Raw genomic sequence first — 216,048 nt, 5'->3', positions numbered from 1 at the left:
CACCGATCAGCTAAGATTATGCTTTATTCTGTGTGAGAACTCTTGGTCTGATCAATGTGATCTGTCTGTTGAGACTTGATTACAGCTGGGGAGACATCTGTGCATCATTCAGTTTCCATAGCAAAATTAGGTTTAGTTTCCATTAAGGAGTGATTTAAATGGTGAATTGTAGAGATTATGAAAAAAGTAATTTCTTCTTGTGTTAAGACTGTTACTTGTAAACTGCAGAGCCTAAAATCTGAATCTGTTTCCAAAGTGGACAGCTTTAATTGCTTTTGCAAAAATAAATGTGCAGGCACAGTTCCAGCTGTCTGGATATGCACCTTTTTGTTCAGAGACAAGAATTCTCTTTCTAGGCCTCTGCTTTTCCCAATCCATTTAAAGTATATTGTTGTTTGAGTAGGTTTGTCAGAAGAAATGCAATATCAAAACCTGTTATATTTGATCTATCTTTTTTTTTTTTATTCACTTGTATTTTTGGCTTCTGGAGTCAGATGAGTGTTCCAGGAACATTATGTTCTCTCACTACTTTTTTTTTTTTTAATTTAATTTTTTTTTTTTTTTTTTACACATTTAATCCCTTTGCTTATTGAAACTCAACAAGAAGGATCTTTCAGATGGAAGAAAATAGGTCTGGAACATATTTGGAATATTTGAGGCTTTTTTCCCATAAGAATTTGGAGATGACCTATAACCTCTGACATCTAAGAACTTTCACTAATCATCTCTAACTGGTTACTCCAAGCTCAAGAATGGTTCATTCCCTCATGCAGGAAATCAAATGGAAGTAGGAGGAAGCCTGCACAGATGAACAAGGAGCTTCTGACTAAACTCAAACAAAGGTGGAAGCAGGGGCAGGTGACACTGTCTTAAGTGTGTAGCGGCTGGGTTAAGGAAGCCAAAGTCTATCTGGAGCTGAATCTGATGAGGGACAACAAAAGCTTTTACAGGGACATCAGGAGCAAAGAAAGATTAGAGAAGATGCGAGACCACTGCTGAATGGGGGCAGGAGACCTAGTGACAAAGGACATGGAGAAGACCAAGGTACTCAATGCCACTTTTGTTTTGGTTCTTACTCTTAAGGATTGACTTCAGGATCCCGGGTGCCTGAGATGCCTAGGCAAGTCTGAAACAAGGAAGACTTACCCTTGGTGGAGGAAGATCAAGTCAGGAATGTGTAAACAAATTGCACATGAAGAAGTTCAGAGAACCTGATAGGATGCCCCCACAGGTGCTGAGGGAACTGACTGATGTCACTGTGAGAGACTGTTCTTGTTATCTTTGAAAGGTCATGGTGGTAAGGGCAGTTTCCTGATGAGTGAAAGAGAACAGATGTCACTCCCTGCCTTCAAGAAGAGCAAGGAGGATGCAGGGAACTGCAGGCTGGTCAACCTCACCTCAATCCCTAGGAAGGTGATGGAGCAGATAATCCTAGAAACCCATTTCCAAACATAGAATGGATAAGAAGGTGATTGGAAGTAGTCAGCTTGGATTTAAGAAAGGGAAATAATTTCTGACCAGCTTGCTGTATTTTACCCTCCTTTGAGCAGGTATATTGGACTAGATGATCACCACAGGTCCCTTCCAGTGCTAACTCTTCTATGATACTAAAGCACACTTACGTAGACTGACTGCACTGGATCCTTGTGTCTGAATTAGATGAGGCATGAGCACCCACAAGGTACATATGCTTATTGGTCACCCAGAGGACAGTCCACACAGTGAAGATTGAGTGGTTACTTCATGTTGTATAGCATGCACTAGAAGATGTAACTTGTGTAGGCAGCCTGTTTTGTTTAAGGTCCATCCTTTCCGTCTTCATGTAGGCTTTTGCCCTTGCAATGTTGTGTTTTGCTGAAAAAACAGAGACTTGGTTGGTTCCACTTTCAGGTAATGGGGCATGTTAAGCTCTTGAAGCAAAACGAAACAGCATGCCTTGGGGAATCAGTTACTTGTTCCTCTGGTATTCTTTAGTTTAAAATTACTGTATCAAAGATAATTCCACTAGTAGTGCTTGAAATGTGGGAGCCTAAACAATTGCAGAGCAAACAGTAGGTCTGAGTAACATTTCAAGAGCATGATTAGTCACAGTGGGAGGAACTGGTTGATGACAAGCATGTCTAGCTGTACATAAATCCAGTTGAGAATTATTTCTGCTGGGTTACAAGTTGTGTTTCTGTTAATTGCACAGCACTGATGGTATTAATTTTCATGCTGGGGGAGTAACCTTAAACGCTGCCTTAAGTAGCAGGGTGTACTTCAGAACCAAAGTTACAGAATCAAACCCGTCTTTTGAGGCATCCTTGTCATAGAAGTCCATACGGCAGATAGTATAACTTTATAGTATTTTTCACTTAATAGTTCCAAGTAAAATTTCCTAGTTTGTAAGTATTAGTGTTTAAGAAATCTTGCATTTAATCGTGTTGGCTGAATGTTCTTGAGCGGTAGTACTTGTTCAGCTCTATAAAACTCTTTTGCGTAATCCTTCTTTTGCAGTCGCTTAGAAAAATAGGTGAAGGGCTAACAATCAGCTGGCAAGTGGGTGCGTTAGTCCAATACTCTCTGACCAGGTTCTTCTAGATATTCCACGAGGAGGACTTAGTGCTTTAGTACTGAACTTAGTTGAAGATATTTGTTGTTATGCGAGATGTTGATTTAGAAAAGTGATACAGCAATATACTGAAATTGCAACACAAACACAATATAGCAATTGTATATGCAGTTGAATCACCATACGAACATCATTCCCTTTACCAATGTCTATAGCATGCTCACCGTCACGGTGCTGGGCGATGCCAGCTGCCAGGAAAGAACACATGGGCTGAAGCCAGCTCGAGCCCATTGCGCTCCTCAAAGTTGATTTTGCTGGGTGTTCAGTTTTTATACTCTATGTTGGGCTGAGCCACATACACACATCCCTGTCTTGGTGTGGCTGGTTCAGGAAGATACTACTTTCTACCGATTATTTTAGGGAAGGCCATTTACATAACCAGTTGACCCACTCAACTGATACAGCTGTTTGTTTACAGCAAAGGCCATCTCTGGGCCCCTTGGTGCTGACATCAGTTTGGCTTCTTTGGTGACAGCTGTGGTCACTTCCTGCATTCTTTTCTGAGCTCCATGAGCACACCATCCTTGCCTCTCTTCTCTGAGCCTTCTTCCACTGAAGGCGTTCACTGACCAGTCACAGAATGAAAGTGTGGCTTTATAAGGCCAAATGTTGCTGGTTTTGTTTATTTTAAATGTGCTACATACTAACAAATATGCCATTCAAAGAAAGTAAAAAAACCACAAACTTAAGCCCCTGCATCTTCACTTAGGCTTCCCAATGGTATATCTGGTTTTGTTTTGCTGTTTTGGATTTTTTTTTTTCCATTTTCTCAAGCGTCATTTTTACTTGAGAACATGTATCTCTGTGTCCTCTGTTTTAAACTCCCAATTGTTTTCTCAACCTTGAATTAATATAAACTAGTTGAGTGCACTGAAGGGAAGAAACTGGTCCTGTAGTGAATCAGTTTTTAGAACTTCCCTGAAAGTTTAATATTCACATGATGTTAATGGATCTAGGATGGCATGGGTTTATTGCAGTTATATTAACTTGTAAAATAATTATTCTAAGAAGTGAATTTTAAAATAAAATAGACTTCTCGAGATTTTTATTTAACACAACCAAAGAAAGCCAAAAGCCTCCAGTAGAAGAACTGTTGGTAGTTGTCTGACTACCACAAATTGCTTGAACAAAATCTCACAAATAATAAAACCCAATGAGAGAGGGGAAGCCTTCCTTTCTCTGTGCATCAGGTAGAAATTGGCAACAGTTCAACTTTTTCAGCTGCATTATAGAGAACATGCTTTATCTTTTTATAGGGTAGCAAATCAAGAGCTATGGTTGCAGTTGGCAGTATCTTTCATTTACCTTTGATCGTATAATAGCTGAGCTTTGCAAGCTCCCTGTTTTCCTTCATTCTTGTCCCTCTGCATGCTCTGGAGTGTTTCTGTAGTATCTGCAAGTAGTGTTTTATATGAAGGTTAATTGCTAAGTGTGCTTATATCATCTACTGATTTTCTCTGTTGTACTTGTATCTGTTTGAACTACTGGCCAGTTTAATCTCTGATATGATAAATAACTGGAAATAGGTTCCTGTTGTTCAGGCTATAACACACAGTTTGTATATGTTCTGTATTTTGTCTTTATAACTAGGGCTCCTTCTTAGGTGAACTGAGAATTATTTCTGTTTTCAGAAGAAAAAAAGGAAAATGACTTCATAAAATGATGACTATCAGGAAGTGTTGGGTCTGCTCCAGTTATGCCAATCAGTTAAACTGTGAGCATGCAGGAGGTGCGAAAAGGGACATGGTTGACAGCATGCTCTTCCAACTGCTGCAACTGAACTGTTGGGCCCATCTGCTTGAGAAGGTTACAGTGATGTAGGATGAAGCATGTAATCATTGCCCCAAATACTGGAAACTACACAGCCAGATTTCAGGATGACAGAGTTAGTGTATTTCAGTGATGAGTGCCATGAGGAAAACTTGGAGAAATGAAGGAATTAACTATCTAGAATGAACCTTCGGAGGGAGAGGAATAAAGAGGATGTAGATACTGATTGTACATTTCAAATGAAAGACTTTTCAATCTGGACTTGAAGGGAAAGGGAAGGGGAAGAAAGAGAGAATGACGATCAAAATTTTTTGAAAAGGTAACAATTGAAAAAAAACTGCAAAGGGAAAGTAAGCAAGGTGTTCCTTGGGTTATGTCAGATGCCACTTGCTCAAAATTTCACCCCAGAAGGCTGGTGCTTTTCCTCTCCTCTTACCAGGTCACTGATGAACAAGTGATAGCTGCAAATGAAGTGGCAACAAAGACACCCCACCACCCATACAGTGAAGCAGCACGTTCTTTTTTTAATCTTCTTGTTTTGGATGAGAATGTTTGTATATGGTTCAATACACGTATTTATGGAAGGGGTTTAAATAAAAAATGGGAAAGCTTGGAACATATACTGCAAGTTATGTCTGGACTGGAACAGGTGAAAGCTGCTCTCATCTTTACATAACTGTTCCTGCATTTTTAGAGGCCCCTGAGTACAGTCTCATTCCTCTCTGCACCAGAGGTGGATCCAACGCTTTCCAAGGGGAGACTGTTAGCAAAGTGCAAAGAGGGGAAAGTCAGGCACATCGGAAGAATCTGGCATGGGAAGCACTGGAGAGCTCTCATGAAGCAAAGCTGCTGTGGGTGACAACCCTGGTAAGTAACATACTTCCCTTCCTTGCACCTCCTCAGTTCTATGAAGTAAGGTGAGTTTAAGAACCCCTTCTTTTTGGGGACAGAATTCCACCTTTTCTGACATTCAACAGTATCCAAAGGAGTGCAGCTGTGTCTGCTCTACCAGCATGAAGACATAGAGTATCTCACTCATGAAAGACCAAAAAGGATTTGGTTCCCACTTTACCCATTTCACAGTGGAGGTGCTTTGTGAGGTGCTAGGGATCTAGCAATTAAATGGGGGAGGGAAAACTTACCTACAAAAGTCAAAGATTGCCGGTGAAGGGGTGAGGTGGGGACATTTATAGCAACTATGTTGTTAATGAAGCCATAGTAGAGATGATGTTCTGCTATTCAGGTACACTGTCAGTAAAACCAAAGGTAGCACGTCAATGACTACTACATACATGACTTGCTGAACATGAAGCATTTATTTATGTAAGCAATACATTAACAAGTGGCAGTTAATACACTAAATTTATGTTGAAATATACTCCCCCCCACTCCAGCACACCAGTCAACTGAATCAGGGCAAGAACTCCTAGTCCAAATAATGATTAACAGCTACAGCATACCATGCACTAAAAAAACGCGCTTCCTGCAACCGTTCTGAAGTCTTGCTTGAAGACTCCAATTTTAAGTACAGTTAAAAATAATTAGCAGTAGTTCATTAACTACCTGCCCACAGCTGTAGGCTACTAAAGAACTTTCAATCTGCAACTTAAACTGGACAGTGTTTTTCCTCTCAAATTAAAGAATTAAAGTGCATAGCAGCAGCTGTGTCTAATTGCTCAGTGGGAGGAGCTCACCAAAATCGAGGTGTTCTATTTTCTTAATAAAAATAGTTCTCTGTGAAGACTTTGAGCACTCTATCACCAGTACATCAACTGACATAGAATATGTATGGACCACTTCTGGTGCAGACATGTATTGGATTTGTTCTAACCTACAAACTAAGGAAGCTTCTTATGCATGTGGGGGGCTATGATTCATATGACTGTTTACATATATACAAAATAAATTTAACTCTGTTGTCATTAGGGACTTGGGCCCATCTGAGGAGTCTATAGAACTCATCCAACTTCCACTGAAGCTTGAAATGCAGTCAAACTGCTAGACAAATAGCAGGGCTATTATTTTCTTTTTAGCAAAAAAGTAGATTAGTAACTGTACAGTAGGTAAAAAGCAGTCTTTAAAAAAAATACAGAAATTACACAAAAGGCTGTAGTAAAGTGCCTAGCAAGAATATAAAGAACAGGAGAATCAGTGTAAGCGGACAAACAACATTGCATCCTTGCTCCCCTTACCTCTTCACAAATTCTCCTGTGTGCATTGTAACAGCATCGATGCTCGATGACAATATGTCAAAAAGACCATTTTCACTTTGCTATATAAAGTATTAGAGAGCTTAAAGCCAAGAATATAGTCATATTGGAAATTATACTTTGGAGCACGACAAGCTCACTTTTGTCCATACTCTATACAGGGAGAACTGCCAGGAACCCTCAAAAGCCTGCTGATGGTGCTCTTCACAGAGGCACAGCTCATACCCATCCTGAGAGCAGGTGTAGCTACAGCCCTCTGGTTCAGATCTGCTGAACGTTTACCTCTGAGCTACCATCACTTCTCTTTCCCCTTCTCCTCCCTTCATCAGCATATGCTTCCCATGCCTCCATCAGTTTTCTGCTAGAGGGACAGCCTCTGGCTATATCAAAGCTGCAGATTATTTAGGGCTATTGTGCTTTCCAAGTGTGACTTCTGAGACACGTTGAAGCCAGGCCTTTCTTGATCCCTTATCCCTGTCCTTTCTCTACGTTGATCCCCAGCCTTACTAAGAGCTCTTAGAGCCCCGGACATAGTCAGGGAAGCTGACATCTGTATTAGAGAGCGCCATTTCCATTTTGAGTTTTGCTGGGGAAGAAATCTGTACTTTGTCCATATGTAAAAATTTGGAGCAAGTTACACTGAAGCTGAATTTCAACTTTTTAACTTGGTATTTTCGAATGCATGCTCCATGACAAACCACCCTGTGACTAACTACGTAAAAACCAAGACTATACAGATAGAGAACCTGAAGTGTTAAAAAATATATTTTCCCTCTCCCCCTTACCCCTTGACAAGTTAGCCTTTAAACAAACACTAACACAAGGTAAGCTGACAGAACAACACTGAATAAATAGCTGCGAAAAACTTTTGGTTGCTAGATGTCTGCAGGCATCATGTAAACTGTATGCTACCTTCATGCTAGTTTAAAAAAGGTGTTCTACATCAAGGGATCCACACTCTGGCACTTCTGGCAAGAATCAGATGTTTTCAGGCTGGTAAAATTTTGAGATTAAAAAAAGAAAAAAGGAAGTAAAATAAATACATTTTCCCTCACTCAAAAAAAGCCACATTTGTGCTCCAACAGCTATCGCTTAAGTTGTAAACCCAGGAAAGACAAATTGTAAAGTTACCTGCCTGTAGAAGAGTTAATGGTAAGATTTTTGCTTTCAGAGATCTGTCACCTAGTCCTGCTGCCAGTTTTCTAAACAAACAACTGGCATCTTTACACTGTGAACCTGTGAAGTAAGTAAGTGACTCAGGTTTGATAACAGAAGTACTTTTCTGCTTCAACTGAACTAAGCTTAGTCTGAGAGGTTGTGGTTTTTTTTTTTTTCTTTTTTTTGGACTAGTCTCTATCTAGCCACCTAGAAAGCATAACTAAGTTCCTCCTAAAGTTGTTTTCAGAATAACAATTTGCATTTAAATGTAAACACTGATACCATAAATGTAGTGTATACAAAAGGCACAAGACAGGTTTGTGTTGCTGAAACTTCCTTGACTTTGAAAACTGATAATGCATCTTTTATTATCTGATCCTAAGACAGCTGCTAGCTCCTAACTTAATTGAAGGGGTTTTCCTATGTGCAGCAGCTTGGCTTTTTGGTATTGCAATCAAAAGTCTGTTGTCCTGTAAATGCAAATATCACAAGTTATAACAGTAAGTCCCCTTGATTGTACATGATATTCATTAAGTTATGCAGTAAGAAAGGCAGTGTCTTAAAGAACAAGTGAAAAAAAAGAAATCTGAGACAACTATTGATTAATAAGAAACTAGGATTTTGAAAGACAGCTGCCCTCAGGAACACAGTTTGGTAAAAAGCCTTTTGGATCAGAGTTAAGTGCCAACATTCATTTCCCAAAGGGGTTGACAGCTCCAAATGGGACAATAAAATCCCCATTTCATAGCACTGTCTTGTGCAGCTCCCATCAAAATCCCTAGCTGGCCAGTTTCATTTATGTATTACCCATCTGAACGCAGGCTTTTTATCGCTCCACTTAACCAGCGACCCACTATAGCATTCAATTAACAAAGGAGTTTTTCCCCCTCCGCAACTTCTCAAACTATTGGTAGTGTAGATCTGAAGGTAAACGGAGCTTTTGCAACTGTGTTTTCCAAAAGCATTCCAAAACCAGTCAGACACTTCACTTGGGTCTCCTTATCTTTAAAAATTGCTTATCAAGCGCTCAAAAGAAAATACAGTCCACCAAACCACTAAATTATTCATAATCAACACTGGCTGTTCTCCCAATTCATAAAGCCAGTAGTGCAAAAGTTTGATTTTAAAGTTAAAGTTAGCTACTTACAGCAATTGGAATTAACGGGTGAGTTTTCAAAACCAAGGCAAGAATATGGACTGATATGTAAGGAGGTCACATTTTTCTTGTGCTGAACAGCAAAGTAAAACCAGCCATTGTGTTTTTACATTTGTAAACTCAGACTCCTTTTTTTTTTTCATTTCCTAATACTCAGAATCATCCTTTACCATTCAAAACCAGTAATTTTAAGTTGAAACATTCTTTATATGGTTCAGAAGTAGTATGTTTAGTTTCATGTTTCAAGCAGTGACATGGAGACAGCTAATCATCTGTCAGTTTGTTTTCTGAGCACATCCACACAGGAGCAGACAGGAGCAGCTGGCCCACGGGGCTGATATTTGGAAGAATGCATCTTCCTTCCAACAACAGCTTTTTCTTGAACTAGAACAGAACATTAATCACAAAAACTTAAAAATTAAGTTATTGCAACAAGTCTCATCAACTCAAAGGTAAAAGTGAACAACAGCTGAATGAAAATCCCACCCTGAATAGGAACACAGTAAGACTGTTCACAGATATGTTATTAATCCACTTCAGGACAACAATGATTAAAAACTGACTACATAGCAAGCAGGCCACCAGTTTATAAAATGAAGTGAGCTATTTTTACGGTACTTCCAGGTACCACCATCATTAAAAAACAATTCTCTATTACATTTGTGTAAACCACATCTGGCACTCTCAGTAATCAGTCCTCTGATTAACTATAAAGGATTACAGGACACAGGATGTTGAACATATCCTTAGCTGGGACAGAAATTAAAATTACTAACACACTGGCAGGGGCTGTGGGCAATATTTTTCATGTCGAAGATTAAATTACTTGGTTTTGTTGTTGTGACTTCAGCATCTTTATTGAAGTATTCTATTCACTCCCTAGGAACAAATATAACTCAAAGACTGACAATAAAGTAATGATGTTAAATGCAAAGTAGTTAAAATAAAATAATGTAAAAATGTTTTTATATAAGGGCTCTTATTCCAGCAACTGTGTCTCAGAGAGACATATATATATATATACACACACACACACACAGGGAGTGATCTAGCTTTTTTGTTACATCTCAAGAAAGTCTTTTAAGTGCCACACAAATATCTCAGAGAGTGCTAAGGGTACAACCAAACTGGGACTTAACACTCACGCCAGAGAAATTATCAGACCTTAGCTACTGCCTTTCCAGATGTGCATGCGTTGGTCTGAGGTAAAACTAACTTCCAGAAGCCCCTTTATTTGGCTTTACACCGACTCTTTAGAACACAACCTCTGAAGGTGGTCCCTCTTTAAAAAGCTGCACTTCAAAATGGATGCTCACTAAAAAGAAGAAACAAAAAAAACCCCAAACAAACCAACCAACCTGCCAAAACACAGCGGGTGGAGTAATCAGACTGCAAACACAAATCTAATTGTTACTTTCTCAGACTGGACTAAAAGAAAAAAAACCCAAACATCTCATGCTCTTTTTTGGTTGTTTATCAAGCTAAACAGCTTGAAAAAAACCACCTTCAGCATCTTGAGAACAATCACAGACCCTGTTTGATATTCAGAATATCAATGACAAAGTTCCAATAAAACGTACACACTGTTCAAAGGAAGATTAAAGTTTAAAAGTTATTACTTAAGTAAATAAGGTGTTAGGAGTTCAGAAAGTGTAAGTCCAACCTGACAAAACTAGTTGCAGTTAATGATATTTCTGCAATATAATCCAAAAATCTGTTTATTTAAAGGCTATCTCCAATGCTTTACTCTTGAGTAGTGATGAAATGTAAGACACTAAAGTAACTGAAGTTGAATAATTTATTCTTTTCCAGAAACTGTTGTTCTGTTGAAACAACTGATGGATTAATCAGGGCAGAAGCACAGCATTTTACATTTTGGACAAAGGGTTAGAAATTATATTCTTAGATTCTATTAAAATAAATGTACACAGAGCAATCAAAATTGCAGATACCAGCTGAATTTCATTCGCTCTCTCTTTAACTCTGTTCATTTGACACCCACATTTCTAACACTTTAACACTTCATACCGTCATCAAGTTTGTAGATGTACCTATATCTGGAACTGTCTGTGTCTTCATTTGCCACTTAACACAAAACCAGAATGTAAGGGTCAAGAATTTTTTATTTCTCTGATGAATCCAACTGAACTTTTGGGACCTTTTTGGTACAAGCTACAGGCCACCTGTTGGTATCTCTACACCTGTCATTTTTATAATCTGCCCTGACAGTTCAATACCATGCCTGATGGGTCTACTAACAATCACTGCAGTTCTCTGATGGCTTTCCATACTTTCCACTTCCTCTAGGAGTGACCAAGAGCAACCTGACAGGTGTGATAGCATGTCCAGGAGTCATGTCACCCACAAATGAAGGGCATTCACTTGAGACACTTTTTCAGGCTGACTGAAAGGGTGCTTCCAATAGCAAAGATGGAAATGACCTTGCTGGAATGACTCCTCCAATGTTGTTGGAAAATTGTAAATTATTTGGTATGCTGAAATTATTAGGGTTGGAGTCAAATTTTTTATCCAGCTTTGAATATGAAATAGTTGATTTCCATAAGCTTTAATGGAGTTAGAAATCTTCAAATACTAAAGTGAATATGATGTGATTGTGTTCATTCCCCACAACCCAATTATTAAGGTCTCCTCCTCCTATGTACATAACAAAATTTACCAGCTGCTTCTCAAACCTGCCTTCTGAGAAGTCTATGGTGCAAGACACCAAAGCAAGACGTCAAAAAAATCTCAGCTGTTTTTGACAATAGGTAACTAAATGGTCAGGAAGTCATATGGACACCTTTTGTCGTCAGTAGGCAGTACTTCACTATTAAACAGAATGCAGTTCAGTACCTGACATAGAAGATCAAGCTGCTAATAGCTTATATATTAGAATAAATCTTTTTTCCTTCATCATCTGATAGACCTTTACCTGCTTTAGAAGGCCAAGCTATGATCTTTGTGTTCACTATTAAGAACTAACTTCATTTTCAAACTTAGCTTTACAAATATTTGCTGGACAACTTGAATAGTCATAACTTCATTCTCTTTCTAAAGAAAGGGAATAATAATAGTAATAATAATAATAATAATAATAATAATAATAATAATAATAATAATAATAATATTTTGGAATACTACCTAAAGGCAATGGGTATAAACGTTAAACTATTTTGAAAACATGACACATTGAGAAATAGGAGGTTTAGTTTAAGATTATGAATTCATGTGCTACTACTTGTGGTAAAAAAAATTAAATTGAAGACAACAGATAGGAATTGCTTTAGTAACTTTCTTTTGTGAATTCAAGTGGAGTAACATACTAAGTACAGAGCATATTAACATACCTTTCCTTACATATTCAGATGTTTCTTTCAAGAGAAATTAGGTTTCATTTTCCATGGTTAATGCAGGATTGCTCATACCTTTAAAGACAAAAAATGGTATTTCCACAGGAAAAGGTCTCATGTCTGTTTCAGCAAATAATACAACCTTTAATTAACAATCCATCTTAATGTGATTCCACTATTACCAAGTCTATTCCTGTCCTGTGTCCACTACACAGCTTTTCACTAGTTGCAACAAGATGTCATCATATTCTGATACAAGCAATTTGTAGCCAAAATAATTACCAGACTCAGACTAAAAGATTATTAGCACCACTGGTGTCAAGTGTTCTCAGTATCTCTTGGTCAGGTTTAACTGGGAAGGGCACAGCAGCTTGATACATGGAACTTCCTACAGACATCCATTTAAAATAAGCTTCATGTATTTTTGTTCATGAATACAAACCAGATAATTTTGGTAATTTTCACACTATATCCTCCAAAACAAGTTTATTACAAAACGAATCATTGCAGCATAAATCAATTCCTTACCAACTTTGCCCTTTTCAGCCTTTGCACTGGTTTCTGACCAAGACGGTGTATCCGTAAGAAGGTGGCTCTGGGAATCGCGCAATGGCTTTGCAGGAAACAGGTGGTTCTCACTGTAATGCCAATAAAAAGAACATTAGTAAACTGCAGTAATTTTTCCTTATCTTACCACACATCACAGACACTTCGTCGTATGCAGTACTTTCCCTACCTTACCTTGCTGCTTTTCTGACAATCACTACACTTTTATGACTACATACCTTACACTGTAGTTGCCACAGATGCAAGCGCAATCTAAAAAGCAACTCCCTAGCACAGAACAGGGAAACATTCTGATTTTTTCTTTGACAGCTATTATATATTAATGCTTCAGTTCCAAATGCACTGTATCCATATTCTTTCCCTCTACAACAAACCTGACACAATAAATAGTGGAGAGAACATCTCCAAAATCTCTTGTCTAATACAAGCTATGGATCACTGGGGTAAGATTTAAAACATCAATAAACAGCTAGCTGAAATGTAATGTATTTCTTTTATGAATAAAAGATTGTCAATATGATGTCACTATCATTTCTTAGTCACATATTCAAGTCTACTATACTTATCACACTCTTCGTTACATAAATGTTGCAAAAAAGTTACAATATGAAATACTAGCGCTATTATATTTATTTAGTTTAAGGAGCATCTGCATACTTTTCACACTTTAAAGATGTCATGTCCGTGAAGGATAAGGATTAAGAAAATATGTCCTATTACCAGCAGAAACAAAACATGTGCATTTAATATGCAGTTTCCTGTGCTTTGGCACAAGTGCTGAGGCCTGGGATTCCCTTATACAAAGCATCTTTCACCAGATACAAAGAAGTAGGCCTCCCCCAAAAGCCTTGCAAGGTAATGCATCCGTATCACAGGCATACCGACTAACTGTCTCATATGTGTGCAGAACAGAATGTTGCTGATACTGAATGTTAGGCAGGTGTGGAAAATTCAGGTCCTAGGATGCTACTGAACTGAGACAAAACACATCATTGGGGAAAAAAAAACCCGACCTTATTTCCATAAATTTAAATATAAATCTGAGGATTAGCTGAATTACAGCTTAGCTGTTTAAAATCTGACTTGCATTTTTTAATATGATACTCTTCATTTGCTTACCACTTTTAAGTATCTTATACATGGTTCTATTTATATGTGCAGAGGAAAAAATAGAGTATCAACTATTTGAAATGAGTAACAAAAAGCAGATTACTTTTTGGATGTTGAATTAAGACCACCAGGTGTGGAAGCTTGCTCAGGATCCTGATTAACAAGGCAAGTTGGGAAGGAGCAACCATCCCCTAGACTGAAAAAAATCAGAATTAGTGTCATACATACCAAAAAAAAAAAACCAACCCCAAATTCAAAGAACTGGTTCTTTCTAAAGTGAGTATTACTGCATCCTATTTCAAAAAACTGAGCACCCCCCCCAAACCCTGTGGATCCTGATTATTCAATAGTTTCAACAAATGAAGCATTAAAAACTGAGCATACCTTGAAAACACAGGCAGCAACCAGTATTTCTTCTCATCACCAAACACCTGCCTTAGGTTTTTGCTGAAGCCCAAGCTGAAGCCATTCTTGTCTGTTCTATGACGAAATATGGGAGCTCTGAATACCTCTTAAAAGAAAAAAATGAATTAGATCGCTTCGCAAGACAGCACATTTAAGTTTCACACCAATATTTAGGCAATTGCACTGATGATACACCATCATCCAAGAGGAGATGCCCAATGTACTGCCCAATGACTGAGAAAGCTAGTCCACTCATGAAAGCCCAAGTCAGTGCTACACAGTCACTGCGTGCGGAGGAAGACTTACGGCTGAGGAAGGGTGGAAGTCTCCTCCCTCCACCCTCCTCCCTAATCAAGGCAAGGAAGAGCAAGGAACTCAGTTTTTAAGAAGGTGTGATATGTTACATGAAGATTTCAGCATGTGACTAGACCACAGAGTGTGTTTAAGAAAGAAAAACCTAAGCAAAGGGTTTACTACAGAAAGAAGAATGGAAAAGATGAAAAGCTTAACCTACTTTAGTAGTAAGACTAGCTTTTCACACCCTGGGGTATGAAAATATTGTGTGTTTTTACAGCTGCATAAAGAAAGCACTTTACTTGCAGACCCAGATTATTCCCCATGGACATCCAACCTAAATTTCTGGAGAAGAGAGCTATATATATAGCTTGCAAGTGTTGCAAAGTGCCTGAAGCAGAAAACTCACTCACTTTCCACCAAGTGACTGATAGCCATTTAATTCCCTTAATTGGCTATATATAGTAGGCAAACTATGTCCTGATGTCCTGACAGTACAGCTCACACAAACCATGCTGGAACCACGCAGAGATCGTCCTTCTGCAGTAAATCCTTAGCTATGAACTGCTGGAAGTGACCTTCAACATGTAGTATGCATTATTTACAAGGTGTTTTAAAGGAGGAGGACGGGAAAATAGAGAGACCCTTTTAGATGCCCATGTTAGGCTAGGAACACAGCTCCCAGGATGATTTAAGCACAATCACACTTGAAGCTGTCATGGCTTCATTACCAAACTATTGCACGTTCAGGGTTTCATGTATTGACCAATTTCCCAAAGTAAAATGGGAAGAAGAGACAAACGGATCTTTCTGAGTAGCTTAAGTGTACAGAAAACATGGTGTATTACCTGCATGGAATTCAATTTGTTTTAAAAAAACATGAAATACTGAATTAGAAGCATACTGCATTATGGTTACCTTTGAACAAATTTTTTTTTGTAATAAAATGCTAAGAACAGTTTATAAACAGAATACTTAAATATTTCTGTTCATTTAACCATCATTAATAAAACTTTTCTTCACTTATAACAAGACTGACCAATTTTTCTTCCCGATACTAATTTCTAAGTATATGATTTTTCAGAATACTGAAGAAACGCAAAAACCCTAGAGAAATCTTGAAGTAAACAAGCTTTCTTCCAATGATATATATTCAAAGTTTTCCATTAATCATCTACATATTACTAAATCTGAAGAGAGCTGGAAAAAACAGATCAATTCATTGCCTTACTCTAATTCAGCTTATATCAACAGAAAAGCATTTAGAGATTTAGAAACTTTAATGAATATATTGCAAATTGGTATTATTACAGTCCAGGATATAGTATAGAACAGGCACTCAATCTTCTCCACCTCCTTTTTTAAGATTTGTAGCCAGACAAACATGCATCCAGGTGGTGGGAAATCCTGTTTTAACACTGATATTCAATGCAGTTATATATACACTCCCATAGTAGAGGCACAGGACACCTTCTTTGAGGTTTTTAAAATTAACTCATAACTCGAGTCCTTTCTATGCATCTATGATTATGTGGTAGACAGGACTCACAACTGTGAAAACGCCCTTCAGATCTCTGTGTTCATTTACTGCCAAATACAGAAGCACTGCCTTAAAGTCTGTGCTTTTGTATCAGATCATTCTCTGACGTTGGCCCCTTGTGCTCAGTCATGTTGATCAAAACCAACACCACCAGGGCCACGATCAGCCTGCCTTCCAGATTTTTTCTCTTCTCTCCTTGCCTCCAGTACAGGCAAAGTTTTGGAATCAATAACTATGCCTTTCAGAGCTTTTAAACAAAACTGTAGCCAAACTGAACAGAGGAACTTTGGTTCTGCGGGGGTGACGGGTGGGAAGGAAGCGCTAGAGCCACTGCCCTGACTGAGACACCCCATCAGAGGGCTCTGACCCGGGCGCTGGGAACGCCAAACAAGAAGCACTTGTGTGAGCGCGCATTAGTGCGTCTAACAATTATTACAAAGTGATCTCTTTTTTTTTTTTTTTTTTTTCTTTAATTTATTCAGTTTGTGTTAACAAGCTGCGGATGGGAAGAAGCAAGAGGAAGGCAAAAAGTTCATTAATAGCTTGGCCCCTTGGGGCAAGAGGAAAAAGTCAGAATTTCCAGGGAGCAGCAGAACTGGGGAGTCAGTACTGGACACTGCCAGATCTGGGCACTTCCAAACAGGATCCAAGGAACCTGTATAGGATTGCCCACTTTTTCCACTACCCCCATACATATAATATACATTTCTTATTTATTTTTTGCTGTCAAACACAAAAGCATTAAATCTGCTTACCTAATGTAGACTTATTCTTGCTCACAAGCCAACAGTGATACCCAAAGAGAGAAGACAGACTGACAGAAAACATAGCTGCAGCAAAAAATAAAAACATGATGTGGAACTTGGCTTGAGTATCAGGAAGGCCATTCTAAAAAAAAAATAAAAAATATGCTGTTAGAATTGGGGAAATAGCTGTTTAATTTGATTATTAATAATCCTGTATTCAGCCAAATCAAATTCAGTGCAGACACAAACATACCACACAACAAGAGTCTGAATAAATGAATTATACACCTTCCATATACAGACAGACATGCAATTAGGTTGCTGACAGCATCTAAGTTAAAGAAACGGTTTGGATCTGAACTTTGAAGTGTCTTTTAGTGAGGAATAATTTATCTCTACAAAATTGTCTTGTTTAATTAGTCTTTTCAGAAAACTTACATGTAGCATAAATATTGCAAATCTAAGAAGGTAATGTCATAAGTTATGAATCCAGATGATCATAATTAAAATACTAGAAAATTTCTCTGAAGCTTTTTCATAGCGTAGCATTAAAGTAAGTTAACAAAACCTATCTAGAATATAAACTCCCTTGTAAAATGTTTTCTAAATAATTGCATACTTATTTCATTATTTTGAAGCTGCGTAGAACAAGTGAAATTTCATAAACTATGATAAACAGAAAAAAATAGAGGGCTATGATTATTAGATAAACTCTTGTACCTCATCTAAGGAGATACTAGATTACAATGTAATACCTCGGAATCTTAGACTTCTCGCACAGTGGTAACTTCACACACTTAAAGACAGTATGTAGATTAGGGTACTTACTGTCCAAAACTTGATAAAATACTGTAAATCCGTTGCAGCAATGAAAAGGCAATACAGTAGCGAGTAAGCCAAGAAGAGAAGAAAAAATTTGTAATTGGAGAATCCTACACAGTTGTTCACCCTGATAACAAAAAAAAAGTAAAAGTAAAAATGGAATGTAATGAAACTTATTTTCTTTGCTTTCATCCAATTTAAAATTAAACTTATTTAGTCTAAAAAAGTTAATACCAGCATGTAAACAAAGTTTGCTTCCCACCTCTTATTCCTCAAGCTACTGAAATGTATTTAGCTTCAACTCCCAAACTTGTGTAGTAATTCTAACCAAAACCAAAACACCACCACCACAAAAAACCTGAAGAACTCTACCAGGTAATGACACTTTCAACAGCTTACTGAAATTCCATTTTCACTCATGGTATGAAATCTGTTCCCAGCACATCTGATGTAAATGTGACTGCAGTTACAGTTACTTTTTTAGTCTGCAGGGAAGTTTAAGTATCCATGTTTTACCATTAGGCATACTGCACATAACAACTGGGACAGTTACAAGCCAAGAATTTGAATCTCGACTGAACTTTGTGAGAATAAAAGCAGTCTCATTTAGTCCACATCCTCCTTCACTGATCATACTACATACTAAAATTTCTTAGTAAGATTCTCAAACTTAAAGAGTATTCACAGGAGATTCCTAAAAATATTTATATAAAATAATGAGAGAAATACACTGTTGAATAAACAGAAAACATTCAATTTCAGTGACAACATGACAGCAAATAAAAGAGATTAGGAAGATGTACATACACATCCAAATGTTAAAATAAATCTCATTTTATCATTTTTACTTACGGGCTTCAAGTTCACCTGTTTCCCATTTTTAAAGAAATTATATGTGATAATGAGCAATTAGTATACACTATCACCAGAGAGACATGATGAGAGTACATTTAATACCATAGCAGCTTCCCATTAGAGGCAGTATATGAAGTATTATGAATTTTAGAGTTCTATTAAACATGTAATGATATTATACCCACCAAATGAAAAATGTTGGAATGCTGCCCATGTTTATTGGTAAACAGCCTCCTCTTTCTTTTACTTGATTGCATTAAGAAGCTAACCAAAGTTACCATTGCACCGCTAACTTTGACATAACTCTCCATATGAGTTTAAAAAAAAAAAACACATTCCATATACCTTCTTTAATTAATTGATATTGCTGTCAGAAAGATCAGCTAATTAAGAGAAGACTACATCCATGAAAGCACCTGTATGCTGAAAAATAATTCTCAAAAAATAAGAATGTGTGGCGAGTCTCAACTTTGGCTTCTAGAAGTACAGGACAAGTTACTGCAACTATTCTCTTCTCGAGAGACAGTGATGGTAATGGCAGGATATATGGTAATCAGAACATGGTAAAAATCTTAAAATTCCAAATAAACTTCCACTGTACACTACTGTTACCCATCCTCAGGGTGGATAAGGGGTTGGTTTGTTTTGTTATTTGGTTTTGTTTTTACAAAACATGCTACCTTGGCTAAACATTAAATTTAGCATCACCATTTAAACATGCAGCAATAGCTAAGCATCTGTATTAACTACAGTTAAGAAGGACAAACCAGATTGTTCTAATTCAAAAAAACAGCAGGTATGTTTCTAAGCTCATCATGATTCTTATCGGAAAGCAAATTTACAATTCTCCACAGTCAAGTGTTCTTTTTCATTAAATATGTCAAAGTAAGCAATTTCATGATAAACTGCAAGCAATTCAGATTCAAGGTTTCTATGATAACCCAATTTTCCTTTCATGGTATTTATTTTAGGACAGTTTTTACTTTATGACACTGTTTAGTGTGCAAAAAGAAATATGAAGTGAAATGTTATTCCCCAAAGATAAAATTTCTTGAATCAAAGGCAGATTTCTTTCTCGTTCTTTTGCACTACTGCATACAGTACACACATTAAAATAAACTTTCATAAATTATTCTGCTCCCTTCAATTTTGACAAAGCCCCAGACTGAGGAGTTCTTACTGGAAGATAATAGTACATCAGAAGATTGAAGGGAAAGTAAACATCGAGGTTTTGTAATTGTACTATTCGAATATGTAGTATCAAATAATAAAACCCAAGAATGGTCGTTAGATTTGAAGTCTAACGTTTCTGAGGAAGAGTAAAACTGATAAATGGCACTGACAACTGGCTAAATAAAGGTGTGCTATTGCAGTGAAACATTCATACAGAAGAACAGTCCAGGTTAATCTGGATTACAGGTAACATTTAAAACACTTAATTTTGAAGTACAAAAAAAAGAGATATCCTTTCTGTCTCAAGAGTTAGTTTACTGAAAATACCAGGCAAAGAAATAACTTACAAGGCACTGAAGGTGATGCAACTCAGTTAACAAAAAGCATGGCAGAATTAAGGAGATGCTAAATTCTCTTTGGATGACTAAAAGGACAGATGTTTCAAATGATTCCTGAGGTGTTCCTAATGCACTTTGTTAGTATTAAGAGTTGTTATATACAAATTATATTTTTGGTGATGCCTCAAGCCATTGCATTCCTGCCTGCAGCTCCATCTATATATAGTATGAGTGGCAGCAGCACTAGCATAGAAATCACTAATGCTTTTATTTCTGCATCACTTAAACCTCTTAGAGTAGTTAGAGGGCAATTAGCATTAACTATTTCCATTTATCACAGTACTTGCTTTAGCACAGGAGTGATAGCCAACACAAAGCCTCACAAAAAGCAAAAGAAAGCTGACCTGGGGCTAGGACATGACTACCATCTTACTACCTCTGCCTTCCAAATGCTTTACCTGTCCTCTCCCCAGAAAACCTTCTCCTAGCAGAACATTAAAACAGTAGTAGTTCCCATTACCGTTTCCCTGCTCTCCCTAAGCATCACATGGGTTCTTTTCCCCTTCTTTCCCACCAAACTTGCTCCCACCAAAAAATCCCAATATGAAAAGCAAAGCAGGACCTAACGAAGTTTTCAGGGGGCTAAAACCCACCCACTATACTGTTTTCCACCCTTAGTTTTGTTAGCAAAATAGCCATATGATATTTCCCAAAGAACCCTTGAACACGGGTCTTTAAAGGAAACTATAGAGTTTGATCAGCGTCTGTGCAATATTTCAAAGCTGTCTTGTCACTTCCACATAGTCGGGTTTTTTCAGGGTGAGCAAGGAACTGTGGACATCCACTCAAATTAGGAAAAATAAAGCAAGACAATACCTCTTTTTCTAGTGCATTTCTGTTACTTGGGAGTACAAAAGGAACAATTCTCCATCAAGAAGCATTACATACTTTCTCCATTTCTACTTTTTCTTTTTGCACCCGTTGCTTATTAGCTTAAAAACAATGAGCAATGTAAATACTCTCTCAAACTGGGTATGTTTATGTTGTTTGGATACAAAGAGTCTGCAAACAGGTAAGAAGAACAAATGCTACTGAGATGAAAATGGACTTTATTTTTCTAGAAGTCTATGCCCTAGTGAAATACCACTTCACTGCCCCTTTACACAACACTTAAATGCTCAGTTTATGATTTGTTATTTGATGCAATGGATTTTTATTTTGAAATTGAAGTTTACATGAAGGACATATTCATGTACTATTCTAAGGCAGGACAACTCAAAAAATCCAAAACAGACCATAAAGCTTATGAGAAGTGTGTATAATACTAATAGTAATATTGAGACTTTTCACTGATACTTTGTCAGGAATAGCGTGACAGCTGTTTTTTTATAGCTTTCCACAAGACAGCTGAAGAAGGCTGAAAAAAGAAAACTGCCTTTTTTTCTTATAAGAAATTTGTTCCGCATTCAACGGTTTTGTCTGTTTTGTTTGTTTAAGCAGCACACTACTAACATTAAGCATCATCAAGTTTCACATGCTGATATCCCTACAGCAAAAAAATATGTAGGAATTAACTCTACTCTATATTGTTAAATATTTCTTTCAATTTTATCTACCATGTAGCTGCAAAATAAGGGGAGATTCTTAAATCATACTGCGTTATGTCAGAGGCTGTAGTCAGGACCAAGACAAACAGGAGGAGCCCAGCAACTCCTCCTCCCCCAGGACGGAGTCTTCTCTGCCCAAGAATTTGATTTAAGAAGGTCAAACCAGCAGCTTAGAACCATCTACCATTCAGTTTGTCCAACACAGGAGATTCTTCTTTTCTCATTGGTTTCATGTGGTGAAGAACTGCCATCTACCACTCAATCCTCTTAACTTGGACCTTACTAAACAATTATCTTTAATTATTTCCATGATATACCTGCCAAACTGACACAAAATTAATTACTGTGCTGGTTTTGGCTGGGATAGAGTTAATTTTCTTTGTAGTAGCTAGTATGGGGCTGTTTTGGATCTGTGCTGAAAACAGTGTTGATAACACAGGGATGTTTTTGTTACTGGTGAGCAGCGCTTACACAGAGCCAAGGCCTTTTCTGCTTCTCCCACCACCCCACCAGCGAGTAGGCTGGGGGGGCACAAGAAGTTGGGAGGGGACACAGCTGGGACAGCTGACCCCAACTGACCAAAGGGATATTCCAGACCATATGATGTTGTGCTCAGCATATAAAGCTGGGGAAAGGAGAAGGAAGGGGGGACGTTCAGAGTGACGGTGTTTGTCTTCCCAAGTCACCGTTACGCGTGATGGAGCCCTGCTTTCCTGGAGATGGCTGAACACCTGCCTGCCGATGGGAAGCAGTGAATGAATTCCTTGGTTTGCTTTGCTTGCATGTGGGGCTTTTGCTTTCCGTATTAAACTGTCTTTATCTCAGCCCAGGAGTTTTCTCACTTTTACCCTTCTGATTCTCTCCCCCATCCCACGGAGTCGGGGAGTGAGCGAGCCGCTGGGTGATGCTTAGTTGCCGGCTGGGGTTAAACCATGACACTTACACATCCTGCCTACCCACTGGTTCCAAGGGCTGCTGAGAAAAGACAGGAAAACAAAACCATTGTGCAGGCCCACACAGCAGCAAAAGGAGGGAGGGTGGGAGGGATAGAGGAGAAAAAATGAGACAAAACAAAGAACCCATAAAACTAAAAGAGCTAACTTGCTGTTTCCAGCAAGCCCACTCAAGCTGTCCTGGGAGCTTCAGTAAGGGGAACAAGGCACAGCCCTTCCCTTTGGTTTTTAACATAGGGTAGTATTTCATCATTCAATGCAACTAAGCCACGGTAATATTCAAAGTCCATGAGGAAAAGATGCAATTCTTAAAAGAAGTTTTCTTACCGACCAGAAGTCTACTTCATCCTAACTGTAAAAACATGGAGCTACCTAACTGAAAGGTCTAAGAAAAATGACACATGAACTTCTTTCCACATCTCACAACTAGGCAGACGACGTATAGTAAATAACTCCAATGGTCCTGCAAGACCAGTAACTTCACATAAGCATCTAACTCTAGGAATAGTGAAGCATCACCTTCATAACAGGCCCCTCAAGAGTTTATTTTACCAAATCAGAAAGCAAGTAAAGAAAGCCAACAGTACACTCACCAAGGGCAATGATGATCCATTTTCAAGATGCATCTTAAAAAAACCCCAACAGAATTCCAAGCATTGCAAAAGGCAAAAGAGGGAGGGAAAAAAAAAAAAAAGTCAGAAGCACAGGTATGTGTCAGATTTAAATTATTCACATACAGATAAGGAATTACCCATATGTACCACTGCCCATATGTACCATTGGTTACCTAATCTATTTAACAAGTTGTCTATTTAAATTCACATAATACAGTTTACCTACAAGTGAACTGTAGGTAACCCAAACTCAAAACACTTGTTCTGTCAAGAGCTTAGTGATTTAAGAAAATGCAATCTATAACTTCAACTTTCGGATTTGGTCCTCATTCTGAATAGGTTTTTCAGCTATCGTTTATTCTTTGACAGAGCCTTAGAAACTGGGTTAATTCAATTACTATACACTTAGTGACACAACTAAATATACTTCCAAGTACATGATTTGCTTACATAGAAATAGACAGATGCACACAAGGTTTTTAAGAACTTACCTTGCATGAAAAACCCCAAACATTTTTTGCAATTAATCATTCTCCGTTAATAAAACATGTACAAGAAAATCAGATACAAATGAAGCAAGTGAATATTGACAAGGTAAAGGACAAAACTAAGGTATTCTGCAAAATTAACTACTGGCATTCTGCAAATTTCACTCACGTTTCATAGGATAACACAGGTCACCCTTTTTCTCCACCCTGCTCAGACAAGAGGGGTGGAGCATGTTCCTGTCTTACAACCACCATCCCATACAACACAACCAAGATCCTCTTTCTGTGTCAACTCAGTTACTCTTTCAGTGCCTCTGCTGTCTCGCTGGACAAAATGGAAAGTCTTCTCTGCCTCACAATCATATTGGAAGGTTTGATGCATTATTAGCTGACGAGTATTTGGAACAGCCTTAAAGCTAAGAATAAATCAATCTTTGAGGAAGCCCTTTCTCTTAAAGTTAGAGATTTAAATCACTGCGGGCAAGAGTGGAGAAACACACAGACATCCAAGCTAACTGGAGAAAGTTCAGAGAGAACAGCCAAAAGAAAGATACCATTAGAAAGCAATTAGACTTCTGGGGAATATGGAGGTGAACTTCCTTTTGTGTTAGACAAACAAAAACTTTATTTTAATGGCTTCATTTAGAAATGGAGGATGCTTGGTTGTTTCCTTTCTTTAAACAAAAATAACCTGCAAGTTATCCAATGAAAAATAGGATATTAAGTTTATTACCTCAGGTAAGATGTAAGTGACATCATGATTAGATTGAGATGGGCAGTGATCTTTATTCAGATTCTAACAAAAGAAGCAAATTTTTGTTTATCAGCTATTTTGGTTACATTCTTAAGGAAAGTTCTTTATTAATATTCATAATTTTTAACCATATGTAAAGAATGTATAAGACCATGTAATCCACGTTGGCATCAAGAACGCCATGAAATGAGTTAGAGTAAGTTACAGACTTCCTTAGAAATAAGTAAATAAAAACTAAATCTGAAAAAAAATAAGGAAAAAAAAAAAGCTTATCTGCCAAAACATTAAACCTGAAAAATCTATGCATAAAAAATAAAAGCTTCTGTGTCAAGGAAAAAAACATTAATTTAGAAAACCACTTATTTAAAATATTTTCTTACTTGTCGCATACAGAACAGTGATGGCAACGATCTGGTTTTACAAGATGGCATCTGTCACAGTATCTGATTGCTAAAGAAAAAAGTTCCAAGATTAGATCTCAATGTACAGTTAGTTACACATTTTGATTCCTGAAGTCTACACAAAAGTAAATACTAGCAGCTCAGCCCAGCAGAACCCCAGGAAAGCATTTCAGCATGATCAGAAGCAGCTGCAAATATTGAAGCATTTTTTAAGTACTTGCAGTGCTGAATGTAGCAGAGTGAACCCAGAAAGCTCAGTTTTTGCAATCTCTGCTAATCATGCTAATCAGGGTTTTTTCTTCCAAACCCCTCAGCTCTGCAAAACAACCAACGAACCAACAAAACCCACAAAACCCCTACTAAACTGGAAAACCTTTAAAGACTGTTCAACAATATAGCTATTTTAAGCTATTATTCTAACAGCTTTAATTTACTGTATGAGATTATCTCTGGTTTGCTTAGCTAGCCAGCGTTCACAAACTTACAGTATCAGTAGGTTAAGATTAATTCTTAGTTTGGAAGAACTTTTATTCTTGCAACTGAAAAACCAGCAAGTAAAACAGTTTCTTACTGTGATCTATCTAGCTATACATGACATGCAGATAGTAATTAATTTATTATTTTTTAATTTTTTTAACCTATGAAAGAAGAAATCTATGCAGTTAAAGACTGCTACAGCCTCTTCTGCAGTTTGTTAGTATTACAAGCTATTTGTTAATGCCAGTTTGCAAACATTTAGGAAGGCATTGTCAATCCACTTTAAAATCCTAAATTGTATGCAGCAATTTACTTTCCAACAATCTTTCCACTGAATAAATATAGCTGCATACAGCTACCTTAAAGCTAAGTTCTTGGGTCACTTTGTTATTTTATGAAGTATGAAAAGCAGTTCTTCCCTACAATCCAAACCCTTGAAATTTTTTTTTAGTTAGTTTTGGTAGTACATCAAGACACCTGCCTTTGGTGGTCTCCTGAACACCTATTTACCTCCAGACATTGTCCGTGTATAGATAGGAAGATCCTTGGCTGCCCGTCTTAAGACTTCTTGCTGGGATTCACCTCTAGGTTCCCTCTCTAGGGATTCCTTGTCTGAATATGATAGATGAAACTGGAATAATTTTTAAAAAATTAAAAGATATGTTAGGAAATTTCAAGTTAAGTAAGTATCTGTGGAGATGTAAAGAGAAATAAATATTCATTATATAAAGATGGATTAGCAGCACATACAAGGTATTACAGCAAATAACCCAGTGTTCCTAAGACCACTAATTTAGTTTATGGCAACTGAAGACAAAATTAAAATTATTTCTGATTTGGTATTGATGCAATGCTGAATGCTTCTAGAAGTAATAAGCAACACTCTTCAAGAGAAGGATGAAGAAAGAGCTTACCATTCCCTTGAAAGGTCAGTTAATTAACTTCTGTAATACTCAGTATTAGCCAGTGAATATAAGCTAGGGATGTCAGTCTTTAACTGAAAGAAAATACGCTACTAGTAATAGCAGAGAAGATAGCTTTATTTCTGTTCTGGTGTCTAGCATTCTCCCTTCTACTCTTAGCCACTTGAGAGTTGCTCTTCTCTTCATGCAGGTGTTTGTTAGGATGTTTTTACTTCAGAGATTGACTGACAGAAGGAAGAGATGGGTGTCCTGTATGACAGAATAACCACGTCTTAACATCTTCCTGCATTAAAGGGCAACTTCTGTCACTGCCCAAAGTGGCAACAAACATTGTTCTAGTAAGAGCTGAGAGGGTAAAAATTACTGAAAGAGATGCATGGTGTACATGAAGTAGTCCAAATTTCTTATACTCTAAAGTTGTCTGCAACACACCAACATAGTCAGCTTTGTCACTGCAGCTTCTAGAAATGGGCAGATACCGAAGTCTTTGGTATCTCTATCAGAGAAACAGGACACAAAATTCCCTCTGAAAAGAAGCCTGTATTTGGCAGGAAGAGTGTCTGTCTCCAACCCGTACTAGAAGCAGAAGCCCTCTGCATAGCATTTATGTCTACAGAAAGGCTAGTCATTACAATAATATTAAATTTTTTCCTAAATGAAAGTGATGCATGTAAAACTACGAAAGCAGAAAGAAGCATACAGTTAGGAGCCTATATGCACCTCCGTAGAGAAGGTATCACTCTACTTCCCTGACAAAGCTCAAAATCTTCCAGCAGAAGCTGGAGGTTCACTGTTTAGCATGAATTTCTCAGGTCACCTTTCATTTTTTCCCCTAGCAAGAATACACTCTTGCCAACACCTGAATTGAGTTATATTGGGATACACAGGATTTCTTCTAGGATTTCTCACTGCAGAAACTTGGTTCAGAATACTTTTTTTTTTTTTTTAATGCTTCTTGTTTGATGTACACAGAGCTATTGCTCCATCATTTTGTATTAGTTCTCAGAGAAGTCCTAAGCTTACAAAACCTTCCTGCCTGGGAAATCATCTTCTCTCCCACCTTCATGCAATGCTTGTAGCTGGTACACACCAAAGTGAAGTGTCTCAAAGTCTCTCAAAGAGAAACTGCAGCCAGAACTTTAGTGCTTTTCATACGTGTAAAAAGTTGAAATAAGCTTAAAAAGAAACATAGAGGCTATGTGGTTTGCACCAGCTGCAGTATTCATGAAAACAAAACGCAAAAGCTTTATTTGTTTTTCAGTCTTCAAACGAGTATTTGCTATAGTTGATAAGTCAGTTCAGTTAAGTTGAAAATACAACCTTTTACGTTTACAGACTTCATCCTAGAAACTGGAAGCCAAGCAGTAACTTAACATTACAAAATACCCTAATTAAATTTTAAAAACACTACTCTAGTAGATTAGGAAAAAGACACGAACAACAAAGATGTCACTTACTGCCAGCAACATTGTGTAAATTCAAAGAACACAGAAACACCACACATTGCCTTCTATTACCCAACTTCAATACTTTTAATATCCCGTTTGAAGTACTCCAGTAGCATTGTACGATGGCTTTGGAATCCCACTATAATTACTAAGGATTTGTCAAAATGTTTTGGAAGCCTTTTATTGGCATCAGCCCACTGATTTGAAAAACCTTCTAATTATCGCTACAGTCACCATATACATGCATATATTTTGCTATGTAATTACCAAATGAAGTAGGTTCTTAATGTATTTAGCTCCTCTCCACCCCAAGCTGTAGTAAAGACTGCAGCATGAAATTCAAGGAAGATGCCAATTACTTTGAATTATCTACTTGTTTCCACAATTATGTGTCTTATTAGTGAATGAAAACTATTCAGAAAAGAAACTCTGCACAACAGACAGTAGAAATCACAAGCTACTCATTTTGTGTTGGCATGGTAGTTATAGGAGCTAGAGTTATGAGTCCATGCTAAAATAAGTATTGGCTTTGTGGATATTTCAAACTCCAGAGCAGCCACAGCATGATTCCTCTTGACCTCAGAGGTTGTACGGCCTACTCAGGATTGTGAAATTTCTGTAAAAAGACAGGATGGAAGAGGCCAAAAAGTTGCACTGTTGTACCAAGCTGCATGGGGAGGATTTTCATCAAGGCTATTGATAGTTTTCTTTTTTTTTTTTTTTTTTAAATGTTAGAAAGAATGTGAAATTAAAAGAATAAAAAAAAACCAATACTGTACTAAAATCAATTACCTTGAGGCTATATCATGTTGAACATGGTTTTGCATCTTAATATTCTCCAAGACAAGTGGATCCTTCTTCTTTAACACTTCTGTACTAGCTGGACTTAGACTTGGGGATATATTTACTCAGACTTCTCTTCCATGCAGCTGTTCTATAGTAACTCCCTTGCTGCTTAGCCAGCCATGGCTTCCCAGCATCAGCTTACCTGTTGTGCACTAATGCCACAACCCCCAAGTTCCTTCATACCAAAACAGATGGGGAAGAAGCTTTAATTCAGAGGACAACAGACAGATGCTGACATGCAATATGTCAAACACAGGGAAATATATTTTTTGCCCACATAAAAGTATTATATTCCTATGCAAAGATTTAAACTGCTAGTTCAAGTTACTCATATTTTTCAAGTGGAGAGGTTTTTTTCTTCTTAATATCATAAATATTATCTAATTTTAAAAATCTATTAAAAACCCGTAAAACTTGGAGGAGGTGTAATTTTTTTTTGTCTTGACCATTACGCTATTTGCAATCTGACTTACTCCTATTAAGAAGCTGTAACCACCATCTGTATTTTTCTACACAGTGTACATCTGTATTTTTCTACACATGAGATCAGAGTCTAAGAAGTTACTCAAATACTACAAAATCAGGCATTTGACTAGGGTATTTCAGAAACAAAAGTTAAGTTTATCTTACTTCTTTTGAAGGATTCATTGGTAGCGTAAAGATTGTTTTCCAATATGACCAGACGAATAGCATGAAAAATATGTGGTAAGCAACCAGGCACACAACTAAAATCAAAAAGGAACAGAATTAATAAAAACAGACCAGTGATATTATAATACTTACAAACGGATGCTGTACATATCACAGATAGTTACTCTAACAGATGTAAATACAGCAGCTCTGCAAAAGCTTTGCAACAAAAATACTGCACTGCAACTTTACATGAGACAATACAGACTGTGTGGGGAAAGCCATGATATAGGCTACATGTATTACAAAAGTTTGAGGGGAACAATTAATAGCCTATTAGAGACCCATAATTATTTAGCAAGCACTCTCCCTTTACACATTTGTTAAATTCTATTTAACTGATGCAACTCTGGTTTTAGCTTTATAAACCATATAGGGAAACTGCTAGCCATGCAAAACAAACAAACAAACAAACAAACCCAAACAAACAAAAAACTAACCCCCCCCCCCAAAACCCAAAAGGAAGTATGGCTACCTAAACAACGACTAGAGTGAGGGAAGTCTGAGTGGACTTGCATATGATACCTGAGCAGTAACCATAACAAGTTAACTTGTTTTGCTAGATTTTTAGGAGGGAGGACAGTAGGGTGGCGTTTAAAAATCTGCAGGTTCTTTAAATTCAAATGTTCATTCACTACTTTATATTCTTCACAGCCAGTGATTTATTCTTAGATTTTTTTAATAATGCCAGTCAACATTTACCATGCTGAGTTGTTTTACTAGAATACAGAAGGTAACATTAACTTTTCCAAAGAGCCTGCTATGGATGGAGTGGTGTTTCCATTTAAAAGCTCTCACTGTACTAAGCAATTGACTACAGTAAATAGTAAATCCAAAACTTGTATCGCCTGATTAACTTGCTCTAATGTAAAAGAAAGAGTATTTCCTTGGATTTTTCTTCCTTGGGCAGAAAAGCAGCAAATAAAGGACTGCTAAAACAGCAACAGTGAAAAATATCATTTCCACGCCATAGAGATGAACTCACATCCTAGAGAACTCAAGGTTATAGGGAAGCTTCACAGTCAAATAGTCTTTATACAACTTCTATAAATTCATAAGATCATGAAAAAACATCATAAAGGGAAACTTGTGTACTTCCATTACACAATCTGAAATGTTGCCCTTGTATGGTTAGTGCATGATTTTATATACGTAATGCTATTCAGCGCTAGAGAATTTTCCATAATACATGCATGACAGTGTGTATAAATGAAGGCACAGTAGCCCAGCATGTTCTTGTTTTTGTAGTTTTGCCTCAAAAGTAACACTGATTAAATGTTTCTGGTGTTGAAGTTTGTTTACACAAAAAAGCAGCAACGCAGTAAATATTTATTCTTATTCACTAGGCAGTTAAAAAATAATAAGCAAAAGCTAACAAAATCTGAGGAGCAACATTGTACAAAGCTTTTGGGATGACAGGGGAAAAGAGCCATATGCCATGTCTATAAATGGAAAAAAAAATCTCATCAGTGTAAGTAATAGAACTGGACTCCACATCAAGCACAATATACTACATGATCATCTTGCTATTTCACAAGCATCTGTCAGGAACAGTCCACATTTTTATCAGAACATTTCTATCAACTCTAAAAAACCCTGATTTACTCAAAAAAAAAAAAAAATCAATATTTTTTTAAACAACACTATAGTCATGGCATAAAGTGAGGAGGGCAAGGTAGGGCAAGTTACATCAGTTCTGTACACTATGCATTTACTAATCTGCATCTGTATTTTATTGTTGAGAGAATAACGGTAACTGTGATTGATAAGAAAATTCCTTTTTCATACATTAAAAAAAGACTACTGGAGGAAGACGAAATTTTAGCCTAAAGACATTATCCCATGTTTTCCCTTTAAAGACTGCACAAGACTTCAGCTCTTATTGTTTGCTCTTGCCCCTCAGTTCTCCAACCTGTCCCAGGTCCCAGTCGGTCACTTCTCCCAGTTTCCCTACCCACCAGTTTCCCTATCCACCAGTTTCCCTGCCCTGCAATGGAGACCCTGGGCCACCCAGCTGTTCCACTGGGTCTGTGGGCGTTGAGAGTCCAATGTAGGAACCTCAATTCCCTTGAGACAGAAAAAGAAAAGCTGTCTGCAGCTCCCTGGGCAGAAATCCTATTTTACACTTTTTTTCTGAAAAAAACCAAACCCAAATGGCATATCCCTTGTTTGAAGGCAATCCATTTACAAATAGCTAGCATAGCCAGAGTTGCCTGGAGATTTGCAGCAACCTGTAGTAGGGCTGAGCCCCATTTCCCCAGTTTTCACTCCTAAAAACACTTAGGGCAGAAGCACAGCCAGGGTAAATTTCTCCTGACTGGCTGAAGCTCACCAAAGCTTTGAGTGGCTAAAAATAAGGAAATTTAATGTTCCCCAATGCATTTTGCTGATAATCCTAATGTGCTTTGTGAGCAATGCCTAACAACACACTCATCTGCCCCCCACACACTATGGAGCAGCAGGAAACTGGAATTATTTCAAAGTCTGCAGGTGCTGAAGTTTGCAGATACGCTTAAGCACTCATATGGGGGGACAGATCACCAAACAGAAAAAAGTTTTTCAAGCAAATGTTTCTTAACTGGCAAACACTTTTTCTAAGTGAGGGAGTCACCAATGACTTAATAAAATCTGCTGGAATTACACAAACATAAAAAGCATACAGTTTGTCTCCTGACCCCCAATCCCTTCCTCCAAAAGCTCCGCAGCCCCACACTACACTTCCACATTGTGCTGTAGTATTAAAATAGCATCTGGAAAAGCAATCTAAACATGCTACTGCCTCAGGGTAGGAACTCTAATGACAGCTAATCAGGCAGTTTTATTATCTTCTGAAAAGGTTACATATCCGATTCTGTTTCTTCAAAGACACTGGCTAAAAAGAAACTGCAGAAAAAATTCACCTCCCATTTAAGTATGTTACACTCTGCACAAACATCTTGCTCATCTTTAAAAGTCCTGGTTTTACAAGAGCTTTTCTTGTTATGAAAAATTTTTAAAAACAGAATATAAGGATTATTTTAGTTGACACTTCAGAAAGCCAGTAAGAAAAGCAAAAAGTTCTAATTTTTCTCATCTCTATTTGGAATGGCTAAAGCAATATTCAGGAACAGCAGGATAATAAAAGGAGCTGAGGAACACAAAAAATACACTTATTTAAAACAGGTTAGATGTGTATCTCAATTCTACTAGTAAACTACTATACCACCTGATATATGAATTCCACTTATAAACAGCTAATAAAAATCTTACCTTTTTCTCCAACATTTGTCATTGTCACTGAAAAATGAGAAAAAAGGAAAGAGTAAAAATGATGTTTAAATAGTAAATGATGTAACTGAATATTTTAAACTTTTGTTTTTCAACCAAAAAGGGAGGAGTAATCATTAAACAATACAAGCTTAAGGCCACACACTATCAAGCTTTTATGCTGTGTACATTCATCACAAGAATAGGTAGACAATGCCAACTGCTTATAAGGTTTTCTGGCTCCCAGGCTCAGTTCCTGAGAACCAGCACCTCCATCTACCTGAAGTTGCCCAAGTTTAACCCAAGAAAAGCCACTTCTGAAGAATAGTTATTTAACTGCGGTTGTACAGGTTTTACTGTTTATGTATGTTCTGTTCTTGAAGCAGAGATGTCAGACTCCAGAACTGGTTTTGCCAGCAATACTCAGCGATACCCTTAGATCTCCATGGCATAAAAATCGAAAGTAGACAAAAGTTGCACTTCCTTTAAGAAACTGCCTATAGATTACAGAATTTGGGGATAGCAAGAGAGTGGGAAAGGCACAAGTATGTCAGGCACGGAGTGGAGTACACAGATATCATGTATCAGTCACTGCGTTTATGAAAGAGAATAAATCTTTTTCTTACACCTATACTACACTCTTGGTCACGTTATTTAAAAAACATAACTACCCCACAACAGGTATCTCAGAGAGATCAGAAACTCCCAAGTGATCAAAACCTCATGGTGCTCTTCCCTTTCCATCTAAACCACTCCACCACACATTTATCCATCCCAATTAAGCAGTCTACAAACTGTAATATACTGGCACCTACAACTGTGAGCGAGGGCACAGTAGCTATACGGATCTCTCATCCGCCCTTGTTTTCCTAATAAAAACAGCTGCACAAGGCTGGTCTTCAAACAGCAGGCACAAGGCAACTCCTACGGAAAGGCCAAGCAGCCATGCCGTCCTACTTTATGTATTAAACTTAGGCTTGTTGATAGAGTGAAAGTCACTATTTAAAGATACCTTGCACAAAGCAGGGACGTATTGTGGGACCGGTGCTGCTCAACACCTTAACTAATGCTCTGGAAAAGTGAACGCTCATCATATTTACAGATGACACCACCCTGAGGACACCAGGTGATACGCTGGTGTGCAGGACTGCCATCCAGATGGACCCACACAGGCTGGAGCAATGAATGGGCCAACAGGACCCTTACGAAATTCAGCGAGGGCAAAGTCCTGCACCTGTAAAGAAACAAGCCCCTGCAACGATACAGCCTGGGGACTGCTGGGCTGGAGCAGCTCTGTGGAAGAGGCCATGGGGGTGCTGGTGGGCAGTGAGCTGAACATGAGCCAGCAGCACCCGGGCAGCAGAGAGGACCGCCAGCCTCCTGGGCTGCATTAGCAGGGGCATGGCCTGTCAGTCAAGAGAAGGGATTATCCCCCTCTATGCAACATTCAGATAACATCCAGAACATTGCCGCCAGCTTTGGGCCCCCCACTACAACAAAGATGCAAGTCTAGGGGAGAGCGACCAAGCTGGTAGGGACTGGATCACTAACCCTATGAGGAGAGGCTGCATGACCAGGGCTTGTTCAGCCTGGAGAAGACATGGCTTTGGGAGGACCTAACACAGGACCTCCAGGGAGGCCTCCAAGAGGTGGAGCTGGGCTCTTCATAATGGCGCAGGGTGGGAGGACAAGAGCCAGTAAGTCTAATTTGAAATGAGAGGATCAGATCTGACGCAAGGAAAAACTTTTCCACCATGAGAACAGTCCACCAGTGGACCAAGCTGCCCAGACATGTTGTACAGTCTCCATCTCTGGAGTTTTTCAACACTCAATTGGATAAAACCCTGAACAACCTGGCCTGACCTTACACCTAACCCTGCTTTGATTAGGAGGTTGGACCAGACGACCTGAGGTCCTGTCAAACATGAATTATTCCACGACTCTAGAATTATAAAAAACGTCTATTAAAATGGAGATTTGACTATAGCTCTACCAAAACGAGCATCTACCTTACCTGAAGGAAAACAGCAAATAACCATGTTTATAAAGTTCTTCACAAAAATCAGACAGACACCACAGAAGTTGCATAAGCCACTATAAAGAAAATTCTACTCTGCCCTCCGTCTTCTAGTTCAGCTAAGAGAAATCTTTAGAGCTTGATATGCTACATATCCACTTACACAAATGCTACAGAGAAGCTGAGGGAATATATACACACATTTGACTCTGAGAAGTAGAGATGCTGCAGTACAATAATGCACAAGAACAGTAAAATTGTAAGTAGACAGTCATCCACCAGAAAAAAAAAGACATCTTTAGAGCTGATGTGTAATTGAAAAGTGCTGGAGCTCTCAGATTAGGACAAACTAGCCACTATTCAAATTCTGATTTTCTTTCTCCACTTGGTATGGTCAGCAAGGTGTGTAGAAATTTTGCCAGTCTTCTTGGAATAACTACTCTCTGCTAATTAAAAAGCCATAGCCAAGCATACATTGCAGAATCACCAGTTTCAAACTAATATCTACCTAACCAACCGTTCACAATGATTTGTGGTATTTTTCTCTCCTAACAAGGTAATGGCATAGAATATTGCTGTGAAAGCAGCTGTCATCTTTTTTTCTGCCCTTAACCTTGGATAAAATGTATTAATTAATGTGTTTGAGACTTTTAACTTTTCCACATGTTTGTAAGTAAAGGACCAATACAATTAATAAATCCAAATTTAGTAATTTCTATCGGACTGCAAGCCTACAGCTTTTCAAAGTTTCTGTCCACCTCCAGCATGAAATGCAGTCCTCAGAGTCTGCACCTGCCCGGTGGACCATCTTTTCTGCTTTTGCAGCATCTAGCCTGGAAGCCAAATGTTCCTGACAGGAGCTGCAGACCATGAAGGCTAAAATATAAGTGCCCAAAGATGTCCAGTTAATCCCAGCGGAGTGAGAACTAGTTTTCTTGAATACATCCTGTCATTTTAATCTCTTTTACCACCTGAGTATAACTCAGAGTTATTTCATATGCTCCTGAGTTGCAACCACTGTAAGAGGCTGAAGTAGAAGAGGCAACGCTAAAGAGAGATGCCAGTATTTTCAATCTTATCACCTTTCTTCACACTTACTGCAACTGGTGTTTATGAGGAGACTGGCTGCGCTGCTTAACAAACATCCCCTCAGACGATGACACAGAGGAATACGCAAGACGTCCAACAACCTGCAGCTTTTCACAAAGTGAAGTACTACTCCTTCTGCTTATGCCTTTTCAAACCACCTTTGACGAAGGCTCCTTGAAGGTGGTGCAACGTGTGGGAAAGTAACGGACAGGCATCTGCAATACCACAGGACCAGGGAGGAAATAAAGGGGTTTTATTTTTGGTTTGGTTGGATTGGGGGGGTTTTTTTGGCACAAATGTGGCAGAATTGACCAGCGGGGGGGGGGGGGGAAGCAGCCAGTACAAATCAAACTCTCTCTTAAACTTCTTTTAAAAATTAAACTTTCTCTATTTGTAGAATGACCACGATACAAAAACTTCTTAGGGAAACCACAAGATGCTTATAATTCTAAAACCACACTATTTAAGTGCATGGGAAATAATTTTCTAACATGAAAAAAACACTCTAATTTTATATTTGATCAAAGAAACGTTTGTTATTTTCCCTACCTTCTGAACAGCACACATGATCTATTTATTTAAACCAAATTTTATATTTTTCAGTAGATTCAGTGACACAGCTTTGCTATATTATTCAACAGTATTTGATCATATAGTCTTCTGTGAATCATTTATACCAGTCTTTCTGGCAGTTTTCTCATTTCTCTTCCAAGGGGTTATATTCACCACTGGTAGTGCACAGAAAAGTAGGTCACACTATGCATCCTTTCATTAATAAATATCATCTTAAACGCTGCAAATTCACTTACTGGTAGTCAAATAGCATACAAATAATAAGGGTAAAAAGCATTTATGGCTACAACGACTAAAATAAACACCAAGGACACGCCAATCCCAACCATTAAGCAATTTCTACAATCTGGGAGAAAACAGGGTAAAACCCTTTGAGAGAGGAATGGAACAATACTCCTGTATATTCAGACACCGAGATAATTATAAAACCATGACCTGTCTTCAAGAAGTCATTAAAAAGTTACAGCTCTGTTTGCCTGCGATACTGCAGGGGCCAATTTCATTAAGAATCAGCCTTCCACTGCTAAAGCGTCAGGATGCCATTTACAGTTCAGTACTAGCAGACTATCACGTAATTGGAACCTCTCTGTTTCATTACGCAGCTCGCAGACGGTGCTCATCAGAATTAGGGATCAGGCTGGGACACACGCAGGACTTCAGCCAACGTAGATGCCAATTTCCTGAGCCAGAAACATCGTTCCCTGCTTGCCCTGAGCCACAGGCAGCCAGAAACAGAAACAGCATATTCAGTAGTCAATGCCGCTAAACAGCCTGTGCTTGCAAAAAACAACAGTGACTGAGGACAGAAATTTGTGTTACGAAAGATAGGAAAAAGTCCAGGATGGAAAGGACACCCAGAGAAGCCTGGGGAATTCATCCCACACTCGCTGGTAGTCTTCGTCACAGGGAGAAAGCCATGCAGCATTAGGAACGGCTTGGTGAGCAAAGAGGTACCGCGGCCTCTCAAAATGGCCTGCTACAACTCCATCACCAAATTAGTTCGCTAAGAGAAGCCACATTGCTAGGCACCTTGCACTGGGTCAGACCTTAACTCAGTGATAGAAATGGATTTCCCATTTCTTGAGCTATGGCTCATTTTCTCTAGAAATCTTTATTCTCACTCACCTGTGGAAAATTTAAGCAGGCATCCATCTCCATGTAGCTAGAGACATAGTAAGACACATTGCTACCACAAAACCCAAAAGATTTTGGAAGATAAAATTCATGTAAAAAATTGCATTGGTTTTCTAACATTAAATTTTGCTTGACTTCTAAACCCAAACCCAAAGTTCCTGAACAGTAAATGTAATGGTTAGGTAAAAAAAAAAAAAAAAAAAAGACTGGAGAGAGCAATTACTTTTTCAAAGCTTCGATGGAAGCGGATATATAAAAATCTTGCTTCCATATTTTATGTACATTTTTTAAATATTTAAAACTTTGAAATGGGAAGATAAGATACATCTGATTCAGAGACTCTGCAGCCACATCTATAAATAGCTGTTTCTCTCAAACTTTTATACAGTTTAACATCTTGGATCTGATTCACAAAACTAAGTACGTATTTTATCTTTATAGCATATTTGAAGCTGTAAAACACTGATCTATATATGCAATTTAAGTCAGCTCTCTGTACTCATAAAAGTGTTTTACAGTTGTGACAAGTGTTCTATCCTTGTCTGCAATAGTCCTTTAGAAAAAAAATCAGTGCTTGCAATAAAAACTACCTCTTTGCTAGACAGAGCAGTGATTTGCTTTGATTCAGAGTGACAAGGTGGAGACTTTGCCACCAGTGCCTCGCTTCAGGACAAAAGTAACAGAAATATTTCTGTGAGATTTAAGGTTGGCATAAATAGTCATCAATAACCCATACATTTGGATTTAACAGTTTTTGTGAATGTGTCAGTAAATTCATTTTAACCCCTAATGCTGTGTCTATCAAACTACATCAACACCCACCTACGTAGCAGCAAGCTATGCTATTTAGGTAGGGTCACAAAACTACTACTTTTGAACTGCGTATGTCTAAGAATTAATCTAATCCTTCTTCTTTACAAACTTCCCATTTACTTTCCAAGTCACAAGGACTAACTGAAGAGTGAAGACTACTTCTAGAGAAGTTGTATGATCAGACCCTTTTTAGCACACAAAGAGTACACCCTGACAAGAACATCCATTCAAGCTGTTATGTATCAAGCAGTGTTAAATCTTTAACTGAAAACACAATCTTACCTAATAATTATATCTTCACCATAGACCTTATGTTTTCAACTTAAAGCCATGGTTTAACTTTCAAGGCACAAACCCTCCAGGTAGTATACTAGGCACTACATGGAGAGATAACCAGTCATACTTAACACAGACTTCAATTTCAGAAGTGGAGAATGGCAGCTGCCTCTGAAAGTCTGAGAAAGAAATCAAATGAAATTTGAGAAATGTACAGGAGTACTGCTGGCTAAAATTCAGAAACCAATTTCACTTCAGCTGCCAGTTTTGAAACTTTTCTGAAAGTAACCAGGGATCTCAGAAAAGGAAAAAATGTGGTATTTGCAAAATACGGTATAAAAATACAAATTTGCTTTGACCGAAGTCCTTTGCTACCTAAGCAGCCAATGTACAGGCAGAGTATTTAACTGGTATTTGACTACAGCCAGCTGCAATGTTACAATGTACTTGTAATTCTATAGCCAAATGGAAGCTGTCGATCACAGGACATGAGCACCAAGTACCATAAATCTTTTGATCCATTTGGAGAACATACTGAGCAAAGAGTTCACATCCAGCTGACCAAATCTTGGGCCCCACCTTTTATTTTTTCTTTTTTTTTTTCCTCTGTCAGCTTCTGTCTCCATATTTTCTGCCGTTTCTGATCCCCTGATGACACTGTGCCATGCCTACAGGGCACGCATTAATTCTGCCTCTAAACTGTGATGAATTAAGCAGCTTTTTATCCTGCTATAATTCCATTCCACTGATGTTACACAGAGTCAAAAACCTCAATTCAGCACTAACCAATCTGATCCCCCAGCAAAAATCTTTCACAATCATTAACATCTTTGGCAGTTGGGTGTCATTTCACATTTTTCTGTTCCACAGTGAAGGTAGCAGTGGACAGATCCCAGTCACATATTCTACTCCAAAACTGAAGAAGTGGCTTATGAGCTCTCCTGACTGTATTGTGCATGTCTTCTTGTCGCCCTCTTCAACTGAGCTGAGGTCACTTATTCTTCTCCAAATCAGCCAAATCACTCACCTGGGTGGGAGTATGTCCTTCCTTTCCCTTCACTGAAGTAGTCAGGCAATGCTTATTCACCACTTTATGTTCCACAGCAAACGTATTTTCCTCCTTCAAAATTACACATTCAAGCTGCATTTTCAGACAGGATTCCCTGAGCAAGAGCATTATCCTTAGAATTCAAATCAGTGACACATAAAAATGGACCAAAACTTAACATATACAACCAATTTATATTTATTGGATAACCTTTTCATCAGCACAGTTGATATTGTCACTAAAAACGTCTGTCACAGCACTGTCAAATTTTCACATTTTCCTTCTCATATACAACTCCAAGTCATGAACTGGCAGGAAAACAGAACAAAAAACCAAAAAGCATCTCAACATCTGAGTTTGTAAAGAACATTTCTGACAAACAACTGTCAGAAACTGTAAATACCTACTGGTTCTGCCTTACCCAAAGCATGGAGTGGATAACTACTCTAAGTCCCTTATAGTTCTACTAACCCAAGTTAGAGATACACATAAGAAGGAAGTCATAAGAATAATTATTTTCTTTGCATATAGTTTACTGAATCCAGTATGTATTTTCTGAGTAGAGACACATGGATGCAGGAGCCAGGGGAGAGAATTCCATTTGCACTTCATGTTACTGTTTATTGTTCCATATAACCTAGGTTGAAATTTCAGTAGCTTCAGCTATGGAAGTTCAATGTACTCATTGCACATTGCCTGTATTTCCTCATCTTTTTAGAGGAAGAACAATAAATCTGTAAACTTCAGGTTTTCATAAACACATTCAAATTTTTTTAAGGGAAGGAATACTTAAGGGCCCATTAATTTTACACACAAAGGAAGTTATCTGGGGGAAGAAGACAACTACTACTGCCAGACAGGGGTTGTGAGGTGACAATAATGGCAAAATCGAGAGAATGGAACTGGATTAGAGAGAAGCAATTTCTAGTCAGGTGTTTTAAAACCCAATTAATTTACACATTTAATCCCAGTATTCTATAACCAGCAGGAAGAAGATAACCATTTGCTAGTGTTCAATACCTTTCTCCTTTTCCTTAAAGGTTAAAGCAGCACGAGCACTTAACTGAATCCACTAACAAAAGAGATAGAACTCTAGACATGGTAATACTGCAGTTAAAACTTGTGGATTCATTTTTCTGTTTCTAAAACCTTTTTTTTTTTTTTCCTAAAATGGTACTCAATACTGTTAACTACTCAGCTTTAGGGATGAAAGGGATCATCTCAGTAGGCTTTCTCTTTTTTTAAAAAAGTGTAACGTCCCTCCTACAACACTCAGTAGGAGTTGCAAAAAAACATCCAAAATACTACATTTGAAACACTTTCTCATTATTAAAAGCTCAAAGAAACCACTTAACAACTATGCAAAGTCCTTGCTAAATCCTACTGCACAATGGTTAACACTGTTCCCTGTACGTTGCTGGTAGCATCAATGACAAGCTGCAGTAAAATAAGCAGGTATATACGTCCTCTTTAGCAGTCAGTGTTGCAGGAATAAAAGATGCACTGAGTAGACAGGCTGGCTTCAAAGCACTGAAATGCTTAGTCTATTCCTGTCGTTGGCTTTCATTCTCAGAGTTGTTAGCTATTCCTTCTGTTGTTTACACTAAATACTCATTAGTAAGACAAGACATACGTTTATTTTATCTTAATATGCCAAAAACGAGGGAAAACATCCAGATATAGACAAAAGATGGAATTAACGGAAGCTGCGGACAACAATTATGCTGAATTCAAAAACTGGTGAGCCAGGCAGAATGGGGAAGAGGGGTGGGCAGGGGAACAAGAAAAAAAACAACCAAACAAACAAAAAAATCACCTTTGTCCATAGAAAGGAATTCAGTAAAAGACGCTTTAGCAGAGCCTCAGGATTCTCTCTTCATTCCCTCCCATGACAGGCCTTTTGCTTTGAGTGGTTCTCAAGGCATCATGGTACCACAGTTAATAGTCTGAAGTAAGTTTCAAGCATGCCATTGCCCTAAGAGGTACCTGCTGTCAGGTAAGCTAAAACCCAATTTTCCTCTGTTATACAGAATTACACACAATAAAAAATACAGTCGATCACTCAAACAGTAGTGCCCAAATCAAGCCTACTTCGCTGTGTAAGCACCACGGGGCTGTGTGCATTAGGACAGATGTTAACTAGAGGGTCACTTTCCCCCGAAATATCCTTGCTGTCCTCATACCAGCTTACAGCTCCCCTTTCCAGGCTCACTCAGTCAGCTACTCCCACAACGTTCTAGACAATTCGCTTCCTTGCACTGGATGTAGACACTTGAGTCCTCCTCTCGTGAGGGTGCAGCAACTCAAGTCCCACTTTCTAGTTGAAGAACAGCATTTAAAGCTAACAGATTTGAATGTTGTTAGTGAAAAAAATATGTAAAAGCCCACCTCCGATATAGGAACCACACCAACTCTTAACACCTCCCTGCAAAACAGAGGTGCTAGGCCTGGCAATCGTTTTTTGCTTAATATCTCAACTGCTCAGCCAAGCATCTGTAGGACAAAAATTTTATCACAGTCTTCTGTTTGAGAAAAGAAGAGAAAAAAAAAAAAAAAGAAATCCAAAATTAGATACCAGACTGCTGAGATTTTAAATATGAAAGCTGAAGTCTGGCAAAGTTATATATGCATATAAATGCCCTCAGCTTCAGTTGGGTATTCTCCCCTCACCCCTGTTCCTTAAACAGACGCTAAATGACCAACACTCACTATGAACGTTACCTACAGTAGAGAGGGAAGGGGAGACAACAGCTAATTTGTATTCCTTTGTGCCATTATTATAATACTGTTTACAAAACATCAGTACGCCATACATTAGCCTCTAAAATTCAAAGATTAAATTGTTTTCTACAAGACAAACCACGACAGAAACTGAAATTAATTCAAGAGAGCCTAGTGAGCTGGTCATTTAACAAGTACTCCTGGCTCAACTACTCAAATTCACACAAGTACTCAGATCACACCCAATCTCCAGTATGTGATTATTTGCCCAACGCTAAGGAAGAGCCAAGATGCACGGTCAGGATGACTTCTGAATGAATTGCAGGCTGCCGATGCCAAAGGCGGAGCAAGAAGTTGTGACAGCCAGGCATTTTCTAGATGACTTGAGAGTGGTATGGGGAGACTCGGGGATTTTCTGTTACCCGTTCCCGCTTCCACCTTAGCTGACAGGAGACCCTGTTTTTACATATACACATGTATGTAAGTGCTGTCACGCAGTGGGAGGAAAACAAAGGGACCGCTAACTTCACTCATGCCGTCTGCACGGGGCGTCTCAAGGTCCCATCTTCAGGGTTGGGGTGTCACACGCTATGCCCGCCACGGAGGAAACCTCACGCCCGTGAAAACCCCCGTGCGATCGGCTCCCTCCTCGCGTGGAAGTGGAAACCACGCGCGACCAGGTCGCGGGGGGGGGGGGGGGGGGGGGGGGGGGAAGGACAGGACTGCACAAGGCAGCGCGGATGCCAGCACGACCCCGGCCGTCCAGAGGCGACCGGGCTGCGGGCTGGGTCGCTCCGCCAGCCTCCAGCCCAGCCCAGCCCGTCGCCGACCGCTTCCTGCGGCGCAACCCCGGCCCCGGCCCCGGCCCCGGCCGGCGGGCGTGGCGGCGGCCAGGGACAGCCCCGGCGCCGACAAACAACAGCCACCGCCGCCGCCGCCCCCCCCGTCTCCCCCGCCGGCCCCGTCCCGGCAGGCGCGGGCGGCTGCGCTCTCCCGGCAGAAGCGGGGGAGGCGGCGGCGCCCACCCCCGTCCCGCGGGAGCCCCCCCGCCCGCCGCGGCGGCAGCACTCACGCAGGCAGAGCTGGGTGACATAGGCGTAGTAGGACCAGCAGAGGATGCTGGAGATGAAGAGCACCGGCACCCAGTACAGCAGCCGCTGGCAGCGCCGCCGCACGCCGCCCCAAGCGCCCGCCGCCCCGGCTGGCGGCGGCGGCGGCGGTGCCGCCATCTTCCCGCACCGCATCCCGACCGCTCGCTCCGGGGGCCCGGGCCCCGGCCGCGCACCCCGCCGGAGCCCGCCCCGGTCCCTCCCTCCCGCGCTGACAGGGCTCTCCGGCAGGGCCGCTCCTCCCACCGCCCGCCCGCCGGCCGCTCCCTCCCTGCGGGCAGGGCACAGGGCAGGGCAGGGGGGAAGGGCCGAAGGGGAGGCCGGAGCGTCGCCGCGGGGCCCGGCTAGGCTCTGGCTGCGGCCGCCCCGGGCCTGGCAGGGAAGCGGCCGTTCCCGCCGCCTGCCGCGGGCGATAGCGGGAAGCTCTCCCGTAAAGTTTGGGGCCGGGCCCCGGAGCAGCTCAGCTCAGCTCAGCTCATCACAAAAGGAGTTACGCGCCTCGGGCACCCGGCACGTGCAGGAGCGCTTGAGCGTTACGTGGGTGGAGGCGCCGATGACGTCTGCCCCCGTTTAACGCCCGGTGCCCCGCGCAGCTTCCTCCGGCTTTTCTGCCTCCGAAATTAGGGATGGTGGTACTTCACCGCCCGCGGAAATACTTTTAAATCGCTTGGTTAGGAAGAGCGCTGCCTCATTTGCGAATGATGTTTCAGCATAAGGTGTAACGAACAACAAGCGTCGCGGGCTGCCGTGTCACAGCCAGCCAGAGGCCGCGGTGGCCGGCCCTGCTCTCGGCAGATGTTCTGCCAAGGGAAGGCGGCGAAGGGCTGTGCTGACTCACTCTTTCCCGAAAAGGCTTTACGCTATGGCCATCGTAATGAAACGCTTGTGAAATGTCATAGTAAACCCAGGCTGCGTTGCAGTATGTGCACCCAAATGGTTGCTGAATTACCGTTCCAGAATTAGAAATGCTGAGCACGGCCCGTAGTATTTCTGCAATCTGCCAGAGTCTCTCAGAGCGTCGGTGGCGCGGTAGGTAGGAAAGAGCTGGTTGGTGAAAATGTGTTTGGACTTGGAAAAAAGGCTGGTATAATGTCCCACACAGGAGACTACGCATGAAGCTAAGTAATCACAACCTGGATGGCACGTGGCTGCCATTGATTAAAAACAGGCTGCGAGAGAGAAAAAAAATAGAGAAAATAAGACAAAAATAGTAGGTGTGCTGCCAGGTTCCAGAGTATGAAACAGAGTTGTTAGCGTGTTTATTGAAGAGATGGAAGAAGAAGTTGACCGTATGGCTGCAGTGTTTTTATGCCATACAAAATCACGCGCCTCTCATTATTGTAAGATTAGGCTGAGGAATTTCAGTTAGCCACAGTGAACCGGGTGAAAGAGCAATACAGAATGATGAATCGAGAGGAATATTACATATCCCACAGCAGTAAATGATCTTCACCTATTCAAGAAAAAGACACGTATATCATCGTGAATGGCTCAGTGAAACCATCTCCGCAATGCATAGTCATTACAGAAGAGAAATAAACAGAATATGATGCCAGCGAAAGATGGGAATATAATAACTTAAGAAAAGATTCTGCATGATGGGGAATTATGTATTATACATTAAAAAGGCAGAGATATAGTGAATGGTACGGAAAAACTAGACTTTATATGCCAACATACTGTATTTCACAAAAGAAGAGGAAAGGGACCAAAACCAACGTGACATAGACAATAAAGCCATTTCATTTTTCCTGTAGTTAATTATGTAAATCATCACTGAGGCCAACATCTTAATAGAACATTTAAAGGATTTTACTTTAGTATGTTTAATGAGAACATCCATGGTTATTCAAAACAGATTTTAGAAGTATAAGGAACAAACTTGCCACCGCTTGAAGGCATACCCCGTGCTTTACTGGCAAAAGTTAAAACAAATGAAGGCAATTTAATTCATTTGATGGAAATACCTGACAGTGAGCTCTCTCAGGTACAAAGGATAACGCATCTAATGTGTTGTGCGTTTCCACGGACACGTGGCTGTACCATGAGAAGTTAGCAGCTGGAAACTGTATTCATAAGGGTGAATTAGTTTTTGCATCCCACTTAGGGGCTATGAAAAGCTTTCTCCTATAAACCGTTTTAAAATGTTGCATGTGATAGGGGCTTATTAACAACACATGCCATGGTACACAGTAGAGAACACTTTTTAACATAGTAATTAATTCCTTGAAATAATAGTTATCATACAAAATTATGTATATAGAGAGGTGGCAGTTTGCCAGAGATGCGGGAATAAAAAGATGATGTGTTACAAAGACCTTATGTCATACAATTTCTGGTCAGAGGCTTTTTATTACTCCTTCATGGAATTGGGCTTCTGTAGTCCAGCCTTCTGACTTTTCCATGGCCAGTGCCAACCTCCTCAGATTCCACAATAATCAGAATTTTGTTATTTAGTATGCTAATAATTACATTAGTAATTATTTTTATACTATACTCTGTATTAGAGCTCCAAAGTCATGGTCATTCTGGTTCAAAACTAGCCTGTCTAGTGAAACAAACAGGCAAACCTCACTTTAATTTGGCTGGGACAAAAAAGCCTGCCTTGACCGATATTCCCGATTACCTTGGAGCATCCTTTGGTCAGAGAGCTATGAAGAATCCCTCTCTCTTGCCCTCGCGCTTGTGGTTTCTCCCCATGGATGTGGGCTCTCTTGCTCCCCTCCCTGCCCACAGACAGTTCTGCTCTATTCCCTCCATGAGTCTTACCGCTCTCCAGATGGGTCTTGAGACCCTTTCTTCTGTTCCTTTCCTCTTCCTCCTCTCTCTGTGGTATGACCTGCAGAAATTTTAGGTAGCAGGAGAACAACTCAAGAGCGAGTGTATTCAAGGGAGTACTGCATTATGGCAAAAGTAAATCCTGGGATAATCTAAACCCTTAGGTATTCATGGACAGATTTCCCAAATGACTGTACTCGGGCAGCCTCTCTCGACAGAGAGAGAGGTTACTCGGGGCACGGTTTATTGATGCTTGTGTGAAACGTTCACAGGAAAAAGAGGAAACAAAGGTAGTTTACTGGCTTTTCTTCTCGTCACGAGCTGGGCTGAAGGTAGCTGGGGTTTGAAGAGGAGGCTTGAGTCTTTGGCAAATCAAAACAAAATGTTGTCATGAGTGGAACCGCTCAGCTTTTCCCCTCAGACAAGGTATATGCAAGGTATTGCTGGTGGATTTTTTTTAAAAGTGTCTCTTCTGGAATACATTTCTGATATTACCATGTCTGACTATTCTTTGTATCAGGTAGCGTGAAGGGATGTTACAAGAAGGGCTGCCACCCGCAGCGCTGGGGCCAGGCATCCGTCTGCCCTGCTGCTGGAGCCTAGCGCAGGGACCCGGCGTCCCTGTCCCAGGCTGGTGGACGTGGCTGCTGCTTTTCCTGCTCAACCAGTGGCAACTTCAACAGCATCTATGTGTAGGACTCACACAAGTACCGACAGCCAAGTTCCCTTCTCCCCTTCGGCTGTCGGGGCTGAGGTTCACTAGAGAAAGCACACCCCCCCCCCCCCCCCAACTCTGTGCTCACAAGCACACGTGCAGTTGCAGATCCCTGACTACAGGCACGGCCTCCCTGGCTGTCTGACACCCCCGCCCAGACCCCAGGCCCTCTTAACCTGCCCCACGGTCCCTGACTCGCCAGCTTGGTGCTCACTGCATTTTGACAAGGTCCTCATCCAGCTCGTCTTGCTGAGACAAGCATCCTCCCGCTCCACATACCCTTGCTGATCAGTCTGGCTGACCAGGGCTGTTCCCTGCTGTTGTCTCTGTGAGCGTTGTTTGGTCGGGTTTGTGCCTCTGTACGTTTGGCTTCCCCTCTTCTCCTCGTCATCCCACTTGCCAAGGTCCTCGGTCAGATGACGTTAACAAAGCAGGTGCTTTCTCCTTCCACATGCGCTGACAGGTAGATGCTAGCTGGGTTCAGATCCAGAAGCGGAGAATGCAAACAGTGCCTCTTTCCAAAGGAAGTCATCTTGGTACCCTAGTGTGCAGTCCGCATTAAAAACTACTCCTGTGCAAGTCAGGGGGTTCTGCTTTGTTGAACCAACTTTATCTAAAGAATTACACTGTGGTTCTAATTGCTGACATTAAAGTTCTTTGATACTTAAATTATAGTCAGATCATGCTGCAAGTCTGCAATACTCACTGTATATGGATAGCTGTTAAGAGCATTCTGGGCATTTAAGAAGGAAGAAACTGTAGTAGGAATTCAGATCTTGGTAAGTTGCCCATCTAGAGCAAACAGTAGTAGAAGGTTTGTACACATCTAATGAAGTTACACAGATGGCTTGAATGTATTTTATTAAGACATGATAAACATTTCCTGATAATCAATGTCATAAAGTAATGGCGGCAAAATAAAAGGAAATCTCAAGTGAGAGAGGATGTTTAATATATGGCAGAGAAAAAGTATCTCTTATCGATAGTTTAGCATAGAGCCTTTTCAGACCTCAGTTTTGTACCAGTTTGAAGGGTCATAGAATTTCAAAACAATAGGAATAAAAAAGTAAAATGAGCCACAAAAGGTAAGAAACAAAAGTGATTATGTAAATTAACAGTGTTCTTAAAGTATACGTGATTTGAATACCACACTACTGTAGTAAGAGCGTTTGTCAAGGAGTTACTTCAGTGTTCATTTAGGCTCCTGCAGATATAATATCCATGGTTGGCCATAGATGTTCACAGTTATTGTCCCTTCATAGGTTATGATGAGTACCTGCAAATACTATATGTGTATCTAGCTCATTAAATTTCAGCTGTAAAATTACACTGAACTCTTAAGACTACCATTACAACAATTGACTGTGGAAAAATAAGACTTCATGGTATTAGATCATTTTAAGATGTCACAGCTTTACTGGGCTAGAACAGTTTGAAAGTGATAAGGCATGATTCATTTTATAATCTCATAATATTCTGATTATTTTAAACACAGTATTTCTTTCATTATTTGTTCAATTAAAAAAATCCCAAACTAAGTACATGCAGAATACAGTGAATGATAAACACACAAGCAAAATAAGCTTAATTCAGAAACTGTTTTTCAGAGAATCTGACTGGAATTCATGGCTTATATACTCGGAACATCTCCTCCTCTATGTAAGCAATCTGATATGGTGGAATACTTCTTCTTGCACCACATGTCCCACATATTCTGTGCAGCAGCAAGAGGAGAGGGACAATAGGACAGGAGTATAAATATTTGCCTTCCCACAAGTGCAATACACAGACCAGGAGCTAGAAGGAGGAATACACATAGGCACAGACATAGAGGCACAGGGCACTAGTTAGGTGAACCTGTGGCTCTACAGGGATGCTCTCTGACCTTCACAACAGCGACTGTGCTGCTTGCTTCTCTCCAGAATGTTTGGGTGTTGGACCACACTTACCACATGTACAAAAAAAAAAACTCTCTGCAATGTCTCTGGCATAGATATCACTTAGAAATGTATGTTGCATCCCAGCTGGAGTCAAGTACCATCTGTGTATAGTTCGTGACTCCCAGCTACATGAAAACAAGCAGCTTAGTAGCCTCTCTAGTCTCAGTCTAGCTGTCAGATGTATTTTAATTGGAGGGCTGGCCCAGATGTATTCATCTTCTTGTTCTCCCTTCATCCTAGCTAGGTACTTAATTATTTGCAACTGTTTGGATACCCAAACCTAATTGTTGTCATATGATTTTTTTTTTTTTTAACTTTTCCACAATGTGGAAATTTGCCTGGCTCTCCACGAGAGAGGGTCATTTAGCTCCTTTTCAAGTAATGAAGTCCTTCCTGGAATTTCTTGATTGCTACCCCTGAATTGATACAATACTGTATTTGTCAGAGTCTGCCTTCAGGGAAGTTGTTTAAAGTCGTATTTGGGCTTATTATCCACCCACTCTTCTGTCACTTTCAGTGGCAATTTTTTCATTTCATTGTTTTTCCCCAGACTTATTCATCTTGGAGTTTCATTCCCCTGCTGCTTCCTCTTTTGCCACTTAAGGTGGGAAAAATGGGAGAAATTGAAACCAGTTCTACTGTACATATCTCTAGGCAAAAATCATGACCCCTAGAGTGGAAAGCCCCTAAAGAGCTGTATGTAAGAAACCTTATCTCATCTAGTGACATCCCATGCTGTGTGCACTGATCCAGTGGTTTTTGCCCTTTGGAGTAGAAGTTATGTGGCTTAATGGTTGACTCCAAAAGCAGGCATCTAATACCAGTCTGACAGCCTCTTTTTTTTTTTAGATCAGGCAATTTAAACCCACTCTTACACAGCTAATGCCCTGAAATGCCTTGACAGGGCTGAGTAACTCAGTACCTTGGTCACACATCCAGGTTTGATCATTGTCCAGGGATGAGACACCTTCCCATGTTCATGCTTTCTATTGCTGGGGATCCTGAGAATATGTCTCTGCACAACATGCAGTGACAGCCACAATTGCTTTCTTTCCACTTCCCATGGAAGTGTTTTAATTGCCAGTGTGTAGGCCGGTTTTGGCAATTTGTCCGCTGTCTTTATAAAATGATATAGAAAAGGATGTAAGATTCATGGGACCAAAGAAAGTAAATGCTTTGGCAGCCTCTGAGGGCATCTGCCCAAACGTGGGACTTCTGGATTCCAGTCCCTGCTCCTTGTACTGGGTTTTGTCAAGCAGTTTCCAAGTGCAAGGACATATTCTTTTTACGAGCTACGTTATCTCTGGCAAGAAGCATAATTTGATAGCAACTACCACAGCAGCTCAAGTCTCTCTGAATCCAGACTGCCATTATCATGCTCTTCATCTCTGCTTCAGGCAATGTGTTTCCACCCCCTCTCATATGCTGTACCCAGTGCTTCTGTAATGGGGAGCCGTTTCACTGAGTCACATCTATACATACATGTGTGGGGTTTTTTGGCTGTGTTAATTCTTAACTGAGCCATCTCACCCCTCTGTCACGCACGTGCTACTGGCCACGAAAGAAAGCCCATGAGAATGCACAGCTCTCAGGAGCAACATCTTACAACGCCCCTATACTCAGTACTGCCTGGTTAGCTAGTTTACCGATTTAAAACAGTTTGTGGTATTTCTGGATCTCGTGCAATACTCTGCATGCATTTTTTTGAAGAGCCTAGGTGACTAACTTCAGACTCAGTATTTTACTGCAGAGATTTGAATACCTGAAAGTTTATCTTTACAGCACTACGCTCTTTTGAATCTAGGTTGTAGATTCTGAATCAGGGTTAGAGCGAGTTAAAGTTCATTGTTTCAGACCAGAACTTACAACCTCAGGCAAATCACCTAAACCCACTTAACAGTAACACCACTTATTAAAAAACGTGGTGTATAGGTATGGCTGCTTAAAAAGGAGAAGGATTATAAATTTATTGTCAGAAGAAAACTGTAAATGAAAAGTTACTTCCAATAGATAACTATGAAACAGGAACTGGAAAAGTTCCTGTAAAATCATATTAATTTAATTTCCTTTATTTTTAAATTAAGGTGGACATATAAATAGGTAACTCAGCTTTGTGTACTTTTTATATATATATAAAATGAGGTATTTATATTAAGATTTTCAAGTGGGTACTAATATTTTTATGGAACACTTCTAGCTAATAATAATGTTCCTCTGTGGGAGGAATTTATCAGTCAAACTAGCAGTAATAACTAACATTATTCATTCAAGATTAAAGCACACCCCCGTGTATTTAATTGTGTGTGTAAGAAAAAGAACATAATATATCCAAGGGCACCATCTGCTGACAGGTTCAGGGTGCCAAATGCTTTCATGGATTTTCAGATATAGGGAAAAATACTGTACATTCAGACCTCACATATATTAGAAAATATTCATTTTAGTTTTGGCTTAATTTTAAGGGGAGTTCAGACTTGGCATTGCTACAAATTACTTTTGTCTGAGATTCGTTTTTTCAATACTGAACTTTTGGTCTGATTCTTTTCCTTCTGCAAGTATTAGTCTGGAGTTCTTTTGCTAGAAACTGTCTTGAAAATGTCCTCAGTGGGACAAGACAGCAAACCACATCATTATGTAAAGAATATTATGCAAAGTTGAATCAAAGCAAAGTGAAAAACTCCTCTCTAATTTTTTTTCTCGTTTCGTTTCAAAGCATCCTTATCCTGATATTTAGATGGAAAAGAGGAGATCAAATAACCATAGAAAACCAGGCAGTATGACCAACAATATGCTGCAAGTCACTGTTAAATAGTATTTCTTCAGGCTGATAACTTTCTTCTATGGCATACAATACATGCACTTGCAGTGCAAGTAATTTGTATTGACTTACTGTCAAAACATAGACTCATAGAATCATTTAGGTTGGAAAAGACCTTCAAGATCATTGAGTCCAACCATCAACCATGCCCACTAAACCATGTTCTGGAGTGCCTTGTCTACGCGCTTTTTGAATACCTCCAGGGATGGTGACTCAACCGCTTCCCTGGGCAGCCTATTCCAATGTCTGACAACCCTCTCAATAAAGAAATTTTTCCTAATATCCAACCTAAACCTCCCCTGGTGCAACTTGTGGCCATTTCCTCTTGTCCTGTCTCCAGCCATCTGACAGAAGAGACCAGCACCCACCTCACTACAACCCCCCTTCAGGTAGTTGTAGAGAGCGATAAGGTCTCCCCTCAGCCTCCTTTTCTCCAGACTAAACAACCCCAGTTCCCTCAGCTGCTCCTCATAAGACTTGTGCTCCAGGCCCCTCACCAACTTGGTTGCCCTTCTCTGGACACGCTCCAGCACCTCAATGTCCTTCCTGGAGTGAGGGGCCCAAAACTGAACACAGTACTCGAGGTGCGGCCTCACCAGTGCCGAGTACAGGGGAACAATCACCTCCCTGCTCCTGCTGAACACACTATTTCTGATACAGGCCAGGATGCCATTGGCCTTCTTGCCCACCTGGGCACACTGCTGGCTCATATTCAGCCGGCTGTCAACCAGCACCCCCAGGTCTTTCTCTGCCGGGCAGCTTTCCAGCCGCTCTTCCCCAAGCCTGTAGCGCTGCATGGGGTTGTTGTGACCGAAGGGCAGGACCTGGCACTTGGCCTTGTTGAACTTCATACGATTGGCCTTGGCCCATTGATCCAGCCTGTCCAGATCTCTTTGTAGAGCCTCCCTACCCTCAAGCAGATCGACCCTGCCTCCCAACTTGGTGTCGTCTGCCAACTTGCTGAGGGTGCACTCGATCCCCTCATCCAAATCATCGATAAAGATATTAAACTGAACAGGGCCCAACACTGAGCCCTGAGGAACACCACTTGTGACTGGCCACTAACTGGATTTCACCCCATTCACCACAACCCTCTGGGCTCGTCCATCCAGCCAGTTTTTCACCCAGTGAAGAGTACACTTGTCCAAGCCATGAGACCCCAGCTTCTCAAGGAGTATGCCATGAGAGGCAGTGTCAAAGGCCTTGCTGAAGTCAAGGAAGATAACATCCACAGCCTTTCCCTCATCTGCTAGGCGGGTCACCTGGTCATAGGAGGAGATCAGGTTGATCAAGCAGGACCTGCCTTTCGTAAACCCATGCTGACTGGGCCTAATCCCCTTCTTATCCTGGACTTGCCATGTGAGTGCTCTCAAGACAAACCGTTCCATAATATTCCCCAGTACCGAGGTCAGGCTGACAGGCCCGTAGTTCCCCGGATCCTCCGTCCGACCCTTCTTGTAAATGGGAGTCACACTGGCAAGACTCCAGCCCTCTGGGACCTCCCCTGTTGACCAGGAACACTGACAGATGATAGAGAGTGGCTTGGCAAGGACCTCTGCCAGTTCCCTAAGCACTCTTGGATGGATCCCATCTGGTCCCATAGATTTGTGAGTGTCCAGACGGCGTAGTAGGTCACTAACTATTTCCTCCTGGATTAAGGGGGGTATATTCTGCTCTTCGTCCTTGCCTTCCAGCTCAGGGGCGGAGTACCCTGAGGATAACTGGACTCACTATTAAAGACTGAGGCAAAGAAGGCATTAAGTACCTCAGCCTTTTCCATGCAAGGAGGGAAACTGCCAGTGTGATTTTAAACATCAGAAGATGAGCAGGGAGCAGCCTGCAGTACAGGATATTCTGCTGGCAACTATGAATTCATCAGAGCTCAGACAAAAGTTAGTATCACAAAGCTATCCAAAGGTGCAGGTTTAATAGTTACCATTTTATCACAATTTACAGCTGGTCTGGGCATCAGTGGGCAATTCCTAAGCATCCACTGAGTATCTTCTTATATTATTACACTTAACTTACAGAAGAGAACAACAGCTGGTTTTACAAAAAGCCTTCATTTACGCAACTATCACATAATTTAGTTGCAGTATACAAATTTTCTCTGCTGCCAGGAATTTGACGGATTTTGAATAAGGTGTTATTGAGCACAGTGACTGCTGCCTATCCGAGGGGTGCCTCTCTAGCAGATGGCATGTCCCATTACCCTGCCTTGTTTTCACCTGTTTGTCCTTGCACTTCCAGCTCTTTTATACAGAATTCTGTGGCAGAAAAGCAAAGCTATCTGAAGAAATGACCGAAAGAACCAAAAAAAGAGTATTTTTTGTGATGGTGAGATGCTCCAATTCAAAACGCTTGTACATTAATGTTACAGAAAAAAAGATTTTTTTATGACAAAAGAATTTGAATGATATACACTGCAAACAGAATTAGTTTCAGGTGCATTTATTTTGAAATAAACAATAATATTATATGCATATATTCATATTTATATTAAATAACTTATTATTAAATATGAGAAAAAATACTCTTAAAAACTAATCTGACACCTTCACATTCTATTTTGTATTAAGTGACTATAGTTAGGAAATATATAGAAAAATGATAAAATTGTCTCAAGCCAGCCATAAAAGCAAAGTGCACTATTGCCTAGGGCAGTGGAGGAGCAAAACTATGATGGTGTCGCTGCTTCCTCCAAGGGGAGGATCACTGTGAGTGAGCAGTAGTGAATGAAGAGGAAGGAGGGGAACCTCTTCAATAACTCCCTATCCTTTCTTCCTGTTTTTTGTCCTTCATCACTGAAGCGGCAAATTGGGTTTTGCATATGCTGACAAGAAGCAGTGAGACAGTTCTGCGTACCAAGACGATACATTGAATACAATTAATTCCCTAAATGATCACACAGGGATTGCAGCTTATCCATGTTCTGTTGTGTCTTCATCCCAATTTATTTGATTTTTCTTGTTGTCAGTAGTTTAAGGATGCTGAGGTGGAAATTTGGTAAGTATTTATCATGAAATATTAACTACAGTAGCATCCTTCAAAAGCTTTCTGAACTGGCTTTTTCTCAGATAAAAGCCACAGCTAGCACATTTTTTTCCTAAGATTCTCAGAGCAGAATTTCTTAAAAAACACATTCCTTTTCATTTTGTTTTGATTTTTTAGCAGAGATAAATCTTATAAATTAAACATTTCTAAACTTAGGTGTACTTACACACATGCTATACATCTTTTCCATTCACATGTGATGTAAGATGGTATTTGAGCAACATGTGCACTAAATACAATTTTGAAAAGTTTGCTTACAGGTATTTGGAGTAATAAAAGATGTAAAACCATTATTTTGGTTCTATTTTAATTGTCAGACTCCACCAAATATTTGCATTTCTGGTAACAATTTATTGACATTAGTTTTAGTGTGTGTGTATTCAGCTAGAAATATTTCAAGGCACATTGTTCCTAAATAAATAGACTTATTTGATGTCCAGTGAACCTTTTCAGGAACAATATAAGAAATAGGTGTTTGTGTTTGTTTGGGTTTAATTCCCACCACCTAATGATCATCTTGAAAGGGACTAAGGAAAAATGCTGCTGCTGAATAGCAAAGAAAAAATGTAGAGAATATGAAAACCAAATGTAACAGTGTACTTATCACTGTTTCTGTAACTTCTAAACCTACAGGGCATGAAAGGTCATGGTGGCTGCTCATTGCCTGTAGCCTCCATAACCTTTGTAACGCCCAATTTATGTCTAATATTTGATGTGTAATATTCAAATAATATTACTTGGTGAGTGTTGCTCTGTACTGCTGCATGCATTCATTTTTTGTTTTGTTTTTTTTTGTTTGACACAAACACAAGTTATTTATCTATTTTTTAGATACTGCATTCCAGAGTAGCAAATTAGACAATGGTAATTTCTATTCAGTGCCATGTCTTACTTCATATAAAAGTGCACTATTCACAAGAAACACATGAAGTTTTACTCTACCAGAAATATACCAGTGAATTTATACATATGGCAATAAAATTTATAATAAACATTACAAAGTGTGTATTACTTAATGTGAATTTGAACATTTTGACTTTTCTATAATATACTGCTTGTAAGACATCTTAAAATCTGTCCTATTTTTTTAAAGGATAAATTAATAAACATAGTAGTAAGACTTGGAGAATCTGAACATTATAGTCCATACAGTACCATTCCTAGGTAAATACCTATCATTCACATTATAACCGTAACAGCTTTATTCTTTTTAAAATAACAGCTTTGTTAGCTTCTAAGAGTTTAATTTGTACATTCAACCCGTATATAATTGTTATGCTACTTAATGTATTGTCATTATCAATTTAGCACAAACTTTTTAATAGTGCTTTTCTGAAAGCAAATTCACAGTCTAAGCTGATGTGGGCAGTTTCTCTTCATTGCCAAAACGTTTGCCTACCAAGGTGTAAAACTTATTTTTGTTTTCTTTCCAATGACAAATGTATCTCAAAATAATAAAAAATAATATTCAAAATGTGTTCTTAAAAAAAGACTTCTGCCAATCAGGTTGTAGTTCATCGTTTAAATAAAATACATACTGAAAAGCAGCTATAAGAGTTAATGATCACTACATTAAGTGGAAAAGAAGTCCTGTGTTTTCTACTGCAGCTGGAAGATTCATGATTCACCTGGGTTAGTTTGTTCTTCATTAAGAATTCATAGGAATAAATAGTTCTAACCAGTGCAGATATTCCTTCTTTCTTCCTTTATCTCAGCATATCTCGTCTCCGAAATTGCTTCCATAGATCTCTGAGATGTTCACTGGTTACAGTCATCACACAAGAGTAATATTCCTTCCAACCATTCCTTGGAGTCTCCTGTGAAAAGTGAAAAACATACAATTGGAAAAAGATATTGTTCACTAAATTCCTTAATATTACACTAAATTTGACTCAGACTCATACAAACTAGATACATATTTTAGTATTAAAATCATGAAAGATCAGCTACTTCTATGGCTCAGAAGTACTTCTGTAAAATGAGGGTTATAAATCCATACACAGGTTAAGTATTCAGAATTCATCCTCACCTCACAGCACACAGTTAGCGTTCAACAAATAGCCTATGTATATTAAAACCTGTAAGAAAGATTTTGTCTTTATTCAGGTATGTACTACTCTCTCTCTAGTTTTGTTTCTTGCTTCTTCATGTTGACGCTGTACTAAAAATTCACCTCTAACACCAAATAAAAAGCGTAGAAAATTATTGATATTCATGAAACTGAGGCATTAGCAAAAGCCAAATACAAAACAGGGAGATGATAGGAAAGCTTCTTTATACTAGGCTACCTTAATCCTAAACTGCATTGTACTTAATTGACATTAGTAAGTGCCCACCAAATGGAGAGGAATATTGGCCAAACGCTGGCCTGGGAGATTCACTAGACTCTATGTTGTCTGTAGTTACCACTGGATCTCATTATTTCTTCTGCTGTTCCTAATTTCACAAGCCTATTTTTATAGTAAGTACAGAAAGATGGAGAGGGGCTAAGTATTAGAACAACTGGGGAAAGAGGCTAAGTAAGGAACAGGAATTGTAACTGTAGATAAGTCAGAAGCATTTAAAAGTAATTTTAAATTGTAATCCATCTTAGAAATTAAGTCCAGTATCCAGAGGTAAATGGTTACAGTGTCAAGGTGAGAGATTGTCTGATAGCTTGTTTTGGTTGAACTGAGTGAAGAAGTTAAAAATATTGTGACATTGCAGTATAATAAAACCAACCATTAGAGAGTAAAGCCTACTTTCCATTTATTCTTATTATTAAAATTAAAAAGCATAGAACATTATGCAGAAGTTGTAAATATTCAGGAAACAATCTAATCCACAGCAGTATATAATCCAGACTTTAAATGAAATATTAGAAACAACACTTACACGAATGCATAATTTAGTTGAGATTTATAGCCAATCTTATGAAAAAACTGTACTACTTGCAAAATGCATTGCATTATTTAACAAAAGCACATTCCATTGATTAACCAGTGGAAATTAAAAGCTTTCAAAATATTAACTACATGGAAATCTTAATCTCACTTGACTGAATGAAGTATTTACACAAGACAGCAATTTATTGTTGAAACTTGACTAGAAATGAGGTTCTGAATCCATGCTTCAGTCTTTCATGTCTTTCTTAAAATGAAACATCCTTCCTCAATCAGTCCCAAGACACTGGTTTCAGCTATTAACTATTACTTCCTAAAAACCTTCAATCAGAAATTTAGAAACCCCACAAAATTCAGAACAACTAGAAAACAGTTCTTTTAATGAAAAATCTTAAGATTTTAAAGACATTACGGGGACATATAACTTAATTTCTAGATTTACAATTGTGACATACAGTATTTACTTTCAATACTTTAGAAGTGAACAAAATTGGAATTATAGCTTAAATATCTATTACAGTTACTGAACACACAAGTAGTTTAGCCAACAGTACTTTCAGATGGACTCGAATCCCTCCTGAAGTTGGCCTCTAGCATCCTTCTTCGGAAATGAACTCTGAAAGGGTTTTGCTAGAAATTTCCTAGATAACCCTTCCATAAGGCATTCAAAGCAGAGCTCTCCTCTCAGCTCTGTTCAGCAGCTCCCTACTAACATGTTTTTTCTGTTCTCCCTACAGTACATGCAAAGGAGTACCTGCTGATGCCGAGTCAGGCTGTGTGCCCTGCAGGGAGAGCAATGCAGAAACTCAAGCTCTCCAAGAACATTGCCAGCTGTTTGGACCACACAGAGCTTGTACAGTTGATCCCCAAGGAGAGATTTTAATTATTTATTATAAGGGTATAACATTCTTTACACTGTTAAGTAAATTGCATTAGTGCAATTCAGAGATATGTAATGTACAGCACAATGTGCTGTTTATCCCTTTTCAGGGTGCAGATTCAAAGTATGGTATAATCTATGGTACGTATGCCAAGTATCTTAATCTCTTTCATGAGAGTTCTACGTTTACCACAGAAAGTATATCAAACCACAGACAATGATCTGTACATTTATATTTGGAACAAAGCAGAATTAAGAGTTATTGTATTGCACCTAACTTTGGGATGTAACTGCAGCAGATTTTTGTACTTCACATACATCTATCTGGTTTTTTGTACATCAGACTGAAATTGAATTACCCAATTGAAATTGTTCAATTTCAAATCTCCAATGATTCTGTCTTTATTATCTTTTCAATTTATAAGATAATAGAAAATAATTTTTAGAATTATGTAAATTCACTTTCACTCCACACTGTACAGCAAAGACAGAATTAGTTCCGTTCTCCTCCGCAGTAACTAACTCCAAATCACTTCACATGTGTTTCAGCTAAAGTTTCCATTTCCATTAACTGACACTTGCAACAAACTTTAATAAATATTTACAACAAATTTGAAGAAATACTGCAAGTTAATTAACACTTTGCACAAAAAGGAACTCAGAATAGCTAACAACTAGATATGTTACTGTAATTCATCACAAAAGACAAGGAGCAGTTGCTCAAGTGAAGAGCAGTAGCTGACGAATGTGTCTGCAGGCAAGAGGGAATTTTACATATTTGAGGTTTACACTGCATTCTTGAGTGCACAGGGAACAGATATCTGAAACAGACCTACACAGGCAAGCTTAGGTACCAGAAGCATTCTTGTTAGAGCATCCAGGAGCTCTAGTGGGGAAAAAGAGCAGGGTAAATAACCAGCAACCTCTACACTATGTTAGTGAGGCTGCACTGGGCCAGGTCAGTGCACTGAGAACTAACCTGGTTTCTGTGTCTGTCTCCCAGTGCATAGTGTAGACATACTATTATTTAACTTTAAATTTTTTTTCTTGAGAATGACTTTATACAGAGTGAACAAAACCTCCCTTTATAAATCTCCACTGTATATTTTTCTCCCAGTTTACTCCATCTCAAAAGACGAAGGAAGTAATTTATTGCCTGAATTCAGATCTCTGTCAAGGTGTCAATGTATGTAAATTTGATGCTTTTACCACAGTCTCTCTTTTTGTCACCAAGCTAATTTTATTAGGCTTGCTGATTAGTTATTGGATTCTTTTGTGTCCCTGCATTTTGTTCTACTTGGTCACATACCCTTCACTGAAATTACTAGGAAAGCATCATGACTGTATAGCATTTTGATATTTTCCTGTAAGAGCTGTTCCATATCTTGAAAAGTTTACAGTTTAAACAATACTTGATATGCAACTACAGTGTAGGTTGTGGCAGAATTAGTAGAGACAAAAAGACAAAGTACTCCTAAGAATGATTTTTAAAAAGACATGGGAAAAGAAGAAAGGAAGTTTTGAAAGTCAAAAGTTTCAAAGAGATGAAGTTACATAAAATTAATCTAAAGCCATGAATTTCCTCTTATGTGACTGATGAGCTGGATTACTAAAATGTTGGTTTAACTATTTTGTTAGTCATTTACACTTCCCGGTACACAGTCCCACTTCCTAGAAACCAGATGCTTTGTTTCTTAAGATCAAATTTCCTTCTCTGTTCCTCACATATTAGTAAAAAGCTTCGGTATTTGGGTTATACTCATGAAGAGGAAGTATAACTTTAAAAATGTTAATAGTTAATCAAAATAATAAAGAAATAATCCTATGAACATGTATGCAGATCAAACAGAAGTTGTCTTCTTTCTAGGAGGACAAATCAGCTACATAAGCCTAGACGTGCCCCAAGCCATCTTCACTGATGAATTTCAAAGAACCAGCCTCTTCAAAAGATGTGACACTTCATTGAAAAAAAGAAAATGGCATGAAGAGTCCCAAAGAACACAGTTTGGAGTACATGACATGCTGTGGCATTGGAAGAGGTCAACAGTTTAGATATATTCCCTCTCTCTTACCTATCTTGCACAGGGGTCTACAAAAGGAAAACATCAGTGGGACTGGTGAGCCAGTGGGCTACCAGTCTGAGTAAGTGGACCCCACCTCTCATCCTTACAGACTTAGCTTTTCCACTGTGCTGGAAGCCAGCCATCACCCCAGATAAACAGGATCCAAGAAACTTCTGCTTAGTGTACCTACACTCCTCGGTTTCCTGCCATGCTGTTTCAGAGTTAGGGAAGAAAGATTTAAACCAGAGGCCCAGCATGCTCAGTGGCATACACGTGCTCAGAGAGGCATATGATAGGAAAGGGGATGATTCAGAAGGTCAGATGCCAATATGCTGATGTACGGAGGCATCTGAAGATAGTTATTAGACAAGAAGTCTCAGCTTAATATTGTGCCTCAGAATTAAAAACAGCGGGGGAACGACAGTCAAACTCTCCTGGCTCAGGAGCACGTGAGATGTGCTGGCTACTCCACGGGGTCCACTCACAGCAGACCACTGGCTATGAGGCCTTGTTCGTCATGGCGTACATCTTTCTGCTTCTCCCCACTGCAAAGTAATACATCTGCAACCTACATTAGCTGTTAGCAGTCTTCGTAGCAACTACTGCAAAGTCTATAAATATAAACAGGAAAAAAGTGCTGGCACCAAAATCTTAAAATGAAAAGGAGAAAACTCTTGCTTTATGTAAGAAGAGAAATGTCTGCTAACACATTTCTGCTGTCTACCATGCGACAGTTTCACAATATGGCTCCAGAATATCCACACCACAGTTTTTACACTGAACTCCACAGTACAATCTAATTGTAAGAATGAATATTCATGTGGTGGAAATGCAGAAGCAGGCATGGTGGTCACGTGTGGGCACAGTGCTTATTTTTGAAAATTGCTGGTATAGCATTAATAGTGCCAAGACCACATTATTGTTTTCAAAAGCATAACTATAAATCAAAGTAGGATCAAGTTACTAACAGTCTCTCAGAAAGAAAAATTGCCTTTGCAATCTTCATTGGTAAATACTTATTAGCTACAGGTATCTGAGAAATTAGTGAAAAGTGGTCACAGGACAGACAGAAAACAGCAACAGAAACTATGAAAGAATACTTTTCTCTATTCCAAACATAGCACAAAATTGCAGCTGGCTTACAAAACAGTGACAGCGTGAGTCAGTCATTGCCAACTTCAGAATAAAGTTCTATTGCTTCAGTCAAAAACACAGCGTGATGCTTTGAGCTACTACATTGCTTACAGTCAGATAACCTACTCCGGAATTTTGAAACAGGAAACATAGCAGTGACAGTTTAACATTCAGCCATTCCTGCAAGCATGCCAGCACACTCAGACTGGGCGGCTAACACATACCGTCATTTATCTGCTATAGAGTTCCTTCCTCACGCAGGATTTGAAAGTAGTATACCTCTGTATAGGTTTGTAGCCCTGTGGAGCAGAAGATGGAGAAGTGCACAGATGCAGACAACATGTGAAGGCAGCCAGAGGTAAGCATAAGACAACGGTATCATGAAAATACAAAAAAATGGCTTTAAGTGACAAATAGCTGAAGATACAGTATAGTATGTGCTAGGTAAAATGTTTATCATTTAGTCATTAAGTTCCAAATCTTTCAGTTTAAAAATGGAATTTATAAAGAAAGGGAATCTTCTTATATATTTTTAAATAAAAAAAAGAAAAGAAATAACTATTTTAAACCAAACAGCAAGAAAAAATAAAGCTTTTCATGTCTGCACATTTTAATAAGTTTATGGCAATACTCTGACCGACCACTTGATGGCAGCTTAATAAACTAGTTTGTTTCAAACTACTAAAACCAGAAAAGTCTTCAGATTATAATACTATATTCCAGAAAGAGAGAAATTTCATTTGATAAACTCTTTAAGACATTTACTTTTCCCAAAACATATCTAAAATATATGTTAAAATGAATATTTATTATGTTCCTATAAAGGGTAGTACCTGACCTTCCTCAAGTTTATGGCTAAGCTTTTAAATAAGACAAAGCTGGTAGGTACTCACTGACCTTTCAGAACTCCAGTTTCATTGGACTTGTGTCACTCTTTGCTCTTCAATATGTTTGCTTTAGTCAGACTACATAACTACAAAATGCCCTTTTCTAAAATACATGGTCCTAGTACCAAGCTCTGTGATGCCCTCAAGATTGTTCTGGGCAAACATTTCAGTGAAACAACTTTTTAAAAAGTTGAATTACTAAGTATAAGATGTTAATTGTAAAATCATACTTCAAATCATAGGCCTATTTTAAACTGTTATTTTTAGGTGTTTTTAGAGTGATAATCAGAGACTACATTGATTTGGGCAGACATTAATTGTAGGATACTTAACATTAAAATCAGGCATTTACACTTTATAAACAGGTTCAAATTGCTCATGGCAAAAATTTCCATGTTGCTACAAAATACTGCATAAGCAAAAGCTATAATGTTCTTTTATCTGTATAATGGAACTGACCAAATCTTAATATGGATTCAAAACACAGTTATTAACAAAGAAAAGGTTAGTGATTTGTTAGTTTTGATTTAGCACAAGACAATATTTGAGCCCTCCACATTGTAGGAGCAAGAGGGTAAACTTTTACTTGTTCTGACCACACTAAATACTGTGGAACTTTTAATGAACAAACAATAGGAAGCAATTAGTAACACTTTCTGCCAATTTGTTCTGGGCAAAAGGTTCTTATGTGTTTTCTTCTTTTCATTCTAAACCAAGATTGGGAGGTGTGTGTGGGGGTGTTTATTAAACTGAAAAGGCAAATTTTTTGCAGAGTTTTTACTGCTACCCACTCTTGGAAAAATCCGGTTTGTGTGACACTTACGAAAACTTACTGAAAATTGTAATTCCTAAATTTGGTACTGTAATTGTCTTGGAATACTATTGATTAGTGAAGAGAATGCATTTTTCTGAATAGTCTAACAAGTCTGTATGTAGGCATGTCTGAATATAACTGAATTTTAGGACCAAATAATGATCATCTCCTATGCAATCCAGGAGATATCTCATACCTAATTAAAATTAGACATATCATTTATAAAAGACGGTGCTATTCTTCAGAACATCCTTGGCTATTCTTTATAGTTCTTTTACAGTCTACTGGAATATTTTATAGTGGCCTAGGCAAAAGAAAGATACATGCATAAGACTGAATAGTAGTGGATGATATAGATTCTTAAGGATTATATGTGATTTTTGTCATGCATTTTGTGAAATAAAAACATGTAGTACATTTACAAGAATTACTTCATACGCAGACTGTTTTCTGGTTAAATTAACATACACTGCACACTTACAATTAGTAAACAATTAAAACATATAGCTGAACATCTTGAAACGGTTACAAAACAATCATCATTCCCACACCATAATAAAAGGCATTGAGGACCAACAAGGAAATAAGTTTGTTACAAATGCAATGGTTGTTATCCACATTTTACATTCGATCATAATACTACAAAAATAACAAGTAAACTATTAGACTCAACACCACTTCACAGAAAGTTCTAAAATTATACTTAGGAAGCTAACTAAAAATTACTAAAATTGTATTACAGAAATAACATACTGAAATGTGAATTTAGGAACCATAATACAGTTCAAGAGTTATGTCTAAGGGATTAGGTTGTCAGGAAAAACACCATTTTACATTTAGTTAAAAATGTTAACCCCTGTCATATGAAGAAAAAAATGTGACTTTTATTAATAATACTCTAAATAAAATTTTTTCTGCTACTATAAAATTCCCCTGTACTACACAGAACCTGAAGAGGGCAGCAAGGCCTATACATTCACCTAAAAGGGAAAGCATGATTTACAAGCTTGTTCTCTATGAAAATTTTCTGCCAGTAATTTTCTGTCCTCTAGCTTCTTGTAATTTAATATATCAGATACAAGGTTAAATTATCAAAAGCAACTTTGAACTAGAATATAGCATTGTTCAGCACCACTTCACTAATTCTTTATTTGAAAATTAAAACTATCTTCTGCTGCAACTCTTTCCAACAGTCATTATCAACACTTGGTATTTTAAATTATGTTTTAGAAGAGCCAACAGTTGACCTTTAACTAAACTGCCCAAGTTTGAGAGAGACAAACTCTCTTTTCCCTGCAAAAAACCCAGACATAATTGCTACCCTTGTTAAAATTCTTAATGCCAATCTATCAATCACATAATACAGAAGAATGACAGTATGCAGAAGATTTCTCATCTCCAAGTTGTTTTGTGTACTATAAAGGTACATTATGTCCTCTATGTATTGCCTTCTAATAAAAAAATAAAGAATTTAAGAAGCAATTTATCTTACAGACTACTTCAGGATTTCTATAAAACATAAATCTTTAAACATGCGCACTGTTGGTTTGCAACCTACCGGTGCTACAGGTGCTAGTGGTAAGTAGTAAAGTCAACTAAGATAACTATAAAAATTAGAATCCTTACCCTAAACCCTCGATTGAGTCTGTCTTTCATAATGCCAATAAATTCTTTATAACTCAACTGGTCATCTCTGTCAACATCAAAAATCTTGAACACTGTGTTCACCAAATGTGGTGAAAGCTTCACGCCTGTGGCTACATACACAGCACGTTTGAATTCATCTGTATAAAGAGAACATCAGAAGAAAAAAACCAAACCATTAATCCTACTTTGTGGACAACATATTATGAAATACAAGTAAACTTTTAACTTGAGTTTTCACATTTAAACACTCGAAAAATAAGAAAACGTGAAAATTAGGATGGAATTTCACAGTTCTAAACCAAGTAGTTCTCAAATGATACAAAATGATACTGCTTAATTGGTATCAATTATTTTACACAAAAGGTAACAGTCGATACACTATCCTATATGCAATAACAAAATTAGAAGATCATATTATAATTAAACCTATGTTACATATATACTGATGGCATCTACTTAATTGACACAAACCAGAACCTAAGAAGCAGAGCGCAGAGAAAACAGTACACCCCTTTGGTAAGGCCACATGAGGTAGGACTCTGCTGGTGTTACTACGTCAGACCCCATGAAGATGCTACTTGAGGAGAGCATGCAAGTCTGACCACTTCACATATTGTTCACCTTGCACTCCCCAAGCACCTCAGCTGTTGTATTAAGGATTTTAGTCAGTACATACCTGCCTAGTTCTTTCAGCACCCACTTACTGATTTGTTCAAAAATCTGTCTAATCCCTCTTCGGACCTTCTGACACTGTTTCCTTCTACAACCTTCGTATAAGGCCAGATTCCAGACGCCCACTGTGTAAAGAAATGCTTTTGTTTGCTTTAAACTGATCTCTTATTGATGTCATGAAGTGCCTCTTAACTCTTGTATTGTAGGATTTGATGACCAACTATTCTGCATTCAGCTTATACACCACTTATATGACTTTGTAAAGCTTTACCATATTTCTTACGATATGACTGAGCCTTCTCCTCTCAAAGCTGGAGTCCTAGCCTTTTTAGCCTTTTACCCGAGACATTAAAACTACAAACTAGGAATTACAAAACATTTTTGTATTTTTGTCAACAGTTCTGTATCTTTATCAACAGATTTTTACAAAAATACAAATACTTACCTTGACCTATGGAACGACTTGCAAAATTATACATTTGCATTGCAATTGCAAAGTCTTCTAGGTTGTTCAAGAATTGGAAAAATGATCTAAACTCATCAAAAGTGATACCCTAAAAAATGGAAGAACAATATGCACCATAAGAATTATCAGTAGTGATGACAACTGAATAAATAAACCTTGCAGTTACATATGTCTACTTCATTTAAGAATAGATACTACACCCATTGAAAAAAATAGAGATTTGTACTGAAAGTCAATAAAGTAAAGAATTGGAGTCTCCTGAAAATGCAAGATGTCTTTCCTCTTTGCCACTGCAACGGATAGCAATTCTCACCCAAAAAGCAGTCAAAAATATTGTTCCATTGCTTAAGGCAATCTTTAAGAATTCCAGGATTATTATGACACAACAATTGAGAATAAAAGTCTAGGTTTCTATGAGTATCGAAGTATGTTTACTACAGAAAACCTGCAAACTGCTATTATATGTGAGAGTGTGTGCTCACATAAATACATTGAATGAATTCATAAATACTTGTTATGATCTAACTTAAGCTCTGTACTTTTAAGGTGAAGTTTTTACATATCCAGATTTAGACACCGAAGTCTCTTCAGCTGATACTCCAAGCATCAAGTATTGCAGGGTTTGTCCAGGTTTTTAAAAAGTCTTTTGTATTTTGCCAGACTTCAGAATATCTTCTGTGAAAGTTTCTCTGAAATTGTTGTTGTTAAAAGAGCTTATTTCTTCTTCTTTCCTTATATTTACTCTGCTTTTCTCTCAGCTACAAATCCAAAGATCCAATAAACTACCTCTAAATCAATTTTGAAAGAGACCTTAAACAGAGACTTTGAATTAAGCCAGGACCATCGTCTATCTCTCATTCTCCATAGTCTGTCAGCCATTCTGAACATGGGATGGCATTTTTCATCAAACCTTGATCTCCCTGGCCTCCTTTAACTATCATTCCTGGCTATTCTTCTGTCTGCTTTTATCCTTTTATCCTATTTAACTACTTCTCTCTGAAAATAAACCTGAAGACAATAGAAAGACCTGTGAGCCTTTCTATTCAAACTAAATTCTTGACCTATGTCTCTCCTCAAAGATATACATAGTCATTATGGTATGGTGGAACACAGAAAACATACTGAAGTAGGTTTGTGGCAAAGGAGAAAATCACAGAGATTGGGCATAAACCCATATGAGACAGCAAGTACTGTGGTAACTGTGGAGAGCAACATAATATTGTTAAAATAAAAGACTTCAATAGGCCTCTACCCACTTGAGGTTTAAACCACTGCTTAAGTGATCCTACCAAAGTTCTACTAAGATTTATAAACAGTTTGACTGGAGAGCTTGACCCATCTCCATCATGAATTCCTTTTCTCAACAAGCATATTTGTTCTCTGTTTCATCCTTTGCAATTGGGAGGAAACTCTCACAGACACAAGCAGAACCACCTCCTTATTCTCCTTTAAATTTTAATCTTAAAAGCTTTATTTACTAATACTAACCAATTCTGTCTTCTTGTTTCATTGCATTTGACATCTAATAGATTATGTCCAAGTTCCTTTTCTTGCACTCTGGTTAGACTGAAAACTCCCTGGGACTGGAATAATTTTGTTACATATTTGTGAAATACCTAGATTAGTGAAACTTCAGTCCCCAGCTAGGACCCTTGGGTACTATGGCAAAACAGCAATAATAGAATATGGCCTTCAAAGTCTTGAGCTGACATTTTTACGTTCACAACAATTTTTAAAAAACCCTTAATTTGTACCAGTTTATCTGTAAAGATTCTGAATGTGGGACACTGTAAGAGCTCAGGCTACTGTAAAAATCCTGGCTCTTTCCACGTAACTAGACAGGAGATGATCAGTCTAGATGGAAAGTAGCCCTTGTGTAGGAAAGGCTGAGAGGCACTGGTTTACAAACCAGTCTTTTTGCAGCTTTTGTGTTTCTAGTAGTGATGAAAATTGCTGCCATGAGTTGGAGATTCATGCTGGAGATGAAGCAGGGAGATAAAGGAGTCACACCTGCAGTCCATGGCTGAACTGTACATACTCCACAACATTTTAGCAATGAGAAAAATATCTCGCTTCATTTAAGAGTTCTACAATTTCTGCTGAAATAATTTGCAATCATACATGTTTATTTCCTCTCAAGAAGAAACAGCAAAGGACACAAAAGAGGCAGAAAGGCAGGCAAAATGACACTCAAAGAGAGTTGGGCATACAGCACTCTGCTGTCTCTCTCCCTTCCTAGGACTGTATTTTGTTCAACTGGTAACTGTAATAACATTTTGTATTTGTCATATGTTTTGCATTTTGACATAGGAAGTTATCTACGTGTAGATATCCCAGAATCTTCCTACTGGAAACTATTTATTTCCTATGTAAAAGTAAGCTAACTTTTTAATTTATTTGGACAGATTATATTTTACTACAGCAAAGAAAACTGTTATATTAATGCACCAGTGCTGTTAAAAATGCATAGACTTTCTTTAGGAGCTGATATTTGTAGTGGTTCAAGATGCCAGCTTAAATGAATCACTGCTTGGCATATGGTTAGTAAAAGGGGGAAAACATCCTGTGAGCAGGCAGCATGCCAACTGAACATTTTAACATGACTACAGTACACCAAATGATCATCATGTTGCTTTAGAGGCTTCTACATACAGCGCCCTGAAAGATTAACATTGCCAACTGTGAGAGTAGCTGCCTATTTACAGGCTAGACTAATTTTTCTTCTAAATGGAATCCTCTGGTTTGTAATAGTATTGCAGTGTACCACTGTAATAAAATAGAGTACATTTTATAATTTTCAGATTATAATGTTATTACAGGTGTAAAAGTGCAAACATATGAAAAACGCCTCCATGGCAATAAGAGGCAAAATCCCATTCTCAAAACCCTGTGGCCAGCACAAGAGATGTCACAGGGATTTACTTCTTCCACTGTACTGACAGCACATTTACCAAGCCAGTGATATGGAGCTATGGAAAGTGGCAATGTCTTGTCTTTCTTAATAGAGGTATAGCACATGATATACAGATACATGGCACAGGTCAAGTGCCAGGAAGTTCCTAGAATGCAGCATAAGCAAACCTCTAACCGAGTGACACAGCTTTCTATGTGGAAGTTTTCCTTAGCTGATGGTCCCACCAGAGATCAAGAAGAGGAAACTATTGTGGAAGACTTGCTATCAGAACACTGACATGGGAAGACTTAGAGACGAACTTCAAAGAATACTTCCTTGTGTTTAAAAGAAAGTGTATATATATTTACTTAATCAACTTCACCTTTGCCATTCAAAGAAGTACTTCTCTATACCTATGACTGTTGTTATTTTTCAGTTACCCAAGTGATACTTACATCGTTGTTATACAAGCCCCAAAGTGACTTTTTTTTCATATTTCCATATATATGGAAATCTTGATTTCACCCTAAACAAAAAACAGCTGGGAAGCATGCAAAAAGAGCTTTATACCATTTCAGTTGCACTGTCTTGGCTTTGAATGTTGACAGCTGTGCAGACCTTTTAGCGTAGTTAGAACTGAGTACTTCAGTGGCTAGACCAGGAATTCAGAAAGGGTCGGTGAGCAGACACTCTGATCCCAATCTTACTGCTTCATCTTACACCAAATCTGGTGCAAAAGCGACATCCCTGCTTTCCCTTTCCACTCCCCAGCTGTATTCATCTCGCAGTGGACCTAACTGCTGTACGACCACAGGAAGAATCAGATAATCTAGGTATTTCAACAGAAAACTGTTAATTTTTGGAGTGTGTTTCTATCAGGTCAGCTGACTGATCTTACTTACTCTGTAGACTGAAATTACAAGGTAGTTTCTCAAATAATAAAAACCCCCAAGCTGTCCAAACCAACTTATTACTTTTCTTCACAAGCTCTGCTGTCAATTCTATTAAAATATATAGCTATTGAAAGAGTTAGATATCTAGGTCAGATTAATCTGATCTCCTTCTGTAAACACAAACAGAAGGAGCGTATACAAAACATCCCTTATTTGAAGGGCTACTTTTAATGTTATCCTTTTGATTACCATTGATGCATAGTTGCCACTATATTTCTCTCAGATACACTTCTGACAACACATTTGTTGTTAAACAAATGAAGGACTATCTGCCTCATGACCTTTACTATTTTGATTATCTTTTCTATGTCTTCAACCATTAATAAGAACCACATACCCATCAATAATTATATACAAGCGATCCATCATTAAGACTGTAAAACAACTAGATACAGGGTGTCAATGTTATTTCTGAAGAGGCACTATTCCAGTGGCAGTGCAAAAAAGAAGTAAGAAAAAAAAAGGTTTTTTAATGTCTCATTGATAGAAAATTGTTCTTGTTCAAGTCTTACGGTTTTTGCTGTTTAAACTGAATTTTCATGTAATACAAAGCTTTGTTATCTAAACTTCAAAAATATTACTAGCTAAATCCTATAGAACCTATGTGCTATTTACTCTTCTACTTTTTATTCAGCAAGTAATCTGAAAAACATGAGACACACAGCTTATGATCAGAATAAAATCCTGGTGCTAATTAATTCAGTAACAGAATTTCATTCAGTCCAACAAGGCTGTTTTCATCTTGATGACACGACTGGATGCTGTGGCCCACTGCTGTTCTAGCAAAACAATTACCTTTTCTTCAGGAATCCTGCAGCGCATGTTTTCCAGGTAACTTGATGTATTTTCCACATTTGTATACCTCAAAAGAATATGGGCAAAGTCCTCCTCACTGATGGTGTTCATCCCGTTAGAGTAGGAAAGGAATTCTATCTCTAGAACCTCAGTTTGTAGGTTATCCATAAACCTAAAGCACAAACATAAATATGAAGAAATAGTAATACTTTATATTTCTACTATCCATGTCTTTAAAAGACTCGTAGAATATAAAGCCAAATAGCATTATACAAAGTAGTTCTCTTTTCATAGCTGTGATTGTAAATCCCTTATCTATGCTGACATATTTTCTAATCAGTACAACAATTTTAACTCAAAGATGAAGTGGTTTAGTAAGGATTAAAATTACTTAATACTTACACTTCTAATTTACTTCTAGTTTGTGTTTGCTTAATTTTCTTCTTCAGTGGGTCACTGATCTTTATTTTTATATGCTAGAATGAAAATTCCATCACGGTACTAAATGAATTCCCCAAATTTATTCCCCATATAGTTACAGATTGCAATTAAACCTTATCTTTCTATCAAGTGAAGTATGATGAGCTCTTGCAGCCTTGCAATCTAAACTTTTTTTTTTTTTAATACTTCACTATTCTTATGATATTTCTATAAACTCTTCCCAACTTAACAACATATTTAGTATATTCTGGACACCAAAACTGGATAAAGTATAAAACCAGCTACATATAAAAAGGAAATGCAACTTCCCTGATTCTGCTTGATGTCCTAGTTACACAACCAAGGATGAAATTAGCTCTCTAGTCACAGTACTGCACTGGGAGCTCATGTTCATCTGATTGTCAACCACAACCTGTTACACTTCCCCGTTACAGGTTCCCAACGGTTCCCATCCTGTAGACACTGTCTGCAACGCTCCTTCCTAATAAATAACTTGACTTCTAAGAACTATGAGGAGCTCAAATCAAAAGGATGTCTAGGCAAAAGTATATGTGCAAGGCGAACACACAACAGCACTTCTCTCACCAGTCAATAGTTTAATGATTTTTTGAGCTGGTAAAGTAGTGTTGAATAAAACTTGATGGATCCCTCTTTCATGAATATGTCTACTAGGTTGTGACCTCTTTAGCATTCACAACATCTTACAGCAATATGGACATTTTCCCTAGATGCCTTTTGAAAAAGTAACTTCTTTTTTGGTTCTTGTTTTGAACTTGCATCAGGATTTCACTTGATGACACAGTTTGTGTATTATGTGCAGTACTGAATACTTTTCATGACATACATAATTTTAAGGCAAAATATTTTGCAAACATCTGATTGATTAGAATGCACAGTTAAGTGATAACTATAGAGACAATAGGTGTTGGGAGTATTTACTGAGGAAACAATAACCAAATACTATATCTCTTTCAATCACACAGAAAAATACAGTTTTATAGCTCTGTTTTTATGGCACTTTCCCTATATTTTTAAATTCTATTTTAATTGGCGTAATAATTAAGCCAATAGCTTCCACTGTGCTTTCACTTTTTCCTGAAGAAGGTTGTTCTAAGGTGCCTACACAATATCTTCAGAAAAATCTTTACATTTAAATATGTCCCTAAGAGCAGAGACGCACAAAAATTTTTTTTTTAAAGCAGTGACAAACAGGGGCGGGGGGGGGGGGGGGGAGCGGTGGTGGTGGTGGTGGTGGTGCGTGGATTCAAAAACAAGAAAAAAGTTCCTACATACCAATAAGGACAGGGTTGGGGTATAACCTCTCCACCCCAAACCAATGACACACAGAAGTGCTAACAAAATTTGCAAATGCAGCAGCATTAGTACAGAACTTATTGTTGGTCCACTTATTATTTTGCTCTTTGTATATATAACACACACAAAGGGCATATAAACTTTATATACATGTCTGTATAAACTATTTATATAGTCATATAATACACATTAATTAGAACAATCACACAAGTATTTTTTTACAAGGAATTAATAAAGTTGAGACTCACCTATAAAAATCTTCAAAGTTCAGTTCAGCTTTTCCTTTCTTGCCAAAAAAGTGTACAAGCAGTGTAGTATCTGACAGTGAACTTGAAATATCATCGGCACGCTTAAATATTAGAATAAAAAAAATTAAATGCCATGATTGGATCAGTTACAGAAGTATAATCTGAGAATGCCTGTCATCACAATACACCTTTCTATTAAAAGAGTTTGCATTTTATGTTTACAGTCTTAAAAAAGACTTTAGTATTAAAATCCATTAAATTAATTTAGTAATGCAATTTTCACACAAAATAGCATTAGGCTGTTAATTGTGTTTAGTAGAAAACACTTAAAACAACAATACAATATAATGGAAACTGCAATGAAGAGGGAAAAAGCATGAAAAATAAAACCAGAAACTCTTGAGAAAAAAACCATGTTCTAGTCAGTTGAGGTAAACTATAAAAATAACTCCCTCAGTACATAATCTCCTTTCCCTTCTACTATGCAACTACAAAGAAATTAAAGGGCGTTACTTCATATACTCTTATTTTATACCTTAAAATTATTAAGTATGGGATTTTATTCCAAAACCACTCACATCAGTCAGGTGTACTTTATATGATTCTTTTCTACAAGTAGCAAATGACTACAGTTTAAATTTTATTGCCCAAATATACTTAAAACAACAGACTTGTAAAAAATTTTGAAGTTTGACTCATTCTCTTAAGAATGTTTCTCATCTACCAAGTATGTGGTCTCTGCATCAGACAGGAATCTTTGAACATGTACTAATACTTTTTCCATAATAAATAGTTATCAACTTTGAAGGCACAGAATTAGAATAGTAAAACCAACTATTTTTGACCATGTGTAACAGCAAGAGTTGCAAATAGGAAGACATGCATATAAACAGAAGTAACTATCATCAGTGTATAAATAGAAGTAACTATCATCTATGTATAGTGACTGTGCAACATTCCACTTTTTTACTACATATTCGTTATCTTTAACTGTTGTGTATATGCATTGATTTTACCTTTTTTACAAAGAAACTCTTGATAGACTGAAGAGCTAGAAAAATAATTCAGTAATATAAGACTCTTAAATAAGCTGTAGTATTCCACCATGGCAATGTCCTTCTGGCATTAACATGCATCTGCCAACATTTGAAATTCAAAAGTTAATATATTTAGTCTCCTTGCTGCACCTGCCTAGGGAGAGCCTTCTGTCCAAGCTCTCATTTTTCTTACAAGAAAAGCAAAGAGTGGGAGCCAGTAGTCTCTGCTCTTCCCAGGCAAGCTACCACCCATCAGCAACACCATATTTTTGTGGAAGTGTGTTTGCCGACTCTATTGTTGAAGTACAAAACAGAATACACAGTAGAGAAAACTAGTAAGTATTCGGGAGATTAACAGTACTAATTTATCACCATAATGATAGATTATAAACCTATGGGATTTACTATAAGTATAGAGAACTGTTTATACAGATCTATAAAGGTCTGCATATACAAACCTGCAAGCTTCACTCAAAGTCCTTTAAATCTGACTTTATTTTATAACTGAAGAGGCTATAAATTTATAACAGAAGGAGAAACTCTAAATGAAGCAACTAGGAAGAAATTTTGAACAGTATGCAGTAGTTCAACATAATGTACCATGAAAAACCATTTCATATCTATATTCTCTGAAATATACCATATTAATTTCAAATTTACATACTGATGTGTAAAAAATGTAAAATGCAATATCCATTAAGAGCATTTATGTATCAACAACAAGGAAAAACATGAGGCAGTAACAACACAAATCCTTTCCTTTCAACATCCAAGAACTAAAGATATCAGAGAGACTTTTCTGTACTTCAGTATATTAGGATTGTCAAGATTGTATTTCAAGTACTCCAGCTTCCTGTTTATTCTCATATTCTTCTCCAGGGAGAAATTAGATGACATAGTGTATATATAGGTAGGGAGATATTTCATGTCCTTCAATTAAGACAGCTCTGCTCTTCAAGTGAGCAAACTAATTCAGAAAAGGAATCACTATTTGTCTTTTAATATTGTTATCCTCCACTATAGGACACAATATACTGAAATGCAGATACCCTGATTTCTTATGTCTTTTAAGCAATTAAATCCCTAAGCACATTCGATTTCCCTCAAGTACACTGGAAAGATATCAAATGTTAAATTACAGCCTTTCATCTTGCAAGAACGTTTCAAAACCTTGAACTTGACTTAGGTTGCATCCACCCATATCTAAAGAACCATTTTAAAAAAATACAATCTGTAAGTCTTTTCACAATTCCCATTTGGTCAGCCTCAGTAAATGAAAAAACCCCGAACAAAAACCTCACTACAGAAACTCAACCCAGTATGCTTCTCCGCAGAATTGCAGGCAACTGAAAACTATTCCCATGCTCCTTCTGCATTGACAGCATTAAATAAATTCTCTCTCTTAAGGGGTAAGGATAAAAACAAAAGCCTTTATAATTTAAAACTATTATTTATTGTTCATAATCGAATGAATTTTGTATTTTAGATCAGTGAAAATGAAATGACCACACCTGTTTCCATACATATGAATACAAGCCTCTATTTTGATCTAATATATATTGCAGTCATTTAAATGAGAATAAACGCCTGCCTCGTTTCTCCACTAACTGTAATACAGATACAGGTAAAGTGACAAACAGGAGACACAAGTGTTTCAGTCACCTTATTGGCTTGCTGCATAATGGCAACATCTTTTCTTCTCAATTTCCTAACCTGAAGAGCAGTAAATCTATTTTTTTTTATATTCAGCAAAATTAATTTCAAGGTTTTGATTACAGAGGGTTGACTAAAAGTAAGTTACACTCATGAGCAATGGTCCACTCATAGCAACATATTCTGAGAATGAAGCATGTATATTATGCTTTGAATTAAGAAGAGCTTTCTTACTGCAAGTCCTTGATTTTTCAATAGTGATAACAAATCTACTGATTTCCAGTTTCATTTAGTAATTTAAGAATAAACCACAAACTGAATTCAGTGATAACTGGCATATTCCAACAGGATGGTGTAGTTGCTAAATTACAAATAGCAGAAACAGTACTGTAAACTGCCCTAGAAAGAAACTGGATGTGATGAATAACTTCCTTCCCCCCCAAAGAGACCGTAAGTTGATTCCCACAACAACCAACCTCGTTTACTTTCCTTTTCAACTTACACAAGGCCTTCTCAAAAGGCTATGAAACAACACAGACCCCAGTGTCACCTAACTTTATGCCACTTGCTTAGTACACATGGCTATAATATTATGCAGATGTGAGAGTACCTAGGAAAGATAAGAATATGGATGAAAGCCAGCTGGCTCAAACTTAATCCAAGCAAGATAAAGATGATTATGTTGAGAAGTGGCAAAAAGGTCAGTGGAGCAAATGCAGGACATGATTTTTCTTCCTAAAATGATTTACAAGTGAGCAGAGATATTTTTTATACATTTTACAGAAAATTTAAATCAATGTTTAGTTTAGCTGCTGTTAAACTTCAATTACATTGTAGTTACAGATATTAGTCTGAGGCATCAGAAGTAAAAAAACCTCCCTCTTCAAATTAAAGGTGTGTAGAGATTACCAAACTTAAGTCCACCTATACTTGGGACTGAATTTATGCCAGCTAACTGTAGATTAAGACGACAGTTAATTCAGAAAACTCAGTGCCCCAAGCTCCTTAAACAGTCAATGAAAAGCGTGGCCCTCTGTCCCCTCTCTGTCCCCCTTAGCTGACTAGACAAGAACACCGATGTTCTGGGTTTTAAAATTCGGTGGAATAAATAAGGGCTAATAACTGGACTAATAGTTCAGCAGCTCATCAATTTAAAAGCAAGCAACGAAAGGCTGGGTATACTGCTTTATTGCAAGATTACTATGAACATATTATTACTATGAATATTGCTATAAATATTGGTACAAAACTCAATTCTGTAACACTACATTTTGGTTTGTTCAAAGGCAAATGAACTCAAGCTGAGAGAGGTACAGAGAAGGCCTATTTGATACCTGTGAAATGTACGTTCCACCTTAAGAGAAAACTCAAAGACCTTGTGGTGTTTAGCCTATGGTAATTAAAACTGAGGGCTATGACAGTGTTTATAAACACAACCATGAATAAAAGATTAACACTAAAGAAGAAAAAGCGCTATGAAAATTAAGGGACAACAGACTGGTATAAAGGGACTATGAGTAAATTTAACCTGGAAATTAGAAAAAGTCCGTTCAAGTCCTCAGGTTATTCAATACCTTCTGCAGAGGAACAGCAGGGACCAAACACTAATTACTTTTAATATGGAGCACACATTGCTTATGAAGCAACGAAAAAGATTGTTTTACCCTGGAGGTCCGTTTCAGTTCCTTGTTCTTTTCTCATTATGATCCTGCTTATGAAGCATGGGACTTGAGACCAGAGTCAGTGGGGAGCTGCTGTATGTCCCTTAATGCCACAACCAGCAGAGCAATCACCCTCGCTGTATGGGGCACAGAAAAGCCTAAATGATCTAGTTTTCTGACAGTCTTAAATGATCAATACAAATAAATGTCCTAATTATCTAAAAGCGGACCATGAAACAAGAATCTTATTAGAATTTAAAGCACTATGGAAATTAATTTGACAGCTCAGTGATATTGCTAGTCCTCAATAATGATCATGTAACATTAAAAAAGATTGACTAATGTTTTGGTTACCTTAAAACATTCCTGGTTTCATCCAACAATTAGAACAATCTTTGCGTGATACTGTTTTTCTGAAGATAAGCTCTGATAACATACATAAAAAGCACATTAAGGACCTAAAGATTAAAAGCGTAAAGGGCTGCAACGCTCATTGAAGTTGTCATATCACTGGACCAAGCCTAAATGACAGTTTTCCTGAATCACTCTCTGTGAAATATTGTCACTATTAGTGTTAGAAAATGCTTCTTATAGTAAGGACTGAGGAGGATTTGATCTTCCAACTCTTTCAAAAAGTAACTTGCTTTCACTTGGAAATAACAACTTTCAATTATTGCACTGCATGGTACCAAATCCATTTCATCTGAGAACTTTCAGGTTTAAAAAAAAAAGTAATCAAATGAAGAGAAGAAACAAAGTGCATAAAACAGGAAAATAATCAGAACAGAAATAAATAAAATAGCAGTCTGTTTATGGACCAGGGACAGAGGTTGTCTTATACCTCTGCAAGGTCCGAAAAGAGCGCTTGGCTTGTGCTACGTCTCAAAGTATCCCAATAGCTTCTGGGGACAAGGTCCTCTCCTTCTGTTTTAAGAACCTGCAGAAATTTCAAGAAGCACAATTGTTTGAAAACCAAAGAACAATAAAACAACCGCTTACAGACTTTAAAATCTTTTCCAACTGATCTTCAAAAGCATGGCTTGATTCTTTTGCTTCTACACAGGGAAATTTCTACCCGGTTACATGACACTTTGTAAATGAAAGGAACACTGGTCTGTTACAGCTATTTGCTTATTACCCGTAACTTAGCTGTGCCAAAAGTATCACCAGACTCTGCTTTCCCAAACAAAATAAATTAGAGAGAGCGTAAAGTGAAAATATTTATCAAAAGTACATGTGAAAATATCCATCTAAACTCAGTATTTTGCTGTTGTTTTTCCTAACGATTTTGTTTTGCCAAAAAAATATTAATTTATATACTTTAGAAATTTGTTTTCTCATTGGTCAAAATATAAATATCACCATACAACTAGTTATATGAAATTAATTTCATCCAATAATCAGGATGACATCCTTGCACCAATAAAGACATGCAAAATCCAAGCCTAAGAAGTCCAACTTCAACTGTTAACATATCTATCAAGAAAACACTATGCAGATCTGATGATCAAACTTACCTTGTTTAAACAGAAAGTAAGTGTTTAATCTCTCCAAGGAAAATACGCTTACCTTTTTGCTCTGAAATGTTTCATTTTTGGAAGCCTGAAAAATCCTCCCTTATTAAAACAGGCCTTCCTTTATCTTGCAGTTAGTCTTGGAATATCTATGCAATACATTTCTTTTTTTTTTTCCCCAATTACAGAATCATAGAATCATTTATGTTGGCAAAGACCTTTAAGATCATCAGGTCCAACCGTAAACCAACGCTTGTCTTGAAACAAAAAGGACTGTGCCAGACATCTTACTACTGGGGAAAAAAAACCAACCAAATAGAATAGAATAGAATCATTAAGTTTGGAAAAGACCTCTAAGATCATCAAGTCCAAATGTAGGGGAGGTGATCCTAAGGACAACAGAAGTCTATTTGAACTTGGTTAGGGTTATTGCAACTGAATGAATTTTCCTCTTTCTCTCCACAAGTTAATCTAAACTAAGTCTCCTACTTCCACAGCTCCCCACTCACATCCATCTGGGCAGGCGAGAGGAAGACAGTGAGTTTGATCTTCTAACTACAAATGAAAACCATTATTTTTTTGACTCAGCACATACTGTTTGTTCTCTTAGAAGATTTACACTGCAGTGCAATGTGTAAAACCACATTGTTATTATAAAGAATACTGTACAGAGTTGAAGGTTTATTGTCTCTGTGTATTCTACATTATGTCAACACGTTATATGTACTGCTTCTGTATTGCATACTTCCTCCACTAACCAATTCAACTCGGCTCTTTCAGTAAGTTGTCATCAGAGAAACATGACAAACTACCAGGAATTATACCATGCTTAATGTATATTATACTTTTGTTTCCTTTTTGAAAAATTCTGGGTTTATCTTTCTGTTATTATGGAGTAACAGTTCCTGTGTCATGGCCACAGTATTCTCATACATAACTCCATTCAGTCCTAAATTGCTAAACTTAAACAAATTTGTTTACTTCAGTGTGTACAGGATTAGGTCCTTAGCAGTTTCTTTTACACTTACTTATCCCTTTGATGTTTACTGGGTCATGTGAATGAACAACACCTCATTCTTTTATGCATACAATTCTGTAATTATCTATTTCAAGTATTCACTGAATTTGTTCTCTTATAGGAGATTTACTTTAGCCAATGGAATTAGTACTTCTGGGCGCGCACATTTTATTTTCTTTACATGCATCTCATCATAGTTACCATGTTCTGGTTGGCATTTGGCTAGTGAAAGCACTCATGCAATACATGCTGAACTAGCCTCAACACGTAACTGCAGTATGCACCAGAACATGACTTGAAAGAATTAACCTATGCAAATGAAAATACAAACATATTTAACCCATTTTAAATGTCACTGGTATGCACTCTATGGCTCATAGACCTTGACGCTTCTCAAAAAATTAGAACCGTTTTGAAGGATGAAGTGAGGAGAAGGGCCCAACACAGCACTTTGGACTATCCCAGACATTTTAGGGGTGCATCCCCTTGGTCTTGAGTATCTTCAACTCCCCAGGACATCACGGGAAACTCAAAAGGCTGCTACACGTTTCAGTAGGAGAAATAGAGACCCAAAGTATCAGTTTTCTGGGCTGGGTGATTTGTCGGATACTGTGAATTCCTATACATCTGAGTCTCCTTTGTGTGGAGATCTCCATTCAGGTAGTAGGAGGGCAGAAAAGGATGCTGCACACCTGGGCATCATCTTGATAAAGAGTTTGGATGTGGCTGGAGTCTAGAAGCAGATTTTTTTACTAAGGCTGAAAATTATTACATGAGTAGGAAAACCTAACTATTTTGGTTTCAGTTTAAAATAGGAGGCTGCACAGGAACATGGCAACCACTGTACAGCATCTTTCACTGCAGTAAAGCCTGATCTAAAATCCATTGAATCATAAGGCCTCACATTTCCACTACATTATTCTCACAACATTGCAGCATCTACGTCATGTCACTGCACCTTTTCATTCAACAGACTTCCTTCCTGCAGATTACACAAACTGCATGTGCTGACTTCACAGGAAATAAATCTGTGCATTCCTGTGAATGATTACATAAAGAAACAGACTTTAAAACTGGAATTTCACTAGCTATCTAATTCTTGTAGGTTCCCTCCCCTCACTTTGAATATCACAATAATCCTACAAACCCAACTTTAATTCTTCTAGTTTAACATCAAATCAATCTTTTTTTACAACAGATTTACTTCTGCTGTGATCCAAAAATTAACCAGGTTATGATGAAGACATTAAAAACCCCAGAACAGATCTCTCTTGCTGACTCTCTCCAACTCCTCAAAAATGACTGAAAATAAGTTTACTGTCACCTAAATAATACAGTGACTATTTTCTGTAAAATCCTATTCTAGTTCAGCACTGAAAGTTCTTATTTATTTGTTCTGTTAAGTGAAGCACAAAAACATAAAAGCTATCTTCTGGTTTCTTTTTTAGGGGGGCAGGGTGGGGTGGAAACAAAGAGGTGAAGGATCCTTTAGACTAATTTTTACTTCACATTATACACAAGGAGACAAGACAGACCCGGATCAAATGACTCATGCAGGATGACTTGATTTACATACATTACTTAAAAACAAGTCTATGATTTATTAAGATATATTTTGTCCTTTCCCTTAAAAATATTGTTTCCTTCATCTTATATAAATAGAGAGCTCAACCTTTCCTCCTGGTAGGCTTGCCTGTTTCAGAATCCATGCAACAAGCATGCACAATCTTTTATGTAAGTAAAGATCCATCACAATTTTACTGATTAGCACAAGTAATTTAGTTGATGAAAAAGATAAATATAGTAAATTTTCTTATAGCATATTATTTCGCCTCACTGGTGAAGACTACATAAATTGAAAATAATTAGAGTACATACACTGTTAGTAGAAGTATGATATCCATAAAGTTGAAGACGCTGACATACAGCAAAAATGGGCCAAGCCAAGTATCACATGTCAGAATGAAGCCAAAAGGAGGGGAAGGAAAAAAAAAAAAAAAGACAACAAAATAGGTTAATACAAGCAAAACTTTATTTTACATATTATTAGATATTTTTTGGATTGGTTTTAAAATGACAGTGAAGAAAAAATGGCTTATCTTCAATCTCATTCTTCAAATTTTCAAAAGAGAAGTACAGAGTTGCAGAGATTACTCTCAGGAGAAATGTTCCATTTTGCAATCTTTACTTTTTCCAAAAGCTCTCCTTTGGGTGTAAGTTTCCTTTGTTCAGAATAAACAGTGTGTGAGAGATTCAACAATTGACCTACAGTTTTGAAAAGCTGAGAAGGATAGGTCTCTCTGGGTGGGAAGAAAAGATCCCTTTTTATACTCAGGGAAGGTTTAAAAAGTATTAATGCTTGAAATTCAAACTTCCTATGGTTTCAGGGACAAAGATCTCAGATCAAACATCTATGGTCCCAAAAGGATAATGGACACTATGAGAAGCTTTGCATATATGTCAAAACTTTTCTTACAATAAGGAATTTTTGCCATAAATCTGCAAATTGCAAATGAAGATGTTTTTTTCTGCTGTGCGCTTGACAGAAACTTGTCCCTGATTTTTATTTGTCCAACAGTAAAATAAGTTCCTGCTGCTGCTGCCATCCTCCAGACAAACCACCACAGACTTGTCTATTTCTGACTTACCTTTCTTACACACATAAGAAATGCAAATTTGACATAAGAATAAGTATTCAATATCCCACAAAAATCTATTCAGATAATATAAACAACTAAAAACATTTTGCATTGGTCATAACAAGTATTTAATTAAAAAAATTAAACCTGAATATAAAATCTTAGTTCACTTGTAACATTTCATCAGCTATTTTAAAACTATTATGTTAATAACAAGCATCAGGATCAGTATGTCTACGTGAATAGCTTCAGTTAGTTATGAAAGCAGGAGTATAAACTGCAGTTTAGGCTAAATATTGCTTTTTTTCTATATATAAAGTTATGCACATTCTTTTAATGACATGAATTTATTGTTTAAAAAAACCCTGAAAGTGATTAGTGAAATATATACACGCACAACTTTCTCCTACATCAAAGAAAACCAACTAACTACCAGCTGCAACTATTCTAATTTTACTTACCAGCATTGCACGTTTTTCTTCATCTCCTTTTCTTTCTCTCTTCTCATTTTTTTTCCTGAAAATCTCTTGTAGCTAAAAACCAAACCATATTGTTCTTACTTAGTTTTCGGGCTATTTCACATGCCTAACAATCATTCATCGTGAGCAACACTGCAAACAGTATCAAAATGTAGGTCTTTACTAAAATATCAGTGTTTCATTGATGCTTTATTGTTCATATTCATGCCTTCATGTTGCTTCTGTGACCTTCACCACCACACAGAAAGGAAAAAGGAAATACTTTTTCCACAAAGTAAGGCTAATAATTCTATTTGGGAGCACAATACTAAGAACATCCTATTTAGCTCTACATTTTAGTCAATCCAGCCTATACAAAAAGGGGGAGTTCCAGCCTTTTTCACCACCTCTAGGCACATCCTTTCTTGTTGGGTACTAATTAGTATCTGTGTGGCTATGTAGTCAGATGGATCAATCTTTTTTACATATTGTTAGTTTCCAACCACATCAGTTCTCAGTCCTGCTGGCACAAGGGAGGGGTGGAAACACCTGGTGGGGGTGAAACATCCCCCTTCAGCAGCAACAAACTACTACTCAAGAGTAATTTATCAAGTACCCTTTTTTTTCAAGTCTGATCAAAGAATACCTTCAGGTCTTGTAAGATACCCTTTCACAACTTTCTCTACATTAAGAGCTTTAAACATGACTTCTGAGAAAACCTCAGATACAAGATTTAAAACATATAGATTCTTGAGCATATTTATTTTTTGAAATTATAAAGTCTTCAGAGTAAGAACTGGTCTGTACTTATCTTTCTTTGTAAGTATCTGTTTTATTTAGATATTTTAATTTATAGTAATACTTTTTAATAGTCCCAAATCATTAGAAAAAGGTGTCACAATGTTTACTCTTCACAGCAAGAGAGAGCAGTATTAACTATGATGCCATCTGTATCTCTATCAGTGAACTTCAGCTTTTCAAAAATTGCACGTGAAAATATTGTACTGCCACTTGTAGCATTTGCTAATCTTGAAGCGGGCTGGAAAAAGAATAAACACTGTGGCTGACAAATTTCTCCTATCTAGAAGATGGTATTTTCAGAACCAAACATCATGGCATACAGACACAATTGTGGCAGTCACTTCAAAGACCCCATTTTACCTACCAGAAGTCTGATAAAAACCTGATACTGTAATGACATGCACACAGAGCTCCCCAGGGATTGGAATGTGAAAGATAAAGTGTGTGTGATAAATTTTGCAAGCAAATTTTCCAAATTTAATTTCAGAATACCATATTTCAGAGAAGGCAGATGACTAAGACAAAGGGATCAGCAAGCTCTACTGCAGGGGTATGACAACATTGAAATAAATGAATACAGTGTTTAGCAATTAAATAGCAAATGCATTTATAAATAACATTTTATGAATTTCCAAAATTGACTACTGTGTTCTGGGATTGCCTATAAGGCAAATACAGACCAGAATATTGTGTGTGTCACTGTATCTATTTTTGAGTATGAGATCAATTTACAAACCTTGGTATGTTTTTTCCAATTTTTTGGAAACCTACAGGCACAAATTACTGTAACCTATGCTGACAAGGGAAGAATCATGATAGGACATTTACTTGGATGGCCTAGAGTATTACACAGTTTGCAACCCAAAACTGTGGAAAGAAGAAAGGTAAATGAACAGAGAGAATTAGAAAGAAAATACCTTGTGAAAAGTAAATTGACAAGCCATCAAGTAGGAGAGAAGAGTGGCAGTAATTGAAAAACCAAAAAAGATCAGCAAAAAGCAATGCATCCTTGGATGTATTTCCCCTGCTACAGAGGCAAAGGGAGTAGGATTCTGTTGCATTCATCATTAAAGCACTTGCTAAACTTCTGGAAATGGATCTTTTGTTCAGAAGGAGTGCTATAGGATACCAGCGAGTAGAAAAGTGAATGCAAAAAGGTCTAGGAGTACTTTCATAGGAACATTGTTTGAAACAGGATAATGAGACTGACTGCTGAAAGCAGCAAAAACAAGATCTCCTGTAACAAGGCAACACAATCCTTCTGTTCCCTGACCTCACCCCTATAACATAAGCACAGAAGAAAGCATAAACACGATGGAATTAGTTTACAAAAACACTAAAGCTGTTATCAGAAAAATTAAGTATTTTTCAACTCTTCACTACACGTACTCTTCAAGAATCACGTAACATGTGGACCCTACACCAATCCCTTCAAAGCCTCTTTATTTGCAAAACTGAACAGTATTAACTATACTTCCAATTTTATGATAGCTGACTGTAATCAATGGAGAAGTATTTTGCAAATGCTGGATATAGTTCAAATGGTAACACTTACAGTCTCCTGCTTCCAGGCACACAGGAGATGATGCATACCCAAGCAAGGTGAGTGCAGATGCCAAATGTATATTCTGGGGCTAGCTCTATCACAGCTGCAGCATCACTGAATCAACTTTTATTTTCATATTTACTTTTATTTACATAAACATTATATATCTGCCTATCTATCTATTTTAGACTTTCTCACTTCAGATCTAACATTCTGACTTACGGGTTTTGATCTAATTTTTGAAGGGTCACTGACACGATAATTGAGCAGAGTTACAGTCAGGTTTAATCTATAAAAATTTGTTAAATACAGTAATAGGCAGACAGCAGTATATCTAATGTTTGAAAATTCTCCTTTCTTTCTTCTATCCACCAAGTCTGGTAACAGAAAAAGAGTAAGAAGAAATTTTTATCAAGGACCATGACAGAACAAATAAAAAGCAGGAGGTGAAGAGGACTACATAAGCATAGTTAGAAAGAAAGATGCAATATTCATGCTTAAATGTTGTCCTTGCTTCCCGCCTTATATACTTATTTGATTTCATTTTCAGCATCAGTTTCTGAAAGAGAAAGCCTCCTGCTTCAATTTCCTCCCACTTAGCCGTTGTAATGCAAGCTTTTTTTTTTTTTTTTAAAGTTGTCAGTCTATTCCACCATATTCTGTTTTACTGAATCATGTAAGAACTCCCCCCCCCCCCCCCCCCCCCCCCATTTTTCCTTTGGCCAATTAATCCAATGTTTGCTGGCTTTTTCCCCCGACTGGAGGACATGGTTATTAGGAATTAGCAAATATAAGGATGTGTACATTTAATATTAGAATACAAAAAAATGATTAGCATGCCACAATTTGCAAGTGGTGACAGCTTCCAAAATAAATAAGACCTGTTCTGCTTAAGCTATGTCACCAGAAAACAAGCCCCCAGATCTCAGACCTCACTTGCTTGAAAAGGACAATTGAGGGAAGTTCAGTGTGTTGAGGAGAGTTTCTTTCACATTTCTGTTTTCCTTAGGTTAGCATAGCTTATTTGAATCAAGCCTTTTACCTTGACTTGAAAACAATTAAGAAACAGCACACAGGAAATTAGGGTGTCTTCATTTTAAATAAATTGTGGTCTGACAGTTAAATCCATTCCATCTGTCTTTTTCATTCTTTATATTTTGTTCCATCTTCTTCTTCAGTAAGGCAGAGGGCTTTTTTTCATATGTATTTACTGTATTTATTTATAAACTCAACTGCACAAAAAATGTATGAAGATAAGAATTGATGTCTTCTGCAAATTTTTTTTTACAAACATCTGATTCAATTCTTATAAATATTTTTTATTCTATTAATCGCCTGTACTTCTTCAGTAGAAAATACAGGCCTTGTGCAGTCTTCAGAAAACTTGTCTAAACCACTAACAACAAAATTTTAGATGTTAATTTCTAAAGAAATGTCAAAAACTATGTTTGCCATAACCAAGTGTTTCAGTGCAATCCCAAAAACATCTCCTGCGTATGGACATTACCAATTTAGAAAACTCTGATTTATACTGTATTGTGCAGTTTGTTAATGTAAAGCCACATAGTCATTGTAAAATCAGCAGCCTCAATGTTGAGTGGGCAATCTTCTGCATTTCTTTTTTTTTTTTAAATGATCAATTTTTTACTTCATCACTGACGTTCATTTAGAATAGCATTAATTACTCCTCCCATTTCTTTTAAAATCAGAAAATAAATGAAATTAACATAAATCTGAAATAGCCTCTTGTTCCAAGGCTTTTTAATTTTAGACTTGTTAGTGCAAACATCATTCTCCCATACTTAGTGGATCCCATCACCTGAAAACTTATGAAGTATTTGAATTTTAAGATGCAATTATCAGATTTATCATGATTAAAATCAAAATATAGTGGATGATTTAAGATTTTTTGAAGATTTTTGGCTCAAGTGCCAAATTCTTCTTAATGCACAAATCTCAATGACATGTGAAATAAGCTAATTTTTCTTTCAAAGTCTGGACCTTTCAGAACTGTTTAAATTTCTAACCAGAAGAAAAATAAACTCTCTGCTTAAATAATTAGTAAGAAGAATTTACAGAACTGCTTTTTCCAAGCAAGAAACTGAGTAAAGCTCTCATTTGAAAAATACTGTAATTCAGATTTGTAATGTAACAAATCCTTGGATGCAACAGAACTACTGCCAAGTTCTACATGTCCTGCCAACTGTTCCAAGCACATGAAAATTCTTCAGCTCAAAGTCAGTTTTGCTGTCAAGAATATTCTCCTTAAAAAGAAATCACTGAACCCCAGTTTAGCAAATTCCTTCAGCATATACATTTCATGGGCTGAACTAGATATATGCACAGTATGTTTTATTTTATTACAAATCTTGTCCAAAACAGATGATAGTGCCACATTATGTCAGTCAATATTTTAAGGTCACCTAGGATTATAAGAAGTATGAATAACAAAGTGAAGTGGTCTCCCAGGAAAAGATTCTTTTGCAAGTCCCTCCATCATTATGGCAATTAAATAATTCTGCTGACCATCGATACAGCAATATTATTTTAATAGCCTAATTATCTCTGATTGTAGTAGCAATTAAAAAGATCCAGAATAAAAACTGGAATTAAGCTTCAAAAATCATTATATACAACACATCAGTGCACTATAATAAGGAGCTACTATTTACAATTTACATTACCTTGCATTTACTATTTACATTAAAAAAGACAAATAAACAACTACCTTCAGTGAAGAATAGCTCATTCTGTCATGATTATTGACATCATAATGAGCCTCAATCCAGGCCAAAATATGACTTTCAAGATGACATCAAAGTATTCAAAGACTGAAAATATACATACCACTAAGAATTCCTTTTTGTCCACCATCTCATTGCCATCAGTATCAAACATGTTGAAAGCGATTCTAAAACCTGCATGTGGCTCTGCCAAAAAAAACCCCATTCAATTATTTATTTGCTTGGAAAGAAAGCAAATATAAAATTCTAAGAAATTATTTGGTGTCTGTTCATAAAAGCCATATCCTCAACTAATTTAAATTAATACATTTGTGTACATAGTAAATGCAAACCATAACATCTGTGAAACAATATTATCCATGTTATGAAAACAGAAGGCATGCTCACAAATTCATAGATTAGGTGAAATAGACATTAGAAATAGAACATGAAATATCCAAGAAAAATATCTCACAGTAATGGCTGGTTGGGTAGTTAAGACTGTTAGTTCATAACTAGTGTCCATTTTATGTTACAAAACACAAATTTGTAAAAAATAAATTTTCTATGGAAACACAGTGTTCTAAAAGACACTTTAAAAAGTTTTGCAAAAGGGTACAGGATGCAACTTCTGGTCAAAACAAATGATGTGTTGAAAGAGACCCAGAATTTTCTTGTTTACATGCTTAGAGTCATTGAAATTTGAAATCAGGTTAGAATTTTAAATTATTTCCAAAACATGAGGACTTTGACGGTAACTGTAAGTGAAGCCTTTAGGCAATGTTTTGGTGATACTCAATGATTTTCAGTATGGATGTATTACAGCCAAAAGTTAGTCCAGATAACAAAAAAATGATGGAAAAATATCCATCGATCCAGCAGTTAGGGATTGTAAGGGTTCAGGGTCAAGTTCCTGCTCTGATTCATAATAAGAATCCAGATCATGTCTGAAAAAAACCCTAATGAATCCAATAGAAATGTTTTAATTACTTACAAATGAAAGACGAGTAAAACACTTCGCTCCTTCCCCAAAACCACCTCTTAAAATATCAACACAAAGTCTGTATCAGGCTTAGTTTACTCTAACTATAAGTTATTCTATTTTGGTTTTATGTGTGGTAGAACAAGTATTCCATTTTGCTAGTGTTTTCTAACATAAACAAACATTTACTTTAGTTTGACATATTTTATATTTTTTCATTGTCTCATTGATGTCACCCATTCTGCACTAATAGGTGAAACAAACCAGTAATAATGCATGTGTTTCTCTTCTCCCTATATTCATTGTCCTTTATAAAGTTCAGTAAATTCAGCTAGAAATTTTGTAGTAATTTCAAAGAAGAAAATAAATTTAAGCTCTTAGCTGGGGTTTAGGTGAAGTGTATGGCTCAACTTTCTTAACAGTCAGTAAAAGGTGTTCTAGATAATAAAGCACTTAAATAAAACATAACACAAGATTCCAGAAGGACAGGAGAGGTTCAAATGGACATAGAGATGCATGAGACCTTTTTTTCCATATTGGGATATGCTGGGGGAGGGGGTGGGGAAAACGCATTGTATTGTAACATACAGCAATACATTCAGAGTTTAGAAATTCATATGGAAGTTTTGGGGTTTTTTTCTCCAAAATACTTACTTGTTAAAATACATAAGAGGAATAAATATTCTGTGTAAGATATCACACCTGAAGACAAAAAAAAGTTATGCCATATTAGTTTCACTTTGTCTACACATCCTAAACTTGAAAATATTAAATCTATGTATAAGGAGAATTTTTGTACATGTACAAATGCATATCCGTACTCATGTACATGTGACTGTATTCAACCCAGTCAATGAGTTATTTGTCTAAAATACTGATCTATGGGGTGGGGGTTTTTGTTTTGGTTTCGAGTATTTTAGGGGAGGAATACATTAAATATGGCAAATAAACAACTACAGTCAGTGGAGAATGGCTCATTAAACAGAAGCTGGCTAGATTCTTAGAAGCTAATATAAATGATTTATTCGATTTTCTTTCCCAAAACGCCACCAATAATTCAACACTCTCCTAACAGCATGAGAACATTTACTCTGAGAACATTAATAGTGCTCCCTCCTGATATGTACTGTGTGAATACAGTTCTTGACTTTAATATGTGCTTTGTAAGTGCATGTCCTATAATAATTGAAAACTTGGCCTCAAGCATAGATTTGGGCTTTTGAGTTGTCTTTATATGCACGTTTTCATAATCATCACCTGAAATTTATATTCAAACTCTTACTAAATGAATGTCTAATCTTTGTTAAATATTTTTAAAGCCTGTTAGAGACATTTGTATTATCTCGTCTTCTACATTCAGAAGATCTGTAAGGAATACATTCTGAGCTTTTCATCTTTCCTTAGATGGCAAAAGGCAATCACATTGTGGAATTGCACTTCCTTTTCTCTTCAGAAGTGATTAAGGCAAGATTTAAATTAGAACTGAAGCCAATATCCAGAGAGTATGTCTGGTACCATAACTTGTACTTCTGCTTTATTAGCTCTGGAGTAAAGAGATAACCTTGCAGAATGCCCATAGTACCAGTGAAGAGAAGCATCTTACAGTTCAGTAAGAACTGAAAACCATGACATGCAGCTCTCCCAAAAGCCCTTAGCTCTAATGATCTTTGAGGCTGAACTAGCAAAACTGGTTTCTGATTTCTAACCAATTGATTTCGTCTGTCCTCCAAAACCAAAAGTGTTAACAATATTAAAATATTCACTATTTCAAAAGAGTAAAAAAAAAAAGTATTTAGATGCCTGAGAGTAAAGATGTCTATCAGCTGGGATTTTCAAAAGTTGCTGGCTGTCTCCTTGATTTCAGTCCAAGTCAGGTGCAAAAGTTTTTCTAAAACCAGCCACATCTTTGGATATTTAAATATCTTTTAAAATCTGACTTAACTGAATATGTGACAAACTATGTAAACAGTCACCTGAATTTTTTTCACTGAAAAACCTGTACAATTAAAACTCAAAACATTGTATCATTCATGTGGATTTTACAATTATTGAACACATTTAACATCAGCACTTCAAACACTGCCAAAGTAAGAAACTTTGGCATTTTCTACTAATATTTATAGCACAAAAAGTTCTAAATTAATTCTGTCCTGAAATAATACTCAGGAGGGACTTTCTGTCCTCTTGAATAGCTGAGATTTGAAAATCTCAGCTATATTTCTTTTGGATCTGTCCAAATGCATCCTCAAACCCTCAACCATACAATACTCCCTAAAAGCCAATTGTCCTGAAAGAGAAGCGCCTTCAAGAGAATCAGGTCTCCTATCCTCAAACATATAAGAAAAAATAATCAACCACAAAGATAGCCACAGATATCACAGAGACTGGAATATAAAGGCAATACAAAAGACAGTTAAACTAAATTGTCTTTGGAACCAAATCACATACTAGAAAGAATCACTAAATCCCTCAACCTTTACCAGCTGAAACGCTGCCCTCCCAACTTCCATTCCATTCATGGGAAAAAAAAAGGTATTTTCCCACCTTTTGATCCAAGAGCAAATTTAAGTCTTCAGAACCAAGATTTTACTGCTGCTAGTAGATCTACTAAGGAAGGCTACTAAGTATTTTTAATACCACCTACTCTTTTCCTCAATTTACACATAGCTCCACACTGAAGAGTAGCAAAGATTGAATGCAGGCATTTAAGTAACATATGCTCTATGCTTTATCTTCTTTTTATACAGCAGCTTGCAGAAATTAGTTTGCAAAGGCCTGCTTGAATCTGTTTGGACAAGCAGCTATCAAGAAATCAGATACCTCAAAGGTTCTCATTCAGTGATGTAAAACGTTCCTTAATAGCCAGTCAATAAATGTAAGTATGTATTTTTGTTTGTTTGATGACACCTTCTTTGTTGTAAAACAGAGGAAGAAAGTGCAATTGTCAAGTAGTCCATCACAGGTATGAAGACAGCAATATAAAAGGCCTTGAAAGCATTCTCTCCTTTTGTTTGTACTGGTACATTGTGGCTGTAGACAGATAGTTCTGGTTGATTGCTCTGAGTATTACCGGAGAGAGGCTCGAAATGACAATTGAATGGAAAGAAAAGCTTACACTAAGATCAGAAAGAAGAGAGGGAGGTCACTCAAGGGTAAAACATAAAAATAAAACTTAAGGAAGACTGGCATAAATCTATGTGGATCATCTGATTTAAATGAATCTATGGCAAAACAAATGGATGTAGGCTTTTGCTACATGCTTCATGTGCATGTTTTAAAGAAAATGAGTAAATTAATAAATAAAAAAAACCCCACTAGGTTCGAATTAAGGAGACCTGAATTCTATTCCCATTTCTTTCACTGGCTTACTTAATGACCTTATCAGTCATAAGACCCACCATCTTTTATTATATTACCGATAAAAATCAGATAATGGAACTCGCTTTCTCGTAAAGCATGCTGGAAAGCTATGTAACTGCTACAGTTTATTACTACTTTTACCAGCTTATTATGCCAGTTTTGAGTCCTCTTAACTCCATCAACTTCCGTAGAATTTCACTGGCAGAAAACTGGAGTCAGATACTGTTGAATCAAGACTGTACGTGTTGCAGATATTTTATTACAGACTTAATAAGCAACATCCAGATATTGTTTTTTTTAACTGATAATGTATTGATTTAACAGATTCTGAAGTTGAATTTTTACATAACTAATATTTCAAAAGTCAGCTGTTCTGACTATATAGAGAGCAGCCTAGAGCAAGGAAATACAAGGAAATACAGTACAAAGAGGTGCCAGTTTCTGCCTCTGGAGTTCTGGCTGCAGACTCAGGGAAAAAAGTGAGTGCCTCCATGCACTGGAGATTCGAGCCCAAGACCCTTCTCTGAGGGTAAGTGCATACTTCTTTAATAAATTTGAGCTGCATTTGAATTAGGTGCATCAATTACATGCACACATTTGATTGGAATTTTGTTGCTGGCATGCTTATTTTAAACATTCATAAAGTGGTTTTATTTTATAGCAGGTACTTGTGGCTGCTTTTAAAAATATTTAAAACGCTGCACCAGACCTTTGCCGTTCTGAATACAAGCAAGTGGATTATTTATCATAAATAGCTTTTAAATGTCTGTATACAAGCCATTATGGGGGAGGGGGGGTTTCTGTGGTTTTTGTTTTTGAAGTGATAGAGCTTATTAAGAAAGAAAAAAAAAAGAGGGAATCAGGAGTGGCTCTTGGCTCTTCCTTTACCAATAGTGTGAGTTTTAAAAGCTATCAAAGCCTTCATCTGCAGAATTTAAAGGGATGTATGGCATTTCTCAAACTGTCTCTTTGTGTTGTTAAGAAAATGCTTATTCAGTGATATAAGATACCATTACTGTCTTTAAAAATAATCACATCATTGAACCTACTAAAAAAGTAAAGAGAACTTCTGTGTTTATTAGAATATTCTATCTATGGTCTACAGATCATTCTTCATTACAACAAACTGAACTTGAAACATTCAAACATCAGTTTAACAAACTCTAAGATACCAATTAACTTAAAGAGGCTAGCTGTAAGATGGCGTGATTAAAACACTGTGGAGACTAAAGAGAACTTTTCCATGCTGTAAAATGTAGAAAGCAACAAACACTTCTTATCTTTTTGAAGATGTGACTCAGATTAAAGTACAAGTGACTCAGATTAAAGTACAACATCCCTTTAGCCACAATAAATTAATACAAGTGATAATTTGTTTCAGGAAAATAAATTCTTATGCCTCACCTTTCTCATTAAGATTACGGAAAAGTTTGGATGATCCTTTCCAAACTGGTGGTGTCTCCATAAGGATCTGATTCAGTTCCTAAAAATAAGATTTAAAAAAGATAAAAGTATGTATTTAAATATTTAATGAAGTACTTAACAGATTATGAGTAAATGCTAGGAAATCAATACAAAAGACAAGGAACTGCATGCAAATCTACCAGTTAATTTAACTTCAGTTTACCACAATGACTTTGGAAGTACTCAAGCACATATATAGATTTTGCACACATGATTATTCTAAGAATCGCTCATCTGCATGAATGCTAAGTGTTTGCAGAGTTGGAGAGAGACATGTAATGTATTTAGTGCTGAAATTACTCACCACTGCTCATATTCACTGAAGCCAAGGATAAGTCCCCCTGGATTTCAGTAAGGTTTTCATACAAGCTCCAAGCAACTATTCTTTTAAAACACTCAACCTGAACTAAAGCAAACTTCACCCATGAAGACGTATCTGCTTTACTTAAAATACAGGGATAGAGACAGAGTCTTTTTGCAGTTGTACAAATGTAAAAAAGAAAAAAAAAAAAGTAAGAGGCACTTAAACATCACAAAAGGTAGAGAGTGGAGTAAGTATTTCAGGCGGCTTTGGATACACCTGTTACACTTAGACACTAAAGAAACTCAGTCAGATACAGGCTGAGGAAGGAACTGACAGGCTTGAAAAAGTCAGTAAATCCAACGTAACAGACACAACTGCTCAAGTATCTTTGAGATTCTGGATTCAGCTGAGTCTGAAGTGACAAAAAAAAAAGGAAATTAAAGTCTCTCTCTCTTTTTTTTTAAAATAAAGATTTAAAAACTCCCTTATTTCTCCTATGACTCTAAGTTGACATCATGAAAGAAAGTAACTGTGTCAAAATCTATGGTTATAAGACAGCACAGGAATTACTGCCCACCTGCTTTGAAAGGGATCGCCACTTTTTAGCACCTGCAACAAAAGACAAAAGTTATGAACGCACAGAATTTAGTTATGCCAACATGGTGTCATAAAAATTAGACTGCATCTAGACTGTTTTCTAGCCAAAGAAGTTACCTTCCCTTCTTCATAAGGATAATCTTCAACCTGGTTCCAAAAAATTCTCTTTATGTTATTAAAAAAAAATTAGCTTACTACATACCTAAACTCCTAACTTTAAAGAACCAATTCACATGTATAGTTTTTAATCCAACTCAGCTTCAGTGACAGAAAAGACTTTCTACCTACAAAATACACCATTAAAACATTAAACAGGAAATAGAGGGCATTCATGTTAACATGTAGTATCAATATGCTGAAATTATTATTTAGTAGCAGCAGTATTACAAAGCAGACTGTAGGGAGACCTGGATTCTGGCCCTTGCTTCAGGGACTACTCATAACTTTTAAAGCAAATACAGAAAAAAATCCTTGAAACTACACCAGGGTGCTAAGACTCCCTTCAGCCATTCTTAATAACTCAGACTCATCCTTCCTTTTACAGCCTGTGTCAGGCTCAATTTTTTGTAAGTAGTTTGAACAGAGGAGCTGAAGAGGGCCTCCAGTTCAAACTGGAACTACTTGTTAACACTGAAAACTTATGAGGAAGACTGAGCAGATGCTTTCTTCCTAACGCCTTACATGACAGACTCTAGGACCAGAGAAAGATACTTGCATTCGACAACAGCTGTCCACAACCATCCAAGAATTCAAAACTTGAGGTTCATCACCACCCTCTCAAGACAAACATTTCCACAGATTCAATATTAAGATAAAGCACTGTGAATACCAGAATTCAAAGGTACAAAAAGTAGCACAGTATGTGGTCAAATCCATAATTTTTTGGTTGGTAAAGGCTCGTTTTTATAGAGCAAAACACTCTGTGGTATTAGAAATCCCTTCCTCATTATGAACTCCATGCTCCATTAAATAATTATCACAATACAGAAGCTACTCTATGATCTTTCATTAGTTCATGGTTAGAAACTCACTGAAGTTTTAGTTTTCCATCTTGGTAAAGGTAAGCACCAAGACCATATGCAAATCCCACTCTAACTATGGTGGAGTTATATCAAGCAACATCATAACACGAGCTAACAGATCTTCATATACTTTTCAGTTTAATTTTTTAATGTCAGTTAAAAGTCTTGTCTCAAAATACTAAATACAGGCCCAAAAACCAACCCAGTTGCCATATAAATTGATATATGTTTATGCCTACCATAAAAAACTTGGGGAATAAATACATCTAACTTTCCAATCTGAAAATTTAAGTCTCATACATTATATATAGATTTTCTTTCTAGACGAGCAAGCTAAGATTTACATTTATATACACACTTTTTACAGCTCAGTATTAGGCTAAAATTACTATAGTTAGAGCTAAAGGGAAAAAATGTATTTCCTTTTAATTGGCTTTCTAAATATATAAACGTATATTCAGATGATAAAAATGTATCAAGCATGACTGTTAAAAATACTGTATTTTCCCAAATGAAAGCCTGAACCATAAAGGCAGCAGCAACAAGTTAATTATAGCATTTATTTTATATTTTTAAAATAACTGCCTGGAGTCAAAAGTTACATTTTATAAAAGAAAATATACTCTTACCATATTAGTTAGTGTTTAATCAAAAGAGGAAGTGAATACCCTCTTGACTTTTCTAGGGTTTACAAGATTTCCAAAGTAAATCAATCACAATAGACGCATTCACTCCATCACAAATCTCATTCAGGTCTAGTATTATTAGCTTTTCTATAAAGCAGACATAAAGAGCTACTATTATTACTCTTCAAAGGGTATTTTTGCTTTTTGACAAAACTCAAGACCTTTCTAGTCTTTATCCATAAAAAAACCCAGGTGTATGTTCTTCTTTTTTTCTGCAAAATATAGATGCTCTAGTATGTCAGCCCGAATGGACCCAATTATTTACAACTTGCAACTTATTTAAAAAATTATCAAAAAATACAAAATAAGATGTTTGGAATGTATTATTTTATTCAGAAAAATACCTTCCTTAAACTTACTACCTTCAATAGGGCAAGACAGAAAATTAAGACTTGCCCAAACAGACAAAGTGGTACTTTGACAAAGCTGCAGTACAAAGGTTAAAATTAACACTGTCAGAGATCAGAAGCTGGAAGTGGTAATCTGCAGGTCATCTACTTCATCTATTACCTCCTACTTGTCAGCCTTCTGTCCAAATGTCCCAGACAGTATGACTTCCACTGTAACGAAGTCATCCACTTCTACTTAGTTAGAGCCTCTTACAGTATCCCTTAAAATAATTCTCAGTCATGTAATCTTTGAACTAGTCTATAAAAATAAAGGACATCGACGTTAGTTTTGCTTTCAGTCTCAGAGATGAACTGGATGCACAGGAAGGATTTTGATGCAAACAAGGTTTGCTACACTGAACTCAGAAGGGTGCCTGACTATTCAACTCCAGATCTCTTCTCCTTTGGCATGAGATGAACAGAATGTCCTTGTGAGCTTAACATTTTTGGTTTGGTTTTGTTTTTAAAATCTGAATACTTGCTGTGAGAGAGGAGAAAGCATAAATTCCATTAGCATGGAAAAATCTTAATAGTAAACCATACATACAGTGTGGTAAAACCAGTCAACCTGTCACAAAATGGAGTTAAAACAAAATGTTTCACTGATGTCCAGTATATGGCACAAAAGCTTCATGGCCATACATGGTGAAACCCAATTCCACAGTAACAAAAAAAGGAAGACTTGGAGAGCTGGGCAGAGGAAGTAGATATAAAGTGCTGATGTGTATTTGTATTAACTTCTGTGATAAGGAATCTGCTTCCTCTCTTTTAACTGCAGAGCACAAAAAGGAGAATGATGATTTGCTTTCTGGTAAGAGTTTCAAAGTTTTTCAAGTTTTCCCCATCTAAGCTCTATCTTCTGTCTTCACTCTTACAATGAGATTATATCTTTATTCAAAAGTTACAGAAGTTTTGATCACTGATATGCCATGGCTGAATTCTTTCCTCTTGTTTCATTACTGTTAAGAGAACAAAGGAGAAAAAATCTAACATCTGCGCAGACCTTTAAGCTCTCCTCTGACTGTTTTAGCTGCTTTTGACTGTTCTCTATACTAGCTTTGTGGTGTAGACTTTAGGAAGAAAGACCTAAGGTGAGTTATTATACATGTCACACCTGAGCAAAGATATTCACTTTCCCCAGAAGCTGAGTGCTGCTACCAATGCACTGCAAGCCTGAGGGCCAGGAAATCAAACTAGATCAGAAATGGATCACCTTACTATTTAGTCACTCTTTGATACTTAAAGCAAAAATTTTACAATAAGTGAACTAAAGTTGATAGTTTGTTTTTCATTAATTTAATTAACACATAGTGCTAACTCTGGCAACTTTTAAGTGTAGAAAGTGGATCCCCTGGGGGACTGAAACTCTTACTCAAAGCATGTTATTTAGAAAGCCATGATACAGTTATAAAATCTCTGTAGGGGAAAAAAAAAACCAACACAATAGCAGATGACAATTTAAGATGGCAAAAATTGCAAAACAACGTTATCCTAAATTAGAGAACTCATATCTTGCTTGCCTATTTACACAGAAACTACACAGGGGAGGAGGCAAGAGTTTTATAGCAATACTGGCCTGCTCAGAAAGAAACCGTAACTGTAACTGTGTTAATGCAAATGGTACAAATGAACTTCTTGTCTTTCATGCCTGTTGAGCTCTTTGTTACCTCTAAGCCAAGAACGTTTAACTAATGGCTAGTATACAGATGTTTACAATCCAATAACAATCAGGATACTGATTGTATGCACTTGGATACCATTAAAAAATAAAGTTCTGGAAGATGCAGTACCTTTTTACCACAATGAGAAACAGAAGTAGTAATCAAGACAAATGGAAACATAACATACACCACCGGCATTTTCCCTTGCAATTTTATCAATATAAAACTCCTGCTTACGTTTGGGTTCATCATTTGTTACAGCCTGAATGAAGTCATATGGAGTCATATATAGCTGTCCTTCAAATTCTAAACTGGCAAACCTACGAAACCGTTGCTCCCGAGGAGTTGCATAAAGGTGTAAATCTTCAAGGTTTGATCTGTTTTCTGTAACCTTCAAAGACAGAAGGAAACAATTTTAATGTATGAAAAAAGTTTTAGTTTACAATTGCCACTGCCATTCACCACAAAGAAACTGTAAATGTACAGGTGATAATTTGTAAAGTCAAATGCATCCAAATATTTTTGTATGGTAAGAGCTGAAATTACAATCAGGATTTCACTGCTATCATTTTCAGTCTTCTACAATTTTAGCAATAAATCTATATGCATTGAAATTGCTGACACTACCCAAGCTCAGAAAAAAAGAAAGAAAAACAGAAGAAAAAAAAAGAGAACTTAGGCTCTTGAATAATAGAAAAAGGGGCAACTTTAACTCAAGGAAGTCCATGTAACTTCAGCAGTCAGACTTTAAACAACACTGCTAAAATTATTTCAGTTGTCTGACATTTCTAGAAGAGAATGGAATAACACTTTTTTAGTATTGCCTCTTAAGGTAGAGCGCAGAAGTTGACAATAATAGGCAAGACACCTCCATAATATACTCCAGTGTAAATCATCTACAGATACTTCTATGTCAAGTATGCAATGCAATTAAAGCTACCATACTTGGGGGAACAGAAGAGCATAATTATTCCTCCAGAGTTACAGAAGTACTATATGGCATTAAGTTCACACCTCATGAGAGTTTACAAATGTCAGGAGTTTCTGGTATATTTACCATCCAGCTGATTTACATGTAAAATTAGTAGTACAAAACTGTAAGTGTTCTAATTTATTATATCTTTGTGTTACACTGTCAAACCTTTTAACAGAAAATATCCTACCGCTATCTGAAAACTTTTTTTAGCCCATAACAAGGCAAGCTCCTCTGTGGAATCAGTATCTTCCAAGAAATTGTATCTTGAATGTTTTTTCAGAGATGAAAAAACCAAACCTGAACTGTTTCATAAAAGGAAGAGCAGTGATATAGCTAACTTCTCCTAGTATGTTAAAATAGGAATGCAGCATCTTATCAGTGAAATATCCCAAGCTGCCATTGTCCTCACTATTCTTGTCATTTCATGCAGTATCCCTAAAATTCTTCAGGTGTCAAACTAAGGAAAGGCAACAAGTAGCACATGGTTTAACTAATGTTTCTGTTTTCTTTTAATAACTAAGAGAACAGTCAAACACACTTTGTTTTTCAGAAAGGCATCTAAACACAAAGACGAGTTGGGAGATGTCTGTAGTTGCTGTCCACTAAGTGATAACAGTCCTCAACTACAAATGGAAATTGGTTTTCCAAAATATTTCTAAGAATAGGTTTCAGATTTCAGCAATTAGAAACAAAGGCACATTTATATCGGGCAGTAAAAAATCTGGCCTCACTTTCCTTCTGCTTTCCAAATAACATCCTTAAAAAAATACAACATTAGTAAGACTACTGCAGTGAAACAAAATAGACACATCAAATGAATGTGTCTGGAAGAGGTCAAACACTTTCTATTTGGAAAAAAAACCCCCAAAAGTCACATGTATAATCACAAAGTAACAGAAGACTCACAATTTCTTGATTTTATGTATGGGAGTCTTAGTACTTCAATGCTTTATCTAAGACATTTTAACCAGCCTTCTAGAAGGAAAAAAGACTATAACTGTGTAGTTCTCTTTCTGGACTGTCTCTAGTCTTTTTGAAATTATTGCTTCTATCGTGTGTGTGTGTGTGTGAAAATGTTTCATTTCAATGGAAAAACTGTCATAAAAAGTAAGAGTAATAGAAATGCTTATATAATCACTTAATTTTCAGTAGACTGCTCTACATACAAATATTCTGCACTGCTGCCTGAGAAGCAGCTTTAAACCTGGTCTTTGGGGTTTTTATCATTTTCAAATTATTACCAAATTAAATATGGGGAGAAAAAAAATCTGACAGCCAGACCTACAAACTCACCTTATAATGACAGAAAAAAGCTTAATTCTCTTTTGACATACTCACATGCAAGTCAAAATATTTCTGTCCTGTCTCACTGTTTGAATATTACAGTCTTACTGATCCTTCAGCAGTCCAGTGGCATTCAAACTATGCCTTCATGTGGGATTTACATGACTCAATTGTTTTGGTAAAGCTTGTAGCAACATAACTGATTACCCCTGTATTTGAAGTTTAATAATCTATGTTATTTTTTATATATGTTATTTTATCACTATTACGAACATGCTTTTGAATACATGCAGATTGTAAGCATGAGTAATAAAGCAGTATTTCTGCAAAGTCAATTTTCAGAAAAGAAACTGCTTCAAGGCCATATTACACATGCAGTATGTATAATCGATTGTAATCAGTCATAATCAATCATACATAACCAGGAGAATCTGTAGATAATGTATCACTCAAGAAATTTCATCTTAGTTTTTCATCACTTAGTATTTGGAGACCATGTTGAGATTCTTTGCGCTCTCAGGAAATTCTACTATCTCAGGTACTCCTGCTTAATATTTTGCTTGAGACACTTAGAAACACATTTGCTAAATTCTCAGACATATTTCACCATTATCTTAAGTACTCAGTGCTAATAGAAGTATAAAATAACATACTGCAAACATGGAATTTTCAAGACACGCTTAAACTTAACTCAAGTCAGTTCTCAGGTCTGCAAAACTTTAATTTCTGCCTCATTTTAGCCACTCTACAGTCTCCGTCTGACTATATAGCAATGCCATTATTTCACATTCTGGCTCAGAGTCATTGTAATCTGGTATGAATACAGCCTGCCACCAAAAAGAGCAGTACCTCCCTAAAGGCTCAATACCCTGCATGCCCTTGCTCTGGCACTTTGTGCTTATTTTTCCAAGCATCAAACTGGATAAGGGAACTGGTCTGACTGAGAACTTCTGTTTTGGTGGTGGTGTTTTTTAGCCAAATAAATGCCTGGATCTACCCCACAAGAACAGTTATTTGTTTCAAAACCTAGGCCACAGGAACCTGCAGCTTATAGAAAAGAAAGCATCACCTGTTCCAGCAGCACGCTCCACCTACTTCAAGTTAAAGTGAGGGGAAAACTGCAAGTTTAAGTATAATTTTATTCCGAGGAATCAAAATACCACTTTATTTTGAACCTTGTGGTTTTATCTGAAAGAATCAAAACAAGTTGTTTCCGCTATTGATCCAACATGAATTCAAACAAATGTACACATGGCTTAACATGTATGAGATCACTGGTCCATACACTAAATGTCTAAATAAAAGCAAGGTTTGGTGGCAGAATACTCCAGGCACACACCTTAGCAAACTGACAAATAAAAACATCTTTGGGAATACTATTATTTTTTGTCCAAATTTCTTGTTCAGAGCTTTCCTTCTTCTATTACTGCTTATCAATTTATGTAACATACAGCAGCTTTAAGTCTCTTGCATAAAAGCTGTCATTATTAGGAACTAATCAATATGCTAATTAAAAGCCAAGCCATTCTAAAGTATGACCTCAATTTGCACATCTTCAGGCATTCATTTAAGCAGCCTCAACACATAACGATGAAATGTCTCCTGTTTTCCCCAACATTAGCAGATCATAATCCAGTGAGACAAGTATGAGAATCTTAGTGACACCAATTGCTCCCAGTTGATTTATTTCATATTTATGCCCAGGTTAGGCAATCTTATTGTAGCAGCATTAGTATCAAACCCAATGGACACATGAACAAGACACAGAAAGTAGATGTTGAATACCTCAGGGAAGGTACTGTTGGTAAAGGAGTGAACAGGATTCAGTAAGATTCCAATTTCTATTTGAAGTTTCAAGAGCTTATCCAGACTAAATCTCTCTGTAATTATCAACAATCTTCAAAAACTTTCATGAAAGTACATCTCTTTGACAAACAAAAGAGGGGAGATTTTTTTATGCTTCTGTTTACTAATCCTCTTGGCAATCCTGCCTACTAATTACTATGATCTTGTATCATGTTATGGTTCTCTGCCTTTTAAAAACTGGACACGGCCATTTCCTTCAAGCAGAATGTCACGAATCTCCCAATAGCAGTATTATCTTAATTTTAGGCATAGCAGTTTAGCTCTGGTTTACCTGCACATGTACACTGACCTACTTTGTTATTAGAACTTTTAGGGGAATAAAAAGCCCCAGAGCTAAAACCAAGAATCTAGCTGGTAGCCAGAATTTCCATCCTTCCAACTTCACAACTCATGAAGTAAATAAAAAGAGGCAAGACTGAAGCTCATCAGCACTCACGAACAATATATTATCTTTTCCCTATTCTCAAAAAAATCTAAGTGTTAATAGTTGTAATCAACCAGCTCATGGTTATCATCCTTCCACCCTTCCTCCTGCAAACTCTGGTACCTTGTTGCTCCATATTTCACCTCCCACCCCCTGTCCTCCTGTGCCATACCCTTGCAGAAGGACTGCAGAGGGAACACAGCACCTTTTTGGGGCGCTGCTATGCAAGGTCTTGGCTTCCATCTGCCTTCTGCAAAACTAAGAACAGAGACTGTGTGGCTCTTCCAAGCTCAGTTTATAACAGCTGAAGAGAAAAAATTATCTTGGCCTATTTTCTTGCTGTTCCCTAACACAGAAATGTATATACACATACCTAATTCTCAGACAGAGGAGACATTTCTAAGCACTTTCTAAAATGGATTAAATGGATTCAGCACTTACATGCAAACCACCACCAGGCAAAGGAAACAGAGGGAAACATTTCCCATAAGAAAGTCCCTTTTAACATCAGCTTATCAAAACAAGGTAAGTAAAAAATAAATTGAAGACCAAATAGTAATTTGGCAGGGTGCTACTCTGAACGGAGAGTATCACTCTTCAATTATATGCACTTCCATTGTAAATCTATGCTACAAATGTATTACAAACAGCTTAAAATATCTGGAAACAGCCACAAAAGTTTCAGATTTATTATGCAAATGAATATATGAGGATAATGCTCTCTCACTAACATATTTCAAGGACTTAATTACTAAAAACTATTTTCTGGAAATACTGTATCTAGAGAAGGCCACCTAAAGCTACAATAACACCACCACGTGTGTCGGAGTAGTAGTCCTTTAGATGAAGGTCTTTGTTATGGACACTCAACATTTTTAAGTCAATCAACTTTGAAAGCATGCCTTGCAGAATCTCTTTTAGAGTGATACCCCTCTGTATTTTCTCCCTCTATTCAAAGCAAAAACTTGAATGAAGAAAATCTAGACCTTCTATCAAGTAAAATTAGTGTCCAAAACCCATTCCTATTTTGGGTTCATCTTTCACGCACTGTGTCTATTGATGGAGACAAATCAAAATGCCCTGAAAGTCTGGTGCTCTCACCAAAGTTTTCCACGTATTACTTGCACTTCTTTGAAGCATGGGCTAATCTCCATTTCTGGTCCCATGTTTGTCTTACTGGCTCTCTTCCCTCAGAGATATTGTCTGTCTGAATTCGGCGTAACATGAATTAACCTGTATGGCCTTCCAGTGAAAACCATGCAATAACTCTACATTTCTGTAAGAAGGCCTAACACAGGACATGAGCTTACAGAGTGACATTAAAATAACTAAAATTTTGCAGTAAATGACCCCAAACTATCTGAAAATATCAATAAATGGTAATGATATGGCTCAGGTTCAGTGGAAGTAAAATGCAGAAGATAAAACATGACATCATCACCCTTTCTGTTAAAAAACACAAAAGAAATGTTCTTTGCCAATTGTTAGTCTCATATTACATTGTCAGTAATTCAGAAATTTTATTCTGTGGCAAAAGATCTGGTTTTCCCATAGAGACAAGCTTAAATGCTACATACAGGGTTTTTCACTTGCAAATTAGAAAAAATGATGCCTACAAGCTCATAAAGCTCTGCAAAAGTAATCTGCAAGAATCCATTATCAAAACCCAGAACAGTACTCCAACTCCCAGATTCCGAGAATATCTACAAATAATGCAAAATATTTTACAAAACAAATAGGTAAAAATATACATGCTGTGTGTGCATGCATATGGGGCAAAAAGCTCCAACAGTATCACACAAAAACCCACAACTTTGCTGTCTTCCAAGTCAAATCAGTGTTCTCTTGCTTTTCCAACTGAGATAAAGGTGAAGACTATTTTAGCTAAAGAAGCCAACATTTATTACTAAAAGTACCTTTTGCTTGCAGTCAAAAATATGTTCTGTTACAGTAGTTTAATCTTTAACTAATTTATTTCAAGTGAGTGAGTTTCTTTGAATTTTTGCTTGCAAAGTAATCTGTCTTCCATCAATGAGAATCTGTGCAAATTATTAAAATAAAAAGGTTTTCAAAGCAATGATGTTTCTTACTTCCTTCGTTTATATTTGACTTCAGGCTTATTTAATATGCTCCCATGTAGATAAAAGTAGCACAATTTTGTTTTCATGCTGGGTGGCCAAAAGGTTAAACGTCAAGTTCCCAGTGTGGGAAAATCCCAAAGTAGACAAAATTGTTTTGATGCTTACTGAAGTTATATTTCTAGCAGACTACTTAGATGTAGTACAGCCAACAATTCTGTTAGTTGATCCCGCTTCACTGAGATAAGGACATTATTATATTAAAATATTTACAAGCATAGGAAGCTGGAATGTGTTTAAAACACTGTAAAAAGGGCCCTGTTCAAATACAATTCTGTTACAGGAAATCCTTGGGGTAACAATGTTTATCTGTGAGCACAGCTATTCCACAAATCCTCCAAAATAAGTATTACACTAAAATATTCTCCAACAGTCCTTGTTAAATTAGTTTCACATGGAAGTTAGTTAACCTCTAGCAGTTCTTCAAGAAGCTTTAGTCAGTGTGTATATCTTTCTAGACATGTCCATATGCTTCACTGTATGCAAGACTAAAACATAGTAGTAGCTGGATCTGTCTGTCCCAAACATGTATCATCCTTTTTTAACATCCTGAGGAACACAGAATTAGTGCTGAGAGGTAAACCTTCCTTTTCCTTCAGCATGGCTCTCACTACAGCTGGCTGGCAAGCAGTATCCTCCTCAGGATGATGACAGTTGAGGAGTTTCAGATGTCATCAGCCAAAGAGCAAACCATCTTCCTACCTTTGGCAATTGACATATGACATGAAATGCATAATGCTTATCAAAAAATGTTAGCTACAAGTGGTTCTTGTAAAAATTATGCTTTATGCATCTCTTGGAATGGCCTCCTCTTTGAGCAGGCAGGAGAGTCTCCTCCCTAGGGGAGTTTGTCTTACTTTTGGAGTTAAAGTCTTGTTCTTCATTTCACAGAGATGGAAATGCATGATGTAATCCACTTAGAAATGTGCTGCTACAAATAAACTTGACCTTTTGAGTATTTTCACAAAGAGAGAGTTTGACAGTACTGCTGAGGTATTAGGAAAAAAACCCCTGGAAACATCCGAAGTATGCAGCTTCCTTCTCCTGGAAATGAGTGTGCCTTCAAGAAATGTGATAAAGTACATATTCTGTGTCTGTCTTTCCCTGCCCCCTTTTAATTCCTAACTCACCTCTGAAGGAAGTGATTCTCACAGAATATTTTATAAAAATCAATAGAGACCTGGAGTTCTCTACCTTTACACAATGACAACATGATTACAGAAGAGACCTCTTTGGAGTGCAAAGAGGCATCATTGGTATTTCCAAGACCATTTTAATAAGCTTTACATATGACACTGGAATTTTGGAAGTAAGGAGCATGGAAGCAAGGAACTAGAAGACAAACATTAATTCCTCTGAGAAATTCCAACACTGGATTATTTTTTCTAAAACTGTTATTATTTATCTGAAAAAACATGATACACAGCTGTTCCGACAAGGTAGATACTTCATAAGCAGTATGTGGGATCAGGGCTCTTCTTGGGTCACTACTCTTCTCAGTTGTCAGTACAGAGAATCTGTATCAAAATAACAGTTCTTTCAAAGAGTTTCCTGCTCTGTATAAGCAGACTTTAAAGGAGCTAGACTTTAAAGGAGCTGTCTGTTAGTAGAGCTCTCCCAGCCTTCACCAAAACCTTCGCACGCAAAACCAGCAGCAATGAGTGCAGAATTTTACTTTGGTTCCAAAATGTTATGTGGCAACAACCCTGGAATTAACACTGTTGCTTTATTATAGTGTCTAAGATTTTGCTCCAGCTAATCACATATAAACCCCTGGTCCTCAGGAGTGAAATTATTCTCAGAAAGCATCTGGGAAAAGGGAATCCTGTCGGGAGCTTAGTTTCATGCTGCTTCTGTAACAAATCTTACTCTCTACCAGAATACCTCCAATGATATGCTTGGTCAAGCACTTTCCTTGTACTGACCACATGAGATTTGTCTGTTCAAAAAGTCTGCCACACCACTGACTCCATGCTGGTGACACATATCATAGCTTACTTGACTTCTAGCAAACAGTATCTTACTCACCTGTCCATAAATTCACAAATCTGTTGCTCATCAGGTTTCATACTGTAAGAGTTTCATAGAACAGGGAGAAAGATCTGCAGACCATTCTGACACTCTGTTTCTCTAGAAGACTAAAACAGCTTTTTTCAGTTACTCTCAAATGTTGTACCTCATTTCTGAACTGGCCAAGAATAGGAAAGTGTCCCATCAACATCTGTGTAATCATCAGTGTTAGTCCTGGAATCTAAAAGCCTGTTTCAAATTTATTGGTTCCATGAATACTAGAGCATCAGTAAATACTAAATGACAGCAGTAGGACAAAGCAACTAATTATCAAAGTATATATGATAATCTTATATTCTTATATATTCCATCACTACTGCCAAGCATTATTTGGACTCAGTGATAGAATCTGAAGAAAAGTAACCTGTAGGGATACTAACTGGGCCCAGCACAACTCTCAAGATACTTTCATAGGCCATACAAGCAGGCCATATGAACATTATCTTGAAGCAGGTAACCTGCAAGAAGAAAGCTGTTCTTCAAAAGTTGAGACGTAAACTAGGTTAACCCCTTTTTTAGTATTTAGGGGGACCAGAAACCTATTCTGCTGTCTGATGGAGCTGCCTAGATGAAACAAGGCCATTCCACTTACTACACTTTTACAAAAACTCACCTCAAGAAATAAGAAAGCCATGTGGGAATTCAAGACTAGATACGTGTACTGGTTTTGGCTGGGATAGTTAACTTTCTTCACAGTAGCTGGTATGGTGCTATGTTTTGGATTTGTGACCAAAACAGTGTTGATAACACAGGGATGTTTCAGCTATTGCTAAGCAGTGCTAGCACAGTGACAAGGCTTGTTCTGCTTCTCACATTGTCCCACCAGCAAGTAGGCTGGGGGTGTACAAGAAATTGGGAGGGGACACAGCTGGGACAGCTGACTCCAGCTGACTAAAGGGATATCATATAACATCCGATATCATGCTCAGCAATAAAAGCTTTGGGGAAAAAGGAGGAAGCCGGGGGAGACATTCAGAGTTAAGGTGTTTTGTCTTCCCAAGTAACTGTTACACGTGATGGAGCCCTGCTTTCTGGGAGATGGCCGAACACCTGCCTGCCAATGGGAAGTAGTGAATGAATCCCTTGGTTTGCTTTGATTGCTCATGCGGCTTTTGCTTCACCTGTTAAAACTGTCTTTATCTCAACCCACGAGTTTTCTCACTTGCACCCTTCGAATTCTCTCCCCCATCCCACGGGGGGGGGGGGGAGTGAGCGAGTGGCTGGGTGGGGGTGGGTGGTGGCAGCTGGCATGGGTTAAACCCCAACAATATGGATGAGACAGCCATAGCTATCTTGAATACTCCTGAACACCTTGAATATCTGAATACATTGTGATACTGTTTTCAGTTATGAACTTACTATGCATTAACCATTAAAAATGAAATTATCCATCATCAAATAATGTTTCAGAATGGAATTTTTTGAATGAAAAAAAAAAAACTATGGGAGGAGATAGATTTTGTTTTGCCTATGTTAGAACATTTTTAGAATTTTTAAGAATATCTAGCAATTCCACATTTTAAAGGAAAGGATTTCAGGTTTTGCAAGGGCTGGTCACTTTAGTGTCAGGACTGGTTTTCTTTAGTGGTTGTTCTGTTAAGAAGTAATTAAGTTATGAGCCTATGCAAACTCTCACCCAAAAATACTCATTTTGTTAGCTAAGTTTGCCAAAATTTCAACCTGCTATGTGGTCATTCCAGGTCAGAGCCCCAGGGGTGATGCAAGAAACATTCAGTGTAACTGCTTCTACCAGCTGCTGTAGATTGCTAGAGCAAGACATTGAGAGCAGAGACACCACCTGCTTCTTGCTTCCAATGATCCAAGCAAACAGCATCTGGGAAAAGCATCCTGCTGGATGGAAGATTAAGGAAGAAGCATGCAAATGGAAATATTAGAAAAATTTGGATTGGATGGAAGGAGAAAAAAGGCGATGTTGGATGATTTTCTTTGGTGGAATGAAAAGCAGACTGAGACTGGAAATGAAATGGAGAACTAGGGAAATAGGAAAGTGGCGGAAGGACAAACCTAGAAGGCCCCAGAAAACAGTGTTGGACTTTGTGCATCAGCAATAAAGGAGAAACATCTTTTGACTCCTCCTTGATCTTCCAAAAGCAGCTGGAGAGGATTCCAAGATACTTGAGCCTTGTCATTCTTTGTTGGTCAAATACATGACAGAAACATAAAAACCTCCTAGGAAAATGTGCCTCACACTTCCATCAAACTCATCTATACAGAAACTGCAGGTCATCATTCTCCAGCCATTACTCTAAACACACTCTGCAGGAGATTCAAGAGCTCCAACCTTGGTCCTAATAACACTGACACTTATATGACTTTTTATGGCAGAATTTTCTACTTCAAACGTTATTATGGTTTTTAAACTGTTAAACACTACTAAGGTTGTAAGCTCAACACTTAAAATTAGGATGTACAAAAGTTATTGTCACTTGGACAACATTAATTCAGCCTTCTAATAAAGGACATTACAATACAATACAACTGCAGAATACCATGAATACCATTCAACGCAATTTCAACACAGTATTTGCATTCTTTTTTTCCCCAGAAGACACCTCTGGAGGTGTTTTAGAAACCTGTAATGAAAGAGTTGGCGCTCATCACAGGTCTAGAGGGCAATCACAAATGGAGTACAGATCACAGATGAAGCTCATGGTCAAACTACTCTTGGTAGTTCACCAGCTAGATCCCGTATCAAACTATGGTCATTCCCACAAGCCCTTCTGCAGCATGACAGTCAATAATAGAAAAAGCACAGGAACCCACTAGTTCAGACTAAAAATTCCACAGCTATTTGATCCTCATTTTTGGGGGGCCTCAATTGAAAGGATATTTTTTCAGCGACGCTGAGTGCTCAGATCTGCAGTTTGAAATCAATGAGACCACTTGCTCGAAAATAAAAAATTGCAACATAAATCTAGTATCCTGAGATGTCAGTCTGTGCATTTAGTCTTGCCACACATACTAAGTAGACATATTTCAAGTTAATATTTTGAATCTTCTGCTATGCAAATGGAAAACGAATTAATTAGAGCCTTTTTCCACATGGGAGCATGGTGTTTGTCTTCAAAAAATAGCCTGTGTATACATAGAAGATACATTTTACACATTTTTTTTAATTTTACTTTGATTCAAATATAACCTTAATTCTGACTTTGCAACCTCAATGCTTTTATAGTGAAATGTGTGAAAATTCATCATTACACATCACACTAAATTTATTGACTTTTCAAGGGTGCAGCAGACATACTTCCCTTGAAGAGAAGACTGAGAATTAAGACTGGCTAAGTAAAACAATGTAAAGTTCTGTCAAATCAAAACAGGATGAAAGGCTGAAAGAGTTTGTCTTTGGTCCTCTGTGCCATAGTAACACACTCAAGACAACAAGTACATGAATTATCAAAAATACCTGGCTCAACTTCCCTTCATAAAGGATGCTGCCAACAGAATCTGCCTTTCGGCTAACAACTCAGGGCAAAGGGGCTAACAACATTCATACTTAAGCCCAAGGTCTCCACTGCAAAAATGTAGATCCTCTTCCCAAACATAAGATAAACTTGATCTACAGAAAGCAGGCTGTTTGCACCACTGACTTCCAGTCTTAGCAGATACCATACTGACAAACCGCCTAATCACTGCTCCTGACTTTTTTAAAAATACCTGATTTTTTTATGAAAAATACCCTATCGTTACCATACGTTACGTATGGCAGGGTACAGGAGTTTCTCCCTATCACAGGAACCTTCATTTTCCAGGTCCACGTCAACTGTTTTTTGTTACCTGTGGTTAGTCGACCAATGTTTTCTCTGAATTAGTCCAACTGAAGCATTACTTACTTGCACCAAGCGCCACACTATCACTTCTTATGAAGCTCTGCATAAACCTTTCACTCTACAGAAAATATTATATTAAAAAGCTAACCGTCCTAAACGTAAAGAAGATGAGCACAGGTTTTGCACTATCAGCAGCGGCTCCATTAGCAAAACAGCATTTTCTGTCAAAGAAAGGTTTGATTAGGACAGCTCCAGAGACGAAAAGCGGAGTAAGATGCACGCGGTTTACATTCTGAGGCGCAGCGAGGGCGTGCCGAGGCCCGCTGCCTACCACGACGCTCCAGTGACAGCTCTTCTCTCCTGATGGAGGACGGGGGACAAGCTCCTGCCTCGGCCCTCCTCTCCCGGGGGAAACCTGCCCGCGCAGGCGGCCTCGCCTCCCAGCCCAGGGGCCGGCTCCACGCAGGGTCACCTCTGCGCGACAGCCCGGGGAGCCGCTCCGCCGCCCCCGCCGCCCCCAGCCGCCTCCTCGCAGAGACGTTTCCACAGCGAAAGGGCGGGGAGCGACGTTCCTCCATCCCCGCCGGCCCCGGCCGGCTCCGAGGGCAGCTGACAGCGCCCGGCGGGGCCCCCGGCACGCCGAGCCGCCCCGCCGAGCGCGGCACGGAGGCGAGAGGCCGGCGGGCCGTGAGGCGGGAGGGGCGCGGCGCGCACACACCTACCGTCTCCTTGGCAGCGGCCGCCACGGGGATGGGGAGCAGCGCCCGGGCCCCGCCCGGCTCGGCGGCCGCCGGCTCCCGGGAGGGCTCCCGCCGCCGCTCGGACAGCCGGTACCCCACGTACCCGGCCAGAGCCCCCCCCCGCCGCCCAGCCCAGCTCCCGCCGCCACCGCCTCAGCCCCGCCGCCCCGGCCCCGCCGCCGGCCCACAGCCGCCGCGCCGGCTGCGCGCCGGGCGCGGGGCCCAAGCGGCGGCGCCACCGCAGGAAGGTGCGCAGGGCGGCCATGGCCGCCGCTCCGCCCCAGCGACCGGCGGACCGAGCCCCCGGGGCTGCCGGCAGAAGCCTCGCGAGAAGCGGGGAAGGGGTGGGGAAGCCGGAGGCCCCTCCAGTCCCCGCCCCGCGCCACCTGCCCCGCCGCGCCGCCGCCGGCCCGCCCGCCCGCCCGCCCGCCGCCGGGACTCCGCCGCCCGGCCTCCGCCGCCCGGCCGGCGGCCCGCCCGCCTGCCCTCGCAGCCCACCGGCGAGGCCGCAGGCACCCGCTCCCGCCGTGGTTGCGGCGGGCGGCGGCCCCGCGGGGGTGGCCGAGGGGCGCGCCCGGCTCTCGGGACAGGCAGCAGCAGGCAGCCGCAGGTTTTGTGCGGCGGCGGGCTGCAGCCAAGTTAGCGGGGATACGAGGTGGCTAGGCCAAATGCGGAGGACGGGCACGGACCTGAGTCCGGGCAGTTTAAGCCGAAGTGCCTCGGAAGGGCCACGCGTGGAAACTGCCGTGACGGGACGGGGCTCGTGTGTGGGCCTCGCTGTGGCTTGGCGGGCGGACCATGTGCGCTTGGTAACGTGCTCCAGAGCCGAACCCTGTCTTTTTGTAGCCTTGCTCCCAAGGAACGGTGCCCGCATGACCCAGCAACATATCTTTGCAGAAATCTGGAAGCGGTAGTTTCGGAAAAGGAAGAGCTTCCAACTGTACCTCGCTTGCCTTGTAACCCTGAAGGCTGGAGGTGGCTGCAGCAGCAAGATTGTTCGCTGTTTTACTTCCAAGGCTTTATTAAAAGCATCCAGTGATCCTAGTTATACTGTTAGAATGAAGATTGCTGCAACTGCATCACTTGTGTAAAACCTAGTAATGTCCCAGCCTGTTTCCAAAGCCTTGAAAACTCTTGGTGCATACCCAATAATACAGCAGAAACTGAAGGCACGAGGATCGTTTCAGATAAACTGAAATGAAACAGCGTTGCCTGTGATACTAAGATTTGGCATATTAAATCTTTGACTTTAAAGTTTATTGAAAGCTGACAAATAGTCTGGCGGACTGGGCCATAATTTTTTGAACTGTGCTGTCAACTGTCCATAGGTGGCACTTAGTCCCACAAGGAAGAGTTTTTAAAAATGAAATGTGAAATGAAGCTAAACAACTTACCAACAGGGAGTAATGCTGTCCTTTACCATTCTTAGACTGATCTAGATAATGTTCCTTCTGTTTGGTTGCTTACTGCATTGTTGCGTTGGGACCCAATTTAAATACTTAATTCCCTAAGTACCAGCAGGCTTGAAACTTCTGCCTTCCCCGGCTCCATCCAACCTCTCCCTTTTTTCACCTCTCTGTGCACCTCAGGCTCTCAGAAAACAGGGATTCTCCTGACCCCTATTTCAAGTGTATTTTCTGTTCATTTCAAAGTGACCCCAGACTACAGTTATCTCCTACCCCTTTATACTCTTGTGTTATGAGAACTCTCATCAGGAAACCACAGACACTTGCCATGTCAGCAGCCACTCCTCTGATAAATATTCTTGGCTGCAGACAGCCTCCTTAGCATAACCAAGCACTAGTTAAAGACCAGTTGTTAAAGATGGGCATGTTCTTTTGTCCCTACCTGGTGCTGATGGGCGATAGGCCGTGTCATTTCATGTTAGGGCATTCTCCGTGGTACAACCCGTGTCACCACCTACGTTACCTTGAAACTTCATAAATGGCACACAAACATTTCAAGTCACAGCACACCTTATGGCATTTTTTGCAATGGTCAGGTGCAGCCTCAGTCTTTGTCTTCTTTATATAAATATGTTCTTCCAAAGTTTCAGCCAGTTTTACTTGTTTTTTTTCCTAAATCTTTGATGGCTTTGTATATTATTATTAACAAGACTTCGGAAAATACACAAACTGTAACTCATTTTAATAGGTTTAAGACACTTATGCATTTTCAATTCCTAAGAAACATTTTGGTGGTTATGATATTGTGTCAAGGGAGAACTGTGGCCGTGTTTGTCAACCGACAATCTGACAGATCATACAACTGTAAGCATGGCCAAGGTTGAATTACCTCAGAGCTGCCTGGAAAGGCAGGTCTCTGGGGTGAATGATAGAGTTACTGCATTTCCTTCAATATTTGAGAATGCTGTAAACCAATTCATCCCTCAAGTAATTCCCTTGACTTCATTATTCCCATCCGTTAAAAACTAACTTTTTTTTTTGTTAATTTTTTTATGTCTACTGCTTTATTTATGTTATATGTATGATTCCCAAGCAAAAGTCTTGTCTCTGAATCTGAGCTACATCTCTGTACTAAATGATAAAAGGCCAATATAAAGGTCAATATTTAGGTGTCAAGACAATAATAGTTTCAGATCCTTAGCATGACTGAAACTCAAGTTATTTCTCCTGCAGTTACATGACTAAGCATCCAGTCTGGAAAATTTTGTAGAACGTGGCTCTTGGATCTTTTTGGTTCTAGCTGCCTCATTAGAAGACATCATTCACCAATACAATTACCTTTTTTTCACTTAAAAAAAATCCAATACACAGCTGTACCTACTTACACTTAGGTATGTTAGTCAGAGCTTCCCTGGTGAGGTGTTTGCTAAGGAATAAGAGTGCAATTTATTTGTGCAGCAAGTCAAAAACCGTAAGCTGTCTGCATGTCTGATGTGCACAGATTCAGAAACCATGTAATTTAAATAAATCAAGATGGTTTTTATCCAATAATCCAGTCACAGAACTAATATAAAAGCCACCAAATGAGGTATTTGAATGTTGATATATGTGGAAAAAGTCCATTCTCACTGGATGCAACTGGATGTAAACGTGTGCTCACTACCTAGCTTCTGTCCCATTCTGCTTATACAGGAGTTATTCATGTGTATCCACAAAAACATGGACAATAAAATAATGAATCTTAAAAAGCCCTCTGAATTTCTGTCTTCTTTTACAGAAACAAAACAAAAAATGAAGGTGCAAGAAATGTAGAACTTCTTTTCCATAGGAAAATAATTTTTTTCAGCATTACTTTTCCATTGTCTGAGTTTTTGTAAATAGGTAGATATATTTATATACACGTGTATGTATATGTGCATACTTACCTGTAACTGTATCAGTTCAGAAGAAAAATGAATGCTTTTAAAGTCTGCATGTAGCGCATTTAAAAGGCTTTAGATCATCAGATTATGACCTGATTTGTACATGGAGCCTTGAAAATGATTCTGTTTTTTTCTTCCTAGTAAATCCTGCGCAAGAATACACCTTATTTTACTCAGACTTGCAGTGCTCTGTAAGGCTCTCACTGTAACTTCTGCATGTTCTGCTCATCTTATTGAAAGCAGCCAACCATGTTTTCTTGTCCAAATCTAGGAAGAATCTGGAACTGACCATGATACACAGGTATCTCCAGCTAGACATAGTCCTTTAAGTTCTACTCGGTTGGTTTTGTTCCACCCCATGTTTGCTTTCTCATGTATTCGTGAACCCCCCTCTTCATTTTCCTAGCCAATATTTTATTATATCATTAAAATTTTATGGCTGGCACAGCACTGTTGTAAAGGAGTTCTAAATTTAATAAAGGTGCAATAAATTGCAGGACAAAAGGTTTTACAGCTAACAGCTTTTTTTTAATCAACCTGATAGATATATAGATATCTCTATACATACACATATACATACTTCAGTCCACTGCTTTCTCCACTCCCTTGGTAGCCACCAGGTTTTGCCTATGACAATATGCTATTCTTAGGAAATACACAGTAATTATATTGTCTATAGAAGCCCTAACTACTTGCTATGGAAATAAAAACTTGACCACATATGTATTTGTTCAATGACACTGAAAGTGCGGTCTCTAGGAAGTATATGTAGAGTTGATTAGATTGTACTGTATACTTTACGTTGAATTATGTACTCTTGTAAAAACACACTTCAAAATTATTTAACTTCCCATGGTATAGTCTCAGAAGGTGCAAAAAAAAAAAAAATCTTTAGTGTTATCTTTTCCTGTCACATGACTAGTGCAAACACCAAAAAAATTCTTATCTTTTTGTTTCTTTTCTGGTACTTTATAAAACAGCATAACCGGTTTAGTGCCCAGACATTAAAGACTCCACTCGGAAAAGATCGACGTTGTATATTCCACTCTACTTTAAATGTTTCCATTATATAACAGCAGAGATTTAACCAGAAGGGTCTTCCAGCGTGTGATGGCTGAGGATTTTTCTTTTTTAAAAAAAACCCTTCTCTACTGGGGCCAGTGGTGCCATCTAACCAGAAGAGCCCTCTACTGTTTGCAGGAGTCGCAGAGTATGGCTTGGACCCGGCAACATTACCTGTACTGGAGCATCTTTAGGCTTGGAAGAACAGACCTCCTCCATTTAGCTGTACCATCATCCTAGTGCATGTCCTGCAACTCAGCAGCTGTGATGAACAGTTTGATCTTGACCTGCCAGTCATGTCAATAAAAATACTTGATGCGTGTTTCAAACGTTTTAGGTATATTTGAGTAATCGGTGTACAGGCTACTTGAGAAATAGGTGCCATATAGATTATTCAACTTTGATCTATTTCTTTGATTTAGCACTGCAATTAAGTAGATTTGGTTCAAAGAGAAAGCTCATTGGTTGATGTTTTACACTGATGTGATAATGTTTACACAGATGTGCTTTGAAATCTCGATTATGGTGGATTTTTGGGTCCCACCACATGACAGGCTCCTGTTATCTGAAAGGTAAAATAATACAACATCTATCTGTAACTGCCTTCAGAGCAGGTCCGCCTGTGCTCTCTTCTGAGGTGATTTATCTGATCATTGTATTTAGCGTTAGTTTTTTCAGTTTTAAATCCCTCCACAGTAAATCACTTGCTTTAAAGCAGGCTTTTTATAATTCAGGTGCACACAGGGGCAGTACTTTGGACTGCAGTGATGAAAAGGTGTAACATTACCTGCTTTAAAGCACCTGCCAATTAATTAGCCCTATACTCTCCATAGCAAATAAAGCTAAGCAGTCAAATCCATTTGATCTCTCAGATTTAGACTGTGACTGAAAAGACCATGGAGCAAGACAGGAGAACTAATCTTTCACAATTCTCTGCAACTTTTTTGTTTAAATGAAACCTTAAACTGCCAAACGATTCTCTCGAACTTTTGAAAGAATTAACTATGAAAGATCTTTGCATTTTAGACTCTAATGCTGTGTTTTAACATTGGCAAGGAACTGCTTTGCGCATCTTGAACGCTAAGATGGGTCATGTAGTTGGAGCCCTAAAATTCCTTAGGCATTACAGAAAAAAGCAGCAAAGGTGGCAAAAGTCAAGCTCTTAGTTTTCATATACCGTTGGTTTACCATTGCTAATAATGAACATGCGTTCCACCAATACCTTTGTGTGCATGAACCATTCTACGCTGGGGATGAAAAAAATGCATGTGCTCATCTGGAACAGGACAGCAAAGTCCTAAACTTATTCAAAACCCTGCAGAAAGACGACAGAGATCTTTCAGTAGAGGATAGTATTGCCAATCGGTGATGCTCGCAGACTTTGGTCACGGGCCCAATGCAAAACCCCAAAGAAGATGGATTAGATGAGCCATCTCCCAGTCTTTCTTTCTTCTTCTCTGCAGGCTTTGAAAGTATTTATCCCAAACCGTGGGCCGGCCCATTTATGTTTTTAAGGTGCTGTGTCGATACCCAAACTCTATAGATCAGTTTTGTGTCACATTAAATGATAAATTAAATGCGAGGGAGAAGTTGCAGAGGGGAAAACACCTCCCTGACTATGCCAATTTCTTTAGAAATTCCCCTCCTTGTAGCTGAAGCGATAAAAGGAAAGGGTAATGCATGTACGTTTTATTAGCGTTTCAGAAACAGGGAGTAAAACTGTCAGATCTTTGGGTTTTTTTCTTTCATGTGTGTCTGGGCAGGTCTAACCCTCAGGTAACGCCCTTTCTCCTTCTTCCCTCCTGCCTCTCCTTGCACCTGTCCACGTAATGCTCCGGCAGCTCCCGCCCGGGCCCCGCTCCCGCCTGCCCGCCTGCCCGCTGCCCGCCCCCCGCCGCCCGCTCCGCTCCGCTCCGCGCAGGAGCTGCCCACCGCCCGCACCCCCCCCCCCCGCACCCCCCGCCCCCGCCCGCGCGTGTGCGCGCCCGTGGGTGACCGGCTGCGCGCGGCGGGGCGCGGGAGCCGCGCCAGCAGCTCCCTCCCCGCCGTCAGCTCAGATCAGAGGAAGGTGCGAGGAGAGGGGGGAGCCGGTTTACAATTTCAAACGCAGCCTCCCCGCGGAGGCCTTCATTAGCATATGTCAGGGGGACCGCCGTATATATATATACACACGCGGGGCGTATAAACACCACCCCGCCGCCTGGCTCACAACACCGGCACGGCTCGGCACGGCACGGCACGGCTCGGCCCGGCCCGGCCCTGCCGGCTCCCCATGCTTGGGGCCCCGCCGCGCACCCCCACATGCCCGCCGGGAGAGGCCGGCAGCCGCTCTCCGCCGCCGCGCCCTAGCCCGCTCGCCCCGCGCCCCCATGGCTCCGCTGGCCGAGGTGGGGGGCTTCCTGGGCGGCCTGGACGGCCTGGGGCAGCCGGTGGGCGCCCACTTCCTGCTGCCGCCCGCCGGGGAGCGCCCGGCGCTGCTCGGGGACCGCCGGGCGCCGGCGGAGCGGGCGGCCCGCGGCGGCGGCGGCGGCGGCGGCCCCGGGGGCGGCGCGGCGGCGGCAGCGGCGGCGGCGGCGGCGGCGGCGGACCTGGCGCACTTGCAGGGCATCCTGCGGCGGCGGCAGCTGTATTGCCGCACCGGCTTCCACCTGCAGATCCTGCCCGACGGCAGCGTGCGGGGCACCCGCCAGGACCACAGCCTCTTCGGTAGGCGGCTGCGGCACGGCCCCCGGCCGCGCTCTGCCCGCCGGCGGGCGGGCGGGCACGCGTGCGTTTGGGTGCGTGTGCCTGTGCGTGTAGGCGAGGGCACGCGTGTGGAGCTGGGCGCCGGCAGTCGTACCCTTGGGAGGGAGGTGTGATGCCTGCCGGTGATGCCGGGGCAGGTGGGTGAGCTCTGGGTACCGGCGTCACCCCCCGGCATTTTTAAACCGCGGGGGCTGCACCGGGGCAAGGCGGAGAGGGAGGGCTGCGCGCCCCACGCGCGGCGGGAGGTACGCGTGTATGCCTTCCTCGGCCTGCGCTGGACGTCTGTGAGCGCACGCCTGCGCCCGCAGGTGTAGCGGGAAAGGTCGGGAGTCGGACCGATGGTGTTTGTACGCGCCGTCAGCATGGGAGCTTCTTGAGGCTTTGCGGAGTCACGGAGACCATGGGCTCGGGCGCGCTGACCCTCTGCCTGCGTTAGGCTGCGTTGTTTTGCGGGGCAGAAAGTTGTAGCAGAGGGGCCTAAACCGCCGCTTTGCTCAAATACTTAAACCGCCTCCCTGTCAACTTTCTCTGTCAATAAACCAAAAGGAGGTGAAGACAACCCCGAAATGTAAATGTTTCCCGAGATACAAGAGCAAATCCTAAATAGTAGTTGTAGCAACTGGACATCTGAACAAACATGCTGTTGTCAGCTACGTGTGAGGGGTTTTTTGTGTGTATTGATTTAGCAGTCGTAAAAAGGTGATTAAAGAGTTTCCTATCATCCTCCCCATAGTCAAAACAATCTGCTGGAATGGCTCTTAATTGCTTTTATAACACATGGATGTTTTCAGAAGTAAAAGAGCAGTAGTCAAACAGACAGTTCTTCTCAGAAGGAAGATTTCCTACAGCGTGTAAACATGAAATAAATCTTTGGTTTAGAAGAAAAAAAAGTTAGCCCCAGATCAAACATTTACTGGGCTTTTTAGAAATGTTCTTCCTTTATTCTACCACTATTCTCGGCAGGTTTGTCTGATGTGGTTGCTTTGTGGGTTGAATCACCTGCTTATTATAGTTTTGAAAAAGGGTGGCTTTGAAAATGATACCAGAAAGACAAAATACCTCGACCTCTTTCTGTGGGACTTTGTGCTTTAGGAACTGGAAAACTGGGATGATTTACATGCAACGGAGTTTTTAATGCTTACTCTTTGTAAAGGGTTTATTTTCTTTGCTGCTTGGTAATATAAGTAAGAAACATGCCAAAGCTCAATTAAAATTAAAAACATTTTAAATTATTGTATAGTCCAGACAGTCCGTCTGAGAGTGAAAAATGGTCCTGAATGAAAAAGAGTAATCATAAATGCAGCAAATAGACAAAAAGTCATCATCAAATGCACTATTTAAAACCACTTACCTTAGATTCAGACTTTTTTTTTTAATGTTTTGTGGTTTTGCTGCTGCAGAGCACAATCTTAGGTATGACTCTAGAATAACTTCTTTTTGAGGCTTTGTTTACATTGTTAACAACTTCCAAAAAGCCAGTTCACACGTTCCCTTTCTTTCATGTTTTGTATGTACTGTAATCTGTGCATATCAATTGGTTAAATATGTTGGCATACCCTTACCAAATTCAGGCTTCAAATAGTGCCTCATCTCCCAAATACTTTATATTATTAATATATATTACATTTTTGGGCAAATGTAATATAAATAATGCTATTACCCAAACATTAGCAAATAAGCATATTTCACGCACATAAAAAGCCTGCACTGAAGACAGCAAGTTGTGTCAAGAGGTGTGGGCCAATATGCTAGATAAGATGTCTGGCAAATATTTTTTTTTTCCTGTGGGTATATTCTGTTATATAAAATTCCCATCTGTACTTTGATATCCATTCAAATGATCTAATAATGCATGTGTTTTTTTAAGATAATGCTATAGAGAAAGTAAAGTATATTTTCAGGTAATTCAAACCTACCTTCCAATGTTTGAGTAGGCAGTTTAGCAAATAGTGTGTAATCATTATAGATTCCAACTGCGGAGCACTGAACGCTTTAGCCTCTGCGCTGAATAAAATCCTTTCATGTTCAACATTAAAAAAAAAGCTTCTTAAATGGTATAGGTTTCTTGTTCCTAGATGAGGTTTCTCAGATGGCTTTCCTGTGAATGTTGTATACATTTCCATATAGTATCTGAAATTTCAGAAAAACTAGGCCACTTTTATTGTAATACGTACATTTTCTACTTGTTGTCAACTGCATTTTGGATGCTACGTATTGTATGCTTACAAGTTGAATTAAAGCAATCTCTTTTTTTTCAGGTATCCTTGAATTCATCAGTGTGGCAGTGGGACTGGTCAGTATTAGAGGCGTGGACAGTGGCCTTTACCTTGGAATGAATGAGAAGGGAGAACTCTATGGCTCTGTAAGTACTGCTTTCATGTCAGCTCATACAAGTTGTGGTTTTGATTCACTTCTTAGCACTATGCAAACCCCTCAAGTAGCTAGCTGAGGTCATCTTAGCTTTTAAAACACTAACATCTTTTCCTGTTGAAATGTGTATTTTTAAAGTATACAGGATAGCCTTGGATACTAAAAATTCAATGGGAAAAGTTTCTCTGTCCTAGATGAAGAGAACTGAAAAGGAATACTCCTCTTGAATTACGACAAAAATAGCTAAATTAAACCAGCTATTCAAACAGCATTTAAGTTGCCTGCTATCTAATTTTCTTTTTAGCAATACTGCAAATGTATCATAGTGCATAGTCTATCATCAAAAACATTGAATGCAACTTGAACAAAAGTTAAAAGGATAGTTATGGAACAAATAAACAATTAGTATAGTACCCTGACCTTATGTATAGCCTAATGCTCCTTTACAAATCAGTAGGTGTTACTTCCAGGTACCAGCTTTTTAACATAAAAACATTCTTCCAAATGCTGGGAAAAAGGATAATACCATATGTCACAGCTGGGTACCACTGTTATTTGAAAAATCTGAATGGTGCAAGAGTACCTGCAGTATCTGTAGATCCCAACTGGGATATTTGCATTTAAGAATGAAAATAAGCTTGTACTCATTACAGTTGATTTGTAGCTGTTGAATAACTTCAACATGTGACCGTAAAAATATAATTTTTGATTTTTCCAATACTATCAGGGTAATAACAGTCTTAAACTCTTCTCCTTTCAAGTCTTAAAACATCTTGAGATAAAATATTCTGTCTCTTCAGTTCCTTTGGTCATGGTTAGTCCTGTTTAAAACGTGAGATGTGATGCACGCCACAAAGAACAAATGGAAATACGTTCCTGATCTGTTACATTGCACCTGAGTCCTTCCACCATATCTCATTTCTAGAATGATAGATACCCCAAGACAGAAGTCTACGTAATGTAGTTCCTGTAGGTCAGGTGAATTTTAGTTAAATCATAAATAAGTAATGCCTTCATAGAGAGAAAGTTACCTGATTCGTATTTAAATCCAAAATTGTATATGTACAGGTCCGGTTTTCAAAAGAATAAAGGTTAAAGTAGGCTTCCAAACTCAGTGTCATGTCTACATACTCTTATTGGGTTTGATTTGTTGACAGTTAAATGAACAGTAAGGCTGCACAAAGCCTAAAACATTTTCTTTATTTTTATCATATTTTTTTCATGTGTGTTCAGATATCTAGAGACAGCTTCTTATTTTTCTTCACTGTTTCTTTCTGTAGGAGAAACTAACTTCTGAATGCATCTTCAGGGAGCAGTTTGAGGAAAACTGGTACAACACTTACTCGTCCAATGTATACAAACATGGAGATTCGGGGCGGCGGTACTTTGTAGCACTTAACAAAGACGGTACTCCCAGAGATGGGGCAAGGTCCAAAAGACACCAGAAGTTCACACATTTCTTGCCCCGGCCCGTGGATCCTGAAAGAGTTCCAGAACTGTACAAAGATGTATTAGGATACAGCTGAGGAAGGAGGCAACTTTGGAAAAAAACCCATACTGGAGCCATTGCCCTTGCTTTCATGGCAATCCCAGCATAAGGAACCTGCAGAGGTCTAGGATGCTGGATTAGAAGAAGCTACTTTGTGATAGGCAAGCCTCTGTTTTCTAACCTTTGGATTTAGGAGACAAAGCCTTAAAGCTGAGAGTGGACGAGCCTCCTTCAAACTCACTGAACTGTTTCATAGCCAGTAACCAGAGGGAAGTTGGAGTGTGACTTTTTTAAAAATAACAAACTCTTGGCAGTTTTGTCTGGATTACCTATGGTCCATAAATTAGCAAAGAACTACCTACATCATGTGGATTAGACAACAGCTGGAAGAAATAGAAAGAAATGGACTGTAAAATAGTAATAAATCCTGAGAACTGTATATGAAGTTTTAGCTGCTCCACTTTAGTGACGGACCTTAGATGTCGATGCATCATAGTCAGAGCTGGAACTTTTCTTCAGGATGGACCTATTTATACATTTCCAGATAGCAAATATTTATTTTATATATTTATTTATTAAAGAGTTTATTTTTTACTGGGATATGAAGAGAATACAAGCCCCTAACCCCAATGAGAAATCATTTACAGTGCCAATATTTACTCTGAGTAGTGTCATCATACAGAGATGGCATTACATTGCAATGCATCCAAAACCTGAACATTCATATTTCATGTTTCAGATAAGGTTATATTTTATGCACATACCATTGCCTTGTGACTATCCTTATTTCGGAAAGAATGTTTAATTATTTTTTTTTTTACCTATGAGAGTGCCTTACAGATCTGTATTGAATTCAAATGCACATTTAAAAAGGGAATTAAACATTATTTCACTTTATGGGGTTTACTGTCATTTTTAAATTGAGAGTCTCTTAGCACATTATGTGTAATGTTTCAAACCTGCAACAATCGCGAAGTGTACTGCAGTTACCTTGAAAGAAAAAGTAGTATTAGCTCTTGAAATCTTGATTCAGATCACAACATGCTTGATTTTTTTTGCCAAATGGTTCCTACTGACTTTACTAATACACAAATAGCTATTCTCTGTATTACTTAAAATTTTCATGTAAGATTCTCATCACTCTATAAGATATTTTAATTATATTTCCTATCAATATGTTTAGGGCGAAACAGTATCAGAGTAAGTAGTTTCTGATGTCGCTGACTGAAAAGCTTCTGTGAGTGGAGGTTGTTTCTCCACTGAGTACAGAGGAGCCTAAGGAGGCTACTTTCTTACCTTAATTCCTCTTTTAGGGAATAATCTCAGCATAAGTTTTTGTGTGAAGACTGTCAGGAAAAAGATGAGCTATGTCTCTATGCTAGTTACAGCTATACAACAGGTACATCGTACTAATTTAATTTACACTAATTTAATTCACGACTGTCAGTTATGAAGCACAAATGGATCTGCATATTGACTAACGGGGAAGTAAGTCTCTGCTCTACGTAAGAATACTAAGGTTTAATGACAGACCCTATATGATTTAGACCTAAACCTGCTGAAGCTTGCTGTCAGATGATTGCCACTTCCACAGGGAAGGCTGGTCCAGGAAAAGGAGTGCAGGAAAGACAGTCCAGGAGAGGGCAGCAATATTTATGCTGTACCAGAGGTGGTCTCATGTTTCAGATGCCAGCGGTCCCAGTGGGCTCCAGCTCAAGACAACTCATTTGAGTTCAGTTTTGTGGAAGCATACAGTTCAAGTACTGCATGTGCATCATTTATTATCAAATCAAGGTATTAATGAAAAACATTTTCCAGTATATAACACACTTGCTAGAGCCATCACTGGACCAGAACCTCTTCCAATCTATAATGAGAAATGGATGAGCATAGATTACTGATGGACGGTGGACAAAATAATTTTGCTTTCTGCCAAATAGAAATTGAATGCAGATATACAAAAAGGTGTTTCAGCACTTTGTGGCTAGCAATAGGTAACTTACTAAGGTTAAAGGCTTCATTAAAATTTTCTGAAAAACAGGCAGTGGAAGACCTACAGTACACTGAATGCAGTTTAGTAAATTAATGTTGTAATGCGCTTCAACTTACCATAAAATAATGATTTTATGGGTCACACTGAGTCCCATTAGTAATAGGTCAATAACTGAAGACAGAAGTACATGCTTTAAATAGAAAAATTTTTCCTCTGCATGTTGAAAAGTAATCTATTCCGCATGAGTTGTGCAAAAAACTGTGGCTGCTGCTCAGGACATAATTGCCATGCATTTCTGGCAAACACCGTGTTTAAATCATATCAATAAAAGAGTTCTCTCTCTTTGGATTAGCAGTTTACTGTTAATCCAACTACCTCAAAAGTACTTTGAAGATGGCAAGGGCTGTAATCATCCTTGTTATTATTATTGTGCATCTTTTTCCACAGATACGATACAGTCCAGAATAGTAACTGAGGGATAGCTTTAAGTGGTAAATAATCATCTGAAACTTCTGGATCCAAACACCTAGCCAACATATATATGAAGAAGAAGAGTTATACATGCTTGTCATTTCCTTGCCCCATTCCCATTTTGGATATATGCCAATAATCCTTGAACAAAATGTAAAGGAGCAGGTATGGTGGTGATGACTGACTGTACAAAACCTCCAGAGCATTGAAAAGCTGCCACAGCCTCCTTTTTTTAGTTCTGGTGTATTGCCGTTGAAGAAAGATACTGTGCTTTCCCATTTCATTTTGCTTGCAGCATCTATTTGCTCTCTGTGACATTCTGTCCATCATGATATTCAGATGCAGTTAATGTTTTTCTAGTTTGAAAATGGTGGATACAAAAGCAACACCTCAAAATAGCTATTTTCATATGTCATTACACTAATAGCTTTAGTTGTCAGTGGTTGGTTTTTTTTGTGTGGTTTTCACTCCCACTTCAGAAAGCCCAACTGGATACAGAGGGAGAGGTTGGTTTTATCTAACCAGTAGAATTAATGATCTAGTTTACCACTCATTACATTTTGCGTAACCCTATCAATTTGAAAGCTGTGGGCTGCTCTAAAGTCATGAAGAGGGTAATCTGAAGGAAGTGACATTGTTTGAGGTTCAGAGGAAATCTCTGAAGGCAGAGAAAATGTCACATCTTGAAATAAATCCCTGCATGATTGGCTGCCCTATTTCTGCCTTTCCTTTTTTCCAGGGTAGTTACGCAGTTTGTAGCAGGTGCATCTCTGCTTTCTGCTTCCCACTGATTCTTCTAGTAGCTGTAAAACTTGGCCCTTTGATCTCAGAGCTGGCTGGAAATTGAGTGCTCCATGCCAGTTCTGTATTTCTTCACATATTTTGTTTTCTGCTGCTCTCTTTTCCAAGTTGTGTCAGAAAGAATATACTAGTCATACAGGAGACTTTCTGAAATCCAGGAGTAACCTTGACTTCTGAGCATATCTGAAGTGAAATTGTTACTTTTATTAATCTTTGTGCTCTTGGTCAGAATGCAGAAGGTAGCATTTTAACAGTCTTCTGTGGAAGTCTTCCAGCTGTAATAGTTACAGGATATAGGAGAACCCAAGTGCCTCCGGAAATGGGTATTTTTCATTAGATGAGCTGATATAATCAGAGAAAGTGGACAGCTAGTCTAAAAGGCACACAGTCCTTTCATTGGTTTGAACCATTTATGTTTGCATGGAGCAGTTTGGTCCTGTCCATATCTTCCTGTTTTCTGTCATAAGCTTATTGATGTTATCTTTCATGCTCAGGTGTGACATCCAGCTTCACTGATTCTATCTGAAAGTTCAAATCATTGATATGGCCATGCACTCTGGTAGCACTCCAGGTTTTTGCAGAATTTACTTTCTGACATGTGAAAGTCATTTAACAAGTACATTTTCATAATAGCTTTCATTTCCAGCTATTTTCATTTCTTGATGTCCTTTGTTAACTCTCTTTTTCATAGCCATCCAATCTTGCTTCAGTAACTTTGTGAAGATTTACTTAAATGTAGTCTTTACCAGCAGCTATATGAGATAAGGGTGTGATTTTTTTTTTTTTTTTTTTTTTTTTTTTCAGTTTGTGTAATCATGCTGGTACCACCGTACCATGGCTCCAGTTATACCATTGCAAACCATTAGGTTTGCCTTACTCCTTTTTCTGTACAGCCAAGAACTAAACAGAGGTAAGGCAGTTTTATATACCATAAATGCATCTTCACTTTTGCCTTAATGTACTGGACCAAGCCTGTGTCACAAATACTGAGAACACTGTGGTAAGATGCTTAAGTCTTGCTCATCTTGCTCCATACTGCATGGAGATGCTACCAGTAAGGAGGCCTTTTGGAAATCTCTGCATTTGCTCCTTTTGCTTTTCATGTGAGAAAAACTATTGGCTTCACTGCTGTTAAATTCTCTGCAATTATTTGGTGGCGTTTTTCAGTCGTGCAACCATTTGAAGACTCAAGTTATATGAATGTAACAACAGCTGCATGAGATCAGACAGTACTGCATCTCCACGGCATGGGAAAGAGAGTAGGAATAACACAGGCGTATATATTCTGGGCACTCATTGTAGAACCCCAACTAGGATTAAGCCTTGAAGTCAATTCTCCTCTGGCTCATTTCCTTTTATGGGGCAGAAAAGAGAAGTAAACATTTCACAACGTTGAAGAACATGATGGTGGAATTCCACACTTTCTGCAAGTCTGCATCAACCTGCACTTTAGCAGACATTTCTCTTAAAACAATTTCCTTTGCAGTAGTATATTCAGCTGTTGTGGTAAAATCATTGCTGTTAGTGTACCTGGTGTCAGTGTACATCTGGATGTACATGTGCTCGTCTCAGTACAAGGCAATAAATATATTGCTAGAGAGAGAAAGAGAATGTTCTGGAGTTGTTATATACCATCAAAATGTTAATCAGGAAAGTTTATTAATAGCATTAGTTTTAACTAAGTTTTTGATACAAAGTTTTGCAGCACTTTTGACAATAGTCTATGGGTTCTTAACAGTCAGAGATTCATGGGCAGAAAACCAGAATGGTGTAAAAGCTTCTCAGGTGGAACATACTTAATCATAACATCTTTATGAATAAGTTGTGCATAAATAGGAAGAAAAAAAAAAAAACCCAAAAACCAAAACCAGGGAAGAGGTCAAACAGTTACTTCTGTTGCCAGTTGGAGAGATATTAAGTTTCAAACAGAAATTGGTTGGCAGCTTGCCAAAATAACTATTTCATCTGCAATGTGATCAGACACTAGAATCATTCTGGAAGTTCAGGAAAAAGAGAATATACTGAATTAAAGCAGTGGTGACAGTAGCTCTCTGTATTTTGAACATATCCAAAATGCTATTGGTACTGTTCTCTTATTATAGCAAATCTCTAGTAAATGCAGTTCATAGGGAGAGGAGCAGGAGTGTTAGAAAGGCAGTCTTTTGAAAGTGAGCTTAATAAAAATCTTTCTGTGGTAAAGTCTTGGTTTATATATTTTGTCTAATTATAGGAAAATTGAATCATGCTTTATTCATGCTTAAAATATCACAAACCACATAATATTACTTTCATGGATATCTTCAAGTCATGAGTGTTACTTGATTTATGAACAGAGCCCAAGTTAAGTCACATTTGTGTCCCAAATGTCATCTTTTATATATACATATCTACACTAGCATATATTTATGAAAGATGCTTTTCAAATTAGTTGCAAGTGTTTCCTTTGTTCCTGGCAATAACAGTCTGAGTGGTTGACTGTTTCAGGGACATGTTTGTCTCTTTATTATTCATCCAAGGTCTTCCATCCATCTTTAATTCCAGTGGCTATAAGATGCCATAGACATGAGCATGGGTCTCAAGGTGGATAGATTTGTCTTAGGGTGGTTTCATCTGCACGTGGCTGAGATATCAGAAGGTGGTGATAGGCGACTACACTCACACTTAACAGTTTTTAGCAGTTGACCCCTGTAGCGCTGAAGCTTCTGGGGAGGAGCATGAAATAAAATAAAATATAATATCCTTTTCTAGCAGAAGTATGGATGGAAGCCAGTTGGCTGGAGTTTGGCATGAACATGATGGAGGTGAAATGATAGGAAGGGGAATATTCTCAGGACTTTTTGCAAACTCCGAGATGATTTTCACAACTAGTAAGTCTTCTGTACTAGGGAGCCTACTGATCAGGTTTGTTATCAGGTTTTGAACTCTAGCCAGAAACTCTTTTTCTTTTCAGCTGGACAAAGACTGGGTGGGTCTTTATCTCATAGATTTAGCACCACTTTGGCCATCTACTGTTTCTGAAACGTAGCGTAATCCAATGACAGCATGAAAAGTCAGAACGGCATTCTGCTTTTTGTTCTGACTTTTCCTCTAGCTATTCAACCTTGAGACTATCTATTAGAGTCTTTAGGTCTCATTTTCACCACCTATAAGGGGACAATATCTCTAATTAATCATTAAGCTAAACAAGTGCAGAAAAGTCTTATAACACATATAATTCTGTAAATTTGTCAAGAAATTTAACCTGCTGCAGAATGGACCTATTAAAATCGTCTATACCTTTGGTAACTTTTAACATGAAGATATGAATGCATGCTTGTAGCCTACTGTATTCCAGATAGGATTTAGAATGGGTTTTGATTTTTTAAATGTCAGATGGTGTATTTTCCTGTTCAGGAAACTCCTTCTCATGGTTCTACAAAGCTATGCTGTGTTGCTGGCCCTCCAGTCAAACTTTCAGAACTGTAGTTCTTAACAGATAGATCAGAGGCTTCTCCCCCCACCTTTTTTTTTTTTTTTTTGTACAAAAACCACTTTAGCTACCCTCTATGATTTAGTGTAGGGACCTGGATACTTGTTTTTTTCTTATTGATCTTTTTCCAGCTAATCCAAACAAATTCCTACTCTTGCTACAGTCTTATTCCTCTTTGAATAAACAGACAGTAGATTTTTGCTGTGAGAAGACTGCATTGTCCAAACTTTCCTTGGTGAGCTAGACTCCAGTACTTAACAGTCACCAAATGGTCAGCAAATGCTCTTAATTCTATCCTATTATCTTTATGTATAAACTAGAAACTGCTGAACACTAAAGCCTAAACCCTTTGTGACATAGTACCTAGACACTCACACTTTCTTTTTAAGGTCATGTTGCCATGGGTATCTATTCCAAAATCATAAGGTCTCCTGAGGTGAGTTTTGTGCTTTGTGGTTGCTGAACACTGTAAGGTGCAGTATGAAATTGTCTCATGCAACTAGAAATATCTCATGGCTGTATTCAAGTACCATTGCAAGCACCACATTGCATTTGATTTATTACTAAAAATTGGGTCCAAGGTACCCACATTTGTGTAGTGGTTGTGGTTTTGTGGCTTATAACCTCAGTTAACTCCTCAAGTTTACCATAATGAGGAGGTAAATTCTTTTATCTAGGAATGTGTCTGCTAATCTTAACCATGTGAAGTGTTCTCCATTCTGATGATGGTGCTAGGCAAACCTATAAGGAATACGTAGATGTTTCTGTAGGTTTTCTTTGTGGCATATACACCTTGAAAATCTCAATTCACCTAATTCTAGGTTATTAGCAGAATTTGCCTTAAGCCATTCTATCTGCTCTGTTGACAATTTTTCATATGGTGAGTCTGTATTTTCTTAATGCTCTTACCTCCTCTCACCTTCTTTAGGTCAATCCTTAGGATGCATTTCCTATCCCTGAGCATCTCTGAGAACAGATCACTTGCAGCTCACCAATGCTCCTTCAAAGACTGTTGCAAGAGAGAAAAAATAAGGTACATCATAACCAGGTATTGCATATGGTTTTTTGATATTTTGTTCTTGTTGCTTTGGGGAATTTGGCAGTGTGTTCAGGGTCAAAAACCAAACCTGTCTTGGCTGTGCAGTGTACTAGCCCTTGCTACCTTTACATATTTAGGCAGCCCCTTGACAGTGTTTTAAATGAAAAGGTGACAGATGATGAATGACACAGAGCACTCCCATATGTTTTCATATTAAAAAAAGTACTATTGTTTCAAAACAGCAAAACTCTTTTATCTCATGAAGAAACTTCAATAGTTCTATGAAAGATTTGGTTGCTTAAAAAGTTGGTGAGTGTGCCCATATGTTTTCATATGATTCTTTTATGATGCTGGCCAGCAATGATGAAATTAGCATGTTTTGATCTATATACAAGTTGTTCATAAAGAACTTGAAAGGAGTAGTTAGGAAAATCCAAGTGCTGAAACATTTAAGATATACTTTCTGGTCTCACTTTTGTGTGATTGTCAGCCAGGGACTATCATGATCAAGGTAGCTTGCCAATTGCCTGCCGTAGATATAATATTTATTGCTGCAGTGGGGATTTCCTATCAGAGATCTGAAGACAGACTTTTATACATTGTTTCTCCTAGGTAACCTATTCAAATCAGCAGAAGAGATCTGATAGTAAAGGAAAAATAATCAAAAGACATATATTTTTGATCTTTGAGTTTATTTGAACTTCATTTTTTTGTTCGGGTTTTCATTCACATAGCTGAAAAAAAGAGAAGAAAATTGGCTGGTGTTCTGCTTTTCTATATAAAATTCATAACTGTGTAATGGTATTAAAATTAATGTATTTTGCTACTGACTTATGAGATATAACATTTATTTTTCATGCTACCAGAAAGTAGAGATATACAGTTTAGCAGGAAGTCAATATCTTTTAAGTCTGTTTGAAATACATGGGAATACTCAGCTAATCAAATCATAATTGTCTAACATTTCTGCTTCTCTTTTCCTAAGAGGGAATTAGACAGTGGTCCAAAGCACCGAGAATGGCAGGATGGGGTTAACGTATTATGAACAATTCCCAGTCCCATGTCCCTGACTATTTGCACAAACTATGCTCTCCATGCAGTGGATTCTCTCCAAAAGTTGATCTGTCAGTCCTCAGTTCTTCTTCTATATACATAGCCTCCTATCTTCTCTTCACAAGCCACATTCAGTTTCATGAGGAAATCAAGCCTTCCTAATCACCCTCACATTTTTAGAAACTATTAGCCTGAACTCCTCGATCAACCACTATCTCCTGTTTCATTGGAGAGCGCTGGCCTTTTCTGAGGAAGGCTATGCCACAGACGCTTGTATTGTTCAGTGTTTACTGTCAGAGGCAACCCTGGATTTTGAACAGCCACCCCTGCTTTTACCAAGAGGCATCTCTTACTGCTCCCAAGGAAAGCATTGCCTTGCCTCCGAAGACGCGCCAAATCCCTCACCCAGCACGGCTACCTTAGCCTGCAGCACTGACGCCGGTGTGTTTCTGTGCCAAGGGGTGCAGCTGAGGCTGATGAGGAGCAAGGCTAGGAAGCGCAGATGAGTGCCTGAGCACAAGCTGTGCACTGGGGGATGTGACTAGCAGCAAAGGTGCGTGTGCAGGGAGGGGAGGCAACGGCAGTCTGGGATCAAACTGCTTTGCTAGCGTTTAGCCCTTGGTTATATAGCTGGGAAGCGGGACAGAAACTGTTCGGTCTGACGCAAATCTCATTGGCTGTTTATCCTTAAAAGGCAAATGAACTTTTTTCTTTTAAAAACATTTGGTAGAATTACACACCACTTTCCATTCTCTCTGAACTATGGCACCTGAGGCCTCTTGTGGTACAGTTTTTCATATCGCTAAGCGTTCTGTATTTTATTTGCCAGCTAAATAGTCAAACAAGGGTGATTACTGGCAAACATAGTGGTGTTTTTCTCATGCTCTATAAACTGTATGGGGAGCATGAATTTATTTGATAGGGAATGCTGATCAAACTATAATTTTATAGTAACATTTTTTTGTCACCAGGGACTGATGATACAAAAATCTAAAAACTTTGGAATATCTATTCTGTCCTGGTCTGACACATTCACTCCTAGATAAACATACTATTAGAGTTATGTGCTCATATTGACCTCTGTAGTTTTTAATGTCTGCGATTTACACTTAAAGTTTCCTAAATCCCTTTGATGGCTCTGTAGCACATGAATGTTTTTCTAGTATTAAAAAAAAGGTTATGTTCCAAGAAATTATTTCTTTAATTTGAAACATTAATATATTAATAAAGATGAATGTGAGAATGTTGTGTTTCAAATCTGAGTTAATATGTGGTTGTGCCCAATGAGAAGACAAATTTTGCCAGAAGGTATTTCAACATGAAGGCATGATAGGACACATACTGCAGAGCCATTAGTGAGTGCTTCAGCTTCACTGGGAACTCTAGCTGCCGATGATGCATCTTAATGAACTCATAAAACATGATCTGCAATATCTTTTGCTATAACAACAACAACAATAATCCTGGATTTCATTTTTAAACACCTCAGTTTAAAAGTTACATTTCTGCTTGCTAGATTAAAGCTATCATGGAAAAAAAACCCCATTCCTACCCATGCAGATGGGAAAACCAGGAAAAGATTGGAAAACAGTATTTTTTTAATGTATTATCATTGCTAAGATAACTATTTTCTTCTTTTGCCTGTGTTCTTTCCTTCTATTTTTAGTAGACTTACGTCATCTCATCACATAATGTGTAGTCTTCCTGCTCCCAAGGACCCAATGATAATGTCAATTTGCCGCTTTCCAATTTCCTGGAACTGAGTGACTTGCTGATAAAGGGAAGCAGAAAATTAAATTAAGAGAATCCTATATTGTTAATGAAGTTTGAAAAGAAAAGTAGGGGACAAATAAACATGCCATTTTAAATGTAGGAAAAACCAAGACAGGGCACCAAAGAGACATTTTTATCGGAGACACAGTCTTGTGGCCAAATTTGTGATATGCTCATACTGGTATACAACACTGGGAATTAAAAAAAAAGGAAAACATGGTAATTTCACACAGATGGGAAAATCCAATCAGCTCTGATAGGGTGCAAAAATAACAACTGTCCTAAAGTGGGGCTTTGCAACACATCTGTTGTAATTCTGTACCCTCAGAACTCCACCTTTCACAGAAATGCTTTCCTAGCCTTCAGGGTAAATGCCAGTAAAGGACATGGCATTTTGATAGCATGCCTTTCCAGAAGAATAGGTGGAATTTTAAAGAACCAGAGATTCTTAAAATGCTTGTCACATCAGACATTATTTGAAAAATAGAAATCCCTCAAGGAATATTGTGACACAGAAGCAGTCCACTTTAGCACACTGCCCGAGACTTCTGTACGTTGAAGGACAGTACAACATTAAGGAGGCTGCTGTCTTTTATCAGGCACCTGCAATACTAGTTCTGTAACCTTGAAAAGTATAATCAAAAGAAACAGTACATCAATAACCTTGTTGGCAGCATGTATATTGTGAAAAGAGAGAGATGTAAACCCCATTTTTTAACTGGGAATTATTTTTCCCCCGTAAAAGTTCTGCTGCTATCAGAACAGCTGACAATAAAGAAATGCTGAAGAAGAACTGGTGTAGCTCTTTACTATCATTTTCCTCCACCAAGATTGAAACCCTGTCGATTCACAAAAAGTATAAAAGTCTCAAAATGCTGAAACTGCTTTGTAGGTGGAAATTGTGTTTGTATGTTTCAGCGGCAGGATTCATTCCCAGAAAAAAGAAAAAAAAGATATCCTCTGGAGCATGTGGCACTTGAGAACAAATTGAATCATAAAGAGAGGCACATACATAGCATGAATAATTTTCATTAGTTGTTTTCCCTATGAACAGTGGTACCAGGTCGGACCAGAGGGTCTGTCAGTCAATCTCAAAGTCCTATCTAATGGCCAGTGCCAGATGTGAAGGGCAGAAGGTAGGACCACGACAAGCATATAGTGATATTTCCCCAGCACGATTCTTTCATCCTCCAACTCCTTGCAACTCAGCGATTTCCTGAATCAGAGGCAATGCCTTTGCATTTAAATATTTGTGTTTGTGTGCTCTTTGTCTTCCACGAATTTGTCTAAACTTCTCTGAGCTCATGTAAACTTTTAACACCTAAAACTGTCTGTGTCAGTGAGTTCCACGATGTAGTTACACACTCAGTGAGGAAATGTGCCTTTCTCTCTTCCCTTCTTTCTTTCTCTATTTGACTCATACCTTGTATCCTTGTATGGATACCTTTGAACATCCTTATTGCCAGTTTCTAGTTTCTTTCTGTTCTTTTTGTCATTGATGATGAAATTGTCTACTAAGTTCAAGATATAGGTATATGATAGATATGCAGTAGGATGAGGGTGTTTTTTGTTTTGTGTTCTAAGAAGGAACTAATGTAAAATAAGCCCTATCATTTTCCTTGGTTATTTTTTCTGGACTGCTCCTGAGAACTGAGCTGAGTTCTATCTTCATGGAACTGAGTCTTAATAGCTAGTTCAGAGTCCACTACTGTAAGATAGGTTTTTCCATGTGCTTTTTTTAGATTGAATTTCATATGTCATTTCAATTACCTGGTCAGTAGGTAAAAAAAATACCCTTCTGTACCTCTTTGCAAAAGGCTTTTATATTTAATAACTTTTTTCCATGCAAAACAATGTTACTCAGTTGACTATAATGGAGGGCTGGCTTTCATCATATCAGGATAATACTTTTTTTCACCAGTTTGAAATAAACCAATGTGTTCAAGGGAAGCTGTCTGGGTCTTCTTCAGTACTATGAATTGTCATGTATGAAGCTTTCAAGGTCCAAGGAATGCATCCTAGCATGCTGGGAATAAGTTGTAAATAATAAGTCATAGTCTAGGGCAGAGGTCTTGTGCTTTTTATTAGTGCGAGAACTGTTAAGTGATTGAATTTCAAGACAACATTCTTCTTCAGAACCAGCAAGTTACCATTGGCCAGTCCTGCAAACCCATTCCAGGACTGGCTGCATTGGTAAACTTAAAATTGTAAATACAGAAGAAGATGAAGCCTAACTAGATATTTTGAACATATTTCATTTACTTCACTACTGGTCATACCAACTACTTTAATGTCATCTTTCTTACATTTAGCGTCCCTTAATGCAGTTCTTTTTTCTATTTTAATACTATTTCTTCCTCCTTGATAGATATACCAAGGGAGGAAATGAGTATAAAGGAATTAGAAAAGAAAAAAACTCCTTAGATATGCTTTCAGTTCTAGAAAAGTAAGATAGCAAGTCTTTGCACTATGGAGCAGCACAAATCAGATTTTAATGTAGGAAATGGGCAGCATAGGCACCCATGATACAGGAGGAATACTTCTCTAATGATCCTTGACATTGTAAAGGCTCTTTCTACTGAGGTCAACATATTAAAGTGGTTCCAAACTTTTATCTGGAGCTGACTTGATTCTTAGCTGGTGTAAGGATCAAAAAGAAATAAAGATTGTTTACAACCAACATTCCTCTCAACACATTGATTTCTGCAACACTCTAGACCCTAGGAGTTAAAGATAACAGTAAATAGTATCTTATTTATTAAAAGTTATAACTTTTTGGCAAGAAGAGTAGTATCTTGATTCAGTTATCAACACTTAGCATTTAATTTTAAGATACACTTCCAGATGTTAGATTTGAGCATTCCAAAATGTAAAAGTAAATTTGTCTTTAGAAAAAGATTAGATTTGTCACCTAACATAAAACCAACTGCTTTTCTTGTTTAATATGAAATACATATGTATAAAAGAAGAAAACATTTGTTTTGAATGTTACACTGCCATCTAATGAGATAACTGTAAATGACATGAAAACATTTCATAGAATTCATAGAGCCATAGAGTCGTAGAATCATAGAATGGTTTGGGTTGGAAGGGACCTTAAAGATCATCTAGTTCTAACCCCCCTGCCACGGGCAGGGACACATTCCACTAGACCAGGTTGCTCAAAGCCCCATCCAACCTGGCCTTGAACAATTCCAGGGATGGGGCATCCACAAATTCTCTGGGCAACCTGTTCCAGTTGTCTCACCACCCTCACAGTAAAGAATTTTTTCCTAATATCTAATCTAAATCTACCTTCTTTCAGTTTAAAACCATTAACCCTTGTCCTATTGCTACACTCCCTGTTAAAGAGTCCCTCCCCATCTTTCCTGTAGGCCCCCTTTAAGTACTGGAAGGCCGCTATAAGGTCTCCCCAGAGCCTGCTCTTCTCCAGGCTGAACACCCTCAACTGTCTCAGCCTGTCTTCATAGGAGAGGTGCTCCAGCCCCCTGATCATCTTTGTGGCCCTCCTGTGGACCCACCCCAACAGGTCGATGTCTTTCCTTTGCTGGGGCCCCAGAGCTGGATGCAGTACTCCAGGTGGGGTCTCACGAGAGCCTGACTGGAGGGGGAGAATCACCTCCTTTGACCTGCTGGCCAGTCTTCTTTTGATGCAGACCAGGATGTCATCTGTTTTTGGAAGTATGTGGTATAATACAGGATACAGCTTCAATATTAATAGCATTTATAATAATGGAAAAATAGGACCTTTATTAATGAATAGAATTATACCAATAATATAATTAACTGATGATATGGCAAGAGGCTGGAAAAAAGCACATCTTACAAATGATATTTAAATAAAACTGCAAACTAAACAAATACAGTGAATAAGGGTTTCTCTGGAGATATGAAGAAAAAACCAAATTAAATGAAATTTTATTTTACATTTCATAATAAATTTTTTTCTGGACAGAAGACAATCCTAAACACAGTGTTTACAGTGCCAGACGTTGTTTTCACCAACTAGTGCACATAAGGACCTAAATTAGTTTTGAGGATGAAGATATAGGCAGTAGAGGCACCTGGGCTCTGTTCACAGATATGCAGTGTAGTTCTTGAATGAACTTGATAAGTCACTAAGGGAAAATCCTGCCCCACATCTGTCTGCATAAAAGTACTCAGACATAGCAGCGCTGCTATGTGGATGCTGAGGCAGGATGAGGGGATCCCCTGAGGGCTCAGAGTGCTTCATTTTCTGGGACGGTTGGAGGCCAGCTGGGATTCAGCCCTGTTTGGATTTCCCTTGTACTGGTGATTCTGGGGGTCTTACAGAGCTCCTGAGTAACTTGGTGGCAGCTCTGGGTGTAGGGCTGAGTGTCTCAGCAAGGAAAGATGGCGCATGAGTCTGCTCTACACAGTGTTGTGGACTTACTGTGGATGTGTGCTTGGCATGGAGAGAGCCTGTGCCTCTCGGCTACTTTTCAAGTCTACCAGGAGTAGCTGAAGGTCTGAGCACAGGTATTTTGTGTAAGCACACAAGTGGCAAGTGCGCTTTCAGTCTGAGTTTTATTTCTAATTATGCACTCAGGTAAAAAAAATCCCTACTTTAGGTCCACTTCCTACTATGGCAACGCTAATCTGAAGTAACCCTACTAGTTGTCATGTTTGTGTAACAAACTCCATTGTGAAGAACACCTATAGATATTAAAACACTTCACTAAAGACAAACAAACAACATTGCCGATATGTGTATTAATGCACTACAGTGTTTTTTACTGCAGAGTGTAACCATTTGTTTACAGTCTCAGTTGCTATTATGCTAAGATGACCAAATGTTAGTTGGCTATGTTGTAATAAGACTTTGATTTTTGACTAGTGTTGTTGGGGTGATCCTGCAACCACAACTTGACATAAAAAAAAGGTAAAAAGGCACATACACTAACAAGTAGTATAGTCTTGCCAATTACCAAGTCAGAGATCTGGCTTTTCAGTGAATGAGAGCATCTTGTTGATTTTATGGAACACGAGGATCTTCACACAGGGAAGATCAAAGGGCTGTGTTACGTTTCAATACATAACTTTATGGGACAGATGGAATCCACTCAGAGAGACCCATGACACTCAGGGCCAGATTATCAAAAGTTTCAGACACTAAAACCTATTAGTGTGCTCAAACCTTTATTCCAACACTGTCAGCACTTTTTAGCTCTGTTTAAAGCATCAATCTACAATTTAACTACTGCAAAAGTTCAAATGGAGGTTAAAAGGATGGGTTAAAGGCGGTGGCAAGTCAAAAGAAATTTTGTTTTGCAATTTCTGTGTTTCCACACAGATATTGTCAAACTTTTGGATATAGTTTTGTTTTGCAAGGGAGAAATGAATATTCTTGTGAAGCATACCAAAACTTGAAACATCTTTGGTCAGGTAATAAATGTTAAAATTGCACGTGTCCTTGTGTCTGAGATCTTGGAGCGTGAAAAGCACTTTTTGCTTTATCATTGTTGAAAACATTTTAGGACTTTCTATCGAATAAGCCAAATACACTCAGGAAGAAAGGAGGGGTCAACTCACCATCTTAATAGCAGTCTCCCCAGATTTCTTAAACTCCCACATTTTCCCATGTTTTGCTTGATAATAGTTTGACTTCTAGCGTCCTGGTAAACTCCTCCCTTTTGGGGGGACTCTAACTAGGATTCCTGCTGTAAGTCCCAATGTGCCAGGCTCTCTGCTCTGGTGTTAGCCTTGAGTGGGTTTTAACTCTGAACATTTAGTTCCTTGAGCACACTGGCAGGTCTTGTAAGTAGATGGTTTTGCTCTGCTACCCTTTCAAAGGAGTAAGATCTCTTATCGTAGCTCCTTTAGGTAATGTAACCTAAGGGAACCCTCTTCCAGATCCCCAACATTGTGCACACTTTGATTTTATGGAGAAGAGACACAAAGTTGAAGTTGGCTAAGAATGATTTTGCAAAGCATCTAAAAATCATTGCTGTTTTATTGTAACTAGCACAAGAATATACAAATCTAGATCACGTAATAACAACCACATGGGTGTCCAGCCTCAGTTTCCTTATCATTTTTGAGCACTCTTAAAGCCCTATTTAGAGATCTTAATGAAACCCATCATCCTCTGCTCTTCATTCATGTGTCTTCTTTTCTGTAACAGTCAGCCTTTCTCAGATTGGTATTAAGAAACCCTCTGTATTTGCGACTTTCTGTGAATTGCTTCCTGAGCCATATCAAGTGATGACGATTGATCATCAGGCTATTCATTGCTTAATTTATTCCCCCCTCTGGGGTCCAGGGTTGAAAAATAGGTTATCTTAAATGATAGCCAGCTCTTCATCTAACTGAAGTGTCATATGAATGAATAAAAGTTTAGGAGCTCTTGCTGAGTAGTTCTGTAGATTTTTTTCTCATATGGAGGCAAAGATGAAAAAAATACAAATAAGCCTCACATTCAGACCAAGTGGAGTTCCTGCTATTAGACGGGATCAACTATTTTGAAACATGAACAATTTCTGCTAATCCTTCCAACAAAATCACAGCTCCTGCTTCATTGGTGTGATCATACCCTGGTATAGTTGAGATGTGAGGAAAATGCATAGTTTGCACAGCTATAGCTGTACTGAATTGAGTCCACCCTTTCCACCTCCACCCTGCTTTCTGCTGTAAGAAGCAGAACTATCTCCCATATGCAGTATCTCATGTTATTCCAGTATACAATTATGGGTTTTGAATTTATTTAGAACTTTCCAAGCTATAATGGAAGACACTAGAAGATGTTTTCTACATGGTGAAGGAAGCAGAAAGCAACATCAACTTAAAATTATGTATTAGCTGTCAGTTGCACAAGTTTTCACAGTTAGGCAAACCGCTTTTATCTACAGTGGCAACTAGCCTCTGTGGATGATGTTAAAAATGACTGAGGACCTAATAATGTGAGCCTCATTTTTAGTATTAATTATGGCAGAAGAAAAACTGTCAAATATTCTCCTTTTTGAAGGACTGAAGAATGATAGTGTAAGAACTGCTGCAACATGGGCTCCTGTTCATGCATTTGTGACATTATTCTTAAGCCCCCTGCACTTCGACATGAATATTCAGAGCTTATGGACTGCAAAAGCAGACCGAGTAGATAACTGGGCTCAGCTTTGGCTAGATGGCCTCTAATCATATCACCGCAGCCTCTGAAAAGCAGGGAGAAAGATTAGACAGATGAGGCCACTCATGTTTTTTTAGCAGCATATGCCTGGTCAGATATAACAATGTGATGGCACAAACATTTTGGTAGGCACAGAAAACAGTTCCACACAGCCTATATAATTTTTTTCCATAATTTTGTAGCCATAAATAATCCTTTCCAGTATTATTAAAAATCTGTGAGGCTAAATAGCCTTTTAATACAAATAAAATAGTCATTTGATACATTTTGACAAGAAGGCAGAATGTAGCCTTTATTTTAAAACTGTGCTTTAACACCTCTTTTGATTGCATCATTCCATTAGAATCCTCTCCTATTTTAAGTAAGGAATTTGAGAAGGAAGAGGAAAGGGTTAAAAACTGCACTATCAAGCAGGTGTGTTGGTTAGCAAAGGCTTTAGCTTACTTCTTGGCCCTCACGAAGTGCAGGTGTTGAACATCAGCATTTTCATCCTGTTTGATATCTAGGCTTTTGTGTTTGTCATCTGGGGACTTTTACACTAAATCTGTAGGAAAACCCCCCTTGCTTTGTTGTTTTGGTTGAATAGGATAAAACAGAATTTATTTCATATTGGTCTTAAGTTTAAAAAGACTAGCACAGCTATGTCTGTCAATCTAAGAGGTGGAGGGTTTTTTTAACTTGATAGTTCATATGACTGTAGATCTTCCCCTACAAAACAACAGCCACTAAGAGGTAAAGAACAGCAAGCTGATGATTAATGAAATCTGCAATTACTGATAAATAATCAGACAAATGTGACAAATAAAATGTATGCATTTAATGCCTACAGTACATGTCTGACCTTATAAAAAATTATGTGTAAAATGGGCTGAAAAATCTGATAGGTGTGCTGGCAAAATGGAGAACATTTCTGCTTTATGATAAAAATTCATTTTTAATTGAATTTTTATGTGGTATTAAAGAATAAACAGTGAAAGATATAAAAAGCTCATGTACCTTTAAAATCCTTTACATATGCAAAGGACATTTTATATATAAACATGTAGATTTAAATGATCTTGTTCCTTTAGACCCATCTAAGTAACTCTTAAGACATACACAAGCCTACCACTGCCTCTTTCTGCTCTATCTTCTGTAAAGTGATGAAAAAAGTATAATGAAGACCTTCTGAATAATTATAAAACTTATGCTGCCACTGGTTTAGTCCCTTCCTATTAAGAGTGTGAAACTAATTTTGAACAGCTGGTCTCATATGGTTGTTGTTCATGACTTACTTTATTTTGCATGGAGACCATGCAGGGTAGAAACTTAGAGTAAGTTTAAGACATGTTTTTCCCTCAGGGACTCACCTGAAATTGCTTGAACTAGTCTGATAATTAGAATTGTTAAAAAGAAAATACAATCCCTTCCATCTGTTCTCAAACCCATTTCTGTGAAAATTTTCTTAGCAATTATTGGCTTGGTGGAAAGGGTTTTCAGGAGAGCATCCTGGTATTCCTGGGTGACATAGCAGTATGAAAAGCGAGGAACTGGTTCACTTTGTCTCATACACTTTGAGTAAAGATGTCATTCTTCCTCTGTGATAACTAGGGAATCCTCTTTTTCTAATTGAGTTCCAGATAGCTGATTAACTTTGACCTTATGCATACACCAATAGTTTTTCAAAGCATTAAGCAGTAATTACACTGTCCTATATTTTATCAGCAAGAAGAGAATAGTGATATTTTGCTGCCAGGTATTCTGTTCTTAGGCACCCAAGTACATTCCCCTTCTTGAATACACAAATAATGCTCGTAATAATATAGTGCAAGGTTTTGGAACTATTCCACACAACTGGTTTTGACTTCTTTTTAACTCATCAAATGCTGTTTCAAATGCATTCAAAGATAATGGTCCAAAAGTACTACTACGTTTGACAGTAATACACTAGAAATTTGTGGTGTCAGTGTGTTTTTAAGCTGTTACTGCAAAACACAGGAAGATATTCTTATGCAAGGTCATGTTCTATAATTTCCTCTGTGTCACTGAGCCAAATTGAAAACTACGTCATACATCTTACTGGAAATCTATAAAGCAATGCATTTGCTACTTGAAAACAATTCTATGGTCTTGACAAATCATCACAGCAGAAGTTACTGTGTATATGGAAGATTTTATCAGCTGTGTCATAAGCTCAAAGCACTTAGAGGGGTTAAACTTGACTTTCTGTCATTTTCTTGTGATGTTTCCTGCATTATCTCATCATGCCAATACTTGGCTTGGATGTGGAAAGAGAGGAAATTTTATTTATGATTCATTTCCCTGTTTAAATCTTTTTAACAGTTACTGTAATTATGTGTTTTCATAACATACTTCACAGCTTAAGTGAAGATGCCTTTTATCATCAGGTCAATAACACTGAAAGGATCACTCTTTAAAACAGTGAAATTATCTTGATACATCAGAGCCTGCCTAGAACCCATCCAGATGTCACTGGTACTTCATTATTCATTTTGGTAATGCTCACCAGCTGCCAGTTTAATGTCTGCCATTGGAGTCCATTTGGGAGTCCTCCCTCTCCTCAGATAATCAGGCAAGTTTAACAATTGTTCTATATTAGCAAACTGTTTTATTGCCCTGTGAAACCTAAACTGAAAGTTACAAATGTTGTGCTTTGAGTCACTTTCATGTCTGAACATGACTGACACAGAATGACTTCATTAACTTTCAGTAAAGTGCATTAGAAAAAATTTAAGACTGAGCTCAGGTGCCAAAAGGGGAGTACTGTTTTACCTTGTTGTTAGAGTAGCCCTGGTTTCTGTATTGATAGACATCAATATTTCTATTAGACTATTAATTATTTTCAAGGTTATTTTGATCAAAAAACTTCTAAATATATTCTGTTAAATATGTTTGATCATGAACATTTAGGAATATTTTCTGAATTGCTGAAGTTGAGAAAAAACTAAGAAGAAAGGCATTCCAGATTTAATGATTGGAGAAAATTCAGTATTTCAAAATAATAGGAAATTCAGGATTGGAAAATTGTAGAAAGTAAAACTTGTGTAGTTTCTAAAGTGGTCTGAGGGCTACTAATACAACCCACAGCTTATCCATGTAGGAAAACTATAAATATATGTATTAAAGTACAACAATAATGATTTTTAAACATTATTTCTTCAAACAGAAATATTATCAAATGCATAGTTTTAATAAAAAGCAAATCTCAAAGAATGGGAAACGTTCCACTTAGGAAGGCTCTCAGAGGTATTCAAATGCATGATTATCATGTCCTAATCCTCAGAATCTACTTTCTTCTTTCCCACTTCCCCCAGCAACATCCTGAAAGCAGTCATAAGCTCTAAAATAACTTTATTCACAATCCATACAAATTCATCTCACTAGTGATGATTAAAAAAAAAAGGCAGATTAATGCTTTTACTTTCTGTGCCTAAAAATGAAGGTGGCTGCTGCAGTTTGTTCTCAGGATGTCAGTAAAACATGTATCTTTTAAAAAACAGGGAATATATCGCTGTTTGTACAAGTACTCAAGACGATGCATAAACCAACTGTGAATATCTGCAGAGGAGACCCTGTGACCCTCTAGCCATCCCGCCTGCCATAAAAACCTTTGCATATACATTTTGTACATCCCCACAACTTCAGTTTCTTGTGTGAGCTGTAAATGGTAATCTAGCATGAGGTTTTTGATATGAAATCTGAGGTGGATTAATCTGTTTTTGTTAAGTATTGCATTGAAGGTAAGCTAATAAAGGGACACTCCATGTGGCCAAGTGTTTTTCCACATTATAGATTGCCTAGAAGTAAGATCAAATGAGAACATGAAATTTAAGCAAAAGCATTTTCTGTTTAACAGAGCTAATAGTGAGAACATCCTGTAAAAAGTATTTGCCTTTATATGTGTGTAGCTTTGCTTTAGACTACATTTCTCTAAATAACCTCCGTTTTCTGGCTTTGCAAAAGACAATCACTATTCTTTTTCTGACAGCTGCCATGATGTTATACAAATCAGTGAGATATTATTATTTATGGCTACAGGTCATACAAGAGGAGTTAATTAAGAGAAGGAAAAAAATGGAGAAGTAGAGGAAAGCTACACAGTAACTAAAGGATTAATGAAGAGAAAACAACAAATAGGATTTGTTTAAAAATTCCCCCAAACAAATTATTTTGATCCAGCTTGCTAAAGGAAGAATGTAACTGGCTTTCCCAAAGCCAAGGATGAGCTACTAGGACAGAGAATGAATTTTCTGCCTTCCTGACAAAGTACTGTTTTCATGGTCATTGATATAAAATCTGTAACCTACTAGATTATCTGACTAAACCAAGATTTACTTGGTTCAGGTGTAGAAAAATCTTTGTCAAACTGGCCAGAACATAAAATACAGTTGGCTTTATTACTTAACATCGCTGCAACATAGCAAATATCTGATTTGGCTTACAGTTAGAAGCACACAGGCATGTGATACCTGGTCCATCATAAAGTCTCTCAGGAGAAATATACCCATTCACTTTCGAAGGAATAAGCCTGAGAGAAAGAACTTAAATGCTTCAGCCTTCTGTGTCACAAGATAGCAACATTTCTGATTCAGTTGATGGAGTCCTAAACCTGGACTTACATTTGCATTGAACTCCAGAGTTAAAACAGCTGCTGCATTGTCTGAATCAATAGGTGCCTCAGCAAGAAAGGAAGCTAACTGGCTTATTTTTAGGACGGAGAGTTCATCCCCTATGTACAGAATTAGTAGTGCATCAGTCATGCAACTGAAACAAGAAAGCTAGCGAGGGCGGTGAAAATTATAGCTGGTTTTAGACTTCATTCAAGAATACATAGTCTCCTGTTTCTTGTTTTCAACATGAATAAAGCTTAACTTTATATTCAGAAGGAATCCAGTTTTGTTAATTATAAAGAATGTAGTGAAATAATGTTTTAATTAAGTTTTTGCGCAGCGAGGTGCAACATGTATGTTTTCTTGACATCAGCCAAATAACTGTGGTTGGATTTTCAGCATGTGTTTATATTGTATCTGTCTTGGCCCAAGAGCTACTTCAGCACCAGTAATCAAGTGATGCAGACAGATTGAAAAAAAAAGTTTACTCCAGACTTCCCTGTGTATATTCTAATATTCATAATAAAGATGACACTGGCAAAGGATTTCAAAGCCAAGAAAAAGTTCAGAGAGTTTCTCTGGATTTCATTGGACTGAGAAGATCAAAGAGAAAATGGTAAGAAAACACGGAGGGTAATGAGGATCTGATAGAATTTCAGCTAAGAATGCTGGTGAGCAGCACGTTTCCCAGTGACTTACGGTCTGCTGTGTTTTGCAATTCCCTCATCAAGCATCATGGAGAAGAGAAACACATGCAACATGATTACAATATGAATGAAGTAGTGACAGGTGACTTCAGCTATACATGAGTGTTCTGAACTTATTTTTTTGTGTGGAATAATATTCTTTTGTCTTTTTAACTGCAGAACTAAACAGTTTTTGGTTACAATGCTAATAATAATAATAATTTTTAAAGATTATTTCCATTTGCTATCCCTATGCAGAACTCATAAATGCTTCTCTATTCTAATATGACATTTGAAACAGTAGGTCTGAAATTTTAAAAGTCAGCAAGGGAGGACAGACAGGAATGAACATTTCCCGCTCAACCTTATTTCATCCTCCTGTGCATATGTGTTATGATATAATCTTTAATTACACAATCACATACAGTTTTTCTCCCAGGAGACCTCTGGCTTATAGAGTGAATAATAGTTATCCAACATTTCTTTTTATCCTGTTCACTATGTGGTTTAGCCTCAGGCTTTATTTATGTTGCATCATCCAAAATCTTGACTGACTGCAGAATTATTAATTTCTTTTCCTGGGAATTTCTCTGGTTCTCTTATCACACCGGCCATTTTCTTCATGCTCCTAAACCTATGTTTATTATCCCTTTGAAAGTGTATTATCAGTGTCCCGTTTTTGAAGCTATGGAACTGAAGTGCAAAGAGATTAAGGCCAAATTTACTGTGTCCATTTTTTGGGTGGTAAAGCCAAGACATGAAGAACAATTTTTTTTTAAGAAAACCTCATTTTTTGAAAGCAATTTGTACAAAATTGCAGTGCTCACTAACTTTATTTGCAGTCTCTCACAAAGATTAGATGTCTCATTGGGTATGTAACTGCATCATATAAAACCTGAGTGGATTCAACTTCATCAATGCTCTTTCTTTTCCTGAAATCCTACTTCTCTTAGTTCTCACTTTCTAATAATTTCTAAAAGAAATTATTTTTCCTCATGTTCCTCCTCTGTATGTGTCTTTCCCAGCACACTGGCTCCTCTGCATCTTTCTGAAGTCCAGATATTTGTTTTCTATAGCCCCTCTATAGCTCCTGTATTTCCCTAACTCTGCAACTCCTTCCTCGATTTTCTCTTTCTGCAAATACTCTCAAACTTGCAACCTGCCTCCCCTTGCTTGTCACTCTTCTGCATTCAAGATAGGTAGGTTCCTATTCTTTTGCACTGTGTGGGAGCCAGCTGAAAGGTACTTGAGGGCAGGAGAATCCGACATTTTGCTTTCAGCTCCAGGGTCCTGTGTCACATAATTAAGCAATTAGCTGGAGAAATCATAAAGAAGTCCTATTTCATCCTTACATCTTTGGGCAACAGTATGCTCAGTACAGGTGGAATCATGGAAACCTTCACTGACCATGTGCAAACCTTTGAAAGGCTTGTAATTCAACTGCTATAAAGTGAATTTTTCAGAGACAGAGAATAGTAGATCTCACATCAAGGCCACTGCCTAAACAATTTTTAGATTTCTGCTCTTGAAGATACAAGCATGGAGCTTCTCAGTGCAAGAATTTTTAAGACCGATAAGTGCCAAAATCTCATTCTTAGAAAAGGCTGTGCTATTGTAGCTGAAATCTTCCTCAAATGGTTCATCCTGAGAAAGACAAATGAAAGCCTGACAAGAGATATAAAGTAGCTTCAAATCCAAACCTAACAGTAAGCAATACCTCAGATGACAGTTTTATGACACTGGTAGACTATGAAAATAATTCATTTTTTTTCTATCACGCATGCTCAGTCCTGATCATAGGACATTTTAATCAGTTATGGAGCTTTGCAGTCAAAGAATTCAAGAAACTTCTGTTAGTATAAAGTAAAAAATGTTTCTAAGGCTAAATTTTGGTGAAATAATTTCTTAGATCCGTAGTAGAGTTATCTCAAGCAAGTAATAATTTCATTATTATTATCATAATTACAATAAGCTTTTAATTTTCTCATCCTATTGTTCTGATCATTATTAATTCTTCTCTTCTGCCTGGCTTTGGTGTTCAAAATCAAATTTGGCATCAAAATGGCCTTTTCCCTTTTTTACTATTGCTTTTGGCTCTGATGTTCTTGTCTTTTTCTTTCCCTCCCCTCCTGACTCATTTTGGATCTTGGAAAGATGCTTAGTACTTTCCACCACTAAAAGTAATTTATATTTTAATTAATATCTAGGAGTAGGTGAGGTGATAAGTAGTAGAATGAGTCAAAAACTGAACTTCCAGAAATCTGTCAATTAATAGGCATATAGATGTTCTGATGAGCAGAAGCCAAACAAAATAAAAGGATTTGCATAATCATTCTACCAGTAATATCAAGTAGCTTTAAAAATCTGAATTTCTGGTGTTTGGCCACTTCTGACCTTCCCTCAATATACAGTAGAGTTATTACATGCTTATCATATGGTTATAAGAAATAGCTAAATAATAGTTAGCAAATCAGACTTTCTCTGAAAGTATTTATTCATACTGATTTAAAGGTGCTAAGAGTATAATGCATTATATTTTGGAGTAATAAGTGCACATTTGCAGGGTACCAGTCTTCCTGGTTTTGGTTGCACAAAAGGTGTTCACATTCAACATAAATCAAAAATAATACATAGTTGAAGATAACCTAGCAAGAAATGAACTAGCTGAAAATGCAGCAAAATATAAATACTTGGAAAGAAATTGAGAACAATGTGATAACAAATCTGTTGTTTTGAGATAGATGCTAAGAATTTTTTATACTACAGGGGAATGATAAAACCAAATTGTATTAGATGCAAAAAATAAACAATGCTCATTAACAGGCATTGTTTGAAGCTTTTTGATATCATCAGTTAACTTTTGACACAGATGGAGAAGTATGCATAGATGAGGATGGAAGTAACACTTCCAAACAAGTAGAGGCACAAAGGAATTTGAGATGATATCCCTAATGAAACCCAGAGCTGCAGCACTGTGAGAAAATGAAAGCTTGGGCCAAGAATCAAAGAGAAGCTCAAAATGCTTCAGAAGGCTTTTTATAGTCTAGGATCAAGGAGGTTTCAGCTTTTAGTGTGCAAAGGGCTAATAATTATCTGCTAATCTATGTGCAGCATTTATATTGTTTTCCTTGTCATTTCTAACAGTCTATCAAAGAAAGCCTCCATGTAAGGGTTTGCATTTTGGAAATCAGATGTGGCTATGGGTCCAGTGCATGTAACACCACATTGGCTTATGTGATGTTCAGGAGGATGTGGAATGCTTTTAGGACTGTCTAAAGGTTAAAGACTTTAAATGCTGCTACTCACTTCAGTCACATTCTAGGAACAGAGAGTAGACAGAGAGCAGAACAGAAGCACCTGGAGCGTATTTGCCCTACAATGAGACTCCAGCAAGCAGCTAAATAGACCCCAGATCTATAGAATTTGCTTTTGACTTTCTCCTAAACTTTTAAATAAACTTCCAGAATAGCCAAGATGGCAGAATTCAGGGAACTTTGAAATGTACTTTGAAATACAATGTTTTTATTTGTGCATATCTGAATAATGTGTTATAATAGAAGTTTCTGGTTCTTATATCTTTTAAATCTTTTCATATATTTCAGTCCAATAGATACTCGTTATGTCCTTAAATATGCAAATTTCTCTAAAGTAGGTTGAAATTTTGACCCAAATGAAACTGATATTTTTCTGTTATTTCTGTGGTACAGGGATCTACCTCCAGTTTTAAGTTTTTATAGTAATCTTCAAAGCTAAGCAAATAGCTTTCAATCAATAATCAGTTTCTGCTTATAAATTTCCTACAGCTAGATACTAAATATATTCAATGTACTTGCAAGTTTAAAACATGTGTTGATTTCTTTACCAAATACTTTGAAATTACATAACATCTAATTTCCCCAAACAATCAGCTATTTAGCTTGCACTGTACTACACACATATGCACGCACACACGTACAGTATCTGTGAGATATCTGATATGTATATATGAGAAGTAATTTATGTAGGCATAATTTATGATACTAATATCAGCCCCAGTTCTGCAATTCAGCAACATACTTCTGTTTCCTCACAGAGGCATGACAGTTTTCAAGAGTGGAAACCATCCATCTGCAGTCCATGTAAAAAACTGAAACTGTGTATTTAACTTTTAGTTACAATATTTGCTATGTATGCACAGCTAAAAGCATCTGGTGAATGAGCACAGAAAACTCTCACATTACTATAAACACAGAATTGGTTGTGAATTTCAAAGCTCATAATCACACTTTCAAACTTGTTTTCCAAGGATGAACTGTGCAGTTGTTCTGAGTTCAAATGATGCTAAGTGCCTGAATATCACCTTATGTTATTGTTATCACCTTAATTTACATCATCAGTGTTATTATGAAGTTCAGTTGTGAATTTTCTGCTGGTAGAGTGTAAGCACTCAAACATCTGAAGGAAAATATAGAGGAAAAAGCTATGAGAAGGGGGAAACAGACAGTCATTTGGATTATGAACCTGTGGGATACATGTAGAACCAAATACAGTAAGTTTTCAGTGTTAGTTTTTCAGCCCACATAGAATAAGCATCCATGTTCTTGTATTGTCAGTTCTGAAGGCAGAGGCCTAAGTTATTTAACTTTATGTTGTTAATTTCTAACTAGTGGTTTTTGTGGTTGATCACTTCAGATTATTCTTGGCAACTGTTTTGTTATACATGGAAAAAAACCCTTGGGATTTCTTTGTGGCACTTCAATGAGATTTACATATCCACATAAAATGATAACATCAAAAAATTAAAATATCATCCAATTTGTTCGTGAGCCTGCTTTTCTACGTAAATGACTGCAAACATAATACAGGTATGTATGTGTGGGTAAATAAGATTAAGTGTATTGGAAGACCCTAATATCTTTCAAACAGAAAAATCAATTTGGAGAGCACATTTGATGCTGGGATAGAGGTGTAAAAGAGCTATGAATTTTCATGAAAACAGGTTACCAGGCAGAAGAGGGAGGGGCTACATTAATTCCCCTCCTACAGAAAAAAAAAAGTGTGATCTATACTGTTCATAGACATTAAAGAACTTATGTTGGAAGGGGGAAGGAGGGGCAGAGTTAGGGAAGGAGGGAGTGAGGTAGGAAGAGAATGAGAAAGTGAGAGAGGCTGTGAACATCTTGCTTTCTTCAGAATTTATGAGTTATGATACATGAACTTATTAGACACCAAAAAATCTGGGAGGGACTAACCTTGACTGAGAACTGGATTGTCTTCTGTTTAAAAGGGCATGAATATTTTTCAGACCATGAAATTATATATGCTCTCTCCATGTGGCTTCTCTGCCTTCTTGTAATGGTTGAGCTCACATTTATTTTAAGTCAGTTTAAATGTCAATCAATCATGAAACACAAATTCACTGGAAACATTCAGACAGATATATGAATTTCTAATGCCTTTCACACTTGTCATGTCATTACATCTTAACCTGGCTTGTCAATTATTTACTTTCAGATTTTACAGCCTTATTCAGAGACAGATTGTAGAACTCATCAGGTGAAATGTGGCCTCTTCTTAGGTCTATTGGAGATTACCACTGACTTCAAAGCAGGAATTTACCCATATTGTTCATATTCACATTCTGGAATGTCACATTTACTGGATGAAATACCACATGTACTGGCATTGATTTTCTATTCAAATCACAAATGGTATGGTATGTTCTGTTGGCCAAAGAATTCTTATCCAAGTAAGACCACATAAGCTGCTGCTGCTGAACCATTAAAAGAGAGATTAAGCCACAAACTTTTTTATTAGAACAAATTAAACCATACATACTATGTTATTTTTTGTGATCAAAGTAATAATTTGTTTTACTAGGCAAGCTATTTTCTAAATTTTGTTTCTGTAGACCACACATGTAACAAGGCACCTAAGTAATTTCACATGCTCTGTGATATATCAGGTTGGCATGGTGAAAGTCCCCATCTTCAATTCATTAATTAAACTGCTAAGACTTTTATGAATATTGATGTGATTTGGGCAGTGTGATATAGAGACTCTGTAGTGTGGTAATAAACTGGGACCAATTTCTTGTTAGCTTGATGGAGCAGTGTTATAGTGGTAGACAGCTACCTCTTACAAAACAGAACCTGTTAAAGCATGGACTACGCTTAGGTCCCAGCTGGAAACAGGACCAGAAGCATAGATACCAAAGGAATTAAATTTCCAGAAAGACTCTCTGGAAAGAGAAGAAAAGCATGCTGTCATTGCTGACTTGAGAACAAATGAACATAAAATGATACTACCCGAATAGTATTTGATATTGCCTAGAGTCTCCCATTTCCTAGGGTCCACAGAAATTTGGGGAAAGACAGACAGATTTAAAGATGTGATTGTCCTAAAATGTGTTTTCTATTAAATGCTTTCCAAAGACTGTTTATTATGCATATTGCTTAAGGCATTAAAAAAAATGTTGATGCCACATAGTGGGAAATGTGGGAAATTTCATCACATAAATAATGAGTCAAGTTAAAGGCAAGAAAGACATGAGTCATGGTCACTTTAGTGATGGTCTACTCCTTTTGAAGCAATAAAAAAGGTCCCCTAAATCCCTTTCAATCCTAGAAAAGGAGAAGAACAGAATCTCAGACTTGATTTATAACTAAAAGTTAAACCTGCTGTATTCATGTACAAAACATCTCCCTTATTAGTACAAGCAATTATCCTAATAATCACAGTGCTGAAGAAATTGAGAGAAGAAAGTGATCCCATGTCATGTTCTATTAATAAAAGCAAGAATATGTGCTCAGTTTCCTACAGGAAAGACAAACTCTTCATATGACACTGTGCTAGTTCTTTCTGGGGTAGGGAAGACGTCAACTAATTGTCCTACTTTTTGTCACCCAGCATGTTTTTGGTGCAAAAGAAATTAATTTCCTTCAAAAGTACGTGTTAGGTAATAGTTTTGCATACAACAATCCTTTGTAGAACTAGGAATATAAAAGAATGAGAAGTCTTCATTGCGTGCTAAAAGTGTGTGCTACATGAGTAGGAAATGCCACTTTTTAATTAATAGTAAATGAAGTATTTAGTTTGAAGGATGAGTAGTGTACTGGGCCTTGAAGCAAAGAAGCACACACAGCTTGGGCTTGGTACTGAAACTCAGCAGGGTCCAAAGGCACTCTAAAATGCAGCTGTTGTGGCAGAGGCACAGAACTTCTGCAATAAACCAGAAGTTTTACAGCCTCTGCCTCACCTTCCTTCCTATGCAGCACCCGTATTTCTGCCTCCTGGCACATCCTCTACATATACTAAAGGAAGCAGGTAACGTAGGCACCACACATGGCCAAGTGCTTGAGGTTTTGGTTTTATCAGTTATAGTGCCAGAATAATTTCATGGATATTAGAGATAATCTCTGATATTACTCTTACTGTGAGTAGGTAGACACTCAGAGCTGTTAAACAGTAGGGCTTGTCCCAGTATTGTAAGTTTTGTATGCTGATGATTAAACATGTAAAAAATGCCTTAACCTTGATATGCAGAATATGCCCCTCAGTATAAAATAAATTAAATTAAATACTATAAAACACAGTAGTGTATATAGTTATTTAATGTTTAGGAAAAAAAAAAAAAAGAAAAAATTTGCACTTTACTCTCTGGTTGAGTTGGGTAAGCACAAATAGCTTCCCCAATTATTTCTTCTTATACCTATGTAATAATTTTCAATTTGCATCTGGTACTTACTTCCTATCTCGCCACACAGCAACATCATTGACAGTCAGTGTTCATTCAGGAGGAAGAGACTGACCTGAAAGTAATAAATTTTTTTAATCCTCTGAGCTATGTTCCCTGTTTAATGTCCCATTCTTTAAACACATTCAATAGCCAAGTAATCAAAACTATACATAGATTCCTTCCATAACAGACTTAATTTAGAACTGCTAATAGGACTAGGTTCTGATGTTTTTAGTAGGTAAAAATGAAATAAATTTAAAGTGAAGTCATAGCTTCACAAGAACCGAGAAGTAGAAAATACCAGGTAAACACAAAGAGGTGCTTGTGCACTAACTGTTGACGTGCTTAATATTCAACTGCTTCTTCCTTCCTATTGCCCAAATGAATAATGCCATGAAAGGAAAACCACAGAGGAATGGTATTTTGCCAAGTTACCATCATAACACCTATTAAGTAACTATTGATGAGCTTTAATTTATTTCTTAAAAATGTACCTTTTTAAAGGGCACCTACTTCTTTTTTGATAATCCCAAAAGCAGGCATATTTACCCCCAAAATAGGGGATTAACATACTAATTTCTTGCTTGCAAAACACATTTTCCAGAAATACTGCATTATTAGATGTCAAGAAGTGTAACGCAAGATTTACTGGCATTGATTCTTATGATGACTGTTTTTTTAACTGGTATTTTACAAGATTTTGGTTAAATGAGTAAGAAATGATTCACTAAAGATATGTTTTGTACTGACAAGGCATGATAGTAGTATGGGTTTGTTATACTGCAATAGAACTCAGTCTTAGCTAGGGTTATACTGTGCTCTGTTCTCCAAAGTATTCCAGTATAAAAATTGATCAACTGTCTGTAATGATGGGTCAAATTCTTTTCTTATCTCAATTTCACAGACCATCTGCGGTTTTTCATATAGACTGTTCAGGCATATAGAAACAACATGTTCTGCTGTATGCTCTGAAAGAGTACTACTGTCTTAAGCATGTTTAATAAATATATTGCCCCTTTGAGCCTCAGAGGCTAAATGCTTAGGGGCCAGATGCACTATGCTCCAAATTTATATTAGAAAAAAATCCCCTTATTCTTGCCCCGCTATGGTCTACCCAGTATCAGCAAGAACGTGTTCAGTGTTTCAGTTTTTTAACTTTGCCATCTTGCTGAAAAAGGAATGGTGCCAGATCCATAAATGTACTTAGGAATATAACTGCTTTTGGAATCAGTAGGAACAAAATGCTGTAATAACTTTTTGGTATCTTTGGTACGTTTATCTGTTAAGCTATATTTTTATACGTTATGTTTACCTTAATGAGATTATTGATCTTGGTTGGCTGTGGACTTGTTTTGGTTAAAAAGACTGCAGCAAATGCTAATGTTCTTCTTGACACAGTAAAGAATCTGCTGCCTTTTGTAAAAAGTTGTTTATATGGTCATTAATAATATAGTGAGGATGAATACTGCAAATAGCAGTGCAAATGGCAGGATACAGGATTTCCTGAGCTGGTCAACTAGTAGGGCTCTGTGAGCAAGTATAACAAACATCAAAGTAACATTCCCCTCTAATTCAGACAATGGAAAAAAATCAATTTTCAAGTTAAATGGCTTGAATTATTACATTAATTTTGCCATCTTTTTTTTCATGAGAGAAGGGTCATCAAGATCGTTTCTAGTGTCGTAATGAAATCTTCAGGAAAACTCAACTTGTAAAAACCCAGGCAAGACTTGGAAATGTTTTCTACCTAAAACTTTTCCGTTGAAACAGATGAATCGGCAAGCCCCATAATTGAAATAACTTCTTGCCCTCTAGAGAGAGGGTGATTCCTACAGGTCAAAAAAGAGGTTACTGGTAGGTCAGCTGAGATAGCCATTACTGCAGCTATCTGCATAGTGTTTAGGCTTTAAGTAAACCAGAGATGTTATAATGTGGAACTGCTGGTTCTTGGTCGAGTTTCCTAAGGTCATTAAGAAAAAGAGAGCTTATTAATCTTGAAATCATTAAGGAAAAACATTAGAACCTGTCTCTAAACAGATGTTGTATCAGTTTAAGTAAAACTGTTTTTGATACTTTTCTAGTTACAGTATAACAAAACTGTTTAGACACCAATACCATTCAGAGACAGCATTCAACTGCTTTCTTGAACCAGTCACTGTTATTTTGTATATCTATCATATTTCACTTGATATTTTCATTAGCATACTATATTCAAGACAGTAATGGTTTTCGCATATGAAAGTAATTCATTAAAAGCATGAATATTTACATTATGATGAGAATAAATGGCCACTAAAATCAAAGTATGATTGGTTGACTAGAACTTCTATATGTGTTTTACAGTCTAGTGTGAATGCTCTTGAAAACCAAAGCTAACACTTTCTTTTCATGTATTTTAAAAACTGAAAATACATTCATTCAGTGAATATTTTTGGCATACCCTCCTTCAGTAAAATTATTTGCCTATAGTGCTATAAAGGGAACTGGAAATTGGAGAAAATTGTGGATTTTTTGTTTTGTTTTCAGGCTTAGCTGTGAACAACAGGCAATAAATTTATTTATGTAACAGCTACAGTTGTGCATTGTCTTCTACTAGAAATTAATCTTTTGTACGTTCTGAGAACTTAGTAAATTTTTTTTAATGTGAAAAGTGGTCAAGCCTTAACTTCAGATGAGATAGATACGCTACCTGCTTTCTGAATTTCATGAAAGAAAAACACAAGTATGCTCCTAGGCAGGAGCTGCAGTATACTCTAAAGAGTGCCTGACCTGGACATTTGGGGAATCACAGCTCCAGGAGAAATGGCAGCATGCCCTACCATGTAAGTAAAGATTCAGCCTAGAAGAAGAATGTGGATCTGTATGTTTATTCTGAAGCTTAATGTACCTCAGTGCTCAATACTTTTCCAACTCAGACAGATCTATGCTCCAGTTATCATGTGTTTTGGCTAACAAAGACTTTTTGCTGCTTTCCAAAGCTGGTTTTTCTATTTTGGTGAATTATCAGAACTGTATTTTATACAGCAACTGTCAGCTTCAGTTGGCTTGAGCTGATTGCTTCTTTGTTATATATCACAGGAACTGCTGTTGACAAAATACAAAATAACAACCATCAAGAATCAGTAGCTCTATCAGGACCCTTGAAACCACCTGCTTTGGTTCCCAACTATTTTAATGTTAAGCTGCAGAACTGCCTGTATCTTGTTTAGGGAACCTGGTGTTCCTTGATGGGGAATGGCGTTCTGACTATTAGCTGTCCTCTCTTTCCTTAATCAGATAAACTGGTCTGAGACACAACACTTTTCTTTTCACAGATGTTGCTACCTTTTACTTTCAAGAGTTTCTGCACAGCACAGGGCCATTTTTCATGTTAAAAGAATAGAAAATTTGGCTGACTTGTTTTCCTTTACAACCATTCACAGACGAGACCCAAAGGGAAAGGAGGTAAAATATCTACAAAATTCATGTAAAAATCACCCCCCCCCCCCCCCACTTCAAAGGAGTGTGAATAAAAAGATGAAAGGTCTCTTAGTTAATTTCAATTACTTCTAGCTTTATCTCAGAAGTCACAGGAAATTATTCAGGAAAGTCAGTCTTGTGCTTAGGAAAAGCTGCTGTACACTTGCTCATTAAAATGTCATGTCTCTCTCTTTCCCCCTTCCCTCCTCTCTTCCCATTCCTCATCCTGCCAATGACATCCTTGAAATTGGAGTAAACTTTCCTCACTCAGAAGAACTCACATCTCTGCTGAAGTAGGTAAAACCAAATCTCTTAATCACAAGGTTAATGAAAATGGGATTCTTGGGAAACTACTGGGATGAATTATTCTCAGTAATGCTACTTTTATGAATCAGATTATGATACATGTTCTGTTCTAGAGAAATATCTCACTTCTGGCTGTATGAGTTGAATAATGGTATTACAGTTAGAAATTGTGATTGTGATTCTCCTTCATTAACACTACCATGACTTCACTGATATATATACATCACATTTTATTTCTATTTCATGAGGTCACTTTTCCAGTAAAATGTCTCGTAGTCAAATAAGTATTCTCTATGAACACAGAAAGAATGCAAAAGAGACATACTGAGGAGTGCATATATTAGTACAAAATTAAGAACTCCGATTTTAAAGGGTCTCTCAAAGGATGTGGTAATGCCTAGAACAAAGTAACTTTGTCAAGCTTTTTGGATTTCACCCCACTTAAAAAAAAAAAAAGAAAACAAACCAAAACAGACTTACCCAAAGCATAAAACTTTCTGTATATTATGTTTATGCAGAGTAATTTACAAGCTCTAATTGGATTGTCCCAAAACAATATCTGGTTTTGCATTACAAACTATATTTGTATTACAACTATAACACAACTATAATATTACAATGGAAAAGTAATAAAAATACTGCATTATAATTTTGTAAGTCTATGCTTCTTTCTCGTGGATTAAATTATGATTGTTCTTTGGTGTGATCAGTCACATACGTGTGGGAGGATGAATATATATGCTCACATAGCACTCTCCAGAGCCACAGAGGGAACTCCATAGGCAAGCTCTGGTTAGTCTCTGTTATGTGAACCTGAATGCCACTTAAAAAGAATTTCACCAAGGGTATTTCATCAGTTCAGTTATGATCCAGCTTTGTTCCATCTGTACCAGTGATTATATTAGGATTATCATTCCTTTGTTGTTATATTAATGGACAAATATAAAAATTAGATATGACATTTCCTGGGATAAAAGTATCATTCTGACTGTACAAACAGTGAATGTTGGTTTGATTTGAAAAATGACCCAACTCATCAGGGAAACTGAGAAATCTGAATGCTAGTATGTGGGTAAGAAGTCACCACACCTGTGAAATTATATTTTAACATAAAAAGTCACAGAAATATTCTTTCTCTCAAGATCTGATACATCGTATGCATGGGCTAAGAGTAACGTATTCCTCAGGATCTTTCAAAGGAAGACCAGTATAACTGGGAAATTTTTAAAATTGTTCTCATTAATTTCACTGACCAACAAAAAAAGAATATAACCCTGTTCTTAATGGTTGCCATCACTAGTAACTGTGAAAAAACTGAAGCCATTATTAGCCCTCAGATATGTACATATCCTATTGCTTGAGTTTTTGTTACTTCACAGTTTTTAAACTGTTGTTTCTGCACCATGGGGAACCATGAAATTAATTAAGAAAAATAAGTTTACATCTGTCAGAGGGCTTATATTTTCCATCTAGGCTTTCAATGGAGAAAATAGAGGGTTACACTTCTGCCTCTCCGCTCCCCCAAAGTGGAAACAATGCATGTTAAAAGCTGTATGTTAGTACTATTAGGTCTGATTTAGCAAAGAGCTCTGTGTATATGTATTGAATTACTGGAACAGAAGGGTATGCAGGGGTCTCATTTGGGTATCCAAACACCCAGTTACATGGAATTAGAGGACACCTGAAACAAATATATGTTCCTCAACCTACATGATTAATTTCCTCTCTGTAAAACTCAGTTATTCTGTTCTTCAGGCTGCTAAGGTATTCTACAATGAAGATCTGAAACATCAGGAAAAATGTTGAGGTTCTCCGATAGGTTATGCTGTACATTTGTGAACCAGTATTAAATAAATTACTAGGAAAGCCACTATAGTATTACTTTTAAAAATTAAGAACGGGTAATGTATTCAGAAGAGTAGTATAAGTTCTGTGAATGTACTTTGATGAAGTTGCTTTGATAGGTCATTTTTCTGAAGTTAAAAAGGACACCAAACAAACCGGCTTTGGTTAGATTTCTCTCTAGCATAATTGCCCTGAAATTAGTGGTTTGTTTATAGATGTAGAGGCAGACTCCTTGTTGATGCAAACCCTGTACACATCTTTTGAAGTCACTGGGACTGTTTGGATGCAAGTTGCACGGAGCTTGAACTATATGTAGTTTTGTGCATAGGGTTATCAGTGGTGACAGTCAGATGCTGCTTATGAACTGTGAAAATGCTACACCTGGAGGTCATACAGAGAATTGCAGCGCTTTTTAATAATACGTAACTGATGGCTTGTGAAAAATCTCTAAGCAACTTCTAGAACTTCTGTTAAGTTAATGATATCTTTGTAATAATTGAGCTCTTTATTGATATACTATTTAACCTATTTCTTTAATACAAAATATTGTAGCAGCCACGAAACTGTTCTCCAAAAGAAAATGAACCTTTGAGAAAACTGCTCAGTCTCTGGTGAAAGGAAACTGGGTTGAATATACAGTATGAGATAGAGACAGTACAAATGATGCTTGTTTGAAGAGAGACAAAGTATAGTTCTACTTTACTGTTCTGTTAAACACAGTGTTTACTAAGTTTACACAGTTTCCATACTCGTTCTAAAACTGAATGGCATGCCACTGATTTAATGTCACTGGCTGTCCTTCAGAAACTACTGAATAAAATGAAGTATCTTTGACATTCCTTCAGTATAAATTTTCCAAACTAAGTAACAGGCATAGAAAGATGTAATGAGATCATATCACACTGTAAAATTAGAAAAAATAACTAATGTCTGCATAAATATTCTTATCTGTACAAATGAAGCACTAAGTTGATTCTCTCACCAGAATGAAAATTCCTCGAAGGCTGCCTTCGCGGCAGGTCTGGGCAGATGGATCACCAAGATAAATGAATAGAAATCGATATGGTTAACAGAGTAAAAAGTCCATGTTAAGTGAAAAAGTTCTTCTGTTATACTGTATCAAATGACTTCAATGTCCAGGAAGAGGTCCTGTCTGGATGACGCAGAGGGAAGGTTCAATACCGACTCCCCCGTGGTTTTGCTGTAGAGGCAATCTCCACACTGACCGAGCGGCAATGTGCGTGTATCGGCTGACCTGGGCTGCCCTGCTTCTCTTCTGACGATTTCATCCTATGATTTGCAATTTTGTACCACGAAAGTTTCCTCTGCCTTTTAGATTTGGCGAAGAAACACATCTCCAGCCGCTCTGTTTTGTCAGGGCCCTGTCTCCAGCTCCCGGCTGCCCTGCCCTACCCAGCCACGGGCCCTGCCGAGTCGAGCCCACCCGTGGGCTGACATCCCGCCTTGGCCTTGGCCTGTCCCCATCTGAGGTGCCCAATACCCGGGGCTGGGGCTGGGGCTACCCCCAGCTGCCCTGTTCCTGCCTGGGGCAGCGGGCCAGGCCTGGCCTGCGAGGCCCTGCCCGGCCAGCCGGCTACCACACGATGGGCCCCAGCTCCCTGTCCCTGGGGCAGCAGCCGGCCGGCGCTGTGCCCTGGCAACGCTTGTGGTAACACCGCTGGCTCCAGCTCCTCGGTAACCTGAAGAAGGAGAGCTGTGTACAGGTATGGAGCTCACTCGCCTTTCTTCTGTGTCGCTGGCACCGGTGTGGCCTCCAGCGCCCCGACCGGCCGCCTCTGCGGCTGGCCAAGGGCAGGGAGCACATTCATCGCATGAGCAGTTAAAGGCTTAGCTTGCCACAGTTTCTAATTTGCAATTATTAGAGAAACTGTGGCCATTTAAGTGTGTGGAAATTACATGTAAATACTAGTAGAGTAACAGAGTAGCATGAATCGTTTTACTAACAAAGGAAATTGATGTAAACCTTGTGACTTGGTTCTTGATGTACAAATGGCATTCGTTTTGAACGGGAAGAACAATTATTACCTGTCTTTTGTTAGGTTGTATAAGCCCTGGTCATTTCCTGGTGAAACGAAAGATCAGCCCAGGAAACAGAATCATCAAAATTCACCTTCACCTCTTTCTGTGACAGCTCCCATGGATTTTGGTAAGAGGAATACAGAGGCAGTTTTTTTTTTTTTTTAAATTATACGTACAAATTTGCAAACCAAAGGAAATGAAGGGCAAGTTAAATGCTGCACATAAAAATCAGTACTTTGAACAGAACTAGGCAGGGAACATTAGCAAAAATGTCCATAAGATTTAGGAACAGGGAAAATGCAGAATAAATTTGTTTGAATGAGAATTAGATTTCAGCTCTGAATGTAGCCAATTAGCTTTGCAGCCTCTTCTTGTATGTTTATGTTCGTGAGTGTTTCTCTGGGATAGAACAAAGTTGTAATGTGAAATCTGTGGAAGTACCATTAGCTGATAAAAGAAAAGGCAGCTTTTCTTTTACTGCACCATTAACATTGCCTTTTTTTTTTGGTATTTTTGACCATATGTCAATATTCATTGCCAATGCGTGAAAGCTCAGGCTCACAAGGATAGCAGCATTATCTTCCACTGCCTTTTATGTAGCATTTTCATCAGAGGTCAGAATAAGTTAATTGAACTGTGCTCAGTCATGAACAGTGCTTGTGAAGCAGTATTTTTGTAGTTACTCCCATGATGATGTCATCATTGTAAATACTCCTGTATAAACCTCAACCTGCAAACTGAAATTGATAGAAATCAGAATGATCAGAATACATCCTGTGTGGTAGGCAATAATCAATACAAACATAGCACCATATGAGCTACTATGAAGAAAATTAACTTCATCCTGGCCAGACCCAGTACACTCCTCAGCCAAGTCTCATGGGAAAATTCAATCAAAGAAGGACTCAATTTTCTACATAAATACTGTCTTGCATAATTAAAAATCTGCTAAAGAACCACTAAATACTTCTTACTGGCATGTTCTTTGGAAAGAGAGGAAAAATAATTGGATTGTTGATAGATCTCTGGAGAATTATTTCAAATCCATGTCTGCTTTTGTATTTGTAATATGGGAATTGAGAATGAAAGGTGGAATTTGAAGTAACAGGTGATCTTCTCTTAATTAGATACTCTTGTATCTAAAGTGATCATGAATTATGTGTCAGACAGTAATGTTATTTTTATTTGAGTTCAGTGACAGAATCATTGATTCAAATGAAGGCTAATCTCTGAGATGTTGGAAAAAGGATTGTCTGTTATTCTAAATCTGAAGTATTTGCTAATTTGTAAACCAGAGACTTCTCCAGGTAGTTTTCAATACATATTCATGGGCACGGTGAGAAAATTTTCTCTGCACAAGTTGTCCTATAAGTATCCTCTCTTTTATATTCTTGTTAAGCAGCTGTTACTGGTCACTTTTAGAGAGGAAAGTGGATTAGATAGTTGGATAGATGGATTAGATAGATGGTTTGATCTAGTGTGGCCATATCTTTTGAAAGCAGAAATGTGTGTGGAGAAACATCTTCAAATGAATTGGAGATGATACTGCTATCTCTTTTCTGTCCTGTATGAATCTGTTACTACTTATTGTTGTTCACTGAATTGTGCAAACTTGCTGAAGGTTAATGGAAAAGTGAGAAAATATTAAAGCACATTGCCACTACAAAATGAAACATGATGCAAAGATCTCCAGGTAAGCAGAACCCTGGCCAAAAATACTTATCCATGTGGCAATAGTATGTATAAAAATATCACCAAAAACCAGGGAGAATGAGAAAGCCTCCTACAACTTGGGGGGAAAGTTCATCTCCAATGGCAATAATACAGTAGATTGTAAACTGTAATCTTAAAATTAATAAATAAACTCTTTAATACTGTCTTGCATCTGCAAACTTATTGCACAAAAAATAGAGTAAGAGATCTTAAGTTGAAAATTCCCCAAATCAGTATAATGGGTTGCTCTTGTTGGCTCCTCTGGTAGACTTTCCTGAGCTTAGAATAATAAAGCAAAGCTTCTTTCTTTATATTATTACTAAAGTAATAAAAGTGATGCTATTTTTTTTTGAGTGTTTGTGAGTGAAAAGCTACTTTTACATCTTTGTATTTTGCAAGAAGGCTTAACATTTTCTTTATGGCAAGTGTTAAATTACATAGTAGAGGTATGCTACCTGTTTGGCTACCTTTTTACCTACACCCATTTGACCTTTAACTCTCCAGGTATTTCTCTGAAAAAAAGAGCAATAGGGGATGGGTGTGCAAGTTACAGGGGATGTTATTGTGAAGCCAAACAGAGCCCAAAGAAACTCAAGGATTTAAGAGAACTTCCAAATGACAGGGCCTCACAGAGATCAAAGAAGGATGGTTAGCCAGTTAGAAAATACAGCAGCTTAAGCTAAAGCCCTGGTGGTGCAAAACTGTTGAGATGCACAAAATTTACCTGCCAACATTTGAAACGGAGGCAAATTACAAGTTGATAGGGTTACAGAAAAACTTGTTAACCTCAAAACTCTTCTACTGATGATTGTAAATCTTCAATAGATTTACATATATTTCTCTTCAAAGGAAGGCAGCCTGCAAGGTGGTCTGAAATACTAAAGCTTAGCCAAATGATAAGCATTTCAGTATTTCCCTTTCTTGTCAGCCGCTTCTCATAGAGAAGTGATTGCTCATGCAAGTTGAAGAAGCAAATAAGGTGAATGGTTAGTCCGGAAGATTATATGTGATTTAAAAGCCTGGTTTGTTAGTAAAATGAATAAAAGAAACTGAGTGGTCAGCATATGTTGTGTCCTCTCTGTATTGAGTATGCGAACGTAGATTTTCCTATGAAGACTTTCTCCTATAGTTCAAGGTACAGAGATTGATGCACACAGCTCTGAATGCTCCTGAGCCTGTTAGACTAGAAGGTCAAAGTGTGTCACCTGAAGGCTGCAGAATACAGAATGGTGTTCATGTAGCTGTGCCAGAGATAAGTGGAACATGCTTTTGCCCAGGGGTCTAACCAGAAATATACGCAGATTACAGATTTAGCACAAATGATTGGAGAGAAAGCTAGAAAACGTGGTCAGGACACAAACAGCCAGAAGTCAGCCTTTCTCTCCTTTTTACTTCTTTCTTTGCTGAAATATGACATTTTTGTTCTGTAAGGTGAAGTCATACTAATATTTATCTTTCCTGATCTTTTTATAACTGAAAGCTTCTAAGGATGTAAGAATAGTCTAATTGAAGTGGCATTCCTGCAGAGCATACATAATCAAGTTCCAATGTCCCTGTTTCTCTGGTTTTAACTTTATAGACAAAAGTCACAAATATTGCAGGCTAAAATTGTCACTGTCTCTCCAGGGGGGTTATTTGTAGAATTATATTCCTACTATGACAGATGTTCTAACTTCTATAGAAATTAGGGTTTATGGCTCTTAATAAATATAAATATAAATAAATATCTTTAAAAATATTTTTCCTCAGTAGAGAGAAACCATAGTTGAAAGAACCCTGTACTTTGATTTTAAAAATATGCATATTTTCTAGTGGTAGTTAATATTCTGAAGTACCTAGCCTTGACCTTTAAGTATTTGATAACCATCTTGTCAAATGTTGTTGAATGCCATGTTAGACTATAAGGATGACTGACAAAAGGATGTTACTAGGAGAAATACTTGCAAAGCACAAAAGATGTGAGTTAAAAATCATAGAGAATAGAGGTAACAGTAAGGCTATTAAACTTCTGACTCTATGAATACTGTACTAAAATGACTGATAATGTAAACACAGTTTCAAAGTACTTAAAATCTCCATCACTTCAAATTGAGTTTCAGTGTGAAGGGTGAAAAAAAAAATCACAGGCCATAGTGCAAATGTGTTTGGGTGGTGTATGTAATGGAGCAAATTTTATGGCTGACTTGCTCCCCAATTCCCCGCATATTGTGTGTTATAAAGAGAATCTATTTAACCTGTTTGCATTTCTTGTCATCTATTTCCTTTTTAAAAGAAATACAAACCTGTGTCATGCAGTTGCCTAGACTATCACAGGAGTAACTTTTTCAGTGTATTTGACTACTGCAGAGAAATAGCTAAATAGCTGAATGTTTGCACAGACATCAGTGTCCTTCAATTGCTACTGAGAGCCAGAATTGAGAGGACTTGCAGCAGTTAGTGGACAAGAATAAATTCTGTGGGAAATCAGTAAGCTTAAAAACTATGTTGCTAAAATCAGAAAATTAGCCTAGTACATGCCCTAATTCTGGTCCTTTTGCTAAAGAGTGTTCTTGCAGAGTACTAATTGTCCTTGGAAAATTATCTTTCAACAATGATTTAGTGGCAAATATATGCAGATTCTTACAAAAGAACTCATTCAAGTAGAGATTTGATATGTGTTATACATTTCTCACGTCATTCCTGTTGTACTTGATTTCATATTGAAAGCTGATATTTGAGTCTACCTGTACAAAGTTAGTCACTTTTTGGTAATTCAAACCTTTGCAGAATAAGAGCTAAACTATTTTGTGGCTATGCATACAAACAGCAGTTTCTCTGGTTGCAAGTTAAATTTAAAACAATGTCTCAATCCTCCCCCCAAAATATTAATTAAAATAACTAATAATTAATGCATGGCACTGAAAAATAATTTCAACATGTCAAGAGACAAAAAGCAAGCTGAAAAATTTGTTTGGAAATGTGTCTCTTTTACAAGTGCAAAGTGTTGAATCTGCTTTGGAGAATTCAATTGTTGAAAGACAAGAATAAGTAAAATAGTAATGAAAAATAAAGAGATACCCACCCTCAGTCTGAACTTTACATCAGCTACTTTTCTGTGTGTATGGAGCACTCATTAAATTTCTTGGAATAATTAATGGGTTTGATGAACAGAGCTTTCTTTCAAACATCGCAGTCAACAGTCCCTTACTTATTCAAATATGTTACGAGCAACCTAGGAAATCACAAAGGCAATTCTTGTAACCATCACTGCTTCAAGTACAGTTTTGAAAACATTTTGTTATATTGCCTTACTATTTATTCTGAAATCCATTATCAAAGCAAGTATAGAAAGATAATGAAGGTTTTATTTGCATTTCTTTGCAGACTGAGAATATAAATTCATTGTAATGGCAACTTTTCACTAAAAACACCCTGAAGAATCCCCAAATGTCAATTTATTATCTGCTAATCTTCCAGAGTGTTTCTATCTATCTTTTCCTTATTGCTATGTTCCCACCTCACTTTTTACAGCAGTTTCAAAAGTGCAGAACTTTGAAGTTTGCTGTCTATATTAATACCAATAAATTTATTGGAGTTGTATGTTCATACGATGAATTAATTCAGTTTGCTGATCTGACAGAAAACCAATCTTTTTCTTCCAGTTGTTTAGTTTTCTATGAGATCAGTCGGCTGAGCTCAGACACTCTGAAGCCACACAGTCATTAACGCAAAGGAATAGGCTAGAGCACACAAGTGGAGACAGAAATGAGGTACAGAGATGCCCCTTTTGGTGGCCGTTAGATTGGATTTCACCTAGTCTGAAACTGCACTCTGTGACAGCCAAAATTGCAAGAAAAAAGATTGCTTCTCTCATACCTCACCTCACAGAGTTGATTTGTTCAGCCGTATTTTGAGCATAGATTTAAGTTTGCTGCTCCTGATCAGCAGAAGAAAAAATTATCTTTCTACATCTTATTCACCAGACTTGTAGTGGAAACAGTGTACTCCAGAGGTGACAATCTAACCAGTCTTCTTTTCACATTGCAGATACATAACAGTCAAGTACAAAGAGGAAAGACATTTCTTCCATTAGGAGCTTTTTCATGCATTCAGATGGTGGGTTACAAATGAAACACTATAAGGTAAGATTACAGAAAAGCCTGTGCTTACCGGAAGTTTGCTTGTAAATTCTATTAGATGATTGGCTTTCTGCAAAGCTGGAAGAGAATTTTTCTTCTACCTACCGTTCCCATGTGTGACTGTGGCTAACCTTGCCAGCTCTATATTTCCAATATTTTAATAAACCTTACTAAATGCATGATCTGAAATATGTAATGTGGGAATTGGAAGGGTTAGTTGATGTTAGTATTATATGAGTTAAAAGATAAATCCACTAACTGATATAGCAAACCTGAGCACTTGTAGGTCAGACATCAAAAGTGAGGAAATCCAATAATAAGCACTTTGCAAGCTGGGGCAAAACAACAGCAGCCAAGGAGGAAAACTATGCTGTAGTTTGCATGGGTAATCAGGTTTTGGGAAAAGGACAAGAAGAAGGTGGAAAAGAGATACCCTGCAAGCAAAAACCTTATACCTGTAATTGCATGATAACAGTAGGGTAACACAGGAAGGTTCTTCACTGAGACTGTATGTTATTGGAAGGTATCACAGAGGACTCCTTAGCATGGTTTGAGTAACTACTGCCTTTCTAAGCATTTTTATCAATATAACAGATGCAAGAGCCATTTATCGCTTCACAGAACTGTGGAAGTTTTATAAGTTGTATCTATATTGCTGGTAAATAATTATAGCTTCAGAAAGCATCCTTCAAAGGTGCATTCATGGTAACCACATTTTATAGCCTCTCTAGCTTGTCAGGATGAACATATATCAAATATTAAATGTTGCTAGCAGTAAGCTCTGGACTTAATTACCTAATGACCTGTACCTACCTTTCTGTTTTTCATGTGATTGAGGTCAAGATGAGTACACTGTTGTTCTGAACTGGTAGCTTTACACTTCATGCATTGTACCATCTTCTGGTACAAAATGGGCAAAGCAGTGATGAGCAGGACCTTATGATCAGCTTGCAACTAAGAAATGCATGTAATAACCTTTAAGAACACCTCACCATATTATCCCGATAAAGAAAGAGCTTAATATTATATTCAGAATATATTCACTAAACATGAGTTATTTCACCGTATTTAGGAGCCCAACTCATAGCTTATAATTAACCAGAATTTATATCACAAATGCTTTTACATGCTATGCCCTTTAATTCAGAGCATACACATCTGCATGGGTGGAGCTCACTAAGGTGTAAATGAGATAAAGAGTTTTAAGCCACTTTCATATCATAAGCTGTTCCTAGCTCATGTGGTTTCTGGCAAAATGGCATTGGCTTGAATACTTCCAGAACATCTGCAGTGCTTTATACTGGATGTACCTCTCATTTGTGTGCTTTGTGTTCTCTCAGCTTTCGTTCCTGCATCATGGAGGCTGTCCCTAGACTTTTGAGAGCTGTGTTTCAGGTTGGCACAGCAACCTCATAGCAATGCTTCTGCAATGAGACCCATGGTCAGGCAGGACTTTGAGGTGGATGTGCATAGACCTTTGCTTTATAGTAAGCTCCTGATTTTAAAAGCCTCCGAGTTTTCTTTAGGGAGCCAGTTTTTATTAAAATGAGAACAAGAATAGCGGACTCTTTCAGTGGAAAGGGACAGCCAAATAGAATAGAAATGAAGGTGGCTTATCCTTAACTCTGCTCCTGATAACTGTATTTTTGACAGGTGATTGTTTTTTGCTTCAGCCAGTTTGATGGCCTTTTCAGTTTCATCAAATGTTGTGTAACACCTTTTGCTGCCCAGCAAGTACCCTTGATCTAGTAAGGCCTATTTGTTGTCTGCCTGTCTCACACTATGTCTGTATTGACAAGCAGCAAAGCAGAATATAAACAGATCTGGAAAGAAAACCAATTGATTCTGAGGACCCAGAACCCATGCTGTGCATGTTTTGGAGGTTTTATTTCAGACTAGTTCTAATCTGGTCCCCTGGTCTGCATCCCAATTAGTGGTTGGAGCACCCTGATCTAGGTTTATATTGGCATTAACAAGATGCACATTTCCTGGTTTAGTTTAATTGAAAGGGATCCATTTTGTGTGGTCTGAGACAGCTCTGTGGTGAAAATCAAAGCATGTTAACTGAGGAATATTAGGAAATTTGTACCGAAAGTGCATTCCCAATCCAAATAAAAATGCTAATGTAGACTCACTGTCAGTTTTTGCATGAGTTGTGAGTTCTTGCCTCCTTGATCTAACTCTCATTTATTCACCTACTACACCTGTGCTTTGACATTTTCCCTCCCTTGAGAATGAAGAAAGTTGCTCCTCAGAGTAGAGAAATCTCTGTCTCTTTCTAGAGGCTTCTGTCCAACTTGTGAAATCTTGTAGAGAGCTGAACATCTATCTGAGAATATAAAACAAATCAGACAATGTGCTTCACAGGGCATTTCTTCCACAGCTAATTGATTTGCCTTTGTAATTCCTTTTGTTTTTATGAACTTCATGAGAGTTAGAGGTGATGAGGCAGCCCCTTTCTGTAATGGAAAAGATTAAAAAAGCAAATTAAATAATAGGCAAAAATAATTCTGAAGATCTTTCCTCTAGCAATTGAGGGGGATCTAGCCAAGGGAAACTCACAGACTGGGGATTTCTCAGCAACCAGAATAAATAAAAGCAGCTGAATAATGTTTTGGAACTGTCTGGAAATAACCTGGATATTGTTGTTGAAATAAACAAAAGGTGGGGATAGCTCAAGCAAAATAAAACCATTCCATTTACTGTTATAACTGTGTTTGTAAAAAGACTAGATTTGGCTTAGACACTTAATGCCATTTAAAAATATTTTGAAATCTTTATCGTGTATCTCAAGATCTCAAATACAACGTTGCAATTTTTCTTAGCCTGCACAAGGAAAGTTCCATTCAGTGAAAAATCTTCCATAAGGGAAAAAAACCCTTAAGCCAGTCTGGAGAGAAGCTCATTGTATTGCCTTATACATTTTGTTCTGGGCACCTGAGCAGGGAACAATGCACCACTTTTCAGTAGAACAAAAGATTCCTTCATTGCCCAAATGCTGGGAAAGATGACAGCTGCAAAATCAGAGCCTCAGAGGACAGGTAGCTTGCATGAGTCCTAATAGGAAATGGACTATTCATGCAGACTTTAATGTCTAACCCTATCTACTTCAAACTGAAATAAGATTAGCCTCCTTTAAAAACATGTATGTGTTTAATGGTAATCCTAGATGATTATGGTTGTGAGAGATCAGATGCAAAAGTAGACAAAACAATGTGTCATACATTGGTGTATATGAGAAAACTTTTCAAGTTTTAATATACAAAAACTATAAATGATAATTCTCTTTGTATGTGAATTTGTGCTTTTTTGCCTCAAACTATCTCAAGGAAATTCTATTAAACAAAAGATATTAACAGCATGTCAGCACATTTTAATTCCTTAGTTCTAGACCTTATATAATTTAAAAATAAGACTTAGGACAAATGTTGTTAATTGACTGAAGTTTACATTTACGCTCTCATGCTAAATGGAAGCCAGTAACTATTTTTTTTTTTGGCAGAAATATATTATGAATTTGTAACTGTATTTCAGGTTTCCTGACAGCTGTAGTGGTAGAAGGTGACATAAAGGGACGGTGAATGACAACTAGACACTAAATTGCAATACTAGGAGAGTTCAAAGGTGGGGGCCTGACTTCTGCATCTGCTATTCACCACAGATGTAGGCAGGTTTGCCATTGTTTTGCTCTCCCTATGTCCACAAGTCATGCAAACTTTATGGTAACTATAATCATTGTGTAAAAAGTACTGAGGGCTATTCCTGCTCAGTTATATCATTTTTTTTTCCAGGAGATTTTGATTGTAATTTGAAGCTGAAGTTTGAGCCTATATAGGAAGGTTTTTCAGGAAAATGCGTTAACAACTGACTATGACAGATGCTGTAAATTCTTAACAATTTCTGTTAAGGCAGTGGTTTTATGCCAGATTTACACAGATTTAGCTATGAATAGGATGTGCATCCTCATTAAAAGCTTTTTCTTTCACTGGCTAAACCCAAAGAGATTTAGAAATCGGATTCACAAATTTGCATTCCTTTTTTTCATGTTTTCTAAGGTGTGCATATAGAGAGTCTGTGATAGTTGACTATAATATTCACAATATCCTTGCCAAACAATTCAAAAACAGAAGTTGAGATGAACTGTCACACTCACCTTCTCAGTTCCTGGCTGTTGGTGTGGGCACATTTTTATACACACTGTTTCGCTTTAGGATGTAATTGTTGCAAAACGAGTTGTTTACATGTGTATAAAACAGGTGGAACATGGAAGAGGTATCAGTTTTGCAGCTGTCACCATGGAGCTGTGCTTCCTGTCTATGAGCAGTGTTCCAACACCTTGTGAAAGGGGATTAAATAGGAGGAGAGAATGCGCAGAGGAGAAGAAATAAAATATTTCAACAGCCCCAAAGGCAGGCAAAAGTAAATCTGTACAACTTACATGAATTGCAGCAGTGTTCTTCAAATTCAAAACATTTAAGTCCGTGTTGTTCCCACACACTCTCACTCTGCTATAATTTCTGATGGAATAACAATGATGATATTTACTGGAAAACTTTGATTCTCTTATAGTTTCCTTCAGGAATCCTTTGTGCTTCATCATTTCTTCTAAGTTACAACAGTCCCATGTTCTCAATTCCTTAGAGCAGAGACTGTAATTCATTCTTTTTTTTTTTTTTTCCTGGTGAGACATCTAGTACATATTTGAATGCAAAAAATGATTGTTATAATCATAAAATGTCCCATTGCATGCTATGCAAAGGACTCTAGGTACTGAATAACTTGTATTGAATGATGAATTTTTAAATTTAGTGATGATTTTAACATAAGGTAATTCTGAATACTTAAATTTTATGTGTATTTGTTTACATTTCCTTATGAATCCTGTCTGTCTCTGCTGCCCGTGGGAAGTATCTTTGAATTACAATACATATCACCATCCGTCTGAATGATGGTATGTACAGAATTCAAAATATTATCACCCAGAAATGGCCACAGCAACTATGGCAGACAGTCAGGAACAGGCCACCTGTGCTTGCAGATGCCTCCTGTGAGTCATAGCATATATACTAGGTACTACCAGGCCTTTGTATTACCTGTTAAACTGAAGCATCTCAAAATAGTTCAGTCCATATAATAATGAATTTTTGAGGCCAGTGTTTTAGAGTTTCTGTTCACTCACTGTTTTGTTGCATATGGGCTAAACTGGGAATTTTGCAATTCTTAAAGACAATGTGTGTTATTAAGTCCGTAATACCCTGTTCTTAATTATGACTTTTCTAGTCAGGCACCTGACAAATGTCAGGTGACATTTAGCATGACAAATAGCAAAGGCACTCTCAATTTCAAGGAAATTGTAAAGTAGTTTGTTAAGATTTACGCTGTTTAAGACTCAGGTAAAAAGAGTGATAATGGATGAACAGAAGGAAGAGTGTGCTGGTAGGAAACATCAGCTTGGAATCACAATTTTTTTTGTGGGAGGTAAGTAGAATTGTAATGAAGTAAAATAAATGTGAAAAAATGAATGTGGAATGGAAGGAAACAGAGTAGGGCAAGAGAAGATGAAAAGGTGTGGAGTGAATTTGAAAAGAAGAGAGACCAAATAGTGAGTAAAAGTCCAGTCCAAACTGCAGATACTCCTCTGACTATCATGTAGTCCCAGTTAAGCTGTTCCTGTTCATGCTGTTAATCTCTTAAACACCCTGAGTCACAATGGTCTGATGTGATTTTTTTTTTTTATTTTTACTGTGTGCTGTTTCCTCAGTTATGAGTGACAGAGGAGTTTTTTCTGCAGACACTTCAGCTTAAAAGGAGCAAGGTGTTGACAGGCTGCTTTTTGTGTGCGGTCCTCTTGCTCTGGTGTTGACTATTTGATCTGGCAGGGCATGATGCAAGAGTTGTCTGTTTTCTAGGCTGTGAAGGAGGATGGGGTGTTCCCAGTACTGGTAGACCTGGACCTTAAGGCACGTTACTACTAAAGTCTGACTTGTATTTGTAGGCCTGTAGGAAGGATGTGGGAATGGCCAGATGACTTTGCATGGTCACTGAGTTAATGCATTTAGAATCATAGAATCATAGAATCATTTAGGTTGGCAAAGACCTTCAAGGTCATCGAGTCCAACCATCATCCATGCCCACTAAACCATGTTCTGGAGTGCCTTGTCTACGCACTTTTTGATCACCTCCAGGGATGGTGACTCAACCACTTCCCTGGGCAGCCTATTCCAATGTCTGACAATCCTCTCAGTAAAGAAATTTTTCTTAAAAAATTTACAAAGTACTTGAAAGTTGTGTCTATGGTTTATGTTCCATACATTTATCAAAATGCATTCTGTAAAAATGGGGGAAGGAGTGAAAATTGACAGAAAGAACACAAGACTTTCTTCTTCTAGACATGTTTCCATAGCAACTTTACTCTGCCATACAGTGGTTCTTCAGACTTTAACCTTTCTTTGTTAGTTCATTAACTGTCTCATTAGAAGCTGTAAATATTGTCCTGATCATAAGATTATCAGTGCCTTCTGCCTGTAGACCCAGACAAGAAATACAATTGTGGTCTAGTGAGAGAGAGAAGAATGTACTTCCATAAGACTTAATGTTTCATAGAACTGGTCTGTAACTGGTCTGTAACTTTTTTTTTTTTTCGTATGTGTAAAACTTGTAACCTCTTTCTGAAAAAGGATACCATAAAATACCTATGAGAAAACTGCAATACTTCATGGAAGTAAGACGGAGTCTGAAGAAAGTAAGGCCTTTTTAGCTAGTTTCAGCAATTTTCTAATTCTGCTATTTATTAATACGACTTTAAATCTTATATCATTGCTTACCAGTGATGTTTCATGTGCAGGGACAAAAAGGACAAGAAACTCATTGGTACTTCTCCTGTGATCTATTTTTGTGACCTAAACATATCTTCTGTGAGGGTGTCAAAAATGTCTGCCCCTACATCTTCTATTAATAGTAGGTGAATAGCATTAGAAGGCATCTTCTTGACAATTGCCTACTTGGTAAATGGTGTAGGTATTGGACCTTTTAATGAAGAAAGTCAAAGACGATTCTTGGTCTCTAATGACATATAATAGTAAGTAAGCTTTTGACATAAGGATGGTTAATACGGAAGGCCAAGGCACCTACCTTCTTGAATAAAAGTGCTTGTTTTATCCACTTTCCATTTCCTTTAAGATCTTGGGTCAGTTTGAATGTGAATCCAATGATTCCAAATTTTAAGTCAAACCAGATATCACATGGTATTAAATACTCTACCATTTAAAAAACCCCTCAGAATTAGTTTTGTCCTAATATTTAACGTTGATATAGCCTATCTTACCAAGGATCCCAAAAATCTTTCCAAAACTGAAGCTTTGAAATGTTCCTATACAAGACCAGAGTGTTTCTCTGAAACCTCCATCAGACTACTACATTCTTAAATCAGTAGTATTGTTTGCATATGAATTTGGACAAGTTCATTGTCTAAATTGCTGGAAGTTAATGGTGTAGGTTTAATGGCTCAGGAAGAAAATCCCAAAGAGATCTCCCAGGGACATTTCTTGACTGCCATGACTGCCATGAAGTCAATACATTTTTTTTTTTCCCATGGAGTTCAGTGCTATCAAAATGTAGTATTGTAGGACTATAAATCTGATAAGGAAACTAAGCTTTAAGTGGGGTACTTACTTTTCACTTGTTTTTGACTTTGTAAAACATATTATGCATATTATGGAAAATCTAGTATCCCGGGGAATTTATTATCTAATAGACTTAGGGAGAATACTCCTTGCCTTGAGAACAGAAGTGATAACAAGTAAAGGCTACTGCCATGTCCTGTGAGTCAGTGGCTTTATCACTGTGGTTAGTACCACCTCACTGGGGCAAGGAGGAGCCTTGCTATATCAGGAGAAGGCGCTCTCATCTTTCTGGGAACCCTGGGGGATGGAAGCAGGAGTGCCTGTCAGGGCAGGGTTGGAGCCAGTTGCTTAGGGAATTGTGATCATCCTGTATTTTCAGATCTGCACAGTATCTGTTCTGTGGTTGACATGTGGTCTCTTTCATGATAAACGTGTTTCACATAATCTAATGTAGTTTGTAGCAAAAGTCCATCAATTATCTCTATGTTACAAGCTTCTTTAAAAAATTACTTCTTTACATTAGCCCTTTCAAAACAGGAATAAACAGTCTGCCGAGAAATCATGACTTTCTTGTAACCTTTCTAAGAGGCAGAATGAACCTTTCTCTTTCAGTCATAGATTCTTCTGCATTTCCATAACATGTAATTACATTATGGAGGAAAGAAAAAAGGAACACTGGTCCTGCATTATGTCCAATTTCACACTTAAGTATATGGTCATCATCACATAGAACTTTTCTGTTGCAGCTTATACAATCAGGAATGTAAGGATTACATAGAGTATATCATGTACATTGTACTACTTCCTGACAGTCTAAAATATCACAGAGCACAATAGTAGTGCCTCTTTCAGAATGACTGCTGACTTTCTTTTGTCAAACCCATGAAGATAAATCACATAAGCTTCTTAAAGTTGGAATAATAATCTTTGGTGATTAAAACAGCTGATGAAAGCTTTAGAAGTTGGCTTGTTGCCATGTACTGATTTCCTGTCATGCCAGGTAATGTTGTTTGGCCAGTTACTGGCAAAGTTTCCTTCTCAGGGCCTTGCTTTTGTTGATTCTTTGAAATAACAAGTCTCAACACTTCAGATTTAATGAACCTACTGGATATGTCAATCCCTCCTTAGCTGTTAATAGTTCCCTGCAGTGTTAAATTTAGTTATTAAGTGAACAGAATGCCGATTTGTTGCAACATTCTTAAAGACAAAGTAATTCTCTCCAAGATTTAAAGCCAGAACTTTACAGTAAACCTTCATTTTTGCAATATTGTTCATTGTCTACAATGAAGCCCAAAAGCATTATTAGTCTCATTTCTACAGCATTATTTTCAGTCTTATACCTTGTAAGACAAAGAACAGAAATTAGTATTGATGTTAACGTTGCAGAGTTAACATTGGTCAGTGGTAAGAAAAGGCACAAATATTCTTTGTGAATGGATTTAGTTCTATGATTAGGCCCATGGATTTAACTATAACTATATACCGTAACAAATCTGGACATTTTACATCAATTTCAGAAAAATAGAGGAAAATGGAGGTTTTAAAATGAAACATGAAAAAGAACATTTTTGGAATAGCCCTTGTACTACTTAGTTTGATTTCTGTTTATTTTACCTTGTGCCTCTCATTCTAAATTGTCAAGTATTAAAATAATTTTATTTGACAGAAAATTAGTTGTAACAGTTGTAAGGCTTTGTAAGCCTGGGAAAAAAAAAAGTGGGTGATTTCTGACTAGCATTTAGGATTTTAAAGTAAATTAATTAAACCTAGAATTCTGTTAAAATAATACTCAGTTAATAGTTTTTTTATTCAGGCTGCCTCTCTTGCAAGGAAAGTTAATGATATTGTGCTTTATATAAGGTATCGGTTTCAGGATGGTATCTTTAGATTACTACAGATAGGTTTCAAAGTTATCATATTAGATGAATGGAGCAATTCACACCTTTCCAAATTTTTTTTCATACTCTTTGCAGACTCCAGTGAATGTGCATCTGTCTTCACCATGCTCATGTTTATTTTTTTTTTTTTGCTAGTCAAGGCAGATTTTGTAGGTGCAGAATTGAAAAATGTTTGCTTTGTGGGCCTTAGTTTCCAACTTTCCTAATGTGACTAGATTTCTCATGCTAGACTAATTTCCTGAATTTTTTTCTACTAGTTTATGTCCAGAATTAGCTCTTTCTAAAGTCATCTTCCTATTTTTAGAATGTTCTTGTGCCAGAATGCCCCTATTATACCATGTTATATTATAAAGGTATTTATCTTCTTGCATTCATATTTTTTCTTCCTTTTCTGAACCTTTACATTCTCATATTCTTTTGGAATTGATCAAAACAGAATACATTCTCTGTCCAGTGGATTTTCTGTGTTTTAATTTCTCTCTTCGTCTACATATAGACATTAATTGAAAGCTTCAATTCTGTAAATTTGACTTCTGCAAGAGCATTTCCTGTACTTGTACAAATTATTTTATAGTAAGTCTATCATATACAATATTTGCAATTCAAAATTTGTACCTGATCAGATACACTTGTATGCATGTGAACATAAGAATGCAAAAAAAAATTATCAACAGGGAAATGAATGATAAGCAGATTTTACAGTAAATGTCTTTCCTAAAGACTTTATTTTATTTACAGTGATTCCTTGGGGTAATAGTAAATCAGGACCAAAGGGTGTTACCACTCACATAGAGGAATTTTTAGGAAGCTATAAATAAAAGCTCTTTCCTTCAGCCTGATATATACTCATCCATTTTCAGATTTCCCCATCATGTCAGTAGAATTAATAGATTACAGATGGCTATGTTTCTGTATTTAAGAACTACTGCAAAACACCTGATGGAGAAAGAAGTAATATTATTCTGTTGGCAACTCCTGAAATGAAATTTAATGTAGGTATGGCAATACAAGCCACAGAAAGGAACTCTGTTCTTCAATATTTGGACTTCAGCTCTAAGATGTACGAGGCTCCTTTTGTGGATTTGAAGCTAGATTTAAATTGATTTCATTTTAGAGAGAGGGAATTCAGTAGTCAATATAACAATCACCCTGTAATATAATACAGTACTCATCATAGTATAACTCCATTTTAGCACAATTCCAAAGCTTTTGCTTCTTATTTTTCTTCAGAAATGCAGCTAGCATTTTAAAAACAGACAGACCTTCCAGGTTACATTTGGAATTCTGCTGAGGTGAGAATATTTATTTAATCAGTAGGTAAATGTGTATTGTTCCTCAACCGAGCCACAATTCCTCAAGTGTGGTGACAAAATTACACTCCTCTTCAGTGAAATTATACTGGTGCTCTTGCTTCACATTATGGAGTGCTACAGTGATAAACAACTCTTCTAAGATATAATAAATACACTATCCATCTGCCTTAATGTATTTTTAATTGTATTTGCATACTTTAAGAGAGTGTGACATCAGAGAAAGAGGTTTGACTCAGATGATCTTGAGTTTTGGACAGTTTTGTTCTGTTTGTACATGTAGCAGCTGTTTTCTGGGCCAGATTCTTTCTTGTCCTGGACTTTGTTATCATTTGTATGGAAGCAAAGGGAATGATAATGCTAAAAAATCCTGAATAATGCTGACACTCGTAAATTTAACTAGAATTTGTGTAACTAGAATCTCCTATTGAAAATTTGAACTGTTCAGGCTTGTGCCTGTTACCTTGTGCTGTTTACTGACCAGGTAATCCAAGATGCTATTTTATCAACATGGATAACTGCTATACCCTACATAGCAAGACAAAGAATACAGACAATCAGACACTTTGGCTTTTCCACCTGCAAAACCCAACTAACAATAATTACCCTGCCTTAGAGGGGAATCAAAATGTTAGAGTAGTCTAAGTGTTGAGTTGGGGTGTTGTATGGAGGACACGAGCTGGTACCTCACCTTCCTATTAAGTGTGGAAGCAAAAGGAAGAGGTTAATAGATGATCTACCTGTTCCATGATGTAAAACAAACAGCAATGACAGCGTGCATGAAGGACAGGAGAATGAGGTCAGTTGTCATGAAGGAAGATAGTGGAAGAAGAACTATAATTAATTTATTTGGTTGTATAGCTGAAATCCTGACAAAATTAGGATGATGTATGCTAATGAAGTCCACTGAATTTTTTCTTTAGATGCCTGATACTTTCTTGATTTGTTTCTATATATTTCAAATGTAAGCATAAAATTTTTGGAATCTTTTTTGAAACAAACAATTCAGATTCCACTTTTAAGGAAATCCCTTTTTAATTTTTAATAACTACGATCCAAGTAAGATTTTAATTATAGTTACGAAATGTATTTCACTAAGGAATACAACATGGGTGTAAAAAGATAGGATGTAACTTAATTTTAGAGGTCAGCACTGAAGATTGACTTAATCTTGGTATTAAAATCCTATGCGTGCATCTGTTATCTTGAGATACGGCTTCAGCTGGCACATTTCAGGCTGCCATTGAAATGAATTGTCCTGCTGTTCTCCCTACTTTAAGCTGCACATGCCTGTCACTTCTTACTTGCAGTTAGAGGATGTCTGAAACCTATTTTTTTGTTATTGCTGTTTCAAGGTTAATTTTCAGATGAATCAGTGAGGTGACCTGACATATATTGCCTGATTGCTATGTACTGTCAAAAGGACAGCGGCAGGAATATGCATGCATGGGCATTGCAGAGGGTACTCCACACCTTCTGGTCACAGACTGAAAGGAGACGGCCAAAGCTGAACAGGGAGTAATAGCAAAAGTATTTACATGACTTTGCTTGATAAATACACTAACCTATGTTAAGTAAATTCTTACTCGGTAAACATCAGGTTTCAAATAAGGGTTACCCGTTAAAATAAAGGTGATTACCCATCCTGTGTTTCAATTCTCAGACATATGGAGTCAGTTTCATGGGAATTTGTAGGTTGGAGCTCACTTGGTTCAAGATAGAGCTTGGAAGCCAGGTGCTTATTTTTAAGTTGGAGCTATTGAGAAAATCCGTCAACGTTTAAATTCATATTCAGAGTTTTGGCCATTGATGCAGTTTTACTTTCAAGGGCATGAAAAAGTAACAGCAGATCTGACATTTATCTACAAATGCTAATGGCAATGCCAGCAATATTAATTTGAGTCTGAAAAGGTTTAACAGGGCCTTGGTTAATTGAACTGACTGTTTTGAGTTGCTTCTGTTTGAGTGATTTACCATACACTTCGCTGCCACTTATTGTATCTTTGTGCCAGCCAAACCCATCTGTTCCATGGCACACCCTTTAAAATATATCATTTACCAGAAGTGAATCTATTTTACAACCATCATCTTTCAAGTAACTTAGAAAAAGACTATAGGCTGCAATTATTCAACTTTATTATGCTACCAACTTCAGCATTGTAGCTTTAAAGGTCTGCCAGACTACACTCACAGAAGTGTTATGGCATGACAATGTGCACTCGCAGCCCAGAAAGCCAACCGTATCCTGGGCTGCATCAAAAGAAGTGTGGCCAGCAGGTCAAGGGAGGTGATTCTGCCCCTCTACTCCATTCTGGTGAGACCTCACCTGGAGTACTGTGTTCAGCTCTGCGGTCCTCGGCACAGGAAAGACATGGGCCTGTTAGAGCGGGTCCAGAGGAGGGCCATGAAGATGATCAGGGCGCTGGAGCACCTCTCCTATGAAGAAAGGCTGAGAGAGTTGGGGTTGTTCAGCCTGGAGAACAGAAGGCTCCAGGGAGACTTTATTGTGGCCTTTCGGTACTTAAAGGGGGCTTATAAGAAAGATGGGGAGAGACTTTTTAGTAGGGCCTAGGACAAGGGGTGATGGTATTAAACTAAAAGAGGGTAGATTTAGATTAGATGTAAGGAAGAAATTTTTAACAATGAAGGTGATGAAACACTGGAACAGGTTGCCCATAGAGGTGGTAGATGCCCCATCCCTGGAAACATTCAAGGTCAGGTCGGATGGGGCTCTGAGCAACTTGATCTAGTTGAAGATGACCCTGCTCATTGCAGGGAGTTTGGACTAGACGACCTTTACAATTCTATGATTTAACCTGTGTATGCTTCAGGTAAGCTAAGCTTGATTCAGTAAGGCGCTCTGACACTTTATGTAGCTACAAATGCAAATGTTATAAAAATCAATAATAGAATAGTCTGCTTTGATATTTTGCAATGAAAACACCAGTTAGAAATGACAGACTAAGAAGAGATTATAGTAGTGTAACTAAAGTTATGATTTACACTAGTAGAATAAAATTCAAGTGAGATCCCATAATCCAAGTCAGATGTCACAGGGGATCTGCTATGGGCAGTAACCTCTCCTGCCTTGGTATCTCCCCTAGTCGGATTCTTCAGGTGAGAAAGACCCCTCATCTCCTGGAGTAATGAAGTCCTCTAATCTGGCACCTCACTCATCTGCTGTCAGCCATTGTCCCTACTCTCCTTTAGAGACAATACAATACATTTCTTGCAGCTGGGCTTATAATTTTTTTTTTTTTTTTTAAATCTTATACTTTTATATTGTTGCTAGTATAAAGGTTTCTAGGAGCTCACAGATGTGATGGTAATTAAAAATAAATGAGAACACATTGCACATACATTCTTCCCACATAAAGTTACTGATATTTTGTCAACGGAGTGTAAGTGTTCAATTGTCCACATATATTTTCCAAAAATAAAAAAGTCACACCTTCTTTGAAGTAAGATTAATGCTCTGCTAGAATAAAAGAGCTGATCACAATCTCAGAAAGCCTGCCATGTCAGGTGTTGGCATCACAGAGAAATGAAAGAATTCAAGTTGCATTCTTCACTCTATCAAAGTGTATGAGTCTGGCTCTTAGATGCCGACTGTGCAAGAGGCCTCTGTGAGTAGTAATGATTTTGATCCTGTTTCCTTTTAAGTTTCTGTCTGTCAGTGCTGACTTACAGTATCTGTTCACATGCTCTGGATCTTGTTTGCTAACACACTATGAGACTGAATACAATGCACCTGCCCTTTTGGCTTTGGAAGCCACATTAAAAAAAAGAGGCAGATGGAAAAGATGTCACAATGACTTACTAACATTTCTATCTGAATCATAATAAAACATAGCTGATGTATTTTTTTTGAGAGTTCTTATTATCCAGTATTATTTGAATGAGAAAAGGAGGAGGAGACTGCAGTGGACAGTATGTGGAGGGTCTCTCCTGTGTGGTGGTTTGACAGTCCTGCAGTCTTTTTTTCCTTTGTCAGTCTCATTAAGTTTCACTGTTTTCTTTTAAAATCAACATGTCTGTCACCTATCAGTGTTTGATTTCCACCCATTAAATTTTTTGGCCTTCTGTGAAGCATTAAGTGTTAGTGCAGACAGTGCTCTAATTGGCATCATTGATGTTTTTGGGGAACTGCCCTTAACTGCACTGCCCAGTCCCAACCTGAGCCTGTGGACCCATGGGCCTGGGGCTCCAGGTGAGCTTGGGCCTCAGCCTTTGCCTGAGCGGAGCTGTGGGCAGACCTGTGTCTTGTCCTGTCTCTGCTGTTTCTGACTGGATTTTCTGGGCTGGCCTCAGACCTGACTTGTCACCTTGCCTGTATTTGGTGATTATCACCCCTGCCCTGCTCAGGTCCTGGGACTGTGCCCTGCCAGTGAGGGCGCTGATCTGCTTTCTTCTGGGGTCACCCCTGGTGACCTTACCTTGTGGAAGCCCCATTCTTTCTATGTCTAGCATGACATACAATAATGTATCTAATAATAATGATATCTTATTAATGCAGAAGGATATGTAACAAAAACGTAAGAGTGTTGTAGAAACACTCCCCTATCCCTCAAATGTTGCACATTTGCTAACATTTTATAGATTATATAAAAAACCCTTAAAGCTGTGATAATTTAAGTGTATGAGTCAAGGCTTTATGAAAAATTTATGAAAAATTTTCGGCATACAAGCCCTCAATTAGAAGCCTGTATGCATCAAAACTTGTATATTTTCTCTATTTTGCCTATGCCAGCAAGAGCATGGATAGACTCCCTTACTCGCTTCAAGCTGTAAGTAAGTGGCACAGAGGAAGCTAGAATTGCCTACAGTTACCTGCCTGAGAACTGACCTGTCGGTAATGGGAAATATAAATTGGCTTCTTACACCAGTTACCTTCCCCTACATATTTTAAAGGTACTGAGGCAGAAAAGATGAGAGTCCGATCTTGGTTCCATTCCTTCACATTGTGATGGAGCCCTGTCGTGGTTTAACCCCAGCCAGCAACTAAGCACCACGCAGCCGCTCACTCACTCCCCCCCACCCAGTGGGATGGGGGAGAAAATCGGGAAAAAGAAGCAAAACCCACGGGTTGAGATAAGAATGGTTTAATAGAACAGAAAAGAAGAAACGAATAATGATAATGATAACACTAATAAAATGACAACAGCAATAATGAAAGGATTGGAATGTACAAATGATGCGCAGTGCAATTGCTCACCACCCACCGACTGGCACCCAGCTAGTCCCCCAAGCGGCGATTCCACCCCCACTTCCCAGTTCCTATACTGGATGGGACGTCACATGGTATGGAATACCCTGTTGGCCAGTTTGGGTCAGGTGCCCTGGCTGTGTCCTGTGCCAACTTCTTGTGCCCCTCCAGCTTTCTCGCTGGCTGGGCATGAGAAGCTGAAAAATCCTTGACATTAGTCTAAACACTACTAGCAGCAACTGAAAACATCAGTGTTATCAACATTCTTCTCATACTGAACTCAAAACATAGCACCGTACCAGCTACTAGGAAGACAGTTAACTCTATCCCAGCTGAAACTAGGACAAGCCCTTACTCTTACCCCTTGGGACATGCGGTGGATGGTAATTGAAACAAAACACAGACTGGTAAAGTAGTTTAATAGGGGCAATTATCATTTAGGTAGAGAGGGACAGAATTAGTTAAAAACTGTCTTCTAGGGGATGATACTTGGAATAAGTAATTGCTTTGACTTCTAAGTCAGATTTCATGCTGATTTCATTGTGGTAGACTTGGTTATACTTAAAAACTCGTAAGCTTTCTTCCTATGTTTGGTGGATGGATCAAAGTAGGGATTGCTCAGCAACTTCTTACTGGCCTTATAGCAGCAAGGAGATTTGAGAATTTTTCATGCTGGCACAGCAAATTCAGCATATTAGTTGCAAATGGGTTTGAAATTACAGCCTTTCCACTTGGAGAGGAAATCTTTTAGCATACAGGACCCGCTGAAGTAGTGGATGTGAAATGGATCCTTCCTGTGGCACAATTCCTTCAGCAAGAAATAGTTAAATGTTTCTGCTGCACAGGCTCTGAGGCTCCTGAAAGAGGGCATCTCACAGTGTTTCTATCTGTATCCAACATGGGGAATTGAGGCCAGCTGTCCAATCTTTCCATCATCACTACCATCACTCACATTCCGAGATGAAACAAGACTAGAACAACGAAGAAGAAGTATAAAAGACTTGAACTGCATTTGAGACTTATGTCAAAAATGTTTCAGTCCTCAGGTAATTTGCTCAGTTCTGGCTCCTTTCGTATTTACTTCAAAGCTTCAGTGAAAATGAAAGGATAGAAAATGACATTTAGGCTTGCAGATAGCTGTAGTCACATTCTTGTGACTCGATCTTGCCTTGTTGAAGGGTGTCTTCCCCTTAAAAGTCAGGAGCTGTCTACACATCTTGAGGAAATGTCTTACATCAGGGCTAGTCAAGGATACAACAGACCCAGTAAGTTGTGGGATTTATATCTGTTTTCCTGTGATATACTACACTGCAATCAATATAAACCAATGAATTAAATTGGTTTACCTAAAGGTAACATCTGCTCTTATTAGAAAATAATTTATTAGATCAAATAAAAAGTTCATGCACAAGCTTAAAATTAATGAAAAAATTATATAATTCGCAGGATGCATCAAATGAAGTTTCATGTTTCCTGTGTGCGTCAGTAATATCAGTTTGGGCAATCTTTTTCTAATATATTGCAGCCCTGTTTGAAGCCTGTCGTTAATTTTAAAAAGAGTGATTGAGTTGCAATATTCTGACATGAGATCACAAATTTGAAATGCAGAAAAAGACAACCCAAAATCTACATCTCCTACTGTCAGTGTGGGGTAACTCTTATGGGGACCTCTACCTTGTTCAGTACAGAGCAGACATCTTTGTTTCACCTCCTCAGTCTCATTTTACATTTGTCTCCATTTCATAGTCAGCAAGAATAGGATACTTAGCTGATTCAATGCTACTTTGTTGTATATAACCTGGCTTATTTTGCTTTCTTGCATAGCTTTCTAGTACTGCCTGTAGTAGCTGAATGCTAACAAGGTGTGCTGTGGATGACCAAAATGATTCCTCTGGTCTTGTAACTTGGCAAAGTGTGGGTGAGTTTTCATTGAGATGACTAGAGAGATTTGCATGACATAAGGGGGTCTTCCGTACAAGTATGTTTATAGTGTTTGTAACAAAGTCCGGGGGTGATGATAGAATATCTGAACTAAATGTCGTATGTGTGAGAAACACATATTTTTAAGCATGGAGAAAGACATGTAAATGTCTTTATATACACATGTGTATGTGGAGAGAGAGAGAGAAAGAGATAGAAAGAAGACATTGTTGTATATCATAGTTGGATGGCTTTAACTGATGTAGCTGAAGTTTTATAAAAGTACCCATCCTGAGGCAGGCACAGGTGGCGTTTGCTCAAATGTTTTAAGGGACTTAAAATGGTGAAGGTTATTTAATCTGTACTACATGTCACTGTTTGTCATAAATTGTTTGGGGAATGTCCAAAGCACCAAATGGTGGCCAAGCATTGAGTTGTATAAGGCAATGCCTAACATTTTGAAAATCCCATTTTAGCTTAAAAGCTCACTTCATACTCCAGAATGGCTGCCAACACTTTATAGCTTAATTTAAAAGGGCAATAGAGAAAAGTTGAGGTATTGCATAAAACATCAGCAATACTTCACCTGATTTATCAGATCAATAAATGGTTAGTAATCTTACCTTAATCAATAACTTGAGATGTAAGGCGAGGAACAGGAACTGTCTTTAACATATAATTTACATTGTACTTGGTACTGGGGGTGCTTGTTGAGGGGTTGGCCTCTGGCAGTTTTGATTTTTACCATTGCTATAAGTTAAAGAGCTTGGTTTTAGTTTGATCAGTACTGGTCACCATCAGAAGTGCAGAATGGCTAGAAAACACTTGCTCAGGGAGGGCAGGTGAAGTTGACTCTAAGAGACAAAACATACTAGACTCTATATCTATTTGTTTCAAGTCTCCTAATTCTCTTGAGCTCTGCTGAGTTGCTAGTTCACAGTCAAAATGTTATATGTCTTTCCAATTAATAATGATGTTCATAGCGTTTTCATAGCGGGAGAAGTAAGTGTGGAGATGGAAGTTTCTTTCTTTCACTGTCATCTGCCATGGATTTGAGAAGGGACTTTCACATTTTCCCTTCAGCCCTGGCAATACCAGTTTCAGGGATGAATGGTCTCACAACCTGTGAACTGTATCCAAGACAGTATTCCTTCTTGACTCTTCCTGTCATGTTAAACTAAAACACTTTTTAGAAAATTAGTGGTTTTGTTGTATGTTTACATCAGGTGGCAGATGGTGTACATGCTTTGTGAGCAATATAATTTCCATGCTTCACTACAGCACAGAAGTCAGTTACTTTGCCGAATGAGTTCCAGCATTTAGTCGGTTGACAGAATATTCTGACAGAATAGAAAAAGCAGGGCTCCTATTTATGGGCAGAGTCCTCATAAACTAGGAAGTTGTATGGCATGGGACGTCACACCCTCGTTGAACCAAATTAAAGTTTTGGGCAAAATGTCTGCTGATTATGGGGAAAGACATGTTGGTGGTGGTGTTAGCTTCAAAGTTTCCCACCTTAGACAGGACACATCCCTAGTTTCAGTGACACTTGTATTAGAAGTAGTTAAACTGTTCCTTTTTGCTTTTGGAATGGGCAAAATCTGAGTGTTGATTTTACTCTGTCTACAATTGTAGCTAGTGGAGCCTTTTGCTGTAATTTACTTTCTATATCCTGTATTTATTCTACATCAGTTTAGGCACTTAACTGAGTCCTAGAAGTCTGTCTGTCCTGGGCTCCCTTTTGCTATTCCATCACTAGAGAAAGGTGCTGAACTCCTCTCTCCACCCAAATGTCTGTGTAAGTACCATTTTAATCAATTGGACATCTCTTACGGGCTTCAGTGTAAACAGAATCAGGATCCCTGTATACCTAGATTACCAGTTTTCAAAAAGCAGGAATTGCCAGCATGTTTTACATATCACAAAGAAAAATCAAGTACAGAGACTTAATTTGTGCAAACATCTAGTCTCTCTCCTTAATACAAGACTACACATGTGCATATAAATGGAGATTTTTCTCTATCAGAATTTAACAGTTCATGCTAACTTTGCCACAGTAATATTTTATTTAAGAAACAATATAAATGCCCCTTCTCATCAAGATAAATAGTTGAGTGATGTGAGCCACAGGGGCTGCTTTTCCAGGGAATCACTCAGTTAGCATTTGTATGACAACCCGCATCCTTTTTATCCATCACTTTGTACTGAACTCAAAATGAAACTGTCTCACCCTTGGACCGAGGTAGACAGTTTTTTCTCTTTTACCATCCCTAAGACAAATTAGGAATGTAGGAAACGTTTCACTCGGAACAAAACGATGATTATAGCAGGTAACAGGACCTCACATTAATCAGTGCTTTCAAAGAAAGGGCCTCGACCTGCGCCCTTTGTCTAGTCTACTGGTAGGTATGGGTTTTTTTCAGTTTCTTTCAGTGTCAGGGCATTCTTTTTCTGTGTAATACATTCTCTTGGAAAATGTTTCTCTTTTCAGGCAGTCCTTCTGCATTGATCAAAACCCCTCCAGAAAGCCACTGTAGAAATCTGAACTTATAATGATGTTCTTTTATATTTTCTTACAATGAACAATGGCTCTCTCAATACTAATGGCAACAGTACATAGATAGAGGCAACAGTGCAAAGAGTTGGGGGGAAATAGCCATTATTTGCAAGACCTGCTGTTTCATGTCCTGAAAAAAAAAAAAATCCTGTCTTCTGCAGCCAAATCTTTACTACCTCTTGTTGAAAACATTCAAGGCCTTTGCAAACCAATGCTGAGATGAGGAAAGATAAGAGTGGATTAACATTTTTGTTCTTTTTGGAAGAAAACATTAGTGACAATTACATGGCAAAAGATCTTAGTTTTCCATCCCTCCTGAATAAAAAGAAAGAGAAAACATTCTGCTTGATACCCTTTTTTGGTTTTCTGGCCTTGACCTTTAAATCAGTTATCCCCCAAACATCAGGCTTGAGAGTAAATGAATGGAGCTGAATGTGGCTCCACTGAATAAAAGACTCCCTCTACTGACCGAAATACAGATTGCCAGATGAAACAAAATCCTTGTTTCCAAAGGGAGCACAAAACATAAAGCGAGTCTGTCACTGCTTTGTCAGTCTGGTCAGATTTTTCTCATCTTTAAAGTCTGTTTTGTTAATGAATGTATTTAAAATTTGAGGAATGCGGACAGTGAAGGAAAAAGTGTTAAGCAAATGATGTAATGACATCCTTTATCAAGCATTTAGAAACAAGACTGCCAATAAGCTTACCTGTTTTACTTGGTGTTCATGAATGCTGGAATGGCTGATGCTTAGCTCCAGTTGAGTTCAGCTGATACTCACTCAGCAAGGAACAGACTTCAGTTTCATACTGAAAAGAACATTTTACTAGGAAGACAAAGAAGGATTACAAGGGATTTCACTGGGGAGTGAAAAGGGTGCAATGGCTTAGAAAGTACAATCAGGAAATCGGCCGCTGCAACGAAGTGTGAAAAACTTTGAGTTCCAGAAAGGAAGTCTAAATCCAGGCCTGGAATGAGACAGCCAAATCTACTTCACTGGCTTTACATTTAAATTCTCTCATTTCCATGTCTTAGGTATATTTACTGCATTGGAAGGTATGACAGATATTCTCAGAACTGGGAGTCAGGATGGGGAGATGATGGATATATTATTGTTGCAATTTAAATTGTAAGCTTGCTTGTGGAATAACAAACATGACAAATCAGTTCTGCCTTTATACCAAGATGAATATTAAAATGTATATGTGGCTGTAATATTTTTTGTTGCCTCAGTGCTTTGCCTTTTTAAAGCTACAAAAAAGCAGTTCTTGGAATGCATAAAAAATTTTAGGCAATTTTAATAAAGATGTAGAGAGTAGGTAAAAGAAGATAAATAATAAATAATTGTTCATTAGCTAAGTAAAACCTAATGGACTGGTTGCTGATGTTGATAGATTAATAATGTATTCCAGAATGTAAGTAAAGGCAATGGTGGAGCTTTAAGCAACTGATAATACTGGCGATTTAAACCTTCTGAAACTGTTCATTAGGTTCAAGTGCCACAGTGGAACGTGAGGCCAAAGTGAGCAGGAGGGGAAACATACGGCAGGCTTGTACAGATGGAAAACCAGATGGAATCATTCAAGAAAATCAGCTGATACAGCTCTTCTGGCAGGAATGTCTACTTCAGAAAGGGGGAGCCAGCTAAACGATCAGAATTTCTCAGTATTTCTGACATTGTGCCTCTTCTCAGCAGATCAAGTGTTCCCCACAAAAAATCCTTGACTCCTTGTTGCAGGCAAACCCAGTCTTCACTTGGGGAATTTAACTTAATTTAGTTATTGCTAATTAATGTAAGCTTTTAATTACTGAGTCAGGTATTGAAGAAAAAAAGTAGATGTAAACAACTGAATGAACACTTAAGGAATCACCCTTCCTTCTCCTTTCCCAGACTCAAGTTCAGTCAAAAACCTCTCCTTCACCTTCATAGTCTCTCAACTCTCCTTGCTTTTGCAGCACATAACATTCCGTCTGTCCCAATCTGTTTGGTGACGTGATGGGCAGTGCAAGAGGCTGACGTAAGTGTACAATGATTTCTTTCTGCTGTTCCTTGCTTCTTGTTTTCCTCCACTGCTCCTTGCTTCTTAAGCATTTTCGTCTGCTCTGGCACGGGTTGCCTGCGGGCAGCAGTCCCTGGGGGGATGTCTCTGCCCTGGTATGTGTTGCCCATGGGCCGCCATTCCTCAGAGACATCCTTCCTCTGGCATGGAGCAGCTCTTTCCAACAGCGTGTCTCCAGGTGTGTCCCCCACAATGTCTCCTTCCATGTGTCTGCTTTGTTTCTCCTCCTCTGTTTTTTTTCCCCACAATTCTTTAAACACATCTCTTCATATATCTTCTTACATGTGTCCCCTTGTTCTCCTCTCACACGTTTCCTGCCCCTTGTGGCTGCCACTTTCTTAAATATATTCAAGCAGAGGTACCATATGCTCCCCAACTGTTGGAAGTTTTGGCACACAATGGGTTGTTTCCATCAGCACTGGGCAGGTCATGGCCTCCTCCCACAGCAGCACCCTGCAGGCCTCCACTGTCTAAGTGCTGCCAGATGTGCCCAACACACTCCTTGGTCAGACACATTATTCTCAGAGTGGCAAACAGGGAATAAGGTTTCAGGTACTACTAATAAAACATAACATCATGGTATGTTTTATGTATTTAGATTTATATAGACATAACTGTCCTCAGATCTGGTAGCTTGTAGTACTATCTGACGTATTAAAACATCTTAAGAAATTGCCTTGTGTAACAATTCAGTTATTATTAGTTACAGCAAGCAAGCGTATTTTGACTATTTTGAACTTGCACAGTTTGCACCTTCATTCCATTTTCCTGCAAGCAAAAGAAATACAGACTTACTGGAAAACTAAGATTCTGATGTGATTCTGGAAACATTATAAAATAATCGTAATGGAAACAGTACTTTGAAACATGGTGATGGCCAACATTATTTAAAACATTTCTTGCCTTCGGACTCACTCACTTATATCCTCTTTCATTCTTTTAAAGAATCTTCCAGACAAAACAGTTCCATACTATTCTGAATTTAAGACTCTTTTTTTTTTTTTCTTTTCTTCAAACACACTATAGAAAATGACTTTCTGGTTATTTACAGGCTAAGGCTTGAATTGGCATGTTGTCCTCAATATTCCTCAGACACACTCCTAAGTGGCGTTTTAGGAACCTTATCTATGCATACCCACTCTCCTCTTCTCCCAGAATTCACAATCCTTTCTCACCCCATTTGCTCCTCCTGCTCTGTTACTTTTTGTTGCTGTTGTTCCTCCTGCAGATATTGCTGCCAATGCTCCTGCTCTTTCTGCCAGCTGCCCCTTCTTTTGTGTTCATATTGTGAAGTATTAAAATGACTGCATGTCATCCTGTATATAATAATGGATATGAGAGTTATAAACATTTCACCCCCCTTCAATGCAAAGTTGACTGTCTTCAGGAGTTGTTTTTGGCTTCTAAATTCGTGTTTTTATGAAATATGATTTAGGAAAAAACTCCAAAAGTAAGAAGGCACTCCAACATGCTCAGATAGCCTCCTGTTCAGGATCTCAATATCTGCAAAGTTCTGCATTTGTATGGGAAAATCTGAAGGCAGCAGGGGGTCGTGGATCAGTGCTAAGGGAAAGGGACTCGAGCTGAGATGAATTGCCAACCTTGCACAGATATATTTAGCATTTCTAGTGGCAAGACAGAGACTAGCTGAATTGCTAAATCAGTAGTTTGATTACTGCCTTATGGTTACATGGATTTAGCATAAGCATATTTAGCAGATTGCTGATTTAACATTTAGCAGGCCATAAGGTAAATAATGTGACAACACTGCAGTTAAGACAGCTGCAGAGCAAGCACAAAGTGAGCAGTTATCTCTGGGTCAGTTTTGGAACTGACTCATCAGGAACACTGAACAGACAGCCTGGACAGAGTGAGAAAGTACAAAAGGCCACAGATCATGGCGATATGAAAGGATAAGAAGGCACCTCAAAGACTCAAAGAGGTGAGACAAGCAGAAGAGAACCAACATTGAAGACCTAGGAGTTCGAGCATCAACTGCTACAGATGCAAACACTGTTTTCCTGGCCACCTTGCCACATCAGGTGGGATGTCTCTGCAACCTCATGCTGCGAGTATGGACACCAAAGGCCAACAGAGGGGTCTCATCTCTTTTGTTTTGCTTCAAATTAAATGAGTCAATTTCAGGTAAACTTGTTTTCCAGAACAAAGTTATGTAGGATGTAATAATGAAAACTAATATCAACTTTAGCTTTGAATCATGCAATTGAATAATAATCCATAAGCATAATACTGGATGATGTATTCATATTTACAGAGAAAGCTGACTTTCCAATATTCTAATCTTTCAACTTTTTTTATCTGCAAAGTAACGAGGGTAAATGAGGATACAAATGCGAATATTATGATCTTCTCCACTTTCATGAACCATCACATTTATTAAGCATATTTTTTGATGTCAGAGCAAAACAATATAGCATAATAATTGCTCTGATTTTTCTCTGATTTTTCCTGTATGTCTTTAATGCTGTTTTGTTTTTTCATAGATATTTAGTATGATTTCTTCTTTATGCTTTCAATAAGTTAGTCAGTATTTTTTCAGAAAAAAACTTTATGACCATGAACCAATGCAATAATCATAGGGTGACAAGGATAGTTTATTTTTATCTTCCTCCACCTGCCCTACTACTGAGAAATTTCATGGACTACAGAAAATTGTTTCTGATTATTTTATAGATTCCCCACTTAATGTACAATTTATCAGATTCTTTCTGCAGTGAGAGGAAACAGCAGAGGTTGAAGTTACTTCCACAAAAATATGTGAAGGAAATAGTATCATAACTGGGCCCATGCCATGAATCAGAATCCAAATGTAAATATTCTTCAGATTACAGGTGTGCTTGAGTTAAAGATTTTAAAACCAGCCTATCTCATACTAGATTATCTTTTCCTTGAAGCTGTGTTTATACACTTCCACATACCTGCCTGCAGGCATTGTTTGAGTTTTGCATGTGAAATGTAAATCTGTGGAGTCCATCAGACTGTGATTTGTCTGAGTAGCCATTACTGCAACTGCATCTGTTTTGCTTTGCAGTTTACATCAATCCCTGTAACTGATCTGGGAAGAAACAAAGTCAAAATGTAATTTTCTTCAGAAGCAGTTAATAAGGAACTGTTAGGGAGATTCAATAGCTGTTGTTGCCTCCCATGCTTGGCATCAAGGATGAATGCTTGGGGAATAAGGCAAATAAATTTGTGTCTCCTAAGACTCTTAGCATCTCTGACTAAGCAGGTCCTTCTGTAGCTATGCAGACTTAAGAGTTTCTCTGGTTTATATGTACTCCTTTGAAATGTCTTTAACATTCTGGGAAAGGACACACCTTGAGTGGCACCTTCCTGCAAAGTATGAGAACCTTGGAAAATTTTGCTTACGTTTATTTTATATTTTAAAATTAAAGGAATGGCTAGGGAGAAAATGGCAAATCCATAAGTCAAGTTTTCAGATTTTAAGGAGTAAGCTTGTTATTTGCAGTGTAACTGGATATTACAGCTATAGATTTTAACTTTAGGTCAGTAAAGCTTAGCTCTTTTTATTGCTTTTGCATGCTTTTGAACAAAGTGTGAATCCAACAGGGTCTCATGTGGCCGTTATATCAGCTGGCTTCCCATTGCCCTTACTCTTTTACTTGAAGGAATCAAGTTTCTCATTCATGGGAAGAAAAAAAATCCCTTCAAGTAGCTGTTTTTAAATAAAAGACCCCTTTTTTTCTATACAGACACAAATGATAGAGAAAAACGTATGTATGGTTAGTAAACGCCATTTCCACAAAACTAAATGATGCCTTACTGACTGAACTAATAAGAGTTTTTTGTCTCTGGGACTATATTTTTCTTCATAAAAATTTTTGGTCTGTCTTAGTGAACTGTGATTGTGTTAGGTGAAAGACCAAGATGAACAGTGTCTAAAATTTGCAGTTTCATTTCCGGAAGTCAGTCTGAAAAACTTATTCTGGTCATACTTTTAAAACCCTGACAGATGCAGTTCTTTTAACGTTCTTGTCTGACTCGACCTCACACAGTGACACAGGATAACCTGATACTACTAATGGGAATCATTCTGTATGTATAATTGTTTCCAAGAAAGTCTACATAGTTAAAACCTTTCATATAAAGTCTATGAGATATTTTATGTAAGTACCTTAGCAAATGGCTTGTCACCATGAAGTGTAAAATGTTCTTTACTCCAAAGCAATCAGTGGTTCGCCTATTAATTTTCAATACTGTTATTAAGAAGAGAGTTTAAAAAAACAGCCACATGTAAACAGAATGTGAAACTAAAGCACAAAAATGAGTGCTTTAGTGCACATTTGGTAATATATATACAATTTAAACTCTGGAGAACTTATCTGGATTCTAGTTTGCTAGTTAGAACTGTCTTATGGGATAATAGAATGGTGGTAGCAAACTGACCGACCTGCATGGCAAAACATGCTGCAGGTATGAGCTAGTCCTCACCTTACTCAGTGCAGGGTTATGAAATCCAAAGTCATCTCCAGTAGGTCCTTACCAAGTTCTCCACCGACTGTAATAATAAGTAATATGAGGCCAAGAGAGGAGCTCTAATGCTTTGCCATGGTCAATTCTTAATTTAAACACCATATCTTTTGATTTTTCTGTCTTTGTGACATATAAAACATTCTAGGGGTTTTTTCCTGCTTTATATTTTTTCTGTAGTCACTTCCCTTCGAGTTTAGTAATTCCTATTTCCAGCAGCTCTTAGCAATACTAGTAAGACCACAACTACTCATCATACGTTAAAAATATCACTAACATTCCCTGTCACCATACTGACTTGCATTTAAAGCCAAAACAGGAGTCTGTGGAAAGTCTATGTTTTCTCCATTAGGGGGTATCCTTGCTCTATCTTCTGAAGGTTTTCATTTTTCCCAAAGCACTTTAAAGTTATTTTTCTCCTTAAGAAATGCTGAAGTCTGTAGTTCTGTTTCTGAAATCTCTGTTTAAAGTAGTGGTCAGATCACTGATGCTTTGAGGTTAACAATTCAGTATGTGCAAGAGGAAGACTGACTTCTGTTGATATGTGCAGAGCATATAGTTCTTGTTCTCTTCTGTATACAACTAGCTGTTGCATGAAAAGCATAGTCCTTGCACAGAAACGTCGAACAGTTTAAAGACTAAATCAATAGACTCCTTTCAGAATCTTTCACTTTTTGAGAGAGTCAACATAGTGAAGAGTTCAGTGGCAGCTACCATAAAAGTCCTTCTTCCACAAGTTTTCATTTTTAGCCAAATCTGGTCCCATCACTTGAGCTGTTCAAAATATTCTGCAGGTAATGTAAGATTCATATGGAGCTGATTTGCTCAGCCAGTTTGAAGAAAATAATTTCTGAAAAGTCCATTCAAAATCAGTGTGATGGTGGTGAATCTTTAAGAGGGATACCAAAATTTAGCCCTGACTAAAGATTTTCACCTTCCAAAAACCTGAAATCATGGAAAAGAACTGGGGCAAAATCACTATTTTTTGGATAACTGTAAGGTTTTCTTTTTTGTTCCAAACAGCAAAAGATCATTCACTGCTTCATGCTGTATTCTTCTGAGAGTGTTATGTTATGGGAACTGGGAAACCTTTGCAGTGCACATTGTGTTGTCTTTTGTGAGTTTTGGGAGATATTTGAGAGTTAAATATGTCTGTGGGGAGCAAAGTTGAGTTGATTTTATGCGAAGAGACTGAGCAAAAAAGGAAAGAGAACACCAGTGGCAGAGGTGGTGTCCTAGTTCCAGCTGGAATAGAGTTAACTGTCTTCCTAGTAGCTGGTACGGTGCTATGTTTTGAGTTCAGTATGAGAAGAATGTTGATAACACTGATGTTTTCAGTTGCTGCTAGTAGTGTTTAGACTAATGTCAAGGATTTTTCAGCTTCTCATGCCCAGCCAGCGAGAAAGCTGGAGGGGCACAAGAAGTTGGCACAGGACACAGCCAGGGCACCTGACCCAAACTGGCCAACAGGGTATTCCATACCATATGACGTCCCATCTAGTATAGGAACTGGGAAGTGGGGGGCGGGGAATCGCCGCTCGGGGACTAGCTGGGTGCCGGTCGGTGGGTGGTGAGCAATTACACTGCGCATCATTTGTACATTCCAATCCTTTCATTATTGCTGTTGTCATTTTATTAGTGTTATCATTATCATTATTCGTTTCTTCTTTTCTGTTCTATTAAACTGTTCTTTTCTCAACCCGTGGGTTTTGCTTCTTTTTCCCGATTTTCTCCCCCATCCCACTGGGTGGGGGGGAGTGAGTGAGCGGCTGCGTGGTGCTTAGTTGCTGGCTGGGGTTAAACCACGACAGGTGGTTATTACATCTTTGAAAGCGAAGTGCTGTTTTTGGGGCAGAGTCTTTCATCTTCCTCAAATACCAAGCAATACAAACCTACTACTTTGCTTCTATTAAAAAAAAAAAAAAAAAAGTAAGATAAGGGGAGAAAAAGGAAGGAGAATAGAAATAGAATATAGTTATTTCTCAGGTGAAAGGAAATGAAGTAGTAGTTTTTCTTGTGGCAGAACATGTGGTCAGAACAAATGCATGGTGACCATAATGGTTGCTAGAGCACTGTCAGACTAACAACAAAGTAATAGTAATACTTCTTTGTAATGGCTATAGTCAGTGTCTCCACACAGTTGCAGTGCCTGTACTTGAGGCTGAAAGGACTAGAAAGAATGCAAAAAAAAAAAAAAAAATCTAAGCTCTTAAACACACATTCCTCTTTAATCAAAACACTGAATTGGAGTCTTAACGCTGGATTTGGCAGTACTCTGAAAAAAAAAGCCAAAAGAAGCTGGTACTGCCCTTTAGCATCCCCTTCAGGTTTGATTGAGCTATGCAATTTTCACTTTGGGAGCATCCACCTGCAATAAGTGATATTCATCACAGGTTTGTTCAAGGGCAAAATGTTACCATTTGCAGTATTTCATTTCAGCTGAAACTAAAATAGTTGTAAGAACTGTTGAGGAAATCTGTTCTTGGAATCTGAAAGGCTAAAGTGAGAGTTACCCAGTGATGCTAAGGAAGATTTCAGAACCTTCTGAATAGACAAAAAAGTGATGCAAAGCTTCAGTGATGTGATATAAAAATAACCCTCAGCTAAGTTCTGAATTTTAAGAAGTGCACTAAGACCAAACTTGCAACAATTCAGACAGAGCAGAAGAATTCAATAACAGCAACAACAAAGCCTTAAAGAATGAGCGGCTCTGTCAAGCTGGTAGTTCTCTAAAGATAGCAACAGTAGCACTCAGGGCCCCATAGTTTTTTTTTCCATCAGTTTTCAAAACTACAAAAGACAAACAAAATCAAAGTCTTCTGTTCATCCTGCCTGCTGAGTACAAGTAGTTTCAGACAAAATAGGAACTGACCTTACCTACGCCTTTACAGAAGTCAAGTTATCCTCAAAGAACAACGGATGATAGCAATATAGTAGTATTGGACCAGACAATGATTTAATTAGCTGATTCCATCTTATGTGGAAAACTTGGGTACATGTGGCTGAGACAAGAAATGGGCCAAAGTTTGAAGTAAATTCTTTAGTGGCTTCTATTTTATAGCTCTTTAGCTGCTGTGTGCTTGTGTAGTTTGCATGACTCCTGTACTGTAAGTGCAAAAGAATATCTACAATTTGGGCTGTTATTTTATTTTCATGTTCCAATAACTGCATTTATTTTTGTTTGTACATCATATGATTGTGGCTTAATACAGCAGACTAAAGAAAACACATTGCAAAACAAATGATAGCAGTGGATTTCATGTTCTTCATTGTTCAGGGTATAAAATCAGAAGAATAAATATTCCCTTTATGTGAAAGGTGGATGGGATAATTCCCAACCAGAATATTTTTTTGGAATTATATGATCATTTAAATGGCAAAGGTCATTTTTACACTCAAACCAACCTAACACATAGCTTATTATATGATTATAGGATGCATAGTTTTATAATGTGCTTAAAAGAAGTGACATGAAATGTGCATGGAAATCATCAACAGTGGATGACATTCAGACCTCACTCTGAAGCCTTGCAGGGTACAGAGTGTCTGCATTAGATCAGATTTCACCTTTACAAGAAGTTATAGGAATTTATGAATCTGTACTTCTTTACAGCTTATTCAAGGGCTTGCACTTGTATGCTATGTCTAGGAATAACTTTTAAAAAACAGGACATAGGACACAATTATCAACTAAGGAACAGTGGAAAAAACCAAAAATTCAAAAATGGACTTGACAGCTAACTCTGGTGCTAGTGTTTTCAATGTACTGTGTTTTACTGTAAGAGATAGAGGGTGTAGTTTGAGGAGCTAGAAATGTAATTCACAGAGCTAAAATATTTCCCAGATAAATACAAGAACACCTTTTCATAGAGTTCTGTTGTTGTGTTGATAAGGACTGAGGACTTCTGTCTGCTGGGGGAGGACCCAATTAAAATATTCAAAAAGCAATTCTTCCTGACCTTGCTTCCAGCTATCAGATACTTTTTCATCTTCCATTTTCAGCATGACTTCTGCCATTGTTTGAGTGATTTTTTAATAAGGAAATCATAAAAGGGGCAGGAGGAGTCTGATCACGCCAGAAGTTGTGGCCAGGCAGGAAGGAGCTGTGAAGGAAGAGGGTCTGGCAGCAGATAAGAGGCAATCATAATGAGTGGAGTTCAGTGTAGAGGTGAACAGGCATGAGTTTACTGGAAATCTAGGAGTACCTAACAGAGCAACTGAGCTCTTGTTTGGTCCAGGGGAATTCATTAGAGGTGACGGCAGAAGTAAAGGTAAGGAAAAAGTGAGGGCCGAGCACGCTGCACAAGAAAAAAGCCACGGAGTATTCATCTTTTTTCAGATAGTCAGGCATCTTTTCTTTCAAACCAGAAACAGGAAGCTACATGTAATGAAAATAGTACTATTTTGAACTCTTAAAAGCTGTGAGAGAAAGAGCATTAACAACTGCTTCAGCTGGAGGACTTGTGACACTTACGTCTTTAAATAAGAGATCCTGGCCACTGAGAAAACAGCAGTACCATTAGAAATAATGTAACAACAAAATTATTTGAACACAGGTATGATTTAAAAAACAAACCCAAAAACTTTAATGACTACCTGGTGGCATGGTGATGCTTCGAGAATTATAATTTAAATCTTGGCTGCATTATAAGCTACGTGACCTCAGAGTTTTTATACTTATATAATGGACTCCATATTAATTTAGTAAATTGGTATAGAGAAATATAATTTAAGGAGTACAAAAATGAGAGTTGTGGCAATATATTTGTCTCTTTCTGTACAAATCATTGTAATGGCACTGCCATGATGTGTATGGAATGGATATCACAGTAAGGGTAGTAAGACACTACTTTTGGTGGAAGAAAAAAACCCACATTTTTTCCCATTTCAGTCAAAACAAATTATAATTTTAGTCACATTTATTTAATTTTATTTTTATTTTTTATTTTCTGGTTTGGTTTTTTGTATATTTTTTTTATTTCTCCTACAGCATTTCCAGAGGAATGAATGACCAACTATGTTAACAGCTCATATCTTCTCTTCTTAACAGCAGTTCTCTCCATCAGTCATTAGTCTTTTCCAAGCAAATGTATCTTTGGTGATTCGGTATAGGGAAATGTGTCCATCTGAGTCAATATTGAATCAGTCTCCCTGTGTGCTGACATGGTGCCTGAATCTGGTTAATGACATGGCACACATGTCAGTACTTAATTAATAATAAATAATGGTGTACAGAGGCAATGTGCTGATACAGACACTGTGTGTAGCTTAGATGAGATGTATAAAATTGAGATCCTGCACTCCATTTGACAAATCCTTGTGATTCCAAACTGAAATATAGGCAGTAGCCTATTCTCCCACCGATTTAAGGGACACCTGTCATTTTTCTGTGCCATTAGAGTTCCCAAATGTTCGCAAGACTGGGCCTAAATGCCTTTGAACAATTTAATCCCCTTTTAATTTTGTAGTTCTCCGGTTACTTTTAAAATGGAGATGAAAAATGTTTAGCCAGTGTTAAGATTCAAAATTTTCTCACCACGTATTTAATGGAGCCTTAGAAAGACATATGTTGAAGTGATTACTGAAGCGTTACAGGAATTTATTTTAATAGTCATTTTAATGGACTCTAGTTTCAGCTACATTCCCCATTATCTTTTTTTCCAGTTTCTGAATAGCCTTTTAGAAACTGGTGTTTACCCTTATGTTTGCTGTCATGCTGTAAGGTACATATATATGTATTTTGGCTTTTTCTACAGCCAGGAAGCTTCTCTGGGTATTTCTTTATCCACTCACTTGACCTGCCACTCTGAGCCCCCTCCCTATTGGTGGCAGTCTTCTGGAGAGAGCGTTCAGAAATGAGGGCTCATTAGCTCTGCTGTAAGTATGCAAGGCTCTGCAGAAAGCGTAATGTTGCCTAGAGATTTTAACGATCTATTTATTTATTTATTTATTTAGAACTGTTTAAGCTCAAGAGCAAAACAAAGTTTTCTTTATCTTAGATCCAGTGACAAACTGGTATTTGCTATGGCATTATGAAAACAAGCAGCTGCCAGGCAGGATACTCAACTGTTGCCTTAACTGATGCATAGCAATTCTGCTGAATAACATTTGAAGTGTAGTGGCTTGGCCAGTGGCAATACCAAGTGAAGTTTCTGGAGTTAAAGATGGCTGAACTTTAGCATAGGCCATCTCCTTAGCAGTCAAACAAAATAACATCAATGACAATGCAATGACTCAAAATCAAAAGCTCATATAAAACGATAGTATTTAGAATCAGGAGTATATGTATGAAGAGAAGGAATAGACACTTCCTTTGAGGCTTTGATTGCACTTATTTTTTGATGACCTTAGTATAAAACCCAGGGAAGGCCTTCCTCAAGTTTTTAATGGACCAATTTACTTGTAATATGGGAAGAAACTTAGTCTGCTGCTTGCATTTAAATAGGAGGCCTTTCATTGTGTTGCCGTGGGTACCTGATTGGTAGCACTGAAATGGAAAACTCCTAAACATGTAGTACTACAGAAAACAGCTTGATTAGTGTTTGTGTGTGACCCTTTACATACATGTAGTAGATGTTTTCATCAATAGTATACAGGCATAACCATTACATGCTTTCAGAATTTGATGACGTTTCTTTTTGAAACATGTATCTACTGCTTTTGTGAAATACAAGCCTAAGAAAATGGGAAGGTTAATCATCATCAGAACTATACTTGTCGATGTTTTCATATCACTGGCAGAGTACTGATTTCCTGCCCTATTTTGTAAATTATTTCTTCTTGCTCTATTCTACAGCTTTTAATTAAGTGTATAGTTGCTTAGAAATTAATTGCTAACACCAGAGTATGGTACTATTCATGAGAGGGACAAATCCCTCTGACCTGGTGACATATGTACTCTTGACTTCCATAGAGCTCAATATATTCACAATTTTGTTAAGCAAATGGTCACTGCATCCCCTTCTAAATCTGTTGTGTCCATATCTGACACTAGATACATATATTTGAATGCAAAGCATCTGTGGTGCTTAAACGATGTGGATAAACATTTACACTCCATTAATTTTTCTTTACAACTGTTATTTATGATATTTCAGTCAACCTGAAAGGGTAATTATATATCAGTTTATATTTATTAATTACAGGTCTGATTAAATGTACTTACATATAGACAACAGATATTGCAGTTAAAAATCTCCATCTCTTAGAACTGACTTTTTTTGGATAATAATTTATATAAGTTCAAGTTGCCAAGTAGTAACACTATTTCTTGTATTTCTTGTATTTCTTGACGTATAATTCTAATTTTCATACTCTTTCCCTAGCCATGATTAAACAACTGACTATAATGCAAAATTTAGTTTGACTCACATTTCTTATTTGCCAAATGCCCTGAAATATTTAGATGTGCCTCAAATGCTGTGAGCAAACCAGTACTGAAGTTTTTTCGACTGAGGAAAGGAAATAGAGAATTTTATTTTTATTTATTTATTTTTTAACTTTAAAGTCTAACAGTTAAACAGCTAAAAGGCCTTAATGATAATATCAAACATCAGAAATGCTTCCAGACCTAGATTTCATTAGATTTTTATGTCTTCATTTTACACTGTTATCTATTAAGGTGTTGTAATCACATACAGAAGTAGTTACTAATACTGAAAAGCATTTGGTCACCACAAATGCCTGCATGTATAGCTATGCAGACAATAAAGTGGTTACTCATAATACCTGCACAATAACTAAATGATAATTGTGAAGAGGCATTTTTCCTTTTAAGCCAATTCATAACTTTTTGTTACTTGCTCATGTAGTGAGGATGTATATATGGAAAGTGTGTGGCTGTAAAAGATGCAGTCCCAAGGCTTTTAAGAGATGGTGAGCATTGATGGTTCCCGCCAGTGTGGTCTTCTGCATTGTCTTCCTGGTAATATCTTGTTTTGCTTTGCTCCGGCTTTGTTTTGCCGGATTGGGTTATGATGAAGAAAAGACTATTGTCCCTTTTATCAGCACAGTTTTTCAGTGCAGCACTTGAATTCCCCTGAAAGTCTCTCCTGCTACAGACCTGATCTAATTCACACAGGAATTTAGAATATTTGGATTAATAATAAAAATTATATGGGAAGATATTAATTTCTGCTTTTCAACCCTAGATGAAAAAGAAATATGAAAATATAAATGCAAAATTTTGAGTGAGATCACCTCAATAAATCCTTGTAATTATGCACCAGATAACAGTTTATGTACATGTTAATAGCATTTGGGTATTTGGCAGTAATTAAGACTTTATTCAATGAGACATAAATGTGACTGATTCAAAGAGCTGGGATATTATGTTAATAAGCAAAATTATGGGTGGTGTAAATATAGTCCCTATGCAATATTGATAATCTTAACAGAGATGCTTTGGTTGAAATTTTTCTGATACTTGATCCAGTAGCTGCATTCAGAGGAAAAGAAGAGAAAACAAGGTAAGAGTGCATTCTTGGCACACAATACCCCAATTCTTTTGGCTATAAGAAAACATCTGTTACTTGGGGTTCAAATTAATTTCCTGTGATGGTTTGTTTTGTGTTTTATTTCATTTTGCTCTATGACTGTGGGGTTGCTTTGTTTTTTTTTTTTTTTTTTTTTGTCGCAGCGTATCTGCAAATATTTCTTTGGTTCCTCTCTGAATTAAACATCTTGGTCTATATTTCTGATTGTGTCTAACAACTGTCCTGTTGCTGGATTCAGTGATACTTGCATAGGAAGGGGAAACAGTGATGTTCTTCTTTTTACCTGTTCTTTGTAGCTCTCTGCAGCCCCAAATAAATGAATACTAATTTTTCTTTGATAGTTTAGTTTTTTTATAGTGAGTTGATTACCAAAGAGAAATCTTTCAAAGAAATAATAATTAGACACTTTATTTGAAACCCTGGAGAGAAACACTTTAATCTTATTTACAAAAAGAGGAGCCATCCTCTCTCATTAACAACCCTTTTGCCACAAAGTATATACCATCACTTCTTAAGAGCTTATTCCTAACTCTAGTGAATTCAAGAGATGTCTGTTGTCTTTTAGTATTGGCCTTGGACTTCTACCTCAGAAAAAACACGGGAAGTATACTGTGCAACTGTTTGTTTTATGACACTTCCGAGGGAAGTTTCTGGCCTTTGCAGACCATGACCTTGATGTTGGGTCTCATTGAACAGGTTAATTTGGATGGGTCTGGTATATGAGAATTTTAATTTTCACTAATTTGACTTTTCTGGCAAGGTAGTCAGTAACTATACTCTCAGTCTAGACAGCGACAAAATGTACTAGGTAGATACTCAGGTAAAATCAGATTGTGCACATTGTGAAAAATAATTCAGCCTAAGCTCAAAGTTAGAATGATCACAGGTTTGCTTTCTAAATTGAGAATCTATTTCCTCAATTTTTACTTAATTCATTTAGTTTGGATTGTCTAGTTTTTAAATATCTAAATCCAAAGCTTGTTGAAATCAATGGAAGTCTGCCTCGATCCTTTTTAATGTATCTTTTCAATTTGGATTTACTCTGAATTAAAGTTCTGCAGGATTGTTGGTTCCTACTGTTTTGATTTTTACTTGAAGCAGAATTGTTTGTGGTATATCTTCAATTCCCTTGAAGCTGGGATGCTTTTTAAAACCCATGGAGTTGGACTCCTGTTCAAAATCCTACTGAAGGAGAAAGAGAAAGAGAGAATAAATGGATTACTATTCTGTTGTGTACAAATCTTCACCTGAAACATATTTGCTGCTGACAAGGTTAAAAACTGCTGAAACAGAATTGCTGCCTATTCCTCCTTCCTTTGTTCCTTATCCTGTCCCATAAAGCAATCAAATCCTGCTTTCTGAGTCTATCTTGACATGCCAAATGTGGCACCTTGCGCTTTGCCATAACTTCCATTGCTACCTCTGTGACATAATCTTCACACTCATCACTTGAATGTAATGTAAAGACTGAGAAAGGCTGAAAAACTTTGTTCTACTCTGCCTAAAAATTGATAAAAATGCATTGTACAGAATGTTCTCTCAAGTCTGCTTCATTCTAAAATAGAATGGTGCATAGTGTTTCCTCCAAAGACAGTGACGAATATGAGCTGTAGTTCTGTGCAAAAAGTGAGTTAAGAAGTGTGAAATGAGTGGATGATTTTGACTCTCCTAACCTCAGTTTCCAATCTGTAAAATAGCAACATATCCACCTAGTTATCTCTCATGGGTATTTTAAAGATTAATATTTGTGAGAAGCTCAGGTGCAATAATGATGATAATCCCAGAAAAAAAGAAAAGAAAAATTAATTACACCGATTTCAGAGCAGGGGTTGCATGGAACAATATGTTGACCCCACAGGCATGAAGCTAAATAGTAACTAGCTGCTGATTTCACTCATGTATTCAGTGAGGCAGGACAATGTGTGATCAAGTAAATGATATACCGTAATTCCTGTGGTCTGTTCCATGAGTGTGGGAGGGAAAAGAAAATTTAGGTGGTGTACTCCAATTTTTGCAGCAAAGTGTCCATTTAGTACCTTGGTTCTGTATAATCTACTAAATACTGAATTACTACTGAACTACTATCGCACTAAGATATGTCCTCAGAACTAGGTTGTCATTTGCTACAAAACTGCACACTGGATAGGCTGAGAAATGTACTATATCCACAGAGAAATAGTGAAGTTCAGGAATTTGGGGTTCTCTCCAAGCTTGGGAATGGAATGAGCTCTGGAGAGGATGGATTCTTCATTTGTTTCCAGCCAGGAGGGGCAGATTTTTTTAGTCCTTCTCTTCCAGGCTGTTATTGCTTTCATGCTCCAGGCTTCCTGAGTACAAGACTGCTTAGCAACTTTAATCTAAAATTAATCCTGCCTTTCCCACATCCTTGATTTCATCTCTTTTCCTGCCAGCAGCCCCAGATTCTTTCCACAGCTAATCTTGTTTTGCTGACCCAATGCTTTGCCCATGGTCTTGGTTTTCTCTCTGGTTTTTTTCAGCAGCTGACTTCAGTTATCCCTGTAGGGGGTCCTCAGCCTGCTTTTCCCATGTCCTTTTCCCAGCTTTCCCTAGGTTCATCTTTGTCTCAGTCTCTTTGCTCAGTCACACTTACCCTGTTGCCATAGTTGTGCCAGGGATGATCTTTGCTCTCCCAAGCCTGTTGGTTTGCAGGTAATAGAAGAACCTCCCAAACCTCCCCCTGTTTCTTTTCTTCACTAAACCCCAGGGAAGATTCACACCAAGTTAAATGTCAGAGTCCTGTTTACTCATATTAGTTCACTAGGACCGAAGGGCATCATGAATGAGGAAGCACTGATGCACAGGAATGGGTTTACTTGATGACCTGTCTGACTGTCCTGTTTTTAAAGAGCTGCAGATGCAAAACTTACATTAGCAGTGATTTACCCTGTCATATTTCCTTGTGGATGTATTTATTACTTTCCCTGCTTTCTTACAAGCTCAAACCCAGTTCATTTCTTATATTTTCAGGTATGTTGGTATGCTCATCAGCAGTAGTTTCCACAGTGCCTAGTGTATTTCTCAAGGTTTTCCTCCCCATCCATACAGCCAAAGCCTATGTGAGTTCTTTGAAAAGTGTGACACTCTGTAGGCCGCCTTTGTAAATGTTTTATTGTGTGTTTTCTTACATTTGCAAGGATCATATGCCAGTGTTATCTTCAAATTTTAATTATTTTTTAAAATTTAAAAACACAGACGGCATAGTTTGACACGTTTGTCTTTTCTATCATGGTTGACAGTAATAAACATTAAAAAATGCAGCTTCTTCTGATGCAGAGTCTTTGTTGGGTTCTTAGCCAATCTTGAATTTTCCATATTTTTCCAAATTTAGTAAATATCTGCCTGGCACTCTGATCACAAATTAAGTGGAACATAAGCTTATTTGCAGGTTTTCAGACTTCACATAACAGTAAGGAGGTCTCTTAAGAATACTAAAGGGTCTACTGATAAACTATGATTAATTTCCACTGTATTCTTATTGACTCTTTTTTTTTAGAACCAGTGCAGAATTCGATATCATAGACTACAAATTTCCACAGGATTGATTCATGAGCTGGAGTTGCTTCTTATACTAAAATGGCTGAGCTCTGATGAAAGATCTCATTTTCTTCAAATCACTTTTTTTTTATATAATCCATGAACATTTCTGCTTTTAAAACCACTGATATTGGTCTAGTTTTTCAGGAAGATGAAAAATTTTACACCATACTAAATAATTAGCACTTATACTGTATGTCCTACCATCAATATACTTTCTGAATATTAATCAATAAGTAAGCTAATAATGCACAACTTTATATTTTAATAGCCACTAATTTCCTTGACTGCCTTTTGGGGAGTGGGTCAACAAGCACAAAGAGGCTCAGATGCTGTTAATTTGCATGACTTTCCATCAGAAGCTTTTATTTTTCTTGAATAATGTTCAGTTTTCTTCCTTTGATCCATTAAATTTCTCCGACACCTGTCCTCATGTATGTGGGTATGTTCCAATATGCTTTCCAAAGCAATCAGGTATTGTACTTGTAAACGTGCAAATATGGTTTTTTTCTGTCTTTGTGAAAAAAGTACTCACTGTGATTTTGCAGTTTCTTTTCCTTTGTATTAAGCAAAGGGTAGATAGAATGCTTACGTATTACTATTAAATATAACCAGACAAGGTCTACAATATTAAGCCCAAGTGATTAAGGGCTTAAGGAAAGGAATAATTGCTGGAAATCTGGGAATGCAGAACGGACCCTGAAGATAAGCGATTTTTGAAATTTATAAAATAAGTGGTTCTACTTTATTTTAGTATTAAGCTTAGTTCTTAAGGTATATCACTGCAGTAAAGATAATGTAAAATTTTAACTTACTGCCTCACTTGAGATTGACTGAGTTTTCTTAATTACCTTTTTAAAAAAACCCACGTGCCTAAGACTGTGTTTATTTTGGGATCCTAAGAATGGATCATAAAAATGGTTGGACTATTTGAGATATCAATCTTCTTTATAACAAAACATCCACCAAATGCTATTGCACTTTTTAATGATCCATGAAGACCATGAAGAGACCACTATAAATCATAAAGGAAGGAAAAAAAATGCTGTTCTTATGGATGGAGACAACAGAGGTTTAAACACAGCTATGTGGTGCCCTCTGATAACTCTTCTTTTGATCTTATCAAGGAGCTATGCTGCATTTTCTGATTCCTTCTGGTAAAACTCTGCCCATGTTGGTTTGAAAACTCCAGCTTGATTGAAGTCCTAAAAAATAAATAAATGGAGTGGTGTTTTGCTGACCTACTGTTATGCAGAAGGCTTGTTAAAATACTTGAGGTATAAACGTGTCCTTAGAGAAGGAAAGCAAAATGAACAATCCTTATAGAAACCCCCTGAGGATTTTGTGTTAGCCTTTGTATTCACTTTGGGCATTGAACCAAACCTCAGAAACGGGCTGAGTTTCGAACCACTGTAACTGTTGTGGGCTCCAGCCCAGGGAATCATTTGCTTATCATCTTTTAGATGCAGTGTGTCTTCCCTCTGTCTGTATTCCGGTAAGCCTGCTTCCTGGAGTTTTACAGCTCCTATGCTACTTGAGCTTACTGTGAGCTACCCAGTGTAACAGTTCTATTTGCTTCTTTTATGGTTTTGACTTTAACATATGGGTAAAGAGGAAAAATATTACACAGACAATTTCCTGGCATTACTAGACCCTTATATTTATTGCTTATGAGCTATGAATGACTGAAGAATGGATTTTGGCTGATAAAAAATAAAAATCTTTGTCTCAATGTTGTAAAAGGGTTTTACAACATTCATAAAAGTTATTCTCACTGAGTTTTGGACACAGGACCAAGACCTCATATATATGTATTTCCATGTGAAGTTTCCTTATTTAATTTCACTGGAAGACTTCCTTACAAGAACATGAGTGAGCCTGATTAGGGTGCAGCAAGCAAGTTTAAAGTGCTCTGTCCTTCTAATGCATGCCAATACACCCGACATCTTCTGTAGTTAGTGCAAATGAAAAATAGCTACTCAGGTGTTGGCAAGCAGTGCTTTCAGATACTTCTGGGGGCAGATTCAAGGCTTTTAAAGACCTTTTTGGCTGTATGGACATACCTTTAGATTCTTGAACAGGATTCTGGGATCAGACTTTACTAATCTGCACTAAAATTTTATCTTACTGTTTGTTAGCATGTCCCGACGGGAAGTAATAAGCTAATATTAATAACCTCTTTTATTTCCTTCTGTTTTCTCTACCATAAATTGCTGACAAACCTGCCCAACACTTTTAAAATGTATCAGGTATGTAAGTATTTAAATGTAACAAGGCCCTTTAGAAGTACTCTGAAACTGGTGTGAATTTGTGCTATTTGCAGTTCCGTGATTTTACTTAACTGCCTGTATCTGGACAACCAACTGGGAAGAACGATCCTGGAGAATAGTATGTGTAAGAACTGTAAATCAGTGCTTGGGCTGGTCCATGCAGCAGAAGGTTGGGGAGGGTGGGACTGTGGGATCAGGGGGACTGTCGTTTGCAAACAGTTTAACGTCTGTCTGTGAGAAACAGAATGACAGCAGCTATTTTCCTGAGTGATTTTTACATAAGCAAAGCACGATTAGCCCTTGAGACTTTGCTGGTTTTTACATCTGCAATCTGAAGTGTTAAGGCTTTGTTGGCCGGGTATTTCTACAGAGCAAGAACTTAGATACTGGTCTAAAGTTTTGAATGAGCCAGAGTGCATTTTGTGTGGACACAGCATCATTTAAAACACTTTTTTGAATCAGAAAGCAAATTCCACTATCGTAGAGACATACCTTGGTTACTCAGTGAAAAAAATAGCTCTCATAGGTGATAGGGCTTAAGCAGTAGATAGTGACTTTGTGACAATTGAAACACTATTCAAGCAGGTGAAATATTGACCTGTGTCACTAATGACAAAAGCAATTTCTAATTCAAAGCATACCATATTGTGGAATATTCCTTGAAAGGAAAGATAGTTACATGGAGATGAAAATACATGTATTATGCACAGGCTGTGGTAACAGATACAAAATACTAGTTAGTGTTCACCAAGATGCTGGTGCAGGGATTTGAATAACATGTGGTATATTTCTCCGGTTGGAAAGCTGGTTTGTGCTGGAAACCAGTGCTGGCCTGCCATGTTCCTGAAGCACTGGGCACTGTGCTGCTATTTGGCTTACAGGTCCTGGTAATAAATTACCAGGGAAGATAGAGCTACGGCTAACTGTAGTATCCTCTGGCATTTACTGATAGTCACACTCACTTTTTGTCTCCATTTTCTCTGCCTCCTATAATCATAGAGATTTCAAGATTTGTGAAGAAAGCAACTTACTACCCTGGTATTCCATCAAAATGAGTAAATAACGTAAATAAGATGAAGTCACTGAAAGTGCATAGAAACATATCCATAAGAATTTGTTGGATAAGACAAGGACCACAGATAACATGAGAACAGGTCTAGCGAGAAGACTGGATGGAAAGGCAGACTGGGCAAAAGAGACGCCTCTGATATGAAGGAGCCATAAGTAGAAATGAAGGAAACCAAGGCTTTTCCATTAAGCACTTGGCCTGAAGGTGGCTGCTTTTTACTTGCTGACCTCACACTGCAAATGAGCAAACCCATCTAATGATACCATACAAGATGGGATTATTCAGGTATATCATGATAATTTTCTTATCTCTTGCTTCATCTGCTACTCAAGGTTGCCCATTTATTTTAAAGCCTAAATATCTTAGCTAGGGCTATTACAAACTTTCAAGCTTAACTGAGAGCCTAATTTGCCCTGCAACACCTTTATGAGAGATGATGATGCATGAGACTGAAAGAACCCAGCATGAAACAAGTTGCATTTCATATGAACATTCAATAGTAGTCAATAAACTTGGGTTATACCTATTCCATTTTATCAAGCCATCCTAAACCTAACTGCAACTTGGTAGAACTGCTGAAGTTAACTTAAACTTTTATGTGTTTTTTTTTTTAACTTTAGTTTTGTAAGAAAAGTTGTACTGGACTTTAAAATTCAACCTGTACATTCATTTTGCGGGTCAATGGAACTCAAGAGATCGGCAGATATATTCCTTCTAAATATGCACTTTGAAATCCAAACAATGTTTTTTGGTCAGATTAAAAAAAATGGCATTTTATTTAGTTTCAGAATGGATATTAGGTCTACTTTTATGGCCTTTATAGTAATATGACCTTTCACCAACTGGAAATGTTGGTCAGCAAGACTTTGATTCTGCAAAAATAACTCATATGATAAACAAGAAATGAATAGTTTGTGCTAATTAGGAGAAAATTAACAGATAATCAGATGAGACTTGGCTGCATAAGCATAGTTTGAAAAGAACCTTTTCTGGGAGAGAAGTTCTGGGAATCAGTGTTGATATTTTCAGTGCTTTTTATTTCATGGTAGCAAATTTAAATAAAAGTTCATTACAAAAAACCCAAATTAGTTTCACAGTAGGTGACCCCAAGTGTATTTTATCCTAAGGCAGACCTGGTAGAACTTTAATGATATTTGATAATGTGGAATTCTTTGGCTTTATAAATGCTGAGATCACTAAATGAGAAACAGAGTGATGATACATTAAAGAAGTGTTCTTCATTTTCCAGCACTGTGCATGCACAAATAGCATTCTAATAGCTCATTCCGCAGCTGTAATTTAATATATTTTAATGAGTCTTTGATCTTTGACATCTGGGGACTCCATGTATTGGAAATAGCTTATAAGCACTTTTTTATGTGAATGAAAGCCAAAAATTTCTGCAGCATATTTGCAAGGCCAGAAATTGTGATGTGCTAATCACTTCTGCATCAGCATCTACAAGTTGCATTTAGCAGAAAACTTTGATAAACACACAATTCATATTGAAGTAGACAGAAAAATTCAGGTTTGGAAAAAGAAGTCATACATTAGTTACAGTCTATTTTTCTGAGTGGATCCAGGTCATTACTGTGCTGAACATGGCACAGATGAAGTGCCATTCATGGAGTTACAAAGATGAGAGGCCTCTCAGACCACCTAAGCTTTTGCCTGAGGTGATAGTTCTTATTTTGTTATTAATGAGGAGTACTTAACATCTTGAAGTCCTAAAAATGTACAAATAATAACCTGTAATTGTTTCAGGCTCCTGCCCTGTTGAGTATTACACGCTTTCCTTCTTCATTCCTTGGCTGTAGTCACCAGAAATCCCTGGCATATCCCCCTTTTCTGTTGAAGGTGTATTTTGCATTTGTTTATAATTCACATTCAAAACTTTTAGACATTTTTGAATATTGAACCTTCATTTTTCCTCTTGATCAGCCACAAACCTGGACAGCATGAGATGGAACTTGCAAGAGATATTAAGCATGTAACAGTCACTGCAGATACCAGAATTACATTGCATTTCCTGAAGTATATCTTACATGATTCCTCTTCCTTTACACTCATCCTTAATAGCTTCAAAATTCATCTCAGCACTTATTTACAGACTTTATTTGTTGTTAGTAGGTATTCAGACATTGCATGTGTATAAAATAGCATACTTTTTAATAACCTTGTATAACTGCAGGGTTTTTTTAGCATTATTTAGAGCTGCAAACTATCTCCAGGGAAAAGCATCAAGCATTTCTACATGCTGACCCACCTTGATTTTCTTCCATGTCATATACTGTAGTAACCATGAATGCTCCCAGGTGTTTTAACTGAGTGACATATTCATATTCTGGATAGCCTGGCCCTAATTTTTTTAATGATTTTGTTTGTCTTCTATTTGGTTTTAGCATTGTTAATTTTAAGCCCTATTTTCTTTCAATTTCCTTCAGATTTCCAACCACCCTTTTTATCATTCTCCTACAATGATTAAATCATCCACATACTGAATTGTGACTTAGCTAATTTTAATGCCTTCTACAATGTAATGTGATTATAATGGTTCCTTTGTATTTTCATAGCTTCTTTAAACAATAAAAGCTTTAATCTTATACTGACATTAAATGGGGCAGGGCTTTCACTCCCTCACTGTAACTATAACTTATGGATGTGCCATATTATTAATGTAAATTGAGCATGCTTTATGATATTATAGCCATCCAAAAGATAGCTCTTGGTAAACTATTCCATGCTTTCTTAAAATCTATACAGTCTGTATGGGTGTCATGATTATATTCTGAAGACAATGTTCTTCAGTAGACTGCTGAGAGTCTCATATTTTACAGCTTTAGTATTCTTCATTGCATGTATATGCTTTGATTGCTTGTTTCACTTCATCTTCCTAGTCTGGAAGACTTTATAGATAGCAAAGTCAGCATATTCCTTGGAATGAAGCAAGCCCATTACCCTTCTTCCATATCAGAAGTTAAATGTTGTCTTGCACTCTGTAAAATTCTAGGTCTTTGTCCTCCACTAATGCAAAGCTGCAGTTTATAAATATACTTGCCCACCTTTGGTTTAGAGATATGTGAATTTCTGTGTGATAGATATGAATAAAAGCAGGGTAGTCTTGCCCTTAATGACTGTTGTACTCTATGTACCTTGGAATGAACAAACATTATTGTACAGAAGGGGTGCAAGTACTAGTTAACCAAGAGTTTGTCCTTCACCTCACTGGGTCACAAAAACCTTTTGGTACAGCTGGTGAGTGAAGCTGATTTCCCAAGATGTGGGAGCTATCAGACCAGTAATAACAAAGCAACACTTTTTTTTTTTTTTAAAGGTTTGTTCATGTATTTGTTTTAGTTGACAATCTCATCTTCCAAGTTTGTTGCCAAAGGCCAGTGCTGTGCTACACTCTTCAGTGACAATCTCCATCGCTCTTGAAGATCCTTGTGAGAAAGAATACCAAAAGCTGTTCTTATTACTTTTAGCCACTGATGAAGTTATATTTCCAGTGAATTAAGTAGATGCAGGTAAATGTGTCTCTGATAGCTGTCTAGCAGAGAAATGAATCACAAAAAAATGTCACGCAATTGAGACAAAGATGTGTCTGCTGTCTTTAAAAAGATCACGTACAAATATACCTTCTTTTACTTTAATCAGGGCAGAATGTTTTTACACTGCTCCATAAAATGAGAGACTTTTAAAAATGGTGTATCATGCTAAGTGAATATTATGAATTTAACATCCCCTTGACTACAATAATTAATTAACGTGTTGGGATGAGAAATATGAGTTGCTGACAACATATCTGACTTCTTGCTTTAAGTCAGGTTTGAGTATTTCTCATACAACAGGTAAGCTATTCCACTGCATAGTTAATAATTCCATATTTCACAGAAAATTTCAAAATACATGTGCTCATCTTCATGGATCTGCATATCTTTTGACTTTTGATTACATTTAAAATCTTGTTTCCATTTCCTCCTTCACAAGGTCTGTGCTTTACAGTATTCCATACTTAATGGTCCATCTTCTCACTGACCCTTCATGTTGTAGCATTGATCGTAAGCTCCTTTCACACCATTGCTATGCTTAGGAGCAGTAGCTTCTCCTTCTCGGAAGTCAAGTAGCCACCTTAGATTTTAAATAAAACCATCTCCACTGGTTACTATTTATACTTGAAGTTCAATCTTTATTTTAAAAAAAGATAATTCAATTAAAAAGTGACCCAGTTAAATAAAGCTCTGTTTGTTTTGGTTTTTTTGTTTTGTTTTGTTTTGGTTTTTTTGTTTTGTTTGTTTGGTTTTTTTTGCTGTTTTTTTTTTTAAATATTTTCTTTTCAATTTAATTTGCAAGCCTCTTGGCTGTAAAGAAATTATCTCATTTTGACATATGTGTCAAACACCATGTGTTTCTATGTCTCTGTGCATGCCTGGTTAAGGAAGCTCAGTTTATTTCATTTAAGAGAGATGTTTCAAAATGTCTGATTAGCATCTGAAACTAGTTTCATAGGAACCAGATTTCCAATACTAGAGAGCTATATATCAGATAGAGACGTAACATTATCTAATGACTTGTAATGAAACCCATGCAAATTCAGGTTAATGTGTCTTTTTCTCTAGGAAGAATGATGGACTATTGGAGTAATTCGTACAAGATATGGTGGACTCTTTATCTCTCTGTTTGGACATCTTTCTGAAAGATGTCTTGAGCTATTTTAAACTTGTAGTTACTTGCTTGAAGAATGATGGTGTGGATCAACCACTGGGTGAACCTTTATATTTATTAATCTGCCAAACAGTCCTGTAAAAAGAAGCAGATGACAATGCTAGGAAGTCTTATAAAATACTTAATCTTGAAGTGGGATTTTAATCTGTGTCAGGACACAGTAGGCCTGGGTCGGTGTAAAACATTCACATTCTCTCCAGTTATCAGGAAGTATTTGGTCTTCTGGAAGGAGCATGAAATCAGTGTTCTCTAATTTTCTGTTACTGCTATAGCAATGCTTTTGGCACACAAAGCAAAAGTGTACGAGTGTGGTTGGTTTATAGAGAAGTGATGATTTAGACTTTAAGACTCATCCTATGCTTTTTCCAGAATTATTGTATTCCATTAAAAATATACTATTTCTATAGGGCACTCCAAAGGCTGAACTAAATTATTGAAAAAAGATCTCCTGTGCTCCAGAAGCCCACAGAATATTTCCACACCAAATAAATATCATTCAAGCTCTAAAACCAGGTTGAAAACCATGCTTAAGGCTATGCTTAAAGGAGAGAACTATGTCATAAGGATAAAACCTTTGTTAAAACAAAATCAAAGGTGGGCTGGTTAGGCTGCAGCTGTTCTCAGAAGCTTTTTACCTGGCTGTACTAAAAATGTTGAGTTCTTTGGAACAGGCTTAGCAACTACATCTATGAGAGGTAAGGATGGACACTGAAGCTGCCTAAGAAAAATGAATTCATAATGGTTAAGCAAAAATATTTCTACCATTACTCACTCAATTGTGGAAATAACATTTAAGGGAGACCTTTGCAAGTATTTAATTAAAATGAAAAGCTGAATAAAAAGTCATAGGATTGAATTCTAAGTTAGCAACAGAGTATTCTTTTTGTTAAATCCCAGTTCCCTTTTGAAGCATCACATCAACATGCATTTTCTTCTTGCCAGATCCTCTTAAAATTGGCTGAGAAGTGTATACATTTTGGATGATGTAAGTTGTGGGATGGCCTCCATCAGGTGTGTCATTAATTCTCAGCATAGCTGTGTTTGATTTATCATAAGTTTTTCTAGTGACCATCTCCTTTATATAGTCTTTCTTGACCATGTCATTTAAGCCAGTGCCAGATACAGTGTCTCCATAGGGACACACTAAGTGTCTCCTGTCTTTATCCTGGAACTGTTAACTGCTCTAGCCCCACGTTTTCCTTTGTCCTCTTCCCTCACCCAAAAAGTGCCACCTGGTTTGACTTTAAGGCAAGTAATTTGGACAGCAGTAACTAGAAGTGACATTGTCAACTTTTCTATCCCAGGCTAATATTTATTATGCAGCATACAGAGTTCTCTCCATATCATGTACAACCTAAGCTGATGTCAGAGTCCATGCTGAAAAGCTTTGTTCAGCAGTCAAATTCATGTCAGTGTAGGAAGTAAAACAAATTATTCTGAGTTGTAGCAACAGTTTTAGCAGACTAGAAGTAAGAACATTTTTCATAGTGCAAAAATTTGTTTAGTTACTCAGTTTTCTTAACATTTTAATTTAAACTTTAAAATAACCCTTTGGGCTGAGACTAAGTGTGAGAAATTTCAGCACGACAGGAATCTTTTCAAAGCTAAAAGGTGGTGAAAATAGTGCTAAGGATGGAATTACTTCTGTAGAACATTAACTGTGACTCTGTACTATAATTACCTTTCTTAGATGAGAGTGCAGCATTTCTGTTTTGGACATATCTTTACACTTTGAAGTTATCTCTCAATTAAGATGAATTCTCTGTTGCTTCACTATTTGTCTCTGGCTGAACAGCAAATAGAGGATGGAGTGCCTTGATTTTTAGAAAGAAGGCTATCTAAATCTATGAGGTAGGGTTTATTTTTGGAGGAAAAACTTTATGGTCTTAACCACAAGTACGTACTTTTAACTCCCAACTATATGATCTGGTATTTGGCTCTGCTAATTTTACATATTTCACTGCATTTTGCTAACCAAGTAATCCAGATGGCTCTGTAAAAGTTTAATGTTATTCTTGTTATTTATCATGCTTGTAATTTTAATCAATTTCATAGTAAATATAAGGAAAAGCTAAGAAACTTTTGAAGTA

General features: G+C 37.8%; 3 protein-coding genes across 3 annotated transcripts; 1 reads left to right on the top strand and 2 right to left on the bottom strand.

Moving 5' to 3' along the window:
- Positions 1-5,678: 5,678 nt before the first annotated feature.
- Positions 5,679-43,558, bottom strand: ZDHHC2 (zinc finger DHHC-type palmitoyltransferase 2). The gene is made up of 13 exons (XM_030016481.2): positions 43,296-43,558; positions 32,556-32,582; positions 29,247-29,341; positions 25,910-26,030; positions 24,902-24,971; positions 23,259-23,291; positions 17,746-17,866; positions 16,927-17,059; positions 14,317-14,443; positions 14,036-14,128; positions 12,784-12,893; positions 12,253-12,330; positions 5,679-9,289 (listed from the first exon to the last, which is right to left on the bottom strand). The coding sequence occupies exons 1-12, from the start codon at positions 43,465-43,467 to the stop codon at positions 12,290-12,292; spliced, it is 1,143 nt and encodes a 380-aa protein (XP_029872341.1). The 5' UTR covers positions 43,468-43,558; the 3' UTR covers positions 5,679-9,289; positions 12,253-12,289.
- Positions 43,559-53,493: 9,935 nt separating this feature from the next.
- On the bottom strand, positions 53,494-111,840 carry MICU3 (mitochondrial calcium uptake family member 3). Its single transcript, XM_030010668.2, is given in 15 exon segments — positions 53,494-56,454; positions 64,924-65,081; positions 66,062-66,170; positions 70,724-70,895; positions 72,727-72,827; positions 77,919-78,014; positions 81,488-81,526; positions 82,710-82,781; positions 87,901-87,983; positions 89,413-89,460; positions 93,523-93,601; positions 94,464-94,495; positions 98,479-98,632; positions 111,513-111,650; positions 111,652-111,840. Coding segments are annotated over 15 exon segments (1,536 nt in total). The 5' UTR covers positions 111,796-111,840; the 3' UTR covers positions 53,494-56,343.
- Positions 111,841-118,152: 6,312 nt separating this feature from the next.
- Positions 118,153-123,346, top strand: FGF20 (fibroblast growth factor 20). The gene is made up of 3 exons (XM_030017484.1): positions 118,153-118,626; positions 120,924-121,027; positions 122,316-123,346. The coding sequence occupies exons 1-3, from the start codon at positions 118,290-118,292 to the stop codon at positions 122,559-122,561; spliced, it is 687 nt and encodes a 228-aa protein (XP_029873344.1). The 5' UTR covers positions 118,153-118,289; the 3' UTR covers positions 122,562-123,346.
- The last annotated feature ends 92,702 nt before the right edge of the window (positions 123,347-216,048 follow it).

Source organism: Aquila chrysaetos, chromosome 1 (assembly GCF_900496995.4).
Source record: "Aquila chrysaetos chrysaetos chromosome 1, bAquChr1.4, whole genome shotgun sequence".
NCBI classification, from domain to species: domain Eukaryota; kingdom Metazoa; phylum Chordata; class Aves; order Accipitriformes; family Accipitridae; genus Aquila; species Aquila chrysaetos.
Note: the sequence above shows the minus strand (reverse complement) of the source record. Positions and strands in the feature narration are given on the sequence as shown.

Excerpts from the sequence above, each read along its gene's own strand:
- ZDHHC2 (XM_030016481.2), bottom strand. The coding sequence starts at position 43,467 with ATGCGGTGCGGGAAGATGGCGGCACCGCCGCCGCCGCCGCCAGCCGGG. Across the intron at positions 24,972-25,909 it reads TACACGGACAATGTCTGGAG|CAATCAGATACTGTGACAGA; the intron begins GTAAATAGGTGT and ends TTTTTTCTTTAG. Across the intron at positions 12,331-12,783 it reads GGCTGAAAAGGGCAAAGTTG|GTATGAGCAATCCTGCATTA; the intron begins GTAAGGAATTGA and ends TTGTCTTTAAAG.
- FGF20 (XM_030017484.1), top strand. The coding sequence starts at position 118,290 with ATGGCTCCGCTGGCCGAGGTGGGGGGCTTCCTGGGCGGCCTGGACGGC. Across the intron at positions 118,627-120,923 it reads CCAGGACCACAGCCTCTTCG|GTATCCTTGAATTCATCAGT; the intron begins GTAGGCGGCTGC and ends CTTTTTTTTCAG. Across the intron at positions 121,028-122,315 it reads AGGGAGAACTCTATGGCTCT|GAGAAACTAACTTCTGAATG; the intron begins GTAAGTACTGCT and ends TTCTTTCTGTAG.